Source organism: Polypterus senegalus, chromosome 4 (assembly GCF_016835505.1).
Source record: "Polypterus senegalus isolate Bchr_013 chromosome 4, ASM1683550v1, whole genome shotgun sequence".
Lineage (NCBI taxonomy): Eukaryota > Metazoa > Chordata > Cladistia > Polypteriformes > Polypteridae > Polypterus > Polypterus senegalus.
The window spans coordinates 163396720-163612367 of record NC_053157.1 but is presented as its reverse complement, the minus strand read 5'-3'; the positions used below and the strand labels follow the sequence as shown (position 1 = coordinate 163612367).

At 38.2% G+C, this 215648-nt stretch overlaps 1 protein-coding gene across 3 annotated transcripts; it reads left to right on the top strand.

The window, feature by feature from the left end:
• Positions 1–53495: 53495 nt before the first annotated feature.
• Positions 53496–210806, top strand: LOC120527777 (coiled-coil domain-containing protein 149-like). Of its 3 annotated transcripts, none has more exons than XM_039751592.1 (13): positions 53496–53700; positions 67595–67756; positions 80705–80743; positions 107483–107590; positions 120215–120331; positions 143268–143440; positions 157907–157979; positions 158361–158445; positions 168790–168934; positions 184282–184358; positions 185229–185261; positions 195728–195844; positions 208425–210806. In XM_039751592.1, the coding sequence occupies exons 1-13, from the start codon at positions 53650–53652 to the stop codon at positions 208955–208957; spliced, it is 1713 nt and encodes a 570-aa protein (XP_039607526.1). In that variant the 5' UTR covers positions 53496–53649; the 3' UTR covers positions 208958–210806. The 3 variants fall into 3 exon arrangements, with proteins under 3 accessions (XP_039607526.1, XP_039607525.1, XP_039607527.1); XM_039751591.1 differs by having other exon boundaries at positions 208422–210806; XM_039751593.1 differs by lacking the exon at positions 185229–185261 and having other exon boundaries at positions 53498–53700; positions 208422–210806.
• Positions 210807–215648: the final 4842 nt, after the last annotated feature.

The window sequence follows — 215648 nt, the reverse complement described above, 5'->3', positions numbered from 1 at the left end:
TTTTAGCTGGTCTCTTTTCAGCTTGCAGAGCTATACTATTGAATTTCTATGTACTTGATGTTTACTCCAAATCTCCTTCTAAGGTTTTGAGTCACCTGCTCAATATTTTGTTTAATATAAAAGGATAGTTTTTTTTTTGACCATCTTACACCATTTTTATCAGTCCAAACCTAGTTTCTCATGACCTTCAGTAGTAGATGAATTTTTTTGTTTTTCAGTGCTGAGGGGCATCAAAAGTAATGCTCTTCCCATAATATTATGAATCTACTGCTTAACCATTCTGATCTAGAGAAAAGCCAAGCAAAATGACACCTTTTATTGGCTAACTAAAAAGATTACAATATGCAAGCTTTCGAGGCAACTCAGGCCCCTTCTTCAGGCAAAAATTATAATTGTAAATGTACATGTTTTTGCTAGTGTTCACTATTCACATCATCAATTGCCAAAAATCTAAACATTCAAACTGATTTGTGTTACTTCAGTTAAGAAGATATATATTGTGTGTATGTACAGTATGAATATACAGTATCTATCTATGTATCTAACTATCTATTGTAGCTGAATGACAAACCAAATGAGTCCCATAGAATGACAAATAGGTGCTATTGAACACGTCGCAAAAACAAAAATAACAGGCAATTGCTTAGATTAATGCCTTGGTTATGCTTTTGAGTCAGGCCCAGCACCAGCTGCTAAGGTAAAAAATGCCACTCCATCTTCCAGGGAACGTCTGGATTTATAATATCTGGCTTGGAAGGGGTGTGGCTTCTCTGGCTTAGTGCCCTCACTGGGTATCCTCTTGGCGCTGTGAAGGAGAATGGAGACAACACCATTGCTTCTCTTGTCCCACAGTGATATTGCAAATCACAGGTGAGCCTAGAACGCAACCCTCTTGTGTGCATATATATACAGGGTGGTCCAGATCTAATTATGCAGATCCAGATCGTCTGGATGACTTTGATTTATGCGGGGATGATTCCAGTTCGGATTGAAGACGATTCTTCATGTTATCAGTTCGCACACTTCTCGATGGTCCACGATTTTTCAGGTGATTTTCTATGTAATAAACTGAAAAAGTTATAACATAATGAAAATTGCATAATTAGATCTGGGCCACGTTATACATATATATATATATATTATATATATATATATATATATATATATATATATATATACACGAGGGACGTTCAAAAAGTTTTCCGCACTGTTATAAGCTCTATTTATTAAGAATTTCAAAAACACAGTACATCACTTTTCTACATAGTCACCTTCGTTTGCGATACAATTTTCCCAGCATTGTACCAGCTTTTTAATACCCATTTGCTACTCCTCCCGCTTTCACCATTTCCAACGAAAATATATAAGTGCGGAAACTTTTTGAACATCCCTCGTATAATATATAGTATATGTGTTTGTATGAAAGCTTGAGTTACCTTAACCAAAAAAGAAATACACTGCAATAAACTAGAAATATTCAGAAGTATGAATTTTAATGTAAATATACAGTACCATGAAAAATTATTTTCTCTCTTTCCAATTTCCTGAGATTATGGCTCTCCCTGTGATTCAATGCAGTCAGCCTTAGAAATAGTTTTAAAGTTTTTCTCCTGACTGACAGATATCAGCTTTTTTTTTCCTAATCTCTTTTCCTCTGATTGTGACATTATGTGCATTTGTTGTGTCCCGGAAACTTGACGCAGATAGTAAAGCTTGTTGTCACGTGTACAGATTACAGTAATATTTTTACTTGCAAGTGCTAATCAACATGCAGCACATCTGCACATTCAAGAGCCATGTTAGTGAGTTTACAGTAACTAATTTATAGTAATTTGAAACATTTGTCATAACCTAGCACCAATTATTTATATTCTAGACAACAGTTTATGTACCAAATATCATATTACAAAAATGTTTTTACTTTTTTTAATTGACCCTCCTGTTTCAATGCTTTTTGTAGTTAATATTAGTGTTGTCTATAGGTTGCCATAATGGCATGTCTTTAAATGCCTGAGGTTTAAAATTAACTATGATGAAATTACAAATCTGAAGGTTACAGTATACTGTATATTATCCTGTTGGGAAGGTCTGGCTATATTTAATCAGCAGACTTTAATTATTCCTTTAATTAGGTAAATATAACCAGAAAGGAATAACATTATGGACATTTATGGAAAAACATTATGAGATAAATGAAAATAAATGTTTTTTTTCACTCAAGTGCCATTTTATCTAATAGTATGTTCTAATGAGGATCTTAGTTGATGCCTGAAACACTCTATGCACACAATTACCTTGACATGTTTTATCATTTTTCATTGGTTTGCCTTACCATCAATCAATCCAAATAAATAACTTATGGCATTTTCTCTGGAACATTATTTATTGGAAGTGTGTGTAGGTAAAAGCATGAATAAAAGCATAAGACAAATACTTGGCACTCCATCAGTAGAGTCAGGACTGCTGTGCAGTATTCAGAATTAGATTCAACATTCATTTTGCCAGTATATCGTTTATGTATGAATGACTGTGTCTTGCTTCTCTGACGTTCTTAATTTATAGCCATAAGATTTAGACATCACTCAGGTGCCCTTTATGTAAACAGTAGGGTTTTGGATGAAGACTTGAAAACATTCAGCAACAAAAATGTGCAACAATTGAGGACGTTATGAAGGGAGAGAACACTTTCTCATTGTACTGTATATAACCAATCTATTTTTACTTAAATATGCTTGAAATAAAATGATATGTATATAAGCATTCTTCCATTTCAAAACTAAATTTAATTAAGTTTGACGGTCTCTAAGATTGTGTTATATACTATAGTGAAAATGTGAACTGAAACATCTAAACATAGTAATTTTAGCACATTGCTATTAAGATGCAGTTAATTTTTAAGATACGTAATTCTGAATTGTGATATGCTCATATAGTAACATACTTAACATATTTCTTTATAATATTTATCATTATCCTAATTCTCTTTGCCATCAGTCTTGCGGTGATCCCTTCATGTATTTATTTCTATTCAACATGTTCCTCCAACACTTTTCTTTGATGTTGATTTTCTTCAAATGCAAGCAATCTCTTATTGTCTTGCATATATTTATATAAACATATTTGTTAGTAGTCGAGTGTTCTTATAATTCATGGTAATTTTCATTTTAGTTTTGTATTTCTTCATATAAAATATTTTATTGCAGTACATTCAGCAATTCCTTGCTTTCAGCTAGATGTTCTGTGTTGGAGTATTTATTTATTTAAATTTGCAGAGTTTTCTCCATCATTGGCATATTTACTTTTAATTTTGGCTAATGTATACTCACAAGGGTTACACAAACAGCAAAGGTATTTGTTTGAAATTAAATGTATACAATTTATGTACTGTATATTGAACCAATTGTTATCTGCATGGTAAACTATTACTGTGTGAGGTGAGAATTTTAAATATAACACCGAATAAAGTACAGAGTAAGTATAATGGCTAGGGGTGGCACAGCTGCCTCATAGATTCAGTGTCCTGGGTTCAAATTCAGTGCCTGGCCGTTGTCTCTGTAGAGATGGCATGCTCTCCTGTACCTCTGTGGACTTTCCTCCCCCAGTTCTGAAAACGTGAGTGTGCAGTTAGTTGTGGTTATGTGTATGAGGAGGGCCCTACTCTTTAGCATTCCCACATTTGTGCTCATGTAATGGTACAGTATTTACAGAAATGAGTAGACCATAGAATTGCTTTGACTTGACACTTCTTTGGCTTGAGTATGTCTAAATACAATCATCAGCCTGTGGCATTCATTTTTTGTAGTAGAACACACACCTAGATATGACTATTTGAACCAGCTTTAAACCTACAACAGACTAATGTATTCACAACACTTTTGTAAATAACAAGCTACCTTACCAACTGTCTGGTTGTTATGTCTCTGTCATCCCAAAAGATGGGGCATCACAAACATTTTTTGTAATAAAATGTGTTGTTGCATATGTCATTCATACAGATGGCGCTTCACAAATCCCCTACCAAATGGCATATAACAGGTACATTGCATATTGCACCGCAAATTGTAATGCTGAGGGCTATGTTGATTACTTTGAATTCAGCCCATCCTAGACGGGTAGCACAGCTAGTATACATAATATTCTCACACTTAATCCAATTCTGAGTTGTGGGGAGCCACAGCATATCTTTGCAGTACCGGGCAAAAGACAGGAAACAGCCTTGGAAACGGCACCAGCCATTAGAGTGTCCATGCATGCAAGGATCCACACTCGAGTCAGTTTGTGAATTATGAATCAATATAACCTGCACCAGGGGTTAGGAGAAGAAAACTGTTATACTTGGATAAAAACCCAGGTAAACACAGGAAGAATACATCAGTTCAGCATTGATAATCAGTCTAGAATTTGAACCCAGGATATTCCATACATCAGGTGGTAGTGCTACCCAATGCACATCCCTATCTTTGTACATGTAAGTTATATTTGCAGTAATAAAGCATAAAAAGGCTATGACTTCACCTATAATCCAACTATGATTTGTTTTTCTTTTGATGATTGTATTTCACTTCTTTACTTTGCACTTCTTTATGTGTCCTTATATACTGTATGTAAAAGTATGCATTATTCTCCTGTATCCCAGCTAAACCTGGATACCAAATATCTTTAAGATGAATTTGACATGGATGAAAATAGGTTGTGTAGCACCAGGTCTGCATGCACTATAATGTTGCTCTTTGGGATAGATTGAGTCATTCCTCCAATGTGCAACATATTACTTCCAATTTTTAATTATTCTCTGGTACTACATTAAAAAAGTACCATCAAATATGCAAGTTGTATGGGATGCAATTTTTTTTTTTAATGTTGTAAAACAGTCTTGACTGATAAGCTTGTAGACAAAATTCAAATAGGAAATAAAAATGATGATGATAATGACAATGACCAAAGTTGTCTTTTTTGATGCATGAAACTCTCTATGCACAGAATTACCTTTAAATGTTTTATTCTTCTTTGGTTTGCTTTAACTCTGGGCAGTTTGCATCACTAGAATTAAGAGTGCTGTGCAGTATTCAGGAACTGTTCTTCTTAGCAGCTACTTTGATGCCGGTCTATGTAGGAGTGATTCCATCTTGTTCCTTTGAAGTTCTTAATTTAGGCAGAAAAGATTCAGACAACACTAAAAAAATATTAGTTTATCACCAAGAGTCATGAGTGAACACTGTGGAGTTCACATCTTCATGAGTTCAGAAAAATCACAGAAATGTCAGGGAAATTTCACTGAACTCTGTGAAATGCTTTGAATATTGAAGGAGCAACTGAACTAGTTTTTTTGTGGATTTTAATGGTGCAATGATTTTTTTATGTTTCCTGGAGTACTAGGGAAGCATCTGTCAAGTATTCTGAACTGGTTATTTTGGTCAAAAATAAGATGTGAGCTGTCTGGCAGCAGTGTTAAAGACTGTGTCACCATGCCTCACACAACAAAAGATGCAGACGGAAGGATTGCCTCCATCCTGTTTATATATTGTGAGGTTTCTGAACTCTTTTACGAACCGCATCTGTGGAGGACTGCTTCTCCATTGCCGAGGCAACCACAGGTTTGCAGCACAGCAGTAGAGTGCAGTGGAAACAACTACGAGCTGATCGAGACCGCACTATACACGCCTGTGACAGATGGGTGATGAAAGGGAAATTCTAAATGCAGGGAACAGTATAACTTGGCCGCTGACCTGACCACGACTTTGCCCGTTTGCTATGTCTGTGTATAGATAAACCTGTTGTTCCTGTTTCAAGTAGAATAAAGCTGGTTTTGCTAAAGTATTAAGACTCAACCTCGTGTTTTGGGGTGCAAGACAGCATCACAGTCCGGCATTTCAGTCCGGTCGTGACGTACCTCAAAGGAAGACAGCAGCATTTACAGGACAATACATACAATAGATGGCAGCTCCCCTGGATGGAAATGGTTCCCTGGACTCCCGCAGGGCAACATGGGACATGGAGTACGGTTCTTCAGCCCTGTTGGGTGCCGTGGGTGCCGCCAGGGGGAGCTCACCAAGAACCAGGGGGATATTACGATGATGTTAACCCGGAAGTACTTAGGAGTCGGGAGGATGGAAACCCGCAGTACTTACGGGACAACTGAAGAAGACGTTTGACCCAGAGACGGAATACTTCCAGGTCAGAGACTTTAAAAGGACTATGGGAAACCCCTGCAGAGCCGGAGTTGGGTGGTATAGGACGGAGCTGCTGGGAGTGGAGGATTGTGATTATTGTGTTTATTATTAATTATTGATTGAGAATTGTGGATTGTATGGTGCTTTGTGCACTTTATTGGAAGAAAATTATTATTAAAATCTTCTTGGTGTTTTACACGTGTTGGGGACGTCTGTCAGGTGGGTCCAATGGGGCAACTTGTGTGTGTGTGTTTATATATTATGATGCCCAGGGGTGTACAGCTGTCATAACCCTGACACAGGTAGGCAGGACACAGGTTTTAGTCCACACAGCACATAGTTTATTTACAAGTGCATTTTACAGCACCAAGGTAAAACACCAACACAGTCCCTTTGCCGCTCTCTCCAGTCCTCCAGACTGGCTTTGTCCTCTTCCTTCCGACTCTGGCTGTTGGATGCTGGTGACTAGCCCCTTTTTATAGGGCACCCGGAAGGACTCCAGGTGCCTAACGAGGTTCTTCCTCCACCACACCTGGAAGTGCTGCCAAATAGGGCCCCACAAATATCCATGTGCCCCTTGGCAGTGGCCATGGGCCCCAACAGGGTTGAGCTTCTATGCTCATGACTCGTGGCCCCTCTGGAAACCAAGGGGGCTGCCCTCTGTCGGTCCAGGCGAGAAACTGTCCTAGATGTACTCTCTCCCCCAGTCCTTTCATAATCAGAGTGTCCCGGGCTAGGTAGGGGCCTTGACCGCCTGCCACAATATGAATATACATAGGAAGATAGAGGTATGTTCCTTGCCACGGCGTGAGGCTGTAAAGGAAGGACAAGGATTGTCCAGTGTCCAATCAGGATGAGCATCCATATTGCACTCTATGATTTATCTCTGCGTTCAGTTCTCCTTCTTGGGCTACAAATGATCCTAGATATTTAAATTGATCCATTCGTTTCCATACATGGTAATGTCTATCTGATCATCATCAGATATTCTGTCTCCTTCCTATTTATTTTCAATCATCATCAAAGCCCTTCTCTGTTCATCTAACTTCCTGCTTTCTGGTGCTTAACAACACAAGGTCATCAGCAAAAAGCATGCCCCTATTGGTCTTGTATCCCATGACTTAACACATCCATAACCAGTTCAAAGCAGTAAGGACTTAAAGAAGATCCATGGTGCTTCATAACCCAAGTCCCCACTCCCTTGTATATCTCCTGGACAATCCTCACATACTTCTGTGGAACTCCTTTCTCTCTCATGCATCTCCAGACCTCTTGACGTGGCACTCTATTATAAACATTCTCCAAAACAATACAATAACATTTATTTCTATATCACATTTTCATACAAAGGATGTAGCTCAAAGCGATTTACAGATGTCCAAAGGAAAAGTTACAAGAAAATAAAAATAAATTAAGTAAGTTAAGAATAATAATGAGGAAATAACAATAAGTAAATAAATAAATACAGGCTTGCATAAAAAAGACATTTTAGCACCGGTGCCGAGCACCACAATTAATTAAATTTCTGATCTTTACATGGCTCCTTGAGGTAGCTTGCTGTCCTTAAAAGGACTGCTTGCCTTTTGCCTTACTTGATGGAAAATGCACCTGCGACTGTGCAGAGCTGCCATTTTTATAGGTGCTCCTGTTATACTGTACATGATGTAATGTCAACTTATTCTTTTGGTGACTCATCCCTGGCTGATGTAACTTGTTGCATAGCCCTCCCTTCAAAATTGCTGTCCCCAGTTGCCACTTCCAACTCTTTTTAATGGTGAATAAAGTCAATGAAACGGCAGGGTGGTCTCTCTTGCTTCGGTCATGCAGCTGGTGTTGTGGGCTCATCTGCAGGGTTTGGGGGCAGTATGTTGTCAGATGGCACAGTAGGGATGTTGCATACTGTACTAGCAGGTGGCACAACTGGGATGTTAAGTGTTGTGCTGTTGTTCGGTGTAGCGGGGTGTTTAATGCCAGTTAGCTGTAAGCAAGTAGGAGAACCTCCTTGTGTAGTGATGTAGATGTTCCAGTCTCTTTGCCATTTTCCTTTACTGATCTGGCACTGCAAACTGTGTTCTATGTCTGGATCTCAGCTTTGACACTCTCCCTTCACTACCACTTCACAACTCCTCTATGATCTGCCTTGTCCTTTGCCTGTGCATTTTTAGCACTGGCTTTGCTTCTCACAGTTCACTTGGGGTCAGTGGCAACTCGATCTGCCACACCATTTCCCAGCTCCATGAGTCTGAAACTCCATTGTTCTTTGCACACTACGACTAATAGGCCTTAGCAGATGGAGAAACGGTGGTGGAGCTACCCAGATGTCAGTCTCTCAGCTGTCCCCATCGCTGTGCTGCTACTGCAAATGGCACTCCAGATTACGGATCTGAGCCTTGAGACTCTCCAGCACCTCCTCAGAAGAGCCAAAAAGTTTAATTTTAGGTCTGAAAAGCACTCTGCGCTCTGATAAGTCGGACTGTAGGTCTTCTCCATGTCCTGCTTCTGACACTAATGCAGTGCCGGCACTGAGCACCACAATGGATGGATTTTCTGCTCTTTACAAGGTTCTTTGAGGTAGCTTTCTATCCTTAAACTGACTGCTTGCCTTTTGCTGCACTAGTTGGAAAATATGCCTGAGACTGTACAGTGTTGCCATTTTTATAGGCGCTCCTGCTATTGATGCTGTAATTCCAGCTCATTCTTTTGGTGACTAATCTTAATTATTGTGAAACAACTAAGTGGCGTCCGCTTTCTGAACAAGAGCTGGTGTGACAAAACGTGATATCAGCGCATGCTCCTAACCTCTCTCTCTACGTGATACTGTAACCAACAAAAACTAGGCGATAATGAGTGCCACTTGATCATGCTAATATTTCTATCCACTTAGACTGGTGGGTAAGATAGTTGGGTAGATTTATTTTCTAATTCATAAATGATAAGTGACAATGTGCAATTTAAAACGTCTCAGTAATTAACTGTGTGATCTTTTAATTTTTTTCCCTTCAGTCTGTTCAGGTTTATGTTATCTTGATCTGGGGCTTTGTAGTAATGAATGCTGCAATATTTTTTACACTTTATTTAAAGGAAATAGACTTATTTTGATAACAAGTATGCATATAATAATATAATATAAAATAATTGCAAAGGAAAAGCACAGTTTGTAATGCATTGCACTTTATAACTATGTAACATTTTTAGTTACTTTTTTGTAAGCAAGTTAATTTAAAAAGTTGTGAACATTTTTTTCTGTATCTGGATATCATCCCTTGAACTAGCGCTGTAAATAAACTGGTATGCTTAAATAACTGGCAGAATAAATAAGTAGAAAATCAATAATGTCTATATATCATTATAAAGGCAGAATTATTGGTGCAATCAATCAAAGTGCTAGACTAAATTGCATTGTAATTGGCTAAAAAAGTACTTACTGTTGACTGATTAGGGTTTCCGTGTTTATTCAATTGTTTCTTTTACACAAAAATTGTAATAAACTAACTGAGATCACTTAATATGTATAAGTAACTGATTGTAATAGAAATTGCTCAGTTATTTCTGCTTTATAGAAAAATAATAATATGCTTGATGGAAATAAGGTAAATTACAATTAACACACAGTTAATTTAATCACGACTTTTTTTCTATCAAACATTAGTCCTGTTTCTCACAGAAACAAATTGCACAGACAATGTCATTTAACCTATTTATGGCACTGATCCTTCCCTGCATTTTATGAACCCATTATTTCAAAAGTAGGATTACCTGGAATCATCAGGTGCAAGACAGGAATTAATCCTAAACCGGCTGTCAGTTCGTTGCAGGGTACACAGGCACACAACCTCAGAAACCCATTTTAGAGAGGTGCCAGTTCATTTAATTTGTACATTTCTGGGGAAGCAGAGTACCCTAAGAAGACCCTCAGACACAATGCAGCTCCACATAGACCAGTGACTAAACTGCAAATCGCACCTGGACCCTTAGAGCTCTGAAGAAGCAATAATAGCCATTGCACCACCAGGCTGACCTAGTAGCCCATCACAATTTTTTTAATTGCTTAAATAACACTGCACAACAATTTTTTTGAAAAGTCTTGCTTCCTGAAAAGTTTTTGCTGATTGTGACAGGTACCTACTGGGTATGCATAAATATAGCTTTGTTTTAGTTTTACTGCAGCACGTAGGAATTCTAAGAAACAGAAATTTATATGTTTACTGACAATAACATATTTAGTCACGTTTGTTTTGAATAAGCTATTAAATTCAACAGAATTAAAAGTGTTTTGCTCCTGATTTTCTTTTGTATTCAATGTCTGGTGCATCACGTTGCAGTGTCCAACAGTAGTCAGCCAGCATTGATGGATTCCAGTTGCCCTGGTATCGTTTCTCCATCGTAGCAATGTCCTGGTGAAACCTTTCACCGTGTTCGTCACTGACAGCACCGAGATTTGCGGGGAAGAAGTCCAAGTGTGAGTGAAGGAAATGAATCTTGAGTGACATGTTGCACTTCATTGTCTTGTATGCTTTCAGAAGTTTGTCTACCAGCTGAATGTAGTTTGGGGCTCTGTAATTGCCCAGAAAATTGTCAACAAACTCTCTGAAGGCTTTCCAGGCAATTTTTTCCGGCCCAACTAACAGATCTTCAAATTGCTTGTCACTCATAACATGTCTGATCTAGGGGCCAACAAAAATGCCCTCTTTGATCTTGGTGTCAGTTATTCTTGGAAACATCTGTCTTAAATGATGAAAACCTTTGCCTTCCTTGTTCAGTGCTGTCACGAAATTCTTCATGACTCCCAGTTTTATGTGAGGAGGAGGCAAAATGTGCCACATTTTTCTGTCCTGGAACTAACTTTTTATGGAGTGGCCAGTTCTGTCGAGAATAGTGCGACTCTTTGCCACGGCTGTCCCATTCACAGATGAAACAATGGTACTTTGTATAGCTGAGCTGCAGTCCTTGTAACAGAGCAACAACTTTAAGATCTCCACAGATATTCCAGTTGTACCTGCTATACTGGACATGCTTCAGCAACAGTTCCATATTCTCATATATTTCTTTCATGTGTGCTGCATAGCCAACAGGTACTGAAAGATAAATGTTGCCATTGTGTAGCAGAAGAGCTTTTAGGCTTAACATTGACGAATCAATGAAGAGATGCCACTCTTCTAGGTTGTGATCACAACCCAAGGCCGAGAACAATCCTTCAATGTCACAACAAAAACAGAGACTGCCGACTTGTACAAAAAAATGTGGTTATATTATGATGTCGGCCTCGAAATTTTATACCTGGTGACAGCAAACACCATCCCTGCAGTCTCAAACCCAGCAGCTCGGCTTTTGCTTTTGACAGATCCAAATCTCTGACCAAATCGTTCAATTCGGACTGTGTTATCAGATGTGGATCCCCTGACGAGAACGGTTCAAAATCCGGTTCAATGTCACTATCAGTACCCTGCATTGCAGTTTCTTCATCTGGTTTGTCTAAGGTCCAATCCTCTGGTGGTTTCGGAATTGGAAGATTGTCGACATATGGCACGGGTCTCATTGCTGAAGGCAGATTAGGATATTCAATTGACTTCTTGTTTATGGCAGTGAAACCAGACACATTAGTTAAACAGAAGTAACAGTCTTTCTGTTCTCGCCATATCATCGGAACAGCAAACGACATCGTCTTTTGAGTGCCTCTGAGCCAGGCTCTCAGGCTGAAAGCACATATCACACAGCAAATGTGAGGCACCCATTCCTTGTCTTGATCACCAATTTTTCAGCCGAAATACAGATGATAAGCTTTCTTCACAAGAGCAGTCATCCAACATCTCTGAGGCGCAAGTGTATATTTGCCAGAGATATAGCAGAATGTATTGCGGCTGTTACGACATTGACGAGATATATCACCCGACACCAAAACGTCTATAGCATCAAGCTTACTTACTGTTATATTGCTACACATACTATTCTTTACTATACTGATACTATAATGTACATACACACTATCAATATAAACCAAATGAGCAGGATCGGTGTATGCAAGCCACCTTTATAGCATGCTGAGACAGCGTCAAGCTTGTTCAGACCTGCCCAGGATGTCACCTTCCACAGAACAGCTTCCAACCTGGCCTGATTCCATGCCTGGACAAGCCCAGGCTGCACAAACCGTTGTTGATAAGTCACTTACGAGAGCAAAAATGTTTGGATACAAATATAAGAAAAATCATGACAAAACTGAAACGGTACGTGATGGGTAAATTTTGATGTGATATTCGTAATCAGCACCCAAAATCTATAAGAAACACCCAACAGTGTTCAAGAAGCAAAAACTTTGCTGTGCAGTGCAACTTTAAAAATAGCACTTGTACTGGTAAAAGTAACCAGTATCGACATTTAAGAAATGTTGTTAATAAAAGTCAGTTGGGCTCATGGATGGACATTTTAAGAGTAGATGTTTTAAATTAATATATGTTGTGCTACATCTTCTGTTAAATTCTTTACTGCTGTTCATGTATCTTTGCAATAATACTCCAGAATACTTAAATAATTCACAACATGGATGCTTGCACTGCACTTGATGTATTAATAGACTCTAACATGCAAAGTGGTATTTGGTTTAATGTTCTTTTGTGGCTTTCAGGTAACATGCAATGTGACTATTTATTCATTGATTTTTCTCAATCTGCTTTTTCCGGTCTAGAGTTACAGTGTCACTGAAAGCCACAGCCTCTTATGGCAGTATTGGACACCACAACCCTCCATTGGAAGCCAGCCTATCACAGCAGACACTTGCTTGCACTGATCTAATTTACAGTCGTCAGATGACCTCTACTAGCATGTGAGTTAGAAGAAGTGGTATTTGAAGAAACCTTGAGAAACCCGAGTTCTAAGATGGAATCTATTCTGGAAGGGAACGCTAGTTCACTGCATTAGGCATTCACTCCTTCAAATTTAAGGCCATGCCAGCATGATGACCTCTCCAAGTAGATACTGACCAAGCCATGATTCATGGTGTGGAGCAGAGCAGTTCTGAGCCAAGACTCAAAAATATTTAAAAAAAATTAATGACAGCAGGAGGCAGGCTGAAAACAGTAGTCATTGCCAAACAGTAGGAGCTGAGTGTGTTGCTGTAAGTAATATTTCATGTTTCAATGCAGTTTTAAAATTCATAAATAAGCTGAAAGTCTAATTATAACTCCTAGCCTATTTTAAGCACACGTGCTCTTATCTCTACCGCTATGTCCCTTGATGCCTCACTACTGCATAGCTATTTTTAGTAAAGTAAAAAATATACCAGAAGCGACCAAGAGATGACATGAGGCTGTAAATAACTTCATTTCTGGGACTGTAGCCAACCATAAGATATTATAACTGCTTACTACAATAGAAAATACATAAACGAGACTTCCTTTAAAGGACAAAAAAGTGGTATAATGAAATGATCAGACACCTCACACTCAGTCAACTACAAATTCTGGATTATTTTACAAATGAAACTCCACAGATGCTTTGCAATCAGAATTGGCTCATTCAAAATTATCACCTTCCTTTGCAATTTGCCTGGCTCATTTTATATTTTATAAGTTAATGTTAGAAGTGATTGTCATTGCTTGAAATTTAACATAACTCTGTCAGTCCTGCTTGGTCTAATTCAGGGCTGCAGGGACCCCGAGCTTATCTGAGCCACACTGGAAAGAATTAACAGACTGCCAGTCCATTGCAGTGCTCACTTGTACACGTACACACACTTACACAGGACCAGTTAGCAATCATCCATTGACCTAACCCTCCTTTGGGGAAAACCACTCCACCACGAGAAAGCCAGGATGCTGAATTCGTGAAGCAGCAGCACTAATCACTGTGCTACTTAGGCACCCTATATTCAATTTAAAACAATGAAACAAATTCAATTTTCATTGGCAGTAGGTCCACTAGAATGGAACAGCATAGTACCAGGCCCTTCAGAAAGACTCCAGGGAAATAAGGAGGAAGATGTGATTGAGAGAGAGAGAGTCAGACGAACAGACAGACAGGGAGACACTCGCAGCTGGAAAGCTCCTGTAGGTGCTTATGTGTGAAACATTGTGTGTTGTATGTCTGGTATGGCACTAGGTAAGTAAACTAGAATTCTGCAACTTATCCTTAATACACTAGATGGGGGATGGCCAGAAATTGGTAGTCACGCCTGGATTCTAATAGAGAAGTGAGACCAGGGAAAATGTAGAAATTCAATAAGAGCACACAGTACTTGATGCTACAGTTAAAGATATCCAAGAAGATTTGCTACTGAAACATGATATTTACAATATAAAGCTCAAATGCTTGCACAAATTTGGCCATTTACACAATCAGTAGGACCAAGTGTCAAAAGCAAGTGTTGGCATTCCTTAATTAAAGTCGATCCCTGAAACTGCCTTTTTCAGAACGTTCCGACTATTACAACAGACATGAGCAAACTCTCCCTTCTTGTTACTGATCACCTTTTATAATTTTTTGGAGTCCCATAACTAGAAACAGCATCTTATACCTGTTCTGTTGAATTAGGTCTTTTAATATTTTTGTTTAAAAAAAAGTTTTCATTTTTTAAATAATTCTGTTCATGGCTTTCTTTAGTCTGTGTTATAATATAATATCTTTGATATTGCATTATTTAAAATATAGTATTTATCTTGTAAGTATTGTGTTTATACAGTATGTTCTTTGACTATGTTTTTTTATGTTTTGTGGGTTAACCCCACATATGAGGGTTCCTTATCATTACTTAGGAAACACCAACAGCCTTTAAATTGAGGGTGAAGATCGTTTAGAGTATCATTGTGAGTTGTGGTTTGTGGATTCAATTGCGTTTTTTAAGTATTATTTAGAGGGTTCTGTCTTTTGAATTAGTCTCTGGATTTCAGATTGGACTGGTTTGATCTAGGTGCCTATCTTTTTCTGTTATTTAATGAAATAATTAAATAAATAGTACTTTGTTTTGTTTTGTCATTTCAAGTCAGAGGTTTTAGGTTATTCTCTCTCTTGAAAGATATTTTCATGTATTTTTGGATTTTGAATTTTTCAAAGCCAGTTTAGCCAGTTTATGCAAGTTTGAAGACATGCAAGACAGTTTATAAAGGATCAACTGACCGAGCATAATAACAATCCACAAGTGCACAAAATCTCTTTTTAGAACTGGATGATTTAATCCTATTACAGGGTATACACACTGCAGACCACCTCAGAGTTTGCTGCTAAATTTGCTACACCTCCAACTTCCTCAGTAGTGACAGAAGACAAAGCTCAAGTGCTGCAGTGCACAGAGGATTCAGATGGCTGCAACGAGAATCCCAGCATACATCCTACATGACAGTTTCTTCCAAGACCCCAACATTTTTGTGAAAATTGTGGCTCTAAATGACACACCACAAGAGCACAGAGCTGCCCTGCCCATGAGAAGATATGCCACTGCAGTAAAAAAAAAAGCCAAACACTGTTTAAAGGTTTGAAATACTGCTCAGACACCGTCAAACCTTTTGACAAGTGAAAATATGAATCCCAAGCATATATCATACAAAACTTGCACAGTGAAACTAGATTATGGGGAGACATTTGAAAAATGGTGTACTTGTTCTTTGCACCATTATTGATTATACCTTTACAGCTTGCCAGATGTAAAAATGCTGTTTTCCTCCAATTTTGTCTATATGTCAAATATTTAACCTAAATAGTAAATGCCTCTGCTAAATGCTAATTGTCCAGTTTAAATGCAAAATATCAAACTTTAATGGCTAAATGTTGCACTTAGATGCCAAATGTCTAACTTAAATGGTTAAATATTCAAGTAAGATGGCTTAATGTTGCACTCAAATGCTAAATGTCACACTTAAATGAATAAATATCCAACCTAAATGCTAAATATCCAATTGAATGATTAAATATCAAACTTAATGGCTACATGTCATACTTAAATGGGTAAATGTCCAACTTACATGGTAAATTTTGAATTTAAATGCTAATGGTCACATTCAGATGGCTAAATATTAAACTTAAATGTCCAACCTAAATGACAAGATTAGTCAGTCAGTCAGTCAGTCAGTCATTATCCTACCTGCTATGTCCTAAGACAGGGTCACGGGGGTCTGCTGAAGCCAATCCCAGTCAACACAGGGCACAAGGCAGGAACAAACCCCGGGCAGGGTGCCAGCCCACCGCAGAGATTAGTCTGTGTCTGTTAATTTTTTTATATAAATGGCATCTTAAAGATTTTTTTAAATCTTTGTGTTCAAATTAAATACTAAATGTTGCACTTAAATGGGGGAAATTTCCAACTTAAATGCTAAATATTCCACTCAAGTGGCTAAATATTGCACTTAAATGTTAATTATTATACTTAAATTCCCACATTAGTCTGTGCTTGTTCATTTTTCTATGTAAATGGCATTTTTTTTGTGTTAATGTTGTGTGTGGTACTTAAATATTTTTTTAAATCTTCGTATTTAACTTAAATGCTAAATATTGCACCTAAATGGCTAAATGTCTAACTGTAAAGCTAAATGTTCAACTTAAATGACTAAAAGCTGCACTTAAATGGCTAAATGTTATATACAAATGACCAAATATTGCACTTAAATGCTAAATATTCAACTTAAACATCAAAATTTATCACATTTATCTTCTAACAAGACATGGTTCAAAATGTGGCTTAATATGTGAAATATGTTCTATTGTCATTGAATTGGTCCTTCGAGGTCTGAACGTGCAAACTGTTGATTGAAATTCAAATGGAAAAATTATTTGATAAAAAAAAGTAGACATGTTTGGAAAGGGAACAAAAGGGAAAGTGAGAGAAAGGAAAAAAGGGTTTAAAAACAAAAAATAAGTGGGTGCTTTGATGGCTGTGCAAAATATCACATTGTGAGACTTACAAGTGGACGTCCAGCATCTGTTTAGCCACTACTGCAAGCTCAATGACTTCTGCTAATTCCTTCTTGCATCTGCCATGGTATCTCTGAATGATGTGTGCATATGCCGATGAAGAAGACATGTGTGTATCCAACTCTACACACAGTGTCACACTTGGCTTCAAATTTTGACCTTGAATGTTTAGGAATTTCCTATTCACATATGAAAGATAAAATCTGTACATAATTTTGCCATTCAGACTGCTTCTCAGTTTTAGTTTTGAGTATAAAAAACCCAATATTTTATGTGCCACATGCAATATTAACAAAACATATTTGCCATTTATATAGAAATATTAAAAGTCCACTTTTATAAGGCCCTGAATAGAAGGGATGAGGCCTTCTCCAAGAGCCTTGGACAGGTGATTTGCTCACACTGGGTGTCTTCTCTGAGCTGTGAAGGAAAGAGACAAGACCGTTAGTGACAGAGCCCCCTCTCACCACGCCATGTATGACGCCTGGCACTTATTGTTGTATTACTAGGAAACAGCATGTATGTCATCTCATCTGTACTTCTTGTCTCTTTCTGGAAAAAGACAAACCCAACTTAAATTAAATTAATAACTACACAGATAATGGACATAGTCACAAAAATTTCCACAAAATATTAACCCTGACGTAATTAAAGTAAGCTTATAATATTGCTGCTGCAAATTGTTTATTTATTTTACAAACTGTTGATTACCTTCAATTACATCTTAGAGGAAAAATGAAACAAACATTGTTAGTAGCATTTCAATATAAGTATTCTTAAACTGACTTAGTCTAAAACCGAGTTGTGAGGGGCTGCAGGCTGTCCAATAGTCCCATGTGTAATGCAGTAACCAACTTTGAGTGATGTGCTATTCTGTTACAGGGCCCATTCTTGCACACAACCATACACACATGAAACCAATTTAAAACTACCCATACACGTACTGTACATTATGTCTTTGAAATGTTGAAATCCACATTTCAAGTAAAATCAAAAATATCTTACAAGCTACAAAAGAAATAAATTCACATTTATGAATCTATAAGCATTCAAAGAATACACCTAAATACTTCTTGCCTTTCCTGTACTTTCAGAAATTTAAAGGCTGTATTTAAGAACTAATAATTTAAACTAGAAACATACAATATGTGAGAACAAAAGGGTAGAAATGCTCAGAAAAGATAAAAACTACCACTTACTACTTTAGTCCAGCATACCCTGACTAGAGCTGATGATTAGCTGTGCATACTGCATCTATTTGTCAGTCTTTTGTACACAAATATAAGTAATACAATATATTTAAACCATTACCAACCCTCCTCTGTTCTGTTTCTCTTCTTGATATCTGAATGTGGCACTTGATGCCACTGCTGTGGTGCCAGGCTGCTCTCCGGTGTATGGAAAAGTCACCTCAGATAAAGTTGCATTGGAATCACTGGATGGGAAGATTCTCTCATCAGAATAGACAGCCAGCACAAACTCCACTATAGAAAACCCAGGAACAGGTAGATAGCCAGTTGGCTGAGGTCTTCAGGACTGTGACTTTAATTTTTTTCTTAAGCTTTTATCTTTTCTTGGCTTGATTACTGTAACTTATTGTTTTCTGGAATCACTAAATCCTCAATATGCAGGTTGCAGTTGGTTCTGAATGCTGCTGCTTGTTATTTAGTTGGGGCAAAAAGTTTGTCTCCTTATCTCCAATTTTAGCTTCTTTACGCTGGCTGCCAGTTAGCTGTAGAATTGATTGACAAATTTTGCTGCTAGTTCTTGAATCAGTACATGGGTATGCCCCTGCCTATTTATCTGAATTGAGTGTTTTACACCAGCCAAACAAAGAGCTTAGCTCTTCTGGTCAGTTGTCTCTTGTAGTGCCTTGTACTAAGTGCAAAACTAAAGGAGACAGGGCTTTGCGCTAGGTCTGTGGAATTTCTTATCTCATTACATTAAAGAGTCAACTTCAATTGAACTATTTAAAACTAAATTGAAGATGCATTACTATTTTCTAACTTTCTGTGACCTTCGAGTGATACTAATGTTTCCCTTAGTTGTTTGTTTCAATTTATTACTGGTTGTATTGCGTTTTATTGTATTTTTTCTGCTTATTTGATTTATGTTTATTGTAGGTTTTAACGTAAAGGACACCATAACTTCAGTTCCACCCTGGGGGTAAACGTTAACATTATACAAAGTTGTTGTCTGTTTTACCTGCATTTTTATCACTCTTTAATTTAATTTTGTTTTTTTATCAGTAGGGTGCTGCTGGAGTATGTGAATTTCCCCTTGGGATTATTAATGTATCTATCTATCTATCTATCTATCTATCTATCTATCTATCTATCTATCTATCTATCTATCTATCTATCTATCTATCTATCTATCTATCTATCTATCTATCTATCTATCTGTCTGTCTAACTGATGTTGTTTTAAATGTGCTCTATAAGTAAACTGACATTGCCATTGACATTTTTGACCTATCTTGTACGATTTTAATCTCCACCATTCTCAATTGACCACAGTTCATCAAATACTTAATGGACATATATGGTTAGTTTCCATTTATGTTTAATCAGTTCAGTCTTGTTCTTTGTGTGTTTTATCAAATCTGTATTTATATATGTACCTGTACGCGTATTCCGTATTTTGTAATTAGTATAACCTAACACTTCGGTTTTAACTGAGAATTGTTCACAGTGCTCTGTGCCTGCACACAGTGAAAAGCACTATACAAAATATATTGTTGTACTAACAGCTTAGCCTGTACCAGTCACTCTGAATAGATTATTTTACCAGAATGCTGTGTTTTACTATACTTTAAACCACAAAACCATCTTTAGAGTTTGGAACTGAATACCACTGGCTTTGATTAACTGGTGTGTTTGAAGGGAGCAGCTCACATAATATTGACAAAGTCAACCATTTAAGGCTGATTAAGAAAAAAAAGAATAACCATTACAAAAGCAGTCAGAAATTTGCATTCTTCTAAACATAAAGTTACCATAACTTTTCCACATCTTCCTTACATCTGTTTCCACAAATTTTTCCATGAATTGTAGCACCAGTCTCAGGACGAGGCAGCACATCTTCTAAATTTGCTTGAGCGGGTGGTGAGACTTTTTATAATCGGTTTGAAGTGTTGTGATGGGAGATTTTACATATAACTTGATAAATGTTTTGTATGTCTTTATTTATAATTTAGGCTAACCAAGTTGTGAGAGGTATTCGTGTTTGCACAACCCCCAACCCTTTTTACGACTGTCTCTTTGTAATTTTATGACAGGATTTGGGGGGATGTGTCTTAAACCAGTTTGATCCCCCACACAAAGCCAGGTTAGCTTAACATATGGTCTTGGGGGGGTTGCAGGTGTTAAATGTACTATTGCTCCCATTGGTCTGAGATATGGCTGTTTGGAATTGGCTTGTCTCAGAGGCCTTTAAGTACCATGATGTCCTATTGGTTCTAGGAACTGGAGAGAACATCTATAAATGTACTTGCTCAACCACATTCTCTCTCTCTCTGACTGACATATGATGAAGAAGCATCTCTCTCTCTGACTCACATATGATGAAAGAAGCATCTCTCTTGCTAACCTGTGAGGATGAAGACAACACAATGAAGAGCACAGCTCAGCAGCCATATTGAACAGACATGTGGCTGAAAGCTGAGCACCAACGATGCCTTAACTAGAGACATTTTTAGTAACTGCAAGTCTGTGTGCCACCTGAATTACACATCACCATTTTATCAGGTTGTATGGTTGCCAATATTCAAATGTACTTTGCATTTTGTTATGAATATTATCAGTAATACATTATTTTATGGGTAACTTAACTCCTGCTTGTCTTTTTACTACATCTAATTGCCTGAGGTTATAGATATAGAAGGGAAGGTGGAGATAAGTTATATACAGTGGTAAGTCTGTGAGATTAGGCATTCTAAGGCTACATATTAATAATACAATAGGGGAAAGTAGAGCAATACATATATTACTCTACCAAGATAAAACAGAAACACATACATATTTTTTTTCTCTTAAAAGAGGTGTGACTTAAAGCATATCATTTGTGGCAGCTCTAATATGGTGTGTCTCTCCGCTTCACTGCCCAACACTGAAAACCAACAATTATTACACCCTGATGAGGAAATCAATGAACAGCTAAAGCAACACAGGTAAACTGACTCTCAGTTACTCTGTTGGCTGACTGACTGAAATGTAAGGGATTATATACTAGTAATTATAGGTATAAATTCTATTAAAGTAATAAACTTTTATTTGTTAATTTTTTACTTTTTTATTTGTTCTCATCTAAGTTGATTGGCCAAGTCTGACTGTGATTGCATGTCCGAGTCGATGCTGTGATGGTCTGTGACCTTATATCTTGTGCTTGTTAATGTCTGAAACTTGAGTTAAGTGGATGTTTTCTATTATGCCTCACTTGTTCTAGAAAATGTTTTTTTGAGAATTGTATAATCTAAAGAAATGCAATCAACAGCACCATCTTGTGTTGAATGAAGATAAATTTAAGCACCATAAATAAGTAGAAAAAACACAAAAAAGAAAAAATAAACTGCAACAGATATTATTTTTATTGCTGGAATATAACATGGAAATATATATTAACATGCTAGCTCTCTTAATAGTTAAGGATACTCATATATGATTGCATATAACAATATTAAGAAATATACAAATGAATTCATTATATCAACACTTGCAGAATAAATATGTAATGATTTTAAGAACTTCTCAGTTGCTATGTATAGTTTTACTTCTTTTATAAAGTTTCTATTATTATGACTTTGAAATGACTGATTTTTAATTTATTATTCACATATGACTGCAAAGCACCATTTTATCAGCCATTCCTTCAGTGTGATCCAGAGTTGGTTCATCATGTGGTGGGTGCAGCAATGCGCTGTATCAGCGCATGCTCCTAACCTCCTCCTCCTCGTTCAGTGTCCTAATGATAAACTTACTTAGCTTATGCTTGATTGGCCATTTTAAATACGAATTAATTATTAGATGAGCCTTTGTAATTGCATTAGCACAGCTGAAACTTGTTATTCTGTTCAATTGAGCTGCAAAGTACTGGGATTCCTAAAGTTAACTTCTGGCTTTAAAAAGTGGCCAAAATGAAATAGCTTTTTTCAACATGTCAGTCTATTGTCTTTATTTTTCAGAATGAAGGTTATTCCATGTGACAGACTGCTAAGAAACTGAAAATTTCATTCAAAGGTGTGTAATACTCTTGAGAGAACTGGGCAAAATAAGAAAAAGGACTCAGATGTGCACCAGAGTCTGTAGTTTGAGAAAAACAAACACCTTACAGGTCCTCTTTTGGCTTCTTGTGTAATTTATGGATATTTTAAGGTAAATGGTATTGCAACTTTATGTGTTAAATCGATTGAGATACATTCAAAATAAGAAATATGCTACATAAATAGATGTTTTATAATTATTATTACAATTGTTTCATTATTTTATTTATGAAAATAATTATATTTTCTATCAATCAGCAAGAATGAAAGGGAAGGTCTACAGGATGGTAGTGAGACAGCTATGTTATATGGTTTGGAGATGGTGGCACTGACCAGAAAGCAGGAGACAAAGCTGGAGGTAGCAGAGTTAAAGATTTGCACCGAGTGTGACGAGGATGGATAGGATTAAAAATGAGTACATTAGAGGATCAGCTCAAGTTGGACGGTTGAGAGACAAAGTCAGAGAATTGAGATTGCGTTGGTTTGGACATGTGCAGAGGAGAGATGCTGGGTATATTGGGAGAAGGATGCTAAGGATAGAGCTGCTATGGAAGAGGAAAAGAGGAAGGCCTAAGAGAAGGTTTACGGATGTGGTGAAAGAGGACATGCAGGTGATGGGTGTAACAGAATAAGATGCAGAGCAGGGGTGCGGAAATCAAACGCCCGACTTGTCCAACACGGGTAAATTGACCGTCGGACAATCGTGTTTTTCTGGTTTCAGTTATCCGTGGATAAGTGCAATTTTAAGAATTATATGTGCTGTGCAGGGCACATTTTTACCACTACTTTCAAATTTTAAACATGTTCTTCGTGTCTCAAATTGGTCTTCAATATTGTTTACAAAATGACGGCTAAATTTTTAAAAGGGGAAGCACTCTTACGGTCTTACATGAGTATTTTACCCTACTATTTACACGCTTGGGGCGGCACGGTGGCGCAGTGGTAGCGATGCTGCTTCGCAGTTAGGAGACCCGGGTTCGCTTCCCGGGTCCTCCCTGCGTGGAGTTTGCATGTTCTCCCGTGTCTGCGTGGGTTTCCTCCGGGCACTCGGTTTCCTCCCACAATCCAAAGACATGCAGGTTAGGTGGATTGGCGATTCTAAATTGGCCCTATAGTGTGTGCTTGGTGTGTGGGTGTGTTTGTGTGTTTCCTGCGGTGGGTTGGCACCCTGCCCAGGATTGGTTCCTGCCTTGTGCCCTGTGTTGGCTGGGATTGGCTCCAGCAGACCCCCGTGACCCTGTATTCGGATTCAGCGGGTTAGAAAATGGATGGATGGATTTACACGCTTGGAGATGCGGTCATTTTTTTTCATGCCGACATTACGATGTAATCTGATGATTTTTCATATCGATAACTTTTATATATTATTGATAAAATTCATTGTTTCTACATAAAATGCGGTCACTGCAAATGTATTCACCACATAACAAAGCTTATTAGGCAGTTAATCTTTCCTGAAATTTGCGATTTTGCGTAGGTTGTGATATATTGAGGAGTTAAGAAATGTATTGCATGACAACATCAATTTTGATGAGCTGTCTATAGATCGTTTTTGATTAGAGAATTTTTCATATAAAACAAGTTGCTTTTGTGCTGTCAGTTTATTAAAAATAAAGAAGAAAACATTCTAACGGTTTCCAAATGCTATGAAATGTCTATAAAAATGTTCACTTAGATGCAATTATTTTTTCCCCACAACATTGGTAATATTTACTTCTTTGGAAATGTACCATCTTGTGGAATTTCGAAAATGTCATTAGGAATTACCTGCTTAACCCATAATGCACTGTGGTAAGCACATTTTTCTCGCTATATGCGTGTTGCTGAAACTGAAGCAAGTAGCATCGCGGATGAGAAATTGATCGTTTCTTGATTAAAACTGGCACAACAGGCCCTGAAAAACCTAAAAATGAGGGCAAGAAAAGAAAAACAAAAGCTGAAAGTGAGTATGATAAAAAAAAGGAAACGGTCTTTTCAATCGCAATGGCTCAAAGAGTTTCTTTGGGTACAGACGACACTGACTATGTTTTTTACCAAATTTGTCGTCAGTATCAGTACCAGGAACCATGCAGTTCAGCTCAAGAAGAAATAAACAGCATTCAGCCCATGCTGTCTGAGATGGTAAAGATTCTTGGGGGAGAATATGTTGCAAGACAAAAGATAAAGAACATGACAGAAAATGAATCCGGACAGTGTTCTGTTATGTAACTGTAATATGTGAAACAGAACTAGTTTAGCTATAATGGAGGCATTGTTTATTAGTGAGTTATAATGATAAAGGAATCTTTTATATAATGTTCTAGAGCAAGGTGGTAAAATACTACTCCCTGAAAGAACTTTTTTCAGTTTTAAAATGGAAAGCAGTTTTGGTATCAATAAAAGAAATCAGCAAAAATAAACTATTTTTCACTTTTGTTATTTGTTTATGGGCAAGTGAATTTAACTGGCAGACAAGTGGATTTTCTAAGTTCCCTTGTCCGTGGACAAGTAGAAAAAAATTTGATTTCCACACCCCTGCAGAGGACAGAAAGATCTGGAAGAAGATGATCCGCTGTGTGAACCCCTAATGGGAGCAGCCGAAAGAAGAAGAAGCAGATTATCTTTTGCATCAGATCCTATTTTTAGTATAAGGGAACTCAAAGTAACCGATTATACCAAATGTTGATGCTTATTTAATTTACAGTATTTGTTAGAAAAATGTATGCAATATCCACTGTCATGTTTTCAAAAACTAAACTCCCACTTGGAGTCAGTAATGTCACCTTCAGCAGCAATAACAGATATTTAGTGTAACTATTGATCATCTCTCCTTTTGAAGCCATTTCTAAACAATGAGGTGTGGGAAGTTTTCAAGTACAAGCTGATCATTTATGGTCCTGCCTGAACAGCTCAGTGAGTTGTATGCCTGTATTTTGATTAGACCATTCAAAAACACTATTTATTCAAACAGAAGACTAGCCTCTTTATTTTGGATCACTGTATTGGCACACGACTCGGATGTTTGAAAACACTGCCCAGATTGAAGTTCTTCTGAAGAGCAGCTTTTCAGTTTAGAAAGCTCAGCTATTACCAGACCAGACCATGACTAATGTGTGCTCTGTTTCTCCTAACTTATCAACCTATGGATCTGCACAATTTACTGCTTCCAAATTGTATTTTTGAAGGAGAGTGCTCAGGGGCATTTGGGACTAAGTAGGCATAACAATTTTCTTCTTGGGTTTTCCATCACTTTTTAAATAAACTAAATTAGATGAAATTATTGGGCTAGCAACTCAGGTATTGTATGATTGGTTCACTTGAATGTTAGCATACATATTTAAGGATGCTACGATATTTGCATGCTTAGTCTAGCAATTGTCTAGGTTTGCCTTTATATAAGCCAATGTTAGATGTTTCTGGAAATTGTCATATTTCAAAGCAAATGTGTATTTGAACAGAAAATCACTTTAAAGATCAGTAAGCAGTATAATACAAGTTGTCATAGCATGAATATGGAACTTGAAATCATTGTCGGGTTATCCTGCTGAAACTCATTTCATCTCATTCTCTGAACCGCTTCTCCTGGTGATGGTTGCTGCAGCAGCAGGATAAGCATGTCAGCCAAGATCTGTGTCCAACTACAGATTCCAGCTGTTCCTGGGGAATTCCCTGACATTTCCAAGCCAGCCAAGATATAATCTTATAACCTGGATCTGTTGCTGCTGTATCTGACCATTGAGGTGTGCCCGGAGTAGCTCTAGGTGGAGCCACCCAGGGGTGTCAGTTAAACCACAATGTGAAGAAACCTCATTTTTGCTTCTTGTACTTGCAGTCTCATTTTTCTGGTTATTGACCACAGGTTGAGGACAGGGATGTAAATTGATCAGTAAACTGAGAGTTTGAAACCTATACATTAAATATCAAATTAATTACGTGGAGTCCTTAGACCCTCACAATTGTACAATATATATCACTTTCTAACTTATTTATTTTATTTGGAAGATGCATTTATCCAAGATAACTTATCAAATGAATATATACAAAATACATCTGAATTATTAGAAAGTACAAAGATAACAAGCAATAGAGACCAGCTTTCAGCCTAGATTATTAAATTATGTAAACTCCCACTCTAAGCCTCTTGTCTTTGCTTTCAGATTGTATATAAATTTCTGTGTCTGAAACAATTGCTTTGAATGTCTATATTGTGTTGAATGGCTATATCCCTTTTGTTATTAGAATGGTAAAGACAATTTAATATTTTTTGCTTTCCTTTTTGTATATAAAGATACGTCTTCCCATGCTACAGTGTCCCACAACCCATCAAGTAATACAATATTCTGCCAAATATAATATTCCCAACCCCTCTTACACCTTCTGAAAATTTCTACTTATTTATAGAAGAAGTTCTAGAGCTATAAAAAACTGCAGTTACCACACTTTGTTTAGATCCTGGAATAATTGCTAACAATGTTAAAACAACACTATATTGTGAAACACCATGGAAAAGCATTTGGTTTCCACTTGTAAAAACAGAGAATATTGATCAGTAGACAAAGCAACTATTTGGAAGCATACAGAGTTGTAAGTCAGAGAGAGTAGCAAGAGGTGAGAAAAGTTTAAAAATAGCAATCATCAAAAACTAAAACAAAATCCAAAATGCCACAGTAAAAAGTACATTGCAAAGGGTCCTAACCAAACTTAAAGTCTTAGCCCTAACTGAAATAAATGGTTAATGTGTTTTTAAAAGCTTGAACACCTGTTATCGTGCTACCTACCATTTTAAATAGTATTCACATGACATCAAACAACACCAGACCAGTTATCAAGTGGTGGCATCAGGTATCATTGTTAAAAACAAATGGCCACAGCCATTAGAAATGAGTGGAAATGGCTGCAAGGAAACTATGTTCTAAAATGGCGCCATGATGGCGTCAATGTTATAATGATAATAATAAATAATCCATCCATCCATCCATTTTCCAACCCGTTGAATCCGAACACAGGGTCACAGGAGCCAATCCCAGCCAACACAGTGTGCAAGGCAGGAGCCAATCCTGGGCAGGGCGCCAACCCACCACAGGACACAAACACCCACACACTAGGAACAATTTAGAATCGCCAATCCACCCAACCTGCATGTCTTTGGACTGTGGGGGGAAACCAGAGTACCCAGAGGAAACCCAAGCAGACACGGGGAGAACATATAAACTCCATGCAGGGAGGACCCGGGAAGCAAACCCAGGTCTCCTAACTGCGAGGCAGCAGTGCTACCACTGTGCCACCCTAATAATAAATAATAATCTGAAACATGAAGTGACAAAAAAGGACAAAAATAAGTCCCAGAGGGTAAAAAGCAAGAATCTTGACACAAATACATTTAGTGGTATTACAGAGAAGTAAAGATGCAATACGTGTTAAGGTGCAAGAAATATTTTCAAAATTAGGCAATTAAAAATGCAGGGTTGTTTAGGGATCACTTTTGGGGCTTTCTTTTTTCAATTTAAGTAAATAATCCAGATAAGAATTTATTAAACAAGCTGGTAAAGACTGCAAATGACACTAAATGTTAGGGATATGTTAAATATTATAGAATTAACAAAATCACTACAAGCAGTCGTGAGAAGAATTGGGTAGATATGTGGCAGAGGAATTTTAATGTTAAAACATGACATAGTGAATTCATAACTGCTCTCAGCCAGACAGTGTACAGAAGTGATTAAGAATGCTAATAGAATGTTGCGTTATATAACAAGTCATGTTTGGAACAATTAAAAGCCAATTATGATTAAGATGTACAGTATAATGAATTTATGAAAAATCATCTCTCATATTCATGTGGAATATTCAGTGCTTGAGAAAGTCCACCATTAAGCTTCTAGACTGATTCCATAAAATTAATTTGGAGCATGGCAGCTACAAGAAAAGATTGAAGGAGCTCAATATTTCAATCTTAACACACGAAAATTAACAGGTAATGTGATAATGTTTAAAAATATGATTACAGTTAGTACGGTGGATGCTAGCTGATACATTAAAAATAAGCTCTTAAACAAGAATAAGGAGACACATTAAAAAAAAGCTCTTGCACAAAAATAAGGGGACTCAAATGAAAATTACTTTTCAACCAACGCGCAGATAATTGCAGTGATTCTTTACACAGAGAAAGCAAAGATACATGAAATAATTACTAAGCAGAGTAGATAGTAGTACTTTGGCAATCTTCGAACATTGACTGTAGTATTTTTAAGAGAGTTAAGTGAATAGCAGTTGATGAACTAGTTGGGGCTGAATGAATATGTTCTTATCAAAAGGAATTCTTATCTTCTTAAACACGAAAGGAGAGCACAGAAAGGTATAAACTGTCCAAAGATCTTTTGTTGTGACTTCAAGAGGCGCCTGAACAACAGCAGACTGAATACTTTGTATATTATTATACACCTTAATAAAAGGTTAAGTGTCTCTGTGTCTGCCTGATTGCTATGTCTCTGTCATTCCAATAGATAGAACAAATATTTACACTGATTAGCATTGATTTTACGCATCCCATACCAAATGTAATATAACAGTGCAGTGTAAACATTGACGCTTAGGTCTGCATTGATTATTTAGGTTAAAACTCATCTTAGATGGGTAGCACATCTAGTGCGTTATATATTTCCATAAGGTAAATCAGTGATATTTTTATAATATTGATAAGATTTATGTTTTAGCAGCAGCTTATTGTTGTCCTTCTCAAATTATCATAATGGTCACATGTATAATTTGCAATGTGGCATCATATAGTTAATTCAGCTTGAAAAAATGGAAAATGCTAATCTAATTAGTTCTTTAAAGGACGTAGTGCTTTACTATTTTCTATTGCCCTTCGAAAGTTAACTTAAATTAGATATTATGTAATTCTTAAGAGGATCAATTTAAGGCAAAGTCCTTACTAAAAAAATCAATTAGAATCCATTTAAAAGACAGGGTGGTTAATAAGAATTAGACTGTATAACCAATGATTTTATTTCAAATAGGCTCTTTTAGCCCTTGGCCGTATAGGTCTTTGACTACAATATTCTTGAAAAATCAACAGAAACAGAGACGTCTTTAATAGAACTGCTGGTAAATGTAGGACAAAAAAATGCTATTTAATGCAATATTGTGTAAACAGTATGTTGAACTTCTGTTATACTTCTTATTTCTATCAATATGCTGAAATAAAAACTGCAGTAATAATTACTTATGTATGTACAGCAAAGTAGGGTCTAGAGTAGATTTTCCATAGTTAGAAGACAGAAACATATAACCAGAAATAAGAAAATAAAATAATCTTAGAAGTTTATTTTTTTAAAAATGAACAAATTGCTATTAATATAGGTGAAGCAGAACAGAAAACCATGAAGGCACAACATAAAGAACCAGGAGATGAAATAGAACAGACATGACAAAATGTGAGTAGTGTAAAGATATTGCTGTATCCCAAACCTCAGACACACTAGAAATGTTTATTTATATAAATTCAAATACCTTTAAAAAGCCTTGAAATCAAATCAAATAACACAATTGTTCTCTTTCTCTCTCGTTCCACTTCTCCAGATGAGCTTTGCCCTTCTTCCACTCAACTCCAGCTTGCCTGGATGAGGTCAAGCAACTTCTTTTATTTTGAATCCAGGAATACTTCTGGTGCTAGGTGATAATAACAACAACAACAACATTTATTTATATAGCACATTTTCATACAAACAGTAGCTCAAAGTTCTTTACATAATGAAGAATAGAAAAATAAAAGACACAATAAGAAAACAAAATAAATCAACATTAATTAACATAGAATGAGAGTAAGGTCCAATGGCCAGGGTGGACAGAAAAAACAAAAAAAAAATTCCAGACAGCTGGAGAAAAAAATAAAATCTGTAGGGATTCCAGACCATTAGACTGCCCAGTCCCCTCTGGGCATTCTACCTAACATAAATGAAATAGTCCTCTTTGGATTTAGGGTTCTCACGGAAGGACTTGATGATGATGATCACCTAGACTTCTGGCTTTTAATCCATCCATCATTGTTGGAGCATCATGAAGTTTTGACTAGGTGGTGGCACCACCACAAAGAAACCGGAAAAAGAAACAGAAGAGAGAGCAGGGGTCAGTTCAGATTTTAGAGCCACCATGAATAGTTATTATGATGAATTGAACATACAGAGTATCAGGATTAAGTTAAAGTGAAGTTATGAGAAGACCATGTTAAAGTAATGTGTTTTCAGCAGTGTTTTAAAGTGCTCTACTGTATTAGCCTGGCGAATTCCTATTGGCAGGCTATTCCAGATTTTAGGTGCATAGCAGCAGAAGGCTGCCTCACCACTTCTTTTATGTTTTGTTCTTGTAATTCTAAGAAGACACTCATTTGAGGATCTAAGGTTATGATTTGGAATATAAGGTGTCAGACATTCCGATATATAAGATGGGGCGAGATTATTTAAGGCTTTATAAACCATAAGCAGAATTTTAAAGTCAATCCTGAATGACACAGGTAACCAGTGTAGTGACATCAAAACTGGAAAGATGTGCTCGGATTTTCTTTTCCTAGTTAGGATTCTAGCAGCTGCATTCTGCACTAGTTGCAAACGATTTATGTCTTTTTTGGGTAGTCCTGAGAGGAGTGCGTTACAGTAATCTAGGCGACTGAAAACAAATGCGTGAACTAATTTCTCAGCATCTTTCAAAGATATAAGAGATCTAACTTTTGCTATGTTTCTTAAGTGAAAAAATGCTGTCCTAGTGATCTGATTAATATGCGATTTAAAATTCAGATTACAGTCAACAATTACCCCTAAGCTTTTTACCTCCGTCTTGACTTTTAATCTTAATGTATCCAGTTTATTTTAGCCTCATTGTATCCATTATTGCCAATCACTATTTAACTTAAAGTTACTATTCATCCATTCTGAGATACAAGTCAGACATTGTGTTAGTGAATCAAGAGAATCGGGGTCATCAGGTGCTATCAAGCCCTTCCGTGAGAATCCTAAATCCAAAGAGGACTGTTTCATTTATGTTAGGTAGAATGCCCAGAGGGGACTGGGCGGTATCATGGTCTGGAATCCCTACAGATTTTATTTTTTCTCCAGCCGTCTGGAGTTTTTTTGTTTTTTCTGTCCCCCCTGGCCATTGAACCTTACTCTTATTCGATGTTAATGTTGATTTATTTTTTATAATTATGTCTTTCATTTTACTATTCTTTAATATGTAAAGCACTTTGAGCTACTGTTTGTATGAAAATGTGCTATATAAATAAATGTTGTTGTTATTGATAAGTACAGCTGTGTGTCATCAGCATAGCTGTGGTAGCTCACGTTGTGCCCTGAGATAATCTGACCTAACGGAAGCATGTAGATTGGAGAATAACCGCGGACCCAGGATAGAGCCTTGTCGAACACCATATCGGATATCATGTGTCTTCGAGTTGTAATTACCACAACTAAAACAGAATTTTCTCCCTGTCAGGTAGGATTCAAACCAATTTAAGACACTGCCAGAGAGGCCCACCCATTGACTAAGGCGATTTCTAAGAATATTATGATCAATGGTGTCAAATGCGGCACTCAGATCTAAGAGGATGAGAACAGATAAATGGCCTCTGTCTGCATTCACTCGCAAATCATTTACTACTTTAACGAGTGCAGTGTCTGTGCTGTGATTTGTTCTAAAACCCGACTGAAATTTATCAAGAATAGCATGTTTATTTAGGTGGCCATTTAACTGCATAATGGCTGCCTTCTCCAGAACTTTACTTAAGAAAGGCAGGTTAGAGATGGGTCTAAAATTTTCAAGAGCCGAGGGGTCAAGATTATGTTTCTTAAGTAGGGGTTTAACTACAGCAGTCTTTAGACAGTCTGGGAAGACCCCAGTATCTAGTGACGAATTTACTATGTCAAGAACATTATCAATTAGCACGCCCGATACTTCTTTGAAATAATTTGTTGGTATTGGATCAAGGACACAGGTGGAGGGTTTTAATTGAGATATTATTTTTTGTAAATCAGGTAAATCTATCCTAGTGAAAGAGTTTAATTTGTTTATAACAGGATGCTGGGGTTTAGGAGCATCCTTAGAGTTGGAGGGATATACTATGTTATTTCTAATATATTTATTTTTTGATTGAAAAATACGGCCTCCATAGCCCATTGGAAGCACTTCTAGGTCAAAGTTGAAGCCCCACAAAGTAGGGATCATGGATCCCTGCAGCACCCTCTGGTGGCACCCACGGAAACCAACAAGGTTTTCCATAGGACTACATTTCCCAGCATACCTTGTGAGTGTCTGTGCAGGTATCATCACCCAAGGATGCTGACATCTATCATATTAGGGGAGCATGTATTTCTGACAGGTTGTCTCCCCCTGTCCTTACATTACACTGGCCTTCCTGCCAGGTATTGTTGCTTGGTCCAACCCTGCAGAGATGCCAGCGTACTCAGTTCTGTATTGGTGTCTCTTGCCTTTCTTCTTGCTGAGGCAGGACAATACTTGTCTTCTTTTTCTTGCTTCTGAAGGGTTGGCCTTCCATTCCAGGTAATTAACCTTGCCTCCTCCCGACTGGGATGCCCACCAATGAGCACTGTCTATAGCACTATCTATCCAGACGGGGTTCTTGACCATTGAATGAGGGACAGGGCTTTTATTCAAATACACTTCACTTCCATGCTTTACTTTTATGGAAGTATTAATTACTATTGCAACTAAAAATACATGTGTTTTGTATGTTTTGAGCTTTTGTCTGAATAACTGACATGTGGATTATGTGGTTTATGTGGATTAAGTGTTTTCCCTCACTGGTCTCCATTAAAGCCAATTACAGTATATAAGAAAATTTTGTTATCTCTGTTCTCAGTGAAAATTTTAAATTATTTTTCTCTCAGCCATTATTACAATCAACACAGGGTGAGCAAAACAAAAATTGATAATTTTTGGGTTACGTTTTTCTTTAAGTTGTTTTGCTCTCCATCCCCCATCTCTCTCTTTCCTTTATTCTCTCTTCTTGGAACGAAAATGATCCTCATCATCACTTTCATTTTTGCTTGCAATGTTGTATCAAGATGCACCTCTGCGCACTACAGATACATACGACGTACATAAGGAATTAGCCAATAGTGCCATTCGTTTCTGCATTATTTTCTATCTGCTCTTGAAATATGTTATAGTAATCTTGAATTTGGTAATAACTGAAGCAATCTGAGTGTGTTATGTATTATGAGGAGTACTATGCGCAAATGAATTGAAATGAACTCTGCACCTACCATGCCGAGGCAACAGTCCAGCCCTTCACTACTGTAGTTAAATTCAAAACCATAAAGCCTTCAACCAAAAAACACACCCATTCCCCTAAACTATTAACACCATTATCCTGTTTTGACAGATTATTCAGATTTGTTGAACTGTTACTGCAAAGCCATACATACAAATCCCTTCATATATCATTGCCTATACCCAGGTGCACAATTTAGAAAGCACTAGCAGTAAATATTGTTCACTCAAGTCAGCATAGCTTGAAATCAGTTAACACACAATTATCTAGGTGGAAATATTAAGAGTGAAAATTGTTCACATACCAATCAGAACCTTCGATGGATAGATAAAAGAGCCTTGGGTCAGTTCACTTACAAAGAAAGAGTATGAGGACACTGGAGAGGAGGAGAAGACCAAAGAGACAAGTAGTGTCAGATGAAATTCATGCAACTTTTGTTGACCATGTCCTTGTCCATGAGATGTCAATGAGGGAAGCTGGGTAACAAGAGCAGCCATACCTGAGCCACTTCACCATCACCAATATAAGACAAACCTTGAGAGAGGAAAATAAATATGTGTTTTACATGCTGCTCTCTACCGTAACTTTAGAGTGTTGTACTTTGTGCTGTTATAACACATACATGTACTGTAGCTGGTTGCTCTGATGTACTGCGGTATATGCTGTCAGAAATGCACTGAATTACTATCTTCTATACATTCACAGAATTGTGGAGTTACTGTATGCTCCCATTTTCTGAAAAGGGCGTTGTACAGAAGAAGCCTTTACTGCATTTGTCACATATACATTACAGTACAATGAAATTGTATTCTTCACATATCCCAGCTTTGTAGGAAGTTGAGATCAGAGTCAAGGGTCACCCATAATACAGTGCCCCTGGAGTAGAAAGGGCTAAGGGCCTTGCTCAAAGGCCCAGCCATGGAAGGTTGGTGGTGCTTGGGCTTGAACCCTCAAAGTTCTGATCAGTAACCCATCACCTTAACTGTTGAGCTACCACTGCTCCTTTTACAGTAACAGTATCCCATCAGTACTTCTGTTTTTGTAGGACTGAAAGACGGCCACTTGGTGGAGGTAGGCAAAGGCTGTTTTCAGTGGATCAAGAAAGGGAGCTTGTGAATGTGGTCATCTTCAACAATGTAATCTGCCTCTGAGAGATTCCACGGAGAGTGATTGAAGACCAACATATATTTACAAGTGTAAATGCTGTCATTAGCTCTACAATTGACTGCATCCTCCAAAAGAACAGGTTCAGGATGAAAACAGGTCTATTGCATCCCATTTGAAAGAAATTCCGATAGGGTTAAAGACCAGTGCCAGGAATATATACAAGTATGAGTTTTTATATAGTATAAAGTATTTAAGTCTTTTCATCCTGCAATGTGTACTCTACTGTGTTTCTGTGTTACTGTTACTGTGTTTGAGGTTGAAAGCCAACATGTTCCTCATGAGCTCATCTTTACTGATAGGGCAGGATTCAACTTAACCAAAAGAATGAGAAGGAGGAGGAACATAATTGGCCCTCAGGCTATTGTGAATGTCCCTGGAGAGAGAGGGGAATAAGAGTATGTGTGTGGCCATCAGCCACCGAGGCGTCCTCCACCGCCATGCAATCCTTGGTCCCTATAACTTCATGCTCCTTTTTGTTTTCCTTGGTGGTCTAAGAGACCATGTATTTCAGCTAGACTAGTGGGAGCCAGAACAATCAGCTTCCATCAGGCTGCTCCAATCTGTGTCTGGTTCACAAATAACCCAGGGTTCTTCAACATCTTTTTGTCTGCATTTTCTTCATTTGTAAACCCCACAGAAGAGTTGTTTTCCAGCATTGTGGTGGAAGATTTATGACCAATACCCTTACATCTGTATTCAACACCTCTAGGCCATGGAAGAGGCCTGTTCAGACATTTCAGTTTGTGATAGACGGCTGGCCCTGAAATGGAAGAATGGGGGGAGGCAGTTTCGGCAAATAAAATGCTAGATGGCAGCTCCCCTGCAGTGTAGTAGTGCCCTGGATTCCTGCAGAGCATCCTGGGACTTGAAGTTAGGTTTCTCAGCCCTGTTGGGTGCCCTGGGTGCCACTAGGGGGAGCTGTTAAAGGACCAGGGGACTCATCCTTTCCCTATAGCCTGGAAGTATGAGGTAGTCATGAGGATGGAAGCCCCAAAGTACTTCTGGGCTGAAGAAAAAGCCAGTTCTTCATTAGACCCATAAATGCTAGCCAGTCACGTGGTCGGAAGGACAGAAGCACTTCCGTGTCAAGTACTATTTAAATGACTGATGGGAACACATCAAGCAAGCCGGAGTTGGGAGGCAGAGCTTGCTGGGAGGTGTGAAGGAGAGAATTGCATTGATTTATTGGTTATTTGATTGTGTTATGGTGGTTGTAATGCTTAGGAAGCACTATTTAAAGAAGAACAATATTAAAATACTTCTGAGTGTCATTTTCCCTGTGTCCTGTGCATCTGTCTATTGGGTTTAAGGGGCAGCAACGACCCCTAGCGTTCATAAGTTAAAGATTGTGAGGGGTGAATAAGACATACAAGGAGACTTTTCCCCTGCTGCCTGGCTAGACCTAATATAGCCTGTGATGTTGATGAGACTCTTTGGCCTGATCCAGACCAGAGATGGGATGCTGTGGAAGAATAATTTTTTAATTTACTGTATTGACCTTTTTTCACTTTATTTTATTTCATTTATACTTTATAGGATATTGTTTTTGATGTTGTACTGTATGGTACAATACATTAAAGAATACAAAATATGCAAATTAAAACATTTGTTGTGTCTTTTATTGTGTTTATCATGTAAATTGGTTTTTGTGGGGCAGAACACAAAACATTACTCATTGCCGGTTTTTACAGTAGTGTGTAAGACTATGTTGTAGTGTATGTGTTGTTGAGGGCTATTGTGTTATGTCTAAAGGCAAAGTTTGGTTTTTCAGCAAGACTGCATGGTTTTGAGTGGAGAGTGTGGTTTTGACCTGCAAGCAGGAGGTGAGTGTGCAGTTACAGATTTGTGTTTAGAGTTTTGGGAAATGGAGATATAATTTTAAGAAATAAATTTTAGCGATGAAGAAAAACTGTAAGATATCCTAGTAATAAAGATGCTCTAAAATATAAAGCCTGTCTGATTAATTTGACCAGGCCGTCCTTTTTTATATAATAAATGTGAGCCCATGTAGCCAACAACAGTCATTTTCAATGATACAACACAACTAACTAAGTGCAATATACTCGTAGTTAAAGGCTTGAATTGAAGATTTATCGGAAGAAATTACAATGTTGGCGGCCCTTTTAGACTCCGATATAGATGAAACTGTTTTTGAAATTATCGAAGAACAGGTGGAACAGACTCTACTACACTCCAGTTCAGGTGATGCAGTTCCCTGCTCTGGACGTCCATCCTTTGACATTCCAGCTGAGTCAATAGAACACCTTGAAGAAGCATTGTAATTTCTTCCGATAAATCTTCAATTCTCTCTCTGAAATACGTAATATCTTCGGCAGAATCCATTTAATCGGCAGTAGTAAGCATTTTTCTAATTAATTCTTGTGCTATCGATTCACCAATCAGTAACTAGAGGGCGTGTTAGAGCCCACCCTCTCAACTTTGACGAGTGAAAGTGACAGTTTTATTTCATGCCGTATTTCATGACGGTTTGCAGGAATGTTACGGACAAAATGAAATAAATAAATAAGCAACGAAAAACATATTTCGTGACACATTTATTTATTTATGCTCTCATTTCATGACATATTTATTTATTAAGGCTCTCATTTCATGACACATTTATTTATTTATGCTCACATTTCACAGTACTTTTATTTATTTACGCATTTATTTATTTATTTCATTTTGTCCGAAATATTCCTCCATATACAAGACACCACTACACACAACACAAATAAGCAAATGCAGAGTTGCTTAACAAGCTGTGTTGTACATTTAGGAGATGTAGATCAAAGTTAATGTATTCACATAAAACCTACAAAGACATAGGCAGAACTCAAATAGATCTGACCCCAGATTACTAGAGTGTGAGATGGACTGCTTTACCAATGCACCGCAATTTATTCAAACATGTCAACATTTTCAACAATAAAATAACAAAAATATTTAATTCTGTAGGTACTGCATACATGCATTTACTTTGTTCATCTTTACATTTTTAACTAGCTACTGTTACTTAGCATTTATGTAATGTAGAGTTACTATATTTTCTCTTTTTCAGAGCAGGATCTGTAAATCTTTTTGTAACAGGCCCACATATTATTGAGTCTCATTTAGGAATGAAATATATGGTAATTATGAAGCAGTTACTGCAGATGTCAATTAATGCCACCATAGAGTAGTATAAACGAGATGAGTAATAAGTTAAAAGCCAGTTAACATTCAAGGGTAGGTTATTGTAAGACTGTGATAACAATGTTTGCAAAACACCTTTCTACTTAATGTGATCGCAAAGCAATTAGCAGAATGGAAATGGAGAAGTACACAGGACAGTCTGATACAGACTGTGTCTTACTTTTTACCACTTACATAAGTAATGCTGTAGGTTCATTGGATTTTTAGGAGTATGCTGGGCCAAAATGTGGACCAGGAACCATCTATTATTTATATGATTTATTAAACCAATGGATCGCAACTTATTAATGAATGCAAACATACTTTACATATTACCCAATGTGTTTTAGGATATTAAAATTTCATTCTATCATAACAATTCAAACAGAACATTATATTGCATGTATATAACCCTCATTTTTTTTTACTAAATTCATATTTATTCAGTTCTTGTTTAATTTAATTATAATTTCTGTTATACCAGTCAGTTGTTACAGAAATCAGAAACTAAGTAGGCAGTCAATGCACAGAAGAAGTGAGGTTAGCACAGGATGACAAAGTTGCATGTAGGATTTTCTGTTTTATCTTGATGTTCACTGCTATTTTCATTCATTCCCTTTATCTAGTTCAGGGTAGGAACAAAATATATGAAATATGGGGATCCCAGTGGAGTTTGGTACCCCCTAATGAATCCTTTGGATATCGTATTTGTATTGGTTTAAATTGACAATTGTTCTCACACACAGCTCTATTTCAGGAAACAGTTGTTTTCTTATTCAAAAGTAATTACACTCTGGGTTTGCCAACTTTTTGGGCTGCTTTTGTTCAGTTTGATTTCTTTTTTTGTCGTTGCTAGTGCAAATACTGCTAGCTGAATCAGAAAGAAAAGTTAGCAGTGATGCCAAACCTAAACATCCGTGCCTCTTTCCTATAGATATGTCTTGGCACAACAGTGGAAAAATAGTTTTTTGGTAAAAAATGTAGCTACCTACAGGGAATTGAAACCATAACTGGCCTTATGCAGCTGACACAGCATATTAATATACAGGGGTAGGCAAAAGAAGGTTTACAGTTGTTCATATGGAAAAAAGACATGCAGGTTATGATTATTACAATAGCTTTATTAACTCGATAGTTTTATTAACTTTTATTAACTCTAAAGAACATCACAATGGCACAGTTCATTAGACATAATCTCCTTAGTGCTCAAATTTCTGCCCTTGCTTACTCATAACTATAAACCTACTTTTGCCCACCCCATATATGTTTTCACACATATTCATCTTCTGGTTTACAATTCACTTATTCATGCAGAGTTTGCAGAGAGCAGAAACCAATATATTCCTCTACCAAAAGTGCAACGTGAGAATTCACACTAGACTGGACATTATTACCTGACAGAACACAGGATACATTTGCTGCTTACTTAACGTAAAACTGGACATTAACTAACCCCTTTACATGATTTTTGTAGGCCCCAAAAAGTTTTGGAAGTGAACTGATGAATGCATGGCAGGCTAGCTTGATGGATAGATAAATATAAATGCAAATATACTTAACAATTATAGATCAACTTTAAATATAAATTTGCTTTGTAAATTATCTGCATATATAATACCTCCACAGCTTTATTTTCACTTAATCACTACAGTCTTTCTAACTCAAGATGACAAAGACATTATGATACTGTATTTATTCAAATGCTAGTGTGGCACGGTGGAGCAGTGATAGTGCTGTTGCCTTGCAATAAGGAGACAGGGGTTCACAACCAGGTTGTTCCCTGCATGGAGATATGTTTCATGTACACCCTACCCTGTGTCCATGTAGGTTTCCTCTCACAGTAAAGAGACATGCAGGTCTAGGTGAAGCAGGCATTTCTAAACTGGCCCTAGTGATAAAGTGTGTGTGTTTACCCTGTGATGGGCTGGCAAATTAGGGGCATGTGGTCTTCGGGGTAAAAAACAACCAGAAGACTCCCTAGCAGTTTTACTATATTAGTGAATATGCAGAGGCGTCGGCTAAGTGGGCCCGGACAGGTCATATCTTGTCCGATGTGGACGTGTAGTCGAGTGTAGCTGTGGCTGAAGTTAAGCAGGACAGGCTGGACCTGTCTTGGGCAAATGTATGCTTGTTGTGTGAACATACAACATGCATGTACCACAAAGCTCTGCCTGTCTGCTTGGATTGAGTGAGAAGAGATGTAGAATTCACACCAACATCCGTGGCTGTGGTTGAGCGTGAGCAGAAGACTGTTGCATACACACACACACACACATACAGAGGTCTTTTGTTTATATGTGTCTAATAAATTTTTACATATACAGAAATGTGATGATAATTCATCAGTCCACTTTGAAGTTATAAATGATATCTTGCTTGTGGCTCAGTACAGTGCCCAGTGCTGTTTTAACTTTATATTGTGCCTGTTGAATGTATTTCTTGAAATTGTAATACTGTATTCTGGTCTACTCTTAGTTAGAGGACACTCACCTTGTAATAATGCTTCTTGTACTTTGTCTAGTATCAAAGGTGACAGGATTTTGGTATTGCCTGCAGCATTCCTGACAACTTATTATATTTCTCTAAGTATAGTATAAAAAAATATTAAATTTTTATATATATTGTCACAGTAGGGGTAGTTATCGACCTCTTTCACCCTCAGGTACCACGCCAGACAGCAGGTAAAAGTACAACTATTATTCTTATTATAAATATGTGTACTAAGTACCCTCTACTCCACACTACTCATATAATTAATAAACACTACCCCGATCACAATTCCCCTGCTCCCAGACACTTAGCCACCCTTCCTCCCAGCTCAGCTCAGTGTCTGGGCTTTCCCAGCGTCCTTTCATACCCCCAGACCCGGAGGTGGTCCTGCCCCACAGTCCACAAGTCCTTATCACTTCCGGGTCAGGGTAAAAGTCACTCTCTTCAACCTGGCAGTACGTCATCTCCTGTTCACATGACCAGGTTATAGGGCACATAAGAGTTCACAAGCCCCCCTACAGCGACTCCCTGTGGTTCCCAAGGTATCCAGCAGGGCTGTGTATAAAATCTACAAAGTCCATGAGGCCCTGCTGGAACTCGGGGTACGTTCATGCTGACGGGAGAGCTCCTCCTGGCGGCCAGGGGATGAGGGCCGGAAAGTCTTGCAGGACATTCATCACAATATGCAATTTTATAGTTGTAATATTTCTAACCTGGGCAGTTCTTAGTTTGAAAGTGTGTTTGACTAAAGCTTAAATTCAAATAAAAGATAACACCTTAATTTTAGACAATTTTAACTAATATTTTTCAGCAGTGTCTTTATATTTTCACAATTAGCATCTGCTTACTGGAATGTTACTGAAGGTATGGACAAAAATGTTAATTCATTTACTGTTTTATCTTTCTGAAATGGTTAAATATTGACATAATTGAAGAATATTCATTCAGTGTTATTGCTAAGTAAAAGTAATTGCCATTTTGCATGAAAATTAAATTTAACAGTATTTTTTCCAAATTATGTCTCCTAATGGTAACATATAAAGAGAAAAACAGCTGTTTTGAGCACTCGGCTCTGGAGGACACCATATTCAACTGCAGTCAGAAATGAAGAACTAGTGTTATGCTTTTCCAAATACTGAAAGCAATATAATACATGCATCCATTATCCAACCCGCTATATCCTAACTACAGGGTCACGGGGTTCTGCTGGAGCCAATCCCAGCCAACACAGGGCGCAGGGCAGGAAACAAACCCTGGGCAGGGCGCCAGCCCACTGTAGATAATACATATAAAAATAATTAGGAAAAGAGTAGAACAAGGAAAACAAGTAGAGCAAACTAATTTCCTATATTTCCTAGATCTATAAAGTAAAATACTGTTGTTGCATGGAAAGCTGACCTATAAACTAAAAGTGTGACAATTACAGCATTTTCTGCATTGGAGGATGCTAAAATATTAGTTACATAAGTTAGGCTGTTTATATGTTGTGACCCTATCAAAAGCCAGACTGACATCTTCCCTAATTTTCCTTTCATAATATTAAACATCAATTGCAATATTATAGTATTGAAACTTTATAATAAATGTAGCTTTGTAAGCACATTTAAATTTAAATGTAATTTAATAAAGGTATAAGAATGACTACTGAATTTGTGTGCACATTTAAAGTATTAACTATGTTCAGTAGGGATTGTGCACCTGCTTTAAGTCAGACCTCAGAAGTGCTCAGATCAGATTTTAAAGAGGCCACCAGCTATATGTTCAGTGAGCTTGGAGTGCGCCGGCAGAGTAGTGGTGGACAAGGGCTCACCTGGCAGAAAGGAGAAAGACTAGAGTTATTATGAGAGAAGGTGGGAGTGGTAATCATGCGTTTCAGTCAAGCTTCATGATGGGAGTGGACCCAATGCAGCTGTTGTATTAGACAGACCAAAGAAGCTCTAGTTTTTTGTTTTTTTAGAGCTTTGTTGCTCTTATTTTAAGTAATGGATGTATTACCTACCCATCTATGTTTTTGTAGTCACTAAAGCCATCCTTCTTTGTTTTCCTTGATCCCCCAGTTGTTTTTTGAGCCTGGGTGTGCTATAGTGCCCTTCAGCTGACAGCAGGCTCTAAAATTAGGAGAAAAAGTTGTAGGTGAGGTTTTAAGATACTTTCGCATAACAGTTTTAGCAAAATGTACTATTTTCTTGCAGTTAGAGAAAGAAGAAGTGGCCAAAAGAACAGATTTTTACCTAATGTAGAAAAGGGAAAACACAATGTCTTGTTTAGTATATCTTTAATTAGACAAGATATGTAATAACATTTCTTGTAATATGATAAGTGGCCACCACACCTGGGCTTTTGTTTGCTGTTCCTTAGCATCCTAGGCCATACTCAATTTAGCCAGCTATTGTCGCAGATGGCTGGGGGGATGACCCGGCCGGGATGCCTTGAAGAGCCCTGGACCTCAGCACTTCCACCACACCAGGAAGTGCTGGGGGGAAGAGGAGCAGGGACACCCGGAGTGCTTCAGGGGATACAGCCGGCACTTCCGCCACACGGGGGCGTGTCGCCGGCAGATTGCCGGGAAGCACCTGGAGCACATCCGGCTGTGGATAAAAGGGGCCGCTTCCCTTCATTTGGGGCTGGAGTCGGGAGAGAAGAAAGGACAAGGTCTGGAAGGAGACGTGGAGGCGGTCTGAAGAGTAAAGGCATTGTGTGGTGTTGGCCAGGACTTTGGGGACGCTAGGGGTTTGTGAGCACTGAATTGTAAATAACAGAATGTATAATAAACGTGTGTGGGGTGATTCAAATGTGTCTGCCTGTCTGTGTTCAGGTCATAGTCCACAATGGCATCCCAGATGGGACTTTTCGCCTGTTTCAAGGTGGGGAGCCCTGTTACAAAATAATTTTGTGGATGGCCCAGAGCAGCGGGCACCCCCGCACACGTTCCGCAGGTGCAAAGTGCTCACGGCCCCGAGAAGAAAGGAGAACCAACAGACCGCCAACGGACCGCAGCTGCCTCGGACAGACAGGACCTGGGAGGTAAGTTCCCTGCTTGCCGGCAGCCAGCCCTGGGGGGCTTAGTTTGTTTTGGGTTTTGCAGGCAGGGGCTGCCCGGGTCTGTGTCGGTGGCAGACACGCACTGCTCCGCAGGGCTTTCCGGACATGGCAGTAGCAGCAGGGGCTATGGAGAGGTGAGACGCTGCAGCTCAGAAAGCTGACTCATCACAGCACCAGGAGGAGGAGAGCCAAGATGGCCGCGGACCACAAGTCCCACCCCGTGACAGGCACGCAATTGGACGGTGTGTCTTCTGTGCCCGCCGATGACTGGAGAGAGGTGGGACAAAGGAATGTCCATCATGTGCCGGGGAGAGACCCGATTGGGCTGTAGGAAGAGGCTCACAGGAAGTTGCCGGCGTGTGTTGCTGACAGACAGGTGAGCTCACTGTCGGCTAACTTCCTGTCCTCGCCGGCTGCTCTGTCGGAGCTGGAGGCCTGCCTTCGGTCTGCAGAGCAGCAATTGTTGCAGGTGCTGCGTGCCCTCCAGGCAGAGTTGCTGGATTTGGAGAGGACAGCAGGTACGACACTGGAGCTGCTGCAAAAGTGGACAGAACGGCGTGTCACTGGGTTTGTTGGCCGGAGAGGTATGATGGGGACGGTGAGTACAGCCGATCCCGTACAGCATAAAGGAGAGTCCACTGAAATTGGCCGTGATGTGAATGACCAGCATTGAGTACGCGGTTCTCTGACAGTGGACGCGGCAGTGAGTACTGTGCGTGAGGTGAGGGGAGAGAGATCGTAGGGGCTGGCAGGACGAGGGTTTGTGAGCACTGAATTGTAAATAACAGCATGTATAATAAACGTGTGTGGGGTATTCAAACGTGTCTGCCTGTCTGTGTCCGGGTCATAGTCCACACTATCCAGCTATTTGGGCTTCTTCTTTTCAAGTCACTTATAGTGAGAGTTGAGAATTCAATGATGAACATGAGTAATTTTTTTCCTGCATTAACTATTATGGACCAGGAATGATAACATACATCTTTTTTATAAAAATGAGTGGGTATCCAAAGTTAAACCAGCTTTTAAAATCTGAATACTGTGACCTTCTACCTTTGGTTAGGTGTATGCACAGAAGTTTTTTGTTTTTAGATACAAGTACAAAGAACCCTTTATCAGGAACCTTGATATCTTTTGCAAAGTACACTATTTTATTATTTAAGCAATCCATAAAATCATTGCTGTTAAAATTATGAGGAACCATGTCAAATAATTTCTGTTTTCTATTTGCAAAGTTAGCTGTTTGTCTAAGTTAAACTTGAGGGTTGTCAATATTGTTGTTGTAGTAAAATGAGCAAACCTTGGAGATAACTTTTTATACTGTTTAATATTTTCTAATGCTGCAGATCAGTAAATTTGCATTTTATTCTCCATTTATACTCTATTATTAGGACTGTCAGCTGTAATACAGCTGCAATACAGCACATTCTGAACCCAGAAAACAACCAGAGAGACTCAGGAAAACAGCGTGGTTTTACTATCTACAGAACTTAGCTAAGACACACAATGGTTAATATAATAAAGACAACGACAAAAGATGAAACAAAAACCCAAAAGACCAGAGCCTATCTAATGCAAAAGCTGGCAGCTAATCAACCTCCACCATGAACACTCACACATTTACTGGTTACCTCCATCTCGTTCCTGTACAGTATCTTTGGCCCTTCTTCATTCTTCAAGGCAAACCCTTGTCCATTGCCACTATCCTTTCTCCACACCAGTTTGGCCAATGAGCTCTTTTATCTGATCCTAGAAATATTTCTCAGTTGACTTCCAGTCTCCTCTAAAGTATGTACAGGTCAGATGTAGCATTAAAATACCACAAGGTCATCTGCTCCAAGCTCTCTGTCGCAGCCTCAGCTATCATTGTCAGAACACTAGCATACTTTTACCAAAGGGGCAGGCCAACCCTGCAATGGTCTCAACAGCTGCCTCTTTCTGCTACTAATTACACAGGTGGGAAATAAAAACTTTCATTATGCATTCACTGTTGTCCTTCTAGTTCATTCTTATCCCTGGAATAATAATTCAAGAAACTCTCTTGACTATGTCCACTTCTGGCATCCCTGCTGAGACTGGTTAAGACAAACAACAAACTGGACTGGTCTGAAAACACAGTGGAGCTGTATAAGAAGAGCCAGAGCAGTCTGTAGTTGCTAAGGAGACTCAGGTCTTTTCATGTTGTGGACTATGGCCGGACATTCATCCCAGCCAATACCCCTAGGCCTCCAGAGGGAGCCATCCCTGTGAAATGGAGATGCCCCGAATTCCAGCAGGGCATCATGGACATTGGAGTTTTCCTGTACAGCCCTGCTGGATAACGTCGGGGCCACCAGGTGACGCTGCAGGGAGGCTCGGAGACTTCTCATTTACCTCTAGCCCGGAAGTACATCTTAGTCACAGCGACAGAAGAAATGACATACTTCCGGGATGAAAAGAAGAGTTTTGATCTGACCCGAAAGTGCTAGGAAGTCACATGGACTGAGGGTTCAGAAGCACTTCCGGGTCAAGGACTATATAAAGGACTGTGGGAGATCCCAGGGTTAAGTTTAGTCGGGAGGAAGGTTGGCAACGCGTCTGGGAGAGTGGAGAATTATTTATTGTATTGTGGATTTGTTATTGATATATGAGTATTGTGGAGTGGAGGGTGCTTTGTGCACTTATTTGTCTGAATAAAACAAAATATTTGACTTTTATCTGGTGTCTGATTTGATGGTTCAAGTGGACGACAGCACCTCCTATCTGTCACAATGTATACAGCAAGCTGCTGGAAATGTTCTATCAGCTCATAGTAGCCAGTGTTGTGTTCAGTCTCCTGGGGAAGCAACCTGAGCTCAAAAGAAACCCAATGCCTGAACAAACATATCAGGAAAGCCTGCTCCATCACAGGGCAAACTTAGGACTCATTTGAAGCTGTTATGGAAAAGGAGGATGGTGGCAAATTGGATGCCATAATGAAAAATCCCCTCCAGGAGGCACTCTCTTGGAGCACTTTTAGCCACATGCTCATTCCACCATGGTGTGCTAAGGAGCGCATTCAGTGCTTCCTCTCAATGTACTCATTAAGTTAATTTTGAAATATCTGCACAACATTGATTTATTTATCAATTGATTGATTAGCTGTATCGTTTGTCCTATGAGTATGTATCCTTGTTTTTTATGTTTCTGCTACTATATGCATCTGAATTTCCCCATGAGATTAATAAAGTTTATCTATCCAATCTAATCTATTTAATCAAATTAACTTCAAGTGTTGTATTTTATGAGATTGTATTGTATCATTACAACATGCTTACTGTATTTTGCTTTAATATTGTATGTATTGAGACACAGCTGAATTTGAATCTTGTATCACTGATCATCTAGGTTTGTCTCAAAACTCTTGTCTGAGGCTCAGAATATCAATAAATATTATTATTTAGATGCCTCATAATGTAGTTCTGCTTCATAACTGTGAATCTATTGACAAGAACATGAAAAAATAAAAATTAAAAGCATTTGAATTAGCTTCTTTAGCAGGTGAAAATAACAAGTCCATACATGAACCAGCTTTGCCTGGCGTTCTCATCTAGTCAGTGCAACATATCAAGCAAAAGTCCCAGTCCTCTGAACATCACCCATTTACCAATGATGTACCTTTGTTCACAGAATAATTATGCATATTATGTTATGTATATAATATTTGGGTTTGAGAGGCAGCAGCAATCTTGGCTATAGCCTGTGTGACAACAATCTTTGTGGTAGGTCATAGTATGACATTCTTGACATTAGGCCACAAAAAAGGAGAACATATCATCCTCTAGGCAGCGACAGAGCAGACATCATAGTCATAGTCAGTATAAGCACAGAGTGTGCAGGAATTTGATCCATGGCAGTCATACAGCAAAATCACAGGTATTAAGTTAAAAATGAAAGTGTATATATGAAAACAATGTGATTAAGCAGATTCATAGAGATGTCCCAGAAGGCATACACCCAAGTACCAAGTAATCTTCCATTTTTGATGGTATTTTGCACACTAACATACATATACCCACCTATAGGCCTTATTCAACATATATGCACGCATGCAAGTCCACTGCACCCACTCAAAGATAATCACTTCCTGTATTTATTGTTATTGATAAACAAGGAAAAATATACCAGAGTACTCTGAAAAACAATTTTATTGAAACTACCTTAGGCATACATAGCATTTAATGCTATGTTTTTCACTTTTAGGAGTTATACACTTCAGTTTTTTTCATGAGCATTGAACAAATGTTACTGCTTAACTTAAACATACATTCAAGCATGAATAAGCAGGGGAAACAAAACTGCAGCACTTTGCATGTACATATCCACATGAGGGTACTTAATTGTCTACAGGCTGATACGTGCTGTTTGAAAGCAAAAATTAAATTACAGTCATGGTTATAAACACAAAATAAAATGCAAACTAGACCCGGGCTGAGAAGTGAATTTGTAATAATCCAAATGTGTTTATGACACTAAATGCTTTACATACAGTTAGGTCCATAAATATTTGGACAGAGACAACTTTTTTCCAATTTTGGTTCTGTACATTACCACAATGAATTTTAAATGAAACAACTCAGATGCAGTTGAAGTGCAGACTTTCAGCTTTAATTCAGTGGGTTGAACAAAAAGATTGCATAAAAATGTGAGGCAACTAAAGCACACTTTTTTTAACACAATCCCTTCATTGCAGGGGCTCAAAAGTAATTGGACAATTGACTCAAAGGCTATTTCATGGGCAGGTGTGGGCAAGTCCGTCGTTATGTTATTATCAATTAAGCAGATAAAAGGCCTGGAGTTGATTTGAGGTGTGGTGCTTGCATGTGGAAGATTTTGCTGTGAACAGACAACATGCAGTCAAAGGAGCTCTCCATGCAGGTGAAAGAAGCCATCCTTAAGCTCTGAAAACAGAAAAAACCCATCCGAGAAATTGCTACAATATTACGAGTGGCAAAATCTACAGTTTGGTACATCCTGAGAAAAAAAGCAAGCACTGGTGAACTCAGCAACGCCAAAAGACCTGGACGTCCACGGAAGACAACAGTGGTGGATGATCGCAGAATCATTTCCATGGTGAAGAGAAACCCCTTCACAACAGCCAACCAAGTGAACAACACTCTCCAGGGGGTAGGCGTATTGATATCCAAGTCTACCATAAAGAGAAGACTGCATGAAATACAGAGGATACACTGCAAGGTGTAAGCCACTCATAACCCTCAAGAATAGAAAGGCTAGATTGGACTTTGCTAAAGAACATCTAAAAAAGCCAGCACAGTTCTGGAAAAACATTCTTTTGACAGATGAAACCAAGATCAACCTCTACCAGAATGATGGCAAGAAAAAAGTATGGAGACGGCGTGGAACAGCTCATTATCCAAAGCATACCACATCATCTGTAAAACACGGTGGAGGCAGTGTGATGGCTTGGGTGTGCATGGCTGCCAGTGGCACTGGGACACTAGTGTTTATTGATGATGTGACACAGGACAGAAGCAGCCGAATGAATTCTGAGGTGTTCAGAGACATACTGTCTGCTCAAATCCGGCTAAATGCAGTCAAATTGATTGGCCGGCGTTTCATGATACAGATGGACAATGACCCAAAACATACAGCCAAAGCAACCCAGGAGTTTATTAAAGCAAAGAAGTGGAAAATTCTTGAATGGCCAAGTCAGTCACCTGATCTTAACCCAATTGAGCATGCATTTCACTTGTTGAAGACTAAACTTCAGACAGAAAGGCCCACAAAACAAACAGCAACTGAAAGCCGCTGCAGTAAAGGCCTGGCAGAGCATTAAAAAGGAGGAAACCCAGCATCTGGTGATGTTCATGAGTTTAAGACTTCAGGTTGTCATTGCCAGCAAAGGGTTTTCAACCAAGTATTAGAAATGAACATTTTATTTCCAGTATTTAATTTGTCCAATTACTTTTGAGCCCCTGAAATAAAGGGATTGTATTAAAAAAATGCTTTAGTTGCCTCACATTTTTATGCAATCTTTTTGTCCAACCCACTGAGTTAAAGCTGAAAGTCTGCACTTCAACTGCATCTGAGTTGTTTCATTTAAAATTCATTGTGGTAATGCACAGAGCCAAAATTAAAAAAAAGTTGTCTCTGTCCAAATATTTATGTATAAATTCTGCAAACCTGCCTTCTTCCTTTGGAAGACAGGAGGCAACAAAAATATATCTTGATATGTGAGCTTATCACTGTAGATGTATTTATGGTTATTGCTCCTTCCACACTTACTGATAGAAACATAAAAATATTTTAAGATGTTTCATATTAAAGAATGTTGATTTTACATCTGTGCACACAGTGTACAAGCCTGTACTTTCTTATGCTTTCAAGCATGAATGCTGAGTCAAGCTCTGTCTAGACTCGTGCTGTGGCTGCCAATGATTATGAAAATTAGAGGCACTGTTCTGATATTAATAAAATGTATTGTTAACTACACTTTCCTGCTCTGTTAATAGATGCCTATCACTGTTCTGGTGTGGTTGATCAACAACAAGGCTACCATCCACCCAAATCTAGTAAACCAGATGATCCCAAAGTGGCAATGCCATGGCCCACCTACAAATTAGCCATCTAACGGTTGCTCTGTGGCCTACATCCAAGACTGTTACTGCCTCTCAGAGCTAAGCATTAGTTGCACTATGGAGGGTGGACCTTCTGTTAACATAAGTACACATTGCACTGATTGATGGAGAACACTTGTGCATGATGGGGTTGCCTTATTGCTGGGACAATTAAGTACATTTTGCATATTAAGACCAAGAGCAATACTTAGATATAAGAAATGATTATGAAATGATAAATACCTTTCATAATTTGAAAATTCTCAGCAGAATAAACGTTCCATGTTAAGTTCCTCATGGACGTGAATGTTACAGTAATCCATTATGAATGTCACAATTCATACTGTAGCTAATGCAAATAAAAACCAACTAAACTGCAAATGAAGGATATGATACAAAGGTATGAGAAAAATATTTGAATTGGTCTTGATGTCTAAGTTTATGTTGAAAATGTTGAACATACCCTGCGATTATGTATTTTATGGAGGCTTGCTATATTTTATTTCAAATGCCCTTTGATTTTTTGCTATAGCAATCATGCTTTAGGTACTTGCAAATAGTTGATGCACCTGTGGCTGATATACTGGTAACTGTTTTGTTGTTTTTAGTGTATTGCATATGTAAAGCATGTACAAGCTGTGTGAAATGTTGTATCAAGAGAGTACATGAAAGTAACAGAAACAGATTGGGTAGGTGAGGATGGAAGATGAGCAAAAGAGAGAGTGAGTTAGAGATGTTTCTTTTATTATTTCCCAAAATACAACAAAACTGAATATATTTTAATGTATTTACACTTAAAACAAATTATAGTAGGCATTATAGTAATGTACATGCACTTGCCTTAGACTTTCTAGGTACTGTACCTGTTATTGAAGTGGCTGCTTGCTGAATAGCACAAAGGACTGCTCCAGATTAGTCTATACTGTAATATAACTGTACTTTATTAAAGTATTTAACCATCTAATTAAAAGAGCACAGTTGTTAAGAGGAAAGGTTATTACTACAATTAAAATGAAACAAAATTATATAAAGTTTCCTTGTAACTGTAGGCATGAAGAAAATACACAAATCTATTTTATATGGAGCAAGTTGTAATTGGGGTGGAAGGGCAACATCATTCTACATATTATGTGCAGTGTTTGGTGTATTTTGAGCGGGACCAGTAATTAGGAAACTAATTAAAGATGTACATTGAAGTTGCTATTAACGTTGAATATAAATAAAACAATAAAACAAGAAACCCACAGTGGCTGGAGTATTTCTATACAAATTTAGAAAACTCTGGTTTAAGCCAACTGTTAACAAAAGCTAAAAACAAAAATTATGTTTAAAAGGATCCAAATAAGAATTTTTTTATTAAAAAACACCTCTTTGAGAAATTACTCTTGCAATGGTTGAATATAATGAAATAAACATATTTTTCTTAACACACATACTTCTTAAGACACTTACAGGGTCATGAGAAGCCACAGAGCAAACTCCCCACAGAACACATACAGATACGAGATCTGCACACTGGATGCTAAATCCATGAGGTATTTAAAGTTACATCAGATACTCTGCAATCAAATGTTAATTTGGCAAAACTATCCATCCATTTTCTGGAGACCTTACCTGACAAAATTGAGTCTAAGGAAGTAGGTAGATCTGGAGAGAGCTCTCACCCATCACAGAGTAACATTCACATTCATTCATACTGGACGCACTTTACAGTCACTAATTAACTTACTTTGTGCATGTTCAGGATTTGGGAAGAAAATCCATCCAGTTGCATGATACATGTATTTATTCGCAGTATAATACATAAAATTGCATTTCCTTCTCTTCCTGCTTTACCCAATTTATGGCCAAGAAGGCTGTAACCTATCCCTGCTGTAATGGAAACAAGATATGATACAACATTGGGCAAACTTCCAGTCCATCACAGGGCCATACTTACACAAACACATAGCTGCACACTCACACCAATGCTCACACTACCAATACAGTGGCTAGCACTGCTGCCTCACAATCCCGTTTATACAGCATATTCTGTCCATATCCTCAAAGGTTTTCCTTGGGGTACTCCAGTATTTTGCCCAACCTCAAATACATGAAAGTTAGGTTAAATGTAGACTCCGTCTAAGTATCTGAGTGAAGAAGTGTTGGTGTGTGAATATATGTGTCCTATGATAGACTGGCATCATGTCATATTGGCAGTGTCCCAGATGCTCTAAGGCAAGACTTCAGACCCCTATACTCTTGAATTTGAATAATCAAGATTGTGAATGTATGAAATTTGGATAATTCATAGTGAACTAATCTTATGGAGCCTTACATTCTTGAAAAATATGATTTATAGGGCCATTGTCATGTGTACAGAGTACAATTAAATTCTTACTTGCATGTGCTAGTCAACATGAAACATATTGCCACTCTCCTGCACCAACATTAATAGGTAAAACAACCTTACCTCAAAAAAATCTGTCATCTTTACCATATATAACTACCTTATCTCTAAACGTCAGTCTTCTTTATCTGGAAAATCTCAGAACAAATTTGTAGTAACCTACCAGCAACGAATACTATCTCAAAGGCATTCTATATCAGAAGTGATCTGAATAAAATATTATGTCTGATAATACCAGTATATAGTATATTTGAATACTATGTAAATTTTCAGTATACTAAATGTAATGAAATGCTCAGCATTTCAACTCGAAGCATTTTTGTCAAAAAAAAAAATGAAAAGTATTTTCGCAGAAAGGCCCTGGAAATGCAGCAACAGTCACAATTTTATTCAAACTCCTCATGTGCCATTTTCAAAGCGATTCCTTCATTATTTACTGTATCTGCAGTAATTTTCATGTAACATATGGCAATACATTGCTGGGAGGTACTGAGGTCTATCGTTTACCAACATCGTCCACAGCCGCTCGCTGTGTATCATATAAATGAAATGTTCTGTTTGCATTGAACAACTGAGCTGGAAGACCAGCGCGTACTCTCGTTTGCCGTTTTCCGGTAGGACCGGGCGAACTCGTCCAAACCTAAATCTTGACAAACAACTCTTTGGAAACACTGCCGCTAAAGGTGACGTGTCGCTTTCTGGGCAGCCAAGCGAATTCTCTGTTGTTGACTTTAGAAAAAGCCTCCACCTCCAAATCTGTCAAGACAAGAAATGCAGCTAACACTGCGCCTATGATATACTTTTATTGAAGGTCACTTATCTGTCATGTATTTTTGTAATGCATGTACTTCTACACAAACATCACAAGTTCACCTTCTCTCTTTGGCTGAAAAACCTGGAAGATCTGTATAAAGAGTACGCTTCTCATCCAGCCGCGCGCACTCTCACCTTCTGTGGTTGGCTCGAGCGGGCTGTTCTGACGTTATCTAAACAATACGCGTTGAGTGAGGTCGCCGGCTCCGGGGGAGGAGGAGGAGGAGTAGTAGGAGGAGGAGGAGTTCTGGCTGTGGCGAATGACCAGCTGGCAAACACCAACGCGACCCACCTGGTTCGGAGACTTTACGTTTTACAGGAACATATGCAATTGTATGTACACAGACAAATCAGAATATCTGGACATTAATTATAATCAACAAAAAATAAAAAGCAATGAATCCGTGCAAACGAAGCGAGAGCGAATGGCAGGGTCTTGTGAACGAGGTGAGTATGCAGAGTGAAGGATGCCGTGGGTGGGAAAGTCGCAGTTTAATCCTTTAAGCTTTGCAAATAAGCTAAACTGGTCTTCAGTACCTTTAAGGAAACCATCGAAAATGCTGCCACATTTTTTAAACGACGAACCCCACGAAAAAGCGCTGTCAATGACCTGTTACTGCTGTTAACATAATGCGTGAACATTTAAGACACCAGATGTTGCATCTACAGTTAATCTTCATATAGGCCATGCGATTTCAGATTGACATGAAATACGTATACCTCACTGATAGAGTACACGCTGAATTACCATTATGTTTTTGATTAGGAAAATATTCTTATCCAGATGTCTCCCAGTATCCCACGATTTTCACTCTAGCAGTCGAAGCTTTTTTTTTATTTATTTGCAAATGAAAGATCGCCCCCCGTCGAGCATGTGTGTACGTGGGAGTTTATCTGTCAAGGGATTGTTCCTGCTTTGCTCTCGATGCTTTATGGAATAGTATCAGGCTTCCTTTCAACCATGGTATGGATAAGCGGGTTTGGAAGATCTATCTAATATACAACAACACAATGTATGTGTATATCGCTATGTAAAGGAATATAAAGGTTGTATATGTCTATAGATCAAAACATGTTATGGTAAATTGTGTGTGTGTGTATATGTATAGTGATGAGTAGTTGTGTAAGTCCATCTACCCATATCTGGACTTTGAAATATTATAGCATATATGGACACAATGTCTGAATCCATTAATTTTCATGAGCATCACACCAGGGCATATCCCATTAGCATTACATGCAAAGCAGGAACCAACTCAGGACAGGATGCAAGTCCTGTAGGGCATGCTCATGTATAAGAACACTGGGCCAATTAAGAAGAACTTAACATATGTATTTGGGAAGTGGGAGAAATCTGGAGTACCATGTGATGAACTGCATACATCCATGGTCAAATGTGCACAGTCAACATAGGTAGTACATGGTCTTGAACCCTGGACTTGGTGTAAAATACTCAGTTAGAGAGCCCCTTTATGTATTAAATGTGGTATATTTTTATGAAAGGTGAGAAGACTCAAAAAACTTATAAAGAAAGAAACTGGAATGAAGTTTTTAAAAGTAGATCAAGCTCAGAGCAATTTGCTTAACACTTTTGTCTTCTTTACCTTAAAAAAAGACCTTATTTCAAATCATCTTTCTTCCTTACCTTAAAAATCTCAGAAAGTTAACAGTACATTTTTTAATTTCTTTGATACTTTGAAAACTGTTATGGCTCGGTGGTGTGAAATACCATAATTCTCTATTGATGTTTTTCTGCCACAAGTTGTTGCTTGTTCTGAGTACTTAAAACTTTTGCTTAGAACTGATCCTCATGATCAGTTTATTCTTAACAAGGCTACAGCACATTAGTTTATATTTACTAACGAAATGTATGTCTTTTCAAATAAGTCTTGGCAGCCAAGATAACCTCTTTCTGTGTATCTTACTGTAGGACAAATTTTAGTTGTATGTTACATGCATTTGGAAAGATAAATGCAATTTGAATTTAACTGTTTAGGTCTTTGAAGAGGCAAAAAAAAATAACTGTGATGTGTTTTTGAAGGGGCAAAGGGAATAGGTAGATAATACTTTATTTGTCCTCAAGGGGAAATTAAGACTTTAGAAATAGAATACATTACTATGTTTTGCTTATGATTTATTGCTGCAATGTTATCACAGATGTGTTCTGAGATTTTTCCCGTAAGAAAGACAAAAATTCCCTTGGAGTGGCAACATGTTGCATGTTGATTAGCACATGCAAGTAAGAATTTCTGTGTAATGTTTACAAGTGACAATAATGACAGTATAAACCTATTAATGCTTTCTTAACTTGTATTTAGTATTCTAACTCAAACCTGTCTAAAATTAATTATGTCATTTTAACTTGAATTCATAGTGTCAAACATGAGGCAATGAGTCATTAAAATGTGTGGTTTTATTTACCTAACACAACCAACAAAACTTCTTACAGACAAGAGGAGATCGTTCATAACATAAAGATATATTGAGACTGAAAAACTTTGCAAGATCAGCTTTGTCAATTTCTTTTGACAGTTTTGAAAATCTGCAATAGATTCATTGTGTTGGCTATTTAAGATTTTTAGTTCCCTAAGCTTCAAAGTCAATGAGGCGTTGAGTGTATTTAGCAATACACAGCTGCCCCAATTTTTCTTTAAAAGTAAACTCTGCATTAAAAGAGTTATACTAGTTATACAGTAGTTAAATACAATTCTTGAAACATTCAAAAAGCTTTTACATCTGCTGGTATTATCATGAGATTATTGCCTGCAATTGTTTTAGCTAGTTTTTACATCTGTTCATAGAAGGAGATGCACACCTCCCTTCAAGTTATTGTCCTTTTCTAATTTTATTATGTTTATTTATTCAAGAGCTGAATATTCTTTAAATGCACTATGTTCTTTTCTGAAGTTTTAAAAAACAATGTTAGGGTGTACCATCTTTGCTTTTGTCTTCAGTGTCTTATTAAATTTTATAGTGTATAGGCAATGGATATTTAGCAACTCATTTGACAATCAAACTGAAAAGTCATATTGAAGGTTCCATGGATTATATTTTTTTTCTAAATAAAGATTTATGTATTACTTTACATGATATCTTTATTTATTTTTACTATGGTTATGTGTTGCGGGTTGTGGTTCAGATTTATTATTTTAATTGCATGTATTATTTTTTCTGTTAGTAATTTGTTACTAGTGTTTTGTTATTTGAAGTCATGGAACTCCCTGAAAATTGTGAAAAAGTTTATTTGAGAAAGTTTACTAATGGGAAGAGTCTTAAGTATTTCTGACTGAATTTGTTAGCACATAATTAATACGCGTATGTACATATACAGTGGTGTGAAAAACTATTTGCCCCCTTCCTGATTTCTTATTCTTTTGCATGTTTGTCACACAAAATGTTTCTGATCATCAAACACATTTAACCATTAGTCAAATATAACACAAGTAAACACAAAATGCAGTTTTTAAATGATGGTTTTTATTATTTAGGGAGAAAAAAAATCCAAACCTACATGGCCACATGGTACATAAAGCAATATCACATCCTAGTATATCTAATAAAGCGGTGTGCATAGTATACATTAAATGAGTAAATAAAACAACTCAGCACATTTCAAAAGCAAGCTGTTTATAAAAAAGTTCATTTCAGATTTTATTATATCTTAGAAAGTAGGGAGAGTTTAAAAGCAGAAATCATGAGAAGTGTGTTACCTGGGAAATAGGAGCTACCTTTCAGCGTTTCATTAGCTTTACATCTAAGTAAAATACTTTAATCACTTTCAGCCGCAGGAACACCCTTTTTTGTTCCCTGGAGAAATTCTCCTCTGCTTCCCTCTACTAACCTCAGATATTCCCGTAGATCTGAGCCTTTGCTCCTGGGTAGCAGTCCTGTTTACGATTTTGCAAGGACCTAGACATTGTGCTCACATCCCCTACATCCCCTTACCTGAAAATATCAGAATGGCAACCAGCCACTTAATCAAAGACCCTTTATTTCCATTTTCTTATCTCTCTGCTTCTGGAATAATAATTTCTGAAGCTCTCACTTTAAAGTAATATTCCATCCAGCTTGAATTGGATCTTCAATTCAAATGCTTGGGCATGTCGTAGGTCATGAGAGGGTTTTCTGGAAGTGATTTTTTTTAAACAATCTATCTATATAAAATTCTTTTCGCATTTGAAATGGAAATTACTTATGACTACACGAAACGAATTACGTATGACCACAGAACATATTATAATACAGGAACTAATCACTTTGTTTGTGGACGCCATTTTTATATCGTTTTTATGAATTGTTATTATTTGTGTGAGAGTTGTTTTACTAATATTGAAAAGAAGTAAACACAAATACGCCAATCTGTTCCATAGAAGTGCGCCCTATGTCGCCTTCTCCCAGCCCTCCTCTCTGGACTGCAGCTCTGAGCCATCTGCCGCCAGGCGTGTTCTGACAGAGTTTTATTTATTCGCCCACGTGACTGTCCCACATTTGACTTTTTTTTTAATTGGCAGTACTTGATAGTAGAAGAGATGAGGAAAACAGCTTTGCGTCTTTCTACTTTTTAACTGCGCCGAGCTGTAAACAATGTAAAGACAACACCACCTTCCGCAGTGAGGGGTCGTGAGAACAAAGTGGACGCTGGGAGGTGCGGAATGTCGGGCTGCTTCATCGGGTCGAGAGCTTCGCAGTTTCGGGCGCTGTCCTTTCTTCTCACACTGTTTGTGACTCTTCGAGTCCCTCTCGTCTCCTGGGAGACTGTAAATCTTTGCGAATGAGTGTGATCAGTGCAATCGAAGCAAAATTCTCTTTGTAAATTGCGCTACATAACTTCTTACTGTCCCTTAAGGTGAGTTGAGGTCACTAAAACCCCGCAACATTCAAGGTTGCTTTTGTGATGAATTATTTTAAGATGAATGGAGTGTTTACATCTAAGAAGATGTACTGACCTCTTCATGTTAAGTTTTGGACTTGGGAATTGTTTGGACCATCTGCCTGTTAAGCACGGAAGGGCGGCGTCCACATTTCTCAGAATAATTTTTCTATTAAATCACAAGCATGTAGTGCAAGGTTGTCAGGCAGAAATTTGCAGGATCGCATAGAAAATGTAATTTCTATACCACAATGATCGTGTAGTGCCTTTCACAAGGGATCTGCTACCGAGAGATGATCCAAATACATTTAAGCTGCTGTTAGTGCTACTTACCTGTTATGCTATAGCGCCTTTAAAATGTACTTTACCCAAAAGCACTCCAGTACTGCTCAATGTATCTTTACTTCTTAAATGTTAATGTTTTACTGTTTAATAATTTATATACTACATTTTATTTTTTTCCCTTACACTCAGTGAGTGAAGCCACTGGGTAATCAGCTAGTATTTTATAAAAATACATATGTTTGGGACATTGTGAGCATGGAAGATGTTACATGTGGATTATGTGACAGGAGTAATGTAAGATTTTTTTTCATGGGTGTTTTTTTATTGCTTGCTGTTGTTCAGCAATGGTCACCATAGACTTCTTTTCTATCAGAAACTTTTCCTCATGAAAACATTACATAGCAAATTTTCTCTGTGGTCACTACAGGATATGTAGGGTAAGTAATATATAAAAAATATTATTTTAGAGTGGAGTTTTTCTTTAAATATACTACGGGGCTTCGCCCCCTTCGCTTGCACTTCTCGTCAGCCACTTCGCGTCTCTGCCACTCACGTTGTGAAGAGGGGGGCTGAATGCACCCCAAGGAGATGCGGTCGCTCCTCCTAAACCCCCTCTTAAACGATGATACAATGGGAAACAAATACAGTTTTTTTTACTCCCTTTTTGCTTGATTAGCTGCTGCCTTACTGCTGCTGCTGCAGTACCGCTTGATCTGCGTCTTTTGCGGCGCTTCGACCATTTCAAAGCCTGTATAGTAGCTGTCCTTTTTTCTCACTGTCTTGTCTCTCTTCTCCCCGAGACATCCTCTGCTCCTGTTGGGGCTCCCGCTCCTGAGGCGCACCCCTATGAAGAGGAAGATTTTATATTCTTTTAATTGAGAGACGAAACTGTCCCCTCTTGCAACACGAATTAAATCTCCGACTTAAAGTTTCAATCCGAACAATATATTCAATCTCTTTTTGCTGTTCCATTATTTCACCGAGTAATAATTTCCGTTTGTTTGCGCTAATGCAATCTTTACTATCATTTTGTCTCATCTCGCAGGATGTGAAAGTGTCTTTCTGAGAAAGTTGCGTCTCGTCTCTCTGAACAGGTCTCGTCTCATCCCAAGATTTTTTTTATATAATAGAGAGACATTTGGCTGCTTAATGGTGGTACACCAATATTACTTGCACAGCTACTTGTATTGCTTTTAACTGTTTCTTATCCTGTATTATTCACCTTCTTGGATCCTTAAAAGGCCTCTTCCTCCTAGTTGCCTGAAATTTCTGTGCCAACCTAGCAGTGGTCTGCAATTTCCATTCCCCAAGTAAAAGAAAGTATTTATTGTGAGCCTCTGAATTGAGCTGGAACTTCTCTTTTCCAAGAATCAAAAGTAGTAATAATACAACTGTAGTTCCTGTCTTTTCTTAGTCACTTGGTGGACTTAAAGCAGTTGCTTGAAATTATTTCACTATCATTTGTATTTTGTTTACCTCTGTCATTAAGTTCTTGGAGTAATTCAGTCAATAAATGGCTTTACAATCAGGAAAGGTAAATTTGTCTTTGCATTTCAGTGTTTCTTGCAGAGTTTGTTTGGCAGGGGTGGGTATGGCTGGGTATTAAGAGGTTCTGTTTTGCATTCATATATTAAAGAAAAAATGAGAGCCGGGTTTGTTGAAAAGAGAACACATTGGTGGTTACAGCCTTAAGCAGTGATCCTTTTTTGTAATGTTGATAACACTGTAAAACTGCAATGAGTTAATCAGAAACTCCTAAAAATATTAATATTAGAAAAATGTGTTTCCTACATTGGTTCCATATTCTGAGTGAATGAAGGAAAATTGGGTTGTTAGCATATTGACAATATATTGTATATACTGGTGTACAAAGCAAGGAATATAAAGTACTGCAAGATTTAATTTCTATTGTGGATCGAGGTAGCGTGTGTTCATCTATTTGTGTCAGTGTCCAGGTTTTTATATCTTTTATGTTTGCCGCCCAGTAATAAAACTGAAAATTAGGTACACATTCTGATTTAGGTTGTTGCATGGTCGCCCTTTGGATGTGTGGATATTTCGAATTCCAAATAAAAGAAGTTATGATAGAATTCAATTTCTTAAAAAATGATTTGTTAATTTATGTGGGGATGTTTTGAAATAGAAACAGAAGCTTAGGGAGAATATTCATCTTGACAATGTTAATTCTCCCTGTTAAAGTAAGATCGAGGGTAGACCATCTATGCACATCTTGTTTAATTTTGTCCATGCAAACAGCAAAATTTTGTTGATAAAGAACTTTATTTTTACTTGTGATGTTTACCCCTACATATTTAAACTGATCTACAATGACAAATGGGAAGGTGTCCCATCTAATATTGTCTGTTAGAGAATTTACTGAAAAAAAATAAAAGTTTTCAAATTAATTTTGATTCCATGTCTTTTAAAAATTTTCTAGTACAGTTAGGGCTGCAGGCACAGAATTTTGTGGGTCTATACAGTATCATGTCATCTGCATATAGTAATATTTTTTGTTCAAGTCCTTCACTGAAAATCCCAATTATCTCTGATGCATTTCGAAAGTGAACAGCCGATGGCTCAATGGCGATTGCAAATAGCAGTTGTGACAAGGGGCATCTTTGTCTAGAATCACGTTCTAGTTTGAAGTAGTCTGAAATAATGTTAATACAAACTGAAGCTTCCGTACAGGTATGCAGTAGTTTGATCTTTGCACATATGTTCAGGCCAAACCCAGATTTATGCAAAGTGGGGAATAGGCAATCCCATTCAACCATATCAAATGTTTTTTCTGCATCCAAGAACAAGATCTCTGGAGTGTTAGACTTTATTGTTGAATATATTACATTAAATAGGTGTCGAAGATTGGAAGCCAGTTGTCTACCTTTAATAAATCCGGTTTGGTCTTGTGATATTACTGAAGGGGACAGTTTCTCAGTCCTTCAAGTCAGAGAATATTTTATCTGTGACACTTCTACATGGTAGCCACCTTTTTCCACCCTCTTGAACTAACACAGTATTTAATGTTTGGAAAATGGATGGGCTTAAATCATTTAGATATTTGTATATAAACAATGTCTTTGCATCTTATGAACAGGTACACTACAAATGTAGCTTCCCATCAGCACAATTTTTTCACTATCTCCAAATTAGAAACTTTGTTAAACGAAATGTGCCCAATTTTCCTCACCTCCCACTTATTTCAATTCTAGTAGAGATATTGATCAATCTGCAAGACTCAGACAGCATTTTTATAATATATAAAACCATTTTAAAGTCCCTTCTTTTTAAAGATCCCAAAGTACAGTGGGAAAAGGATCTCTTACTCAACATTTCAGAAATGGAGTAGAAGGCAGCCATGCACAGAATTCACTCTAGCTCCATATGTGAAAACCATTATTTTTTATCAAGCACATCTATCTCATTTAAAACTGTCCAAAATGTTTCCAGGGCAAGATCCAACCTGTTAACATTGTAATCGAGCTCCAGCTTCACTAGGCAACATGTTTTGAGTATGTGCCAAATTGACATCATTCTGGAGAAAAAAAATGTAAATGCTTATCAGACAGACTGGATGTCATAATCACTAACAATTCATCTATATCTGTGTTTGGTGTACTCCCAGATGGGCTTAAAGTGGAGAAGGACAAGCAAATTGTAATTCCCTTTACATCACTACTAGCATGTACTGTAGACTTATCTGACTCAAATGGAAGAATCCTAACCCACCTCTTTTAAGTCAGTGGGTTACTAATGTTGTATACTATTTGAAATTGGAAAAAATCTACTTCTCACTTAGAGGATCTGTTCAAACCGTTTTTAAAACCAAGATCTAATCAATAACATTTTCAAATAAGCATTTATATTGGGGTAAAAGACTCCCTTCTCTCTTTACTACTCTCAAAAGTTTTACTCTGGCTGTTGGCCTTCCTGTCTTTCTCATTGTTAGGGGTTAAATTGAATTTAGTTTTGTTAAGTTTGACTTGATTGTATGTAATGTTACATGCTTTTAATAAATTCAATAAAAGATAAAAAAGAAACATTGATAAGTATTGATACTTTTTAAATGTTGTGTAAAACTGTTTGTTATGTCCTTATCTTTGTTTGTTCAAGATAAGAGATTTTGCTTGCAAAAGTGTTGAAACAGCAAGCATTGATTTCATTTTGCTGTTTCAAGACACATTCCATGGAAAGAGTGCACATCTTTTGAGTTTCTTTGACATTTAGGTGCAATGCGAGTCTTTAAATATGGGCCATTCCCTTATAATTTTTAAGTCCTTGACTTGTCACTGACCAAATATTGAGGATATTTTTGATGAACCAGGTGACATTCTATTATCACTATCAACCTGGATGTCTTATTAAGTATTGAGAGTAGTATGTTTTAAAAATATAAATGGTGGTATAATACTGATCCCTAATAAGAATAATGTTACATTTACATCCTGGAAAATATGTAAAAAAGTAATATTTATTCTTATAAGAAACATATGAAACACTTTGAAGATGCTCACTCCTTATAACAAAATGAACCTTCTTATTTTTAAACTTGAATATTTTTGTATCAAACAGCAACATTACACAGTTAATTTATTTATTTAAAAAAATGATAATCCCAGTAGAGTGTAGTGGGGAGGTCTAAAGTGTATCTGACTTCCTTTACACATAGGAAGAATCAGGCCTAAATGCAGTGCCAGTCAGTTGCATGATGTACTTCGTCAAACACAACAACAACAACAACATTTATTTATATAGCACATTTTCATACAAATAATGTGCTTTACATGATGAAGAAAAGAGAAATAAAAAACAAAATAAGAATTAGAATAAGATAACACTAATAAACATAGAATAATAGTAAGGTCAGGGAGGACAGAAAAACAAAAAAAAAAAACTCCACTAGGCTGGAGAGAAAAAATAAAATCTGCAGGGGTTCCAGGCCACGAGACCGCTCAACCCCCTCTGGGCATTCTACGTAACATAAATGAAACAGACCTCTTTGTATTTAGGGTTCTCTTGGAAGGACTTGATGATGATGGTCATGCAGACTTCTGGCTTTTAATCTATCAATGTAAGAACATCACGGTGCTTTGATTAGGTGGTGATGGTGCAGAGCGCCACCACAGAAAACAGGGAAAAGAAACAGAAGAGAGAGTAGGGGTCAGTACGGATTTTAGAGCCACCATGAATAGTTATTATAATGAATTGAATATACAGAGTATCAGGATTAAATGAAGGTAAAGTTATCAGAAAGCCATGTTAAAGTAATGTGTTTTAAGCAGTTTTTTTAAAGTGCTCCACAGTATCAGCCTGGCGAATTCCTATTGGCAGGCTATTCCAGATTTTAGGTGCATAACAGCAGAAGGCTGCCTCACCACTTCTTTTATGTTTTGCTCTTGGAATTCTAAGCAGACACTCATTTGAGGATCTAAGGTTACGATTTGGAATATAAGGTGTCAGACATTCCGATATATAAGATGGAGCGAGATTATTTAAGGCTTTGTAAACCATAAGCAGTATTTTAAAGTCAATTCTGAATGACACAGGTAACCAGTGCAGTGACATCAAAACTGGAGAAATGTGCTCGGATTTTCTTTTCCTAGTTAGGATTCTAGCAGCTGCATTCTGCACTAGTTGCAAATGATTTATGTCTTTTTTGGGTAGTCCTGAGAGGAGTGCGTTACAGTAATCTAGTCGACTGAAAACAAAAGCGTGAACTAATTTCTCAGCATCTTTCAATGATATAAGAGGTCTAACTTTTGCTATGTTTCTTAAGTGAAATAATGCTGCCGTAGTGGTATGATTAATATGCAATTTAAAATTCAGGTTACAGTCAACAGTTACCCCTAAGTTCTTTACTTCCGACTTTTAATTCTAATGCATCAAGTTTATTTCTAATAATCTCATTGTCTCCATTATTGCCAATCACTAAAATTTCTTTTTTATCTTTATTTAGCTTGAGAAAATTACTATTCATCCAATTAGAAACACAAGTAAGACATTGTGTTAGTGAATTAACAGCATCTGGGTCATCAGGTGCTATTGATAAATACAGCTGTGTGTCATCAGCATAGCTGTGGTAGCTCACATTGTGCCTGAGATAATCTGACCTAACGGAAGCATATAGATTGAGAAGAGCAGCGGACCCAGGATAGAGACTTGTGGAACACCATATAGAATATCATGTGTTTTTGAGTTATAATTACCACAACTAACAAAGAATTTTCTACCTGCCAGGTAGGATTCAAATCAATTTAAGACTGCCAGAGAGGCCCACCCATTGACTAAGGCTATTTCTAAGAATGTTGTGATCAATGGTGTCAAATGCGCACTCAGATCTAAGAGGATGAGAACAGATAAATGGCCTCTGTCTGCATTTACCCGCAAGTCATTTACTACTTTAACGAGTGCAGTTTCTGTGCTGTGATTTGTTCTAAAACCTGACTGAAATTTATCAAGAATAGCATGTTTATTGAGATGGTCATTTAACTGCATAATGACTGCCTTCTCTAAAATTTTACTTAAGAAAGGCAGGTTAGAAATGGGTCTAAAATTTTCAAAAGCAGAGGGGTCAAGATTATTTTTCTTGAGTAGGGGTTTAACTACAGCAGTCTTAAGACAGTCTGGGAAGACCCCGTATCTAATGACGAGTTTACTATGTCAAGAATATTATCAATTAGCATGCCTGATACTTCTTTGAAAAAACTTGTTGGTATTGGGTCAAGGACGCAAGTGGAGGGTCTCAGTTGAGAAATTATTTTATGTAAATCAGGTAAATCTATCCTGGTGAAAGAATTTAATTTGTTTATAACGGAGTACTTGGGCTCAGGAGGATCCGCAGTGTTGGGCAGATATACTATATTATTTCTAATATCATTAATTTTTTGACTGAAGAATACAGCAATACCGTCACAGGTTTCACTGGAAGTATTTTGGAGGCATTCCTTTGTGTTACCTGGGTTTAGCAGACGATCAATCGTAGAGAATAAGACTCTGGGATTACTAGCATTGTTATTTATAATCTTAGAGAAACAGCAGTGCCTCTCAAGAAGGACTGTGTTATTGTATTCTGTTATTTTAACCTTCAATATTTCATAGTGGATAGTTAGTTTAGTTTTCCTCCGTTTACACTCAGCTCTCCGGCATGTTCTCTTTAAATCAGACACTCTTTGGGTCTTCCGTGGTATAACAATGCTAGAAGATTTTTAACTGTCTTTTCAGGTGCAACTATGTCAACAGCAGCTCTTACCTTAGTATTAACTTTTTCCACCTTACTATTTGCATTGTCCTCGCTATTATAGTTAGCACTATAAACGGACTGATTGCTTAGAATGTTTGTAAGTTTTAAAGCTGCTGATGAATCAAAGAAGCGTTTTTTAACAATATGCTTCTCATGAATGTTTTCTATCATTATTTCTATATTAAATAGTAAAAGAAAATGGTCTGATAGACCAATATCAATGACCTACATTCACATACAGTGAGTCAATTTAGGCTCAGCAGTCTCTAGAAAGGAAGCAGGATTACCAAGAGAAAACACACCTGGAAAAGTTAAAGCATCCAAATTTCACACACGCAATCAATTTAAACCTTAGGGCTATGAGGAGTTAGATTTCACTAGTGATATACTGTGCTTCCCAAGCAATTCACTGGCAGGGTCAAAAAGTTAAGGTATTATAACTCGCCATTCTGGCATTAAAGGCTGTAAAGGATTTGGAAAGACCACAGAAATGTGTTTTCAAAAACTTGACCGGAGTGTAATTCTGTCAAGGATATGTAAATCTATAAGCACAACTGTATGTAACCATTGCAGTTTTGTTTCAGTATCTCATTTGTTTCTGTTTTTTTTTTCCCTGAATAATTATTTTTTCAATCCTTTGTTCAACTTAAATAGCCACATAGATTTTGTTTTGTGGACGGCACAGTGCCACAGTGTTAGCGCTGCTGCCTCGCAGTTAGGAGACCCGGGTTCACTTCCGGTTTAATTACAGTTTAATTTGAGTCTATGTTTTACATGTAGACATGAGATTTACTGTATTACACCTCTTGTACTTAACTTTAGATTTTTTTTATTGTTGTTAACTTTATACTGTACATTCAGATTATTTGTGCTGCTTAATTATTTGTTTTTATAGATTGCTTTGTCTGTAACAGGTGTTTGTTAAATAAATAAAAATATTAAAGAAAATGTAAGCAAGTACTTAATAAATAAGTATTAATAAAATAAGGTAAATGTTCAATTTTGAACATTATTTTTTAACATTTAACATTTTTAACAAGTAGTTTATTGTCTCTGCCAGAGTTAAGTATGAGTCCATTTGGGGATTTCTTTCACATGAGTATTTGTATTTCTGCCCTCTATTCTAATGGCTGTCATCTTACTGTGTATCAGGATTTTAGTGGACATTCTTTATTCTGATCAAAGTTGTGAAAATGATAAAGACCGTAATGTCTGCCCATTTTCCCTTTCAGGAAAGCAAGGCTGACCTAGATGAAAAAATGTGAATTATTTTAATTTGATTTAAAATGATTAAGACCATGTAATGAATTTCCCAAAAATGTTATTTTAAAGTGTATTATACTGTAATTCAAAAGGTAAAAACAGAGCAGCAAATCTGAATTAACTGCTGTCAACACATTGAAATATTTATGTTGTCTTTTACCAGTGATGGGGCAGTCTGAGATCCCTGTGGCTTCTTTCAATTTTATAAATAAACACTTTTTACATGTCTTTACAATTATTTAAAAAAAATACAAGCTGAAGCTTTCAGTGGAAATAAATTTATTTCAAGTTTGATCCCAGTACAATATTAGGTTAACAAACAGATTTTCAGTATGGCTTTCTTTTTGTGCAGCTGGTATCAGATATACAATTGGTATCAGATGCACACTTTCTGAGTTAATCATTGTCCTTCATTGTTTAATTTAGTAATTTAAACTTTCTGTCTTTCTGAGAAGGATGTACATCACATAGGTTTATGAAAATAAAACATTCAGTTTCATAAATATTTAAGCTATTTCACAGTGCATGTTCTCCAGTCAGTATTGCTTACAACATTCTACTTTTGGCTCAAGTTGAATATTAAATAAAAAAATTCAAGATTTGAAAATAAGCTTCTAAATAATGTGTTACGCAGATTTTTGTGTGTAATTCCAAGTGTCTTTTCTTTCCAATGTTTTCCATCTCAGTTTTTGATATGCAAGCGGAAATTGGAAAGCAAGAAGGAAGCCTTGCTAATTCTTTCCAAGGAGCTGGACACATGCCAGCAGGAGAGGGATCAGTACAAGCTGATGGCAAACCAACTGAGAGAGCGACACCAGTCACTAAAGAAGAAGTATACAGAGCTTATTGTAAGTTATTACTTTTCCATGAATTCACATTAAACATGCAATTCCTTATTTTGTATAATTGACTGGTGAAATTTTTGCTGATTTATGATGATTAGAATGTCCTGTCACAGTGGGGAAACAAAAATTATTAACTTCATTGTAGTGTGGAACATAGTAATCAGATACATAGGAAAGTACAGTAAATAAAATGTCTTCTTCTAACTGTGCTTCTAAGTGTAGTAATGTCATGTTTTTACTGTCAAATTTCAGGAATGTCTGAGATGGATTAGCCTCATTCCTTGTACCATTGTTGAAATATAAAAACAGTGTTGATTTATACAAGAGAGTATAGTAGCAAATAAAATAAAAGTTTTTTGGTTTCTTTATAATGTGTAATGTGTGAAACTCACAACAGTGAAGTAGACAAGGAAGGCATGGCTAAAGATCAAGCATTCTTGAAATTGAAAGACAACAGACTTTAGTTGAAGTTTCTGATTTACACATAATGAAAATTGGCTTAATAAATAAATTGTTGAAAAATAAAAGGAAATTATTTCAAGATCTTAAATAACCCCATCCTCATCATATTATTTCAGCATCAATAAATGTAAGCAGTGAATGTGCTTCAGCATCTTCTATACATTTTTCATAGCAAAGCTATAAAGTCTTTTTTTGAAAATATTCACAAAACTGTTCGGGTCAGTCTACATTAGTGCTGGGCAGTATGACCAAAATTCTATATCACGGTATTTTTCAAAATTATTAAGGTTTCACGGTATTTTTTTCCCATGCATGAGTGGATGTTAACCACATTTTCCACTGCAATTACTGCAGTAGACTGACTAAGAATAACCTATTCCACTGTCACTAAAATTGTACATTGTAAGAAAAAAATAATAATATTTTAATGTGCACACAAGTATTAATACAGGTTTGCATGGCCCCATAAAGTGATAGTTTTCAAGGGGGTGGCACTAATTAAGAGAAAGAATCACATTGCATGACAGATGCTCAAAGTATAGAGCCTTATTATTGAACAAATTTTGCAAACAACTTAAACTAAAATTTTGACATCATATATTCAACCATCCAAAGAGGCATTTAGACTTAGTAAAATATCCAGAGGTGCTTTTCAAAAGTTGTATTGCACTGAACAGGTCTTAGAAAAGGAATAAATGGTAAATATTTTTTGTAAACCAACTACACATTCCGTTAATGTTAACAATCTCTGTCCATTGACATGTTAAAGTGACTTTTTAAACAACTTTACGATCATTAAACTGCATAATATTTAAACTAATAAATAATAACAATAAAATAAATAATAGTGCAACTTCCAGTAATAATACTATTAATTCAAGACTTCATGCCCAGGTGCATTACACAGTATTCACCAAATAAAAATAAAATAAAACAATGCAACTTGGTGATGACATCTTTACTAACTGAACCATCATTAAGGCAAACTGCATTAATATGGACCTTGCTTCAAGGTAAGCTATATACATAAATAATAAAACTGCAACTTGCATTTCTAATGCTATTTGTGGTATAGCCCTATGGAAGCTTATTAGGGCTACGGTGAAGAAAAACAAAATATGGACGCTGAAGGAAAAAAAAAAAACTATGTCCAGAATAAAGTCGACATTTTCACATTAAATGCTTTGTGTTAAGTATTCCCCGACCCAGTTGTTAATCGTTACGCGCTTCTTAAATTGGGATTAATAAAGTATCTATCTATCTATCTATCTATCTATCTATCTATCTATCTATCTATCTATCTATCTATCTATCTATCTATCTATCTATCTATCTATCTATCTATCTATCTAAACTGACTTCCTCTGCACTAAGAGGAGGCGCAGGCAGCGATTGCCGCACAGAATCCATTCACTTCATGATATTCCTACTCTCTGATTTCTCCTGAAATTTAGAATGCCAAGATAAATACTTGATATCATTTTCATGATGAAATGCATTAAAGCATGTATTAAACATGCACGGTAGTGTGGTGGTAGTGCTGCTCCCTCGCACTAAGGGTTCCCCAGGTGTACGTTCAGTGTAGAGAACTTTATGGCAGGTGTGACGAAGCTCTAAAAACTAGATGTATGAATGGGTATTGCACAGGTTTAACAAAATATTGTGTAAATGTTGGGTTCCTGATCTGGTGGTCAAAGACACAAACACAGAATTCAGTGGATGTTCTTTTGAGCGGGCTTTCTTTATTGTATGCACACTGTCTCTGTCTGACCTACCAAACCCCCAGTTCCTATCCATCCTTTTTCTTTCTCCACATAACCAATCACCACACGATAAATGTCTTTGTGAAATTAAAACTAGTTATAAACTTAGACCACAGGGTGTTCAGAACTCTAAATCTTCGTTATACATGTTTAATTATGCCATCCATTCAGGGTTGCACCCATCCCAGCAAGCATTTTGTGCGAGCCAGGAGCAAATCCTGAACAGGGTGCCAGCACATCGCAGGGTAAATACAAGCAACACATACACTAGCAGGGTCAATGTGACATAACAAAACCCCACATCCTGCATGACTTTGAAAGGAAACTGAAGCACTCCGTGTAAACCCACCAGAAAAACATGCAAATTCAAGGCAGGGAACACCCAGGACCCCCTTGCTGCGAGGCAGCAGTGCAACCTCCACGCCACCGTGCCCCCACATGATCAATACATGTTTTAATACATTTCATCATGAAAATGATATCATGAAATTAATGTATTCTGTGTGGTGATTGCTGCCTGCGCCTCCTCTTGGTGCAAGAGGAAGTCAGTTTAAGAAGCATGTAGTGATTAACATGGCTCGGGGAACACTTAATACAAAGCATTTAATGTGCTACATTAACTTATGACGGGGTTTGAGAAAATCTAGTAAATTAAGTATTCATTTTAAGATGAAGTTTAGTTTACAATGTTATACTTTAATGACAATTACAAGAATAAAGTCAACATGTCGACTTTAATCTCGACATAAATGGCGAGAATAAAGTAGAAATGTCGAGAATAAATTCAACATGTCGTCACACTATTACACAGTACCCAGGTACATTACACAGTATTGAAAAAAAATAAAAAAAGTACAACTTTGCTTGCTGTATTATCCATTAGTATAGAAACAGTATTCACACATTTGAATATAATAGTCCACATCTGACCTTTTCAAACCAAAGTATTTCCAGACAACAGACATGGATCCTTTTTTCGGCAAACGTTCTTCTGTATCATCATGTTCAGCTTTATCGTCTGCTACAGCTTTAGTTTCAGAATGTTCTCTGTCCGTTTTCACTGTTCAATACCTCCACTAATGCATGCACTCCGTTGCATGCACGTTTAGCAGTGCAGCAGGGAAAAAGGTCCCCCTAAACAGTTTCCCGCTATGCCACGTTCTGAATGTTGTTTAGGCTATTTAAACCGGTGTTGCTGTATAAGAAAAACCCATATCATAACAAAAATAAAAACAGTTTTTGGTATGAACCGGTATACCGCCCAGCACTAGTCTACATGTGTATCTAATATATACATAAATCTAATATATACATAGAAATTAATTTTACTTATATTTAATCCTACAGAATCCAGTAAGAATGAATCATAATCTATCTGAAGTAATCAGAAGCAGGATAAATTATTAACCTCATTATGACCATTAGACACAAGTTTGTTTAGTTTAAATATCCAGAAGGTTAAAGTGGAAACAGGTACCTTTTAATTGTATATTTCTCCCCCTTCAGGTGGGTATTTAAAATAATGAAAGCTTATTTCCACCTCTAAAAAAATTATGTTGTTTTGCAATAATTACTGTCTTATTTTGCAAATATACTGTGTGTGGCCATTGGTGTCATTGTGCCTGTGCTTGCTGCAACAGTCAGTGGAGGAGAGATTAAACACATACCTAGCATGCAATCAAGAGTGATGAATCAAACATCCATTACAGGCATATACAGTACATTCAATCCTCTATGTGCTAGTGCAGCATTCCTCAACCTTTAAGTATTTGTGACCCTAGTTTTCATAACAGTTTTAATCGTGCCCCCCTAACGTTTTTTTGAAAGGAGCCCACTAATACCAATTTGTTCTTTTTTAATTAATGATATATCATAGATGCATATTTTATTATACCTACTTAATTTCTATCGACATTTATATAACTCTATATTTATTTGTCTAGTATCAGAATGTAGTTTAAGTTAATTTGTTTTGGTTTCAATAGATGTATTTTTCATATTTTCGATTCTTGTTTTCTTTTTTTCCACATCTTTGCGCCCCCCTAGGGGGGCCCGCCCCACAGATTGAGAACCACTGTGCTAGGGGGTAAATGTTTACCTGCCCAGATCTTTTGTCACAGGGACTCAGTGATTATCTTAGCAGCAATGGACATAAGGCAAGAATCAACCATGGTGTAGAGTCCTTAATAGTCCTTTGCAAGGCTCAATTGCACATCCAAGCAGAAAAGAGTGTGCTGTGTGCAATCTAGTAACAAAAAATCATAAATAAAGTATCAGTTTAGTTTTAATCTAATTTTTTGTATTTGTTATAGATACGATTTTGAAGCATGTAAAATAAAATAAAACGTGCTTTTTGGTCAAAAAATAATTTGCAGCTTTAAAGATATACTTCTAATATTACTTTTTTGTTAATCCATGTTCTTTAGGACAAAGGAGCATCTACATCAACAAGGGGCTCTCTTTAGGGCCACCATTACACCTTTGTGTCTTGTAATTTGTTGATTTATTTCAGATAGACCGAGGTAAACATTCTCACAACATCAGTTTCCTATTTTATCAGTAAATTATGTAGTCAGATTGATTTTTACCTCTGTTTTTAATCTACTTAGTTTTAGCAGTATGTTCCTCACGTTACAACCAGTGAAAAATGCAACAACAGTCTGGTTCCCTGGTTATAGGGAATAGTTAGAGTATGTGCCAATGTTTTTTGTATAACACGTTTAGTTTTGTTAGAGAGAGGGAGGGTATTGAAATGCAAGATATTTTACTTTGTTAACTTTATTTTGGATATTCATTTAAATATAACAGTGTGTATGTAGAGCCCACTTGAATGTGTGTTTAATGTTAGATTTCTAATACCCTCTTCAAAAAATGTACACCACATTGCATGTACTGTTTTTATTAAGTCCTGTGTGTTTGAAGAAATTCTCTGTATCTGGATAAATTGTGCTACTGGTGGATTATTGATTAACAATCTTGGGTGGAGGCTATGCCAATTATGCATAATAGTATTACTGTCAGTTGTCTTTGTGTAGACTTGGCCTATTCAAATGGCACCCTGTGGGTCACATGCGCCTCAGAAGCAAACTCCAAATGGCCAGCCCGTCGTCCCACCGGAAATGCAGAGAAAAGCCTTCAGAAATTCCTATATAAATACCTATAGTATTTACAAACCATGAATGCAAACTCTGCGTAGCCTAGCAACATTCAACCCACAATGCAGTATGTTGTTTTGTATCTAGAAGTGATGATAGTAGTCTATGATGTAGTATGTTGTACTGGAACCTTGGCTGCGCAGCTAGTTGTGACATTGACTACATGTTAAATGATTCTATAATCAATTGTGTGCTGAGTTATGTTCGAGTTTTATCAAATGCATGCAAATGTGGGTTTTCGCAAATTAATCTAATTGTTACTGACAAGCACAGTCTCCACCATTCTCTTTATATGAACGGTTGACCGTCCACTCACATGGTTTGATCCTGTGGATTCATGGCAGTTATAAGGATGACGATCAACCATTGACACTCAAAGCAAAGAATGAATTAGAAGGACTGCATGTAATGGTGCAGGTCAGATCCCCACCACCAGGTCCCTCCGGGAGCCACTTGAACCCGTCACTGCTGATAAAATACCCAAGCGATGAGCCAGGCAAATAAGGACAGTTTGTGTCCTAGGTCCTCCCTGCGTGGAGTTAAAGTGTTTCGAGTAGTGAGTAAAACTCTTTGTAAATGTAAAGTATTATTTTTATTATACTTGATAAATTGTCAATTTCAAATTTTAAACATTAGGTATTTTCACCAAATAAACAAAACATGCAGCACTAGGACAACTGGCCTCTATATACCGTCATAGTACCTCAAACTTGATTCAAATGCAACATATGCATACCACCACATTTTTTTTACAAAAAAGGCACTGCAAATCACACGTGGTGATTTAAAATGTACCTGTGTTCCCTAAGTGTGCAATAGCCTTTGTATTCGTGTGTTAGTAACTGTTATCACTTGTTGCATGGTTTGTACACTGATAGCTTTGATAGCACTGATAATTCTTTTTTTATTCTGCTAAATGTACTTTGTGATTTGCTTGGGTCATATTTGACCAAATTATTTATTTCAAAAGGTAAACAACATGTTATGCACCTTATGATGTGCCTTTGTCAGATGTGAGCAAAATGTTTTTTTTTTTAATTCAAAAGTGGAAAAAAGTGTTACTACTGTACCAGATTCTGTTCAGTTATAGCTTTTATATTGTTTTTATGCACATTTTGATGTGCCTGTTTCAGGTGAGACCAAATTTAAAAGGAAAACAATGAATAAACATTACTTGTTTTTCAATGCATTCATTTGTGTTGGTTTTTAAATTTGCTGTTACCTGCTGCTTACTTGCCCCTGAAATGTCTGGCCCAGCTAAATTTCTTGGTTTGAAAATCTGACCCAGCTGATTTTGTAATTCAATAGCCCTGGTGTAGACTGTAAACCAAAATTTTTCCTTCGAAATTGCAAAAATATATATATATATTGTAAAGGACCGAGAGAGACAGTAGCAAGGGTTGGGGTTTTTCCGGCCCCGTATATTGTACACACAAAAAAACAGGTCAAAATTATAAACAAACAGTTCATATCGCGCGCCGACTCCTGGCGTCGCGCCATTTTATTGGGGAGGAGCGGAAGTGGAGGAATGTCGGGAAGGACCGCAAGGGAGGATGGGAAGGATGACGTCAGGGCAAGATGGCGGAGGAAGGGCGGAAGTATCGCACTGCGGTCAATCCAGGCCTATGGTGCAGGAAGGTCTTTTTTCTATGAGGAAGCAGAGGGAGAAAGTTAATACCCCACCATTCCCTGGCGGCGAGTGGTTTCCCAGGTGCTGTCGAATCAATCCTGCCTCCTACCGCGTGCGTGACACGATCCCCCCCTTAGCCCAGGACCGTCAGGTCGGGCGGACCTAACCGAGAGGTCGTGAATACGAGAGAGGGCATCGGCATTGGCCTGAAGGGTGCCCGCCGATAAGTGACAGTGAACTTATACGGCTGTAAGTCCAGGAACCACCTGGTGACCCGCGGATTCGACTCTTTGTGTAGGGACATCCACTGAAGTGCAGCGTGATCAGTCACCAGAGCGAATTCGCGACCCAGCAGGTAGTACCGGAGGTGGGTCACTGCCCACTTAATGGCCAAGGCCTCCCTCTCCACTGCAGCGTGCGGGTCTCCCGGTCCATCAGTTTCCGGCTAAGGTACATCACAGGGTGCTCGACACCATCGGCGCTTTGGCTCAGCACGGCACCCAGGCCTGTGTCCGGCGTCGGTCTGGAGAATAAGCGGAGCCCAAAATCGGGCGTCCGTAACACAGGTGCCGGCGTTAGGGCCTTCTTTAGGTCACTGAGCGCTGTTCTGCTTTGTCGGTCCACACCACGTATAGGGCGCCCTTTTGTCAGGTCAGTCAAGGGTGCTGCTCTTCGAGAAACGGGAACAAACCGGCGGTAGTAACCCGCAAGCCCCAAGAAAGCCTGCACCTGTTTCTTGGTACTCGGACGGGGCCATTCTAAGATGTCTTTAACTTTGGAGCTCTGTGGCGCACCTGTCCTTGTCCCACGAGGTAGCCTAAATATTTGGCCTCCTTTAATCCAAAAACACTTCCGGGGTTTATGCGGAGGCGGCTTTAGCCAGTGTTAGGAGGACAGCTGCGACCTGCAGTAGATGCTCCTCCCAGGTGCGGAATAGATGACAACGTCATCCAGGTAAGCGGCGCTATAGGACTGGTGGGCTTCAGCACTCTATCTACCAGGCGTTGGAAGGTCGCCGGGGCCCCGTGCAGCCCAAATGGGAGGACCTTGTACTGCCAGTGCCCGCTAGGGGTGCTAAAGGCCGTTTTCTCCTTTGCGGATGCCGTTAAAGGAATTTGCCAATACCCTTTTGTCATGTCAAGGGTAGTCAGATATCGAGCCGCACTCCAGCCGCTCAAGGAGGTCGCCAATGCGGGGCATGGGGTAGGCATCGAACTTGGAGATCTGATTCAGACGTCTAAAGTCATTACAGAACCTCCAGGAGCCGTCTGGCTTGGAGACGAGGACAATAGGGCTGGACCAGGGACTATGGCTCTCTTCAATTATGTCCATGTCCAACATACGTTTCACCTCCAGTTCGACCTCTGCGCGTTTTGCCTCCGGGAGTCGGTAGGGCCTCTCCCGGACGATTACCCCGGGCTCCGTGACTATATCGTGCTCAATCAGCGCGGTCCGGCCGGGTGACTCGCTCACTACCTCGGGGATGGCTCGGAGGGTTTGGGCTAACTCCTGCCGCTGCTTGGGGTCAGCTCTTCGCCGAGGTTAAGGGCAGTTGTGCTTGCGAAAGGGAGAGTGACCTACGGAGCTGGGAGCTCCTCTCTATCTCTCAGGGCTTTAACAGGTTGACATGATAGATCCTCTCACTTTCGGTCGACGCATTGGGCTGTTTTACCAAATAGTCGACGCAGTCCTTTCTCTCCTTAACCTCGTAAGGCCCTTGCCAGTGAGCGAGCAGCTTCGAGTGGGAGGTCGGGACGAGCACCATAACTCGGTCCCCCGGGCGGAACGCCCGGAGGACGGAGTTCCGGCTGTAACACCGGCCTGCGCTGCTTGCGCACGAGTCACGTGCTCTTTTAGGAGGGGCCTGATCTTTGTGAGTCGGTCGCGCAGTTGCGCTACGTACTCCAAAATATTAGAGGAGGGAAGAGCCTCGCCTCCCAGCCTTCTTTTAGGATGTCGAGGATTCCCCGGGTTGTCGCCCGTATAGTAATTCAAAGGGGAGAAGCCGTAGAGGCCTGGGGTACCTCCCGGTAGGCAAAAGCACGAGGGGAGGAGCTGGTCCCAGTTCCTGCCGTCCGCTGACTACCTTGCGGAGCATCTGCTTAAGCGCCTGATTAAATCGCTCGACCAACCCGCCAGTTTGCGGGTGATAGACTGACGCTTTCAGGTGCTTTATCTGCAGTAATTTGGCCACCTCCTTGAACGTATCGAAGTGAAGGGCGTACCCTGGTCCGTGAGGACCTCCTTGGGTATGCCCACGCGTGAAAACAAGTTAACCAGTTCCCGTGCGATGCTTTTAGTATTAGCGGAGCGCAGGGGACCCGCCTCTGGGTACCGGGTGGCATAGTCCACCATGACTAGGATATACTTGTGGCCACGGGTTGAGGGCTCCAGGGGTCCCACCAAATCGACCCCTATCCTTTCAAAGGGGATGTCCACGAGGGGAATAGGGACTAGAGGAGCACGGTCCCTCCTAGGAATCTGGCGGGTCTGGCACTCGGACAGGATTGACAGAACCGCCGGACCTCCTCATTGATCCCAGGCCAGTAAAAGCGGAGCTTAATCCTCTCCAGTGTTTTTCGGCCCGAGGTGGGCCTAGGAGGTGAGCATGTGCCAACTCGCATATCTCCGCCGGAAGGTACGCTGAATTAGCAACAACTTCCGCACCTCGCCCTCATGGGTAGCCACCGGTACAACAGATCATTCTCAAGGACAAAGAAGGGTTCCCGCGGTGTGGATCCGTCCGCTGTGAGCTGTTAGGCAGAACAATCGCATTCCGGGCAAAGCGCAGGGAGTCATCATTCCACTGCTCCCTCTTAAAGGAGGCCGGCGTGGACCGAAATTGATGGTCCAGGCCGCCGAGAGGGTCTTGGGGCCTGGGCCCGGGAAGAGTTCCTGGCTAGTCCCTTCTCCGCGGAATCTTCCGGTCAAGGTCCGTAGCCACGAAAGGTCCCCGAGACACCAGCCCATAGGGCCTGCCCTTGTGCACGGCGTGGAGGCCGCGGAGGGGTGCCTTTTCCCCTCATGACAAGATCCAACGAGGCCCGGGAGCGCGAATGGCTTACCGCTGATTCTTTTAGACCAGTCTTGTCCCAGATCACTGGGAAGGGGGTCAGGTAACACAGCGACCGCCATTTGATTGGTTCCCCTTCCAGGTAAGATAGCAGTGAGCGGAACGATATGACCTAGTCCCCCCATGCACACAGGTAACCAACAAATGCTGCTTTAACCACTGTTGCGGTAAGACGAAACGGCGAGCAACAATGGTAATGTTGCTGCCGGAATCAAACAAAGCCACCACGGCGTGCCCATTTAGCAACACCACTCCCGATTCGACTCGCCAAGGGATGCGGCGGGTACAATACCTCTCCGTGATGTCCAGCTGCAGTCCATAGGCTCCGGGGCGATGTGATGGGGGCAGTTTGGCAGAAGGTGGCGGTCTCGCCACACTTGAAACAGCGGCGGACCCGGCCTCTCTTTGGCTCTGGCTGGCGCTTCTGCAGCGCGTCGAGGGGGCTCGGGGGTGGCCGCCCGTCCCTGCCGGTTCCCGCGAGCAGGCTTTTCTGACCCCCCAAGTCGGAGGACCGCCAACTGACGCTCCAGGACGTCGAGGAGGCCCGACATGTTCTGATAGGCGTGCCCCGGACCTGCTGGGCGAGGGAACTGGGCATTGCATTGACCAGGCCTTCACAGGCCACCCGCCCGACCACTTTCCGCCCGTCGGGGCTCTCTGGCCGTAGCCAGCGCCCCATCTTGCCCCAGAACTCGAACGCCTGGGCGCGAGCGGGCTTTTCGGGGTCAAAGACCCAGTTCCGCCATTCGCCGCCTGCTGGCCCGGCTAATGCCGTAGCGGGCCAATATTTCGGGCTTGAGGAGGTCGTAATTAGCGGCCTCCTCCTCAGGGAGGTCATAATAGGCCCGCAGCGCGGGTCCCTTCAGGTATGGCGCCAAGATGGACGCCCACTCGGACCGCTGCCACTCGTTCCGGGTGGCCGTCCTCTCAAACATGCCCAGGTAGGCATCGGCGTCCTCCGAAGGGCCCATCGGTACCATAGGAGGAGGCGGCTGCCTGGGCGGGTCTGGTCTCGCCCGTTGGGCTTTCCACTAACCTGGCCTCGTGGCCTCCAGCTCCCGGTTGGTAGCGGCTTGCGCTTGCTGCAGGGCCTGGAGCTGGGCGTCATTCCCTGCAGCACGGTGTTCAGGTCCTGTCCCTCCGTCATTCCGGGATCTCTATCCTGCCGACTACGCCACTTGTAAAGGACCGAGAGAGACAGTAGCAAGGGTTGGGGTTTTTCCGGCCCCGTATATTGTACACACAAAAAAACAGGTCAAAATTATAAACAAACAGTTCATATCGCGCGCCGACTCCTGGCGTCGCGCCATTTTATTGGGGAGGAGCCGGAAGTGGAGGAATGTCGGGAAGGACCGCAAGGGAGGATGGGAAGGATGACGTCAGGGCAAGATGGCGGAGGAAGGGCGGAAGTATCGCACTGCGGTCAATCCAGGCCTATGGTGCAGGACGGTCTTTTTTTCTATGAGGAAGCAGAGGGAGAAAGTTAATACCCCACCATTCCCTGGCGAGTGGTTTCCCAGGTGCTGTCGAATCAATCCGCGGCCTCCTACTCGCGCGTGCGTGACAATATATATATTTGTGCATTATTACAATATAGACATTAAGTAAGTGACCAGCAGATTTAAAATTGTGTAAAATGATAAAAGTTCTTCTTCTAATGCACAGTTTCATAGCTCATAATGTTCTCTGTAAATATAGTCCAGAATCTTAATGCATTCTCATGTGAATTTCTTTTAGGTTTACAGCATATATTAGCAATAACTGGATTAATTGTTGCCTACTTGGCAGCTTCTTTTTGGTGTTGATAAAATTCATTTTCAGACAAGAACAAATTATATTTCCGGGCAATTTTTGTGAGTTTAAATATAAATTATATATAATAAGATACTAAACTTGATCTATTGGTTTAAGAATTTCAAATTGTTTTTACTGCTTCTCTTTGAGGTATATTAAAGTGGATCGTACTGCTAAATATATTCATTAGCATCACTAACTGGTCTTAATTTGGTATAAAGCTAACCAAGTCTTTGACAGCTGATCTTACTGTTTCAACTAAACATTTAATATTAAAATTAATAAATTGTATTAATGAGTGTATCACAGATAATTGCAATAGGACACCTGAAAAATTAGTTTAATTCTCACTTAAGTTTAAGCAGCAAATGCAAAGTTGGAATCCAAGGAAAATAAGTAGTGGTATTACATATTAATATCTTGCAACAATTAACATTAGATAGCTCATGTACATCAAGATAACTATGTCACCTCTTTTTTCAGTTGGTTTCATATTAACAGAGTGACCTAAACTAAAAGGTTCCTTTTTATTTTTTAGATATTTGGTAAAAAATGTTTTACATTAAGGGATTCCATAATCTCAGTGAGAATCTGTGCCATTATGCTTAATCTGTACTGTGCCACCCATCCTTTGAGAAAATCATTATTCTGTTTCTCATTTTCAAAATGTGTTAGACATATTTATTTCTATGAAGTCTTTAAATTACGTTGATGTTAGGAATTCCTACTATCTCATGCTACATTCTAAATGTAAGAGATGTTTGCCATGAATAATACAGTCAAGCCAAGGAACCTGATGCCTTATAAGCTTATACATTTATAACTGGTTTAGAAACTATATTGCATGTTAGTTTACAATACATATTGACAATAATGCATTCATACTCTCGACATATAAAGTGTTTCTGTCAGTCTGCTTGTCATGGTATTTACCACAACAGTGTTACAAATATTTTTTTTTATTTTATTAAATAAATAACTTGGATGATGGTGTTTTTTAAATAGGAAGTGTGAATATCGGTTTGGTTTATTTAACAGCAACGGGAAACATCTGATTTATGTTTACTTTTTTAGGATGGGGACCCTACTCTGCCACCAGAAAAACGGAAACAGGTATGTGCTGCAAAATTTCATTACTTTTGTTCTAGTCGTTTCCAGGCTTTCCCAACTTCATGTAAAATATCATCTACTAATATTTATCCCATTTGTTAATTAGAGAGTTTTTTATGACTGAGTATCCTTATCCTTTTAACATATAGGACATGTTATAATTTTTTGTATTGTGTTTTGAAGATATGACCTATAAATGTAATTGTTATTGTATGTGAAAAGTCAATATCTTAGAACATTTTGCAAATGTTGTTTATATCTAGATTGATAACATAAAAGTTGTTCGATATTTTACTGCATTATTGGTACATGCTACACTTTGAAACATGTTTGTAGAATAAAATAGAATATTTATCATACTAGTGTTCATCACTTCAGTTTAAAGGGCATATAGTATTACTTAGGTTCTGAGTATTAATTCACTTATAAAACATGTTTAAAACTAGTGTTGATTGGTGATATTTGCCAGACTGTTTTTTGCAGTGAATATGCTTTGTTCTCTGGTGACCTTGTTTGCTGAACATTTTCCAAGAATTTCACCTTGCGGCCATAACAAGGGCATGTCTTGCAAGAATCTTATGTTCCACGTCCCTGCAAGATTGCCCTGGGACAATCTCTTGGCACCAAGTCTCATGTTTATGGTCCCCGCAAGATGCTCCATGGCCAGTCTTTTTTGTCTCGCAGGCCTTTTAAATGTCTTCTGAGAACTTCCGAGAAGATCGCGTATCGTCGCCTTGCTTTTCTATTTCTGGATTTTTTTTACATAGAGAGATACAAGGCTAACATGCTTAAACGTTTAAACGTAAAATCAACACATTTGGCTGTTAGGCTAAAAATCTTATTGTTCACTGAACAAGAAGGGCAAATTCTTCTTTATCTGTTCTTTTTCTAATTGCAAATGTGAGCTGCTATACCAAGCTTGCTCATCATCCACACTCAGACAAAAGTGTCCGTTTTGAATACAGGACAAATGAAAAACATCTGAACTCATTCTTCTTTAATTTCTGTTGAAGATGTTCTGCTCTTTTCTTACTTGCTGCTGTTCCCCTCCACACACAGAACCACTCCTTAGATTCCCTTTTCACAACTTATTACTCCAACTTCTTTAAGGTAAAAGTCAACATTTATGCCGCCAATCTCGTCAAAAGTCTTACTTTCAACTTTCTGTTTACAAAAGGTACGGCAGAAAAATGACATGTATGATTCTGTAACTACTGTAATACTTTGCATAGAAGAACAGTAAAACTAAATTATTGTAAAGCTTAGAAGAACAGATTCTAAAAAATAGTGAATTTATTGATTACCAATTGAGTCATTTTGTGTGAAAATTGGCTAATCTCAATCAGCAGCTAATCAGTCAGAGCATTACTAGTCAAAACTCTTTGATCCTTTTTTCTCCCATTTAAAGTGTTAGAAAACAGTGACACCTCAGTTCTTTTTTAGTACTCTTTATGTTAATTTCAGTTATATTGTCATATGAAGTGCTGAAGTTTTATGAAATTCTTACTTGAATTGACTGAGAGAATGAGCCATTTTTAAATTTAAACTTAAGTCATGTGATGACTTACAGCTCCATTGGAGACCGGTCATTTGGCTATTTGTTAAACCAAGCTTATGTTGGTCCCAAAGTGTACAGGTGATTGCAGTTGAGGCTTTGTGGGTCTGGTGTTGATCAGTGCTACATGTACTTTAACTGCCGGTAGCACAAACTGATCTTCACAAGTCTTAGTGGCTGCATGCCAGGTCTATGTAAGGGAAGGCAGTCCTAGCTGAATGCGGTGTGGAGCCGACCCGGACACAGACAGGCGGACATGTTGTTAAATACCACCACACTGTTGTTGCCGGCGCCCCTCGAGCTGCAGCGTCTCCTCCTCCGCAGCCCTCCCGGCTGCTGCCGTGCTACCGGAGCCCGCAGACCGGTATGCACTCGCCACTGACGTGGATCCGGAAAGTCCCTGCCTGGAAAACCAAAAACACACGCGGCCCCCAAGGACCAGCTGCCGTTAGGCAGGGCACTCACATCCCCGGACTCGTCCAACCGAGGAAACGTCCTCGGCGTAGCCTCTCTGGATGCAATGCCGACCCGGGCGCCTCCAACAACGGCGCGCTGGTCGCAGACCGTTGCAGTCATGCCATGCACGCCACCAGCCCACGACAGGGGAAGACGGCTCTCCTGCGGACCCCTGGCTGTCCGTGGGGTTCCATTAACCGGGGCTGTGTGCTCGCAGCACCTGCGGCACGTGGGTGGGGTCCCCTGCTGCGCCGGGCCGTCCACAATAGAATTTTGTTTATCAGGTCCCCGCCTTGAAACAGGCGGAGCATCCTGTCGGCTACGCCAGATGTGGAGTCGACCCGGACACAGACAGGCAGACATGTTGTTAAATATCACCACACGTTTTATTTACAACTATTTACAAATATAATAATGGTCACTTAGACCCAGTCCTGTGCACAAACCCCAATAATCTCAGTCCTGGCCACAAATGCCTTCTTTTCGGGCCGCCTCCACTCCTCTTCTGCCTCATCCTACTTCCACCCGACTCTAGCCTCGAATGAAGGGAGACGGCCCCTATTATACATGACCCGGATGAGCTCCAGGTGCTTCCGACACTCCCCCGTGGCAGAAGTGCCGGCTGTTCTCCCTGCACCTCTCCGGGTATCGTCCTTATTCCCCCCCAGCACTTCCTGGTGTGGTGGAAGTGCTGAGGTAACAGGTCCCCAAGGCATTGGGGCGCCTCCTGATGGTGACCACGGGCCCCTACGGGGTGGGGCTTCCATGCCCCCAGAGCAACCAGGAAGGCGGCCCCCACGTGATTCAGGGTGGGCCTTGACCCTCTTCCGGTCCCTCACGGCGTCCCGGCCGGGTCGTTGCCCCTGGCATCCCTGACAGCGGAAGAATTTGCCATGTAGAGCTTTGCCGAACAGAACATGAAGCATGAAAAATGACTTCAAAAACTGCTGTGTGGTATGCCCAATCAGTGCCCTAATGATTAGAATTCTGCAAGTGCAATGATACTGCTTACTTATTTCTAGTTTGTGGTCATTTATTGTTTGCAGCATCAGTACAGGAAGGTAGACAGCTCAGAAACTACTACAGTACCTCTGCATCTCACCCACCATCTTTCACTGCCTCTATGCAGAGTGTATCATTATATGGCTAGCTGCGCTGTTACACGTTCATGTTTAACAAAAAGTGTATGACCTATAGTGGCCTGTAGTGTACTGGCTAGTTTTAGCCATTTCCAGACCATTATTACTCCATTGTTTTTCTATGGCCCTCCTTCATAAGTGCAGATGGCTTCAACTTGGTCAGTAAATTGATCCTTGGCTATATTAAGTATAAAAACTTTTATACCTATTTCAACAGAGCAGGTGGATGATTATAGTTCTTGATTATCTTTCTTTTCTTCTTTAGGTATGGGACTGTGAAAATGCTTTCATTCAAGTCTTTTTTTAAGAGCTGAGGAACTGCCTTTATTATTGCAGTTAAAAAATAAGACCAAATTAGATTGTTACTGGGAGGATGTCCAATAATCTGAAATTGTAAACTTTCTCAATAGAGGCCCAATTGATGTAAATTGCTGTTTGCCTCGTCTCCAGTTTCTGTAGTCCAAAATCTGTTCGTTAAATTTGTCAACATCAAGAGTGAGGCTTTGGTTGTAGCACTTTACAATTCCAGGTCCATCACCTCATCCATGTAGTCTGACATATTATTATTGGTGATCAGGTCTATGATGATAGTGCTCTCAGCACACTTGGAGGTGAAGTTTGGTTTGTGTCAATCTGCAAAATCAAGAATGAAAAAGGAACAAAACAATGAACTAGCTTCACAATCTGTAACCTTCCAGTCATAAAATCAAGTTAAGTTACTGAGACTGTTACTTTTTGTTAATTTAACTTCTACAATTCTCAGATATGCTATCTATCTTAGATTTTTGTGTCAAATAGTTAGATGTATGTGGTTATTTTGAGAACACGTTTAAATATAGATGCTTTATAATTAACCTTTGGATGAATAAACAAATGCATTTTTTTTAAGTCGCAGTCTCTTGTCTAATCCACAGCATAAGAAAACCTAAAATATGAATTACACAGCCCAAGTTCACATCACCTTTTCTTTAATGATCATTACTGTTAAGATTTTTACAATGGTCTTTGACATTACCATGTATGATGTTTATTTATTATAGTATTTTACTACCTTGCATTCTTAAGCCCATGTATCAAAATGTTATGAACAAAGTATCCAGTGAAGACTACATAATGATGGTGGCATGTCCTGTATCAATGGAGAAATTATTCACAAGAGTTAAAGCAATTTTTTTCAAAATGGTCAATTTTGTAAATTTCTTGTAAAGACTGTATTTATTAAGATAAGATTCAAGTTATACAATTACATTATTCCCTAAAACTTTAGAAAGAAAAGGTATATTTAAAATAGTTTTCCTCTTTTTAAGAATATCCTGTGGTGTTGATCGGTAAAATTCACCAAAACGTTTTCCCCATGAATATGCTCTATTTGCTGGTAACCTTTGTCAACAAATAATTTTCTGGAAATTTGCTATAGGCTGGCTTATATAGATATTTTTCCCAAGCACACCATGATGCATTTGTGTGGTCAGCATGACATCACCGAGCTATAGCAGCTATGCACAGATCTTTCATACAAGCTTAGCTATTCTTTAATTTCTGCTTTGAAGGAATTAAGAACAATACACTTTAACACTATTTTTTTTTATTCTGTGCAATATTAGTTGTACAACTACTGCAAGTGAGTTTTTCAACCATGCCTCAATTATCCATCACTCAATTAATCGTTATTCTCCGTAAACAAAACATCACACACACCAGTGCCTATTACTTTACTACTACTGCCATGTGGTACACTGTGTGCTGTGCACATTGGAACAACTCTCCCTTGTGCTAGTGCATAGGGTTCTTCCCCAGCACCACGTGTCATGCCACATCTTGAAATCACAGTGTCAGTTACTAACCTTCAGTTTTAGTATCGTTTCTCTTTTGTTATGATTAATCTACCATACATTGTAATGGCCAATAAAACGTACACGTGTAGTGAATTGTCACAAAAAATTTTAATTATTAAACATGTATAAAATGGTGAAGGTATTGGTTCAATTTACGGAGTATGAAGAACAACAGTAAACGATATATAAATGATAAAATATATAATATATAAATTATGCCTACAAAATTGAAAAACGTGTTGAGAATGGAAACCACTGATGGTGTTGTTTTCTGCATTAATGTTAATTGTAATTTTCTTTTTAAATTCTGTTATATTATGTTTTTTTAATATGTTGTGACAGGCAGCTTGTGATGAGCTGTGTGGGTGCAGAAAGGGTGGAATGAATGCTGTAAGTGATGGGATTGGGTGAAAGGCTTCTGTTCTGTAAGGAGCGGACATGCCCCGTAGGAGATTAGTGACAGGAGAAAAAAGAAGTTGCGGTGGAAGGAAGTGTTGAGTTGGGAGTCAGGGGACAATAAGCAGGAGTGTTTGCGGTATAAAGATAAAAAGAACTTAGCTGGCAGGAAATAAACTGACTGGTAGGGAAAGCTTTCTTTTATTGTTGTGTTTTCCGTAACCCAGATGAGACAGGGCACCGTTTGTTATAGAATGAAGACTTTAAATAAAATGTAGTGTCATAAGAATGAGTCATAGACATCATAAAGGTGGCTTTGGGGCAGCCACCCCTATATTGTTTCCTGGCTGCAAAAGCTAATTTGAAATAACCACGATGTGCATAGAATAGAGTCCAAAACAGAACTGACTGGCCTTGAGACAAAATGGCCGTTTTAAGCACGAGTAGGGGAAATGACATCACTAGCACCGGAACTGGAAGTGATGTCATCGTGACCGGATGTGACGTCACCATTGGTGCCAGAAGTGATGTTGTTGTGACAGGAAGTGACATCATTGTTGGGATCGGAAAACGGAAGTGACATCATCAGTGGTGTCGGAATAAAGTGGGATTTCCCGGGAATGGTCTGCACAAGACTGAGAGAGACAGTCAGCACACTCCGCAGCCCCCTGGTATGGCGTAGAATTACTATTATTTAGGCCCTTTAGCTGTTTCCCATGTGCACATGTGTGACAGTCGAAAACTCCAGTATCACTGAGTTATATTTGCTTATTGTGTTAGTCGTTACAATATTATATGAATTAATAGCAGAATACCCGCGCTTCGCAGCGGAGAAGTAGTGTGTTAAAGAAGTTATGAAAAAGAAAAGCAAACATTTTAAAAATAACGTAAGATGATTGTTAATGTAATTGTTTTGTCATTGATATGAGTGTTGCTGGCATATATATATATATATATATATATATATATATATATATATATATATATACACACACACAGACACATATATAAACATATATATACATATAAACATATATATAAATATATATATATATATACACATCTATACACATATATATACAGTTATATATATATACACATATACACACACATATATATACATACTGTATATACAACATATACATATCTACATATATACTGTATATACACATATATATACAAATCTACATATATATATCTACATATATATATATATTAGGGGTGGGACTCGATTAAAAAAATTAATCCAATTAATTAGAGGCTGTGTAAGAATTAATCTTGATTAATCGTATGTAATCGCACACGTAAATTTGCCCCAAATCGCAAATGTTTTTTTTTTTTTATTTAAAACGGTTTTAGTGGGCGACAGAATCAAATAATAGACATGGACATGAATATTGTAAACTGAAGCTGTTTTAATTTCTGAAAAAAAGCCTTTAAACTGCATTTGAATTCAAAACAGAAACAAAAATAACATCCCTGGTTAAAATTGGGCAGACTTAAAAATAAAGTGGTAGTTTAAGTACTTTAAGTACATTTTCAGAATAGTATTGTCTTTAAATAATAATAACCAAAATTTCACCATAAAGTGCAGTTTTCTTCTTAAAAAATAAGTCAGAAACATAAAAGGTAATTTGACCAGCTTACTCTTTAAACTCTGAGTAACATTAGCCAAAATTATTTTGTACATTAGGCTAAAACAGTGTGATCATTGAACATTTTGTAATTAGATGTATTTAGAATTACTAACGGTCACGGAAGTCCAATGATCCCCAGTAAGAGCCACAAAGTCCGCTTTCTGTAATGCATCTAATTTTGCTTGCTTTTCAGTGTGCACAAAACCATGCTTTTATCAAGGCTTCGCCGGGTAGTCGAAATGATCAGTCGTAGGAACGCGCTTTATTCCGACTCTAACATTTTTGTAGCTGTGATGTGTGCATCAGTGTAATGGATGTACCAGGAAATCATGCATTGACAAAAGTTCCCGTTTGCTTGGAATTGAAAGTGTGATTAAATGCATTATTTTTTAACGCGTTATGGAGTACATGCATCGAAGCTTCTCAGCTGTGCTTGTGCTAAGAAAGGGAACATTTTAAAAATAACGTAACATGATTCTGCGTTAACCTAATATTTTTTCATACGTCCCAAACCAAGGAGATGCGAAGGTAAAATGAATCGGGTAGCACGCGTACATACTCAGTACATCCCCTCTCGGGAATCGAACCTCGAATGTCGGCGTTAGAGGCAAGACTCTACAATTGCCACAGCGTGTGGCTTGTCTATGCTAAAGTATATATTGTAGATCAGGGTATATATATACATTTATATATATACCCGTGTATCGCAGTGGAGAAGTAGAAGTTATGAAAAAGAAAAGGGAACATTTTAAAAATAACGTAACATGATTGTCAATATACAGTAATTGTTTTGTGAGTGTTATTGAATGTTGCTGTCATCAAGGATTTGATTATCATTATTTCTTTCAATCAGGCTCGTATTTGTAGGATGTGTTCAAGTTACATTCCGTGTTTGTCAATCGTTGTAAAGATAAGAGGTTTCATTCATCGATTAGTTCCTTACTGCATCAATAAACAGCTCGTCTTCCTTTTTATCTGTGATGTGACAAACTGCATGCACGGGTTTTTTTTACACTGTCTTCCTTTAGCAGGACATTCACTTTTTCCACCGTGTGCTTTGTTTCCGCAGTAGCTGCACTTATGAATATGATTCTATGTATAAGGCGCTTCATATTTTTTGCTGCCTTCTCAATTGTGTAATTCGGTTTTTGTTCAGCACTCTTTGGAACTGTTGCTTTTTGTCTGTGCACTGCGTCAGTTCACGTGAGCCGCTTGGTGTTCTTGCATCGAAGGTTCCCAGCTGTACTGGTGCCATCTCGTGTAATGTCAGCTAAGACCCGGCACTTAAAACTTTCTCTCGCAGTTTCAATGAGTTTGTGCCAAACACCACCCTGACCATCTCATCTTCCTCTGCATAAGCACAGTCCTTCACACGTGAATATTTACCGGCAGTGTTTGTATTGGATTGCCGCTGATGGACGGCCTTATATGGGCAGGCACTAAATTACAAACGCTAGTGGTAGCCTATGAACTTAATTTAATATAAACTTACGGTTCACGCCGTGCTTTGTTTCCGCAGTAGCTGTACTTATGAATATGCTTGTATGCATCATTTGCTTCATAATGTTTTTCTGCCTTCTCAATTGTGAAATGGCGTTTTGTGCTGATCGCTGTTTGGAGTTCTTCCTTGTGCTCTACGTACTTACGTAGGAGGCGTGATGATGTCACACGAAACTCCGCCCCCCGCGGCCATCTCCAACTCAAGACTCCATTACATTATATGGGGAAAAATAGCTTCCAGTTATGACCCTTATGCGTAGAATTTCGAAATGAAACCTGCCCAACTTTTGTAAGTAAGCTGTAAGGAATAAGCCTGCCAAATTTCAGCCTTCTACCTACACGGGAAGTTGGAGAATTAGTGATGAGTCAGTGAGTGAGTCAGTGAGTGAGGGCTTTGCCTTTTATTAGTATAGATTAATTTCGTTAATACTATATTTTGTTAATATAGTTTTGTAAGTAAATAAGACTATTCACTAAACTAATCTGTCATTTTTAAAGTAGCTGTTCTGTTGTCTGTCGTTTCTCTTATCCATCATGGCCTCAGTCCCAACCTCTGACAGATAATCGAGGATTTACCATATTTGGAATTTTGTCTTAGGGAATGGTAGTAGTTATTACTTTTTTAAAATCATGTAAGATTTGCCTTTCTATAAATTGACTTAGGTGCAAGGGATGACTAATATGATATAGTGCTACCAGATGTAGAAGCTGACTACTCATTTTGTAACCTTCTGTTATCTATTTTTTTATTACAAAACATAATAAAGTCATTGCTGTTGCTGTCAAGTGGATTATCAAGTATGTTTAAATACAAACCGGATTCCAAAAAAGTTGGGACACTATACAAATCGTGAATAAAAACTGAATGCAATGATGTGGAGGTGCCAACTTCTAATCTTTTATTCAGAATAGAACATAAATCACGGAACAAAAGTTTAAACTGAGAAAATGTATCATTTTAAGGGAAACATATGTTGATTCAGAATTTCATGGTGTCAACAAATCCCAAAAAAGTTGGGACAAGGCCATTTTCACCACTGTGTGGCATCTCCCCTTCTTCTTACAACACTCATAGGCCATAAGGTGAACCTAGAATAAGTGGCTAGAAATCACTTTTCGTTCCCAAGTCTGGGCACTACTTTTTTAATGAATTTCTGGATAGACAACAGTCTTATGGATTCTATGTTAAAAGTTCTCCACAAAAAATACTGCAGTTTTTTGTCAGGATGCAAAAATGTGTATAATTAGGAATTTACAAAAAACGAAAATCTCATGCTGCTAGTTTGGCCTGTAACTTTATTAATACGCATTTAATCAACACAAAATATATGTCAAATCCACATTTATACATGTAGCTATATATCTGAGACAAGTATTGGTGCATTAATCAACTCAATTTTGAAGGAAGACCATGAAATAATGCAATTTTTTTTTATAACGCACTTCATCTTCCCAGATTGGCACCAAATAAAACTGAAGAACAGATTGAAACATAAACATTTTTGTTATGTTTTATTCATCAAAATGTTCAGTAGAGACTTAGGAATCACACAAAATTAAAGATAAAAACAGTTTTTGGTCCAAGTTGGCTAAAATGACTTGAAATGCTGGACTGCTGCACTAATTTTTCAATAACGACAAATATTAAACATTTTACAGCAGCTTCATTACAGCTCAAATCCAACTTACCTGTGACACAGATCACCTTTACTCATCACTACTATCCTTATCACTATCATCAGAACCATCTTCACATGTAGCTCTTTCCTCTGTTTCCTGGAAAACATTTGTGCAATTGAGACAGCGGCATAAATCTGTACAGGACAGATTTGCAGACATACAGGAACATCTTCCAGTCTCACATTTGCCTTGCTTGCAACTGCAGTGGACAACCTACAACACACTATCAAAGGCTGGATTTCTAGCCATCCACGTCACTGTTAACTCCCCATCCTCGAGGTGCCATCCATTGCCAACAGGTGAAGGGGCACACATTTAACCTTTAAGAGAATGTCTCATTATGACTGCTTGGTAGTTTGCCCTTTTGCAGTGTTGGTACAAAGCATCACTTGTCGGAGGCATGGATCGTTCTGGCAAAGCTGATGATGCCATGCAGAATGCTTTGTATCGTGCATCGTTCAGACTTTTAGCACATGATTGGCCATATAGGTGACAGACATATTTGCAAAGCACTTCAAAGGTAGACTGGTCCAAATTAAAACTGCTACCCAGATTTCTAAATGCAGTCAGGTATTCCTCTTTCTCGCAAGCAACAGAAAATGACTTTTTTTTCCCCTTGCCATAAAAGGCACTTGTAGAGCCACAGCCTGAGAAGGTATGGATCCCAATAAGTGCCAAACATACACTGTTGCTGAGAGCTGATGACACCTTACATAAGTCAATGATCCTCGTTTTGTTGCCAACCCCAGTGAAAAAATACAATCTGCATGGTAAATCTGGCTGCAGACTTAATGCAATCACTGCCACATCAGTATCAGGGCTCTTGATGACTACAGTTTGGTGTTCCTGTGCAGCATGTTTTGCATGAAAAAACAACCTGGTGTCACATTCCTCATGATCACGTCAGATTTTCAACAGCACTGACAGTTTGTAAACCTTCTATTACAGCCATGCAGTGACACAGGTCTCCATGTGTTATGTATAAATGTAAGTCCTTACCTAAAATGTTAAGATCAGCGTCTCGCCACATTACATAGAGGAATTCTGCCAGTGCTTCTTTGTTTGTCCCATCCGACAGAAACTTCTTCCATTGTGTTGGTGTCTTTTGATCCCTCCATAAATTTTACCTGTTGTGTGCCACCAACAGCTCTGCGTGATCGTTCTACATTTTTAATACTAATTTCTGGATACTTGTCTATCACAAAAATCTATCCGTGTACAGTTGTGCTTGAGAGCAAGCTTGACTAAGTACTGTAGTATAGTGCCAGCAAGCTCCCCGAAGGTACTTGGTATGGACTGAATGGCTTGAATGACTGCCATGCCATCAAAAAGTATAGCTCCATTTACTGGTACTCTGTCAACTAAACAGTCTCCACCTTTGGTTTCCAGAACATCCATGAGAGCTGATTTGTTTGTTTTTGCAAGAGAACCATCATCACTGGATAAAGTATATGACACAGTTCCCAAGGAGTAGGAGAGAATTTCCCTCAAGTCTATCTTTCTTCTTTGACCTATGACGAGCAGTCTGGAGAAAAGCTTCTTGTCTGCACGTAGAATTACTTCCTTGCCTGCTGCAGATTTCTTCTTTGTCTTGGCTTGATCACTGAATGTCTTTAGTTTTAGTTTTTTGATGGGGGCAAATACGTCAACTGATGGTGATAGCAGTCTTTGGTCCATAAATTCCTGAACAGCACTTTCCCCCTTTTCTGAAGCTGTGAGCAAATCCGTCATAATTTCTTCAGCTGCAACTATTCCAGAGCTAAGACACACAATGCCATCTTGGTGTGAGTCAACAGGATTCAGCATGGAATCTATGGTAGAAATTATTCTGGTCACAGCTTTTTCATCACCATGAATGCGTGTGCTGTCAAGGTCTTTTCGTTTCCTTATGTCAGGAGATTTACCAGCCATTGTCTCACACTGTCTTGCTATGGCAGCCCTTTCATGTTGAGACAATATCCAGCGATGTACTGCATCTCGATTCTGTGTTAATCCTGTCAAACCTCCCTTTGTCTTGGAATCTCTGTTGCATGTTTGCTTAATAGCCTGGTCACAAGCAATCGAGGCAAATCCATGTACACTTTGACGCTGAACAGTCCACTGGCCTTTAACACTGATCTCTCTGTGGCAAGAAGGATGTGTGAAGGACAAATTGACCATTTCCAGCCAGTATGAAGGTAAATACCTAGCATAATTTACATGGTCATAAGCAAAAAACCATGTCATCATCAAGCGCACTGTTGACAGGTGAAACTGCCAGTCTGATTCACGTGTTGCTCTAACAAACAGGAGAAGAATCTGTACCATTTCGATGTATGAACTCCAGAAGGCAAACGTTGGGTTTTCAACACTTCTTCTTTCCACAAAATCTACATATTGAAAACACATTTTGTCAAATTTCTCATTTTCATGCCAAATATCCATTGTCCTGTTCTGGAATGCACATGTGATCTCACTTATGACAGCCATACACTCATCTCGGTCTTCTGGTGGCAAAGAGTCTAAGAAACTGAGAAATCTGATGCGCTGCAGACTCTCATACAGAAGTTTGTGTGCCCTCATGCTGCGGTTATAGTGATGACCACTCATCACTCCATTGATAGATCCTGGAGCAACAACGTCTGACTCAGTTAGTATGTCTTGCAGTCCTGCATCTCCGAACCTTTTTCCCAGAATGCCCAGGTAGGACATGCATGTGTGAAACTCACCTAATCTAATCACTACGCTGAGTGAATTCATCATTTTTCCAGCGTATTTGCTGAGCTTTGGCATATAGAGCTTGATCAAAGACTAACACTATGTGATCCAATTCTAGCTGATCAGCAATATGGACACTTCTCTTCAGAATCGTGTTTACTGTTGACATCTCTGTTGGTGAAGCCTCAATGACAGGAAGATAATACAGTGCTGACTTTTGCAGAGTGTTGTCACCTTGAATAAATGTATGGAAACCTGTCCAGCTTGGAACCGTGCATCTTTCAGCATCAATGGCCTTTACAAAAACATATGCCAGTTCAGTTTTTGCAGCAGACACAGTGTTTAATTTGTATTTGTCTGCGTGTAATGGAATAGTTTCATGATGAAACAAGTTCTGTGGTCCCTGTCTTTTAGACTGATGATACTGTTCAACAGGGATGCTAGGTGGTGCTTTGTATGAAGAAACTCCCTTCTTTAGTGGTTGTTTGTTTGTTAGGGTTTCGGCTACAGCTACAGAACTTTGCAGCATAATGCCATGTGTGTGGTGGGTAGTTCCACGACCAGACAGTGTTTCCTCACCAAAGTCAATATTGTCCCACACAAGTACTGTGGGAACCTTCTTTGAGAATCTCTTTGGTATTTTGTCTCTGCCCTCAACCAGCTGAAGTTGGGCAAGGCTAGTGTCTAGACTGACAACTGTGTCTCTTGATGCACAATGTTCTAGTCTATTTAGAAGTGACAGAATTTGTGATGAACCTGTTAAATGGCACACTGTTAGACCCAGACACAATGATTTAGGTGTCTGCCTCCGGCCCTTAGATGCATGTCTTGACAAATAAAGACAAATAAAGATAACTTTTAGGTTCAAATCATCTGGAATATCAGCATAATGGGCCAGTGCTGGTTCTTCAGTTGCACCAATAATCCATGAAATTAAATTGTACAGTTCAAATGGCACAACAGATTTAGCTGCACTAACATTTAAATCATCTGACGTGGGTGGCCACGGGCATGTCATACAAGGAGAGTCATTTAGAATTATCTTTAATATCAATGCCGCACTACAAAGTGTCCTTGTGTTCTCTGTAGTACCAGCTATTCTACTTGCTGTGCTTTCACCGTCACTTTGATTAGTTACTTCCGTTGACTCAGTTGTTTCTGTACCTGATGGATGAGGTATTCTGTCTACCAGCTTATCTACAGAAAGTGTCTCAACAAAAACCAATTCACTGATGTTGCGCCTGTTGGGAGAGAGAAACACCAGCTGGGGAAAAATCACGGGACAGCCTCCTCTTCAATTTATCCTGCCTGAAATACAATAAATTATGATCACAATCACAAAATATAAATCTCACACACAAAAAACATTGTCAGCTTATTATGATAAAATAGGATTATGTGAATATTATTATTTATAAAATTTTTCTGAGAAAAAAAGTTTGTTTATTTGTTTAAAAGTTTAATGTTTCTTCCAAACCTGCCAAATAAACTTATGGTATTTAAATTACCTGTAGTTTGAAGCATCAAGATCTTCATTGCTTTTTACAAGATTTAAAAACATTCTTCTTAGCCGTGTCATTGTCATCAGCTCTTGGTTTACAATTATTCGATGGCGGATGATTCTCACAGAGAAGATCTTGTAGCTGACATCATAGGTTGGCTCATTTCTATTAAAAGCATCAAATATTTTATGTTCTGTAACTATTACACTGGCTTCTATATTTGGAATGCATATATTGTGTGCATGTACAAACTAAAAGCAACTGACAAACCAATTGAGTTTTTTTTTATTCTTCAGAAAGAAAATACTTACTTGTCCTCACAAATGACTAGACATTTTATTATGCTGAATTATTGTAACAAGCAGTCCATGTAGATTAATGATTAATTTCTTTTCAAATTAGCAATCATTCAAATCAATTATGAATTATATTAAAACGCAATATAACAACTTACTGTTCTTCTGAGGTCTGTGTATTTGTTCCAGTAGACTTTGTCAAGAACCTGGTGTACTGTCTGTAACAGGACTTGTGATATCGTACTTCCAGAGACACACCGTCTTTGTCTTTAATATGCACAAGAATGCTAGTGTCTTCCTTCATCTCAGCTGCTTTAAGCAACTGGCCTGTAAAAAAACAAACATTTAATTAAATGAAATTGCAAATAAATATGTATTTAAAAAAACATAACAGTTCTGACTGTTCATGCATATGTGTATGCAAAAACTGACTGCACTATAAACATTATAATGTACATGTAATTTAAATATTGATGTATTTGAAAGTTAGTTATGGTTCTCAGCATATGGAATATAACTTTAAGTTCAAACGTGTGCTTGTGTGCTTTATACCTGCCGACAGCGTCTCCGCTTGTGAAAGATTGTCCTTCTGGCGTTTGCCTGCCACAGTGATGTACTTGTCCGTTTTCTTGCAAATTATACACAAAGCAGGAAGTACAGGACCCGAACAAGCTATCGGCAGTCCGGTACTGGACCTAAGTTTTTTTGTTGGGCAATACGTTGACGAAATACTATTTCCCGATGACACAGACTGGTCTGTGTTATGATCATCACCAGCTTCAGGGGCCGTGAAACTCGTTTCTCGGCCGCATCCAAGCGCTTTTTGTCAATAAAACGCCGGTAGCAAGTGGAGTGAAACCCTGCGTCTTTGGGCACATGGTCAAACTCGATTTCTAGACAATGTTTGTATGTTTCTGCTATTTTCTGACTCTCACCCTGCAAGTCAAGCCACCGTTTGATGCAGTTTCTAAATGTATCCCACCGTGTGCTTGTAAAATCCTTCGTTTCTTCTTTTTTTATGGACGTGAGATGCATATAGCATTGTTTATAAACCCTTTTACTGACTTTTGGTGGAGGTCTGACAATAATTTCATGCTCTTCGCTACTCAATAGTGACGACAAGGGCGCTGCCATCTTGGACCATGTTTACATGTCATTCCAACGTTATGCCATTTCATTGGTCTAGCGGTAAGCATGTGACGCAAAGCCGCATCTCTCACCTTTAAAAAATGATTACGCGAGGATGGGATTATTGCCAACTTTATACACTTGTAAAAAAATAATTGCTGGATTATACATGGAGAACTTTTATTTTTTCATTCTATACCAATTGATCCTTTTATTGGAATAAAAAGAATGTAGTGCCCCATATATGGGAACGGAATGAAACGAAAAGCTGCTTCACCTTACGGCCTATCAACAGACGTCTGGGGACCGAGGAGACCAGTTTCTCAAGTTTAGAAATAGGAATGCTCTCCCATTCTTGTCTAATACAGGCCTCTAACTGTTCAATCGTCTTGGGCCTTCTTTGTCGCACCTTCCTCTTTATGATGCGCCAAATGTTCTCTATAGGTGAAAGATCTGGACTGCAGACTGGCCATTTCAGTACCCGGATCCTTCTCCTACGCAGCCATGATGTTGTGATTGATGCAGAATGTGGTCTGGCATTATCTTGTTGAAAAATGCAGGGTCTTCCCTGAAAGAGATGACGTCTGGATGGGAGCATATGTTGTTCTAGAACCTGAATATATTTTTCTGCATTGATGGTGCCTTTCCAGACATGCAAGCTGCCCATTCCACACGCACTCATGCAACCCCATACCATCAGAGATGCAGGCTTCTGAACTGAGCATTGATAACAACTTGGGTTGTCCTTGTCCTCTTTGGTCCGGATGACATGGCGTCCCAGATTTCCAAAAAGAACTTCGAATCGTGACTCGTCTGACCACAGAATAGTCTTCCATTTTGCCACACTCCATTTTAAATGATCCCTGGCCCAGTGACAACGCCTGAGCTTGTGGATCTTGCTTAGAAATGGCTTTTCTTTGCACTGTAGAGTTTCAGCTGGCAACGGCGGATGGCACGGTGGATTGTGTTCACTGACAATGGTTTCTGGAAGTATTCCTGAGCCCATTCTGTGATTTCCTTTACAGTAGCATTCCTGTTTGTGGTGCAGTGTCGTTTAAGGGCCCGGAGATCACGGGCATCCAGTATGGTTTTACGGCCTTGACCCTTACGCACAGAGATTGTTCCAGATTCTCTGAATCTTCGGATGATGTTATGCACAGTTGATGATGATAGATGCAAAGTCTTTGCAATTTTTGCTGGGTAACACCTTTCTGATATTGCTCCACTATCTTTCTGCGCAACATTGTGGGAATTGGTGATCCTCTACCCATCTTGGCTTCTGAGAGACACTGCCACTCTGAGAAGCTCTTTTTATACCCAATCATGTTGCCAATTGACCTAATTAGTGTTTATTGGTCTTCCAGCTCTTCGTTATGCTCAAATTTACTTTTTCCAGCCTCTTATTGCTACTTGTCCCAACTTTTTTGGAATTTGTTGACACCGTGAAATTTTGAATCAACATATTTTTCCTTTAAAATGATACATTTACTTTGATTAAACGTTTGATCTGTCATCTATGTTCTATTACAAATAAAATATTGACATTTGCCATCTCCACATCATTGCATTCAGTTTTTATTCACAATTTGTTTAGTGTCCCAACTTTTTTGGAGTCCGGTTTATAGTTAATTGCTAAGCATTTAATTTTAGTGTTACTAATCTTTAGTGTTAATTTTTATTTATATCTGTACCTGATCTTTGTTAGTAATCTCTTTATGAATGTATTTACAGAATAACATTCTACAGTAAAAATTTAAATGTAAAAGAAAATGAAAACAATACAAATATTGCATTAAACTACAAATCACACATATTTTTGTTGCTGTTAACCAGCAATAATTTGAACAAATAAGACACTTCAAAAAGAGAATAAGCAGTATCTTCCTAAATATCAGAAAAAATAGTCATAGTTTTTAAATGAAAATAAGGATGAGTAGCCCTAGTTAGTAATCTTAAGGTAAAAGTAGATGTTAAAAGTTGAAACAGATGACAATGAAAGTCTGCAGTTAAAGAAGTCAGTGTTTTACATTGCTTTATCAAGACATGCATGCTTAAGTTGAAAAAATTCGTGCGAACTAGGGAATCCATTCCCGGGAATTCGGGAATCCCACATGTCATTCCCAGGAATCCTGGGCTCCCGAGGATGACACAGTGCACAGGCATCTCACATGTGAACGGTTTTAGAACGAACAACGTTTATTTTTAATAAAACTACTGCAATATGTTGACACCAATAAAAGACTAACCTTATCTACAAGCAGTTCATGCTGTCATATAAGTACATGTATCTAGTTCAGGGGTGGCCACAGTTTTTCGGCTTGCAAGCTACTTTTAAAATGACCAGGTCGAAATGATCTACCTACATTAAAAATGCTATATAGCTATATATATATATATATATATATATATATATATATATATATATATATATATACACACAGTGCATCCGGAAAGTATAAAAGTTGTTATATTACAGCCTTATTCCAAAATGGATTCAATTCAATTTTTTCCTCAGAATTCTACACACAACACCCCATAATGACAACGTGAAAAAAGTTTACTTGAGGTTTTTGCAAATTTATTAAAAATAAAAAAACTGAGAAATCACATGTACATAAGTATTCACAGCCTTTGCTCAATACTTTGTCGATGCACCTTTGGCAGCAATTACAGCCTCAAGTCTTTTTGAATATGATGCCACAAGCTTGGCACACCTATCCTTGGCCAGTTTCGCCATTCCTCTTTGCAGAACCTCTCAAGCTCCATCAGGTTGGATGGGAAACGTCGGTGCACAGCCATTTTAAGATCTCTCCAGAGATGTTCAATCGGATTCAAGTCTGGGCTCTGGCTGGGCCACTCAAGGACATTCACAGAGTTGTCCTGAAGCCAGTCCTTTGATATCTTGGCTGTGTGCTTAGGGTCGTTGTCCTGCTGAAAGATGAACCGTCGCCCCAGTCTGAGGTCAAGAGCGCTCTGGAGCAGGTTTTCATCCAGGATGTCTCTGTACATTGCTTTAGTCATCTTTCCTTTTATCATGACTAGTCTCCCAGTTCCTGCCGCTGAAAAACATCCCCACAGCATGATGCTGCCACCACCAGGCTTCACTGTAGTGATGGTATTGGCCTGGTGATGAGCGGTGCCTGGTTTCCTCCAAATGTGACACCTGGCATTCACACCAGACTTCAATCTTTGCATCATCAGACCAGAGGATTTTGTTTCTCATGGTCTGAGAGTCCTTCAGGTGCCTTTTGGCAAACTCCAGGCGGCTGCCATGTGCCTTTTACTAAGGAGTGGCTTCTGTCTGGCCATTCTACCATACAGGCCTGATTGGTGGATTGCTGCAGAGATGGTTGTCCTTCTGGAAGGTTCTCCTTCACAGAGGACCTCTGGAGCTCTGACAGAGTGACCATCGGGTTCTTGGTCACCTCCCTGACTAAGGCCCTTCTTAAACTTTTTTCACGTTGTCATTATGGGGTGTTGTGTGTAGAATTCTGAGGAAAAAAATTAATTTAATCCAGTTTGGAGTAAGGTTATAACATAACAAAATGTGGAAAAAGTGATGCGCTGTGAATACTTTCCGGATGCACTGTGTATATATATATATATATATATATATAGCAAAATACCCGAGCTTCACAGCTGATGACATGTGTTAAAGAAGTTATGAAAATAAAAGGAAACATTTTAAAAATAACGTAACATGATTGTCAAAGTAATTGTTTTGTGTATTTGGTGGCAGTGTCACAAAGTTGTTTTCGTCTAGCTGCATCAGAAAATGTACCATGACGTCTGACATATATCTTCATATCTATATAAATATCTACATATACACACACATATATATATATATATATATATATACATATACAGTAGGATGCAAAAGTTTGGGCAACCTTGTTAATAGTCATTATTTTCCTGTATAAATCGTTGGTTGTTATGATAAAAAATGTCAGTTAAATATATCATATAGGAGACACACACAGTGATATTTGAGAAGTGAAATGAAGTTTATTGGATTTACAGAAAGTGTGAAATAATTGTTCAAACAAAATCAGGCAGGTGCAAAAATTTGGGCACCACAAAAAATAAATGAAATCAATATTTAGTAGATCCGCCTTTTGCAGAAATTACAGCCTCTAAATGCTTCCTGTAGGTTCCAATGAGAGTCTGGATTGTGGTTGAAGGTATTTTGGACCATTCCTCTTTACAAAACATCTCTAGTTCATTCAGGTTTGATGGCTTCCGAGCATGGACAGCTCTATTTAACTCACACTACAGATTTTCAATTATATTCAGGTCTGGGGACTGTGATGGCCATTCCAGAACGTTGTACTTGTTCCTCTGCATGAATGCCTTAGTGGATTTTGAGCAGTGTTTCGGGTCGTTGTCTTGTTGGAAGATCCAGCCCTGGCGCAGCTTCAGCTTTGTCACCGATTCCTGGACATTGGTCTCCAGAATCTGCTGATACTGAGTGGAATGCATGCGTCCCTCAACTTTGACAAGATTCCCAGTCCCTGCACTGGCCACACAGCCCCACAGCATGATGGAACCACCACCATATTTTACTGTAGGTAGCAGGTGTTTTTCTTGGAATGCTGTGTTCTTTTTCCTCCATGCATAACGCTCCTTGTTACGCCCAGATAACTCAATTTTATTTTCATCAATCCACAGCACCTTATTCCAAAATGAAGCTGGCTTGTCCAAATGTGCTTGAGCATACCTCAAGCAGCTCTGTTTGTGCTGTGGGCGGAGAAAAGGCTTCCTCTGCATCATTCTCGAATACAGCATCTCCTTGTGTAAAATGGTTGAACGATGCACAGTGACTCCATCTGCTTCAAGATGAGGTTGTAGGTCTTTGGTGCTGGTCTGTGGGTTGACTCTGACTGTTCTCACCATTCGTCGCTTCTGTCTATCTGAAATCTTTCTTGGTCTGCCACTTCGAGCCTTAACTTGAACTGAGCCTGTGGTCTTTCATTTCCTCAATATGTTCCTAACTGTGGAAACAGACAGCTTAAATCTCTGGGACAGCTTTCTGTATCCTTCCCCTAAAACATGATGGTGAACAATCTTTGTCTTCAGGTCATTTGAGAGTTGTTTTGTGACCCCCATGTTGCTACTCTTCAGAGAAAATTAAAGGAGGAGGGAAACTTAAAATTGACCCCCTTAAATACTCTTTCTCATTATAGGATTCACCTGTGTATGTAGGTCAGGGGTCACTGCGCTTACCAAGCCAATTTGAGTTCAAATAATTAGTTCTAAAAGTTTTGGAATAAATAAAATGACAACAGTGCCCAAATTTATGCACCTGCCTGATTTTGTTTGAACAATTATTGCACACTTTCTGTAAATCCAATAAACTTCATTTAACTTCTCAAATATCACTGTGTGTGTGTGTCTCCTATATGATATACTTAACTGACATTTTTTATCGTAACAACCAACGATTTATACAGGAAAATAATGATTTTTTACAAGGTTGCCCAAACTTTTGTATACCACTGTATGCTAGCTTGGCCGTTCCCGGTTTCCCAGGAATTACAGCAGTTTTATTCCCGGGAATGCGGGAATGAAAATGTCCGGGAATCCCAGCTCCTGATTACCTAGTGCGAACTTAAAAAAAAGTCAAAGACAGCTTAATGCCTGTAAATGTTCACAAGATAAAATACAATACTAGCATTAAGTCACAACTTCATCATTCAATAATACTTACCTCCGTCTCTCACTCTAGTGATCATGGCTTCATTTGCCACATGTTGTTTTCTCTGCCACCATCTCTCCCCATTCTGTATGTCAAACGTTTCTGCATTCACTTTACCCAGCAAGGAATAGAGGAACAAAGAGACCATCAATTCAGTGGTCTCCTAATTAATGTAAAAGGTTACTGAGATTAGTTACAGTGAGGGCTGTAAGGGGTGTTTTGTCTCGCCCCAGTCATCTTTAACACCATCATTGTGATGCCACTACTATAGAGACCATCAATATTATACAGAAGCGCAGTATAACAGGGTGTTACATCACAGACAAGTATCTCATGTAGCGAGAATGAATGCCATTACTAAAGTAAGAAACCCAATTCGCACAGTTTAACAAGTCTCGTTTCACTACAGACCCAGATGCACCACATACATCATTTCTAGCAGAAGCATCAGTTTCAACCTTATAAAATGACAAAAATATAAAAAATATAAATAAAATGCATTGTACTCACCAGAAATTCTGTTTATTTCTACACAAAATCCATCCTTGTTTCTTTCCTGAAGAACAGTTCAGTCACTCTGTTGTACAGGTTATCTGTGCATCTCAGTCCTTTTTGATCACCATGAAGGCTAATACTGAAAGTCGAGTCTGTCTAGCCATGTTTCTGGCATAAATTTTAATTTGCTTTAGGGCTGAGAATGTCCGCTTGACAGAAGCACTGGACATGGGGATAGGGAATACTCAGTGCCAAACATGCCAATGTGTACAGCTGCCCCGTGCCCTCACCCTGATTTTTCTGCTGAAGGAAATCAGGGAGATCAGCAGGACTTTTCCCTTTAAAATCAGTCATAACATACATTATAGTCATTTCTGTTTTAAGACAGAATAGTGCTTCGTGACTCAGTGTTGATCTGGAGAAGGCTGTGTGCTTTCATTGTATTCCCTAAATGAAAATTCCTGTTTACCCAAAAATATGAAGCAATCTATCATTCTTTTCAATATTTCCCTATTTTTCTTCACCCTTTCGTTGTGGAGCTCCATTTCCTTTCACACTTGTTCGTTGAGCTGTAGATCCACTCAGGTTTCCCCAAAAGCATTCAAAAGCACTGTCACTTGTAAGTGTCCGGCTGTGCCTTGGTTAGACAACTTGTCTGCAAATCCTGTGTGGCTCCAAACACTAAGTCGATCTGTTGCAAATAATAGGCATTCCCAGCAATACAATTTGCACTGCTCCATGGAGGCATGCTCCCAACATCGGAGGCTGTGACCTTGTAGTAACTGGATTGAAAGTGGTGGACAAACCCTTTCCCTGGCTGGGACAGGCTTGCTAGATTCAGGGTTGGTCGACCTTTTCTCATGATATTCAGGTTTTCTTGAAAGTACGTCTTGAAAATGACTTTGTAAGTATATCTGTGAACAAGTCAGTTTCCTCTCCTCTGTCAGCCATTATGGGTTGGAAAAACAGCTATTAAATCTGCATAAATATCTTTTAGCTTGAGCAGGTTGCCACAGATTGCTCTCTGACCATCCAATCACAGGACGTGAAAATTCTGATGTTATCGTATGCTTGCTAGATGGTGTCTGGTGTCCCCAGTTCAAAATTTAATTGGTTAAAGCAACAGTTTCATTGCCATCTGTTTTAAGCTTCAGGCACCCCCACTGTTGATTCTGAAGGTTCAAGCCAGATATCTTTTACCCTCACGCATGATGGCTGAAATATGATTGGTTAAAATCTCTAACATTAACATAAACTACTGGAAGCAGCACAATGAAGGGAAAAGCAATGAAATGAAGAGAATAGAATATTGCAAATTATTTAAATAGTGGAAAAATGTATTAATGAAAAATAAATAAAGCACAAATCAATGATGTTGACTTGTGTTTAGGCCAGTAGAGAAGCCTTGGTGGCCTTGATGGCCCACCACTGGGTTTCACTATCAAATGACTGTAAATGAAAACATCTTTCTTTGAATAAAGTCCAAAAGAATAAGAAGCTGTAAAACTATTAATAGTAATACTATCTATATATATATTTCATTAAGGCAAGACATCCATGGAAAGCACCCCGGAAGGGGCGTGGATTCACTAAGCCGCTGACAAGTGAGACACCTAGGGCGCACGCAGGAAGGAGCCACGCCCACCAACTCCAAGACCATTGGATACGACGACAACTCACAGAGCCACGCCCACCAACTCGGACGCGACGACACAGAAAAACCGGCGTCATTTATATTCGTCTGTCATAGAGGTCACATGTAGCTCCGACCCATGTTGACTGTTAATAGAGGCATGTTTCTCGCAGAGGTGAATCGCCATATGCGGCGTATAAAACTGTTTGCGAGGGGTATCCCATGGGATCCTTAAAACGTTCCTTTACAACTGAAGTTAAAACACAATGAAGTGAGCAGTCTTTAAAAACGAGTTTTGGTTATGGCCACGACGCGTGCACTATAGCAAACTGTTTTACACGCTACATACAGCAATTCACATTCGCGACAAACATGCGTCTTCTTAGATACTCCTGCACTTTGTACACACCCCCCTCCCACTGTGGTCGGGTGTCTTGGTGGATTATATATATAGAAAGGCAGCCAAAACCGCACAGAGCAATGAAAAGTCTACGTGAGTCACAGGTGCATCTGGACTGTACAAAGACGACAATGACTCGAGTGACAAGTTGGAGGTGGGCACATGAGCAGGCAGTGTATACTGAACGAGAAATCAGCAGACTAGCATGACGGAGGGAGCGGAGTGGATGTCCTTCTCCTCTCCTCCCGTTCCACCCTGAACGATTGTGTGTTGGTTCGTTCTGTGCATTGGTTAAAACCCAATGAAGGAAGCAGTCTTTAAAAACCAATAAGCCCTGTGCCTCTGTTTCATTACCGTCTCACCTGCTTCACCAATGCAGGCCCCGCAACAGGCGATCCGGTGGCGTCATTCCCATGACCCGGGCAGCCAACCGGGTAACCAAAGTCTTTGGGTTCAGGGGGGAGTATGGTTACAAAGCTGAAACTTAAAGGAATTGACGGAAGGGCACCACCAGGTGTGGAGCCTTTCGCTTCATTTGACTCAACACAGGAAACCTCACCCGCCCGGACACGGACAGGATTGACAGATTGATAGCTCTTTCTCGATTCTGTGGGTGGTGGTGCATGGCAGTTCTTAGTTGGTGGAGCGATTTGGCTGGTTATTTCCGAAAACGAACGAGACTCCCACCTGCTAAATAGTTACACGACCCAACAGCGGTCGGCGTCCAAATTCTTAGAGGGACAAGTGGCTTTCAGCCACGTGAGATTGAGTTGAGCATTAACATGTCTGTGATGCACTTGTATGTCCGGTACTGCACGCGCGCTACACTGAATGGATCAACGTGTGTCTGCCCGGCGCGGGGAGGCGTGGGTAAGCCGTTGAACCCCATTCGTGATGGAGACCGTGGCTTCCAATTGTTACCCACGAACGAGAAATTCCCAGTGCGTGCAGGTCATACGCTCGCACTGATTACGTCCCTGCCCTTTGTAAAGCCCCCCATGGTCGGGTGACTTGGTGGATTATATATAAAAAGCAGCCGGAACCGCAAAGATCAATGAAAAATCAATGTGGAAACCGGCTGAGGCGGTGTTTGGAAAATTAACAGTCAACGTGTCTCACAGGTGCGTGTGGACTGTACACAGACGAAAGCGACTCAGGTAGGGAGTTGGGGCCGGGCACATAAGCGGGCAGTGCATACTGAACGAGCGCCGTTCAACCCGTCCTTCGCTTTGGAAGGAGAAAGCGCGACGGCGCTCCTCCGGTTTTCAGTCACGGACAATTGTATGTTGGTTCATAGCGTGCATTGTTGCAATGTTACTTTTCTTGGTGGTTTATTAAATTACGGATTTTTCAAATGTTTATTTTTTCCTCTGTGCTTAAAAATCATTTAAAAAGCGGCCTGATTATGCGGCGTATGCTGCGTCGCGGGTTGGCTAGTAGTATATATAAAACTGAAAGTGTTGCCAGTTCATTCACTTTGGATTCATTTTTTTGCCTTCTTTAAAATTAAAACCAAAATTATGTCAGAGTACTTTACTATATTGGAGTTGACTTAATCTGACAAAATTAGCAATTGAGTGACATAGAAACACTGATGGTCTCAGAGTGTGCAAAGGCAATGAGATATCATCAAAGACAAAGATGAGTAATGTGCACTGCAAGATCAAGTCACACATATTATAATGCAGATTACATTTACCAAGACATCTAAACACCTTTAAATTTATTTGCTAATAAAATGTTCAGAAATGTTGTTGTTGTATATAGCTCTGACAGAAGCACAAATAAGACTTTTAATTTGTTTTTGTTTCTACTAGAGAGTATATATGAATGCTATAGTGTGTATCTCTTTAGATCTTAATGTTCTTAACGATAAAAAGTTATTTTTAAGAACTGTTAAAGATAAATCAGGCTTTCCTGACCATGTGAGTGTTTGTATAAGATTCTTTGTAAAAGGAAGAAAGATTTTTTTCTCTGGGTGAAAGCTTCATAACAGTGTTTTATCCTTAATTACCAGATAGCACAGGGGTGCAGTGATTACGACTGCCACCTCATAGCTCCAGAATAATCAGTTGGGATCACAAATGGACCATTGTCTTTGTGATTTTTTCACATTTTCGCTATGATTGCATGGGGATTCTTCAGGTAGTCCAGTTTTCCACCCATGACACAATAACATGCACGTTAGGGTAATTGGTAACCTGGCATCCTGTCCAGAGCTGGTTCTTGCCTTACACCCAATGCTAGCTGGACAGGCTGTAGACCCTCCGACCTATATGTTACGCATGTTCAAAAATGGACAAATAAAGAAATTACACTTTAATAGATTTTCATTAATCATGGACACAGTGGGTCTATTTCAAATTAAGGAGTTTGATATTAATTTATCTAATTTCATACATCTGACATTTCAAATATCTTTTTTTTGTTAAACTTGTCATGAATTATTTTCTTGAAGACCTATTATCATTTTAATAATTTTGTTTGATTTTCTATAAATTTATATTTGTATTTATACACTGAACTGTAAACTTAACTGAAAATTCTAAAATGAATACAAGCAACTGTTTTGCTTATAAACAAAAAAATCGCTGTTTCATGTAATCTTTTATTTTGACATCAAAATGAAGTTTGATTTATATGCTGTGTGTTTATGCCATTTGAATAGTCTGACTAAATGTTTTTCTTTATTCAGGTAAATCTTGCCCAGCTGTTGAGAGATGCCCGTGAGCAAAGTAAACAACTGGCAGATGAAATGAAGGAGCTGAAGCAGCGATTGGCAGAAGCCCAGGGGGATAACAAGGTTTGCATTTATTAATCCTTCAAAAAGCAACTCACTGCATATTTTTGTTATGGCAATGTGCAAAGATCTGTGTTTTCCTTTTACTCAACTTTTTTACATTTTTATTTCCCTGTTTTTGCATTTTAGAAGGTAAAGTGCAGTGTTGTATATTAACGTTCTTCATAATTTATCCATTAATATTTTAGATTTGTTTTCCTGTTCAAAACTTTCAGTGTTAACTTGAAAGACACTCAATGCTATAGTTCTGTTAAAATTTTGTTACAGTGTTGGTAGCTCAGGGGAAGGGTTGAGGATCTTAATATCATTAATCATTAACTTAATATCATAGATATGTTTACCCAATTTTAGTCAATAATTTGCCGTAGTTTGAGGTGTGAGCGCTGTTCAGTATTTTTTAACAGATTTGATTATTGTTGATGGATGATATACATTATAAAAAATAAGGAAAGTCATAAATTTGTTTGTAAATATGCTTAGATACACTATCATTGTTGCACCAGACCTGCCAAACCCAATTTTATGGCTTCAGGGAATTAAGCATTTCTCTCCAGCACTGGCAAGGCAGCATTGCATCATTTATACCTTTGCTATCCAGTTAAAAAAGGAAAAATAATATTTGCTTAAGAGCAGAGATGGTTTTTTATCTAGAATTTAACCAAGAGAACAAGAGAGAGAGAGGAGGAGAAGTTCAGCTACCAACTTTCCATAGTTTGTTTTGTATTATTTTTGTAATATAATAATATGCAGATAAATACTTGTCAGAATACCAGTAAAATGTAGAAGTAAAATTCTTGTACAGTATTAATGTATGTATGTAGGCATGTATACAGTATCATACATTGCATACTTAAAAATATATAAAAAAAAAATACATGCACTTAAACTTCTGATTAGTGGGCAGACACCATACAACTATGGCACATCATAACATCTGCAGGATATGCTGTTGTTATGGTGTCTTATGTTTTCTGATTTGCATTAATTTATTCTGTAGTTTGGGTAGTGGACAATCTAGCCTCCCAATGTCAAGTGACCATGTGAGGTAAATTTCTGTTTACATATTATCTATGCTAGGATGTATTCCACACATGTATTAGTTAATCCAGACCCCAAACACACATTGATAATATACATTACTGGTCAAAAGTTTTAGAACACCTAAGTTTTTTCAGTTTTAATGGAAATGGAGTTTAATATCTTAATATTTCATGAAATCAAGGCATAGAACAAATAAACAATGGCAAATAAAAAAATAACTTAAAGAATCATCAAGTGTACAAAATTTTATTCCAATTTATCGTTCATCAAAGTAGCCAACATTTACTGATATACAGTTAACAACCAAACTGTCGTAAACCTTTTGATTTCGAATGATAGTCACTCTGTGCAAGTCACCAACTGTGCCACCAGCAAAAGAACCAAAGATCATCACACTTCCTCCTCCATGTTTGACAGTTGGTGTCACACACTGAAGAGCCATCCTTTCACCAACTCGACAGTGTAGAAACAGACCTTGTGATGAACTGAACATTTCAGATTTTCATTTATTGCTCCATAAGACTTTCTTTCAGTCTGCAGTAATCCACTGCTCGTATTTCAAGGTCCTGTTTTGTCCTTTAAGGAATATCATTCTTACTGCCTGTCAAAATTGTAACACAAAGTCTACCCTTCACAGTAGAAACTGAGACTTGCTTTTTATGACCACTGTTTAGCTGTGTGTAAAGCTATTTTCCTGTGAGGCACCTATTACAGAAGCTGGTGGCTCTCAAAATCTTTGTTTTTTGATTAGGTTGTGACTTTGGGTTTCTTCCTATCAAAGTTCCTTCTAGTTTCCAATTGCCTTTGCATTGTGTGGGACACCATATTTGATGAAAATTTTTTTTAACAGTTTCTCTAAATGAAAGACCTACACTTCCAATGATAATAATGCTCTGTCTCATTTCATATGTTAATTGCCATTTTCATGCCATTATATTAATATTATATTGTCCAAGTATTTGTAACCTATTAGTTGTTCCCTGAATAAGGCCCATTTGTAATATTCTGAAATTCCTTTTTTTCAGTTTTTTGCTAACCTAAACTATAACTTTAAACCTCTGCAAGTTTACTGCTTATCTTTTCACCATTTTAGGTCATTCATTGCATTTCAACTAATTAATTTGAAGAAAAACTTGAAAAACTGAGGTGTTCTTACACTTTTGACCAGTAGTGTATATAAAAACCATAAAGGTTTATCTGAACCCATTTGCAGTGGCTTTTGTGAAATTTCACATATTATATCAAACATTAACCCTTAGATTGGGTACCCTGTTAAGTGTGGCTGTTCCAAAGACAAGGGGAAACAATGTTACTCCTGTCAAAACTGGGACAGCAGGCACTTTATTTCTGGAGAAAATTACCAAAATGTAATACAGGTAATATTCCGTTACAACGAATATCTTTACAATGAAATTTTCATTACAACAAAGTATTTTTATTGTCCCGACACCCATATGACACGAGTCTACGGAAATCTTGTTTCTACGAAGTACATTCAACAGATACTTTCATTACAACGCAGTGCACAAAAGACCTTGAAATGCCTGAATGAATCATCCACAGAGCAGTTAGTTCTGTGGCCGCAGCTCAGTTGTGCACAACGATCGGCAAACAGAAACACTTGTCATTTTTTTTTCTTTCTTCGAACTTTCCTCATACTGTTTTTTTGCCTTTTTTTTCCTGCGGTTTTCAGTGATACCTTTTGCTTATTGCTCGTCAACATTTAAAAAACATCCATTGCAATTTAACTAATTTGTCACCCTCTTATAGAAATGACAGACATGAAAGAATGATTGACAGTTCATATTAGAAAAAAAAAAAACTTAACATTTTTTGTAGCTCTTAATTGCAGCTTAAAGAAAAAAGATGTTGTCAGTGAATTCGGAATTTCACCATCGACACTGTCAACTTTCTTGAAAGACCTTAAAAAAAAAAAAAAAAGAAGAAAAATCTCGGGGAGCAAACATATGTGAACTGCTGCATTTGAAGACATTTAAAAATCAGTTTTTATGTGGTTCAGTGATGCTCGTTCAAGAAACATTCCTATTAATGTGGCACTCATTCAAGAAAATGTGAGATTTGTAAACTCTCTTGGGACCTCCCACAACTAGACAGCACGCCGAAGATCGCCCCAAAGTGCGATCTCCATGTCTGTACGGGGCAGCAGCATGCTCACAGCTATGCTGTGTCTCTCCGTCAAAGTAAACAGAAAAGGTCTCATTGGGGGATACAAGGTTAGGAGCAGTACATTGTAAATGCAGACAACAGGATTACTTGATCACTGACCTGGCCATGACCCTGTCTGACTGCTGTGTCTGTGTATAGCAAAGTGACAGATCACACTACAATAAAGCTGGTTTTGCTAAAGTTCTGAGACTAAACCTCATGTTTTGGGGTGTAAGACAGGGACTTATAACGCAACCCCAATCTTTTATGATTTGCTTCTGTGGCGCTTCGAAGCGATGTGAGCCTGCTGTTTCCCTGCCCCAGCAACGGACAAGCAATCTTCCACAGATGCTGCAATCGCGCTTTGGGATGCACTTCCGCGTGTCGTTCCCGTTGAGTAGGGAGTCAGGGGATCCCAAAAGTGTTCAGAAACCTCACAATATGAAGAAGAAGAAAGGATGATTCTGCTTCTGATTGATAACTGTGCTGCACACAACATGCTTCCACATTTAGATAATGTTCGTGTTGAATTCCTCCCACCCAATTGCACAGCAGTGCTTCAACCATTGGATTTGGGCATCATTCGCACCCAGAAAGTGTATTATGGCAAGAATATGCTGAGAAAAATTCTCATCAGCATAACTTGTAGACAGGAGGAGATTAAAATTAACACGAAAGAAGCTATTGAAATGATTGCAAATGCCTGGATGCAAGTTAAAGAAAGCACTATAGTAACAAATACGGAATCTCATTCCAACGAAATTTTCATTACAACAAAATATTCTTTAGGTCCCTGCGAGTTCGTTGTAACAGAATTTTACCTGTATACAATACATCTAACATGTCACTATAGCATGAGCCTTGTGGAGATCCTTCAGGGATACAGTTTTTTGTTATTATTATTTTGGGGCTAAGAATAAGAGATTGAATGTTATAAGCTGGAAGGAAATTGTTATTTAAATATTTTAAACAATTACATCATAAATGCTACAGTTATGTTATGCTTTAAAATGCTTCAAGATCATATGGCTGCACATTCCATCTAACAGCTTACTTGGTGTCCATATTCATCAGAATGGAGATTTATACAGTCAAATTTGGATCAGAAGGAAATATTGTTTCATCTATCGTTGGAACTCTAGACTAAGAGAGAATTAATTAAGGGATGTAAAATATTATTAGATCCAATTGAGTTTACAGTGTAAGAAGATGACAGCTTAAGAGCACAAATGTAAAATAGGCTTGAAGTAACATAAAGTTGTTCATATTGGAACATGGATACTAATTGAAGGTTATTAAATTAAACATAACTGAATTGAACTGATAAATTTGGTCCGTATTCTGTCTCAGGAAAAGATAAGGACCTTTAGCCATTAAAAGAAGAGTATGTTCTGTTGGTTTTATTTTCTCACCACACTTTCACTTGATTCTGACAGATCTCACTCTATATACAGTATATTTAGTCTTTATTTATTATGCAATGCTTATCATATGTGCTTTGATAAGTACACAGGAAAAGGTCCTATAGAATTCTGGAACACAGCACGTCACTGCATATGAACAACAGCAACATTTATTTATATAGCACATTTCCATACAAAAGATGTGGCACAATGTGCTTTACAGGATGAAGAAAGAGAAAAAAGACAAAATACATAAAATTAGGCAATACTAGTTAACATAAAATAAAAATAAAGTCCAATTGCTAGGGAGGACAGAAAAAAACATAGCAAAACTCCAGACGGCTAGAGAAAAAAAAGTAAATCTGCAGGGGTTCCAGGCCACGAAACTGCCCATTTAGGCATTCTACCTAACATACAGTTGTGCTCGAAAGTTTGTGAACCCTTTAGAATTTTCTATATTTCTGCATAAATAAATATATTAAACAAATGAGACAAAAATATTATACTTGGTCATTTATTTATTGAGAAAAATGATCAAATATTACATATTTGTGAGTGGCAAAAGTATGTGAACCTGTAGGATTAGCAGTTAGTTGGAAGGTGAAATTAGAGTCAGGTGTTTTCAATCAATGGGATGACAATCAAGTGTGACTAGGCACCCTGTGTTATTTAAAGAACAGGGATCTATCAAAGTCTGCTCATCACAACACATGTGAACTCAGAAAAAGAGTTGTTGATGCTCCTCAGGCTGCAAAAGGTTACAAAACCATCTCTAAAGAGTGTGGATCAACCAATCCACAGTCAGACAGATTGTGTACAAATGGAGGAAATTCAAGACCATTGTTACTCTCCCCAGGAGTGGTCAACCAACAAAGATCACTCCAAGAGCAAGGCGTGTAATAGTTGGCGAGGTCACAAAGGGCTCCAGAGTAACTTCTAAGCAACTGAAGGCCTCTCTCACATTGGCTAATGTTCATGTGCATGAGTCCACCATCAGGAGAACACTGAACAACAATGGTGTGCATGTCAGGGTTGCAAGGAGAAAGCCACTTCTCTCCAAAAATAACGTTGCTGCTCGTCTGCAGTTTCCTAAAGATCACGTGGACAAACCAGAAGGCTATTGGAAGAATGTTTTGTGGACGGATGAGACCAAAATAGAACTTTTTGCTTTAAATGAAAAACGTTATGTTTGGAGAAAGGAAAACACTGCATTCCAGCATAAGAACCTTATCCCATCTGTGAAACATGGTGGTGGTATTATCATGGTTTGGGCTTGTTTTGCTGCATCTGGTCCATTGATGGAGCAATGAATTCTGAATTATATCAGAGAATTCTAAAGAAAAATGTCAGGACATCTGTCGATGAACTGAATATCAAGAGAAGGTTGGTCATGCAGCAAGACAATGACCCTAAGCACGCAAGTCGTTCTACCAAAGAATGGTTAAAGAACAATAAAGTGAATGTTTTTGAATGGCCAAGTCAACGTCCTGACCTTAATTCAATCAAAATGTTGTGGAAGAACCTGAAGCAAGCAGTTTATGTGAGGAAACCCACCAACATCCCAGAGTTAAAGCTGTTCTGTATGGAGGAATGGACTAAAATTCCTCCAAACCAGTGTGTAGGAATGATCGAGTTACCGGAAATGTTTAGTTGCAGTTATTGCTGCAAAGAGGGGTCACACCAGATACTGAAAGCAAAGGTTCACATATGTAATATTCGATCATTTTCCCTAATGAATAAATGACCAAGTGTAATATTTTTGTCTCATTTGTTTAACTGGTTTCTCTTTATCTACTTTTAGGACTTGAGTGAAAATCTAATGATGTTTTAGGTCATATTTATGCAGAAATACAGAAAATTTTTAAAGAGTTTAAACAGTTTATAAAGAGTTTAACAGTTATTTAAAGTGCTCCACCATATTAGCCTGGCAAATTTCTATTGCTAAGCTGTTCCAGATTTTAAGTGCATAACAGCAGAAGGCTGCCTAACCACTTCGTTTAAGTTTAGCTCTTAAAGAGAGGTGTGTGTTGGCAGGTTTGTAGTGTGGGGGTATATGCCAATTTATTAATATTATGAGAACAGATAAGAAAGCAAACTTTAAAGTACATCTGTGATAGAGTGAGCCTAAGCAACATCAACCTGTCTCATTCAAACAGGAATTTAACCTAGTGTAGCTATATCCATATAAACATATTATTGTACATAAAATACATGTTTCATAATAAATATATTAAGTGTCCTAACAGTCACTGAACTTTCAGCTTGTACAGCACCTTTCTGTGCTCATACTAACAAAGAATACTTGCTTAAATAGCCAGTACAGTAATGACTTGTGTTTCTTTGATACAGATATCAGCAACACTGGAGCACCACAAGAAACAGTCCTGTCTCCTTTTCCACCTTTTCTCTTCACTCTGTACACCTCTGACTATAAATATAATACCAGGTCATGTCACTTGCACAAATTCTCAGGGGATTATTTCTTTATGGGTTGTATTAACAAACGGGATGAGTATAGGAGTCAGGTGGAGAAGTTTGTTTCTTTGGTGTAATGAGAATTTTCTGCATCTTAACATCAGCAAAACCAAGGAACTGGTTATTGACTTTCGCTGCACCAAACAGCCTCTGCTCCCTATTCATGAGGTTGATGTAGAGGTGGTCGCTTCGCTCGCCAACCCCCCTGGCCTATGCTATGCGCCAGCCAATTCATGTCTTGGCTGCTTGCGTTGTGAAATTAGGGGCTGAACACACCCCAAGGAGACATGGTCGCTCCTCCGAAACCCCCTCTTAAATGGTGATACAATGAGAAACAAATAGTTTTTTTTTTACCTCCTCTTTGCTCGATCAGCTGCTGGATTGCTGCTGCTGCCGTGCCGTGTGATCTGCATCTCACATGGCGTTTCGAACATTTAAAAGCCTGTACAGCAGCTGTCCTATTTTTTGTTTTTATTTCTGGTCCAGGGTGTGGTTAAATCCCTTGACACAAAGTCTTGTCTCGCGGGATTTGAGTTCTTGATATTTTTTAGTTTATAATTTAAAAACGGAATAAGAATCTGAAAATCTAACATCACATTAAAGTTCGATAAATTCTGAAAAGAATGATACCCAACATATATATGTAGGTTTTAAAATAAGCCAGATTTAAAGCATGACAATGTGGAAGAATAATTTTAGGGTAACATAGCATTCATCTTAAAGGAATAGCATAAAGGGTAATAAATATGGGAAACCATATCAAGTGAACAACAAAATATACACTTAAATATAAAAATTGGTTTAGGAAGAATACTGAGATGGTCAAGTAAATAAAGAATGTACCAAAGGAAAGGTTGATGTAATATACAAAATGTACTGAAGGATAACTAAGAGATGACTAAGAAATTAGCAGATGTCCTATAAACTAGAATGCACAGTTGTTATATGCACAGAAATTTCAAGGGTGGTGGCTCATCTCAAAAGGTATAAGAAGAACAAGAATATAATATATCCATCCATCCATTATCCAACCCGCTATATCCTAACTATAGGGTCACGGGTGTCTGCTGGAGCCAATCCCAGCCAACACAGGGCGCAAGGCAGGAAACAAACCCCAGGCAGGGTGCCAGCCCACCGCAAGAATATATTATAATATAACTAGCAGAATACCCGCGCTTCGCAGCGGAGAAGTAGTGTGTTAAAGAAGGTACGAAAAGGAAAAATTTTAAAAATAACGTAACATGATTGTCAAAGTAATTGTTTTGTGTATTTGGCGGCAGCGTCACGAAGTTGTTTTCGGTAGCTGCATCAGAAAATGTACCACGACGTCTGACACGCCTCCTTTTTACTGTTTTCTCACAGCTTGGATTGCTGCTGTCATATATATACACACACACATACATACATACATACATACATACATACATACATACATACATATATATATACATATATACACATACATATCTTCATATCTACATATCTATATACATATCTACATATAAACATATATATATATATATATATATATACACATACATACCTATCTACATCATATATACACACACATACATACATACACACATATATATATAATTTGTGTGTGTGTATGTATGTATGTATGTATGTATGTTATGTGTGTGTGTGTGTGTGTATATATACACATACATATACTTGTGTGTATGTTTGTATGTGTCTATATGTGTGTGTATAGGTTTGGTCACTGAGTGCAAGGGAAAAATAATAAATTATAGTCTATAAGTTATTAAACAGTAAAACATTTAACGTTTTAAGAAGTACAGGTACATTGAAATTACATTTTCTATGTGAAGGTTCAAATTTGTACCTCTGGTAATGTGCCTTACCGGCATTTAAAGAAAATTAGTTTTTTGTCCTCTGCAGTGTTAAGAGAGAAAGGCTTTGGTTTGGGATAAAAGGAAAAAGGTGTAAAGAAAGGAAAGTTGCCTTTTTCTTTTATGTAGTATAGAGAGATGTGTTCGCTGACGTTATGATCGCCTTTTGGGGACAGTCGGTGGGTCTTGTTTAGACTGGTGAGACGTCCCGCCATTAATCGGCTGTGATGGCACTGTCAGTCCTCCACTCCTGTGCGTGTCTTCATAATCCGAGCTGAGGACCTCATAATCGTATACGTGCAAAAGAAAGTGTGAATCGCCTTAATATTATTTTGTCGTGGTGTAGAAAAGGGGTCCCGTGTTTGCACTTCTCTGGGCTATAGCGCAGGGGGAGGATGAAAAAAATTAAAAGTGCTCACTTTGACTTAAGGCAGAAGCGCAGTCAGCGTCTCAAAGGCCGGCACAGCTATGCACGCGCTGGCTGCTCGACTTTTGCTGGGCAGAAGACCCCAGTTTTGCAGGCACGTTCATGATATCAAAAGTCTCAGCTCTTTGAGGTCATTCATATATATATATATATATATATATATATATATATATATATATATATATATATATATATATATATATATATATATATATATATATATATATATATAAAGCGGAGAGAAGTAGTGTGTTAAAGAAGTAATGAAAAGAAAAGGAAACATTTTAATAATAACGTAACATGATTGACATTGTCATGAGTGTTGCTGTCATATATATGCCTGCCTAAATAAGTCACCCTCGCTTTGCTCTTACTTTTTTACCGTTCATTTAATCATGGCTAGAGGCGGAAAAATTATAAAATGGAAGGAGGATGGCTTTACCAAAACAATTATTGATGGCGAATCGATTATTCATAAAGCTTGAATTGGTGATCTGTTTTTCTGTGTTAACCTCATATTTTTCATACTTCTTCTCAAACTAAGGTGGTGCGAGGGTAAAATGAATCGGGAAGCGCTGATCAATGTAATCGGTGTACCAGGAAATAATGCATTGACAAAAGCTCCCTTTGCTTGTAATGCAAAGTGTGATTAAATGCATTATTTTTAAGCGTTATGGAGCACATGCATCGAAGCTTCTCAGCTGTGCTTGTGCTAAGAAAAGGAAAGATTTTAAAAATAACGTAACACGATTGTCAATATGACCTTTTGTAAGTAGTGCCTGGAGGATTCAGTGTGGAGATACTCTAGAGATAGCGTGTGTATTAACTTGTGGATTTTTCTGTGAGTATTTGGTGGCAGTCTGACGAAGTTGCTTCGGAAGACGGCGTTAGCTGTGAGCTCAGCTCAGAGCGAAATGAGATGAATGGGAGGGAGATGATGGCGTGACTCCCCACCGCCTTAACTGTCAATCCCCCACAAACACAGAGTCTCGGAATTTGCATAAGCACACCCCTTCACCTACAATTTTAACTTAGTTACAAAGTGATCAAAACTCTCGTTTATATCCTGCGTCCTCTCATTAAACTTGTATCCCGCATTACCTGTGGGCATGTGAAATGCCAGCGGTAGCCTGTCTATGAACTTAATTTAAACTTTAGGTTTACACCGAGGTAGCAGCACTCATGAATATGGTAGTATATGTCACTCGCTCGCTTCTTATTGTTTCGCTGCCTTCTCAATTATATAATGCATGTTTTCTTAAGAGCTTTTTGGAGGTCTTCCTGGTTTTCTACGCACTGCGTTGACAGTCAGTTCACGTGATTATGTTAGAGGCGTGATGATGTCACACGAAACTCCGCCCCCTCACGTCTTTCCAGCTCAACTCTATTACAGTTAATGGAGAAAAATACCTTCCAGTTATGACCATTAGGCATAGAATTTCGAAATGAAACCTGCCCAACTTTTGTAAGTAAGCTGTAAGGAATGAGCCTGCCAAATTTCAGCCTTCTACCTACACGGGAAGTTGAAGAATTAGTGATGAGTGAGTGAGTGAGTGAGTGAGGGTTTTGCCTTTTATTATTATAGATAGACTTTTATATAAATCATTTGGGAGTAAACCAATGAACCAACCAGAGTAAAATGTATGCATTTATTGACACTGTATGTAAATTCAACAGTTTATATATGAACCTCTATCCTTTGTTTCTCGGACCATTCTGATCATTTCGACCATGCTGTAACGGACTGCTTTTGAGGAATGCTCCCTCCAAGGCATTTTGCTGAGGAGTAATTAAAAGATATAATGAACAGATTTTCTCCTGCTTACTGAATTGTCCTGTTAGAGGATGTTTCTTTATTTAATAAGATGTAAAATTTCGACGACAACAAAAAAGTGACATAAAAACGTCATATAATATCGTTACACAAAATCGTTGCACTTTTAGGCTTAGGATTTTTTATATATATATAAATATATATAAAATATATATATATATATATATATATATATATATATATATATATACACTTGTTTGTTTGTTTACAGAGCTTCTGTATAAAGCCAAATTTCTCCCTGTGGACAAATAAACTTCAGTCTACATCATTTGGGAACAGGGTTATTGTTAGGGTAAATAGAGTATAAGCTCCCTATATAGTATTGGAAGCATGGAAATATTTTGATTAAGAAAAGTGAAATCTTATATTTTAAAAAAGTTTTAATTGAGAAAATGTATGCACAATGTTGAAATAATGTCAATAATTTAATTGATTTTGTCAGTAAATACTGCATATACAGCAGCATCTTAAACTTTAAATACAACTTTTTTTTGATTCCCCTTGTTTTCTTTGCATGAAGATAATTTACTCTATTTAGTTATACTACTTTCACTACTTTTTTGCTATTTACCACTGAAACTTATTTGTCTGGAGTATGTTTTTTGAAGGTCTTAAATAAACCCAATCTGCATGAGATTCTCGGATCTAGTTTATCAATTTTAAGTTGTTAGGTTCCAAAGTAATACCAGCAGATGCCAATCTTGTACAGAGTACCAGTCCATCACAGGATCCACACATGCATACCCCCACAATCGTACTCCATAACAGTTTAAATTGCCACTTAACGTAACACACATTTTTTGGAAAATTTGAGGATGACTAGAATATTCAGATAAAGTTCCATGCAGGCATAGGGAGAACATGCATAATCCACATATGTGACCACACATGGAATTCAAACCCAGTTTCATTGCAGCAGAACATTTTTCTAAGAATTTCCAGTAAAATTTTCAGTTTTTTTGGTTTAGCTATGCTTAAATTATTCTTAAATGAGCAATATTATAGCTGGGATTCATAATAAAGTATATCAGGTTTAATCTATTATTATGCCACTCTAGTCACTAATAAGGTTTTTTCTGTTAATTGCTTAAGGGATATTACAAAGATTAGTTGCCACTTTCTTCCTTTGATTATCTCATTTGTCTTAATTATAGTATTCTGATGTTCAGTTTTTGCATCAAATGGTTTGTATGCTGTGGCAATTTTTATACACTTATTGTAGACCTTTTAGAAATAAATTATTTTTGTGTATACATTACTATTTGCATATACTTTTAGCAATATACCTAAGGAATTTCCCATGATTTGTTTAAGAATTAATTCCATTTGTAATTTAATGACTAACATTGTTATCATTATAGCACAAACAGAATTATTTCAGTTTTGTGAATGAATAAAAATATTTGATTATTATGCTCTGCCTCTTAGCTCCTCAGAATGACCATTGCTAAGCAACGGCTTGGGGATGAAGAAGTAGGAGCTCGTCACTTTCCAGCCCATGAGCGTGAGGACCTTGTTAAACAGCTAGAGAAAGCAAGAGAACAGGTACCCAATTTTTGCTTCTTATTTTTCTTTACACAGTCATTGATTTATTTGTTTTTAATGTTTTATTCCTATTAATTTCCTTGTTCAAAATAAACATTTTAAATTTATATGTGTTATGAAACTACAATTACTTTTGAAAATAGCATTGATATATAAATGCCTATTGCTAGTCTTAAGTACATATTTACTTTTTATGTGAAAAATATTTATATATATATATACATATATATAAAAAGCAGGCTATACTTTTTGGAAATTACATTCCCAAATAATTATAAAAATTATTCTGTGAGTGCATCATTCTGAAGTAAAAACAAGTGAAAATAATGAGTAATGTCTGGTTGTCTCACCTTGCAACTCTGAGTATTTCTTTGCTGAATGGGCCATAAACACGACTCTCTTTTGGATTAAGAATGTTAAGAATGTGCCTATTGGATGCTTTTTTTACAGTCTTAACTTTCACAACAAAGAACTGGATTTAACTGTATAGCCCTTTCCTGTCAGTTGGCAAGTAGGACATTTTCTGCTATTTTCCAGTGTTGCCCTTTAGTTATGTAGATACTATTAGTAAACCTATTCTGTACTTTCTAGCCACGCCATATCACACAATAGTGTAAGATGTATAACTGCACCAAAACTATAAGGTAAAAATGTGGTATTAGGTACTTTCTTGAAAACAGGTTTGATGCAAAATGTGCTATGTTGTTGTTCTGTGTTGCTTAACATATCTAGATTAAATGCCAAAGAATAAAAGCCGAAATTCAGATCTCTCTTCTCATATTCATCTTTTGATCTCACACAAAAATGTCTTCAGTGCACATCAAAAACAAATTAATTGACTTTGCTGTTCCAGTACTTTTGGAGGGGACTGAATATATACTTTATTCCACTCGAAAACAAGAAGAGTCAGGGCATTTATTCAGAGAGGAGCTACCATTTTAATACAAATAGACACAGCGAATGAGCAACGACGGGGCCATAATGTTCCCCACATCACCCATCAGATGGCAGACGTGCTACGCGGGCAGTCTATGAAGTTTCATTTGCCTCTGTGGTACTGCAAACCTGCAGTTGCCTTGGGGATGAGCAAGCAGCCCTTACAGTCGCGTCAATCATGTTTTAGCATGAAGCACCATTGGGTGTATTTATAAATAAATATATATCTATACTAATAAAAAGCAAAGTCCTCACTGACTGAATGACTCACTCACTCACACACTGACTGACTCACTCATCACTAATTCTCCAACTTCCCGTGTAGGTAGAAGGCTGAAATTTGGCAGGCTCATTTCTTACAGCGTACTTACAAAAGTTAAGCAGGTTTCATTTTGAAAGTCTATGCGTAACGGTCATAACGGTCAACAACGTCCGCCATGTTGAACTTTCTTATTTATGGCCCCATCTTCACGAAATTTGGTAGGCGGCTTCCCTGCGCTTACCGAAACCAATGTACGTACTTATTTCGGTGGTATGACGCCACTGTCAGCCGCCATATTGAACTTTCCAATGTCACTAATTCTCCAACTTTCCGTGTAGGTAGAAGGCTGAAATTTGGCAGGCTCATTCCTTACAGCTTACTTACAAAAGTTAAGCATGTTTCGTTTTAAAATTCTATGCGTATCGGTCATAACGGTCGACAACGTCAACTGTCAGCCGCCATATTGAACTTTTCAACGGTCTTTGTTACTTATGGGCCCATCTTCAAGAAATTTGGTACGCAGGTTCCCAAAGCTAACCGAATCCTACTTACGTACATATATATGCTCGGTCACCGTGTGAGGCGGCGTTGGGTCCCCCATCCCAACGCCTCCCACATTGTTGGCTGCCTGCCTGTCTAAGGCTGTCCGTCGCTGCAGTCTCTACATTCCCTTCCTTGCTTCACCACGGGATTCACGTCTCCCTGCTGATAACTACTGCCTTTTTATTTAATCCACGGCTTCTTTTATTGTTCGTTTATTACGATTATAGTTATTGTGTAGGTATTTTAGACTTACTTTACATTATTCAGGTACCCATTTCCTTTATCATTCCAATCGTACCCCCATTAACATGTCTATCGAGGTGATCACCATCGATCAAAAAACTGTCACTTACCGAGTGGTTTCCATGCCCGGAGATGGCACCTACCTTTTCCATTCTCTTTGTTACATATTGCATGGCCATATCAGGCTCACTCTTGATATCCGGAGGAACATTGTGTCTTATGTATTGATTGACTGGGACAGGTTCAAGGTGTGGACTGATGATGGTACAGGAGATAATTATACTACACAGGAGCACTATAAGAGTGAAATGCTTAAGCCCTTCACCTATGGTTCTGCATGTGAGTTGATGGCTGCCGCTGAATTGTTCGGTTGTCGCTTTCAAGTGTACCGAAATGGTCAAATATTTTACACCTTTCGACAACTGCCAATGCCTCTTAAACATCTTAGATTCACAGGTGATGATTTGAGTAGTGGACACTTTGATGTTTATGAATGTTTAAACTCTCAAAAGCTGGATGTGAAGTTATCGATGAAACCGGTTGTATGCTTACAGTGCTTGACAGATGCCGAATGTCACTTCAACACAAGTCCTACAAATACTGTTGTATTCGTAATTGCAACAAACCGTGAAACTCAAACCGATTATGACAGCAGCAATCCAAGCTGCATGCTCAAGAGTAAGATCAGCGCACAGCTTGGTCATATTACAACCGGAGGGCCGAACTCACAATGTGGTATACAAAGAGATCCTTAACAAATAATTATTGGTATATTTTCCCTCAGTTTAAAAAGGTTTAATTTTCATCTTAATAAAAATTTTAAGGCAGTACTTCGCCGCTGACAAGCGCAGGTATTTTGCTAGTATACAAATAAAAGGCAAAGCCCTCACTGACTGACTGACTCACTGACTCACACACTGACTGACTCATCACTAATTCTCCAACTTCCCGTGTACGTAGAAGGCTGAAATTTGGCAGGATCATTCCTTATAGCTTACTTACAAAAGTTAAGCAGGTTTTATTTCAAAATTCTAAGCGTAACTGTCAGTACTGGAACCTACTTACGTACATATATACGGCCATAGCCTGCAGCTCGGTCGCCGTGTGAGGCGGAGTTGCATCCCGCATCATCACGCCTACCACGTAATTGAGTGCTTGCCCATATAAGGCTGTCCATCAGCAGCAATCCAATAGACACACTGCTGCTAAATATTCGCAAGTGAAGGACTGTGTTTATGCAAACGAAGATGAGATAGTCAGGGATAGAATAATGTTTGGCGCAAACTCAGCAAAAGTGCCAGGTCTGAGCTAACATTAAATAAAGCCGTGGACATCGCAAGATCGCACGAGATAGCACAAGCACAGCTGAGAACCTTTGATGCATGTACTCCGAGCGGCTCACGTGAACTGACTGTGAACGCAGTATGCAGACGATAGTTAAGAGCTCCAAAGAGCGCTGAACAAAAAATGCATCACGCAATTGAGACGGCAGCAAAAGAATATGAAGCGAGTGACGCATACAAGCATATTCATAAGTGCAGCTACTGCGGAAAGAAAGCACACGGTGTAAAAAGTTAATGTCAAGCTAAAGAAAGACAGTGTAAAAAATGTGGTAAAATGAACCACTTCGCTATAGTTTACACGACTGGGAAAGGTAAACCCGTGCATGCAGTGTGTGATGTCTCAGATAAAGAGGAAGATGAGCTGTTTATTGATGCAGTAAGAGAGGAACAACCCTCTGAAGCTGAACAAGCCTTTGAGGACATATCAATAGGAAAGCACGGTGTAAAGCTTAAGTTTAAATTAAGTTCATAGACACGCTGCCACTGGCGTTTGTCATGCCTAAGACAAATACAATATTCGCGAGATACAAGTTTAATGAGGGGATGCAGGGTATTAACGAGACTTTCGATCACTTTGTAATGGAGTTAAAATTGCTGGTGATGGACTGTGCTTATGCAAATGAAGATGAGATGGCCAGGGATAGAATAGTGTTTGGCACAAACTCAGCAAAAGTGCAAAGTCCTCACTGACTGACTGACTCACTCACTCACTCATCACTAATTCTCCAACTTCCCGTGTAGGTAGAAGGCTGAAATTTGGCAGGCTCATTCCTTATAGCTTACTTACAAAAGTTAAGCAGATTTGATTTCGAAATTCTAAGCGTAACGGTCATAACTGGAACCTATTTACGTACATATATACGGCCATAGCCTGCAGCTCGGTTGCCGTGTGAGGTGGAGTTGCATCCCGCATCATCACGCCTCCCACGTAATTGAGTGCCTGCCCATATAAGGCCGTCCATCAGCAGCAATCCAATAGACACACTGCTGCTAAATATTCGCGGGTGAAGGACTGTGCTTATGCAAACGAAGATGAGATGGTCAGGGATAGAATAGTGTTTGACGCAAACTCTGCAAAAGTGTGAGAGAAACTTTTAAGTGCCGGGTCTGAGCTAACATTAAATGAAGCCGTGGACATCGCAAGATCGCACGAGATAGCACAAGCAAAGCTGAGAACCTTTGATGCATGTACTCCGAGCAGCTCACGTGAACTGACTGTAAACGCAGTACGCAGACAACAAGCAAGAGCTCCAAAGAGCGCTGAATAAAAAATGTATTACACAATTGAGACGGCAGCAATAGAATATGAAGCGACTGATGCATACACGCATATTCATAAGTTCATCTACTGCGGAAACAAACCACATGGTGGAAAAAGTCAATGTCCAGCTAAAGGAAGACAGTGTAAAAAATGTGGTAAATTGTGCCACTTCGCTAAAGTTTGCAGGACTGGGAAAGGTAAACCTGTGCATGCAGTATGTGATGTCTCAGATAATGAGGAAGACGAGCTGTTTATTGATGCAGTAAGAAAGGAACAACCCTCTGAAACTGAACAAGCCTTTGTAGACATATCAATAGGAAAGCAAGGTGTAAAGCTTAAGTTTAAATTACGTTCATAGACACGCTGCCGCTAAATATTCACAGGTAAATCCACAACTTAATACAGGGAATGCCTGTTAAACATCTTAGATTTATGATCATCACTTCGATGAATGAAACCTGTTATCTTTACAACGGTTGACAACGAAGATGAGATGGTCAGGGATATTACGTTATTTTTAAAATGTTTCCTTTTCTTTTTCATAACTTATTTAACATGCTACTTCTGCGCTGCGAAGCGCGGGTATTTTGCTAGTATATATATATATATATATATATATATATATATATATATATATATATATATATATATATATATATATTGCTCAATAAAATTAAAGTAACACGTTTTAATCAAGTATAGCATCAAGTCAATGAAACTCCTGGGATATTAATCTGGTCTGTTAAGTAACAGAGAGGATTGTTAATCAGTTTCAGCTGCTTTGGTGTTTATGAAATTAACAGCAAGCTCAGTAGAGGGGACAACAGGAATGGGTTAACAGATGGAGGCCACTCACATTTTTCCAATCTTTTCTGACTGTTTTTAAGTAGTTTTGCATTTGGCTACAGTCAATGTCACTACTGGTAGCATGAGGCAATACCTGGACCCTACAGAGGCTGCACAGGTAGTCCAACTTCTCCAGGATGGCACCAATATATGCCATTGCCAGAAGGTTTGCTGTGTCTCCCAGCACAGTCTCAAGGGCATGGAGGAGATTCCAGGAGACAAGCAGTTACTCTTGGAGAGCTGGACAGGGCCATAGAAGTTCCTTAGCCCATCATCAAGACTATTATCTGCTCCTTTGGGCAAGGAGCAACAGGGTGAGCACTGCCAGAGCCACTGGTTTGAATGTCTGTGACCAAATAATCAGAAACCGACTTCATGGGGGTGCCTGAGGGCCCAACATCCTGTAGTGGGTCCTGTGCTCACTGCCTGGCACTATGGAGCTTGCTTGGCATTTGCCATAGAATACCAGAATTGGCAGGTCCACCACTTGCGCCCTGTGCTTTTCACAGATGACAGCAGGTTCAACCTGAGCACATGTGACAGATGTGAAAGGTCTGGAGAAGCCGTGGAGAACATTATACTGCCTGTAACATTGTTCAGCATGACTGGTTTGGTGGTCGGTCAGTGATGGTCTGGGGGGGACATATCTATGGTGGGACACACAGACCTCTACAGGCTAGAAAACGGCACCTTGACTGCCATTAGATATCAGGATGAAATCCTTGGACCTACTGTCAGACCCTATACTGGTGCAGTGAGTCCTGGGTTCCTCCTGGTTCACGACAATGCCTAGCCTTATGTGGCAAGAGTATGTAGGCCTTTTTCTGGACGATGAAGGAATTGATGCCATTGACTGTCCCTCACGGTCACCTGGCATAAATCCAATAGTACACTTCTGGGACATTATGTTTCGGTCCATCCAACGCCGCCAGGTTGCACCTCAGACTTCTCAGCAGCTCAGTGATGCCTTGGTCCAGATCTGGGAGGGGATGCCCTCCACTATTATTGGCACCCCTTGTAAAACTTAGTAAGAAGGGTTTGAAAAAAAAATCACTGTTTGCCAAAGAACCTTCATCTTGCACTGAAAAAATGAATAACATCTGACTTTTAATTGAAACAAGTTTATTCAAAGAAAAACAAAGCCCTTATGATGAAATAAATTTTTTTAACAAAAACATCTGCCACAGTTGTTGCCCTCCCTGCATTTAATATGATAGACCCATCACTACTTCTGGAGCCACAGCCTTACATAGTGAATGCACTTCCGGGTCATAAGGATAACTCCCAAAGCAGGGAGTTGTACAGTATCCCCAACCCCTGGCGGCACCCAAGGTCCCCAACATGGCTGCAAGTGTCCAGACTGGGTTCAAAGCATGTACTGTTCAGAATTCCCTAGTCCCTAGTCCATCCACTATTCTTTTATTCTGTCTAGGATAGGAATCAATAAGATGCACCTCCTCTCATGTTATGCTTCCATAACAGCCTCCTGGACACACACACACACACATATATACAGTGCATTCGGAAAGTATTCACAGCGCATCACTTTGTCCATATTTTGTTATGTTACAGCCTTATTCCAAAATGGATTAAATTAATTTTTTTCCTCAGAATTCTACACACAACACCCCATAATGACAACGTGAAAAAAGATTACTTGAGACTTTTGCAAATTTATTAAAAATAAAAAAACTGAGAATTCACATGTACATAAGTATTCACAGTCTTTGCTCAATACTTTGTCAATGCACCTTTGGCAGCAATTACAGCCTCAAACTTTTTGAATATGATGCCACAAGCTTGGCACACCTATCCTTGGCCACTTTCGCCCATTCCTCTTTGCAGCACCTCTCAAGCTCCATCAGGTTGGATGGGAAGTGTCGGTGCACAGCCATTTTAAGATCTCTCCAGAGATGTTCAATCAGATTCAAGTCTGGGCTCTGGCTGGGCCACTCAAGGACATTCACAGAGTTGTCTTGAAGCCACTCCTTTGATATCTTGGCTGTGTGCTTAGGGTCGTTGTCCTGCTGAAAGATGAACTGTCGCCCCAGTCTGAGGTCATGAGAGCTCCGGAGCAGGTTTTCATCCAGGATGTCTCTGTACATTGCTGCGGTCATCTTTCCCTTTATCCTGACTAGTCTCCCAGTTCCTGCTGCTGAAAAACATCCCCACAGCATGATGCTGCCACCACCATGCTTCACTGTAGTGATGGTATTGGCCTGGTGATGAGCGGTGCCTGGTTTCCTCCAAACGTGACCCGTGGCATTCACACCATAGAGTTCAATCTTTGTCTCATCAGACCAGAGAATTTTGTTTCTAATGCTCTGAGAGTCCTTCAGGTGCCTTTTGGCAAACTCCAGGTGGGCTGCTATGTGCCTTTTATTAAGAAGTGGTTTCTGTCTGGCCACTGTACCATACAGACCTGATTGGTGGATTGCTGCAGATATGGTTGTCCTTCTGGAAGGTTCTCCTCTCTCCACAGAGGACCTCTGCAGCTCTGACAGAGTGACCATCGGGTTCTTGGTCACTTCCCTAACTAAGGCGCTTCTCCCCCGATCGCTCAGTTTAGATGGCCAGCCAGCTCTAGGAAGAGTCCTGGTGGTTTTGAACTTCTTCCACTTACGGATGATGGAGGCCACTGTGCTCATTGGCACCTTCAAAGCAGCAGAAATTTTTCTGTAACCTTCCCCAGATTTGTGCCTCAAGACAATCCTGTCTCGGAGGTCTACAGACAATTCCTTTGACTTCATGCTTGGTTTGTGCTCTGACATGAACTGTCAACAGTGGGACCTTATATAGACAAGTGTGTGCCTTTCCAAATCATGTCCAATCAACTGAATTTACCAATTGGAGTCCAGGTGGACTCCAATTAAGCTGCAGAAACATCTCAAGGATGACCATGGGAAACAGGATGCATCTGAGCTCAATTTTGAGCTTCATGGCAAAGGCTGTGTATACTTATGTACATGTGATTTCTCAATTTTTTTATTTTTAATAAATTTGCCAAAATCTCAAGTAAACATTTTTCACGTTGTCATTATGGGGTGTTGTGTGTAGAATTCTGAGGAAAAAAATGAATTTAATCCATTTTGGAATAAGGCTGCAACATAACAAAATGTGGAAAAAGTGATGCGCTGTGAATACTTTCCGGATGCACTGTATATGAGTTGTCAAAGTTAATGCAGGTTCTTTTTGACCCTATGGATTTGCCGTAATTTAACCTGCAAATTGAGTTCGTGCCACTTTAGCCTTCAAGTTATTTGTCTTAGAAGATACTCCATATTCTTAATTATTGAATGATGAAAAATGGTCCCTTAAATTAGAAGTTCAGTTTCAAAAGTTTGCTTGATAGATCTCTCGATAAAATTAAGGTTGTGTATAGTTACTGTCAAGCTCAGTGTAGTTATCAGCGGAGTACAACCAGCCTACAATATCACATACAACCCAAGTATTCATTTTACACTAACTGCATTAGCCTAGGTAATATGTGACAGACCACACTCTACAGTGTTTGGCGGAAACCAATGGACACATTAACCTCCAGCAAATTAATGGTAGGAATTTCTATATGGATAGCCACAGCATGATTTACATATGTCTGTGAGATGTAATTTGGATTGTGTCCAATGATCCAACTTACAAGTTGCCCTCAGAACCACAGTGGTAACTAGGATACATGAACTGTTTGAAACACAGCGGGCAAAACTAGCTGAGGAGTTCACGGAGATGGTTGTGCTTACTGGTGACTACTGGACATCACTTAGAAATCATAGCTACCTTGGGGTTATAGCCCATTATATTAATGAACAGTGGAAACTTCATTCATATGCTTTGACAGTCATGAAAACTTCAGAGAGACATCGTGCTGAAACATGTGCCAAACATTTTATGGATGTAGCAATCAGTGGGAATAAATAACAATGAGAATAAAGTAAGTACTCTCAGAACGGATAGTACACCCAATATCATTTCAACAGTGTGACAGTTGTCTTTGAACACTTGCTATGCATTGCGTACAGCATTCAACTTTCTGTCACAGTGTCTGTGCATTATAATGCATTTGACAGTGCACTTTCTAAATGTTGAAAGGTGTTGAGGCAGAACTTGAGAAACTGCAAGTCGCACGTGGGCTGAAGGTTGAGACACTCGTACAAGACCTGCAGGCTATATGAAACTCCACTCTGGATTTGGCGAAGTGTGTGCAAATAAATGAACAAACACTGAGAGATGGACTTGCCCTACTTAAAACCAATATGGCCATGCCAACAGATGCTGAGCTGGAGAAACTTGAGATGCTGGAGGCATTGCTCGAGCCCTACAGGTAAGACACCCCTGCCCAACAAACCCCCAATTTCTGGCTGTTACCAAAGATGTGGCTCAATACTTTCTGAGGCATTATCATTTCTGATGGACAACTCAGTGATAATGCATGCTAATGTAGAGTTTGACACTACTTTCACATGAGACAAAGCAGGGCTGCATTCTTACCTTTTTAAGTGGCAGCACTATGCTAGCAGGGTAAAAATTTCAGTAGCACAAAGAACAATTCATTAGCATGCAGATAAGCTGAGCAGAAAGGTTCTTCAGTTTTTAATGAATCAAAATGACACCTTTATTGGCTGAGTAGATTACAATATGTAAGTTTTTGAGGCAGTTCGAGCCCCTTCAAGAAAGATTTAAACATTTTGTCTTGCTTCTCTTTGTATCCTTAAATGGCTAATGGAACAATACTTTTTGTAGTGCAAACAATTAATAATCGTATTAAATAAAACAATTTTTGATATAACTAAAATATGACATTTTATTTTTCTCCAAAGGAAACATAGTGTTTTATCTGACGAAGATGTTTTGTCGAAGCCCTCAGGAATCACTGCTTTACAATAACCTGAGAAATTTAATTAAACAATTTGCATGACTATGCTGAGCAGGTTACTATACAACAAATTTGTTTACAACTTTTTCATCTTTTAGCAATCTTGCACTTGATCACTGAAATACTTATTGTGTTTTCCATCGATCATTATAGATACAGAGTGGGAGTGTTGGAGTCTCTTATTTCATCTGTAAGTTTTCCTTTCATATGGGAGGTATTTTCCTCAAAACGTAAATGAAAATTAAAATTATGAAATAAAAATGCAATCTGTCTATTGTAAATTCGTTTTCAAAGTCTGCCTGCAAAAATGCTGCCAAAACTAAAATGAAATACCTCAATTTGCAATTTAATTTTCAAAGTCTACATGCAAAAATTCTGCAAAAACTAAGTTAAAATCAAATCACCCCATTTGCGATTTCATTTTCAGCCTGAACCACAATGATGATGCAAAAATTAAAAGTAAAATGCATTTCCAAGTTCTCAGCATGCAAATAGCATGGGTCAATGTGCGGAGCATTGTACCTCGATTTCCCATTATTCTTTGTCCTTCATAGTAGAGCCACTTTAATCGATAGAATACTTCACACTTCGGCTATGTTTAATTCATGTGATTTTGATCTTTTCACCCCATACTGTAAGCTTCACAGCGAAACTGTACTGCCCAGGTGTCAGTCCTCAGCTGTCTCATTCCCTGTACTGCTGCTGCAAATGGCACACCAGATTACAGATCTGAGCCTCGAGGCTCTCCAGCACCTCTGCCAAAGAGTCATTACAGTGCTCGGCACCGACAGTACAATATAATACAGTAATCCCTCGCTATATCGCGATTCGACTTTCGCGGCTTCACTCTATCGCGGATTTTAAATGTAAGCACATCTAAATATATATCACGAATTTTTCGCTGGTTCACCGCTTTCTGCGGACAATGGGTCTTTTAATTTATGGTACATGCTTCCTCAGTTTGTTTGCCCAGTTGATTTCATACAAGGGACGCTATTGGCGGATGGCTTGGAAGCTACCCAATCAGAGCATGTATTACATATTAACTAAAACACCTCAATGATATAAGATATGCTTCCCGCGCGGTGCTTGATTGTTTGCTTCTCTCTATCTTTCTCACTCTCTCTGCCTGGCCGGAGGGTGTGAGCAGGGGCTGTTTACACAGAGGACACGGACGCTCTTCTACAAAATGCCGCTTTATCGCGGTGCTTCTGTATACTTAGAAGCACGTATTGATTTTTTGACTGTTTGCTTTTCTTAGCGAGCGCTCTCTCTGACATTCTCTGCTCATGACCGGCGCTCCTTTGAAGATAAGATATTTTTGTATTCTTTTAATTGTGAGAAAGAACTGTCATCTCTGTCTTGTAATGGAGCACAGTTTAAACGTTTGACTAAAGGGTGTTATTTCATGTCTAGAGGGCTCTAATAATGTTAAGGGGTGGGAGAGTTTATAAGGCTTAAAATATATAAAAATAACCATACAAACATATGGTTTCTACTTCGCGGATTTTCACCTATCGCGGGGGGGTCTGGAATGCAACCCCCGTGATCGAGGAGGGATTACTGTAACTACAAAAATACAAAGTGTCCCGTTTCCACTTTAATGTAAATAAATGTAAACTATGATGTAATAAAGACTAATTTCTGTGAAGTTAAATAATGTAATTAAATTGTACATTAATTTCTTTAGAACTACAATTATGCGTGGTCTTCAGATTTTGTGAGACATCTTTGCTGTGAAACTCGCAGTTTGGGGGTGAAAAGATGAACAATCATGTGAATTAAACACAGTCAAAAAATGAGAAGTATTCTATCGAATGATTGGCGTTACAGCTACGATGGACAAAAAATTGGGGAAATCGACAAGCCCCTCCAATTGAATCTCGCTATTTGCATGCTGAGAACTAGAAAATGAAGGTGCAAAGTGTGCAATGAAAATTTAGTGAGCAGCACATAGCGCCAGTGTTTAAATGCATTATACTTTTCATTTTTGCAGCTTCATTTTGGAATCATTGCAGTTCAGGCTGAAAATGAAATTGCAAATGGGATTGTTTCATTTTAATTTCTGCAGCAATCTTGCGTGGAGATTTTGAAAATGAAATTGCAAATGGAGATATTGTATTTTAATTTAAATGTTTGCATTATTCTCGCGTGTAGACTTTGAAAATGAAATTGCAATATAGAGATTGTATATAATTTAATTTTGATTTCCTTTTTTTACAGAAAATACCTCTCATACTGTCATACTGTCAGCAGAGGTGGGTAGAGTAGCCAAAAATTGTACTCAATAAGAGTAGTGTTATTTCAATATAATATTACTCAAGTAGAAGTAAAAAGTAGTCGTCCAAAAAATTACTTAAGTAAGAGTAAAAAAGTATTTGGTGAAGACTACTCAAGTACTGAGTAACTGTTTATAAACATTATGTAAATAATAAATTATTTATTTTTTTAGAAATATTGTAATAAGACAGACAAAATATAAAATAATGTGCAAATTCTGCTATTTCCAAATAATAAAATAAAAAAATGAGAAAAAATAAATAACATCTTTAAAAAATAAAGATGCAGAAATAACACAAAGTTCCAAATCTCAGTTTTTCACAGCAAAGCTTTTGAAGCCAGTACCTACAGTAGGTAACATGTATGTGTGAACAGTGCAAACTACTTACAGTGACAAGATATACTGTACACTGACAGTATAATATTGTATATTCAATTTGTGGTGTAGTGGGTCCGCGACTTCAAAAAAAAAAATTGAAGTTTCAAATCCATAAAGCCGTGTCACTCTCCGTGGGTACAATTGCACAACTGCGGGGAGTTAATGAGGTAGTTGGAGCGAGTTGCACCTGCACGTGCGGATGCAATCGTTCTCAATTGCTTCATTGGCTTCCTGAGGTGTGTGATTAAGGTCTACGGAGATGGGAGTGTATATATATGGGTCAGCACAAAAAAAGAAGGTAGAATCAAAGATAATTAGAAAAAAAGATAAAAGACGTGAAAGGCAGGCTTGGGAGCGATGAGCTGGCCACCTGGACGAAGAAGTAGTGTGAGCTAGTGCCCCATTAAAGAGCATTAGCTGTGGAGTTGTAGGGGCTAGTTCGCCCCACTGAACATTTCACATGGAGAAACTCAAGGAGAAAACAAACAGAGCAGGACTTTAAATTTCCACATCACTTGACACAAGGTTTAAGGACCGTAAGTGCCTAGACAGAGCTATGGTAGGATCATTGATTGCTGGCATCGTCAAAGAAGAAATACAGCAGCCAGCGCAAACTGCAACATCTGAACTCCCACATAAAAAAGAATCTCTATTAGTTGCTTCAGAACTGGAATCTGAAGAGGAGGAAAACTGTACTCAAAAATATCTAGCTCTCTACAAAGCAGAGTCTGTCATCAGCGTGGAGGATTGCCCCTGAAAGTGGTGGTCCAAACATGCTGGGGTATACATCGAGCTAGCTTACCTTGCTCGCAAGTACTTGGATGTTGTTTTCACTCATTGGGCATATTGTGTAGAAAAAGTGAGCAGCTTTGTCCTCTGGAATTGTGATGAAACTTGCATGTCTAAATATCTGGCTTGGTTAAATAAAACAGAAATAGTGTATTATTCATAATTGAATTATGTTTTATTTATAAAATCCTGTTTTTGGAGTTTCTATATGGCTTTTGAGCTAGATTTATTAAGCACTAGCAAAATACCTGTGCTTCGCAGCGGCGAAGTACTGCCTTAAAATTTTTATTACGAAGAAAAGTAAACCTTTTTAAACTGAGGAAAATATACCAATAATTATTTGTTAAGGATCTCTTTGTATGCCACGTTGTCAGTTCGGCCCTCCGGTTGTAATATGACCAAGCTGTGCACTGAGCTTACTCTTGAGTATGCAACGTACAGTTGGCCATGTGAAATGCAATCTTTCCTCAAATCTCACAGCTTGGATTGCTGCTGTCATAATTGGTTTGAGTTTCATGGTTTGTTTCAATTACGTTAGTATTTGCAGGACTTATTGTGTTGAAGTGACATTCAGCATCTGTCAAGCATTGTAAGCATACAACCGGTTTCATCAATAACTTCGCATCCAGCTTTTGAGAGTTTAAACATTCAAACATTCATAAACATCAAATTGTCCACTACTCAAATCGTCACCTGTGAATCTAAGATGTTTAAGAGGCATTGGCGGTTGTCGAAAGGTGTAAAATATTTGGCCATTTTGGTACACTTGAATGCGACAACTGAACAATTCAGCGGCAGCCATCAACTCACATGCAGAACCATAGGTGAACTACTTAAGCATTTCACTTTTATACTGCTCCTGTGTAGTATAATTATCTCCTGTACTGTCATCAGTCCACACCTTGAACCTGTCCCAGTCATTCAATACATAAGACACAATGTTCCTCTGGATATCAAGACTGAGCCTGATATGGCCGTGTAATATTACAAAAAGAATGGAAAAGGTAGGTGCCATCTCCGGGTATGGAAACCGCTCGGTAAGTGACAGTTCTTTGATCGATGGTAATCACCTCGATAGACATGTTAATGGGGGTATGGTTGGAACGATAAAGGAAATGAGTACCTGAACAATGTAAACTAAGTCTAAAATACCTATACAATAACTATAATCGTAATAAACTAACAATAAAACAGCGGAGAAGCCGTGGATTAAATAAAAAGGCTGCAGTTATCAGTAGGGAGACGTGAATGCCGTGAGGAAGCAAGGAAAGGAATGAAGAGACCGGAGTAACGGACAGCCTTATATAGGCAGGCAACCAACAACATGGGAGGCGTGGAGATCGGGGACCCAATGGCGCCTCACACGATGACCGAGCTGCAGGCTATGGACGTATATATGTACGTAAGTAGGATTCGGTTAACGTTGGGAACCCGCGTACCAGATTTCTTGAAGATGGGCCCATAGGTAACAAAGACCGTTGGAAAGTTCAATATGGCAGCCAACAGTGGCGTCATACCACCGAAATAAGAATATTGGTTTCGGTTAGTTCAGGGAAACCGCCTGCTAAATTCCGTGAAGATGGGGCCATAAATAAGAATGTTGAACATGGCAGACGTTGTCGACCGTTATGACCGTTACGCATAGAATTTCTAAATGAAACCTGCTTAACTTTTGTAAATAAGCTGTAAGGAATGAGCTTGCCTGAACATGTTAAGTACATTTACATGCTGTTATATTGTGTCCACTCTTGTTAATACAAAGATGAGTTTGGGTTTTGGTAATACAAAAAACACAATACCTTTATCCATACTCTTGATCAGTATTTTAGAATTGATATCTAGAGCAGTAGTGGCCAAGTTCAGTCCTGGGTTTTCCTTATCCAAGCAGTTTTACAATTGGCAAGTCATTTTACCTCTAATTAGTCTTATTGTTTATGCAGCTGGTCTTTTATTTATTGCTTTCTGTTATTCAGATTTTGTAAGAAAAAAGCAGTATTGTTAGATTTACATTTATAATAATTTTTAAAAACATGTTTCTTGCCATTGTACTTAGCTATCATTTGCCACTTTTATTCTCCTTTAACTGTATCTTGATAATGATAATTAATGAAAAGCAAAGCAGACACAAGGGCAAACAACACTGGATGCAGGAAGGCTGTACTGTATCTCTATCAGTATAATTCTCACGAACATCTTTATTAATAAATAACTGGTTAAAAAACCAGAATTCCTGAAAAAGGGGAGCGAAAGTCATAATAATAATAAAAATATTAAAAACGAAGATCATATCATTTTGTAATCTTTATGTAATATACAGAAATACTTGGTACATTTTCATTTAAAACGTTAAGGAATCCAGTTTTGTAATTTTCATACTGCCACGAAATATAGAAACTGGGAGGTAGGAGTCAATTTAAAAGCAGAAGTTGGTTGAAATGAAAACATGCAGCCACAGGAGGACTGAACTGATTTAAAGTATTAGGAAATTTTGTTGAGGCATGAAAATCATGTTTGTTAACAAAAAAAAAAATATTTTCACTTCATTAAAAACTCATGAAAAGCTTATTAAGATGTTTATCCAAGCATATCTTTAACTCAAATTATCTTAACCTGAAGCAAGAATGCTACCATCTGTCTGTATAGTCTTCAAAAAAAGTAATAAATGCATCTGAAAAGATTTATTGCATGTTTTCATTAAAAGAATTATCTGAAGTTGAATGAAACATAGGCTTGTTAGGCACCTCTATCCTTTAATATCCTAAAATTATGTAGCAGCGATCTGAAATTATAATGTAGATTTTGTTTATATTTAGGTTGAATTTCCTCTGAGCTGAAAATAATTTCCCCAAAAAACAAATAAACAAAGATTAAAAATCTTCTGTCAAACGAAGAAATGGTTCTTCTACAATTGCAAATAGTTTTATTACTGGCAATTATTTGTTTGCTAATTTCCATATTCTTTTGTTGTTGATATATGGCTAGTAGCTGAATGGGAGTGGGCTATTTGTTTAATTAGGTGGGAGTCATTAGGAAGAAATGATATAAAACCAATTATCTGTTTTCTGCTGTTTCACACAGTCCCCATTTACATTCCCATATCAAATTGCACTGCAGACTTCAATTAATTTCAGCTTTTATCTATGGCAGTATTAAGGTTATACAGTAATGGGCAAGTATATTTTGGATCTTAATTCTTTGTACAGGTGATCCTTTCCTCACAATTGTAGTTGTTTTTATTGTTTTTATTTACTTCTTAAGCTCACTTTATATAGTTGAGGATTATATTTGAAGTAGATTGTTTAGCCTTCTTTCTTAAAAAGTCATACTTCCATCCATTTTCAGTTATAATTAATGTGGTCAGAACCTATTCTGACAGCATAGAGCAAAAGAATGTAAACAACCCTGGAAGGGATACTAACCCAGGCAGGGCATATGCACACAGCTACCCACATAGCCCAAGAGTATTGAGTGTAAGATAGGAAACAACTCTGAGTGAGGCGCCTGTTGTTGCCCAGGGCACATTAACACCCACAGACACCCACAACCCCTAGTTTTGAGTTGCCACAAAACCTGCCATAGAATATGACAAGAACCATAGTGCTCTGCGGCTACGGATCTACACTGGCAATCGGAAGGTTTCCATTTCGAATCCTGTAAATGCCAAAAGGGACTCTGCTCTGTTGGGCCCTTAAGCAAGGCCCTTAACCTGCAATTGCTGAGCGCTTTGAGTAGTGAGAAAACACTATACAGTAAATGCAAAGAAACAATACAAACTATACACTTAGACTTTGTTGAGGATGGACATACATTTTCAAGTCTTTCAGCAGATTCTAAGTCATATTCAAAACAGGCATGGTATCTTTTTTTTTTTTGAACCAACATAACGTAGTTTTAAATGTTCTTGCTGAAAGAGAAGTAGTTAAGTCTTGGGTCTTTAGCTTACTGAAGCAAATTTTCTTGAAAGTTTAGATGTACTCTGTATTCCCCATTTTCCTTTAACTCTTGTCATGCTTTGCAGTCCCAATGAATAATAGTAAACTTCATAAATTAATGACACCTTGTGCATGCTTTGTGCTTTACATATAGACTTAGAAATTCCAAATTACTCTTGTCTAACCATTAAACCATTTCTCTGATATTAAGCAAATAAAACACAAATTCTTTGCTGTGAGCTTCCAGCAGATTATTGTTTCTGTAGCACATTTTCATACAAGGAATGTAGCTCAAAGTGCTTTACACAATATAAAAGAACATTTACAAGAGAAAAATCAACAAGTTAGAAATAGTTATAACTAAATTAATATACTGTAGTAAAAAATAATTTATAAAGAATCAGTATGTACTTACATAAAACAGATATACAAGTAGTAGAATCCTAATTTAAAGATACTTTTTTTTAAGTCCATTAAGATACCGTAGATCCCGGAATACAGGCCGACCCGGTATATTAGCTGAACCCCTTCTCTACCTACTAAATTACATGTATTTGCCGATGACCGGTTTTTAAGCCGACCCCCTTCTCCAAGCAAAATTTTCTAAATTTCCTTAAAAGTGTCTCTTTGGGTATATTTATAATGTTTATCGGCGAGAATTTGAGACTGCCGGCATTTTGATATATAATATAATGTGCATAATTTACCAAAACACCAAGAATTTTTCTAATGTACTAACCAAAAGTTATAAAAGTGCCTAGCCTACTTGATTAAGCTAGGAGCATGCGCACGCATGGTCGCAGCTGCTCAGGGCTCTCCTTTTCAGTGCACTTTTTGTTGTTTTTGGACTTTTTTTTTGTCCTTGTTTGTGCACGATCAGTTCGGCGAACATCCGCTACACCATTCAGAACCTTATAGACATCGGTGTCCAGAGCCAGACATCTGTTTCGAGTGTTTTTCATCACACGCACAACATCCCAGACAACATAGTGAGAGCAGCGGGCTCTCCGTGAATTGTTGTCGGGTCTAGGAGACGACACGGACGGAGGAGGGAAAGAAAGCAGAAGCGGGGCCGCAGATCCGGCGTTATGCTAAAGCTGAAAAACAACCATACAAGCCCTATACAGAACTTTTTTCTGCACTGAAGGAGCTGCTTTTAATCTCATTGTAGATGCGTATAGTGACAATAAAAGGCATTCTATTCTAGAAACAATTTCATACTGTACTTGCCATTTAATTTGACATCTTTGGGCTGCAGGAAGGGAGGAGATATTTCCACACAATGTCCGTCTTTGTTGCGATCGCTTACTTTTACCTTCTCTTCCTTCCTTAGCAATTATGTGTCTTGCTTGCATGGTCTTAATGAATTATATATATAGGTAAATCACTGCAATGACGGAAATTACATCCACAAACACATGTATCTGGGCTCCGACTGACACTACTAACGCTCTCGATTTTTTGTTTACAATCGCGCAAGCGGATACAAGTGACGGCATCCGTTTAGTAGCAAGATAATGATAAGTAAATCAAAACAAAAATTTCATTTTAAACTTCCCGATAATTTATTATAAATTTTATTAATAAAATCAACAACTAAAACACTTTTTTGAATAAATTCTTTATTTAATTGAAAGTACCGGCATGCAAAGTTACTTCTTCATCTGAAAGATGGCTCTGTGGTTTTGTCATTATTTACTTCCGTATTCATCGGCAAAACCAGCATTGCGCTGGAAATCTTGAATCTGAAGCGATACTCGTTGTATAAACCGACCCCCAAACTCCAAGCCAAAAATCTAGGACGAAATTCTCGGCTTATATAACGGGATCTACGGTAAGTCCAATCCTATGGTCAGACAAAAAAGAAGATACTCCAGGAGCAAGATGCTGGAAGAAAAAAAAATCTGGAGGGGTTCCAGCCCAGAAGACTGCTCAGCCCCCACTGGACATTTTACGTAACATAAAGGTGCTAAAGTCAGTCTTGTTATTTTAAATCTTCATATTAGACAATTCAATGCAGTTGGTCTCATTGACAGAATATCTACTTTCATTCCATCATCACGTGGCTGCATAGTATGGTGATCAGATGGTGGTGGCATAAAATGCCACCGCAGAGAAACTGGAAAAGAAACATTTAATTCAAAATTTTTGGTGCATAAGAGTGAAAGGCTGCCTCAGCACTTCTTTCATGCTTAGCTCTCGGTATAATAAGCAAACCAGTGTTAGATGATTTGAGTTTACAGCTGTTGTATGTAAGGGGACAGGCATTCAAAAATATACAATTGAGCAAGATTATTCAGAGCTTTATATACCATTTGCAGTATTTTAAAATCTGTTCAAAAGGACACAGGTAACCAGTTTAATGATGCTAAAACCAGTGAGATGCATTCAGATTTTCTTTTGATTCCAGTTTAGATCATAGTCCTTGATCACACCTAAGTTCTAAACTTCCACCTTAACTCTGAGTGCCAAGGGGTTAAGTTTATTTCTGAGATCATTACTGTTTCCATTTTTGCCAACAACTAAATTTCTGTTTTTTCCTTATTTAGCTTGAGAAAATTAGTACTCATTCATTCAGTAGTACAAGACAAACAAATACAGGATCAAAGGACACAGAGAGGCAGGGTCATCAGGTACTATAAATGAGTAAATCTGTGCATTGTCTGCAAAACTTGTGTTTTGAAATAATCTGGCCTAAAGGGAGCATGTAAATTGAAAATAATAGTGGGCCCAGAATAGGTCTTTGTAATACAAAATATAAAATATCATGGAATCTAAAAAAAAAAAATCCTGTGTGTTAAATAAGACTGAAACCAATTTAAAGCATTACTGGAGAAACCAACCCATTGGCTAAGACAATTAATAGGTCTGCTGTTGTCTGTGGTGTTGAATGATGCACTCAAGACTAAAAGAACAAAAACGAATATATTGCCTGCATCAGCATTAAATCGCAGGTCATTAACTACTTTAATCAGTGCAGTTTCTGTGCTGTGATTTGATCTAAAACCTGACTGAAACGTATCAAGAATATTATTCAAGCAATTATTTAACTGGTTAAAAACTGCTTTTTCTCAAATTTTACTTAAAAAAGGCAGGTTAGAAATATGTCTAAAGTTGTTAAAGGCAGATGCATCAAGATAACTTTTCTTGAGCAGTGGTTTAACTACTTTCTTTAGAGAATCTGGGAAGACCCCGGTATCTAATGAGGAGTTAACTATGTCAAGTACACTATCAATGAGCACATCAGAAACTTCTTTACAAAAGCATGTTGGGACTGGGTCAAGGGTACAAGTGGAAGGTTTTAATTGAGTAATTATTCTAAGAAGTTCAGGTAAGTCTATTTTAATGAAGGAATTTAATTCACTATAGTGAACTCGATAAGGGTCAACAGTATAGGTCTTTGTGGGATTACGTCTAATCTTATATTTACGTATTACATCTAATATTATTTATTTTGTAGTTAAAGATTGCTGCAACAGCTTCACATGTTTTGCTTTAAGTATTCAGGAGACAATCCGCTGATTGAGTTGGATTTAGATGATCTATAGTAGAAAATAAAACTCTTGAATTTCCTGCGTTTTCATTTATAATTTTAGAAAAATAGGACTGCTTCTCTAGTCGGACTGCTTTATTGTATTCAGTAATGTACATTTATAGTACTGTACTTGTAAAAGTTATCTTTTTTTTTCACTTTTATTCTCTCACTCACGATCACAATACATACTACCGCGCCCACCACCCAGGGATCTGATGCTGTTAGTTTTTATTTGAAACTGGGAATAACTGTAGATGTGAGTCGTGTTTTGAGGCAATTGAATTGGACATTCCCTGATCTGGAGGGATAAAGCTGACACACAAAAGCTGGTGAATCTGCCTTCTTTGTATCTCACTGTCACTTTATTTTTTTTAATTCAGTTTTATTGAGTGTTCCTGCTCATGCAGAATTAGTATGCACCTTATGGTGTATTATGTCAAAAAAAACACAGATGTAGGTATATATGATATTTTGAAGAAATCATTTTTGACCTGAATAGTACCAATCAGAAAACATCATCATACTAATGCATTATTATTTGAATACGAACAGCGTCGGATTGGGTGTGAATTTACGCTGGCGCTGTTACTTAGAATCAAATCAGGAGAGGCGTTGTTATAGCGTGATCATCATTGAGAGAATAAAACTGAAAAAAGCTAACTTTTACAAGTACCATAAATTTATACCCAATATCCCATGTATTTATCTCTTTCTTTTTTTTTCTCCGTGCTGCAAGAACCGTCTTTCCTACATTTACGATGTGTGTACCTGTTGCAATGCGCACACTTCTCTCTATTGGGGGTAGTATGTGATCATGAGTGAGAGAATAAAAGTGGGGAAAAAAAAAAGGTAACTTTTACAAGTACAGTACTACAAATGTACACAGTCTGTTACAGACTCAAACCAAATGTATGTGTGTACTGTATAATATCAACAATAAGAGCAGCTCACTACTGAAAACAGTAAATATAGGAGACAGTCAGGATTGAACCGGGAACTTGTATCGTCCTTGAACCTTTTGTGAAAGTGTTTATTTGATCTTTGGACTTCAGGCTTCACACATTCTGAAGTTTATGCCTACATTTTGTAACATTTATTACTAAAATATGAAAAAGTTTCTGTTTTAACAATGTGTTTACACAGATTACTGTAGAAACGGAACACACATGAAATGTATGTGTTCCATATAACGATCTATTATTTCCACTCTAAAACTCCAGCAGTTCACTCCCAGATAATCAAACAAGGCATGAGCAGGGAGAACTTAGTGAACGTTCTGCGACAGTTGGGGATGGAATAGCAGGCTGCTTGCTTCTTGTCTTAATCAACACATTTACAGGACAAAAGACGCTGATGGAGAGGTGCGCCGGATTTACGAGTTTTCTCGTAGGCTCTAGTGTTAAGTTTGAACAAAGTAGAACATATAGCAAATTCCTTTTTAGTTAAGAATGTCTGTCTTGCTACATTTTAATTAATAATGATGAAGATGTCTGTTGAAGGTGAAAGCCAGCAGCTTCACTACTCAGAAAGAATTAATTAGAATAACACTTATATGTTTAGTTTTAAATCTTCTAATGTGTGTCCTTATTTGCACCACATCAAGAGGTTTAGTAAGGGAGTACTGCAGTATAATTACATTTTGGACAAAAAGATTAATAAATGTTTCTACTTTTTGTTTCTGAAAATCTCTTTAGTATTTTACTTTTTCTTTTAGAATGAAGATTTAGAGCATAACCTCCAGGCAATAACAGATGAACTTCAAGATGTGAAAGCTGAGCGAACTTTTTATCAGGAAAAGTCCAATAGGTTAAACATAGAACTCAACCATGTTCTTGGAGGCCATGAAAATCGAATTATAGATGTAGATGCCCTGTGCACTGAAAACAGGTTTGTTTTTTCTTTTGATTACATGTAAGCCTGAACCGGACAGTGTAGGACAGTATTTATTCTATTTTCAGAGATAATTTTAAAATAGTTAACAATTTTTGACTTAACTAACATCGTGAATTTTTGTTCTTCATATGCGTTTGTTGTTGTTGTTCAAGTTGAAAAAATTGATACAGTTGAGTCCTGAAACACTGGTACTGACACTAGAATTGCCCTATTCAACTAGTAAATGGGAAACATCATTTCCATTTCCTCTCAAAATTTATTTAACTTCTCAGTGGGAATGAATGTTTGTGGGCTTCTGGGCCATGAAATTGGTCCATTAGTAAAAATGTCAGCCGGAAAATAGATCAATCAGAAACATATAACAACAACAACAACATTTATTTATATAGCACATTTTCATACAAACAGTAGCTCAAAGTGCTTTACATAATAAAGAATAGAAAAATAAAAGACACAATAAGAAAACAAAATAAGTCAACATTAATTAACATAGAATAAGAGTAAGGTCCAATGCCCAGGGGGGACAGAAAAAACAAAAAAAACTCCAGACGGCTGGAGAAAAAAATAAAATCTGTAGGGATTCTAGACCATGAGACCGCCCAGTCCCCTCTGGGCATTCTACCTAACATAAATAAAGGATTCTAGCAGCTGCATTCTGCACTAGTTGCAAACGATTTATGTCTTTTTTGGGTAGTCCTGATAGGAGTGCATTACAGTAATCTAGTCGACTGAAAACAAATGCGTGAACTAATTTCTCAGCATCTTTCAAAGATATAAGAGATCTAACTTTTGCTATGTTTCTTAAGTGAAAAAATGCTGTCCTAGTGATCTGATTAATATGCGATTTAAAATTCAGATTACAGTCAACAATAACCCCTAAGCTTTTTACCTCCGTCTTGACTTTTAATTCTAATGTATCCAGTTTATTTCTAATAGCCTCATTGTATCCATTATTGCCAATCACTAAGATTTCAGTTTTCTCTTTATTTAACTTGAGAAAGTTACTATTCATCCATTCTGAGATACAAGTCAGACATTGTGTTAGTGAATCAAGAGAATCAGGGTCATGAGGTGCTATTGATAAGTACAGCTGTGTGTCATCAGCATAGCTGTGGTAGCTCACGTTGTGCCCCGAGATAATCTGACCTAACGGAAGCATGTAGATTGAGAATAACAGCGGACCCAGGATAGAGCCTTGTCGAACACCATATCGGATATCATGTGTCTTCGAGTTGTAATTACCACAACTAAAACAGAATTTTCTCCCTGTCAGGTAGGATTCAAACCAATTTAAGATACTGCCAGAGAGGCCCACCCATTAACTAAGGCGATTTCTAAGAATATTATGATCAATGGTGTCAAATGCAGCACTCAGATCTAAGAGGATGAGAACAGATAAATGGCCTCTGTCTGCATTTACCCGCAAGTCATTTACTACTTTAACGAGTGCAGTTTCTGTGCTGTGATTTGTTCTAAAACCCGACTGAAATTTATCAAGAATAGCATGTTTATTTAGGTGATCATTTAACTGCATAATGACTGCCTTCTCTAGAATTTTACTTAAGAAAGGCAGGTTAGAGATGGGTCTAAAATTTTCAAGAGATGTGGGGTCAAGATTATGTTTCTTAAGAAGGGGTTTAACTACAGCAGTCTTAAGACAGTCTGGGAAGACCCCCGTATCTAATGACGAATTTACTATTTCAAGAACATTATCAATTAGCACGCCTGATACTTCTTTGAAAAACCTTGTTGGTATTGGATCAAGGACACAGGTGGAGGGTTTTAATTGAGATATTATTTTTAGTAAATCAGGTAAATCTATCCTAGTGAAAGAGTTGAATTTGTTTATAACAGAATCATCATCAAACACATTTAACCATTAGTCAAATATAACACAAGTAAATACAAAATGCAGTTTTTAATGGTTAAATGTGTTTGATGATCAGAAACATTTTGTGTGACAAACATGCAAAAGAATAAGAAATCAGGATGGGGGCAAATAGTTTTTCACACAACTGTATATAATGTGTATGTGTATATACTGTATATATATATATATATACAGTATATATATATAAACCGGGTTCCAAAAAAGTTGGGACACTACAAATCGTGAATAAAAACTGAATGCAATGATGTGGAGGTGCCAACTTCTAATATTTTATTCAGAATAGAACATAAATCACGGAACAAAAGTTTAAACTGAGAAAATGTATCATTTTAAGGGAAAAATATGTTGATTCAGAATTTCATGGTGTCAACAAATCCCAAACCACTGTATGGCATGTCCCCTTCTTCTTACAACACTCAACAGACGTCTGGGGACCGAGGAGACCAGTTTCTCGTTTAGAAATAGGAATGCTCTCCCATTCTTGTCTAATACAGACCTCTAACTGTTCAATCGTCTTGGGCCTTCTTTGTCACACCTTCCTCTTTATGATGCGCCAAATGTTCTCTATAGGTGAAAGATCTGCACTGCAGACTGGCCATTTCAGTACCCGGATCCTTCTCCTATGCAGCCATGATGTTGTGATTGATGCAGAATGTGGTCTGGCATTATCTTTTTGAAAAATGCAGGGTCTTCCCTGAAAGAGATGACGTCTGGATGGGAGCATACAGTGTGGTGTGAAAAACTATTTGCCCCCTTCCTGATTTCTTATTCTTTTGCATGTTTGTCACGCAAAATGTTTCTGATCATCAAACACATTTAACCATTAGTCAAACATAACACAAGTAAACACAAAATGCAGTTTTTAAATGATGTTTTTTATTATTTAGGGAGAAAAAAAATCCAAACCTACATGACCCTGTGTGAAAAAGTAATTGCCCCCTTGTTAAAACATAACCTAACTGTGGTGTATCACACCTGAGTTCAATTTCCGTAGCCACCCCTAGGCCTGATTACTGCCACACCTGTTTCAATCAAGAAATCACTTAAATAGGAGCTGCCTGACACAGAGAAGTAGACCAAAAGCACCTCAAAAGCTAGACATCATGCCAAGATCCAAAGAAATTCAGGAACAAATGAGAACAGAAGTAATTGAGATCTATCAGTCTGGTAAAGGTTATAAAGCCATTTCTAAAGCTTTGGGACTCCAGCGAACCACAGTGAGAGCCATTATCCACAAATGGCAAAAACATGGAACAGTGGTGAACCTTCCCAGGAGTGGCGGCCGACCAAAATTACCCCAAGGCGCAGAGGCGACTCATCCGAGAGGTCACAAAAGACCCCAGGACAATGTCTAAAAAACTGCAGGCCTCACTTGCCTCAATTAAGGTCAGTGTTCACGACTCCACCATAAGAAAGAGACTGGGCAAAAACGGCATGCATGGCAGATTTCCAAGACGCAAACCACTGTTAAGCAAAAAGAAAATTAGGGCTCGTCTCAATTTTGCTAAGAAACATCTCAATGATTGCCAAGACTTTTGGGAAAATACCTTGTGGACTGATGAGACAAAAGTTGGACTTTTTGGAAGGCAAATGTCCCGTTACATCTGGCGTAAAAGGAACACAGCATTTCAGAAAAAGAACATCATACCAACAGTAAAATGTGGTGGTAGTGTGATGGTCTGGGGTTGTTTTGCTGCTTCAGGACCAGGAAGTCTTGCTGTAATAGATGGAACCATGAATTCTACTGTCTACCAAAAAATCCTGAAGGAGAATGTCCGGCCATCTGTTCGTCAAACTCAAGCTGAAGCGATCTTGGGTGCTGCAACAGGACAATGACCCAAAACACACCAGCAAATCCACCTCTGAATGGCTGAAGAAAAACAAAATGAAGACTTTGGAGTGGCCTAGTCAAAGTCCTGACCTGAACCCAATTGAGATGCTATGGCATGACCTTAAAAAAGCGGTTCATGCTAGAAAACCCTCAAATAAAGCTGAATTACAACAATTCTGCAAAGATGAGTGGGCCAAAATTCCTCCAGAGCGCTGTAAAAGACTCATTGCAAGTTATCGCAAACGCTTTATTGCAGTTATTGCTGCTAAGGGTGGCCCAACCAGTTATTAGGTTCAGGGGGCAATTACTTTTTCACACAGTGCCATGTAGGTTTGGATTTTTTTCTCCCTAAATAATAAAAACCATCATTTAAAACTGCATTTTGTGTTTACTTGTGTTATATTTGACTAATGGTTAAATGTGTTTGATGATCAGAAACATTTTGTGTGACAAACATGTAAAAGAATAAGAAATCAGGAAGGGGGCAAATAGTTTTTCACACCACTGTATGTGAATATAGAACCTGAATATATTTTTCTGCATTGATGGTGCCTTTCCAGACACCATCAGAGATGCAGGCTTCTGAACTGAGCGTTGATAACAACTTGGGTTGTCCTTGTCCTCTTTGGTCCGGATGACATGGCGTCCCAGATTTCCAAAAAGAACTTCGAATCGTGACTCGTCTGACCACAGAATAGTCTTCCATTTTGCCACACTCCATTTTAAATGATCCCTGGCCCAGTGAAAACGCCTGAGCTTGTGGATCTTGCTTAGAAATGGCTTCTTCATTGGACTGTAGAGTTTCAGCTGGCAACAGCAGATGGCACGGTGGATTGTGTTCACTGACAATGGTTTCTGGAAGTATTCCTGAGCCCATTCTGTGATTTCCTTTACAGTAGCATTCCTGTTTGTGGTGCAGTGTCGTTTAAGGGCCCGGAGATCACGGGCATCCAGTATGGTTTTACGGCCTTGACCCTTACGCACAGAGATTGTTCCAGATTCTCTGAATCTTCGGATGATGTTATGCACAGTTGATGATGATAGATGCAAAGTCTTTGCAATTTTTCGCTGGGTAACACCTTTCTGATATTGCTCCACTATCTTTCTGCGCAACATTGTGGGAATTGGTGATCCTCTACCCATCTTGGCTTCTGAGAGACACTGCCACTGTGAGAAGCTCTTTTTATACCCAATCATGTTGCCAATTGACCTAATTAGTGTTAATTGGTGTTCCAGCTCTTCGTTATGCTCAAATTTACTTTTTCCAGCCTCTTATTGCTACTTGTCCCAACTTTTTTGGGATTTGTTGACACCATGAAATTTTGAATCAACATATTTTTCCTTTAAAATGATACATTTACTCGGATTAAACGTTTGATGTGTCATCTACGTTCTATTACAAATAAAATATTGACATTTGCCATCTCCACATCATTGCTTTCAGGTTTTATTCACAATTTGTTTAGTGTCCCAACTTTTTTGGAATCCGGTTTGTATTATAGATATAGATAGATAGATAGATACAGTGAACCCTCGTTTATCATGGTTAATCCGTTCCAGACTCTACCGTGATAAATGAATTTTCGCGAAGTAGGTTTCTTTATTTATAAATGGAATATTTTCGCAGTTAGAGTATAGAAAACCTATTTACGACCTTCTAAATACGTTTTTTTAACAATATTAGAGCCCTGTAGACATGAAATAACACCCTTTAGTCACCATTACACTCGTATTACCTAATATATTAGACAAAATAAGAGAAAATAAGACATATTAGACGTTACAAATATCATATTACTAGGCGCACTCGCCTTTTAAGGCGACCGACTTTTATTCTCAATTTTTGTGCGCTCCATGTGTACATCAGGAATGTAAGTGTAGGGAATGAGAACATCTAAGTGCCTATTCATAACATCTCCCGAAAACCTAAGTTTTTTTTTTTATCCCCTCAAGTGCCTGTCCAAAGTCGTACAATGACAGCCCGAATCTGTACCGCTAAACACGGAGTTTCATGCACTAAATAAGCTATAGATGAGAATAAGCAAGCACCATCTCCCCTGATATTTACTTCGCGGTGAGGCATTTGTACTCCATCAACATTAATTATTTCCAGAGACATAATTTTGTGTATTTTTCCAGCGCATCGTGCACAAAAGCAAGGGAACGATGAGAGCACCAGAACTCTGCTCACATCGCATTAAACCGTACCTCAAGCCGCAAGTAGTAAGTCTGTAATAAGCGGAATACCACTACGCTTTGCACTAATGGGACGGAAGGACAATCCCGAACTCTTTTATATAGTAGATTATTGTACTGTACATTTAATTGCACACAACCACTAACCTATGAAGGCACGACCTCAGTAGCAGAGTCTTCAGAGGTGGTGCAGTATCTTCAGCAGGTGCATTGTTGTCTTCAGTGAAGGAGTACTAGGAGTAGGCAGTGGGTGTCTGGGTGCGCGGCTGAAGAACATTTTGATAGGCAGTTGCTGGCGCTGTCTTTTCATATGCGTGAGGAGGCTTTTGTAGGGTATTGCCATCTTTAATCATATCCAAGAGTTTCACCTTCTCCTGGATAGAAGGCATCTTCCTCCGGCGCTTAGTTTTATTGTCAGAAGGCTTAAAAAAAGCAGCATGTTTAGGAGCCATTGTAGGGCTTAGATAAATGTTCTCAGAAGGCAGTTCTCAGAGTGAAGCCGCGAAAGTCGAAGCGTGATATAGTGATCACTGTATATAGATAGATAGATATAGATATATATATAGATATTAGATATATAGATATAGATATATATATACTGTATATATAATGTGTGTGTGTATGTATGTACGTATGTGTATATATATAAATATATATATAATATATATAAATATATATGACAGCAACACTCATAACAGTGACAAAACAATTACATTGATGATCATGTTACGTTATTTTCAAGATGTTTCCTTTTCTTTTTCATTACTTCTTTAACACACTACTTCTCCACTGCGAAGCGCGGGTATTTTGCTAGTTAACAATATGCTTATCATGGGTGTTTTTCATCATTATTTCTATATTAAAAAGTAGAAGAAAATGGTCTGATAGACCAATATCAGTGATCTGCTTTATATTAACTTTCAGTCCTTTAGTAATCAACTCTAACGTATGACCTGCTTTATGTGTAGGCTGAATTACAAGCTGCCTCAAATCAAAAGAATCCAGGAGGTTCATAAATTCTTTTACTTTTAGATCACACTGATTATCTATATGGAGATTAAAGTTGCCAACTATTAGGAGTGTGTCATAGTTAGTAATTAACATTGAAATTAAGTCAGAGAATTCCTCAAAAAAAGACGCGTTGAATTTTGGAGGTCTATACACGGATAATACTAGAACTTGAGAATCTCCATGAATAACAATGGCGAGATACTCAAAGGACTTGAACTTAACAAAACTGACATCTTTACATTTTATATATAGCGTTCTCTCTCTCTCTCTCTCTCTCTCTCTCTCTATACTAATAAAAGGCAAAGCCCTCACTGACTCACTCACTGACTCACTCACTCACTCATCACTAATTCTCCAACTTCCCGTGTAGGTAGAAGGCTGAAATTTGGCAGGCTTATTCCTTACAGCTTACTTACAAAAGTTAAGCAGGTTTCATTACGAAATTCTACACGTCGACAACGTCCACCATGTTGAACTTTCTTATTTATGGCCCCATCTTCACGAAATTTGGTAGACGACTTCCCTGCGCTAACCGAAACCGATGTATGTACTTATTTCGATGGTATGACGCCACTGTCGGCCGCCGTATTGAACTTTCCAACGTCACTAATTTTCCAACTTCCCGTGTAGGTAGGAGGCTGACCCCATCTTCACGAAATTTGGTATGTGGCTTCCCTGCGCTAACCAAAACTGATGTACGTACTTATTTCGGTGGTATGATGCCACTGTCGGCCGCCATATTGAATTTTCCAAACGTCACTAATTCTCCAACTTCCCGTGTAGGTAGAAGACTGAAATTTGGCATGCTCATTCCTTACACCTTGATTACAAAAGTAAAGCAGGTTTCATTTCGAAATTCTACACGTAACGGTCATAACGGTCAACAACGTCTGCCATGTTGAACTTTCTTATTCATGGCCCCATCTTCACGAAATTTGGTAGGCGGCTTCCCTGCGCTAATCAAAACCAATGTACGTACTTATTTTGGTGGTATGACGCCACTGTCAGCCGCCATATTGAACTTTCCAACGTCACTAATTCTCCAACTTCCCGTGTAGGTAGAAGGCTGAAATTTGGTACTTATTTCGGTGGTATGATGCCACTGTCGGCCGCCATATTGAACTTTTCAACGGTCTTTGTTACTTATGGGCCCATCTTCAAGAAATTTGGTACGTGGGTTCCCAACGCTAACTGAATCCTACTTACGTACATATATACGTCCATAGCCTGCTGCTCAGTCACCGTGTGAGGCAGTGTTGGGTCCCCCATCCCAACGCCTCCCACGTTGTTGGCTGCCTGCCTATATAAGGCCGTCTGACGCTACAGTCTCTACATTACCATTCTTGCTTCGCCACGGCATTCACGTCTCCCTGCTGATAACTACAGCCTTTTTATTTAATCCACGGCTTCTCCGCTGTTTTATTGTTTATTTATTACGATTATAGTTATTGTGTAGTTATTTTAGACTTACTTTACATTGTTCAGGTACCCATTTCCTTTATCATTCCAACCGTACCCGCATTAACATGTCTATCGAGGTGATCAGCATCGATCAAAGAACTGTCACTTAACGAGTGGTTTCCATACCCGGAGATGGCACCTACCTTTTCCATTCTTTTTGTTACAATATTACACGGCCATATCAGGCTCACTTTTGATATCCGGAGGAACATTGTGTCTTATGTATTGAATGATTGGGACAGGTTCAAGGTGTGGACTGATGACGGTACAGGAGATAATTATACTACACAGGAGCACTATAAGAGTGATATGCTTAAGCCCTTCACCTATGCATCTGCATGTGAGTTGATGGCTGCCGCTGAATTGTTCGGTTGTCGCTTTGAAGTGTACCGAAGTGGCCAAATATTTTACACCTTTGGACAACCGCCAATGCCTCTTAAACATCTTAGATTCACAGGTGACGATTTGAGTAGTGGACACTTTGATGTTTATAAATGTTTAAACTCTCAAAAGCTGGATGTGAAGTTATCGATGAAACTAGTTGTATACTTACAACGCTTGACAGATGCCTTAATGTCTCTTCAACACATTTTCTACAAATACTGTCGTAATTGAAACAAACCATGAAACTTAAACCGATTATGACAGCAGCAATCCAAGCTGTGAGATTTGAAACAAGATTACTGTTCACATGGCCAACTTTACTTTGCATGCTTAAGAGTAAGCTCAGCGTCATATTACAACTGGAGGGCCGAACTCACAATGTGGTATACAAAGAGATCCTTAACAAATAATTATTGGTATATTTTCCCTCAGTTTAAAAAGGTTTAATTTTCTTCTTAATAAAAATTTTAAGGCAGTACCTCGCCGCTGTGATGCGCGGGTATTTTGCGGCGGTGGGGGGATGTGATAGCAGGCTGCTTGCTGCTTGGGCTTATAGAGACATTTACAAGACAAAAGACGCTGACGGAGAGGTGCAAAGGGATTTAAGGTGGGATGAATTCACGAGTTTTTTCACTGGCTTTGGTAATTCTAGTGTTAAAAGAGCAGGCTCCCTCACTGTTATTCTGGTTAATGAAAATTAAAATGAAAATATGCTATTAACAAAAAATAATCATTTTGTTAACTAATTACTAAAATAAAAAAGACACAATGTCTAAAAACTAGAACAAACTGGACATGAAAATAAAAATGAAAACAAAACTATTTTTGTTATTTTAATTTCAATTTTCACCACACTTGGTTTTTATGCATAATTTACATGCAAGCATGCAGTTACCAGTATATTCATTCAGTATTTTTTAAAAATGCACAGCCGTAAAGTTAGGATTGAGCATTGTTTCATACACGTACAAGTCCCTCTCGTTGTTGGTGTCTGAATCTTTGAATTTCATTGGTCATTTTATCCATCAGTCAGCTTTCCCTTCTTGAAATGAGAGCAAATAATAAAACATCATCACTTTTTAATGACTTGTTATGCGGATTTTTGTCAGTCACAGATGGCCCATTACAGGGGATTGTGACATGCTGTGCTTGGGAGCTCATTGACACTGTTAATTCTGAAGTATGCCATCCCTTTTAGAGTTTATTTTAACAAGAGTAATGTACCAAATCTTCTCTATTAAAATAAACTCTGGTGTTGGAACTGTGCAGCAAATGTTCTTGTCTAACTTTGAGTTACATGCTTTACATATGGCTCATCAGGAATAAAGTACTAAAACTATTGCAGATATACTTGATATGTTATGCAAAAACAAAAAAATATAAAATGTTGACTTTGCATCCGTAAGTGAGGCAACTCCATCTTTGTATTTATTTTTATTCCTTTGACCACTTTTTGAAGTGCTTTAATCATTTTAAAGGTGCCTCATAAACAAAGTGTATTATTATTATTAAGCGTCAGATTAGATTGCTAACCCCGGTAGTGTCTGTATGGAGTTTAAATATTCTCCCCATGTACTTATGTACTGAGTGTGTGTGATATCATTTTATAGCTGAATGTTCAAAGTGTTCCATTAAAAATCTCTCAATTGCTAAAATCTGTTTTTTCTACATATGTTGTTAAATGATATCCTCCCAGTAATCCTCCATTTGTGCTATTATCATTAGTAACACAGTTCAAGTAGTAACTTCAGTAGTATTTCAAAAAATAAGAAAGGTACAAATTCCCTTAAAAATACACTTTCAAAATTTCAAAATGGGTAGGTAACATATAGTCCACAGCAGAAGATTTAAAAAATAAATGCAAAATAAGAGTGTGTGTGTGTGGTGATCTTACTGCTGGCAAATAGAATCTCAAAAATATGAAAGAAAAGGTTTTTAAAATTAAATAACCATTTGCTTAAACAGGTTAAAGTAACAAATGACATCAGAGCACACTTGTTATTCGGTTCTTGCATGTTTGCAAAATGAAATCGCCGACTCTGTTTCAGTTTTTTTCCTGATTATTTCAATAGTTTCTAGGAGCCCAGGCTTTTTACAACACGGGCTTACACAGCTAGTAAAATATAAAATAAAAACTACAAAAGAATTAAAACTTAAATGATAAAAAAACTTAAAAACTAAAAAAAATCTAAAACTACATAAAAACTAAAATTAGCAAGTATCTTTAAACTAGAAAAACAATGGATTCACTTAATACACGCAGTTAACACAAAAATCCATACACAAAGACATTACTTTTAAGATGATAGTATACAGTTGTGATCAAAAGTTTTGAGAATGACACAAATATTAACTTTCACAAAGTTTGCTGCCGTAGTTTTTATGATGGCAATTTGCATATACTACAGAATATTACGAAGGGTGATCAGATGAATTGCAATTAATTGCAAAGCCACTCTTTGCCATGAAAATGAACTTAATCCCATAAATTTCCACTGCTGTTGTGAAAAAGGCTTCAGAGCGTCCAAGAAAGTCCTGCAAGCGCCAAGACCCTAAGTAAGTGGCTCAGGGAACAAAACATTGAAATTTTGGGTCCATTGCCAGGAAACTCCCCAGACCTTAATCCCATTGAGAAATCACATTTTCTATTTCTTTTTGTGATATGTTTTATATTTAAAAATATTCACAAGGTCTTCAAAAACAGCAGAAATGTTACCAAAAGGAACAAAACTAGAAGCTAATAACATTTTAATGTACATAGGATTAGTGGTGTTGTATGTGTCCAATACATTAAATTCTTGCATGTTCCTCCATTGCAGCTGCCTGAGATGAAAAGACCAGGGGCCTTGTGTATAAACGATGCGTATGAACAGAAATGTTGTGTAAGAACGTTTCCACGTTCAAATCGCAATGTATAAAACCTAAACTTGGCGTAAAGCCACGCACATTTCCACGGTACCTCATACCCTGTCGTACACAAGTTCTCCGTTCGGTTTTGCAGACTGGCGGCACCCAGCGTCAAAGCAGTGCTACTGATTCTGTGTGGTTATCCTTTCTTTTCCTGAGGCAGCTTTATAAATACACTGAAATTAACTGCATATTGTTTATTAGTTTAATGCATCTGATTGTAATTAACCATTAACAATATAATGGTCCACAGAATGGTCAAACTATTCTAAATACCATAGCTGCTTTAGCGTTGTTACTCTCACTGTACCTTCTTCTTCTTCTTCTTTCAGCTGCTCCCGTTAGGGGTTGCCACAGCAGATCATCTTTTTCCATATTACTCTCACTGCACCACTCAGAGCAGCTGATCGGAAAGAGAATTATCGGTATACAGCATCAAGCACACGCTACCTCAGCCATGCTTCCTATTTGAACTGCTTCTCACATGGCAAACGCTTCAAACCTTTCCTGTATGGACCTCGCGGTTCAGAAAGAGTTTCATCCCAAGAGCTCTAAACGCACTCAATCAAGTGCTCCTTGTAGAACTGTTTGTACTTTCAGTACAATTACCTCACTGTAAACTTGCACAACAGTTATAATATTGCACAACCTGAGCCACTTTATAAAGAGTGTATTTACATATGATGACAATATCATTTTTAAGATAAAATGCAGCAAAATATGTTTATTATATTATACAGATAATATAATATACATTAATTAATCTATATTGTTAATAATTAAAAGACACGGTGTCGCTATGCTAGCAAAGGATCTGGCTTTCTGCTCATGGATTGTTCATGCGATATTCGTGCCTCTCACTGTATGCTTCACAGGGACTGGCGTGAAGGATAGAATAATTAAACATGTACTGTACTATGAAGATATTTCAATGTTCCTTAAAAGTTTTGAAGAATCGGCGTTCTAAGCTTACAGATGGCTTAACGTCTATTATAGAGTTGATTGTGTGGCGATTGGTTACTTGGAGAAAGAAAAGGAAGGACAGGAATTGGAGGTTAGTACGTTTGAAAGAGACAGTAATGCAGGGGCGGCCTTAGGCATGTGCAAACTGTGCATTTGAACAGGACTGCCACACCAATATATACTGAATATAAAACAGAAAGAGAAAATAACAACATACCTAAAAACGCAGCGGCAAATTTCTGCAAAAGTTAAGCGCTTGTGTCATGAGCACGAGGCGGCTATGCAGTGTCTGCAACGGACGTGGCCATCTAGCATGCATAAGATACCATATTGACATTGGCAAGCGAAGGGGACATTGACTCTTCCTCTGCCCAGGGCCGCCACGAGCCTAGAGTCCCCCCTGAGTACTACTGCAATAAATTATTTCATCAAAGGTCGCGCACAATCACTACAGCACCGTGTTCCCATGTTTAATAACGTGCTTTAACTCCTATCATCATGAAAATTATATCACAAATACATTTCAGTATTTAAGTTATTCAGAGAGCTGTAATATTACAAATATAATGGATTCTGTGTCCTGTCGGAGGAAGAGAAAGCCTGGAAGCACGTAGTGTTTTACACACATAGAGCACATAGAAGATCAAGTACAAAACAAAGCATTTAATGTGATACTTTAATTACGATGTGATTTGAGAATTAGTTAAACGATTTTAAGATGAAGTTTATGATATTCTACTTTAATGACAAAATAAACTACGTGATTAAAATAGAAATTTCGAGATTAAAATTGACATTTCTTGCTTTTTCCCCACTGTGTGCCTTATTTTTTTCTCTGTACCCTAATAAGCTTTCATATAACACTCAGACGGTGGGCTACGACTTTTCACGTTAACTTTGATATCTGACAACTTCTTTTTTTATTTCGGGCACTGTGCGACTTTGTGAACTTCAGCTTTCGAAGTTTCTCCGACACGCTATGTCACTCGATCAACTTCCTTTTGTTGTTTATACAACTGTTTAAACCAACAAATAGTACTTCTTCTTTGCCTCCACTTGGTATTCGCTGAAATTCTTCCATTTTCCCTGTTAACTTTTCACACTGCCTTTTCACAGAACACTGAGCTTAAAGGCTATTTATATTGATTTGCATATTCAAAGAGGCGTAATTCTGTGAGGAATTGGGGCAGGACAGCAGGCGCGTGCACGTGCGTTACTTTTCACGCAAACCAGGATTTATGTAGTGGAAGAACGTGGAAGTTTGCGTATGCACAGATTCCTGCATCTGGATTTTTCTGTGCGTAAGCACATTTTGGCTTTTTGGTCATGTTATGGTGTGAATTCTACGCATGGCTTTATGCATGAGGCTGAAGGCCTTTAAATTTGCTAACATATTGCTGTGCAAATTTGTCATTGTGCTGTTTTGTCAATTATTTTGTCATGTACTCTTTTGTTGGTGCTTCTTATTTTTTTAATATTTAACATTCACATTGTATTTATTGATGACACAGTGACTACATAATCATTCACTGTTTTGATTGGTAGAAATTGAGTTGATGGTGAATAGTCTTTTGAAATATTTGTGATGAACTAACCTGAACTTAACAATTACTAAGTCTGTTTTACTAATTAGGACTATTTCTGTAAAAATGACTTAATATAGTGGAAGAAAGTAAATGAGGTGATATTTTGTATTTTTCAGGTAGTTTTCTTACGTTTGACAAAAAACTGAATGCCAGACTGTTTCTTAAAGTTTAATTTGCATTTGAAGAAGCAATTCAAGAAGTAACTAAAGTCATTTTATTTTTTCCTTTAGATATTTACATGAAAGACTTAAGCAACTGCAGGAAGAAGTTAACCTTCTAAAAAACAATGTTGTTAAATACAAGGTAATATCTCTAATACAAGTACTTGATTTTATTTTTCACAAACTTCAGTGTAGTGTAGCTCATTTTCCCTCTAACAAAGGATTATAGGTTTAGGTGAAATGCTACATGTTAAGCTTGTACTTGTCATCATAATTTAACAATTTCAGTACCTTACATACAGATTAGTACTCGGCTTTGACACTGTTCTGAAAAGCAGAAAGCTGTAGGTTCAGTCCCTAATTCAAACTCAGACTGTGAACTAAGAAAAGTCAGTTGACTTTATACATTCGTTTTTTTTTTCTTATATGATTACAAGTTTTCTTTTGACTGTATTTAAATTATACATTATGTTATTAATGGTTAATATTTATGTCTATTTGCACTTTTTTTTCCTTTGTGAAGAATGCACTTGAACGAAGAAAAAATTCTAAAACAAGTACACGAGCCAGCAGTAACGCTCTTACAGGAATCCTATCTGCCCGGCAAGGTTAGGAAATAAAAGTTTTCATAATGTTACCTATATGCATATTTTTTATTTCCTGTCTGGTTTTTTATGCCTTAAGAAATTTTACAATATATTTTGATATCTCTGTTAGTTTGTGAGTGAGCACCATTGACCTTCAAGCTTACCAGCATATGAAAACATTTTAGAATTTTTTTAACCTTTACTATGACCATTCCATGACAAAATTAAAGTGAATGCTTCAATCTCAGCTCCTAAACCTGATATTAATGCAAATATTAGCATTTCTTCCTTTTCAAAATTCTGCTATGTTTCTGAGGGGGGTTGTTTTTTTGTTTGTTTGTTTTTATATATTTTGCTTTTGTAAAAAGGTGAATTTTCTTTTTTTTTTTATTTTTTTTTTTTTTATTAATTTTATTGCAATCCATACAAAGCAATCAAGTTTTTACAAAAAGAAAAGTTGAGTTAAGAACAGATCAATCCCCACCCCGAGAGAGAGAGCAAGCCAAATGGTGTAAGATTTAAGGCTTGTAAACATACCTAAATAAATAAGTTCTCTGTGCTTCATGAACTTATTTTAAGATATTACTGATTAGATCCTGCCGTTTTGAAAAAAGTCTGTACGGATCCTCTAACTGAATATTTGATTTTTTTCCAATTTCAAATAATATAACACATCTGTTTCCCACTGACTTAAAAGAGGAGAGTTTGGGTTCTTCCAGTTTATCAGAATAAGTCTGCGTGCCAAAAGTGTAGTGAATGCAATCACAATTTGTTTGTCTTTCTCCACTTTAAGCCCCTCTGGAAGAACCCCAAACACAGCTGTTAATGGGTTAGGAGGGATTGTGAGTCCAAGGCTGTCTGAGAGGTAATTAAAAAATTTTTGTCCAGAATAATGTTCATTTGGTGCAGGCCCAGAACATGTGACCCAGTGAGGCTGGAACTTGGTTGCAAAGTTCGCAGGTTGGATCATGCCCTGGAAACATTTTGGAGAGTTTTAATCAAGACAGATGTGCTCGATATATAGTTTTAAGTTGTATAATTGTATGCTTTGCGCATATGGAGCTCGAGTGAATTCTCTGCATTGCAAAGAACAAAGAAGAATACAAAGAAGTACTGCAGGATTTTACTTCTATTGCGGTCCAAGCCTGTGTATGTTCTTCTATTTGTGTCCAGGTTCTTATCGCCTGTATATTTGCTGCCCAGTAATAAAACTGGAAGTTAGGTAGAGCCATGCCGCCTTCTGCCTTTTGCCTTTGTAGGGTCGCTCTTTTGATGTGTGAATGTTTTGAATTCCAAATAAATGAGGTTATTGTTGAATCTAATTGCCTTAAGAATGATTTATTAATGTATATTGGAATGTTTTGAAATAAAAAAGGAGCTTAGGAAGAATATTCATCTTAAGAGTGTTAATTCCTCCAGCTAGTGTGAGATGAAGGGTTGACCATCTATGCAAGTCTTGTTTAATTTTTTCCATGCAAACAGTGAAATTTTGTTGATAAAGAGCTTTATGTTTACTTGTGATGTTTACCCCTAGGTATTTAAACTGTTCTGCAATGATAAAAGGTAGGGTATCTAATCTAATATTATATGCTTGAGAATTCACTGGAAAGAGTACACTTTTATTCAGATTAATTCTGAGACCAGAGATCTTTTGAAATTCTGTGAGTGCTGTTAAGACTGCAGGAACAGAATTTTCTGGGTCCGATATATACAATACCATATCATCTGCATATAATGAGATTTTCTGTTCCAGTCCTTCTCTGCTAATCCCCTTTATCTGATCAGTATTTTGACAGTGTATTGCCAGTGGTACAATGGCAATTGCAAACAGCAGGGGCATCCTTGTCTAGTGCCACGTTCTAGTTTAAAGTAGTCTGAGCAAGTGTTGTTGATACAAACAGAAGCTTCTGGGTTGGTATACAGTAATTTAATCCATGCACAAATGTTCGGGCCAAACCCAAACTTTTCCAATGTAGTAAAAAGGTATTTCCATTCAATCATGTCGAATGCTTTTTCTGCATCCAATGATAATAATATTTCTGGGGTGTTGGATTTAGTTAGTGAGTATATTACATTAAATAGGCGTCGAAGATTTGAATATAAGTGTCGGCCCCTAATAAATCCAGTTTGGTCTTGTGATAATACTGAGGGGAGCACTTTCTCCATCCTTCTAGCTATGATTTTAGAGAGTATTTTAACGTCGTTATTCAAGTGAAATTGGTCTGTATGATGCACATTGTAATAAGTCCTTATTTTGTTTTGGAAAAACAGTGATTAGTGCTTGGCGAAAGGTTTGAGGAAGAGATTGGTTATCTCTGGCTTCTGTAAATGTTGCTAATAGAAGGGTAGCTAGCTGAGCGGAGAATTTCTTGTAAAATTCTGCCGGGTAGCCATCAGGGCCTGCTGCTTTCCCACCTTGGCCTGACTTTATAGCATCTAGTAATTCTGATAACGTGAGAGGTTTATCGAGTTCCTCCACACTAAAAGTGTCTATTTGTGGTATCTGTAATGTATCCAGAAATGCATTAGATTGTGTATTGTCTTCTTTAAACTCAGTAGTATATAGGGATTTATAGTAGTCTCTGAAAGTGTGCATTATATTTTTGTGTTCGACGATTTTATCTCCGTTTGTGTTGGTGATTACCGAGATTGCGTTGCGCACTTCTTGCTTGTGAATTTGTTGAGCTAAAAGCTTATTAGCTTTCTCTCCATGTTCATAGTAATGATGTCTGGATTTATAGATTAGTTGTTCAGTTTCTTTAGTTGTCAAGAGGTTTAATTCCGAATGTAGAGCCTGACTCCTCCTATGTACAGTCTCGCTTGGTAGTCTGGTGTGTTCTTCATCTATTTTAGTAATTTCGCTTTTTATCTCTGCTCCTTTCTTGGCTTCGGATTTATTTCTGTGGAAAAGATATGAGATAATCTGGCCTCTTAAGAAGGCCTTAAGAGTTTCCCAGAGTATTCCTGCAGAGATCTCAGGTGATGTATTTGTCTCTAGAAAGAATTTTATTTGTTTGGATATAAATTCGGTACAATTCTCGTCAGCTAATAGAAGCGGGTTGAGGCGCTATCTGCGGGGTGAGTGTATGGGGCATAGTAATTTTAGTTCCAAGATCATAGGTGCATGGTCAGAAATAACAATAGCATCGTATTTGCAAGATTTAATCATAGGCAAGAAGTTATTGTGTATAAAGAAGTAATCAGTCCTTGAGTAGCAATGATGTACTGGTGAGTAGAAAGAATATGTTCTTGAATTTGGGTTTAAAAACCTCCAGGGTAAATTTTCTTATTGGGATAAAATACAGTACTACCTATCTGTCTAGTTTAACGCTAGAATTACCAGAGCCTACGAAAAAACTCGTAATTCCGTCCCACCTTAAATCGCTTCTTAAAATCGTTCACAGCCCTCCACCAGCGTCTTTTGTCATCTAAATGTGCTGATAAAAATCAGGCTGCAAGCAGCCGGCTATTCCATCCCCCCACCGACTTAGAACGTGCACAAACTTCTCCCAGCTCATGCCTTGATTGATTATCTGGGAGTGAAATGGAGTTTTAGAGTGGAAATAATAGATAATTATTTGGAACACGTATTTCACGTGTGTTCCATTTCTACAGTAATCCGTGTAAACACATTTGTAAAACAGAAACGTTTTTCATATTGTAGTAGTAAATGACAAAATGTAAGCATAAACTATATAATGTATGAAGCCTGAAGTCCAAATATCAAACACTTCCACAAAAGGTACAAATATAATAGAACAAGTATGCTTTTATTCAAAAATATAACTGCAGAAAAAAGCCACCTTAGCATGCCATATTGACACATACTTACTACAGCTACCACGGTAGCATAATGGTATCATCTGCTGACTAGTATCCAAAAGGTCATGAGTTCGATCCCACATGGTTCAGTTTTGAGAAGTAAACTGCTCTTATTCTTACTATTTTAGAATAAAAACACACATTTGATTTCAGTGTGTAACAGTCAGTAATTTATGATACTTGTAAAGGTTAGTTTTTTTTTTTTTATTCACTTTTCATTCTCAGTCTCAGTCGTGTTCAGGATCCTTCCCTACCCCCCATCTGAGAATGCTGTTTTCACATAAAAGATGCGCTGTAGCTCTGCAGTGTACTTGTGACTGCATTCTCGTACCAATGCTTGCGAACTGAAGTGCCTGCGTGCACTTTTCGTGGCATTACACGTCTATTTTTTTGAGCATGCCCGTGTCGCTAGAAGCAAACACAGGAACATATGTTGGTGTACAAGAATAAAAAACAAGTGCACTTTTATTCTAGACTATAAGTGAAGAAAAAATAAAGCAAGTTACAGTAGGCGGTTGATACGACAGCTTGCGTGGTGCAATGCTAAGAACTGCTGATTTCCGATCTGTGCTATATAAAATCATCACATTCAAATATTAACAATTTCCACACACCCTTCCTACATTCACGACATGTGTACTTGTTGCAGTGTACACATCTCTCTGTGCTATGGTTCCTATTACACTGAATGAGCACCTGACATTGTACTTTCTTCCCTATATAAATCACATTCGAGTATAGTGCGTCTCCAAATAAATCACATTCGAGTATAGCGCGTCTCCAAATAAATCACATTTGAGTATAGCGCGTCTCCAAATAAATCACATTTGAGATATAGCGCATCTTTATGTGAAAACAGCATTGTCAGATTTTTGGGTAATCGTGAACGCGACTGAGAGAATGGAACTGAATAAAAAAAAAAGACTGAAATCAAATGTATGTTTTTATTCTAAAATAGTTAAGTACATGCAATATTATTTGAAATGAACAGCGTCAGATCGGGTTTGAATACAGCTGACGCTGAACTCCCTGTCTATCTACATAGTAATAACAGTAATTTTATTATTATATAGAAGCTTCCCTGTCTGCCTATCATATAGTGCCTTTCCTTCCTTCCTACCTATCTACAGTATATATCTATCCCCTTAGCTGTTTTTAGGAGAGAAGATGAAGAGAAAGTACTGTGCTCTTTATTTACACTTTACTGTGCTTGATGCTGGTGGGAAACGGGTGAAAATCATTTCCCTCTTGAAAATAAAGGCTTGTGTGTTGCTGGATTTGTGCCTGGTGTCCATCTGTGTTGGGATTTTTAATTGCATAACTTCCTGTAATAAATACATTAGATATGTATCGAACACTTGTTCTTTTTTCAACAAAGGTCTCATTTATCTAATACTAAGTTATGGTTGACAATCTGCTAACATTTACAATCATACTGTAAATGGGTACTTGGGAAGCAGAGAGCGGATCAGCGAGCGGAAGCAGAGAGCGGATCAGCGAGCGGAAGCAGAGAGCGGCGGCGTCTCCCACAGGCACGTAGCCCTTTGAAAGCACACGAGCAAGTTCACCTGAGATAAAGCCGGCAGCTGACCAGTAGAAATAACCGGCAGTGAGAAATTAAAGTCGATCGCTTAGCGGGTGGTGGAAACTTAAAGCGACGGTGATTCAGCTCAACACGGAAAGCGCAGAAGCACCTATAAAAACGGCAAAGATGACTTCAACATTTAATGTAAGTTCTATCTGCTCTCTGCCCATCGAGGGCACGTTTATATGTTGTGTGTCCTGCAGTATGTACAGCTCAGGTTTTCCGGCCGACAGTGCAGATAGCTTCACCTGCCAAAAATGTTTAGTTAATTTAGAGTTGGTCGGGAAAATACGCGAATTGGAGGACCGCGTTAGGAATCTGATAGCGATTAGGCAAACCGAAAATTGGATCGACTCGGTTTGTTTAGACAATTCGGCTACATCTGATTCGGCTTCAGTCTCTCCAGGTCCCACTGTAGTCAGTGCGAGGCCGAAATCAGCAGCACCAATTCAGCCACAGGGCGAGTGGGTAACAGTAAGACGGGGGTCTAAGAATCCAAAATTTAGTCCCCCAGCACCCAGGTCACCAATTCGGACCCAGAACAGGTTCTCAGCTCTCAGCGCCTGTGGAAACTGAGAATAATAAAGTGCTCATAATTGGCGATTCCATAGTGCGGAATGTTAGAATTCCAAACTATGTTAAACCAGCAGTTAATGTTAAGTGCCTTGCAGGGGCCAAGATTTCTGGCATAAAGGCCGCATTGGACCGTGTTGCCACGATGAAGTATCTACCTTATTGCTGCATGTCGGCACTAATGATATTTATTTACAGCAATCTAAGGTATTAAAGCGAACTTCATCTCTATGCACCAAAGCTAAAACAAAATGTCGGAATTTAATTGTATCTGGTCCCTTACCAAGATTGTATAGAGGGATGTGATTTATAGCAGATTGCATTCCTTTCACTGCTGGCTAGAAACCTGGTGTGCAAATAAAAGCATAGCATTTGTGAACAATTGGGATGATTTTTGGGAAAGGCCTGGATTTTTCAGAAGAGATGGTCTTCATCCTAACTGGAGGGATCTTATGTATTATCCCAAAATATGGCAGCAAAACTGCCTGGTTGACTGATTAGAGCACCATCCAGGCCGCAGTCATGTGATCTTAAATCACAGGCTGTTGTTTATCCCACCTGTTATTTTCCTAAAGCTGTTACCCATAATCCCTGTTGTGGGGCATCCAGTAAATTTAGTCTTGAACAAACCATAAATTAATTGATAACCAAAAATAAGGTGTATAATTAGACCAAGGGATAAAACCAGACACTCCACCAGGGGCATCTGTAATAGAAATTTAATTCAAATTAAAACAAAAATATATCAGCAGTTCAGAAAGAACCATGCAGTTTTAAATGCTGTTTATTGAACATTCGCTCTCTTGGCACTAAAGCTGTTTTGGTAAATGATATAATATTAAGTACAAAATCTGATCTGTGTCTTCTTACTGAAACCTGGCTTAGTAAATGTGACACTGTTCCCTAGCTGAGGCGTCACCAGATGGATACTCGTTCCTTAATAAGTCTAGAGATTCTGGTCGAGGAGGAGGACTTGGAATAATTCATTGTAACAAAATGCAAATCACTCCTAAAAATTTAGGCAACTTTACATCCTTTGAGGCATTCATTTTAAATATTAAAACAGATTCCAACACAATTATAGTGCTAGTCTACAGACCACCAGGGCCATATTCATTGTTCATGACTGAATTTAGCAACCTTCTGTCTGATTTGGCTATAAATTATGATCACGTAGTTCTGATGGGGATTTTAATGTACACATTGATGTGGAAACTGACACTTTTAGCAAATGTTTTACTTATTTGTTAAATTCAGTAGGATTTTGTCAGATTGTCAAAGGTCCAACTCATAATCATAACCATACATTAGATTTAATTATAACTTACAAAGTTGAAATTCAAAATTTAAATATTACTCCATTAAATGTAGTTATTTCCGATCACTTCTTAATTACGTTTGATTTAGTTCTGCCCATGCCAGCACTCGCAGATTAAAACAAAGACAGTGCGACATCTAGATTGTAATTCTGCTTCAAAATTTATAGATACCTTGAGTAAGTCGAGTGTAATTGTGGAAAACCATTTAGATCAGTTAACATCAAATGTAAACGTGGAAAACAATTTAGATCAGCTAATATCACATTATAATGTGACCTTGAGAGATGCTCTGGACACAGTGGCTCCCCTAAAACAAAAGTGATCAAAGCACATAGAAACTCTCCCTGGTTTAATGAAAACACTCGAGCTCTTAAATTAGAGTGTCGAAAACTGGAGCAGATGGAGAACAACAAAGCTACATGTCTTTAAAATTGCATGGACAGAGAGTGTTAATAAATATAAAAAAAGCCCTCTTTAAAGCTCGCTCAGAATACTATTCTACATTAATAGATAGCAATAATAAAAATCCTAGGGTACTTTTTAGAGCAGTGGCTAAATTAACAAATGGGAATTCAGATCAACAGTGCAAAATACCAACAGATATTAGCAGTACAGACTTTATGAACTTCTTCAATGAGAAAATTAAAAATATAAGATCCCAGATCTCAGCATCACAGTACAAACCAAATACTAGCTTAGCAGACCCTGTCCACATTGCATTCAGCACTTTAATAATTTTAATTCCTGTAACTGAGCAGGAAGTCTTAACTTTAATTACTAAAATGAAGCCCACTACTTGTTCCCTAGATCCAGTGCCAACAAAACTAGTAAAAATGCAATGGATGTTCTTGCAGCACCTATTCTAACATTATCAATAGTTCATTACTGCATGGCACAGTACCTGATGCACTAAAAGTGTCAGTCATTAAACCTTTACTTAAAAAGTCAGACCTAGACCCACACATACTAAATAACTATAGGCCTATTTCAAATTTACCATTTCTCTCTAAAATACTAGAGAAAGTAGTCGCCAGTCAGCTTCAGTCACACCTTACGCATTACAATTTATTTGAGAAATTCCAGTCTGGCTTTCGCACTGGTCATAGTACAGAAACGGCACTAACACGGGTTGTAAATGACATTCTGATATCCTCTGATGAAGGAAATTCCACTGTAATTATGTTGTTGGACTTAAGTGCAGCATTTGACACCATTGACCATTCTATTTTACTGCACAGGCTAGAAAACGATGTTGGGCTTACAGGCCCGTGCTCGCTTGGTTCAGTTCTTATTTATCAAATCGATTCCAGTATGTACAGAAATGTGCTGACAGTACTCCATCATTATACACAGAAGTTCAATATGGTGTCCGCAGGGCTCAGTACTGGGACCTTTACTGTTTTCACTTTACATGCTTCCACTGGGATCTCTCATTAGGAAACATAATGTTAATTTTCACTGTATGCAGATGACACCCAGTTATACCTTTCATTTAAATCAAATGAAGTTTCTCCGATGTTGTCTTTAATTAGTTGTGTTAGTGAATTAAAGGAATGGATGAATGAGAACTACTTGTCTTTAAATACAGATAAAACAGAGATGTTAATTGTTGGAGGGAATGACGCTGATCACAGCAATATTTTGTCGTCATTTAACTCAGTTGGAATCCCAATTAATTTTACTGAATCAGCCCGCAATCTAGGAGTTATCTTTGACTCTAGCATGTCATTTAAAGCATATTACAAAGTCGTCCAAAACATGTTTTTCCATCTTAAAAATATTAGGAAATTAAGGCTTTCTAAATAAACAGGATTGTGAGAAATTAATTCATGCATTTATCTCTAGTAGGATTGACTACTGCAATGCGGTGTTCACTGGCTGTTCAAACTGTTCTCTATACAGCCTCCAGTTAATCCAAAATGCGCTGCAAGAATTATTACAAGAACAAGAAAATATGAACACATAACCCCAGTTCTTAAATCTTTACACTGGCTCCCAGTTAAATTTAGGGCAGATTTCAAAATCCTCCTTTTAACATATAAAGCATTAAATGGCCAAGGTCCGCTTACTTGTCTGAACTTATCATGACTTACAAACCTGAGCACATTAAGATCTCAAGATGCCGGTCTGCTTAGGATTCCAAGGATTAATAAAATAACAGTGGGAGGTCGAGCTTTTAGTTACAGGGCCCCTAAACTGTGGAATGGTCTTCCTGCTTCCATAAGAGATGCCCCTCGGTCTCAGCCTTTAAATCCCGGCTGAAGACTCACTACTTCAGTTTAGCATATCCTGACTAGAGCTGCTGATTAACTGTACATACTGCATCTCTGTTGTTAGTCATTAGCACTATAACATAAGTAACATGATAATTATATTTGAATACTAACCCTCACCTATTCTGTTTCTTTTCTCGGTACCCAAATGTGGCCATTGGTGCCACGGCCCACCTGCCAAGTTGTTTGCCTGCCTATGGTAAAGTCATCCCTGATGGAGGATCACAGGAATCATAGGAAAGAGGGGTCCTTTCATCGGAGCAATGTTTCAGCCGTGGCATGGCCAAATGGAGATGCAGCTAGATGGATGAGGTCTCCAGGACTCTAAAAATATCCAAACCTAATTATGTCATATCATCTACTGTTAAACCGTAATTCTAAAATTTTTATTATGCTGTCTTAAGGAATTGTTCTGTTGTGTATATTGTATTGTTTTGACCCCCTACTTTTGACACCTACTGCACGCCCAACCTACCTGGAAAGGGGTCTCTCTTTGAACTGCCTTTCCGAGGTTTCTTCCATTTTCCCTACAAGGTTTTATTGGGAGTTTTTCCTTGTCTTCTCAGAGAGTCAAGGCTGGGGGGCTGTCAAAAGGCAGGGCCTGTTAAAGCCCATTGCGGCACTTCCTGTGTGATTTTGGGCTATACAAAAATAAACTGTATTGTATTGTATTGTATTGTACTGTAATATACAAAATGCATTATGTTGTCATCATTCAGTTGTCAAGATAGTTCACATATTACAGTTTTTCTTTTTCGAAACTGTCATTTATTATTCTTCTGAAATATTGCAGTTCAGGAATTGCTATCTGAAGAAAATGGTTGCAGCTTACCAGCTACTCCTCAGTCTATATCAGATCTGAAGTCTTTGGCTACTGCTCTTCTGGAGTCCATTCATGAAAAAAACATGGTTATTCAACACCAGCGTCAAACAAACAAGTATGATCTGTTTTTTTGTATTATGCTACATTGTGTAATGAGCTTTACAAACCAGATTTTAGAGGGAGCTACTGTTATTTTCTGGATGTTTTTTTCCTAAATACCTGTATTTCAAATGTAAATTTTAACTTTAAACTTTTTCTAGATTAATATATTTAATCCATTACATTGTTAGTAGGGTTTAAAATGTTTACACATTTAGCATAACACATATATCTGTTTCCTTTTTAAAAAATAAATGAAGATTCACTAGTCCTCAGTCAGCATTTATGCTCAGAAATGTTTTGAACAGTAACAAGGAAAATACTGATAGCATTTCCAGAAAAGGGTCCTCAGCTTAGCAATCTGTGGTCATTTAGCATAATAAAATAGATATATAAATAGCTGGCTTGGATGTGCAGGCTTGCGTGGCTGCGTGCAGTTGGTAGAGTGATTAATATGGGGTGTAACTGCACACAAGGGTGTGGTTTGTCTTTATTGCTTCATTGGCTTCATGAGGTTTGCGTTAGAGTCACTGCACCCATGGAGGCATATTTTTGTATTTGGCACGCTTTATTGTAAGGTGGAGTTGGACGAGAGAAAAAGATAAGAAAAGAAAGAGGGCGAACTTGCTACAGCCCAGTACTCGGTTATGACTACTGAAACCATTCAAGAGGCTTCCAAAGTGGTTATGGGAGTGTGGAGCCAACCTGCTTCATCACACCTGGTGCTCACCAATAAATCTTAAACACAGCTGTTAAAGAGAGCTTTATCAGTAATTTAGGTAAGGAGTGCAATTCTGTAATTCATGATAATAATTCTTCATTAATTGTTTAAAAAAAAATGGCATAATTCAAATTAAAATTATATACCAGATATACCTTTTCAGGTAAAAATTATTCAAATACTAGCAGAATACCCGCGCTTCGCAGAGGAGAAGTAGTGTGTTAAAGAAGTTATGAAAAAGAAAAGGAAAAATTTTAAAAATAACGTAACATGATTGTTAATGTAATTGTTTTGTCTTTGATATGAGTGTTGTTGTCATATCTAAATATATATATCTATATCTATATATATATATATATATATATCTATATATCTATCTATCTATCTATCTATCTATCTATATATATATATATATATATATATATATATATATATAAAATACCAGCTTGGCAGCGGAGAAGTAAAAGAAATGGGAACATTTTAATAATAATGTAACATGATTGACATTGTAATTGTTTTGTCATTGTCATGGGTGTTGCTGGCATATATATATATATATATATATATATATATATACATACACACACATGTGTACATATATACACACACACATATACTATGGAGTGCCAAACAGGCAAATAAATAGATTTTGTGAATATATAAAGTCGGCGTCAGAATATATAAAGTCAAAACTTGAATATATAAAGTCATTCCCGAATATATAAAGTCAAAACTTAAATATATAAAGTCAGCGTCAGAATATATAAAGTCAGCGCTGGAATATATAAAGTCAAAAGTTGAATATATAAAGTCATCGTCGGAATTTATAAAGTCATTCCTGATTATATAAAGTCAACATCGGAGTATATAAACTCACTCCTGAATATATAAAGTGAAAGTCAAAATCTATTGATTGAAACGACTCTGAACTGAACTAAGTTAACAAAAACGTATTCAGAAAAATAAATTAAAAAAACACTGTTCGGTTAATGTTTTGAAAATGATGCATGTGCCCTGCCCAGGATTGGTTCCTGCCTTACACCCAGTGTTGGCTGGGATTGTCTCCAGCAGACCCCCGTGACCCTGTGGTAGAATTCAACGTGTTGGGAAATGGATGGATATTCCAGCGCTGACTTTGTATATTCCGACGCTGTCTTTATATATTGAAGTTTTGACTTTATATATTGCAGCGCTTACTTTATAGCCTATATTCCGACACTGACTTTATATACTCAGGTTTTGACTTTATATATTTGGGAATGACTTTAGGCTATATATTCAAGTTTTGACTTTATATATTCCAGCGCTGACTTTATATATTCAAGTTTTGACTTTATATATTCCCGAATGACTTTATATATACAAGTTTTGACTTTATATAGTTAAATGTAGTCATCATTGCATAACTTTTTCTTTACCATAGACATTTAAAGACTAAATTCAACTTCCATTCCTAACAAAGATATTTCTGGCGAGTAAATAGAAGCTACTTATATCCAAATTCGAGCTATTGACCTGTCGCCTGCCTGCCTGAATAAATCACCCTCGCTTCGCTCTTACTTTTTACCGTTCATTTAATCATGGCTAGTGGCGGAAAAATTATAAAATGGAAGGAGGATTACACCGAGTATGGCTTTACCAAAACAATTATTGATGGCGAATTGATTATTCATAAAGCTTCAATTGGTGATCTGTTTTTCTGTGTTAACCTCATATTTTTTCATACTTCTTCTTAAACCAAGCGGGTGGGAGGGTAAAATGAATCGGGAAGCGATGATCAATGTAATCGGTGTACCAGGAAATCATGCATTGACAGAAGTTCCCCTTTGCTTGTGGTTAAAGGCGTGATTTTTTTAACGCGTTATGGAGCACATGCATCGAAGCTTCTCAGCTGTGCTTGTGCTAAGAAAAGGAAACATTTTAAAAATAACACGATTGTCAATGTAACCTTTTGTAAGTAGTGCCTGGAGGATTCAGTGTTGAGAAACTCTAGACACAGCGTGTGTATTAACTTGTGGACTTTTTCTGTGAGTATTTGGTGGCAGCGTCACAAAGTCGTAGCACTGCGTTAGCTGCGGAGAGCAGCTCAGAGCGAAATGAGGTGAATGGGAGGGGAAATGATGACGTGACTCCCCCACCCACCTTAACTGTCAATCCCCCACAAACACAGTCTCTCGGAATTTGCATAAGCACAGCCCCTCACCTGCAATTTTAACTTAGTTGAAAAGTGATCAAAACTCTCGTTTATATCCTGCGTTCTCTCATTAAACTTGTATCCCGCATTACCCATGGGCATGACAAACGCCAACGGTAGCCTGTCTATAAACTTAATTTAAACTAAGTAGCAGCACTCATGAATATGGTTATATATGTCACTCGCTCGCTTCTTATTGTTTCGCTGCCTTCTGAATTATATAATGCATGTTTTCTTCAGCGCTTTTTGGAGCTCTTCCTGGTTTTCTACGCACTGCGTTGACAGTCAGTTCACGTGATTACGTGGGAGGCGTGATGAAGTCACACGAAACTCCGCCCCCCGCGGCTTTCGAGCTCAACTCCATTACAGTATATGTAGAAAAATAGCTTCCAGTTATGACCATTACGCGTAGAATTTCGAAATGAAACCTGCCCAACTTTTGTAAGTAAGCTGTAAGGAATGAGCCTGCCAAATTTCGGCCTTCTACCTACACGGGAAGTTGGAGAATTAGTGATGAGTGAGTGAGTGAGTGAGTCAGTCAGTCAGGGCTTTGCCTTTTATTAGTATAGATCAGAAATTGAATCCTAATTGTGAATGAGGCCATGCAACTTCAGCCTTGCTAGACCACTTGTTCTGGAAATGTCCTAATTTAAAATCTTATAAGGCAGAGGTGTTTCATTTTGGATTAGACTATCTAGTGATCCGATCATTGTGATTTTCTACACTATGTTGTTAGCTCATTGAGTAATCTAGCTCAACTTGAACAAACCTAATGTACTCCCCTTAACTCAATGGTTATCAAAAATGATATTTTACACTACCTAAAACCAGGGGAAAAAAATGTTTTCTTTCTGGTAAGCCTGCCGAGACTTCTACTAAACTAGAAAACAAAGCATTGCATCATTGTTGTTTAAGCGTTGTAGCAGGCAGTAAGGCCTTGTTCACACGGGCGTTAAAATCGAGCATTTTTTTCATTCGTAGCGTCCGGTGAGCGCGGATCAAGCGCCGAGTGTTTTCTACACGTAGGAGTCAATGAGAGTGTTCACACAGGCTTTGGTGGCGTGCGTTTGTCCGGCAGCACGTTTATACGGCATCAAAAAAACTTTGCATGCAGCTTTTTCTCGGCATTCAAAACCCAACGAACGCAAGGAAACCGCTTCTAGTTCGTTTTCTGCGCATTTATTTTACGCTTCGGAGGACCGGATATATATAAGTTTACATGTTGTATATGAAAAAATATTAATATTTTTATGTTTTCATATACAACATATATATTTTCATATTGCTTATTTTATTTTATTGTCTCGTGTAATTTGTAAACCATGAACCTATTAATTTATGTTCTAATATAATATTTGATAACGATTATGTAGGGGGGGCAATCCTGGGGGGCATTTCAGTGCATAACACCGGTGTAAGCGCACACTCGACTGCTGTTTCCTTACCTCAAAGTGACAAGTAGTCTCTCGGCGTGGCATTGCACCAGCTGCAGCAGACAATCAAAAGTGGAAACCGACATCCGACAGTAGTTAAAAAACTTGCGTGGAAATTTTCGCATTTCTTCATAAAGCACAAAAAAACTTCCTTTAACCCAGTGTTTCTCAAATAGTGGGGCGCGCCCCCGTGGCTCTGTCAAGGAGGTCGCGTTTGACCTCGGGGAACATGCTTTTTTATTTTTCTTTTAAATTTTTTTTGAATTTAGAATGCACTTTAAATCTTTTCTGTTACATTTAATAAAGCTATTCTTTGTTGTAAATTGGTCCATATTTCTTTCTTTTTTTATTCTCTTATACGTTAATAAGGATACAGTGTTATGCAGAGGTGTACTTATAACAATTTTATAGACAAATGATACTATTTATAGTCGCTGGGAGATGTTTTCTTCTTCCTAGGGGGGGCATGACAGAAAATAATTGAGAAGCACTGCTTTAACCCGACGTTGTGCAGTCAGAGGATGAACCCAGTAGCGGCAGCGATTTTTCTCTCCCTACGCCGTATTACGAGTATTTTAAAACAAGAAGATTAATATCTAACATAGCAAAATGGTCCATATTGAAAGGAGGCACCTCAAATAAAACGACAAGGGCTTTCATATCCAGTTCCCGACACTGCCTCCACAGGTTAACACACAAACTACAATTTGGGCTGCAGGCTGGCGTTAGACAGAGACAAACGAACGCCGGTGTAGAAGTCAATTGATCGCCACCACAAAATGCAACATAAACGTCTAGGACGTTCAGAGCAAGTTCGTTTATCCAAAAACTTAACGCCCGTGTGAACAAGGCCTTATTGTGCAAATGAGTTGAAGACAGTAGGACTCTTATTGATATCTGGAAATTATACCAACCGTTACTCTTGAGTTGTTCTGCTGTCTGAGTATAACAGATATCAAGCCAGGAAATGAAGAGTTTGTGTCAGAAGACAATCAGAGAAAGTGTTTCCTCTCATTTAAATAGAGTTTCCAAAGTTTATGAAAGATAATTTGTTTATGTTCATGTTATTGAGTAAGGAAAAAAGCTTTCCTAACTGGTAGTATGCATGAGGCATAGGTCGAGTAAAGCAGAAGAATGATAATTGTTTTTTGTACCTCACTTACATGTAAGATTCCAACTAATTATACAGCTTTAATGTAAAAAAAAATGAAAATAAATGGAGTAGTGTCAGTCTTGGTAGGTATAAATATAGCCTATGTGTAGATTTTTTCTGTTTTTAGTCATTATATAACTAGTTTGTTGCCATTGATACAACTCAAGTTTAATGATGACAGATGTACTAAAATCAATATTATTTTCATCATTGTTTCCTTGTATGGTGTTACTTTATCATGTAAATGGTAGAATTTGAACATTTGGTTAATTAATTTTTAGTGCTATGTTTTTAATACTGCAGAAATTTTACAAATGTATGTACAGCCTTTCTTGTTGTTCATTTCATAGCTTACATACATTGTAATTTTAATCCCGACTTCAGTTTTGGTAATCCTAAAAATGTGTGTAAAAATCTGCATGAAATTTGGCAATAGGAAAGTACAATTTTTAATGTCTTGTCTTACATTAATTACTTATAGATCTTCGGTGTTACATGATGTTACCATATGTGTGTTTTTGTTCAGTATGAAATATTCTGTTTTTTTTTTCATCTCATGATTATATCTTTTTCGTAGGAAGACAAAGGCTTATGTCACTCACTGTTCCAAGTGTTCAGGCTCATTAGAGATAACAGTAATTGTGGGTTCAATATGGCATTTGGTATTCTTTTTAAGTCACTATGAGTCACCTTCAGAACAGCAAGACTAAGATGTACTTGGTCTCATTGCAAAGTTTGAATAAGATTAGGATCATTTAAGAAAAAAGTGTGTTTCTTTTTATCTGTTAAAAGCAGTGTAGAGGTACTTCAAAATGTATGGTTGCTTCTTCTGTTCTATTAACAATCATTTTCATAGTTAAATGCATAAATAGCTTCATTGTCACAAATGGTTGCCAGCCAAGATAATAAATCATGGTGACCTGTATAAGAGAAAAGTAATAGAAGCACTGTACATGTTTGAAAAAGTATATATTGGCATACAAGGTATAAAGGAAAAACATACTTTTACGAAAGCAGTGTAATTTAATAATAATCCAGATGCTTTAAATAGAAATACCCATATTTAACCTATGCATTTTCCAATTCCAAATGGTCATAATCCAAGTGCTTCGTCATGTGGTGGGTGCGGCAACATGCTATCAGCGAATGCTCCCAACAACATCATCAGAGTTTCCGGTACTACTCTTTAGGGAAGCAATGCTCAGCAGGAGGCTCATGGGCCAAATCTGACCAATGAGTTTTACTTAAATGGCCTGCCACATAGTATCCTACTATGTTGATTAATTAGAAATGCATAAACTGACTTCTTTTACGCAAATCTCTCATAATTTTTTTGCAACTGGAAGTGTTGCACAAGTTTCCCACCTTTAGACAGAATAAAAAGCATGCAACATTTATGTGCATACTTGTTAACCTATCAGCAGCTCAGCTAGTATGATAGACAATTAGCAAAATGTCAGCGCCAACCATGAGTGTTAAACGCGGGAATGTTGAAGGACGTTGTTTTTCAATGCCAAATACATACAAAACTTTGTCTCTATTTTGATCACATGGATTTACAGTGCTATACAGAATGATAGTGTCTGTCCTTAAAGTTAGGAACACCTAAGCCTTTTCAAATTATTGCTGCAGTTGTAACAAAATCTAGCTTGTTACCTTAGCAGTTAATCTGTGCTACTGTAATTCTACTTATATGAAATGTGACATTATTGACTTTTTGACAGATAAACCACCATGGTAAAATGAGTCTATGGCTAAAAGTACTCTAAGAGAGAAACTCTTTAGAGGATGGTGGGGATTTTTCATGATGGCACCCAGTTTTCCTTTTATCCTCTTCCACAACAGCTTCCAGTGTGTCCAGAGTTCACCCTATGATGGAGCAGGCTTCCCTGATAAGTTTGTTTAGGCATTGTGCTTCTTTTGTGCTCAGGATGCTTCCCCAGAGGACTGCAACAAAGAACACCACACTGGCTACTAAGGTCTGCTAGAACATTTTCAGCAGCTTGCTGCACACAGCAAAAGACCTGAGTCTCCTTAGCAAGTGCAGTTTGCTCTGGCCCTTCTTGTACAGCACCTCTGTGTTGTTAGACCAGTCCAGTTTGCTGTTTATGTTACAACCCAGGGACTTGTAGCTCTGCACCACTTCCACATCCTCCCCCTGAATGGTGACTGGTCTTAGAAGGATTCTTGGCTTGTTGGAAATCCACTATTTCTGTCTTGCTGAGGCTGAGTTGCAAGTTGTTGTCCCTGCCCCCCAAGACAAATTCCTCCTTGGCTTTTCTATGCTCTGACTCATCACCATTATTAATGCAGCCTATAATGGACATGTCTGTTGTGTAAATGGTTAACAGGAACGGAGACAGGACAGTTCCCTGTGGTGTTGTATAGAGGTTAAACAGGAAGGGAGATAGGACAGTTTCCTGAAACGTTCCCGCATCACACACCACCATTTCTGGCACACAGTTCCTGAGCTTCACAAACTGCTGTCTGTTGGTCTGGTAGTCCAGGAGACTGTGGGAACATCAAGATACATAGCTTTGAGTTTTTTCCCCAGGTGATGAGGCAAAATGGTGTTAAAACACTGGAAAAGTCAAAGAACATTATGCTCACCATGGTACTGGCTTTGTAGATTTGGAATTAGGCTCTGTGGAGCATGTAGATGAGAGCATCCTTCATACCTATTTGTGCTTGATAGGTAAACTGCAGAGGATGCAGATGTTCTGAAACCAGGGGCCATAGTTGTTTTAGGACCAGCCTCTCAAATGGTCTTTATGATATATGAAGTAAGAGAAACTAGTCTGAAGTCCTTGGGATCGCTGGAATGCCATTTCTTTGGCACAGGGACCACACAGGATGTTTCCCATACCTGGGGAACCTTCTGCAATTCAGAGAAAGAGAGAACCCCGCAGAACTAGCTGGCACATGTTTTCAGTATTCTGCGGCTGATTCCATCTGGTAAAGCCTAGCTTGTGCAGAGTATTCCCAGTTCTCTCCTCACTTGATCAGCAGAGATACATAGTCCAGGGAGTGGAGGAGGGTTGGAGACCCATGGGTATAGTGTCATTGTAGGGTGCAGATAGGATTCCAGAACCTCCTCATCTTGCAGACAGAGGCTAGCATTGTTGGAGGAGGGCTCTGCTGACAAAAATGAGTCAAACCAGTATAATGCTTGATAAGTTAAAAAATTTAAATTAGCCATTGAAGTAATATTTATCCTTTATTAATTTTTATAACAAATACATAGCACACCAATTGAAATATTTGCCACTGTTTTTAAAATACAGTAAATTACTAAACTTTAAAATAATTATGAAATAATATTTAACACTTTTTAACAAATATCACTTCTGAAAAACTAGCCACAACCAACATCAACCTGTAGAAATATAAAATGTTTTAAAATGTTAAACATGGTAATGTTAAATTGGGCATATCCAAGTAAGAAAACAAAAGTTGTATATTTATGTAAAATCAAAAGATAGAATGAAATCATCCATCCATCCAACCATCCATTATCCAACCCGCTATATCCTAACTACATGGTCACGGGGGTCTGGTGGAGCCAATCCCAGCCAACACAGGGCACAAGGCAGGAAAAAACCTGGACAGGGTGCCAGCCCACTGCAGGGCACACGCACACACTAGGGACAATTTAGGATCGCCAATGCACCTAACCTACATGTCTTTGGACGGTGGGAGGAAACCGGAGCACCCGGAGGAAACCCACACAGACACGGGGAGAACATGCAGACTCCATGCAGGGAGGACCCAGGAAGCAAACCTAGGTCTCCTAACTGTGAGGCAGCAGCGCTACCCACTGCACCACCGTGCTGCCCAGGATGAAATCATAAATGACATTAATGTAAGATAAAGAAGTTAATGTAAACGCAACCTGATCATTTTGTTGTGCATGTGAAATAATTAAATGTAACATCATTAACATACATCAAGCTCCAGAAGTTTTAATATGGTAACAGCTGCCTGCTGCCTGTCATTATATAATTTATATAATGTACAAGAATACATCTAGGGATCCTTTCATCAGATTGGCTGGCCCAGCACTGTTTCAGCCGTGGAATGGCCAAATGGGGGAGGCAGCTTGATGGATGAGGTCTCCAGGACTTTTAAAATATCCAAATCTTATTATGTGATATCATCTACTGTTAAATTCTGCTCCGTACTTCTAAAATTTTTATTTTTATGCTGTATTAAGGATTTGGTCAGTTCTGTGTATTGTATTGTATTGACCCCCTCCTTTTGACACCCACTGCAAGCCCAACCTACCTGGAAAGGGGTCTCTCTTTGAACTGCCTTTCCCAAGGTTTCTTCCATTTTTCCCTACAAGGTTTTTTTTGGGAGTTTTTCCTTGTCTTCTCATAGAGTTAAGGTTGGGGGGCTGTCAAGAGGCAGGGCCTGCTAAAGCCCATTGCGGCACTTCCTGTGTGATTTTGGGCTATACAAAAATAAACTGTATTGTATTGTATTATTGTACCTACAGTCATATCAAATAAAAAAAAAAAAAAGAAATACCGGAGCTGCCAAGCTGCTATTCTCACTTCTCCTTTTTGGCAAACGGTACAGGACCATTGGCACTTGTACCAGCAGATTCAGGGATCTTTTCTGCTCACAAGTAATGCTGATTGGCAAACTACTCCTTTGTCTCACAGCTAATATGTACTCCAAGATTGAAAGCTGTGAGCGCAATGAACAATAAATATATATATATTTTATTTCTAGTTTGTGGACATTTGTTGTATTTTGCTTGTGGTTATTATTCCATCTGTGTCTTTTGTTTTTCGTGGCATGCCGTTACATTGCTGACTCCCATTAGATCACATTTTTGGCCACGATAGTCAGTCAAATATAGTTAGCAGACACTTCCATAACCCTTAGAGACACTTAAAACACCACTGCATCATCATGAACCGCTCAAAACTAGTTCAGTTCTTCCTTCTCAATTGACTTCAGTGCATTTCACAGAGTTTGTCAAAATTCATGACCATTTCTGTGATTTCAGATGTGTTTGCTCATCACTACTTATAAGTTGTAAAGTTCCAGAACATTAAATCATAAGAATTCAAATGCTATATATAATACAGGATGTGCCAAAATGAAGTACCACATTTCTCAAGGTCATTGCTCAAGGTAGAGGCAGCCGAGTGAGTTGGGGTGGATGTCCTTTGATAGGTAATCTCTTGTAGTTTTCAGTTGACAACTTGCTTTTGTCTGATGCACACCATGCTGTCGCCATCGAAGCGTCCTTCTAAAACAACAAATCCATCATCACTATAGAAACACACCTTCTGAACACACTTTAGCATTCTTCCTAACGGTGACTTCCCAAATCGGAAAACTATTTGTCAGTGGCAGGCTAAATTTAAACAGACAGGTACACCATTGAACAGAACATCTCTATACTGTCCTCGGACTGTACAAATGCCTGAAAACATCTAAGCTGTAAGGGCAACAATTTTGCAGTCTCCTAGGCATTCAGCACGCAAACATGCTTCTGCCTTAGGCATTTTGAACAAGTCTTTGAGGAGGATTTTGTTATGAGGACCTTAATTTCCATCCATAAAAAATAACTGTAGTGCAGGAACTCACTGAGAGAGACTGGGACAGTGTACAGAGAGTGAACATTCTGCAACCCGTTATTCGAGATGCCATCATCATGTGCAGCAATGAGACACATTTCCATTTAAATGGTTGCGTAAATATGCAAAACGTTTGGTATCGGGCTGAAATCAACCATTGTGAACTTCATCCGAAACCCCTGCACAGGTAGTGTGTTGCAGTTTGGTGCACCTTTGCAGAATTTGGCATTGTAGGCCCTTACTTTTTTGAGGGGGGAGGAGCACGGCAGGGAGATCCATGCAAGTTTTGCTGGAGATGTTTCCAGGGAAGCTGATCTCCCTGCGCAGTGATGTTGGATGGCCTTCATTTTCGCCTGATCTTGCTCCGTGCGATTTCTTCTTGTGGGGCTATTTCAAGTCATAATATAATTTAAAATTTAGGAGAAACCCTACAAATACAGTAACAGAAACACTTACACCTCACACTGTTCAGTGTGCTGTTGAGGTTTTACCCATTGCACAGCTGTACTAGGATCTCAATCTGAGTGATTTCCCATGTGGTGGGTGCGACAGCATGCTGTAACAACAACAACAACATTTATTTATATAGCACATTTTCATACAAACAGTAGCTCAAAGTGCTTTACATAATAAAGAATAGAAAAATAAAAGACACAATAAGAAAACAAAATAAATCAACCTTAATTAACATCGAATAAGAGTAAGGTTCAATGGCCAGGGGGGACAGAAAAAACAAAAAAACTCCAGGCGGCTGGAGAAAAAATAAAATCTGTAGGGATTCCAGACCATGAGACCGCCCAGTCCCCTCTGGGCATAATCAGCGCATATGCTCCACAACCCTAACAGCTCTAGGAATAAATGAATTTTTAAACATGTTGCTACAGCGGATCATCTTCTTCCATATCTTTCTGTCCTCTGCATCTTGTTCTGTTACACCCATCACCTGCATGTCCTCTCTCACCACATCCATTAACCTTCTCTTAGGCCTTCCTCTTTTTCTCTTCCCTGGCAGCTCTATCCTTAGCATCCTTCTCCCAATATACTCAGCATCTCTCCTCAACACATGTCCAAACCAACACAATCTCGTCTCTCTGACTTTGTCTCCCAACCATCCAACTTGGGCTGATCCTCTAATGTACTCATTTTTAATCCTATCCATCCTCGTCATACTCAGTGCAAATCTTAGCATCTTTAACTCTGGTACCTCCAGCTCTGTCTCCTGCTTTCTGGTCAGTGCCACCGTCTCCAACCCATATAACATAGCTGGTCTCACTACCGTCCTGTAGCCCTTCCCTTTCACTCTTGCTGATAACCATCTGTCACAAATCACTCCTGACACTGTTCTCCACCCAGCTTGCACTCTCTTTATCACCTCACTTCCACAATTCCCATTACACTGTACTGTTGATCCCAAGTATTTAAACTCATCCACCTTCGCCAACTCTACTCCTTGCATCCTCACCATTCCACTGACCTCCTTCTCATTTACAAACATGTATTCTGTCTTGTTCCTATTGACCTTTATTCCTCTCCTCTCTAGAGCATATCTCCACCTCTCCAGGGTCTCCTCAACCTGCTCCCTACTATCGCTACAGATCAGAATGTCATCAGCAAACATCATAGTCCAAAGGGACTCCTGTCTAATCTCGTCTGTCAACCTGTCCATCACCATTGCAAATAAGAAAGGGCTCAGAGCTGATCCATTATGTAATCCCACCTCCACCTTGAATGCATCCGTCACTCCTACTGCAGACCTCACCACGGTCACACTTCCCTCGTACATATCATGTACAACTCTTACATACTTCTCTGCCACTCCCAACTTCCTCATACAGTACCACATCTCCTCTCGAGGCACCCTGTCATATGTTTATCTCCAGGTCCACAAAGACGCAATGCAACTGCTTCTGGCCTTCTCTATACTTCTCCATCAACACCATCAGAGCAAACATCGCATCTGTGGTACTCTTTCTTGGTATGAAACCATACTGCTGCTCACTAATCATCACCTCACTTCTTAACCTAGCTTCCACTACTCTTTCCCATAACTTCATGCTGTGGCTTATCAATTTTATCCCCCTGTAATTACTACAGTCCTGCACATTCCCCTTATTCTTAAATATCGGCACCAGTACACTTCATTTCCACTCCTGAGGCATCCTCTCACTTTCTGAGATTCTGTTAAACAATCTGGTTAAAAACTCCACTGCCATCTCTCCTAAACACCTCCATGCTTCCACAGGTATGTGCTTTTCCATTCTTCATTCTCTTCATAGCTGTCCTTATTTCCTTCTTGCTAATCCGTTGCACTTCTTGATTCACTATCTCTATATCATCCAACCTCTTATCTCTCTTGTTCTTTTCATTCATCAGCCTCTCAAAGTACTCTTTCCATCTGCTCAACACACTCTCCTCGATTGTGAGTATGTTTCCATCTTGATCCTTTATTACCCAACCTGCTGCACATCTTTCCCAGCTCAGTCCCTCTGTCGAGCAAATCGGTACAGGTCCTTTTCTCCCTCTTTAGTGTCCATCCTCTCATACAATTCATCATATGCCTTTTCTTTAGCCTTCGTCACCTCTCTCTTCACCTTGCGCCTTATCTCCTTGTCTACTTTCTGCATCTCTCTGACTATCCCACTTCTTCTTTGCCATCCTCTTCCTCTGTATACTCTCCTGTACTTCCCCATTCCACCCCCACGTTTCCTTTTCCTCCTTCTTCTGTCCAGATATCACGCCAAGCACCCTTCTTGCTGTCACCCTACTACATCTGCTGTAGTTTCTCAACTGTCTGGTAATTCTTCACTACCACCCAGTGCATGTCTCACCTTCTCCCTAAACTCAACCTTGTATTCTTCCTTTTTCAACTTCCACCATTTGATCCTTGGCTCTGCCCTCACTCTCTTCCTCTTCTTGATCTCCAATGCCATCCTACAGACGTACAGATAGGATGTAATCTACCTGTGTGCATCTTCCTCCACTCTTGTACGTAACCCTATGTTCCTCCCTCATTTTGAAATACATATTCACCACAGCCATGTCCATCCTTTTGGCAAAATCCACTTTCCTCTGACCTTCTTCATGTCTCTCATTGACACCATACCTACTCATCACCTCCTCGTCTACTCTGTTACCTTCACCAACATGTCCATTGAAATCCGCTCCAATCACCACTGTCTGTCCCTTGGGTACACTGTTCTCACTCCAAAAATCTTCTTTCTCATCCATTGCACACCCAACTTGCGGGGCATATGCATTAACAACATTCATCATCACACCTCCAATTTCCAGCTTCATAATCATTACTCTGTCTGACAATCTTTTCACCTCCAAAACACTCTTGACATACTGTTCCTTCAGATTAACCCCTACTCTATTTCTCCTCCTATCCACACCATGATAAAACAATTTGAATCCCCCTCCGATCCACCTGGCCTTACACCCCTTCCATTTAGTCTCTTGCACGCACAATATGTCAACCTTCCTTCTCTCCATCATATCTGCTAACACTCTCCCCTTACCAATCATACTGCCAACATTCAAAGTTCCGACCCTCAGTTCCACTCTCTTTACCTTCCTCCTCTCCTCCTGCCTCCGGACACGTCTTCGCCCTCTTCTTCTCCTTCTTATTCTTCTTCTTCAGAAACCTAAATCTGCAGCCTGATAAAAACAAGTGAAATTTGGGAAAAAGAGGATGACTATTGTCTGACGGCCTTCTTACTAACCTGTTTGTAATACAGTTCAGTGACAGTGGTCTGCTGTGAGCCAACCATTTTACTGCTAGTTTTTACAATGTTCTTAAGATGATTTATTTTCTTAATTCTGAGGTTGTCAAACCAATATATAAAAGCAAATGTAACAATAGATTCCATAAAGGACTTATAAAACTGTGTTATTATGGTTTTGTCAACTTTGAAACAGTTGAGTTTCCTAAGAAGGAAAAGCCGTGTAAAATTTGTTCTGTGTCTTTTTATAAAATTTGACCCTGTAATTAATGATTGTCCCCATATATTTGCAGTGCCATCTCCACTGTCTCAACTTTAATTAAAGCTCTTTTGTCTTGTAGCATTTAGCTATAAAATATTTTAGTGTATATTTGTTATTTGTCAAATGTTAATTTGGAGAAAGACACAATAATGACTTGTTTTTTGCTTTTTGCTTCCTTCCATTTTCATTTGTGAGTTAAAGCCCAAACTGGTATTCCTAGTCAAGTATATTAATTATATAAGAATATATGTGTATATATATTTTGTTTGTTTTTATTGTAGAATTCTTGGAAACCGTGTTGCAGAGCTTGAGAAAAAGCTAAAAACATTAGAAGTTTCCGGTCTATGGAGTCTTCCAGGTTTGTAGCTAACATATTTATAATTACAAATGTTTTAATCCGTGTCATATTTGCTTATTTATGCCCCTTTAGCCGGGTGGTATACTTTGGAAAAGAAAATGTATTAGAATTATAAAAGTTTTTGAAATATGAAATGGCTTTTATATTTCCCAGCAGAGAAGGTAATTTATTTATGTGCAGCAAAAGTATTTCAACTGAGGATAGACAGTTATCCAGTCAAAATAGCATAGTCCCTTTCTGTAGTCACAGTTTGCTGTTGTCTCTTATATAAAAATATAATGTGCATAAAAAATAATCTGTAAAGAAAGATGTCCATTCTGTTCAGTAGGGTCTAGTATAAGTTCTTAATTGGACGGTTAACAAATTATACTACATGAAGTACATTATTTTTTTCTTAGAATCATGCTACGGAAGTTGAACTAGTTACATTTTCTTCATGTTAGTATCTTCTGTGTTATATTTTACTCTCTTAATATAAATTATGGCTTTATAGCTTTGCATTGGATTTATCTTTAGTTTGTATTGTCTTTGTGGTATCTAATATGCTGAATACAGTCTGTTGCAGTTTCTGTTCAATAATCTGCTCATAAGGTAAAAATCTACAGTGATTAATTAATCTGTTCATTTTTCTTTTTGCTATATCTTCTTTTTAATGTCTTTTTTCAAATCAGTAGAATTAAATTTTGAGCATTGCTAAATGAATATTAAAAAACATTTGTTTTCTTAACTGTTTTCAGATTCTTACTGATATCTATGTTTTTATATAATTCTTTATTTTCTATCAAACGTAAAAATTAAACTTTATGAAGACAGAAGGTCTCTAACAGTTCTATCTCTATATGTTCTTTCTTTCCTCTTTGCTGTCCAAAGGCCTGACCTACAATGTCTCATTGGGATTAGGGAGTATGTTTTTGTTTGTTTCCTTATATCTATGTAATATTACCACATAGTGTAAAAGAGACAAAATGCAATGCCAAAAGTAATTTCATGACTTTCAGATTATTAAATCATAATTTTATCATTTAACTAAACAAATCCCAGATATTAATGAAGAACTCTTACTTTTATATTGTTTCATGGAAATTAAGAGAATGTATGCATTTGTTGCCTGATACACTGAATCTTATTACATTTGAATTATTTTAGGATAGTGATTAGCAAAAAAAGCAGCTAGTTTTGGTGTGAGAAACCTTTTCTTAATTGGTCATTTATGAATTGTATAAATGATAATCAGGTGAAAATAAATTAGATGGGGGTGTCAGATACCCTGGAGTCTTCAGCATTGTTATAATAGTCATGGACAGAATTCATACTTGGGCAAATAAGTGGAAAATAATTTATATAAAGATATAAATACACAATTTAAGGTGGTTCCGAACTTAAAAATACACATGAGAAAGAAGTGGAATTCTAATGGAGATGGATTACGAGGCAATTTAAAAAGTTAGTAGAATATTGAAATCCACAGTGTGATCAGTGTAAGGCAAATAGCTAATGCACTTGTGGGGCTTTATCAGGAATATTATGTACAATACAATGTTGCTTTTCATAATTCTTAAAATGGACATTACAGTAGAAAGGAAAGTTCAGATAAAACCTGCTAGACCTGCTAGTGTAGATCTTCCGGGAATAAGCTTTGAAAAATAATTGAAGAGGTCTAATATTTGCAGTTTATGCAAAGAGAGATTAAGAGCTGTAATGATAAAAAAAAACATCTTAATGCTTAAGATGTATGGCAATTGCCAGTTGTTACCTAAAAACTGGTACTTTGACTAGAGCACATACTGTACATATTAAAGATGGGGAAGTGTGTGTTTCACATATATGTTAGGAATTACTCCTTCTAGTAGTACTTTGTGTTCCTTTTGTACTCAACAATATATCTTAATTGTTAGCTTAATATCAATTGACAATGGTATCAGTTAAAATGACCACGTTCTCGTCAGATTTTTTTTTTGTTTTAACACTAGAACCACCACTCATTTTTCCACACTAAACCATTACCAAACACCAATTGCTAATTGCAGTTTGAATCATTTTGTTCTCACTAATGACCCATCAGCTAGGGTAATGCATCCCAACTGCCTTTATCCCACAGATAGTCTAATACAACCTGAGTAAACTTAAAAATAAACTATTTCTTGGCACACATCATATATTGTTTACATGTATTTTTGCTTTAGATTAAGTGTTCAATCCAAAAAAAAAAATCCCTGAGATGCACAGCTGCTAGACAGAGAGCAGCTTCAGTATTTATTAGTGAAAAGCAAACAACATACTTCAATCGTCTGAGCAAATAAAGTAGTAGAAAGCATTTTTTGTGGACACATTTTACGTAGTTTTGTTTTTGTTCTATTGTGTGTCCATGTGATGGTGCGGGTTGTGTTTTGGAGCCTCTTGAACCTGACACCTTCGATAGTAATGACGAGGATCAACTTGGCAGATATGAGGACAAACACACACCAAGCAAGGGGATAGTGAAAAAGTGCTGCAGTGGCTTTTTTAAAAAAAAAAAAAAAACAGTTAAAAAATCAAAGTGTCCAAAAAGTGCAGCGCTCAAAATATAAATGAATAAATAATTAAAAAAAAAACAAAGTGCCATGGAACCACAACAACATTTAATCGCAGTAAGCAAAACAACACTTTTCAATCAGCTGAAAGCATAATATATTACATTAAGTCACAACAATAATTTTATTTATATAGTTAATAGTATATAAAATTACAGCATTACATATTTAATGGATTGTCAGTAAATGAAAGGCAGCATGATTGGCTGAGTTTAATACTGTACACATCAGCAGTCTTCTATCATTTTTGCAGCCTGAGCAGCTTGGGGACAAAAAAATGGGTGCACTGCATTAACTTTTGTTTTGCTGCATGTGCTTATGCATGCTATCAGTGTCTGTCTTTTTCTTGGATTTTTTTTATTTTGTTTTACAGAGGGATGGCAGCTCCTGTCTCATTTTGTTTATAGTCTGGTATGGAGCAGGCTTGTCTTAGGGAAAACAGCTTATTTGCCATGCAAAGCCAGTGCTTGAAGTTAAATAACTTCTTTAGGTTTCTTTATCTTCCTCATTCAAATGGAATGGAGTTTGATCCAAGTGGGTGCTAATGATAAATTAATAATAATATTTATAATAATATTAATATAATAATAATAATAAATAATACATAAACTATTTCTGATACCAGGAAGGGCGCTTCTCCCTCGTAGGTCCAATGACACATGCACTGATGCCGTATATATAACTATACAGTGGTCAGTTCTCCCTTGGGAGTGCAAAATCTCATTGAAAGTTACTCCTATGCCCAGAAAGGGATGTGCCTACTTCAAGCACTGTGGAAAGCAATGTGAAAATATTGGCAGCAGTGACTTTTTTTATATTGCTTGTGAAAGGCTCACAGATTAATCAAGGTGACACTGTCTTTCCCTGGTAATTGAGTGTGATCTCTCTCCAAATATACAAAAGTATTCAGTATATATATTTGGTACTTACATTAGCTCTCCAAAATTTGATTTCAGACTTCATGTTTATTTGACTTTCACTGTTTGGAAAAGGCATCCACATTTTAACAACTGCTCATCATCGAGTATGTCGACTGCCCTTGTAACACTTGATGCAGTTCTACACAAAGAATGCCAAGTGTCTGATATTGTGGCAGAATTGTCAGTTTACAGTACAAAGCCCTTAGCCAGCATCAGTTTTAAGTAGAGAAAAGAGAATGTGCCAACCGGCACAATGTGGACTGAGCAATCCACGAGTGATTGCAGCCCATTAGCAATGTTTTTATAGACACTGCAGACATGACAAGTATAAAACACAAAAATAAATTGTTGGTTTTCTTACATGTGCAAACATTTGCCATCAAATACATGTATGCAATTTAGTGCAAAATTGTGTGTAATTCAAAACATGCACCAGCATTTCACTATAGCCCAGGCTTGAATTGGGCCAACACTTCTCATTTTTAGCTGTTGCATTCTAGCACTGTTTGGTATGTAACAATATTTTTGAGTGTACTGGCTCAATATGTATATCCAAGCTCCCCCACACCCCAAGCACTTCGATCAAATGTAATGTATTGCAGTTCTTATACCTTCAAGGGGGGCACCCCCTCCCTCAATGGAATGAATCTGTTTTACACAGAAATTAGTGGCACTTACATCTATACACTTTGGGGACTAACAATAACTGTACTCAGATCATATTTTTTCTCCTAAAAGGCATCTAACTCATTTATGGCCAAGTACCACTTTTATTTGGTTCTTCCATTTTTACAAAGAAGCCCCAATTTTTTTCTTGTATTTTCGTTCAAGGCCTGAGGTGTCTGTTAAAGCTTTGCAAATGTGCAACCATCCACTGCTGCATGCTTCACTTGTAGCCTGATCACTCAGTCTATTATGCTAGCTTCAAACTACATTCCAAGGTGTGCAAAAATTTGCAATGCCATTTCAAGTGAGTTTATAGTATTTTTTTATCTAACTGAAATAGCTGGAGCAGCAACAGTTTTCCAAATCAAGTCAAGTTGGGGAGGATGCACTGATACAGTGTGTTGCCTCACTCACTACACGATGAAACAACTCGGGACCCTGGTTTGCAACCCCCCAGGCAGACACACGGTCCAGTCCCACCTTCCGGAAATGACCCTCTGTTTGCTGCAGCCAGGTGTTACGTGGGTAATGTGCCTCATTCGGGACTCCATGAGCAACCGCTCATTCGACACAAAGTCTAACCAACTTTATCCAAGGATTCTCCAAAGAGACACAATACCAAAGTCCAGTCTTCATCTCAGTTCACTGGATAGCGTCCATGTCTCGCAACCATATAGCAAGACAAGAAGCAGCAGGACTCTAAAGATTTGGACCTTCGTCCTTTTGCATAGATATCAAGAGCGCCACACACCCCTTTCCAGCGACCTCATGACACCCCATGCTCTCCCAATCCGTCTACTGACTGCATAGGTAGAGTCACCACAGACATCAGTGTCACTGCCAAGGTAGGTAAACTTCTCAACAAGGTAAACACTCTCTCCGCAAACAGACACACTGCTGATGGCTGTGCCCAAGAGGCCATTAAAGGCCTGGATCTTGGTTTTTATCCAGGACACTCACAAGCCCAGACACTCAGACTCCTCACTCAGTCTCTCGAGTCCCCCGATCAGAGCCTCCATTGACTCCACGAAGATCACAGCATCGTCAGCAAAGTCAAGATCCGTGAATCTTTCTTCACCAACAGATGCCCCACAGCCGCTGGACTCCACGACCTTGTCCAACACCCAGTCCATACAAGCATTGAACAGAGTAGGAGAAAAAACACACCCCTGACGAAACCCAGAATCAACTAGGAAAAACACAGAGGTCCTGCCTCCACTCAGCACAGCACTCACAGTACCAGTGTACAGGCTGGCCATGATATCCAGCAACCTCAAGGGGATCCCGCAAACCCTCAGGATGTCCCACAGGGCAGCTCAATCAACTGAGTCGAACACTTTGCGAAAATCGACAAAGGTTGCAAAGAAACTCTGCCATTATTCGCGTTTGCACTCCAAGAGAACCCTCAGTGCCAGGATGCGGTTGATGGTAGATTTCTTAGGCGTAAAACCAGACTGTTCTGGTCGCTGGTAGGTGAGCAAATGATCACAGATCCTATTGAGGACGACCCTGGAAAGGACCTTACCCGGCACCGAGAGCAGTGTTATTCCACTGTAGTTGCTGCAATCCAGGCGATCACCCTTCCCTTTCCAGATTGGGATGACAAGTCCCGTTTTCCAGTCAGTTGGGATGATGCCAGTCTCCCAAATGGAAGCAAAGATTGCTTGCAATGCCAAGAGGACAGCCTTACCACCAGCCTGGAGAAGTTCACCCCGGGCACCACAGATCCCTGCATCCTTCCCCTCAGCTGGTTCACCACCTGTGCAATCTCAGTGAGGTTTGGTGGTTCACAGCAAATTGGAGGATCAGCCATAAGAACTGTGGATCCAGAGATATTCAACGTCCTAGCCGGAGGATCAGCTTTGAACAACTGCTCAAATTAGCCAGCCCAGCTGGGCACAACTGCAGTGTCATGCAGTGCAGGACCGTTTCATCAGTCGCCCTGACTGCGACTTTCCAAGGAACAGATTCAGATGTGCGTAATACTTCGATTCCTCTGTAAGCAGGACGTGGGTCGCTAGACCACAGATGGTGTGTCACTTGCTCACAGATTCCTCTAACAAACACCTCTTTATCTGCCCTTAGAGCCCTCGCAGTCGTCCTTCTCAGTTCCCGGTACAGACCAGAGTTGCAATTGAACCATGCGCTGCGACTCCTCTCGATGATATCCAGGGTGCCCTACGAGATGAAACACCTCCTTCTGGGAACACCAGTAACACCAATACAACCCTCAGCAACCTTCAGGGTCTTGTCACGGAAGGTCTCCCACATCACATTAGGATCGGCAGTCATACCCAGATCTGAAAGCGCCTCACACAAACTGTGTGCAAACTCATTAGAAAACTCATTACAGTTTTCCAGTTTGTTTTATCTCTTTATCATTATAGTTAAACATTGTTGTTATAAGTATACTGTACATATACTCATTAATTAATTATTTTATAGTTGACTAGGTTCATTGGCGATCCTAAATTGTCCATAGTGTGTGCTTGGTGTGTGCCCTGCGGTGGGCTGGCGCCCTGCCGGGGTTTGTTTCCTGCCTTGCACCCTGTGTTGGCTGGGATTGGCTCCAGCAGACCCCCGTGACCCTGTAGTTAGGATATAGCGGGTTGGATAATGGATGGATGGATGACTGCTGCAGACTTTAGGCAACAGTGTTCAGCCATGTTTATACAAGCATCAGGAGAGGAGTTGTCAGTGCAAAAAGAATATACAAATACGGTCAAAAGTGTGACCTAGAGGAGACAGACAGCAATTCACACCTGGGTGCCAACATTCAGTGCATGTTGAAGTTGGTGGTAATAGGGGGTGTTTCGTGTAAAAAAGAAAAATATTATGAATTACAGGTAGGTTTTCTGAATAGAGTGTAAGAATTGCAGCAACAGGCATATGTTCAGTATAATGTTGAGAGCTGTGAGTTAAATGGTATAACAGCTCAAATTTAGAAAAATAGGCATATTTTGAAAAGTGCACTGAGCACTAAATGTGTTGTGTCTTCTGGGAAGAAGTAAGACAAATTGCTTGATTCAGCAGTCGCTCAGCTTCAGTAATACTGTAATTGTATTGAAACTTAATTAATTCAGAATACCAACAAAATGCTGGAGGACGAACTAATCTTTTTGAAGAATTAATTTTAAGTTAATATCTCATTCTAATATAACTTTTCTTGTAAAAATACTTTTGGTTGCAGTTTTTAATTCATTGATTACAATTGTCTACACTCATTGCTTTTATACCCATAATAACAACTTTTAAAGAATACTGTATACTCATTTTTGGTCGTTCAGAAAGTCTGTGCTGTTTTTTTCAAAGCTTCTGTGGCTTATAGATGTAGCCCTGTCCTGTACCTGGTACATTACTTAGCTCTTCCACTCTTCCAAAGTTAGCAGCATTATTTCCTCTTATTTCCAGAGCTTTTTTTTCTAGATTGAATGAACATTTATAATTATGAAGTCAATAGTATTAATGATCAAATAAATAAAAACTAATTTCTGTGTGTGATTTCGATGATCACTGATTTAATTTGTAAATTTTTACCTACAAAGTTTGAGTCACCACCTTGCATGAGTGGCGCCTCACAGCATAACAGCTTCAAGTAGCACAGCTTAACAGTGGTCAAAAAAGCAAGTTTCAGTTTCTACTGTGAAGAGGAGACTTTGTCTAGTCTGCAGTAGTCCACAACTTGTATTTCACAGCCCTGTTTTGTCCTTTAAGGAATGGCTTTCTTACTGCCCCTCACTCTGTCAAACCTGCATAAAGTCTCCTCTTCACGGCACAAACTGAGACTTGCATTGTTCACACAAGCTGGTGACCCTTAGAAACTTGTCTTCTGATTGGGTTGTGACTTTGGGTCTGGCAGATCGCTTCCTATTAGAGATTCTTCCAGTTTCCAATTGCCTTTGAATTGTGTAGGGAACTGTATTCACTGACATGTTTTTGCAAATAAAAGGCCTACACTTCTAAGGTTAATAATGCTCTCTCTCATTTCATTTGTTAATTGTCATTTTCATACCATTGTCACTGGAATATTGTCCAAGTAGTACTTCAGAGGTTGTAGTAACACCATCTGTTCCAACTCTACATTAAGATACACAGAGGGATTTTACTTCAATTGCTGCAGAACATCTTGTAGGTTTTAATCTATTAGTTTTTCCTTAAAGAAGGCCCATTTGTAATATTCTGAAGTTTCCCTTTTTTCAGTTTTTGCTAACCTAAACTTTAAATTCAAACCTCTGGCAGTTTACTGCTTACATTTTCACCATTTAGGTCATTCATTGTATTTCAGTTGATTAAATGTGAAGAAAAAGTGGAAACACTGAGGTATTCTAAAACTTTTGACCGGTATTATATTCCGCCTTTTATGTCAGCCAACTCATGTCATTTGTGAGTATACACAAACTCAAAGTATATATCTGTGTTTTTATTGTGGTGTATTTTTGTCTTCACCTGTGAATGTTTATATAAGTGGTCCATTAGCCTTCTCTCCAGAGCTGTTTCCTATATTGTGGCCATTGCTACTAGGAAAGACACCTGTCCTTCATAAACATGAATAGTATTAAGAAGGTTAGTTAATGTATTTTTTTTTTTCTTCATTTGAAATGAATGGTGAGTACAGTGGAACCTTGGCTTACGAGTGTTTTGCAAGACGAGTTAAATTTTTTAATAAATTTTGACTTGATAAATGAGCGATGTCTTGCAATACGAGTAGTATGGATACACTTTGTCTACTGAGCTTCATGTGATCACAAGTGATCACAACTGAGCAGATTGTTTTTCTCTCTCGCGCGAGCGTCTCTCTCTCTCTCTCTCTCATCTCCTTATCTCTCTCGCTCGCTCGGGCAGGTCTCTCTCTCCGTATCTGTCTCTCTCTCTCTCCTTATCTCTCTTGCTCACACACACGTCTCTCTATATCTCGCTCGCTCGCGCGTGTCTCTCTCTCTCTGTTCTCTTGAGGGCAATCGTCTCCTATTCTCTGTCTGAGTCTGCGTGCCTCACTCATATAGTCAACAGCTGTACGAGCGTATACTGTTTACTATAGCATTGTGACGGTGTGTGTGTGCGCGCTGTGAAGTGCGAGTCCCTGTCTTGCGCCCCAAAACACGAAGCTGAGTCTCTGTACTTTAACAACACCAGCTTTATTCAGGTTGAAACCGCAACAGTGCGGTTATTTATTGGAGCGGGATCTTTATAATGTTCCTTGTATCACCCATCGACGGCAGGCGCTTACAGCATGTCTGCGATCTTTTTGGATACGCTTATACTGCGAACTGCTACAGCCCTGGGAGACTGCGATTGCTTTGGGACACTCTTCCGGTGTTGTTCCGTTGGGTGGAATCCCACAAGAGTTTAGAAACTCACTCACACCAGCCATGATTCTTTTTAAAGGTAAAGTGCAGGTTAATTTGTTTTATGTATTTTTACTTTATATTTTGTAATAATCATTTTTATATGAATAGTTTTGGGTTGTGGAACGAATCATCTGAGTTTCCATTATTTCTTATGGGGAAATTCACTTTGATATACGAGTGCTTTGGACTGCGAGCACGTTTCCGGAACGAATTATGCTTGCAAACCGAGGTTCCACTGTACTTCTTTTATTTTGACAGTTCCTAGCATTCAATAGTGACTAAATACATTAATTTCTTGTTGACTAATACATTCTACATATTGAAGAACAGTCGATGTTTGATTTTTATAAAGCCATATGAGTAGCAACAAAAAAATAAAAAAATACTTGGTTTCATTAACTGTATCAAGGTTATATGTGCATCTTAGATGGATCTTTGAGCTGCAGCCTGTAGGATTGTTGGGGCTGGACTGGCACCTTATGCATAACAGTTAATAGGGCCATGTTTAGGAAGGGCTTTTCTTCTTCCATTCATTTCTAAATAAGTAACTTTTTGCTATCCTTGTTAACATTTTATACTTTTGTGGTTACAAAGATCATTTGACTTATCTGGTAAAAGTAAAAGCAGCTAGGAAAATGAATTGGTGTTGTAGAGGCTGATGCCACAGAGGTTGGTGCCAGTGTGACATTGAGTTCCTGCCCTGTGTGACATCACTGGAATATATACAATTTAAAACAACCTTTTTTCAAAATAAATTAGTAACATTGCCATGGGTCATTCTCTGTTTTAAGGTACATTATTTAAAAAATTCTAAAATAGTTGCTAACTATGCATTACATGTGGGGCTTCAAAAAATATTTTACATTTCATTCTTGTAGAGCTTTTCTCTTCATAGTTACTCCTGGAAAATCTGACTGAATTCACTGTGCAAAAAGGCACTAAGGCAAAAAATCATACAAGGCTGGAATGGCATGTCTTTAAATCTAGTAATAATGTTGTTGCAGCATTTTCTGCACAAAAATAGTGTTTCCACCAGATATAGAAGCATGCTGCTTTGGTGATTGTACCATAGTTGCATGTGTACAGTGTCACACATGTGCAAGTAGGAGGCAGCTAAAGGGTCTGAATAAGTGTAATAAAACATCTGACCGGGGGGCGGCAGAGTGCGCTTACTGTCTTTCTCAGTTCCCTACAGACCTTTCCCGGGAAATCCTGCAAGGTTCCGGTGCCTCAGAAGAGGTCACTTCCAAAGCTGGCCCCTTTGCTGACGTCACTTAACAAAGCCGGCATCTTTGCTGACGTCACTTCTGGTTCCGGCCATTCTGATGACATCATTTCCTCTCCAGACCTTTAAAGCCTCCATCTTGGGCTACTATAGTCAGTTCTGTTTTAGACTCTGTGATATGCACATCGTGCTTTTGATACAAAAAACCCTTTTGCAGCTGCGAAAAACAATATACGGGTGGCTGCCCTAAAACCTTTATAATGTCTTGGACTCTTAATTATGACAACAGTTTCTATTGACTCTTCTTCATAAAGACTATTAGTTTACAAAATGCATATTTCTTTTTCTTGGTTGTACTTTTAGCATGTGTGTAGATCTGTTTAATAGCATGTTTGCAAGAATTACTTCTGTATTGAAGCTTTGAGATCTATATATAATTTTAATTGTACTAATGCCGATACTGTCCATTGCTGTTTGTGGTCTCTTCTTTACCATATGTTGTACACTGTATTTGGGAAGCAGCAATATAGAACAACTTTGACAGAGATTGTGCCTCCAAATAACTGTAGTATTTTTTAGTAAATTATTTTTTCAAGTTTCTTGCAATCCAAATACATGGTTTTTCTTTTTTTCTTTTTAGGAGGTAAAGATACTATTATGCTAACCGACCCTGTACAAGGTTTCAGTCATAGGCCCTCTTCTCCTGCGTTACATTTAATGGCACTGCCCTCACAAATGATGTCACAACAATATAAAGGTGAGTGGGTAATTGTGCGTAACTTGTTACAAAATTCATTAATAATGTACTCAGTGAGCAGCAAAGTGTTGTAATTAGGAGTGCATGCTCTTAGAGAATTTTTTTCCCTAATACAGCAATATTGGTATTGATGGATAAGGACCCATTTCTGTGAAATGCCATGGCATTTTAAAATGTTAGTGAATTCTGCCTGCTGACATTCAGAACTTGTATTCTGTGTTGATAGTCCCATATAAATACAGACCTTTTACATGGTAAATTAAAACAAGGCTTTTGGTGCCACCGATTTTTGTGCCGAGTGGAGTGTTTAACCTTTTGACTGATTTTTTTGAGAATATGGGTCAGTAATTTGTAAAAGAAGAAGTCGTTTGATTTTAAGGGTTATTTGGGCCGCATTCATTTTTCACTTTTAAGTTCAGATGGTCAGATTTTTTGTAAAGGATGTTTACAGAGTATATTTTAAGAGCCTGACATGGTACACAACAAACACAAAAAGGGTAACATCATGCAGTATATAGTGTATACACATGCAGTGCCTAAAAAAGTATTCACCCCTTGGACATTTTCACAATTTATTGTTACACAACATTGAATCACATTTATTTATTTTTATTGATTTAATCTGGTATGTTTGACATCGATCAACAGAAAAAGGCTCTACTGCCAAAGCGGTAAAAATTAATCACAAATTAATACTGTGTATATATATATGTGTATATGTATGTATATGTATATATATATATATATATATATATATATATATATATATATATATATATATATATATATATATATATATATATATATATATATATATATATATATACATATATGTATATATATATATATATATATATATATATATATATATATATATATATATATATATATACATATATATATATATATATATATATATATATATATATATATATATATATATATATATATATATATGTATATATATATATACATATATATATATATATATATATATATACATGTATATATATATGTATATATACATACAGTATATATGTGTATATATATATATATATATATATATACATATATGTGTGTATATATATATATATATATATATAAATAAAATGAGGTGGGGTTAGGTGTTGGTCGTAAACTTTTATTTATTACTAGCAAAATACCCACGCTTCGCAGTGGCGAAGTACTGCCTTAAAGTTTTTATTAAGAAGAAAATTAAACCTTTTTAAACTGAGGGAAAATATACCAATAATTATTTGTTAAGGATCTCTTTGTATACCACATTGTGAGTTCGGCCCTCCGGTTGTATTATGACAAAGCTGTGCACTGAGCTTACTCTTGAGCATGCAACGTACAGTTGGCCATGTGAACAGTAATCTTGTTTCAAATCTCACAGCTTGGATTGCAGCTGTCATAATCGGTTTGAGTTTCATGGTTTGTTTCAATTACAACAGTATTTGTAGGACTTGTGTTGAAGAGACATTCGGCATCTGTCAAGCGTTGTAAGTATACAACCGGTTTCATCGATAACTTTACATCCAGCTTTTGAGAGTTTAAACATTCATAAACATCAAAGTGTCCACTACTGAAATCGTCACCTGTCAATCTAAGATGTTTAAGAGGCATTGGTGGTTGTTGAAAGGTGTAAAATATTTGGCCATTTTGGTACACTTGAAAGCGACAATCGAACAATTCAGCAGCAGCCTTCAACTCACAGGAAGATGCATAGGTGAAGGGCCTAAGCATTTCACTCTTTTAGTGCTCCTGTGTAGTATAATTATCTCCTGTACCGTCATCAGTCCACACCTTGAACCTGTCCCAGTCATTCAATACATAAATCACAGGCTGACCACTGGTTTGAATTTCAGAGGTGTTTTATGTATTTTTGGGAGTCCATAAAATTCAGGGCAATTTTTATACGAAAACGCCATTAACAAACATTTGGACATGATTCCAGCATATGCAAACTTAAGAAGAAGAACATCCTCATAATAAAACTTTTACAACCAACACCCTCCTAACCCCACTTCATTACCCTCATCCGCACACACTCACCTACCCCACTCTTCCCAACCCGCCTTATTTTGCTATATATATATCTATACTAATAAAAGGCAAAGCCCTCACTCACTCACTCACTGACTCACTCACTCACTCACTCACTCACTCACTGACTCATCACTAATTCTCCAACTTCCCGTGTGGGTGGAAGGCTGAAATTTGGCAGGTTCATTCCTTACAGCTTCCTTACAAAAGTTGGGCAGGTTTTATATCGAAATTCTACGCGTAATGGTCATAACTGGAAGCAGTTTTTCTCCATTTACTGTAATGGAGATGAGCTTCAACGCCGTGGGCGGAGTTTAGTGTGACATCATCACGCCTCCCATGTAATCACGCAGTACATAGAAAACCAGGAAGACCTCAAAAAGCGCTGAAGAAAACATGCATTATATAATTGAGAAGGCAGCGAAACAATAAGAAGCGAGCGAGTGACATATACAACCATATTCATGAGTTCTGCTACTTGAAACAAAGCACGATGTAAACCTACACTTTAAATTAAGTTCATAGACAGGCTGCGCTGGCGTTTGTAATTTAGTGCCTGCCCATATAAGGCCGTCCGTCAGCGGCAATCCAATAGCAAACTGCCACGGGTAAATATTCACGGGTGAAGGACTGTGCTTATGGAGAGGAAGATGAGATGGTCAGGGTGGTGTTTGACACAAACTCAGCGAAACTGCGAGAGAAAGTTTTAAGTGCCAGGACTAAGGTAACATTAAATACAGCCATGGACATAGCACGAGATGGCACCAGCACAGCTGGGAACCTTCGATGCATGTACACCGAGTGCCTCACGTGAACAGACGCAGTGCACAGATAAAAGGCAACAGTTCCAAAGAGCGCTGAACAAAAACCAAATTACACAATTGAAAAGGCAGCAAAAAATATGAAGCGTCTCATACATACAAGCATATTCATAAATCCAACTACTGCGGAAACAAAGCACACGTTGGAAAAAGTCAATGTCCCGCTAAAGGAAGACAGTGTAAAAAAAACCGTGCATGCAGTGTGTCAGGTCTCAGATAAAGAAGAAGACGAGCTGTTTATTGATGCAGTAAGAAACGAATCGATGAATGAAACCTGTCATCTTTACAGCGATTGACAAACACGGAATGTAACTTGAACACAACACATCCTACAAATACGAACCTGATTGAAAGAAATAATGATAATCAAATCCTTGATGACAGCAACACTCAGTAACACTCACAAAACAAATACTGTATATTGACAGTCATGTTACGTTATTTTTAAAATGTTCCCTTTTCTTTTCTAGCTTTTTAACACACTACTTCTCGCTGCGATATATATATGTATATATATATCCCGATCTACATACTCGAATAATGGATACTTTATTCGCCATCAATGATTGTTTTGGTAAAGCCATACTCAGTGTATTCATTAGATGAGCGGTAAAAAGTAAGGCAAGGGAGGATGACTTATTGAGGCATGCAGGCTGTAGTCTTGCGTCAACTCTATCTGAATTGCGCGATCACATTTGAAAAATATATCTTTTCAAGTTCTATTTAGTCCATATGTGTCAAACTCAAGGGCCGGGCCACATCCGGCCCGGCGTGTAATTATATCCGCCCCGAGATCATTTTATATACTGTATTATTGTTATTAAAGCCGGGTATATGAAGCGCTGGTAACACAATAAACTACAGATCCCATAATGCAGCGCTTCAGCTGCCTTGCGAACAGTTACGCGTTAATCAAGTCTACCTTAAGATGCTGCAAGTTATTGCGAAGCTAGCTCACACGATGCTGAAGAGAAAAGTTGATTCTGAAAATAGAGCCTTTAAAACCGATGGGAGGCTGAGTATATGTTTACTGAACCCGTGTGTCTCATTTGTGGAGCTAATGTGGCTGTAATTACAGAATTTAATCTAAGACGGCACTATAAAACAAAACATCAGGGTAACCTGAAAGACCTGAATGCAATGCAGAAGATACAGAAAGCAGAAGAATTAAATAAGAATCTGACACTTCAGCGGACGTTTTACCGTGCACAATCACAAAGTGATTTCAATTGAAGCTGCTTTTATGGGAGACACAACCACTTGCCCCACTTTCCCTATTGCCAAGTAATGTTAAACCAAGTCGTCACTACGGTGTTCCCAAATCGCACTTTGCTGATAAACTGCGCGCACTGAGTTTGCAGCGCTTTGGTGACTTTGAAGAACAAAAAGTCCGTCTACATGCGGCTCGAACCTTGTGCATGTTTGGTAGCACATATCTGTGTGAGAAGCTCTTCTCAGTGATAAAGACTAACAAAACAGCACACAGGAGTCGCCTCACTGATGAGCACCTGCAATCCATCCTGAGAATCTCCACAACACAGAACCTCACACCAAACAGAAACGAACCTGTTGCCAAAAAGATGCCAGGCGTCCAGCTCTAAAATGACATATGAGCAAAGACAACTGAATGATTTGATTTGTTATTGCTGAAAGGAACACATTTTATTTATATTTCTAGGTTTTGTTATGCAGCATGTTCATATTTGAATTTGTATAATTTTGACAGGATATATTTTTATGGAGAGCAAAATCTTTTGGGATATTTAAAATCTAAGTTTATTTTTATAAAATATAAAATTACATAAGAGTAAAGAAATTTGAATGTTTGTTCTTTTAACGTTTACTTTATTTCTAACTTGTATAATTTAGACAGGATATATTTTTATGGAGAGCAAAATATTATAAGTTGTTTAAGGTTTGAGTTGATTTATTCAGGAATAATATTCCTGTCTGTTTTACCATTCCTACCAAAGATATTTCTGTCGACTAAATAAAAATTCCTTCTATTTAAAATTTAAATAGAACTTGAACAAATCGATAGTTCATAATATCCACGCAGACTTGCACGTAAGAGGGTGTCATCCGTTTTAACAAACAGCGTATTGCACTGATAAATAGCTGTGTGTGTATATATGTAGATATGTATGTATATGTATATATATGTTTATATATGTGTGTGTGTATGTATATATATATATATGTATTTGTGTGTATATATGTGTGTGTATGTATGTATGTATATGTATGTGTATATGTATAGATATGTATATATATATGTTTGTCTGTGTGTGTAAATATATATATATTGTGGTCCCCGGCCGGGACGCCCAGGAGGACGTGAGGAGGGCTTGTGCCTCCTCCAGACCGCAAGGGGGCGTCCGTCCTGGTTCCATTGGGAGCCACGGGTCGAGGGCATGGAAGCCCTACCCTGTAGGGGCCCGTGGTTACCGCCAGGCGGCGCCCGATGCCGGTTCATCCGTGTGGCCCTCGGCGGGATGGAGCCCGGCCGGGGCGCTTAGAGGACCGGAGGAGGCGTATGCCTCCTCCAGACCGAGTGGGGCGTCCGTCCTGGTTAGACAGGGGGCCTCGGGTACAGGGCTTGGAAGCCCAGCCCTGTAGGGACCCGTGGCCACCGCCAGCGGCGCCCAGTGCCTGTTTATTCCGGGAGCCCGGCACTTCCGCCACACCAGGAAGTGCCAGGGGGAAGACGACTGGGGAGACACGGACGGCTTCCGGGGCGCAGCGGCACTTCCGCCACACAGGGGTGTGGCCACCGTTAAGTGCCGGGAAGCAGCTGGAGCCCATCCGCTCCCCATAAAGCCGCCTCCTCCATTTAGCAGTGGATGTCGGGAGGCAGCAGGACTGAGCTGGAGAGAGAGGACGGGAGGCGCCAGGAAGGCACAAGGACTGTGGGCCCTGGACTTTGGGGAAATCGGTGCAGAGGCACTGGGGTCATGTGAGTGTGCACTGGACTTTTATATTGTATATATTGTAAATAAACAGTGTGTGGGTTGAAAACATGTTGTCCGTCTGTGTGTGTCCGGGCCAGCGTTCACAATATATATTTATATTTTTATATATATATATATATATATATATATATATATATATATATATATATATATATATATATATGACAACAACACTCATCACTCACAACAGTGACAAAACAATTACATTGACAATCATGTTACGTTATTTTCAAAATGTTTCCTTTTCTTTTCATTGCTTCTTTAACACACTACTTCTCCGCCTGGCCTTGGTATTTTGCTAGTATATATATATAACAGACTCTTTTAAAAAAAGTTAGGATGGTATGTAAAATGCAATTAAAGCACAAAACAGTTGTTTATAAATGCCCTTTTACCCATATTTAATTGAGAACAGTGCAAAGACAAGATATTTCATGTTTTACATCATAAATGTAGAATACATTTGTAAATATAAGCCGATTTTGATGTCTGCAGCATGTTGGGACAGGTGCATATATACCTGTTGAATGTATCAGAAAAACTTGTTTGAACTTTTAACAAGTAAATAGGTGATTAAGTAATTGGTGATACTATCATGACTAAGTGTAAAAGGAGCATCAACAAAAATACTATTGTGTTTTACAAGCAAAGATGGGTTGAGGCTCGCCACTTTGCCGTAAAATAATTGAGGAAATAGCTGAACAGTTTAGATCATTTAAAATGTTCGATTGCAAACAATTTGGAAATTTCACCATCTACAGTACATCATTAAAAGATCCTGAGAATTCAAGGACAAAATAAAAATACAACATAAACACAAAATAAAATTGAATGCCTGCAATCTTTGAGCTCTTGGGCGGAACTGCATAAAAAACAACATTCTTCTGTAATAAATGTAACCTCATGAGTACTTTGGGAGTACTTCAGAATACACACTTCATCTTGTCATCTACAAATACATGCCAAAACTGTAATTTGCAAAGCGGAAGCGATAAATCAGCAACATTCAAAAACCCTGGCTGCTTCTTTTGAGGTGGACTTACGCAAAGTGGAAACGTGTGCTGTGGTCTGATGAGTCTATCTTTCAACTTGTTTTTGAAGAAAATGGATATTGTGTTTTCTGAGTGAGACGGGAATAGCATCATTCCAATTGTTATAAATGCCAAGTTCAAAAGCCTGCTTCTGTCATGGTAAGGGGCATCTGTAAAGGCACCATTAATTAGGTACATACACATTCTGGAGTAACATAAGATGAAGTCTTTTTCAAGGATGTCCTTACTAAGTTAAGCAAAAAATACCAAGCCACATTCACTGTGTATTACAACAGTGTGGCTTGGAGAGGAGAATGATAGTGCCAGACTGGCCTGTCTTCCACTGAAAATGTATGGTGCATTATGAAGCAGAAAACATGCAAACATAGTCCCGGGACTGTTGAGCAGCTGAAGACCTATATTAAGCAAGAATGGCAAAAAAATAACAATTTACATATCTTGTCTTTGTTCCTTTTTTCAATTAAATGTGGTTAAAGAAGCATTTACAAATAACTGCTATTTGTTTTTATCTGCATTTTTCATCCTGTCCCTTCTCTTTTGGAAATGTATTTATATGTATATAAGCAGGGTTTTTAAGTACAAATTACAGTTGTCTTAGTTTAAATGTATTGAGAAAAGGATAGTTTTGTGGGCGGAACAATTACAGTTTCTTTTGGATAGAAGACATCTAAAAAAAATGTTTACTGACAATGCATCCACTCCAAGGTACACAAAGCAGTTGTGTGATAGCTTATTTATATTATTAGGGATTAGGCTTTTTAATGTTAATACATTGAAAACTACTGTTATTTTAAAGGTATCGTTGCTTTGTTTCTAGATTTTGTATTTATTGGCAATGAAGAAGAAAATCAAAAATAAAATAATTAAATGGTTTCATTAACATAAGAGAGAACTATTCTAGAAAGTTGATTCTGTTCATCTGGACATAGTTTTTTTTCACGATACGTTTCATCACTCACCCAAGTGACTTCATCAGTCTCAGTTGACTGCAGGTTTCTCCAACCTTATAAACAGTACCTTGGCCTAATGATCAAACTAGCACCATTAACTAACAATGGGCCATGTGATCAATGATATGCAAATTGTCAATTGATCAATGGCCATGAGTACCATTCACAGAGAGTAGGGGAATGGCTGCAATCACCGCATTTTAAGATGGTGGAAGATGTACCCTTAGGCCCCCTCCTCGGTTCAGAGATGGTTGTTCCTGTTTCATTATTGAACAAAGTCACAGTTGTTATGGGCAACTTTAGAACACAGCAAGAGAGAAAAGATTGGGAAGTTAAACTCATGCTAAAATTTAACACATTTCAATGCGGTTTAAATAGAGACAAGAGTTTTATGACCAGATATGAGGATTGTTTGCATCTCTCAGACTGAACCTGACAACCTGACTACAGATCCACATTGTTTTGAAAACTCATCAGAAACTTCATAAGACTTTTTTGAACAGTTATCTTATCAAAAGATCTTGAATATATATTGTTCTCCTGTCTTACTAAATGAATCTTAGCCAGGAGAGGTCTATTAATTTTTTATATCTAAGATGTCTCACTTAAAGGTTTTCCAATGCTGTATCTGTCCTAGTATCTATATAAGCACAGGTAGTTTCAGTTTCTGTATTACATCGTGCCTGAAAAGGGTGCCTGAGTTGCCTCGAAAACTTGCATTTTGTAATCTTTCTAGTTGGCCAATAAAAGGTGTAATTTTGCTTAACTTCTAAATACATCCAAACTGAATATACAAGAGTAGCTTGTTTGTAGGTCTTTAGGCATTCCAGTAGGTGGAGCACAAACTCTGCTCCTGGTTAATGGCCTCAGAGTGATATATTGTTTTAAGTTTTTTTCTGTAGTGCTACATGTCAACTGCTGTCTCATACACTGGTGTGTATGTTAATATTTCTATAAATATATATAATTTAATGCAGCAGTTTTAATAGGCAACAGTACAGCAGATTAGCACGCATGAAGGTAACTTATAAATTATAATAGTGCACTACATAATGTGGAATAAAATTATGAAGTATGTTTCTTTAAAGGCAAAAAAAAAGCTTCTGACAGCAAATGAAGAAAATCAGATTTGAGGTTTTATATTTTGGTGAAAACATATTTAGTTCTCTGAATTCAGAGAATGTTTTGATAAGCGAAAACTTAAAAAATAAAATTCCAGCAGGCAATTTTGTCAATTAATTTTTATTTTATTCAATTTTATATTGTATACAGTGTCCTTCACTCCAAGACACCACCACATTTTACTTTCCTAAACTTTAAGCAAATACAACCAAAAGTAGTAGGAAAAATTTAAGATTGTTAAATGCCTGCTACATTACTTACTTCTTAAGGCCAGTTTATACTTCACACTCAGAACGTGTATACGCACACATCATGGCTGCCACGTATTCCCAGTGTTCATTTGATGCGTCCTCTGAGCATGTCCTCGGAAATGAACGCGATGTGTGCACAATTTGCAGTACCAGCAAAAAGTCAGCAAAAAGCAGTGTGATAAAGTTGGAACGTGACGTGAGAGTCTCTGTTTACTATGTACATGTGACAGAAAGATGAAACGCACATCATACAGGATCGATGTGCCTGCTTCAATGTTTGATGAATGGTTCAATGTGGTGAAGCAAGATGCCAACATACAAATGCATTCGTGGTGCTTTTATTTTCAAGCATCATATATTACCCAACATAATGACACAATATATTTTACAATTCTCACATACCATCTTTTGTGTCGTCTTTTTACTTCTTTGCACCTTCACAACAGCATCAGGATGTACAGCGGTGTTTGAGCCACTGAGAAAAAAATTAAGGACACAGTGAAAAAGTCTATTTTGTGATTAAAGTATAAATTTCGGCTTTAATCTCAAAATGTCCACTTTAACCTTATAGTTTATTTTATCATTAAAGTAGACCATCATAAATGGCATCTTAAAACCGACCCGGTTGTTAATTGCTACGTATTTCTGGTGTTTGTGTGTTTTCCCGGTGGGTTTCCACAGTGTGCTCCTGTTTCCTTCCAAAGACATGAACGTTCAGGGATTTGGAGATGCTAAAATGATACTAGTGTATGTGTTTGCTGGTGTTTAGCTTGCAATAAGCTGATGTCCAGTGCTTGCTGGAATGGGTGCATCCCTGGATTAATAGCTGTAATCATTAAACATTCTTTTCAGAGATATTGTGGCAAGGTGTCTTCGGAATTTAATGGATGTTTCAGGCAATTCACAACACAGTGAAGCCGAATGTTTTCTCACCGTGATGATATCTTGCACTGCCTTCTGGTGGAATCTTCCAGATATACGTAAAGTATGCGCGCCAGAATAAACAGTACAACTTTTGCGTAGCAGTAGTGTCCGCTGGAGCACACATCGCATCGTGTGAAGTGTAAACCCAGCCTTAAGTGAATATGAACTGATATAACAGTATAGCCTGTCAGCTTTGCTGACAGTATTGTAGAATTAGACAATTACAGGGTTACATTAGAGAGTAGTTACAGATACAGACAATTAAAATGTGTGTTTTCAAGCTCAGTTTGTGTTTATTCAGTGATAGAGCTTCACAAACAAAGTAAGGAAAAATGTGCATAGAGAAGAGCAACAAAGCCAAAAACTGTTCAGTAAGGCTTTCCTAATAAGTCTTTAGAGTAGGGTGGTGCAGCTGGTAGTGATCTGGTTTTAAAGCACTAAAGTACTAGGTTTGAAATTTTGCCTTTGCATGTTATCCCGCTTGTCTGCATAGTATTCCTCTGGGTAGTTCATTTTTCTTCCCATATCCAAAAGACATGCATGGTAGGTAAATTAACAACTCTAAATGAAGTTTGAATGAGTGTACTTATTATAGGCTGGTTCTAAACTTGTACCCAGTGCTACTGGGATGGATACCAGCTCCCCCTTAACTAGGTGAAATGGTTAGATGATCAACAGATGATCTGAAGGCCAGAATGAAGGGATCCCCGATATCTGAACAGCTAACATTTGGTAAATAGTAATGACCAATGGCCAGGTATGTTGAAACTAACAGCTTTTTACATCAATAACAGAGGTTTGAACCTAGTGGAGTATAATATCGTACAGGAGGCCAGTATAGTTCAGCCGCTTAAGGGGCAAAGTGTTTATTATGCTAAGCCATGTCAGAACTCTAGTAGCAGCATGTTTCGAAGCAGAAGCACTATTTACAGGCAAATTGTAGTGATAAAGACTACAGAACAGAATATTTCTGTTTCAGCTTTGTGTAATGAGTTTTTTAAAGAGTGCAACCTGAATTTTAAATTACCTTGGTACAAGTGAGTGCTGGGTTAAGTGCTAGTGTATCATGCCAAGGATTGGCATCACATCTTGAACCGATTTCTGCTTTGCAGACAGTACTGCCTAGATAGACACAGTTCTTTATCATCCAAAGATCAGACCATAAATAGATGGGTGAATATTTGTAAAAATTAGTTGATATTCAGTCGAGTAAGAACGAAAGAAATTTTCAGCAGTGAGGGAGTTATTTATTCTGTCTTAAACACTGTGTATAATGCACATTTTTTTCGGTCAAGCTTAGTCTTGCCATTTTATGCAAGACTTCACCATGTATAGCATTATATTCAGCCCAACCAAACTTGTCTCAGCTTTAAAGATGATGTATGTCAGTGTTTACAGCACTGGGTATATACATTTGTTGTAGCTTTATCTTTCAGTTACTTACCTGAGATTTCAGGAATCATTTAAGAAACTGAGATTATTATTTAACAACAGTATATTAAAAATAAGCAGTTTTAAATACACACATGTGTAAAATGAAATTTCTCATGTTACTTAAGGTTTTCTGATACCTACATAGACACCATTCAAAGACTTTTTTCTCAATTATGAGGGGTTAATTAGCTACAGAGTTTCTGTTCCCTTGAACTCTTTTCATGAAACTCCATCCAGCAGGCTCTTTTACTTCTCTTTTAAAAAAGCATCCTTTTCTCTATAATTATATCCATCCATCCATTTTCCAACCCGCTGAATCCGAACACAGGGTCACAGGGGTCTGCTGGAGCCAATCCCAGCCAACACAGGGCACCAGGCAGGAACCAATCCCAGGCAGGGTGCCAACCCACCACAGGACAAACACAAACACACCCACACATCAAGCACACACTAGGGCCAATTTAGAATCACCAATCCACCTAGCCTGCATGTCTTTGGACTGTGGGAGGAAACCGGAGCGCCCGGAGGAAACCCACGCAGACACGGTAAGAGCATGCAAACTCCACGCAGGGAGGACCCGGGAAGCGAACCCAGGTCACCTAACTGGGAGGCAGCAGCGCTACCACTGTGCCACCATGCCGCCCTATAATTATATCTGTAACAATTATTTGAATATCATGAATATTGATCTAATTTTTTTGGTCCTGATTCATCTGTGATGTCAGTCTTTCTCTGTTTACTATATCATCGTTGTTTCTGTATATCGTTCAGGTACTTTTTTCTTTGTAATGCTTAATGTTTTAAATGATCTTGTACGTAATGTTGTTATGCTGTTGTTTTCTTACTCTTGTTTTGTATAACACCTTGTGATGCTATACAATAGTTTAGCATTAGTACTGTACAAAATAAAGATTGCTTCATAGAGATCAATGGAATTCATCTTTAAGCCTCAATTGTTTGTATCAAAAGTTTTACTTGTCTGTTACACTTTTCTTTGTTTTTCAGCAGATTCGAGGATAGAAAATGGGCAAGACACTGCAACTGACCAGAAGCAAGCTGAATGCACTGGCTCTGAATGTATGACATTTTCCCAGGTAGAACCAGAGGATGATACATGTAGCAATATCAGTATAGCATTGACTACAACAGATGAAATAATATTGTCATCACCCAGTCCTGCCAGTGCTCAAAATCCAGAAGACCCTGGAAAGAAGATTGTAAAACTAACTGAAATGTTGGCAACTTCTGAGTTAGATTCTAGGAATATTAACTGCACAGTAAAGTCACTGGACGCTGAGACTGAAACTAGCACATCGCTAAAGGATTCCCCTGAATTTCTTGATTCTGAAGAGAATTTGATGAATATGCACATTACTCAGGAAGAAAGCAAATCTGCACTTTATACAAGAAATGGTCTTAGAGGTAATGAAGAAGCTAAAGATGCAGAATTACAATCAAACACTGAAATGCTAAAGGGTTTTTCTCAAGAAGGCTCTAAAGAAGACAAACATGAAAAATATTTTGAGCAAGGTTTAGCATAGATCCTCTTTTAAGAGTCTGATAGGAAGTAATGAAAAAAGGATAAATGATATGCAAGTCTGAGTTTCACTTTACCTGGAACTTGCTTTTTTATTTTTGAACCATTATTAGCAGATGTGTCAATTCCCAACTAGGCTCAGGCTTTCCTTCTTACCGTAAACACTGAGAATTACATAATGTGCAGGAAATATTATTTGAAGAATAGCTTTTCTGAAGCATGCACTACATGATACTGTGTTCCTAACAAAACTGTATTTTTCAAAGACTAGGTTTCTCTTACATAAATATTTAATTCAATTGTTATATTTTTAGACTTTTCAGATTTCTTTACCCAAACCTACATGTTGCCCAATGTTTTCTGGATGTAAAGTTGATTAAGAATATTTTCTAACCAGCCAGTTTATGTAAACATCTGCATATACTCCTGGAACTACTGATTTACATTTTGCAAAATCACTGTCATTTTTTTTCCTTGACATTTTCCATGCCTGCACTTTATAGTCCAGGTTAACAGAAACATGTTCCTTCAGCTACTTAACACTTTTTGTTTGCACTCATTCTCTGCAGCTGATTAGCTGCTGATTTGAATAGTGAAATTAATTAATATAGATATGCACATTGATGAAGATATGGGTGGCATGGTGAAGTTAAAGGTCATGTACTATGAAGCTGAAGAACTTGAACTACCTCAGATGTACTTGGTCGCAGAGTCTGAATCTTTCAGGAAGATCTGTATGTGTATAGCTTTTACCAACCAGTTGCTACTGTCATATACTGGATATAGTATAAAAGGTGTATATATGTGTGTATATATGCTATATATACATTTAAAAACAATTTGTCCATGTTTGTCTTTTAACACTCATCATGTACTCATTGTCTATAGGTCCAAACTCCAAAGGTTAGACACAATTAGATAGTTTTATTTAGACAGATTGATAATAAAGACTAAATTGTAAGCACAGTCTTATAAATCTGACTATCAATCTGAGTACAAGGTACAGCTTTTTACATATCTGATCTTTAATTTTCCAAACCGATATAAATCAACAGTTTGACTGGAATCTTTTGATTGTAATGACAAGCTTGAAATCTAAATATTTACCTATAATATTAAAGTCTATATAGTAATTTTTGCCACAAACATGTTTACATACTTGCAATTGATGAAGTTGTTGGCTGTCTTGTCACAAGCACCTACATAAATTTAAACTGTTTCCAACCAAAAGGTTGCCATTTTTTATTGTGAATAAAAAATACTAACAACTATAAAAGCAAATTGTCAGCAATGGAAGTTTTGTTGATTCCACACTGACTGTGTAGGCGCTGATCGAGTTTCTGCAAATATGTTTTTCAATGTCAAACTGAATATCAGTGTAGCAATAATTTTGATGTGCCTTCATTTTGAATACTATTTAAAATTCAAGTCTAGTATACCTTTGTGCTTCAAAAATGATAAATCAACAGCTTACTGTGACCAAATGAATAGTTTTGTTGCATAATCTGAAAGATCGGTGGTATTTTTCAGCTAACAGACTGGTTTTGAGATGTAGCATGCCTTTCTCTCTGCTGTAAATTGGTATTTTGCAGTGAGATTAGATTTTTGTTTAGGCTGATAATTACAAAGAATTATGTGAAATTAACCATGCAGTCAAATTGCTGTGCAGTGTAAGAGTGAAAATATTTTTAAATCATTTTGGCCATTTATCTTGTTTATAAAAATTTGATTTTGAATCATAAAGCATAACTTTGCAGTTCAAAAACAGTTAAGTGTAGGAAGTGGGACTGTACCATATTTTGATATGCATCTTTATGAATGTAATTATCCATTGAGTGTGGCTTGTCTCTTGAACTAAAAGTTAAGTGATTTATGATCTCTGTTTATATATATATATATATATATATATATATATATATATATATATATATATGTGTGTGTGTGTATATATGTATATATATATATATATATATGAATATGTGTATATATATATATATATATATATATATATGAATATGTGTATATATAGTGTGTATTGAAACATATATATGTTATCACAAGACTTCATCTTATTATTTTAAAACCAGGAGTATAGTGCACATTAAGCCTTCAAGTTTCTTGCCATACAGTATGCAGTATGATTTTTGTTTTTTTAAATAATTAATAAGGACATCACAGTAGAAGGTGATGTGCTACAGTGTCACAGCACCAGGAGACTAGGTTCAAGTCCTATCCTCAATGTCTATGAAGTTCACGCTTTCTTTCTGTGTTCACAGTGATTTGGTCAAGTTCTCTGATTTCCTCCCACATCTTTAAAACATGCAGGTGAGGTTGATTGTTAACTTAGAATTGAACGAGTATGAGTATAAGATGCTCAGAAGAGTGTGTAAGAGTGCAATATAATAGACTTGTGCCCTGTCTGGAGTTGTTTGGTTTTTTACTCATAATGCCACTAGGACGAGCTCCAGTCTTTATTGACCCAGAATTGAAATAAAAATGGTGGATAGACTTGGTCAATCATCATTTCAGAGTTCACCTTAAAATTTTATTTACCATGAAGTATATTAATGTAGTTTAGTACTGTTTGCACGTAATTTTTATCTTGGGTATTTGAAGATGCGTGAACTCGCCTATCTGGTTGTGTTGCGTGCTAAACGTATGTTTCATTGTAAACTATTAAACACATTGAATTCAAAACCACTTCTAAGATGGGAGATTTTTTCCTGTTTAGATACCCATCAGTCTTTAAACTGATCCCTTTAATTGGCTTATGTTAAAGATGTTACTTGTCTTCTTGATAGATGAATGAGAAAAGCCCTTTGCCCCTTTCTTTGTGCCCAGCTTATTTGCCAGCAGGCTATGAGGTGTATAATTAGAATGTGCTCCCTGGGAATCCACTCTATCCCAGATTTTAATCAAAAACCAGAAGATCAGCCACATGGAGCCACAGCAGACAAGTTAATTTGTGCACAACTTGCACCCTTGATGCCATCTAATCTCATTCAAAGAAAATAAGTAAATACTCATAAAACTGGAATAGAAAATGAGTATTTCTTTAATTTCATGCAGTTTCCTAGCATTAGGTGTTTATTACGTAGTTGTATTGTTGAAGGCAGTTTTTCTCTTCAACTTTCAGGGTGTGAATGACAGATGTTTAAGTGCCCACCCCTGCTTAGATGGCAGCGTTGCGTGAATGATCTCTTTGGGGTGGCATGTTATTTACATCATCAATGAACAGAGACTCACTGTAATTTGCACACCTTGGCACTTTGTTTAATAGCTTGTCACCTGACAATTTTATTGAGTGTTAGTTAATCCACAGAATTTTTTTTAACATTAGCTATGGTATGGAAGTCTGGAATGACTTTGACTTGACAAACTGCATTTTGCAGAACTGTTTTGTAGAAACTGTGTATTGTGTTGATTTTGTATTATCTTTCCTTTAATGCGGTACTGGTTTTACTGCTGAGGTTACATTAGAGAGTTAAAGAAGTAGTGAGATTTTTTATATGAAGAACAGTGTTTTTTTATTTGTAACTATTGTAAAGATTTAAACACACAACTTAATCAGGTATCATCTTTATTATGCCGTCTGTTGAATTTTTTTTACTTCACTCAGATGATATTTCAGATGAATGAGTTTAAAAATGTATTATGTACGTTTTGAGCAAGTATGGATTCCCATGTGTTCTACCAATGATTTTTTGAGAGAAAATGACTCCAATTCAGATCAAAAGTTTAAGGTTGTGGATTATTAATTTAGAGAACAGTGCTCCCTAAAGATTAGTCTCACACATAGCTATAATGGACTTAACAGTACTGGTCCATGCTGTGGAGGGAAATTGTTTGTTATTTGATAGATTTTCTGACATCTACCTTGGTTACATGCAGCAGCATAGCACAGGCTTTTGAATAATATGAAATTCCATGGTGTAGGAAATGATCACACAGAGTAGGTATCTGTAAATTGTAGAATTTGCCTGAATAGATATAATAACCATGCAGCCCAGCACTCTAAAGCACAAGAGCTTTGTGGATGTTACAATACAGAAGTGCTCTGGAGACTTGGTAGGAATAGGTCAAGGGGGTCATTGAAGAGCACTGAGGTATTTAAATCCTTGAAGTGTGCTAGTGAAAGGCAGGGCAGCATGACACCTTCGTGTCGGGAAACATTTTGAGTTAAAGTGGATGTTCTGACCTGAACTAATATCCTATCTTTCATAATTGCATAGGTGGACCTCCAAAACAGTTAGATTATATTTTACCCCTCTTCTGTAACATGAGTCAAAATTCTACACGTGTTACCTGACGCATCATTTTTCTTAAAAATACACTGCTGTCCAAAATATGTAGTCTTAAGTTATTTTGTTGCAATTAAATTACGATATATCTTCTGGAGATGGGCATAAATACTAAACCCTGCCAAAGTCGCATTGTAAAATGGGATACCCAAGAATGCCTTTCATCAACTTTACTTTCTATCTTACATTTGATTTTGCTAATTATGAGTAGTTGGATTAAGGCAGAGTAGTAGTAATAGTAGTAGTAGTCATCATATTGTCATTGTACACTGTGTAATAAAAAAGACAAGTGAAACATAACAATTGTTGGAGGTCTAGCAGGGAAGATTCTGGGAAAAGAGCTGTCAGTGAAAGAAAAACCAGGCTAACAAGCAGGACTCTTGTAGGGCCTAAGATTGGGACTTCAAGAGAGATTTGCTCTTTTTTACAGCTGGGTCACACACTTCTGCTGATGGCATTTTCTTCATAGTGCAGAACCAGAAATAGTGAAACAGAAGTGAAATTTCTAGGCACTCTCCTCCACTTTAAGGTTTTAAATGGAAAGTGGGTTATGGACTGTGCATTCCTCTTAATCTTACTCCTGTGTTCCCATAAACAAGACCTGTAAGACACTCACCAGACTCGTGTGTGTGTCATGAGTGAATTACTTGCTGGCATGTCCAACGAACATGCAAAACATTGTTACCATGCAGCACCATGATAAACAAGAATGTGTGAAAATACATATCTTTATTTCAATTAATAGAAATCACAAGTCGGCCTACATCCATAATTGTTTTCAAATAAACGGCTCCATTGTTGTTGTGCTGTTGCTTGGCTTAACAATTGTAGGTGCATGTTGTGTGACATTGTCATTGCAACAGGGTAAAGGTTGACATCGCGCATGTCCAAATCATCTTGAGTATTCATATTTACTTCTAAGAACTTGTTGTGTCTTATTATATTAATTTGATCTGTTTGATTTGACTTGTTTTGGTTTTTACTTTAATTTTTGCCTTTCGTATTGGTTAATTAACAGTACTTGACTTCCCGCCTTCTGACCCTCTTGCTATGTCCCCTTAGATACTTATTCCTGCTTTTGGGTTTTAAAATACTAATTTTCTTACTCACTGACATCGGCCTTTGCTTCATCTCTTGAACTGTAATGTAAAACCATCTGTGACAGTTTCTTCTTGTGAAGTTATTATACCTCCCTAGTGTAGTGTAATGTAATTGAGGATGACAGATTTAATTTCTTCACCTACATCATTTGATCTGTCAGGTTTACGCAACAGGACACCAGGCAGTAAATGTAACACTGACAAACTCTAAAGTAGTATCTTTCTGTTGTGCATCACACCAACACTATGTCCTCAGTTCTCATTGTAATGCAAAGACAACTTAATTTTTGTTCTTTCTGCATTCTTTAATTATAGTTTTATATAATAACACTAAATACTATATGCAATTAAACATGGGCTATAAAGTGGTATAGAAGTGTTTGTGACAATAAGCAAAGAGACTTTAAATTCCTAAATGCATCTATCAGTTGAATGGAATGTTTTTTTGTATTTTCAACTCCTGAGCTGTGAACCTTTAAGGAATGGCTTCCTCTGTGTGTGGCACTTTTTATATTGACAGATAGTTTCCAGATTAACAGTGTGGCAAGTTTCACTACCTCTCCACCAGTTTACAAACCATTTTTCTGGGTTCGTGAAGGTTGACTGGTTAAAGGAGGTATTATTCTGTGTTCACATGCTCTCGGACTATTTGGAACACCTTTCCACTTCAGTGCATTCACGTGAATCCGGTCGAACTATTTGGAGAAATGCGAGGTTGCTGTTGATTTGCTGCAGAAAAAAACAATTGAAGATAAACTGCAATTTGTCATGTAAATAAAGATTAAAAATAAATGTATTGAAGTGTATCACTTCACTCCAAATGCAGTTTGACCAAAAATTGACATTCTGGCTAATTAGGTTATATGTTTTATTTTATACAATTGACTTTTACTGTATGGTGAACAAGAAGGACAGAGAATTTACTCAATCCCAGGCTACAGGGGTAGTTGTCAGCTACCACAGATTAAACAGCAGTATTTTGTTTACCTACAAGAAAATGTAGCTTGTGCTCTCCAATACAGTATGTGGCTTATTGACGCTGCGTCACCAAGAAGGACACCTGTGTGTCCCCTTACCCCTTGCTAATAGCACCAATATTTCAGGTACAGGTGAATGTTTCTAAATAATACAATTATGGGGCTTTTTCAGATGTTCAAAAAATTATATTTGCCATATTTTTATATTAAACTAAGACAGAGTAAACATTTCGGGGTACATTTGTAAAGTATTATATTTGTTAAAACTCTCAGTTTTAAGAAGTAAGCCTTGTACCAATGTAAATGTTTATAACTGC

What these genes read in the sequence shown, in the direction of transcription:
- LOC120527777 (XM_039751591.1), top strand. Translation starts at nt 53,650, where the DNA reads ATGAATCCGTGCAAACGAAGCGAGAGCGAATGGCAGGGTCTTGTGAAC. An exon ending in GGCAGGGTCTTGTGAACGAG is followed by an intron (nt 53,701 to 67,594) that starts GTGAGTATGCAG and finishes TTTCCATCTCAG; the next exon opens with TTTTTGATATGCAAGCGGAA. An exon ending in ACAATGTTGTTAAATACAAG is followed by an intron (nt 157,980 to 158,360) that starts GTAATATCTCTA and finishes TCCTTTGTGAAG; the next exon opens with AATGCACTTGAACGAAGAAA.